The 288,358-nt window shown below is 36.7% G+C and overlaps 1 pseudogene; it reads left to right on the plus strand.

The window, feature by feature from the left end:
- The first annotated feature begins 244,526 nt into the window (after nucleotides 1–244,526).
- Nucleotides 244,527–247,948, plus strand: LOC132368410 (serpin B6-like; annotated as a pseudogene).
- The last annotated feature ends 40,410 nt before the right edge of the window (nucleotides 247,949–288,358 follow it).

Below are 288,358 nucleotides of genomic sequence, written 5' to 3' on the forward strand. Positions count from 1 at the left end.
TACAGTTGGGGAGGGAAGTGAAAAGAGAATAAATTACTTTTCCAAGTTCACACAATATAATGATATGTGTACTCTACAGTGTCCTGGAGTCAAGCAGGATAAACTTGAGCTCTGAAAGTGCACTGTCTCTCTCTCTCTCTCTCTCTCTCTCTCTCTGCAGGAGAATTTTCTCCAACAATTTGAAAAAACCATAGGGAATACTCTGGATGAAATATGAAGTGCATGACAGTTCCTTCTGTCATCTTTAAGATAAATATTTTTTATGACATTAGCTCGTCCACTGAAAAAATGTTAGGCTTCCTCCATTCTACTACTATGGTAAAGAAAAGAAGGAGGGAAAATAGGAATTACTGGTTACAACACTACTATTGTAACTACTAGTTTCCACTACTGCTTAATGAGAAATCCTTTCTATAAATTATATTATTTAACTCTCTTGACAACACTGTGAGATAGGTGGTGTTATCCCCAATAACCCCAGTAAGGAAACAGAGAGGAAGTTAAAGTAGTTTATTCAAGTTCCTACAACTGGTAAGTGGTTATGTTGGGGTTTGATCTCCAAGATAAGTATTTCCAAAGCTCATCGTTTTCCCATAGTGTGTGGTAAGTCTGAGTATCTGAAAATACCCTCACTTCAGATCTTTCCCTTCTCTTTCATCCTCTTTCTAATTTTATAGAGTGTTAGCCTATCTTTGGAAATATGGAAAACTAGTCCTTCTTAACATTTTAATACTGACTAATAAAGTATATTTCCAATTTCAAAGGATGAATTGAATACAATTTCTTTAAAAAGAGTGGAGTGAAAAGAGCATCAGAATAGGAGTCAGGTGACCTGCATTTCCTTTTCAGCTCTGTTTCTAACTCAAGTCATAGAGCAGGAACTAATTGTTCTTACTGTACAATATCACAATATCAGGATTTGGCAGGATCTGTGATCTCACTTGGAAGCAGAATTGGGCGCACAGTAATCAAAATCACCTAGGGATGCTTTTTTTTTTTTTTTTCCCAGTATATTATACCTACATCTGTCCATTCGCTAAGCCTCAAGTTATGACAGAATATCAAGGGTGGTGGTGTGGAAACTGACATGTCCATTTTAAAACCAGTCCCTAAGGGATTTTAATTTGTCACCTTCTTCTTTGAAGAGATGATCACCAAAGTCCATAAGATGTAGGTTAAGCGACGTTTGAGAATAAGCAGATATGAAATCGGTGAGACTTCTACAAAGTTGCCTTTTAACAAGTTACCATTCACTTTACCAAACTACACTGCAATGTATTCATTGTATAATACATCACACATTCATGTACTAACCCCTCTCTGACCACTAACATGTGCCGGATCCCCAAAGATAATTTTCTGCACTCAGAGGTTTTATTTGAAGCCTATGAAGTGCTAGATGTAATTCTGAAATTCTCTCAAGGCACCTGTAAAATCTTTTCTTTTTTCCTCAAAGCAAAGATTATTGGAAAAGGTCACTTAACCATTTTCTTGTAGAGGAGGCATGCATAAATCCATACCAGTCCCCAAGGAAATAAATGTCTTGCCTGTTATATTGGAAAGACATGAAATTGAGTTGAAATCCAAGGCGTATCTTGAATTCAGGCTTTATATTTAAAGTGAAAATCTGCATTCAAAACAAAAACATTAGACTAAAATATGTGTTTGGGAGGATGTAAATGTTGTATAAAGAATAATAAAAATAAAAAGCAGGGCAGGGCTCATTCAAAATTTATGACAGTTTATTTTGGTAAATCCACTAGATGGAATATAATATATTCATAAAATTTTAGCTATTAACTATATAATGTATAATATATAGTATTATATATAATATATAATAACTAATGTATAATAATATATTTAAAAATCTAACAACATAAAAATATATAAAAAAGCAGGACATAAAATTTTATTTACCATTTGAATAAAATTAGCTTGAAATATACACATGAAAATTATGCATACATATGGCTAATTGCCAATTTATTAAATATGAACATAAGCCTGGAACTGTACCTTATATTTATTATCTCATTTAAATCTCAAAGCAACACTTACATAAGTACTACTTTTTCATGTTCAGTGAGAAAACTCACTTACTTAAAATGACTCAGCTTTTTATTTTCATGCCTATAAGATGGTTAATTTTACGTGCCAGCTTGGCCGAGTTATGGTACCCAGATATTTGGTCAAGTACTATTTTAGATTTTTCTGTGACTATATATTTTTGGAGAGATTAACATTTAAATCACAGACTTTAAGAGAAGCCAATTTCCCTTCATCATGTGGGTTGACCTCATTCAATCAGTGAAGGTCTTACAAAAAGACTGACCTCCCCTGAAGAAGAGGGAATTCTTATAGCAGATGGCTTTGAACTCAAACTGTAGCCCTTCACAAGGTCTCCAGCTGACCAGTCTACCCTGCAGATTTTGGATTTGCCAACCTCCACGTCAGTGAGCCAATTCCTTACACAAAATCTCTCTCTGTCTCTCAGTATAGATAGATAGATATTAATGGATAGATAGATATAGGTATAGATAGATAGATACATAGGTAGATATAGATATAGATACACATGTACATATAATATCTATCTATATCTATATGATGTCTATATTTATATACATATCGATATATGTGTGTTATATACCCACATCCTATTCTGTTTCTCTGGGAAACAGTGACTACTACAGATTTTGTTTCAGAGAGTGGTTCTAGAGGAACATAATCTTAAGAATGAGTTTTCTAAATTGATTTTAGTTTTTCTGGAATTGTTTTTCTAATCTGATTAAATTTAAAGTCACTAATGACTCTATTTCCAGTAGTAAAGAGGGCACTGATCATCCATGATGTGATGTGACCATAGAGGTAAGCAAGGTATCACCATAATATTCATAATCAAACACTTATAAAAGGCAAGGTTCTGTGTGGCCATGTACTGTACATGATACCTTTGAAAATTTTTATCAAAATAATGTGTATAATGAAATTGTCTAGTTGCTCCTATATCACTGGAAAAAGTAGGGGAAAAAAGGGTGAGCTCAAGAATTCTAATTTCCAGTTGAAGTGCTGTATAAATGATCTGAAAACTTCTGTCTATGCTGAAAGAGACCCTTATCTACTATAGTTGCAGAGCTGAGATTGCTGAAAAACCAAAACCAGAAACTCATCCTGTGAGTGGCTGAATTACAACACAAATTGAATTCCCAACCTCACTGCATGTCTACTGTTAAAGTGCGGTCAATGATTGGGGAAGAATGGAATCCTGGATGTTGGAATGGGAATGTATGGGAAGATTCAGATGAAACTGGGGACATTGAACCCCCAAATTCCGATGAGTCTTCTTTGCCAGTAGAAGTAGCTGATCCACCCCATCTGAGGAGATTGACCCTGCTTTGTCTGAGGAAACAGCAATGGCCTCCCCTGAAATAGTACCTTTCAAGACACAACAGATTCTTCTCAGGAATCACCCTCACCACCTCTCTTTGCTTCTGGACCTATAACTAGACTCAGCAAGACCTATAACAAGCCCCAGCAGGCTTCAAAAGATGAGGTAGAAATTATGACCCATGAGGATAATGATAGAAGGAACATAAAGTTGTATCCGCTGAATTTATGAATATGGGCCCCCTAAGCAGACATTCTCAATTTCATGTTGCAGCTCAGATTGTTAGAAAGGGCTCTAACAGTTTGGTTGGATGTTAAAACATGGATCAAAGGTGACACAGGTTAAATAAACTTGAAATGCTAGACCTGCCTTGGTATAGTGTGAGAGGAAGGAATTCAAAGGTTTAGAGAGATTGGAATGTCAGAGTGAATTTGTCACGTAAGACTTGCTCACCCACCTGGGAGGGTCTAGAGGACATATCTGTTACCAATACTGTGAGGACTAAATTTGTGAGGGAAGCCCCAGCATCCTTTAAGAGCTCTGGGATCACTCTTTTCTGTAGACCCAAAATTGCAGTGGGAATTGCTGCCACTAAATGCAATGGAAAACTTAATGTAATGAAAATCATTGGATCCCGGGGTAGCAGGGCCACATGGTGGCATCCACTGCCAAAGGCATAATGGACATAGCTATCCCAGCAGACAGCAGAGTCAAAGCAGCGATCAAAGTAATCGGGCTCACAAAGACCTGTGGTGTTAGCTAGGTGATCATGGTGTTCCTAGAAGGGAAATAGATGAGAAACCTACAAATTCTTACCTTATCTGCATAAAGTGAAATAATTCTGGGTCAAGTGAACAAAACTCTAATTTGAATCATAAAAATAGAGAGTCATGGCCCCTCAAGTCGATTCCCAAACGTGACCCAGTTTGCAGACCCAGAGGCCCTTGTATAAAGGGAAGGTGGAGTCCACTTGAGGAAGGACTCTGTACCCTGTCAAAAATGTATACTCTTCATCGTTCTCTCAGTCTTACCCAAAGGGAGCCATGATCTTTTATCATGGTGACTCTGTACTGGGGATAAAGAGATAATCAGACCTTTCAGAGACTACTGAAAATGACTCTGAACTGAGACTAATTTCAGGGAATCCAACACATCACTGTAGCCCACACTGCAGTCAGAGTAGGGACTTGTGGACGTCAGGTGATCAATGAAGTTTTAGCTCAGGTCCATCTTACAGTGGGTCCAGTGAGTCCATGAACCCATCCTGTGCTTATTTCTCCAGTTCTGGAATGCGTACTTTGAATAGACACACTGAGCAATTGGCAGAATCCCTACATTGGTTCCCTGACCTGTGGAGTGAAAGCTATATGGTAGGAAAGACCAAGGAAAGCCATTAGAACTGCCTCTCCCTAGGAAAAATCGTACACCAAAAGCAACATCTCATTTATGAGATTAGCGCCACCATCAAGGACCTGAAGGATACAGGGGTAGTGATTCCTACAATATACCCATTCAGCTTGTCTATTTGGACTGTGCAGAAAATAGGCGGATCTTGGAGAATGAGAGTGGATTATCATAAGCTAAACAAGGTGGTGACTCGAACTGCAGTTACTGTACCAGATGTGGTTTCATTGCTAGGGCAAATTAACATGTCTCTTGGTACCTGGGATCTAGCTATCCATCTGGCAAATATCTTTTTCTCCACACCTGTTCGAAAAGACTATCAGAAGTGGTTTTCTTTCAGCTGGCAAGGCCAGCAATACACCTTTACTGTCTGACTTCAGCGGTACATCAACTTTTTAGCCTTATGTTATAGTTTAGTTATCAGGGATCTTGATTGCATTTCCCTTCCACAAGATATCACATGGGTCCATTACGTTGTTGATGTGCTGGTTGGACATAGTGAGAAAAAAGTAGCAACTGTTCTGGACTTGTTGGTAATGGATTTGCATCTAAGAAGATGGGAAATAAACCTGACAAAAATTCAAGGACCTTCTACCCAGTGAAATTTCTAAAGGCCCAGGGGCTTGAGAAAGTTGATAGCCCTTCTAAGGTGAGGGATACATTGTTGAATCTGACTTCCCCCACAAATGAAAAGTGACACCACACCCTGTGGGCATCTACGGATTTTTGAGGCAACATATTCTTCATGTGAGTGTGTTACCCTGGCTCATTTACCAAGTACCTGTAAAGCTGCTAGTTTTGATTCGATCCCAGGACAAGAGGAAGTTCTGCCACTGGTCCAAATTACTGTACAAGCTGCTCTGCCAAGTGGCCATATGTTACAGCAGATCCAATGGGGCTTGAAGTGTAGTGGCAGATAGGGATGCTGTTGAAAAGCTTTAACGGTTCCTTAAAGCTGATCCACAGCAAAGGCCCCTAGGATTTTGGAGCAAAGACTTATCCTCTTCTATGGATAACTCCACTTCTTTTGAGAGAACAAAAAACAGCTCTCCGTGTTTTGAAACAGTGTTTTCAAACTGACAGCTGTTTTCTGAAATGGATCTTGGCCTGCTACTGCACCTTAGTAGAGACTGAATGACGAGAAGACTACTGAATCAAGCGATAACGATGGTCCACCAAGTTCCCATGCGACCTGAGCTGCTCGCCATGAACTGGATGTTATCTGACCCACCAAGCCATAACGCTGGGCATGCGCAGTAGCACGTTGTCATCAGATGAAGAGGTATGTGTGTAATCGGGCCCAAGCAGAGCAGGAAGGTACAAGTAAGTTACAGGAAGAAGAGACTCAAACGCCTATGGTCCTCGCTTCTCTCTCCCAGCCTGCACTCATGGCCCCATGGGGAGTTCCCTAAGATCAGTTGACAGAGGAAGAAAACATGTGGGCATTGTTTACAGATGGCTCTGTGTAATATGCAGACACCACCCAGAAGTGGACAGCTGCGGCCCTGCAACATCTCTCTGGGACATCCTAGAAGGACATTGATAAAGGGAAATCCTCTTAGTGGGCAGAACTTCAGGGCCTGATGCACCTTGATGTTCATTCATCTTGGAAGGCCAGGCATACAATTATACACCAGTTCTTGGGTGGTGGCCAATGGCTGGATGGTCAGGGACTTGGAAGTCACATGATTAGAAAATTAGTGATGAGATCTGGGTCAGAGGCATATGGATAGCCCTCTCTGAATGAGGAAAAGCGGGAAGATATTTGTGTCCCCCGTGAATGCTTACCCAAGGGTGACCTTAGCAGAGGGGAATTTTAATATCAAGTGAATAGGCTGACTCATTCTGTGGATACCAGTCATTCTTTTCCCACAGCTACCCTTGTCATTACCCGGTGGGCACATGGGTAAAGTGATCATGGATGCAGGGATAGAGGTTTTACAAGGGCTCAGATACAGAGTTCCACTCATCAAGGCCAACCTAGCTATGGCCACCACTGAATGCCCAATCCGCCAGCAGCAGAAACCAACACTATACCTCTGATATGGCACTATTCCCCAGCTAATTAGTCAGCAATCTGATAGCAGGTGGATGACACTGGGCCACTTCTATAACAGAAAGGGCAGTGTCTTGTTTTACAGTAATAGGTACTCGCTCAGGATCACATTTACCTTTCCCGTATGCAGTGCTTGTTCACGGTTACTTGGGGGTTACTAGTATTCACTTTATCCTCCGAGCAAGGAAAGTAAGGTGCAGAGGGGATAACTGAATTGCACTTTGCTACCTGGATGCTCATAGCAATATTTTAGCTTTCTTGTCAACTTTCCAACTATTTCTCATTTATCTATCTCTTCATAGAAGAATCATACTGTTTACCCCTTTGAAGGTGTATATTATGTTTACTATCAACCCTCATTACTCTTATTTTTCAGAATTTTCAAGCCATTCTTGTAAGGATTTTATAAGGATCTTGAAAACAAAGTTTTACTTTTTACCAAAAACATGTTGGTAATTTTATCAAATTAGCATTAAATTTATATCTTAGCAAAGATCATTTAAATGGTTATTTTTCTTTAAATAAGGTAAGACTTCCTATTTGTTGAAGTCTTTGTATTTTTGTGTTTATGCCACTCATTATCATTTTCAATATAGACCTAACTTCAACATAGAGCTGGTGTCTAGTACGTTAGGTCTAGTTCCCCATCACTTCTTCTTACTGTTAAGCCTGATGTAAGTGTGGTTTTTTCTTCCATTATTTCTTCCAACCAGTTAGTAAGAAAATATTTATTTCTATATATTAAATTTACAAACAATGGTTCTGAGTTTTTTTGATCATTTGAACATTTAAGTGAGTTTTTTCAATTGAGTCTCATAGATGTTCCACATATAAGGTTAAAACTCTGATTTTGCTGTTGTTTTGTTTCATTTTTTTCAAATGTATTATTTCTTTCTTGTGAAATTGTATTTACTTGCAACTGAAGAATCTGGAGAAATAACAGTGGTGCTAGTGGAAACCATGTCTTCTTAGAACAAGAATGATCCTGGGACAGGATCCCTGGGCTGGGCTCAGACCCCTCACTCCTTGGCGGGAAACTCTACAATTGTGATTATCCTCCTTTCTGTGGGTCACCTACTCAGTGGTGTGGGCCCTGGCTATACCGTATATCTGACCCTACTATCCATCTCACTGTGGTTTCTTCTTTATATCTTTATGTTTTGTAGCTAGTTGCTGACTTAATAACAATGATCTTATATGCATTGTATTTATATCTCTTTCATTAAACATTTTCTATATTTTCTTTCCATAAATAAAAAAAATGTGTCCACTTTGTTTCTGCCACTCACTTTCTTCATCTCCAAATTTTAGATGATTACAGTGTTTGTGTGTGTGTGTTAAGGTTTATGCCTTTAAATATTCTCAATTATTTTTTGTCCTTCAAGTAAGTTTTTTGACCCGTTTATAAAACGTGAGAAAATTTCATACTTACACAGCTTCATACCTTCTCTCCCTCATCAACTTCTGTTAGTTATATAATTTCAATGACACTAGAGTTTTTAGCATTCAAATTTTATATTAAAGTCATAATTCCACATTTGTTTTAGTCTTTGTTCTATAGTGAATGGAATCAACGCTCAACACTAACCCTTCAATATCATTTCTCCATCCATCTTTTGTCTGGCTCAAGTTCATTCCAACGTATTTCCCTTAAAAAGGCCCCATTGGAAATCTTTATTCTGTTCTTGGGAATTCTAAATGATGTGTGTCAATTGCCTTCATTCTTAAATCCCTTTATAACTCGTATAAAATTCTTGGGACATTTTTGTTCATATAAGAATTAGGAATGGCTCTACTGTTTTCTACCATTGCTAGAAATGCTAGCTTAAAACATTCTTTATTTAATTTACAGTTCGGTAATTTATGAGGATATGTTTCAGGGTTAATCATTCTGTGTCAATTTTTCCCAGAACTCAATGCATTCTTTAATATTTAAAATCAAGTTTTCTTTTATATCTGGGAAAAATATTAAATGATGCCTTCATTTTTTTCTGTTTCTTTTGTCCTCTTCAGAAACAACTAGTTTTCTTCAGAAACACCTATAATAAGAATCTGTCTTCTATAGGTATTATTATTATTTCAATTCCATAATGTATTATAATTTCAGTTACTTTTAAACTCTTTTAACCCTTTGGTTATTTTTCTTAATCATGTGCTTTATATAGAAGCCTTCATTTTTCTGTAATATTGTAAAATTCATCCCCCCTAATTACTACATCCAAAATTATCTTTATTTGTGTATTGGTTTTACTTTTTCATTTCACTTTTTTAGTTTAATTTAGCTTTGTTTTGTTTTGTTTTTTTAGTTCTGTTACTCATGCCCTTCTTTTGTTTCACAATTTTCCTCCTTCAATGTTTTTTGTAAGCTTTGAGCCCTTATTTTTTCTAGGAGAGTACTTAATTAAAGTTTTTTTTTTCCTTTTATTTTATAGTTATGGCAACAGTTTTCATCCACTTCATGGCAGCATTTTTTTTTCCTTTTCTGGCAAATGTCTATACATATGTGTGTAAATTGTAATGTCTTTTTCTAAATCCAGTACTTATTTTTATTATTATCATTCATCTTGAATCAGATGAGATATTCTGAACCACATTTGCAAGAGGTACATATGAAAATCCAATACCAGGGTCCAGGCTAATAGGTTTAAGTTGTCTGTGTAAGTGAGCAGTTAGTTAGCTGAGCAGAGCAGCTGGAGGTCTCTGCATAATTCATTGCAGAGAATTCACTGAATTCATAATTCAGTTTCTCACTGCCCACTGCACCCTTTACCCAAAGGCTACCTCTTATAAGTATCATTTGGTTCTACACTGCCTCCTATGTTCCCACCTCCTGCACTTATTCTTGGTGCCAAACTAGCTCTATGAAAGCTTTCATTCTCATTTTTCAAAATGAGCTTCTAAGTGTTGTTCTTCAGCATATTCCCAGACTTTGTACCACCTGGGAAGCCATGACAGCACTTTTCGTTTTGTTCTCCAGTATGTTACATACCTTGTGGCTTCCAGTTTCAAGAAAAAGTAATGTTCTGCTATTGCCTTTCTTTCTCCCTATTGTTTTTGTATCATACCTGTGAAGAAAATTAGGGAGAGCTGATTTTGATGTTTTAAAATCTGTAGCCTGTTAGTTTTATTATCATTTGAGTATAGCCATACTTCAAAAATTCAACATTCCTAAAATGTAAGTATAGCAAATGTATTTTTATAGATTTAAAGCTTTTATTAGTTTGTGCAAATTTGGAGACAATGATAAAATATCTAACTTTTTGAAAACTTACATATTGTTACTTGTAGTGTGCCCATTTTTATAAGAGTAGAAAAAATCAATAGACTAAACAAATAAATAAAATAGCAAGAAAATGTCAGGTAGTCAAAAGTGCTGTAATGAAAATAAACTCTGTTAGAGTGACAAGATTAGTTTATATTGGATGTTTTGAGAAGCTGTCATCAAAAGTAGGTATTTGAAGTGAGTATTAAATGCTGAGAATGAGGCAATTATATGAAGATTTGGGGACAGAGCATTCTAGAAATAGGGCACAGCAGTTCTCATGTTGTAAAATGTGACAGACTAGGATGCTGGCTGATATCACCTGGAGCCAGGTAGAGTCTTAAAGTCCAGGGTAAGTGCCTGGATTTCATTAAAGTGCACTATAGGGGATTTTTTGAGATATAATTTGCATATATTATTATATTAGTTTCAGGTGTACAACATAATCTTTCGATATTGGTATGTATTTTGAAATGTTCACCACAATAAATCCAGTTAACATCTGTCACCAGACATGGTTAACAGAGTTTTTTTTTTCTTCTGATGTGAACTTTTAAGACCTACTCTCTTAGCACCTTTCAAATACACAATACAGTGTTATTAACTATAGTCACCATACTCTACATCCCTATGAATTATTTGTTTTATAACTGGAAGTTTTGACCCCCTTCACCCATTGATAAAGGAAAAAAATATTTTTTATAATGAAATCAGATGTCTTTGACTCGCATTCCCCTTTTGAATGGTATACTGTGAATGAGAATACAAACCCTCTTAATTCACCAGGTACTACAAGGTTTCCCCACACACAGATTTGTGAAATTTGAGATATAATACAAACATATGGATGCTTCCTGACCTCAAGTGTTTTTCCACCTAGAAGAATTTGAATTGTAAATGAAGAGTCTAAAAGCTCCACTGATGTTGACCTAAACGAATTATCATTCATGAAGGCTTAGGTACATTGTCAAAGGGAGATGCTCTAGCCTGATGGATTACTTCTCTGAGGTAGATTCTCCCAAACAGTGACTGATTTAATTTTCACAACAACCTATTTGAAATAGGGGTATAAATTTCTTCTATTTTCCAGTTAAAGAAACACACATTCAAGGTTTAAGGACTTTGCCCAAGGTTACACAGCTAGTAAATGGCAGAGCACAACCAAACTCAGCTCTGCTCATCACCCAGCCTGGGTGCTTCCCCTAAGTACTGATCTACCACCTGAAAGGCTAGAGGTAGAGAGAATTGGGGGCAGGAATTACCTTTCCGATTTGGCAAATCATTCCCCTATTACTAGTTGTCTCTGGAAGCTATGCAAGTGGTATCTTTGAGTTGGACCATTTATTCATCTCTGGCAAAGAGTAGGCTCCCTTTTCCCATAGCGGTGCAGCCTCAGCAGTCAGAATTGATAACAGCTCCTGGACACCTGAGTTGTTTTATATTTGCCAGGAGACAACAGCGTGAATGACTTGTAGCACCTTTGGAACCCCGATGAGTTCAAGGCCCAGAGAAGAGATTGCAGAGGATAATTCCCAGATAATTCAAGGAGAAGGGAAAACTAGACAAATCCCTGTTTCACTCTTTGAAGTTGTGCTATGAGAAATGAGTTTAGAAGTCTGAGAAGAAAAATTGTCTCATGGAGAGTGCTTCAAAGAATTTTTATCTTATTTTTCCTTCACTCTTTGGGGATTGAACTCCAACCCAACTCATTTTTAAAATTGGAATTTCTCTTCCATTCGGAGCAAGATTTAACACAAGATAAAATTTGATGCTTCCTTCAAAGACACCAAATGTCTTAGACACAGGCCAGGGAAACTATTGCTGGCTACTCATGTGCCATGGATCTCTTTCTTCCTTTTTGCCTTTTTGGTAAATTGGTGGTGGAAGTATAGGGGTTTTAGATCATTCAAATATGCTATTTTCTTTATTTCAAAATGCTGAGTCCATTCAGCCCTTCTGAAAGAGAGACAGATCATGCAGTGCTGCCTCAGTTTAGGCAGAAAACTGACTTTAAAGAAATTTATTTCAACATGAAGTTAGTGCCTCTCATATGTCAAACCATCTGGTAGGATCTGAAATTCAAAGATAATAGGATCCTGGTCCTGTCCTTCCGAGGCTTACCTTCTCATTGTGGGGACAGATGGGCAACTAAGTCCAGTATGCAATGGGCAAGGCTTCCCACACTTTCTTGAAATTTGAGGTCTCCCTGTTTTTCATCATTTCTCCATCTTCTTAGGAAGGAGCCATAGATGAAGACCAGGGCCACACATCAGAGGAGAGATTGGATGTACAGAGGTTTATGTGACATTATTAACGGGTTCTTCATGGGCTGAGATTTGAGATGACCTGGATTTAAATTCTAATTCTTTTACATACTGTCACTGTCACCTTGTGTGTAGTTCCTGTCTGAGTCCTCAGAGATGTGAGAAGAGGCTGAAGGGAAGAACATAGTCTTTGTGATGTGTTCTGCCAGGATGGTGGCTGGGACTCTTGGGTATGTGGTTGTCTGGAGGTGGCTTCACTCTCACCAGGTCCTTCTGTGACTTTCTCAGTGATCCCATGCTGGAAAATTTCTGTTGTGAGTCTTGTGATGTGGTGATGACTTTTCTCAGAGGGTTACACAGTAATTCTACAACCCACCTCTGCCCAGCCCATTCTGAGGCAGCCCCGTCCCCCACTTCCTCAACCACCCCCCCACCAGGGGACCTTGTCAGGAAAAGTCCCTTTAGAGTTGCATCCAGCTGGATCTTTCCCACATGCCTCAAATCAAGTTCATCCTTTTCACTGCTCTTTGTGGAAGTGAATGCTGGTCCTAATACAGCCCCTTATCTCTTTCTTCTGCCATCTTCAGTCAATAGCTACAGTATTCAGATTTCTCAAGTTTTAGCTCGTTGGAGAAGAAAAACAAGTCTCAGATGAATTGTAAAAGGACTCTAGTCATCATAAACATGAACGAGTTCACACAATCAAACAAACAACAATAATAACAACAATGATAGATGTCAATTTTTATTGCAAGCAAAATTAGATCAAAACATTGAAAGAGACCGTAAGTGATACGGAGGACAAAGGCTTGCCCATATTCACAATTATTGTCCCTGAATTAAAGATTTCAAGAAATGGAACAAAGCTGTATTCAAAGATAAAAAATGATAACTTCTTTTTTTCCTGGAATTAAGGAAGAACTGAATCTGATAATGCAAGAGTAGAATTGTGTTCCAAGGATGCTAGCACAGACATCTTCTTTTTCTGCAAATGTTGGGCTGTGTCACTAAGAGCAAACCTTCTGCCAAAAATTACCATAAAAAACTGGATAAAAGACTTTTTAAAAACAATTTTAAAAACCTGAAAATATGGTGAGGTAGTGCTAGAACAAACTTTGTGTCAGAACATTAACCAAGGGTATACAGAGTTGTACCATGTGGTGTAAAAAGGGAGGGTTTTTATTTATCTGTTTTTGTGCAATTAGACATCACACACTAATATGACTACTTGTGTCACTGCCACCAACCTGGAAGCACTGTTAAGATCATTTTCCTGAGGATCCACTTTTACACATTTCTGAATGATGCCTTGGGGACTAGTTTAGTCCCCCAGGACACCCAGGGGAAGAAAATCAGATAATATCAACGATTAAATTATTTTTGTTCCCAATAAATAACACCATTTTTCTCATCTCATGGCTACTGAGATTTTGCAGTAGCTGGAGACACTCACAAGTTGTAGGTTAGTCAAGTGAAGGAGCAAGAAAAAATATTTGCTCTGAAATAAACCATAATGGTGATGTGTCAGCTTAAAGAGTAAAAGAAAAATATTTTTTCTTCACATGTCCACCAGCTTACCACTGTGACTTATGTCCATCAGCTTATCACTGTGACTAGAAAACCCTTTCTCTTTTCATTATGGCACACTGCCTTCTTATCTGGAGAGACAACTTAGGCCAAAGACCTGGCAAAGTCCCTGGAATGTGGCGTGGGCCTGATCAATGACCTTCACTTTCTCACCTTGAACAAATATACTGTATTTCATTTTTTAGGAAGAGGCATGGACTCATCTTACATACAAATCTTGATGGACTTAAAATACTTTTCCCAAATGTACACTCAACTAATATCTCTTTAATAAGACTAGGTCTCTTTAAAGAAGATGAAAAGAAAAAGCATGTGGAGAGTTATTCTGTAGGGAAGGATGAGGTAGGTGATAAGGGGAGAAGACACCACAAACTAAACGCTTTGAGGATACCTTCGCTGCCCTCCTGCAAGAAAGCTAAGATGTAGCTTTTCCTATGATCACACTGAATTTATATTGTGTCACTAATAGTGTGGCAATTCTTTTATTGAATTTATTCAGTCTTTTGTTGATGCAATTTGGTGGATGAAAGAAATAAAAGAGGGACCAAACTATAGTCATTTATTTGATGAATTTAAGGAGTAAACAAATAGACAAATATAGTATTTTTTGATAAAGATAAACGAAGCTTGAGTTGAGATGAGCACAGGGGAAGAGTTCCAACAAATTACCGGGCCACAGAGACTATAACATTTTCCACAGATACATAGTAAGGGAGACCTGAAGAGTGAGTAGGAATGATCTGGAGACAAAGGAGGAAAAACTCACCTAGACAGAGGATTGGCGTGTGCAAAGCCCAGCAGTAAAAAGTGTAGTGTAGCCTTCCAGGATTTCTTGCTTACTCAAAAGGTAGCAAAATATGCACACATCTCTTACCCTTCTTTTGTTCAATTAACAATATATTCTGGACATCTGCCTGTACAGGTTCATTAATTTCCAACTGCTTAGGAGTCTACTCTGTGGATACAGTTGAATCTAGTCTGGATTGATCACTTGCATGATTTCCGATTTTTGCTATTGTAAAAATGTTGCTCTGAATAAGATAACAATGTTTTCCCAGTTCCTCATTTATCTTTACATGTGTTTTCAAGACCTTACATAAAATTGTTTGTTTACATCTAGTATTCTATTTTGGCTTGAGATACCTCATATGTTATATATAAAATTTTCATAAATATTTGGGTCTATTTCTGAACTTTCTATCTTGTTTCCTTGCTTTGATTTTCTATTCATTTGCCAGTACTACATTTTAAAATTGCTGAATCCTTATAGTATATTAATATCTCTTAAACTATATTTCCTTGTTGCCTTTTTACTTCCAGTGCTATTAAAGCCATACTTACTTGTTCAAGTTTTATATAGGATTTAGTATTAACATATAATTCTGGAAATAAATCTCGGCATTTTCACTGACAGTGTTAATTTATAAATTATCTAGAATTGACATCTTTATGGGACTGAGTCACTCTATTAAGAACATGTTATACATTTCTATTCATCAGGTCTACTTTTGTGTCCTTAGAAATTTTGTTGTTGTTGTTTTTAAAGTTTCTGTGTGTAGTAGTTTTTTGCACATTTCTTGTTATAATTATTCTTAGGCTTTTTTTTTCTGCTAGTAAAGGTGAAGTGTTTTCTTCTATTATATATTATTAGTTATGTATATATATGAAGGCTACTGACTGCTGAATATTAACTCTATAACCTGCTATCCATTGAGTTAATTTACTGTGTTTAGTAGTTTTTTTTCCTTGTTGACTCTTCATGGTTTTCCTGTTTTACAATCACATACTCTACAGAGAGTGTGTGTAGGGGGTGTGGGTGGGTCTATTTTAACCTTCTCCATACCACTTTTAATTCTCTAATATCTTTTGTTTGTCTGATAATGCCTCCAGTTAAAAGTTAAACAATAATTTTAGGAGTTAGGAGAGAGTGGGCATCTGTGTCTTGCTCCTGACTTTAAAAAGTGATAAAGTAACCAGGGTTTGTCCTTTCATTAAGCTGGATTTGAGATGTGTGTGTGTGTGTGTTTGTGTGTGTGTGTGTACACAGCATGTTTAAATAGGTAATCCTCAATTTCTGTCATATTACAGTTGTGGGTTATTTCTCAAGAATATAGTCGAAAGCTGTCAAAGTCCTGTTTCTATGGAAAGGTTTATATAATTTCTATAATTAAATGAAACTATGTTATCAATTATATTAACATATTTCTTGATAGTGAACCATCCTTGAATTATTGAAATGGAGTTTCATAAAATAAATTATTCTGTAGGTTTTCTTTTTGTGTTATCATCTTTATATTTTGAATCAATATTATGTTGTCTTCAGTAAAATAATTTAGTGATGACCCTTTTACCCCTAAATCTGGAATAGTTTAAATATTATTAGAATGATATGTTTGTTTGGTGTAATTCTGCTCTGAAACCATATGTTTTTGACATTCTTTTAGCAATATACTGTTGTCAAAGCTTTCCACTTGCTGTATGTATTTGATTTACTTATTTTGGTGTAAATCAATCTATTTAGCTTCTTCTCTCATGAAGACTTTTAGATAAATGATAGTTTGTTAAAATGTCATCCATTTTATCCAGTTTCTATTTATTTGCTCTGAGTTTACAAAAAAGAAAAGTCTCCTATGTTTTTTATTCTGCTCTTCCTGTCTCAGTGATTATGTCTTTATTTTGTGTTTTATCTTTTTATCAGGAAAGTTATTCTTTATTAATTTTGTATTGCTACAAAAGTAAGTTACTTATTTATTAGCAGTTTTCTTATCAGCTTTTCCCTAAATGATTAATTTGTATTTTATCTTCAATTATTTCTTATTTTCTTCAGTTTACTTTCACTGTTATTTTTCACCTTTTTTCCCTAAATTTCAATGAGATGCTTAATTCATTCACTTTCATTATTTCTTGTCTATTTATATGAGTATTTAAAATAATATTTCCTCTGAGCATTTCTTTTACTTCATTTTGGTTCTGAAATATAGTGTTCTCATTATCATTCTTTTTCTAGAAACTTTGCAATTTGGATTTATTTATCTTTTGACTTGAGATTTGCTTGTGAGAGACTTAAGGTATTCATGAATATCAAATATTATTCTTATAAATATAATATAAGTATTATTATTTTAAACACATGAGAAATCTTACTCTCTGCAGAGGAGATAATGGATTGGAGGGAAACAGGCTGTAAGGACCTCTTTACGGGACTTCCCTTGTGGCACAGTGGTTAAGACTCTGTTCTCCCAATGCAGGGGGCCCAGGTTCGAACTCTGGTCAGGGAACTAGATCCCACATGAATGCCACAACTAAGGAGCCCACCTGCTGCAACTAAGACCCAGCACAACCAAATAAAGAAATAAATACATACATATTAAAGAAAACATAGATAAAGTGAATATGGAAACGTTTTTTTAAAAAGAAACCTCTTTATATTTGAAATTGCTTATGTTCAAAGATAAATTTTAGGTTGCCTGAGATTGAGCAATTATGTATTCTAAACAAAGAAGACGATAGTGAGAAGGAAACAAGCAAGTGGATTTGAGGCATAGAAAGGGACTATAATAAAAATTTTCATAGGGATTCATTGTAAGTGCTTCCTGAGGCTGAGAAAAGTGTTAAGACTATTGACATAAGATGAGGCATAGGCAGTGGCCTGGGTGGAGGAGCTACTCACTGAAGCAGGAACCGACAGATGAAGCACAGGTTCAAAGGGAAAGACAAGAAGAGACCTGACCTGTTAGATTTTAGGTGCCTGAGAAATATACAGGCAGTGATGTTCTCGACACAGCTGGATCCATAAAAGAGCCTAGGGGTGGAGAAAAATTTTAGAGTCATAGTATTGAGGTGGTAATTTGATATATGGAAATGGCTGAGGAAGGAAACTTAACAAGATAGGACTGAAGAGAGATCCTGAGACCTCCAGGCATTTGGGGGATGAGCAGAGCATGTATAGCCTATGATGGGGGCAGAGAAGAAGGAGCCAGTCTCTCTTGCCACTGAATGGTGAGTGCCTTGAAGCAGGCACAGAATCTGCAACGTGGGAAGTGGATGGAAAAGTGTTCATTAAAAGAGCAAATAAGTGAGTGTGTGGGCAAAGCAATTTTCCAAAACCGAGACTTTTCCATTGCTTATGCACGTGCAACATTTTGCTTGTCCATTCATCTGTCCGTTGACATTTGCAATGCTTCTGCATTTTGGCTATTGTGAATAATGCTGCTATGAACATGCATACACAAGTATTTCCTAAATTTTTTTTTCCAAAACCAAGACCAATCACAAACACTGTTATGCTCATTTAATTAATGAGGAAATTGAACCACGAAATAAGTGGTGCTTAAGCCAGGACCTCCAGGGAAGGACAAACCTCCATAGAACCTGTGGTTCCATTGTTGTCAGAGTCCTTATCCAGCAGTAAAATACAGTCTCTCTCAGCCACTCTTGCTGTGCTTTAACACCCAGCCAGCGTGATCATTTTGACAGCTAGTTATTTAACAAGTTATCAGCAAGCAGGTAATAGCCCCTCAGGTCAGTCAAAACAGTCAAATGGGTTGTACATGTAGATATAGCCTTCCTTTGCCAAGATTGATGACATGGAGACGGATGAATCAGAAAATAGAACAAGAGCATCCTGTATATGAAAGAAGTGGCAACTGTCTAAAGTGAAAAAACACACACTGTTTACTGAGTGCCAATTGTCACTGAAGGTTGGAATAGTTTTAAAAGAAAACCAAAATATTCTAACTTTACTCCAGGGATTGAAACATACAATTTTGGAAGTTTTTATGGAAAGGAAGAGAAAAAATTAAAAGGGAAGTTGAAGTCTTTAAAAAGAGATGTATGAGTCAGCTCCTATCCAAACACCACAACCTTGACCTTGATTTAGACTTTGCTATTGTTTTGTTTCATCTAGGAAAATAGCTTCAATAGCACTTCAAAAAATAATCCAAAATTTTTTTTTTCAAACAAGGTAGCAAGAAACCATCTGGCCAAAATTTTTACAAAATTGCATTCTTAATGCAAACCAAAATACATGTTTTAAAAATGTTTTATATCCATGACCCTGTGTTCTTACTTAGGAATGCAATACCCTTCCCTTCTCTCAGTCAAATAAAGGAACAAACAAACACCCTATGCATTGGACAAAGCTGCCTGATTAATTCCTGCCTGAGGGGCTGTTGTTTCTTTGACATAGATGTTAAGCTTCATACTCTATCATTTATGTAACATTTTATCATTTTGCCCAGTGCAATTTATAACACTGTACTGTGATTTTTTTCCTAAGTTTTAACTATCATGTTGTTTGCTGTTGTTTTTCACTAATCCTTGATTTCCTCAGAAGTCTGTTCTCTGTATGAACACGGGCTGGTCTGCACGTTGAAAGGGCCCAGTTATTTGTTGGATGAATAACTTGCTTTCTTCCTCTCCTCCCTCTGACTTCATTCCTGCCCCGCCCTTCTCTAAGCTCTGTTCTAAACAAATGGTTCACCGGATTTTCACGCAGCCCTCTGCATCAGTTACTTCCGAGGGCTATTCCAGATCTTGGTCACCCCACCACGAATTTTCCAATTAAGTCTGCTATTTTCTCTTTCCTTCTGTGCCCCCCAGAATTGCTGTCAGTTAAGCAAAATGCAGAACCAGTGCGTGTTGGGCTGTTTAGTTTACTGATGTGGGAAATTCAATCAAGTACAGTTCCAGTTTTAATTGCTAATATTAAGTGATTTTTGAATTTCTAATGAATACCTAATTAGAGCAAATGTTTTTCTCTCTAACAAGTAATTATAGCATTCCGAACACATTTACTCTAATTAAACAAAACAGTTTGACTAATTACAATGGCAAGGCAGGACACAGTGTATTTTATCTTGAAGGTTCTTCCCTCAGAAATTCTCTTTAGGGAAAGAAATTTTCTTTCAGGCATTGGAAAGGCAGCTGCTGGTGGTACCAGTCACACGAAGGGAAGTGGTCCATCTGGAGATTCAATACGTTCTCTGTATGGTAGAGGTGTCTCCATGGGGTTCTTGTCAACTCCTTTTTTCCCCACTGAAGGGGAACAAATTACTCCAGAGCACATGGGGTAGTTGCCCAAAACAGCTGCTGGAATCTACAGACTCTAAGTTTCAGGTTAAAAGTTTTAAATGATATACATTTTGCATTATACATTATAATAACAAATCTGTTTTGATTTTAATGAAAGAAATAATAGCTTGCCCCAACTCTTTGGCCCTCCAAAACATAACCCACATCCTACTGAGGCTTTCTGGGCCCCTGGCACCACACAGTGGACTCGTGTGTTTGTGATTTTGGGGGCAGTATCTATGGTGTCTGAATGCAAAGTTCATCCTCTTGGTACACACTTAATGGTATGGGTCTCATTTGAATCATCATTGAAGGTAGCTAAACTTCAGTCTCCTCTTAGAGCTCTTATATATTGAGCTGTTACTGAAATTTGAAATTAGATCCTAAAATGTTACTACTGGTCTCTCTGTGCAGTATCCAGCAACATTACTGAGGAAACAGATAATTAGATATTTCACATTTATCTCTGAACCAAGCTGACCTGGTATCACTACTAGAGAGCTCCTGAAAGGAAATTCACACATAACCCTTCAAAGAGGCCAATCACAGGTACAGGGATCATATGAGTCACAAATAATGATGTAACTAGATATATTTATTGATGCTCATGTTATATAAAAATTTATCCTGAAGATATGTGACTGAAGGAAGATGAGCATGAAATGTGGTCTTGGGAGGATGCTTCTGGAGAAAATGGGTTTCACCAAATATCTGAGGATAAGCTTATAATCTGGTAAGAAAGAAAGTGTATTTACACCTAAGAATAGATTTGGAAGAAGGCAAAGGGATGAACTGACTATGGCGTGGGAGAGCAACAAGCAGGGAGAATAAAACTGTGCAGAGGATTGAAATCCAAGATGAACATGGAAGAAAAGTAGGACATAAAGCCCAAGAGAGAGTCCGGGTCTCAGCTTTGGAGGTTGTGCAAGGCATGCCTGTGTTTTATTGTGTTATTTGACCAGCACCCATCCACGAAATCAGTCAGTATTTAACCACTTTTTCCCAGGTGCCAGCTGCGTGGGGCCATGCCATGTCCATAAACTGGTGTGATGTGAAGTAAGGGATCTGTCCCATGAAAGAGAAGCAGGTACATGTTGTAGGGGTTCAGAGACCACAGGCTGGCCTTGCTTCTCAGCTTCTTCTCCTGCTCAGTTCTGTCTTGTGACTCTGCTCAGGGCACCTTCATGCAAACTGCCTTCACTGCTCATTCTCTCCCTGTTATTCCCTAGCCCTCATCAACTTCTCAGACTGGTAGAAGCTTTCCCCAATGAAACAGAAGAATACTTGGCACATTTCTAAGGGCTTTTCAGGTATTAACTAACTCAACTTGCCCAAGGGTGAATCAGTGGTGAGATACAGAGCCAGCAGCTGACCTAGAGAACTGTGCTTCCATAGCCTGTATACTTAAAATATACCCCACAGTGCCCCTTCGACGCCTTCTTTGTTGTCACGAAGTATCCCCAATTTATCCATATAGAAGCTTCTGCATCTCCTCTGAATTCGTGAAACATTCCTTATGGCTCTCATCAAATATTTGTCTCACCATCATTTTATATTGGGGGTTCTTGAGAGTGTGACCCCTGGGTGTTTTATATTTAGAGGAAATCAATAAATATTTGTAAAAGAATGAGTGATCCTATATGCAACCAAGAAAGCTCCAAAATAGTCCCAGATTCCTGTTTGATTTTTTTTTTTCATTTTTTTTTTCATAATTTTGGTCATTTTCTTGGTTTTTGAAATGATATAAGTATGTGTTTCTTGGCTAGTCTTGTTTTGAAGGTAAAATGCAGATTGCATACATGAATGTTTTGTGGTTAATTTATCTTTGTATAACTTTCCTCATGTAGACAGGGATTATGCAAATCTTTGAAGTTTTTCTTTGGTCCCCTCCCAACTTCTCTTTTATGGTCCTCTCCTATGTCCTGGCATTTGCAATGGCCTCCATCCTGGTATCTGATCCAGACCTGCCTTTCTTAAAAGGCCCTGTGCTCAGTTCCCTTCAAAAAGCCAACTTTGAGGTTTTATTTTAGCAGAGTAGATGAATTTACACTAAACTATTAATGAATACCCACTTATGCTTCCTATTATATTTGTTATTATTAAAATTGTTATCTTAAAGAGACATCGATTAACAATATTTGAACCTTTGCAAATAGTGGTATTTTTTAGCTGCAGTCTAATATTTCTCCTTGATACTCCAAACACCTTGTAAAATTCAAAAGGATTCAGGCATCTGAATCTTGCCTTTAATCAACGCAAACATTGTTCACTTAAAGCACTCATGAATCCTTTTCATAGATCTTAACTCAGAGGAACCTACTTAATGCTCATTAAAACTTTAGCCTCTGTTTAGCTGTGTTGGCATACAATGATTTTGCCCTCTAAGCCCTAAAGTTAGACCATTCATTTAATGTAATCAAGGTTTGAAGGATAGGCTTATAATAAGTAAACAAAAGGGAATTATCCTCCTACAGATTCCTTTTGCCTCTTGATACGATGCCATTTGCTTATCAGAATTCAGTTCCCTTCAGGATAGAATAAATTAGAATATGAACTGGGCAAATGTTAAAGCAAATAAAAGACATGAATTTTAAGGTGTAGATTTCAAGTAGCACAGAACCCAGATGAGCGCTAACCACTACTTGCATTACACTTAGGGACAGAAAAATAAAATTTACTTGACACTATTTTATTTGAGGGCAAAATTTCAACTCACCAAACTCTGACGTCCTGAAATTTGTTAAACCATCTTAGGTGACCTAAGTACTAGAATCATCTCAGGCAAGACATGATCCTCTCGTCGTGCCTCAGTTTGCCACACTGTCCAGTGATGATACTAGTCTGTGAACCTCCAAGATATTTTGCAATTCTGCGCAATATTAATTCCAAGTGAGATTGCTTCAGCTAGCTTGCCATCAAATGCTACATTTTTATTTGTTCTCTGATTTCCCTTTTTTCATTTAATAAAATACAGAGTTCATGAATCTTTTCCTATCTATTTGATAGTGGGAAATTATAGGCACTTGGAACTAGTTTTAAATTTAAATTATATTTACTTTTCTCTCTTACTCCACCAGGGACATGTGCATGTAAAAATGTTTGCCTTCTTCCATCTATGCTCTGCTGACTCATTCGGAAACTTCAGAAGTGAGAGTCTCCTTCTCCCTTGCTAATAATAGCAGAGGAATCTAACATAGAAGAAATTGTGCCTTCAAAGGATTGTTGCATGTAGTATTTGATATTTATTTTCACAATTGCATTATGATGTAGGAAGCATCATTACCTATTTTGCAAATAAGAAAATATGCTACAGAATAGGAACTTGAGCCACTCTACAAAACCCAAAGGTGTTATGGGTATAAGCAGCCATGGTTGTATGCCTCCCCCACAATCACTTACCCTTGCCCTGCCTGCGCACATGCACACACAAACACACATACCTCACAAACATACAGAATGAAAAGCTAGGTAATAAGGTCTCTGTATTTATGTAAGTCACCACCTCTAGAATAATTGTAAGAATTAAAACATTATATAGCGCAGGAAGGTAGTAAAAGCTCAACCAATGTAATTTTATTAATTTTGCCTCCTTTCTCATCTATAAATTCTACTGAAACAGAGAAGAACAAACTGACTCCCTATTGGATCTAGCCCTTGAACTCTAATCTTTGTGCCCTGTTGCCTGTGCTTAGTCATGCTGGCTCTGCACCTTTTGTAAAAGAATGTTGCCTAGAGCCTGAAATACACAGGAGAGACTATTCTCAGGGCTCTGACCTTTAAAGGTGTAACACTTTTCCATTAAACAGTTGTGGAACAGAGAATAACATTGGATTTGTTGGAGGTTTATAGGAACCTCTTGACCAGACTTATGTGGATGGCAGCAAGAACAAAGGAATCAAGCCGGCACCAAGAAGTTTACAACAACCAACCACACCCCCTTCACTTGCAGGAAAAACGAAGCCTGAATTACAACTCTGGGAAGATGGTTCTTTGGGACACGAGTCCACCATTTTCCTGGTCTGTTGTCTTTCTGAATAAAGTTGCTATTCCTTGTCCCAACAGCTCATTTCTCGATTTATTGGCCTGTCCTATGGCAAGTAATACGAGCTTGGACTTAGTATCACTACCTCAATGTGGTCATAAGAACTATAAATGTAAGAGTGATGAATGCTTGATGCCCAGTTCATTCTCTGGGAATGATGATACATTCTTCCTTTACATGATTTCAGGGTCTCAGATCTGGATAATTCCTCCATCAAATAAGCAAGTCCTTGATAGTCCATTAATCATTTTGCTTAGACTCAACTGCACTATAAAAAAAAAAAAAAAAAAAAACACTCCAAATGTCAATAGCTTAAAACAGCAAAGGTTGACTCTTTGTCCCCTGTACATGCTGAGATACTGTTCCATATCCCCTATGCCTTAGAGTCAGACTGAAGACAAAGCCCCCATCTGGGACATATTTGTCTCAGGGCACAGGGGAAAAAGAGAGATGAGGGAATTATGCAACTGTTCTTCACGTTTCTGCTGAGGAATGGGTAACATTACTTCTGCTCCATTTTATTGAGCAAAGCAAGGCATTTGGCTTAGCCTCACGTCAAGGGGCTGGGGAAGTATAATCATCACACAGGCAGAGATAGTCGATATTTGAAAATAGTAATCTATCACAAAGTAGCATGTTTTAAACAATTTTTAATTGCTCTCATCTAAGTGGATGACTGCAAACTTGGGCTCATCATTTGCTCATTTATTTATTTATACATTACTCCTCAGGTGCCCATGGAATATGTTCGAGATACTGTGCTAGGTCTTGTAGGTAGTAAAGAGAGAAAGAAAGTGTCGTCTACACGTAGCAAGAAATTTTTTGATAGAAAAAGAAAAAAGTACTTTATTAGGGGGACTTCTGTGTATGTGTATATGTATGTGTTTGGAAGGTGGACACGGTGTCAAACACACACACACACACACACACACATACATACACAAACACTTGTAAAAGTAGTGAGTGTTCATGTTTAGCCTTTTGAAGATCATAAGGGGAAGAGATGAAAAAGCATGAACAAAGGCACATAGACCTCAAACGTATTCTATGTTCAGGGAATGTAAACTTCATAGAAGCAGAGGTCACGTCTCATTCTGTTCACTTCTCTGTCTATACTCAGCAACTGTTCCTTGGAAATGAGAAAAGCAAGTGATCCAACTCGTGGATGCACAGAGTGAGAGCAGAAGTGGTGAGTGTACAGTAATTCACACCAAAGACATCTGTAGGAAAACTGCTCCCAAATCGTGACAGCAATGCCTGCTCCGAGTCTCAGAGCAGCAGAGACCATGTGTCCAACATGAAGGTAAGGAGTCATTGGTGTCGGGAGGGAGCAATCTGAGGGTACTGTCCTGCTCCCTCTGTAAGACCAACTGGAGGGCCAGGGAAAGATTCATGTTGAGACGGTGCTGACTGGGGCCCAGGTTCTGACCACCAGAGGGCTAGGAGGCCCTGATCCAGAAACAGAAGAGGCAGTGTATGCTAATTCAGAGTATGTGGAAGGGAAGCCGATGGTTATTGACAGCTTGAAGCTTACTGAGAATTGTCAGCTTCTACATTCAGGCTTTGCATTTATATTAAGTGTTTAGGGTCCATATCAGTGTGTTGTCCTCATTAATTAACTTTTTTCCTATGATTTTGTACTACAGGATTGTAAGAAATGAGGTGCTGGGGAAAACAACTGTTTGGTAGAAGAAATCCAAGATCCCTACTGTAACATGACTGAAAGCATCCTACTAGGTTTGAAGACCCTTGAGGGAAAGGATGTCTTTGTAGTGCCAGAAATAAGCTATGTGTCCTGCATACATTAGGTATTTGGCAAAAGCTTTGTAAATGGATATAGGAGTGAATGACAGTGGTTCTTATTGAGAGAGGTTTTCCTTGCAATTTTTTATTCTATCAATCACTTGAGTCTGCAAGACTGCTATAAGCCCACAGTCTTTGGCACACTGCTGTTAGGATGAATAAATAGAAATTAAGGAGCTTTCTAGAGTGTATTAAAACAAGTTTCCTGCTTTGTAAGCTCACTTCAATTCTATTTAACTAAATTCAAGAAACATGAATTGAATCACCTGTAGGCATTAGGAACTGAGGTTCTGTGGTTTCAGTGATGATAAACACTTGATCCACGCTTTCAAAGATCTCACTGTCAAGTGAAGAAATAGATCATCTAATTTAAAATAATGTCAGTTGATACTTTATTAATTGCACATTTACTGAGTCAATAAAGAGATGTGATTCTCTCTGGAAGGCTCAAATGAAAGGTTCTCAGGGATGTACTGTTGACCCAAGCTCCAGTTGTAAAGTGAAATTAGCCAGGCAGTCAAAGCTGAGAATGAAATCTACTTTCAAGGTGTTAATAAGAATTGAGTCTCTTTCATCATGAGAAGCAATGATCAAGGAACAGCTACATGGTTAGGGTTGGAAAAAATATAAGAAACTGTACTGAATCTATGTGTTCCTAGGGAGATTGTCTTTTCTTTAATTAATCCATAATAAAGAATTTGATTTTATAATTTTATTCTGTGCTTTTAAGAGACAAAACAAAGTGAATTCTCTAACATTGCATTTTTTATACTAAACCATCAATTTACATAGCTGCAGCATAAACAGTCTCAAATGATAACTCTAAAATATCAAGAACAAAACACTATAATTCTTTTGTTATTGACTTGTTCTGGAGTTATAATGTAGATTCCATATATTTGTTGTTCAGTACTTTATTATATTATTTCTCAGGCAATTACATTTTTACTGCCAATTTGGAGGATCTACTTGACATAATCATTGAATACAAGCACAGTGCTAAGTATTTAAATGAGAATATTATCAAATGAGTCTAATTTTTCTTGTCCTGTTGTAACCAGATTATTTTTAATATGGAGGATTTATTAAAACATTCTCAATTATGCTGGGAAATTTAAATCAAGGAAGCATTTCACACATAATATTGCCTCCGAATAAGGTTGCCGTTTACAATGCCGTAACATTTTGTATGCTTATTTCTTAAGTACTTTAGATTTTGTCAATACAAGATACATTAGCTAAGATCAGGCAAATTATGTTTAGGTATTTGGATTAATCATGTGCTCCATCTTGTCTGCAATATTGATAGGAATGTTTAGCAACTGTACCAAGTAGACTGAGTGGCAAAAATGAATACAGATTTTGCTATAAATTGCAAATAAGTACAGAATTATTCTGGTTGACTTAATCAGGAATACAGAATAACATTTCCATTTCAAGTAACTGTATTTTGATTTGTAGAATTCATTGGCAATGTAAAATGGCAATTTTATAAATCTTCACTTAGGAAAAATGGCAAAGAGAATTTATTTTCCAAATTAATAATGTTTATGTTGCATATGCTTATTCCAGACATTGCCTATTTGGTGTTATTGTTTAGGAAAAAATGTTTAGGAAAAAATGAACATTGGGAAATTGGGATTGACATATACACACTACTATATATAAAATAGATAACGAATAAGAACCTACTGTATAGCGCAGGGAACTACTCAATACTCTCTAATGGCCTATGTGGGAAAAGAGTCTAAAAAAGAGTGGGTATATGTATATGTATAACCGATTCACTTTGCTGTACACTTGAAACTAACACAACATTGTAAATCAACTATATTCCAATAAAAATGTAAAAAAAGAAAGATAAAAAATAAAAATAAAGGATCATCATCACAGGTGGGTTTTAAGACACACTTCTCAATTGAGTGACTAATATAAATTTAAAGACTGGATGGCAAATTAAAGAATTTTTGGTGTGACCTCTTCTACATGTGCAACTGAGCCAGTTTCTTTCTGGTTGTATACAACCCATTACCCCACAAACCTTGTCATAGTATTTTGAGTTGAAATTCCCCACAATCAGTGTCAGTGGATGCAGAAAAGAACCTTGTGAAAAAGCACATCCAGAGCTAGCATTCAACATTCACATTTCTTTTTTCTTTTTAACTTACTTTGTAAATAAACATGCAGTTTTCATTTCTCCCAATCTTCTGAATTATTTTTATAATTAGTGACTATATTGAGCTGATTTAGAATTAATCAATTTTTATGAACACATTTACAAGAAGGGATGGATTTAAGCATTTTTCCATTTTCACACTGTAAAGTTATCCAAGGAGCTCACTCACCTTTAGGATAGAACCATATCTAGTCTCAGCACCATTTACTTGAGAGAGTATACATGAAGGTTATCTACTTTGAGAAAACTAACCCAATGTATAGTAGGATATATTCCCTCTGTCCCTAGTCCAAACCTAGGGAGAGAAACTTATGAGAACTCTGAGATAAAGGGTCATTTTCTAAAATCTCTGTATCACTAGTATCAAGGAAGGTGCTTAATATGTTATAGACACTTCACTCAATCATTTAACAATATATAGCTTCCTTTCCTGGGGCTTATGTTCTGTTAGAGGCACAGAAATTTTAAAAATCATCAGTTCTTATATAATATTTCAGATGGTGATAAGTGTCACAGAAAAGATAAAGTCTGGGGAGGGTGATACATGTACTGTGCAGAGATTGCTGTTTTATATAGGGTGAAAAGAAAGGCCTTAACTTTAAGTTGACATTTGAGTGGATACCAGGGAGAAGTGATTCTATCTTAAGGAAGAATATCCAATACAGAAATCAATAGCAAGTACCAAGGACTGTGCTTAGCTAGTTTTAGGAAGAGGAAGGACATCATTGCAGAGAGGAGGAAAGCTAGTGGGAGACAGTAGAGCGGGTCTCATAGACAATGAGAGAGGATTTGGTTCCTCCTCTCAGTGAGAAGAGAAGCCAAGTGAGGATTATGAGAAGAGGAATGGCACAAAGGCACCTAAATCTTCAAAGGCTGATATTTTGAGAGTAGATAGTAGAGCACATGGATAGTATCTGGGAACCCACTAAAGAGCTTCTTGCAATAATCTAGACAAGAGATAATGGCAAAAGAAGTTTTTAGTTTCTAGACTACTTTGCAGAATCAAATGCTTGGATGTGTTGACTGTTGGCTGGGAAAGAAAGAGAAAGCACAGATGCTTCAATGGACTTACAGTTTCTGAAAACTGGGAATGAAAAAGTAGTTATTTACTGAGAGAGGGAACGGCTTGGGACACAGGTAGGTTTCGAACTTGCTAAATTTGAGGTGACCACTGACATCTAAATGGAGACAGCAACACTTGATTAACTCTGCACATGAACACTGAGTAAGGGAGGACAGGGGCGCAGAGGGGAAGAATCCAGGAAGAAAGGATGCACCAACAAGAGTAATAGCAAAAAGTGTGAAATTTAAGTAGAACTGAAAATCAAGACATCTTTTCTCAGTGAATACTTTTAGTTCTGTGTGGGCTAAGGCTAATTAGTAATTTGAGAATTAAATGAGCAGGAGTGGAAAGTATTTCCCCAGCAGTGACATCTGGCTTCTGAAAAGCTATTTTGGCAGATCCATGGCACTCTCCAAATCTAGCACATGGCTGAAATTCTGTATTTTAGCTGGTGTGACTTTTGTTCCTATACTTTTTCATTAGTGTCTCTTATGCATATTTGAAAAGAAATTATATTAATCATAATATATTTTTAAGGGAAAGCAACCTCAAAATGATTATATATTTGAAAATATAAAATAATGCTTAATAATTATATGTCATACCTAACAATTGAAATTACTTCCACATGGATTATTAGCCAGTTAGCAATCATTCACCGGGTCTGTGCTATGTATATAACCTTGTTGTAAAGAGGTAATAATCAAAATGTTGAACAACTATTGGTTATGCACACTGATTAGGTAGGAAGGGGCCCAAGAGAGAGGTGGACTTGACCAGAGACTGAAGGTAAGAAATAGGGGGGGCTTGAGGCAGCAACTATTTACCAGCCACTTTAGTCATATTATTATACTTGATTTCTAGTGTGTTTCCAGTGATAAGAAAGGTACCTCATTACATTCTCACAACAATCTTGAGGTTTGTGCTTCTATGGCAGTTGAAGTTGATGCCCAGAAAAGTTGTGGTTTTCCTAAGATCATCCAGCTTGCTGTTAGCAATTCTGATATCACATCCAAGTGGACTTGATTAGGAGAAGGGCTACATGTTTTTAGGATTCCTAAGAGTTGTTGATCCTCAAATCTTCCTTCTCAACCCAGCCCTATAATCTCTGATATCACCTCTTTAATCTAGTCTAGAAATACTTTCCACCCTCAAAGCCTAAATATCAAACTTTATCAGTGGTGTACTTTTACTTTACAATGCTATAAAATAAAATGACCTTAAACTATATTGCACAAGCATTTTCCAACTTATTATCCATTCTTACAATCGTCAAAATGGAACAGAGTTTTAACTGAGTCATAGGTTTTATGCATTTTAGCTATTGGGATATAGACTGTGATTATATTTTTGGGTAAGAACCAGAAAGATGTACAACTGTGCTGACATTACAATCTGAAGAAGTGAAAAATTAACTGTAAGAAATCAACGTGATGTAGGATCAATGTGACCACTAAATAGATGAAAGTTGCCAGGGCAACTTTTCATATGCTCCAAGCAATGTTGTGGTTTGTTTTCCTGTTGATGAATATGATGCACGCTTTTGACTAAAATCCAATTCATTTAAAGAAATATTTATTGCATTCTCACTATGAATCCAGCATATTGTATCATTTTCCCTGACACCATTCATATATCTCTTCAAAAACTGAGACTTATGCAAAATAAACTGGCTTAGACTTTGTCTACATGGGACCAGAAAATTGACTCTTTCTATAATAATGACCAGTTCCATTTGCCAGCATGTATACCAAATTGCTGAGCCAAGGATTTGTTAGAAAATATTTGACACTAGCCTTAACTTAACCTATAGCATAAAGCTAGAGCATCTAAACTATCCACTAATTAGTAACATGAAAATATAGAAAAATATACAACACACTGGTAAGAGTAAGCATATAGTAAGAGTCAGAATATTCTAATATCTTAGTATAGTGTTATGTTAACTATTTCACTATAATGTAAAGGTTAAAAAGCAAAAGTATAAAAATAGCTATAGCTACAATATTTTGTTAATGGATACACAGTACAAAAGGATGTAAATCATGACATCAAAAACATAAAAGAGTGTATATGTCAATCCCAATCTCCCAATTTGTCCTCCTCCTCCCTTCCCCTTTGGTAACCATAAGTTTGTTTTCTACATCTGTGACTCTATTTCTGTTTTGTAAATAAGTTCATTTGTATCATTTTTTTTCATTCCACAAATACACACTACTTTATATAAAATAGATAACTAATAAGAACCTACTGTATAGCACTGGGAACTCTTCTCAGTATTCTATAATGGCCTATACGGGAAAAGAATCTAATAAAGAGTGGATAAACGTATATGTATAACTGATTCACTTTGCTGCACAGCAGAAACTAACACAACATTGTAAATCAACTATACTCCAATAAAAACTAATTTAAAAAAATAAAAGAAGGGGGAGTAAAATAATGAAGTTTTTGGATGCAAATCAAGTTAAAATGTTATCGGTATAAAATAGACTGTTATATCTTTAATAAGTTTTAGGTAAGCCTCATTGTAACCACAAGGTAAAAACCTACAGTAGATTCATAAAAGATAAAAAGAAGAAAATCAAAGCATCCTACTAGGGAAAAATCATCAATTCACAAAGGAATGCAGCAAGAGAGGAAGAGAGGAATAAAGGAAATATGAAAAGTCAGCATTAGTAAGTCCTTACCTATTAATAATTACTCTAAATGTAAACACATTGAATTTTCCAATCGAAAGACATGGAGTCGTTGAATGGATTAAAAAAACAAGACTGTACTATATGCTGACTCCAAGAGACTTACTTCAGCTTTAGGGATACAAATAGGCTCAAAGTGAAGGGAATGAAAAAAATATTTCGTGCAAGGAGAACCCAAAAGAGAGTAGGAATAACTATATTTATATCAGACAAAATAGACTTTAAGTCAAAAACAGTAATGAGACAAAAACGTCATTATATAATGATAAAGGTGCCAATTCATCAAGAAAATATAACAATTGTATTGTAAATATATATGCACCCAACACTGGGATACATAAATATATTAAGCAAATACTAACAGATCTGAAAGGAGAAATAGACTACAATACAATAATAACAGGGGAGCTCAATATTCCACTTTCAATAATGGATAGGTCAATCAGACAGAAAATCAACAAGGAAAAATTAGATTTGAACCATACTGTAGATCAAATGAACCTAACAGACATATACAGAACATTTCATCCAATAGGATCAGAATACACATTTTTTTTCTCAAGCACACACAGGCCAATCTTGTATGATAGGTCACAATGCAAGTCTTAGCAAATTTAAGAACACTGGAATCATATGAAGTATCTCTTCTAATCACAATGGTATGAAACCAGAAATCAATAACAAGAAGAAACTGGAAAATTCACAAATGAGTGGAAATTAACAACACACTCCTGAACAGCCAGTGGGTCAAGAAGTAATTGAAAGGGAAATAAAAAGATATCTTGAAACAAACAAAAATGGAAACACAACATATCAAAACCTATGGGATGGTGCAAAAACAGTTCTGAAAGTGAAGTTCATTAGAATAAATGCCAACATTAAGGAAAAGAAAGATTTCAAATAAGCAACTTAACTGTACCCTTCAATAAACTAGGAAAAGAAAACAAACTAAGCCCAAAGTTAGCACAAGGAAGGAAATGACAAAGATCAGAGCAGAAATAAATAGAATAGAGATCAGCAAAACAATAGAAACTATTAATGAAACTAAGAGCTGTTTTTTAAAGATAAACATAATTGACAAAACTTTAGCTAGACTAAGAAAGGAAGGGAGAAGATGCAAATAAATAAAATCAGAAATGAAAGAAGAGACATTACAAATGATACCACAGAACTACAAAGGATCATAAAAGACCACTATAAACAATTATATACCAACAAACTCGATAACCTAGAAGAAATAAATTCCTAGAAACATACAACTTACCAAAACTGAATCATGAAGAAATAGAAAATATGAACAGATCGGTTACAATTGAATTAGTAATCAAAAACTTTCCAAAAGAGAAAAACCCAGGTCCAGGTGGTAACACTGGTGGATCCTACCAAACATTTAAAGAAGAATTAATACCAAGCTTTCTCAGCCCATGTGCAGATGGGCACAAATACTACATCTGGGTAAAAAAGTGGAAACTGTGAGTCAGAAAAATGAGGTTGCTGTGAAAAATAACAGAGAAAATTTTCCCAATTAGACCATCTTTGGAAATAGATTTTGTACAACTTTTCTGAATAGAACGTGTACATGGCTGAGCTTCAAGATACCTGGATTCTCATCTCTAGTCTAAGTGGCCTAAGCAATTATAAATTTCTGGACTTCAGGTGTAAAATGTGTTTGGAGGTGAAAACAGATTATTTCCAAATTACTTCCAACTCAAAAAATTCAATTGTATAGTTTGTTTGGGGCAGAGGACACAATGTTTAACCTCAAAAGCTTGCAAATAAATAAAAATTAAAACAGTAATACAGTATCACTTTACAGTTATAAAAGTCAGATATTTTTTCTTAAGAAGATTGTTATTTTCTATTGCTAATGGAAACTAATGGTGCTTTTGAAGCATTTTAAAAATAGAATACTTTATGCATGGGATGTTCTTGTATCTTCCTCAAATTTCTAGATAGTCTCTGTTCAAAAAGGCCTTCTCTTCTTATTTCCATCTGCCTTATAACCAATTATATCTACTCTTTACTGCACTATATGGAATAAATGTCCTCTTTATGTTCTTGCCTAAAAACACATGCAACCACCCTATTCCTGACGCTTAGAAGGAGATTAATTATATTTAACCCAAAGGGCACTTGCTTAACTAGGAATGCTAAATGTGTCAGCTACAGGCAAGGCCCAGCTGCCTGGTTGGCCATTTGGACATCCTTCATCTCTTCTCACTGATGCACAAATGTCTGAGGACTTGCAGGTGAACCCCAGTGTGTTTGCACCCAGGGAAGGGTGTTGTAAGCTGGTGCTCAGCTAGTCAGGTGGCATGTGGTGCCAGATCTCCATTTAACAACTTCATCAGTTTCTTTCTAGAGTTCAAGTATTTTACTCTGCAGAAATAAGAGCTGCTATTCATCGTAGTGCTATCACTTGTTTCCTCCCCTCTCAACCTCCAGAACTTATCCAATGTTGCATTGGATAAGTTCTGCAGGGGTTTGAACAATTGCTAATAAGGTAAAGGAAGATCCAATGATTGGCTATCTTTCAGGCTGTGGTACAGTTTCAAATTAGCTGCTGTTCTTATTGAAACTATGGTTAACATCATAAGTAAGCACTGAAAACTAAAAGTATCCAGGGGTTTTAGAGATATATATACAGGACAAACATGTCAAGGACCCATAGTTTCCTGTGCAGAGACATATCACTTCATAAATCTTTCAGTACAGGGTGCTTGTGTGTTTGCAGGTACTTAGAAGAGAAAAGTTTTATGTATATGTGTGGGGGGGGGGTATGACAAAATTCAGAAATAATCTAAAAGTTCAATATTGGGAAAATATAAATAATGATTCTTCAACATATAAAGCTATTTAGTTGATATTATAAAGTTTGTATAACAATGTTAAATAATTATCATTTAATATTAAATAAATGTGGAAAATACAAACTATCTGTACTTTGATCATATCTCTAAAAGTGTATGTATATAGACAAAATGTGAAAAAGAACACATTATATTGTTGATATGGTATAGTAGTAGGATTTTTCTTCCTACTTTAAAGCTTAATTTCATTAAAATTTAATCTATAAGACACATATCAATATATATATTTATAAGGTTTCAATAAATAAGAAAATGAAATAAGGGACACTATTTGTCATGTACCAAGTCTTTTGTGTATTTGATCTCACAGCTATGTTTCGAGGCAGACATTATGCCCATTTTACAAATTAACAGACCAAGGCCAAGTAACCAAGGCTAAATTAATTGCCCAAGCTTACCATAGCAATAAGTGCAAAGTCAAATTCAGTGCTCTTTCAACTGTATCAAACTCTTACAGTGCCAGTGATTGAAATGAGGTGCAAACAAAATCTTTGTTAGCTTAGAATGAGTACATGTATCTGGAGAGAAAGAGAACAAAAAATCTTAGGATTGAAAAACAATTCCTTTTTAGAAATAGTTTACTCTTAGACAAATGATATGCCTAATTTTATTTTGTATTTTAAAAAGATGAAGTTATTTCCAGTCATTTTAGTGTTTCCAACTAGCAAAATCCTAAAATGACAACTCATCTATCAGCAATCGAGAGAAAATGTGTTTTGTCTCTACAGATATAAATTCCATTGGTGCTCATGGACAGCATATGGCAAAGGCAATGACATCCGGGCATGAGAGAGGAGCTCTCGGAACCAGGAGAACAAATGGTGATGGACGGCGACACACAGAGGTTGATACAGAGTAAGCAAGAGGTTTGGAATATTTCTGCAGATAGAAGCAACTGGTCATGGCCAAGTCAAGATAAAAAAGGTCATGATTGTTTCAGGCACAATGTCAGCAGCAGATATTAACAGAATGCCAAATAATAGGACCAGATACACCATAACCAAAAGAATGCCAAGAGAGTGAAATTACCAGTATGGCAATATAAGTCATTCCTGAATTTGTTCCCCCTCACGAGTAGAACAACTAACAACTATTCAAGAAAGACAACACCGAGAGAATCCTAGAACATAAGGATGATGCTGAAGCACCCCCCTTGAACCAGGAGACAAAGCAAGGCTGCATTAGAAGGTTAAGAGAAGGAGATGCACAGACACCCCTTGCCCTTCCCCCAGACCAGTGCAACCCCATGCAGAGAGCTTTACCAGCTTTACAGCTGCTTCTTCCAATGCACCTGGGCACTCATTCAGAGCTGAATACAGCCTCCAGCTTGCCCAACCAGGGATCCTAACCAGAGCACATGGGAAGCTCTGTTATTCCACCCAACAGCCCTGCTTACAGTGGCACTTGAACAGAGAGCATAGCTTGTGGCTTTAATGTGTGCAAAGAAAAACTGATGGCCTCATCTAACCAGGGAATTTAGTGCATACTCTTGCCTAATTTAGGGCCCCAAACAAAGCTGTACAGACCCTGGGTCCCATCTTGCTGCCCTGCCAGTGCAGGGACGCTAATTTGTAGCTCTATATACCATCTTGCTGCCCTGCCAGTGCAGGGACCCTAATTTGTAGCTCTATTTGTAGCTCTATATACGAAGTAAATATAGTATCCAGTCCCAACCATCTAGTAAGCTGGACCATAGAATACAGGCAACCACAGAGTCCATCCTAGAGTCTCAGGTGGGTAGAGAACCAAGCCAGCAGTCCTATCCAACTGTTTTCAGCCAGTGGCACACTCCCACTTTCAACCTCAGAGCTTCAACACTGCTTCACCCCAAAATAGACCATAATAGCAAGGCCTGCCTGCCCCAAAATGTTAGTAGCAGACATGCCAGAAACCCAAACTGAGCTGATTGGTGAAAATTTGTCTCTCCCAAAGCAAACCTGTAAAGTCTGGAAGAGGAACCTGTTTACTCAAATGTGCAGATACCAATGTAAGGAATTAAGGATTATCAAAAAAAAAAAAAAAAGAAAGAAAAAGAAAGATATATGTGACACCACCAAAGAAAACTAATAAAGCTCCAAAAACTGATCCTAAAAAATGGTGATCTGTGAACTACCAGAAAAAGAATTCCAAATAATCCTCTTAAAGAAGTTTCATGAACTACATGAACACACAGATTTAAAACTAAGTGAAATTCAGGAAACAATGCAGGAATAAAACCAAAAAAATTGGCAAAGCAATAGAAACCTTCAAAACAAAACAAAATAGAAATCCTAGAGTTAAAAATGAAATAAATGAACTGAAGAATTCAATAGAGAGTTTCAAAAGCAAACTTAAGAATGGAGAAGAAAGAATCAGCAACGTGGAGCACAGGATATTCAAAATTATCCAGTGAGAGGAATAAAAAGTAAAAAAGAATTAAAAAAATAAAGAAACCCTACCAGACTTGTGGGACACAATGAAAAGAAATAATACTCACATTATGGGAATCCCAGAAGGAGAAGAGAAAGAGAAAGGGATAGAAAGTGTATTTAAAGCAATAATGGTTAAAAACTCCATGAACCTCAGGAAAGAAATGGACATCCAGATCTATGAGGTTCAAAAGATCTTAAATAGGTTGAACCTGACTAGGGCTACATCAATACACATTATAATTAAATTGTCAAAAGTCAAAGACAAGAAAAAAAAATCAAAATAACAATAGCAGAGAGATAAAAGAGATAGATTACAAATAAGGAAACCTCCATAAGTCTGTCAGCAGATTTATCAACATAAACTTTTCAGACCAGGAGAGGAAGGGATGACATATTCAAAATATTGAAAGAAAATAACTGTCAACCAAGAATACTATGCCCTGCAGAACTGTTCTTCAGAAATGAAGGAGGGATAAAGACTTTCCCAAACAAACAAAAGCTGAGGGAGTTCATTACAACCAGAACTGCCTTACCAAAATGCTAAAGGAGTTCTTTGAGTGGAAGTGAAAGAACACTAATTATCATCACAAAAACACAAAAAGGTAGCATAAATCTCGTTGGTAATTGTGAATATATAGTCATAGTTAGATCTGCAACATGGTAATAGTGGTGCATAACTCACTTACAAACCTAGTTTAAAAGTTAAGAAGAACACAGAAAAATAATAATAAATGCAATAAACTGTCATTACTTACACAATATAAAAAGCATGTGAATTGTAACAATAATGTCAAATGTGAGGGGTAGAAAAAGTAAAAATGTAAAGTATATGAATTCTATTAAAGTTAACTTGTTATCAGTTTAAAATAGGGTGTTATAAGTGTAAGGTATTTTATGTAACCACAAGGGAAAATCTTGTAGTAATTACATGAAAGAAAATGTTAAAGTCAAAGCATACTGATACAAAAGACATCAAATCATACAAAAAAAGACAGCAGATAAGAAAAGAGAGAACAATTGACCTACAAAACAACCAGAAAGCAATTAACAAAATGGCAAGAGTAAGTCCTTACTTATCAATAATTACTTTAAACATAAATGAATTAAATTCTCCAATCAAAAGGCATTGAATGGCTGGATGGATTAAAAACAAAAAAACAAAAATAAGGTCCAACAATATGCTGCCTACAAGAGACTCACTTTAGCCGTAAAGATATACATGGATGGAGAGTGAGGGATAGAAAAAGACATTTCAAGCAAACAGTAACAACAAAAAAAATCAGGGGTAGCTATACTTATATCAGACAAAGGAGACTTTAAACTAAAAATGGTAATAAAAAGAGACAAAGAAGATCATTATATAATGATAAAGGGGTCACTTTATCAAGAAGATATAAAAATTGTAAATATTTATGGACCCAATATCAAAACACCTAAATATATAAAGCAAACTAACAGAGCTAAAAGGAGAAATAAAGAGTAATACAATAATAGCTGGAGATTTAATACCACTTATTCAAGAATGGATACATCATTTGGAGAATCAATTAGCACACAGTGATTTGAACAACGCTATAGATCATGTGGACCTAACAGACACATATAGAACATTTCATCCAACAATAGCAGAATACACATACTTCTCAAGTGCACACGGAACAACATTTTCCAGGATAGATCAGAACTTATGGAATGTAGCAAAAGCAGTTCTAAGAGGGAAGTTCATAGCTATAAATATCTACATTAAGAAGCAAGAAAGATCCTAAATAAATGACCTAACTCTACACGTTAAGGAACTAGAAAAAGAAGAACAAACTGAGCCCAAAATTAGTAGAAGAAAGGAAATGATTTGAGGTGAGAGCGGAAATAAATGAAATAGAGAACAGAAAAAAAATAGGAAAAATAACCAAACTAAGAGTTGGTTCTTTGAAAAGATAAAATTCACAAACCCTTAGCTTGACTAACCAAAGAAAAAAGAGAAAGAACCCAAGTCAACAAAATTCTAAATGAAAAAGGAGATGTTACAACTGATACCACAGAAATACAAAGAATTATAAGAGGCTACTATGTACAACTATATGCTGACAAACTGGGCAACCTGGAAGAAACTGAAAAATTCTTAGAAACTTACCAAGCCTGAATCAGTCTTTGGCTATCATCAAACAGATAAGAGGTAACAAATGTTGGCATAGATGTGGAGAAAACAGAACACTTGTGCATTGTTGGTGGGATTGTAAATTAGTACAATCACTATGGAAAACGCTATAGAGTTTCCTCAAAAAATTAAAAAATATCATAAGATCCAACAATTCCACTTTTGGGAATATATCCTAAGAAAATGAATACACTAACTTGAAAAGATATCTGCACCCTCAAATTTTATTGCAGCATTATTTACAATAACCAAGATATGGAAACAATCTAAATGTCCATATATGGATGAACTGAATAAAAAAGATGTAGCATGTATATACAATGGAATGTTAGTCATAAAAAATGAGAAAATCCTACCATTTGCAATTACAATGGATGGACCTTGAAGGCATGATGCTAAGTAAGTAAGACAAGGAAAGACATACTATATGATCTCACTTATATGTGGAATCTATAAAACAAAACAAAATAAAAACAAACACAACAACAAAAATCTCATAGGAAAAGAGGTCAGGCTTGTGGTTACCAGAATACCAGAGGCAGAGGGTGGGGTGAGGGGAAATGGGAGGCAAGTGATAAAATGGTACAAACTTCCAGTTACTATATTAATTAGTACTGGTGATGTAATATACAACATGATGACTATAGTTAGCACTGTTCTGTGATATATAGGAAAGTGAAGAGAATAAATCCTAAGAATTCTCATCACACAGAAATATTTTTTCTTTTTTTTCTTTTTTTTAATCTTTCCTTCTTTTTATTCTATCTATATGAGATGACAGATGTTAGCTGAACCTGAGTCATTTCACAATATACGTAGATCATACTGTGTTCCTTAAACTTGCACAGTGATACATGCCAATTATTTCTCAATAAAACTGGAAAGAAAAAGAATACCAGATGAGTCCCATCTCAGCCAAGACTAGTAAGGACCCCAAAGACACAGAAAGGAGGCTGTCATTCCAAAGCACAAGGTCACAGGTGCCCTTCTTCCTCCAAACAGTCAGATGCCACACTGAGTACAAGCAGAGGAGAAGGAACAGAATCTATGAGGCTAAGTACCTACAAAATGATACTGCTTAAAGGGATTACTTAGAATATTAGTTTGGATAGTCTTAAATCAGATTAGACTAAATGAATGTTCCTTTATATCAATTGGATGAGGATCATGAAGAAACAGCATATCAGTTTTAAGCAAGATGCATTCTGTGCCTATAGTACGAGTGCAGTTAAATTATCATCTGTATTAACACACACAAATCCCCTCGTACACTGTGTGTGTATGCATTTATTCTCATAAGTAAATGTGTGCACATATTCATATATCTTATTGACAGTACAACCACCGCTCCAGTGGTTTTTACCACACTAGAGAATGAATAAATCATCTGATCAGGAATCTATTTGCCAAATACCTGGATCTGTTTTACACATGGATTTTGTTATTTCATATCACTTGTAATTCACATTCACGTGGAGCTGGGAATGTTTTTGAGATATTACTGAAATACTAATTGTAGCATATTCTCAAATGCTTTTACAGCTCCCCCAAATTTAATCTTTACTTAGAATCTTTGTTAACACTTTTACTACAGCACTAGCCATCTCTTCTCTCACTTTTTTTTAACTGTGCAGAAGTGAGAAAAGACTGGAGTTGTATTTCTCTTATAATTGTATAAATATACATATAGTTTCTACCTTAATTTACCCAGAATATGCTTTCTTCTCTGTGTGTTGCATAGAAAGGGTTCTATATGCCTGCATTTGAAGAAAATAAGTCACTTGCAGTCGAACTCTTATCTGAAATATTTTCCTCATTACTTAAAAGCCTACAACCCTTACTTTTTAAATTGAATAATTACATGTACAGCAGTTTGTTTTAAATGGACCACAAAGTCACTTTTAGGGTATATGTGTGTATGTGGTATGTGTAAGTATATGTACAAACATGTGTTTATATCTAGATATGTACATATGAAATACAAATTATGATATATAACAGTGTTACATGTCATATAATATGCAATATATATATAAGATTTACACATATATCTAGGTACATATACTTTACACACATACCTTATTTACACACACACATAAATTTTAATCAAAAGTTTTATTTTCATACATGTACAATTTTGTGAGTTAGTTGGACCTACTTATTAGCTGGACTTACTTATTTAAAAAGGTTTTTGTTGCAAAAAATCCCACTGTAAACTTTTTTTTAAATTGAAGTATAGCTGATTTACAACATTGTGTTAATTTCAACTGTACAGCAAAGCGGTTCAATTTTATATATATGTATATGTTTTTTCAGATTCTTTTCCATTACAGGAAATGTAATGGAAAAGAATGTATATTATTACAAGATACTGAATATAGTTCCCTGTGTTATACAGTAAATCCTTGTTGCTTATCTATTTTATGTGTAGTGGTTTGTATCTGTTAATCACATATGACTGTAAACTCCTTGAATGTCCCTCCATCCATTTTTTTAAAATGTGTAATGAATATCAAACATAATTTTAAAGAAAATGAAGGCCCCAGAAAATTAAGATGACAGTTCAATTGTTTTAACCAAACTTGGATTTTTTGAGATTGAGAAAATAAAGCACTTTTTATGCCATGTTGATAGACATCAAATGGGACTGTTATGGACAAAGCAATGAGAATGACCAACCCACTAAAATGTAGACTCTATGTTCTATGATCCCATTATGGAAGAAGATGCAGAGCTAGCCTACCTCTGTCCTTTGGTGCTGGTGTTGGTTGGGGTTTGGACACTGTGCTTGTGGGGTTTGGGCTCTGACAGCACCAGCAGACAGAGCCCATCCTTCTCTCCAAGTGACTCTCCTTCAGGAGCTGAGTCACTGCTCAGTCAACACCTGCATAATACCTCAATCCTGTTGCCGGCTTTTCTCACTCCATCATTCCCTCCCCACCCTCCCCAACACTTCAATGAAAGCCTGCTTCCCAAGCTGCAATAAATAAAGAAGGGAAAAGAAACGGCTTCACCAGAGTTTAGCATGGGACCTAAACTAGTTTCTCATGATTGACCAACATTTATTTCACAGATTTAACAAGGTGCTTTCTAAGAAAAGATTGATCCAGAAGTTTTCTTCTCTGTATGGTAGATAGAGGTCTGTCATCTTTTGATGTGTTTTTCTTTGCACATTTTCATTCTGAAACTCTTCCATCTTTAGTCGGCGTCACTCATCCTGAAGTTTCTCTCTGGAGAAAGATGTCTTTTCTTATCATATTTTCATTTCTCTGAAAAAAAACCTTATGTTTTAATACCTCAATCTCAGTACTATTCTTATATATATTGAATACTTGCTTGAGGAAGATATGAGTGAGAGAAAGTTGGCACTTCCTTTTCTATGGGCAAAAAATGAAAAGTTAATTTTAATATTAGAATTTATTTTAGATTAGTATATTCAGGAGAATGCACATAGTACAATTTCAATTTTCCCCCAAACTCCTTCTGAAAAGGAAGGCTCCTGGATTGTTCACACCTAACTCAACAGCTATTAGATTATCTTTTCTCTCTTATAACAAGTTTCAGATTCTAAATTTCATACCTCCTATCAGAAGGATCCTTTGTTCCAGCTGCCCAAACTTTCTATCGTCAAGAAATTGCTCAATGACCTCAAGAATCCTGCCTTTTAATTGCATCATCTGATGGACTTTTTAAAAAGTGACTTTTAATGAACCACACATAAGATCAGTAAACTGTCAAAAATTCTGATCCCAAAGGGTCTCCGACAAAGCAAGTTTGTTTTTTGGGGGTGGGAGGCGGGGAGGGTACCAAGATGACCTCAAGCAGAAAGTAACGTGGGCTTTAGCTACATCATCAGGAAGGTGCAAATGTTTCTTTTTCACGAAGACTCCAGGGGCTGAGACCCACAGCAGGTGTGAGAAGAGCCTTCTGGTAGACCCCAGGCCTGAACACTTGCATAAACTGGAGCCCAAGTCCTCATCTCTGCCACAAACCTCCACTTTGATGCCAGTGTGAAGCCTGGGCATTTTGCTGCTGCTGAGAGAGGCTCTGAGGTCTGGAGGACCTGAGACAGTTGAGTTGAACCTATCTGTGTCAGTTTGAAGTCAGTGCCCATGACATCCACGGCGGGAACCAAGTCAATCCTTGAAGAATGATATCACAGCAAAGACGCAAGTATTAAGGCAACATAAGGCAAGAGGTCATAACCAGAAAAAAAGCTGAAACAGGTAGGAAATGTGGACCAAGGGAACAGGATACAGTAGAGATTGCAAACACAACAAGGAACCTGAGAGCATAACTAACTTGTTTATGACTGTAGCCTCAGTGCCTGGCACAGACACAGTAAACACTCATGAAATATTAAATACATGCATGAACGAATTACTGACGTGAAATGAGACTGCCCAACCAATTGAAAGTACAAATCTTGACAGATCGGGACAATGTTACAGATACATTATCAAGCAGAATGGAGAAACTAGAGGATGCATGGAGTTGTCAGATTGCTCTACCCTTGAAATAATCTCCAACAAGACTTAAAAAAATCAATTACCTTACGTCATTATCATATTTCCTGGATGGCTAGGGATAGAATATCTAGTTCCTTAGTCCTAATATTCAAGGACCCTATGATTTGATGCATGAAACGAACAGCATACTGAGAAGATTTGCAATAGCTAAGGGATATCTTGAGCAGAAAAGTACAGTTGGTAAAGTCAAGATGGTGGAAATTAAGCTCAGATTATGAAGAGAAAGCACACACACGTACATTAGACTCAGTTTGTGTATACAAGGATGAACTTTGTCTCCCCTGTAATTCCAGTGTAAAAGATAAGACATGTGACCCTCAACTCTATCCAACCAAGTCAGAATATTTTATTTAAAGTAAATACTTAATGTCTTAGTTTGGGCTGCCATAACAAAATACCATAGACTGGGTGCATTATAAACAACAAAAATTTATTTCTCACAGTTCTGGAGGCTGAAAGTCTGAGATCAGGGTGCCAGCATGGTCGGTTTCTGGTGAGAGCCCTTTTCTGGTTGCAGACTGCCCTTTTCTTATTCATTCGCAGGGCAGAAACAGAGCAAGGGAACATTCTGGGGTCTCTTATAAGAACACTAATTCAAAGACCCCACACCTTAATATCATCACGTTGGGAGTTAGGATTTCAACACATGCCTTGGGGTGACACAAGCATTCAGTTCTTTACACTTAGCTTTCATAAGAGTTAAGTGGAAACAAAACTGTGAGGTCATAGATTCGTGACCTGATTCCTTCTTTAGGGAAACCAGCTTTGTTTACATTCAGGGTGAAACTGAATAAAACTCTCTGTTTGCTTCAAGTTAATATACCTTGTGAACCTCAGCTTCTTATTATGAAATCAAAAAGCTGCAACCTATTTTAACTAACTAAAAGGAAGCATAGCTTTGATGCACCCCTTCTTCCGGGCTTGAGGAGTCTCAGAAAGGAGAGCTGCAAATGCTAACTGGGTGACAATAGGTTTGACAAAGCACAGCGTCACCTTTGCCTTAGGGAGGCTATGAAGTTAACAGACTATCACCACTTCGCTTTAAAAATTTTCCCACTTCTTCTCTTCAGAACGTTGCAGAGAAGATCTCCTCTTGGTAATTAATATGTTTCTGCTTTCAGATATGACAGGCTAAAGTCTACTTACCCAGATGGAAGCAAACTGTTTTTTGGCTTCTCTCCTTTGAGTAGCAGCCAATGTAACCATGGGTTTCTGAGTGAAATTCCAATGAGGAGATTCCCAAACCTCTGGCTGGTAGGAAAAGCACTCAATGTCTACCCTATTTGTGCCAATCAGGAAGAAGGATTAAGAAATATGAAAATATAAATTGATATCTACATATTCAACTATTTCCAGATCAGCTTAGAGAGGTAATCTGATAGGGCTTTTTGTTAAAAATTATAATTATAAATACTACATAAAATACAATTTATTAAACTAATTATTATAAAAAATTTTACTACATTAATAAGACCTCCTGTTCTCCTCACACACAGAACATTTTACTATAACCAACCTCCCTTCTCTCTCTCTCATGCACACACACACAATATGTGTTTGTGTGTATATGTTTGTTTGTATATCAGATTGATGGGCATATCACTGAGTAATAAGATCAAGCAAATCTGAGTGGTGAGATAGGAGAATCTCTAAATGTCTGCTTACTTACAAAATTAATTCAATAAACAGTCATAGTTGAGAATGATAAAAAGACTTTCTTCTGCATAAAACATTATATTTGTCTTAAGTTGTATAGAGAGCTGAAGTTTGATTTAAGAGAAATGTGGGCATATATTCTTTCAAAGCTGGAAAATATGATACTGGTCAAGTCAATGTCTCTGAGAGAAACTTCAGAATGTAAACATCACCTCAACGTTGTGTTCTTTCATGGAGAGAGCATGATTCTTCTTAGCTGAGGGCAATCTTTTTGCAGAAGGTAAAAAGGGTAACGAGGGAAAGAATGGGCTACTTCCCACTAGTGGGCATTTTTCTGTGGTTCATCACAAAATACAAGTCATCTTGAAATACAAATTTATGGGTAACTTGAACAGCAAAAAGTAGAAGCCAGAAAGGGTATATCTGAGAAGAATTAGGGAGCAACTTAAAGATGGGCCAATTATTAGGATTAACACTGAAAGGAGGATGAAATAATAACCCTTTTCAGGGAAAAGGCGTAGAAGGGCAATGATTGGTACTAAGTCTACTTTACAGTGTGTTCAACCAACATGATCTCACTTTGAGCCACACTATAGGTTTTTGCAGTATTAACCATATATTACACATGTGGAAACGGAATCAGGTTAGATAAGTTGTCCATGGCCCCACAGCTAGTAAAGCCTGGAATCAGAATTCAAACGTAGGCTGCCATCCAAACCCAGTGATATGTCAAGGTTGGATAAGGGGTTCTGTATTTCACCAAAATAACAGAGTAATGCTTTAAAGTGAAATAATGTGCTGAACAAAGAAAATTTTATCATGTCTGAACATCTCTTTCAATCCATTTAAATAATTGTGAAGACAAAAATGGCCTTTTTTTTCCTCTACACATTAAAGAGTGAAAGTAAATGTGTTTATCAAAGCTTACAGTATTCTAAATCAGTAGTTCCTGAAGAAATGAATGACCACAAGTCCTAGGAATTTAGATTATACAATTTACTTTTTATAAATATATATTTAAATAGGTCTTTGTGTACCTATGCACACAAGATGTAGATGCAGAGAATATTTTCACTAAATAGAGGTTCACTGACTTTTCTTTCAATAATTCCCAATACTTCTTTATCCTTTTTGTTTGTTTGTTTGTTTTTGTTTTGTTTTGTTTGATATCTTAAAATTTTAGGAAATTTTCTTTTTGGAGATAACTTCAGATATGTTCTCAAACCAGCCTTTCTGGAAAGTTCTGGTATTAAAACAAAGCAAACAGCAAAAATCCTAAAATGTCTTTAAGAAAATGGTGCATTTTCAAGCCTTCATGAATGCAGACTGTCATTAACTTTGTTGGTATCATTATACACTTAGACATTTCTAAGGAGATAAGGTTATGTCCCTGGGAACTTTCTCAGAAGTCCAACCCCAAACAAGGAAACCCTGTACAGAAAGGACATGCTCTAGAGTAAAGACCAAGATTAAGAAGAGGAGATGGTGGAGCTAGGATCCATGAGTACGTCACAGACACAAGAACGAGTGGCACTAAAAAACTGGAACAGAACAGGTGGAGGTCAAGAGCAAAAGAACTGGCAGAACACACCCCTGAGCAAATAGGGTTCCATGGATTAAATGGAAAGTCCTATCAAGCTAACTGTAGAGTTTTAAGAAGACTGAGGCTGTTGAAATCACAGTAGAGGTTGACCCTGAGTGATGTTTGATCATTCTCATTCCCACGTATGAATCTTTTTTAAGACTCTCTACTGAAGACATGTTTTTATTTCAAAAGTTAACATATTGTCTGGCTCTGACTCTTCTTCCAATTCCCGTCCTTCTAAATCATTTTTGAGAGCTAATTAGGTTGAGTGTCATTTTCAACTGCTACTTTGGAAGATAAGGTACATGCCTCCATACTGTGCACTTACCGCTGTGTACATCTGTGCTCCATATCTGTCTGCAGGGATTTTGAAGATTAACATTTCTTTAAAGGCAAAACAGGGTTATAATCAAAGGCATGTATTTCTTTTTTTTTCTTCACAACTTTATTGGAGTATAATTGCTTTACTGTGTTGTGTTCCTGCTGTACAACAAAGTGAATCAGCTATATGTATAAATATATCCCCATACCCACTCCCTCTTGCGTCTCTCTCCCACCCTCCCTACCCCACCCCTCTAGGTGGTCACAAAGCACCGAGCTGATCACCCTGTGCTATGCAGCTGCTTCCCACTAGCTATCTCTTTTACATTTGGTAGTGTATATATGTCCATGCCACTCTCTCACTTCATCCCAGCTTACCCTTCCCACACTGTGTGCTCAAGTCCATTCTCTATATCTGTGTCTTTATTCCTGCCCTGCCACTAGGTTCATCAGTACTGTTTTTTTTAGATTCCATATATGTGCGTTGGTATATGGCATTTGTTTTTCTCTTTCTGACTTACTTCACTCTGTATGACCGACTCTGGGTCCATCCACCTCATTACAAATAACTCAATTTCGTTCCGTTTTAAGGCTGAGTAATATTCCATTGTATATATGTGCCACATCTTCTTTATCCATTCATCTGTCAATGGACATTTAGGTTGCTTCCATGTCCTGGCTACTGTAAATAGTGCTGCAATGAACATAAAGACATGTATTTCTAATTAGTCTTTGGTCTTGTGGATACAACGTGGACTGCAGTTGAAAATGTATATGAACAGAATTAGGGCTTTTAAAAAAATTTGGAAATATTCCTTTCTCACATAAATACACATAGATAAAAAACATAGTTGGAAAATCTATATCTTAAAAATAAAATGTATGTTAAAAAATAGTAAACAATTTTTTTTCAGGCTGCACCATGCAGCATGTAGGATCTTAGTTCCCCAACCAGGGATCAAACCCACACCCACTACGTTGGAAGCATGGAGTCTTAACCACTGGACTGCCAAGGAAGTCTCAAAAAATAGTAAACAACTTTTGAAAGATGCACCATGTCAGTATAAAATGGAAATCCATTTATATTTTCAAGAAAATGGGTTAGTCCAATTTTATATCAATTCTGAGATGCTTGACATGGGGAGAAAAAAACAAATTAAAAAAACCACCAAATCTTGATTAGAATTATGATCTCTCGAGGTTTTAAAGTAGAAAAAAAATGCAAGTCTTTTTTCCCTATCAGAAGCATAGTTTTTTTTTCCCTACCACTTTTATTTTATATTCTAGGTCTTGGGCGCCTGGAATCAAAACATTGGAGCCTAGGGGAAAGTTAATGCCTTGAAGACATGTGTGTTTGTGACTGAGTCTTTTTTTGTTTTCTTTTGTTTTGAAGTTTTATTTTATTTTATTATTTTTTTACAAAGAATATTTTGTTTTTTATTTATATTTTTTAAGTTTAATTGATTTACAATGTCATGTTAGTTTCAAGTGTACAGCACATTCAGTTATACATATACATTTTTTTTTCTTCTCAGATTCTTTTCCCTTATAGGTTATTACAAAATATTGAGTATAGTTCCCTGTGCTACAAGTAGGTTCTTGTTGGTTATCTGTTTTATATATAGTAGTGTGTGTATGTTAATCAAAAACTCCTAATTTATCCCCCCCCACCTTTCCCCCTTTGGTAACCATGAATTTGTTTTCTATGCCTGTGGGTCTATTTCTGTTTTGAAATAAGTCATTTGTATTTTTTTTTTTCAGATTCCACATATAAGCAATATCACATGATACTGTCATCCTCCATCTGTCCTACTTACTTGGTATGGTAATCTCTAGGTCCATCCATGTTGCTACAAATGGCATTATTTTATTCTTTTTTATGGTTGAGTAATGTTCCATTGTACATATATACCATATCTTCTTTATCTATTCATCTGTCAATGGACATTTAGGTTGCTTCCATGTCTTGGCTCTTGTAAATAGTGCAGCTATAAATATTAGTGTGTATGTATCTTTTCAAATTATCATTTTTTCTGGTTATATGCCCAGGAGTGGGAATGCTGAATCACATGGCAACTCTATTTTTAGTTTTAGTATTTTGAGGAATCTCCATACTGTTCTCCATAGTGTCTGCACCAATTTTTATTCCCACCAACAGTGTAGGAGGGTTCCATTTTCTCCACACCCTCTCCAGCATTTGTTATTTGTAGACTTTTTGATGATGGCCATTCTGATGGGAGTGAGATGGTACTTCATTGTAGTTTTATCACATTATAAAGGACATAACTGTTTCCCCAGGAAGAAAGGATCAGATAACATATAGTCAATGATAGCCTGGAGGGATGAAGCAATTGACAGGTTTGATTTTTTTTTTTTTTTTGAAATTGATCTTGAATTCTTTTAAGATGGAAAGAAAAGAAGCAAGATTGGTAGCTAGAAACACCCAGAGGATCAAGCCAAAGTTAGTTGCACAGTGTATTTTGAATTCCCTGGTGCTGCAGTACACAAGGAGAAGCGAAAGGGTATGATGTAAGAACAGAAACTTACACATCTGGATGGTCCTGTTTGTTCCATGCTTTATCAATTTAATTTAATTTATTACAAATATTATATAGTATAGGCAGAAATCAAAACAATAGGATATATGGGTGAGTGAAAAAGAAGGTAATATAAAAGAATAAGGAACTCAAAGCAGCCTGTGGTCCTACTAGATTTGAGACTTTCAGATAGTTTGGCAAACACTTTCTGCAAAGGCCCAGAGAGGGCCAGGTAGTAAATATCACAGCCTTAGCAACTACTTGATTTTGCCATTGTAGCAGGAAAGCTGCCATAGATAATATGTCAACAGATGAGCCTAGCTGCGTTCTAACTAACACTTTATTTATGGAAACTTAAATTTGAATTTTATGTAATTTTCATATACCACCAAATAGCCTTCTTATTTTTTTCCAATCATTAAAACATACGAAAATTATTTTGGACTCATGGAACGTACAAAAGAAGGCACTGGGCTGGATTTGTCCCATGGAGCATGGTCTGCTGGTCTCTACTTTAGAGCCTTGTGTTTACACATAACTTTACATATCTCAAACGGTTATAGAGGAGGCACATTGCAAAACCCTCATGTTCTCTCTGATCACTGTGGTTTTTAAAACACACTCCCTTTGAATTATTTCTTTTTTTGAAGATATAAACCCCCAATTTAGAAACACAGACATTAGAAGATCTGGCAAATGAAAGAGAATTGTGGATTACTTTTCCGCTGAATGTTTTAAAAATAAATAAAAACCACTTCGATTGGCATCACTGAACATACCAATGCTTATTTCTGCAGATTAAAAAGCCAAGTGCTATTTCCTACAAAATAAAGAGACTGACACATATATCAGACTCATTTGTCATTTCTGATATGAAAAAAAAAAAAAACAAAGACTTCAGTAAGACCAATTAATTTATTTCTCTTTAGCATTGAGGCAAGTCACCTAACCCATCTGTCTGTGTGCAGGCAAATATGTTTTCCATTTTTCTGTGCTGGGATGCTATCAAACGTCACCGCCTTTTCAAATACTCTTTATTACACTGGCAGGAAAACAAAGTAACAAGAAAGCTAAATAAAAGTCATTTCCTCAAGGTAAATTTGTAATGGTGGTTCATTTATAGTTTAGTGGCCTTGAAAATACAGGAATATTTTGTATTTTTTCATCTATCTTGTTATGGATACTTTTGTTCAGTGTTTGTTATAAATGTAGTATCTATATAAAAATGATTGTAGGTCACATAATGTTTATTCAGCCAGGCTGAACGATGAGAAATATTGTCACCTATAATATCCCTCAAATAAAAAGATAAGTAATAAGTAGTTCCACCTTGAACGTACACTGCTTCAGAACATTGACTTAGTCTAGAAATTACAGGCCCCACATCTCCATCTGTGGATATTAGGGAAGCCACGTTCCCTTCCTACCGCTCTATAGACCTACTTTATTTAACTGCTACTTTACTTCTCAAACTGTGTTTATTGGAGGCCCAGGGTGTCTTGAGGCCTCTCACAAGCAGAGAGAGGGGCAAGCAGAAATCCACAGGGTGCCTTACCCTGCTTCAAAAAAAAAGATAGCTTTGATTTGAACGTTTCATATCTATTAAATTCCTGCATAACATTTTATTTGAAAGTGTATTTCTGTGGTTTAAGAAATGTGAAAGTCAGAATGACAGACATTGAAGAATTATCAGTATATTATTCCCAAATTACCTGCAAATTAATAATCACATTGATTTCCCATTGGGTTATCTCTCTTTTTTGTTTTTTGAATTTTATTTATTTTTTTATACAGCAGGTTCTTATTATTTATCTATTTTATACATATTAGTGTATACATGTCAATCCCAATCTCCCAATTCATCCCACCACCAGTCCCCCCCACCCCACTTTCTCCCCTTGGTGTCCATATGTTTGTTCTCTACATCTGTGTCTCTATTTCTGCCTTGCAAACCGGTTCATCTGTACCATTTTTCTAGGTTCCACATATCTGCATTAATACACGATATTTGTTTTTCTCTTTCTGACTTACTTCACAGTGTATGACAGTCTCTAGGTCCATCCATGTCTCTACAAATGACCCAATTCCGTTCATTTTTATGGCTGAGTAATATCCCATTGTATAAATGTATCACATCTTCTTTATCCATTCCTCTGTTGATGGACATTTAGGTTGCTTCCATGTCCTGGCTATTGTAAATAGTGCTGCAATGAACATTGGGGTGCTTGACTCTTTTTGAATTATGGTTTTCTCAGGGTATATGCCCAGTACTGAGATTGCTGTGTCATATGGTAATTCTAATTTTAGTTTTAGAAGGAACCTCCATACTGTTCTCCATAGTGGCTGTATCAATTTACATTCCCACTAACAGTGCAAGAGGGTTCCCTTTTCTCCACACCCTCTCCAGCAGTTGTTTGTAGATTTTCTGATGATGCCCATTTTTAACAGGTGCTCATTGTAGATTTTATTTGCATTTCTCTGATAATTAGTGAGGTTGAGCATCTTTTCATGTGTTTGTTGGCAATCTGTATATCTTCTTTGGAGAAATGTCTATTTAGGTCTTCTGCCCAATTTTTGATTGGGTTGTTTGTTTTTTTAATATTAAACTGCATGAGCTATTTATATATTTTGGACATTAATCCTTTGTCCATTGATTCATTTGCAAATATTTTCTCCATTCTGAGGGTTATCTTTTTGTCTTGTTTATAGTTTCCTTTGCTGTGCAAAAGCTTTTAAGTTTCATTTACCATTTGTTGTAGCGCTGGTTTGCTGGTGCTGAATTCTCTTAGCTTTTGCTGGTCCATAAAGCTTTTGATTTCTCCATCAAAATTGAATGAGATCCTTACTGCGTAGAGTAATCTTGGCTGTAGGTTCTTCCCTTTCATCACTTGAAATATACCGTGTCACTCCCTTCTGGCTTGTAGAGTTTCTGCTGAGAAATCAGCTGTTAACCTTATGGGAGTTCCCTTGTATTTTATTTGTCATTTTTCCCTTGCTGCTTTTAATAATTTTTCTTTGTCTTTAATTTTTGCCACTTTGATTACTATGTGTCTCGGCGTGTTTCTCCTTGGGTTTATCCTGCCTGGGACTCTCTGCATTTCCTGGACTTGGGTGGCTATTTCCTTTCCCATGTTAGGGAAGTTTTCAACTGTAATCTCTTCAAATATTTTCTTGGATCCTTTCTCTCTCTCTTCTCCTTCTGGGACCCCGATAATGCGAATGTTGATGTGTTTAATGTTGCTCCAGAGGTCTCATAGGTTGTCTTCATATCTTTTCATTCTTTTTTTCTTCATTTTGTTCCATGGCACTGAATTCCACCATTCTGTCTGCTAGGTCACCTATCCGTTTTTCTGCCTCAGTTATTCTGCTATTGGTTCCTTCAGGTGTATTTTTCATTGCAGTTACTCTATTGTTCATCTCTGTTTGTTTGTTCTTTAATTCTTCTAGGTCTTTGTTAAACATTTCTTGCATCTTCTCAATCTTTGCCTCCATTCTTTTTCCGAGGTCCTGGATCATCTTCACTATCATTATTTTGAATTCTTTTTCTGGAAGGTTGACTATCTCCACTTCATTTAGTTGTTTTTCTGGGTTTTATCTTGTTCCTTCCTCTGGTACATAGTCCTCTGCCTTTTCATTTTGTCTATCTTTCTGTGAATGTGGTTTTCGTTCCACGGGCTGCAGGATTGTAATCCTTCTTTTTCTTCTGTCTGCCCTCTGGTGGATGAGGCTATCTAAGAGACTTGTGAAAGCTTCCTGGTGTGAGGGACTGGTGGTGGGTAGAGCTGTGTCTTGCTCTGGTGGGCGGAGCTCAGTAAAACTTTAATCTGCTTGTCTGCTGTTGGGCAGGGCTGAGTTCCTTCCCTGTTGGTGGTTTGGCCTGAGGTGACCCAGCACTGGAGGCTACAGGCTCTTTGGTGGGGCTAATGGTGGACTCTGGGAGGGCTCCTGCCAAGGAGTACTTCCCAGAACTTCTGTTGCCAGTGTTCTTGTCCCCACAGTGAGCCATAGCTGCCTCTCCCTGCCTCTGCAGAATACCCTCCAACACTAGTAGGTAGGTGTGGTTCAGTTCCCTATGGGGTCACTCCTCCTTCCTCCTGGGTCCTGATGTGCACTACTCTGTGTGTGCCCTCCAAGAGTGGAGTCTCTCTTTCCTCCAGTCCTGTCAAAGTCCTGCAATCAAATCCTGCTAACCTTCAAAGTCTGATTCTCTAGGAATTCTTCCTCCTGTTGCCAGATCCCCAGGTTGGGAAGCCTGACGTGGGGCTCAGAACCTTCACTGCAGTGTGTGGTCTTCTGTAGTATATTTGTTCTCCAGTTTGTGAGTCACCCACCCAGCAGTTATGGGATTTGATTTTACTGTGATTGCACCCTCCTAGTGTCTCACTGCAGCTTCTCCTTTGTCTTTGGATGTGGGGTATCTTTTTTGGTTAGTTCCAGTGTCTTCCTGTCGATGATTGTTCAGCAGTTAGTTGTGATTCCAGTGCTCTTGCAAGAGGGAGTGAACACACGTCCTTCTTTGCCATCTTGGGAAGGATCTTGTGTTCTCTCTTGAATGTTAATATGTAGGAATACCTCAGGACTTAGAATACCCATACTCAAATTCTGGTTATTAATAAAAGCACTGAATTAGATTAGTGGTTTTGATGAAAATAATCAATTACAATGTATAATAGTAATAGAATATACCCCAAGAGACAGCTTCTCAGATAACTCTGAGGAACTGCCCCGCAGAAGCATGGTTTTTGGCAGTTTTTTCTTGTCAGAACAAAGAATATTGAATAAGTCAGGGATACATTCCTTAAAGATTAAGAAAAAAAATTGCTCAGCACATACACAGCGAGTGAGTATGGCCTTGGCACCTGGGATGGGTGTCTTATCATCAAAGGAGGACCAGCATTGGTGTCCCAGCATTTAATATTAATTTTAACATGGACATTCTTTACTTCTGCACAATGTACCCTTTTCTTTAAAAATTAAAGCAGATGTACAATGTATGTTTGATAGGCTACAAACAGGCGTAAATTTCATATTAGCTCACATATAAGCCAGAATGATTTCTCCGTACCTCAGTATGTGAACATTTCTTTTATCAGTGGGAATGGTGGAGCAAGAACCCCTAAAAATCCATTTCTCCATAAAAGCAATGAGAACAGTATCAAAAACTGTCAGAGTTAACTCTTTTTAGAAGAGTCTGTAAATTAGCCAAAGGCTTTTAAAAAATCTAAGGAACATTTATTTAAGAAAAATAGCTGAATCTCAGTAAGAACAGAAAGTTTTGTGGCATTTTACTTGTCTTTTTCTCATCATCTTTCCCTCACCTCCATGGTAGTCTTGAAAACCAATATTCCCACAGTCACACTGAAAGCCAGCAACCTTGCATGCACTAGTGGAGGCAAAATGGGTTTGGAGCTCCCTAAAAGCAATATTCCAAAAAGAATTGTCATTATCTGACTGTTTATAACACTAAATGTCTACATTAAAAAAAAATAAGGATCTCAGATGAATCACTGAACATCTCTGCCTTAACAATCTAGCAAAATAAGAACAAATAAACCCAAAGAAAACAGGGAAAAAATAAACAGTGTGAAAATAAAATAGAGACTAGAAAAACAATATAAATGTCACAAAACCACAGCTGGTTCTTTGAAAAGATCAACAGAATTGACAAACATTTAGCTAAAATGTCCAGGAAAAAAAGAAAGAAGACTTGATTTATGAAAATCAGGAATTAAAAAGGGGGCATTACTACTGACATTGTAAATTTTTTTAATTTTTTAAAAATTTTAAGAAAGATAGGACTGTAAACAATTAAATGCCAATAAAATAAATAATCTAGATGAAATGGACAAATTCCTAGAAAGGCACAAATTATTGAAAGTGACAAATTATTGAAAGTAAGAAAAAATTAAAATCTGAATAGATTTATAACAAGTCAAAAGATGGAATTGGTAATTAAGAAACTCCCAAAAGAAATAGGACAGGCTCATATATGTCAATGGCCAATTTAAAGAATTGATTGAAAGAAACATTTAAAGAAAAATTAATACCCATATTTTACAAATTTTCCAAAAAATAGGAGAGAAAGGGACATTTTCTAAATTATTCTATGAAGCTAGTGATACCTTTGAACCAAAGGTATCAAAGAACCAAAACAAGACATTATGAGAAAAGAAAATTAGAGCCTCATATTTCTAATGAACATGGATGGAAAACTCCTCAAAAAAATATTAGAAGACTGAATCCAGCAACATATAAAAAGGATTGTATTGCAAACCACATGTCTCATGAAGAATTAATATCCAAAATATACAAGCAACTCATACAACTTAATAGCAAAAAAAACCTCAATTTAAAAATAGTATTGTAAATACTCTTTTCTGTCCATTTAGCAGTAAAATATTAAACCTTGTACTCTCACTTTTCATGTATTTTCCTGGCTGTTCATTCTCTTTCTCTTCTGCTTCTTCTTCCTTTTCTCTTTGACATGTCAAATTAGGATGGCCAAGAGCTCAGACTTCCGACCTATGTGCTCCCTCATATTCTCTCCTTTGACTTTGACTTAAATAGTTTTCTCTATACCAGACCACTCCTCTTACATTTGTGCTTGTACATCCAACAGCAACATCAACATCTTTACTTGTATCATTACTAAACCCCACTTTTTCTAGGTTTTGCTATCTCAGTTAATAAGTTGATTTGTTCTGGCCAAAACCCTGGATCCATTCTTGTACAATTATTCTCTCAAACCTGACACTGAGGGACTTCTCTGGCAGTCCAGTGGTTACGACTCTGTACTTCCACTGCAGGGGACTTTGGTTCGATCCCTGGTCAGGGAACCAAGATCCCGTATGTCACACAGCATGGCCAAAAAACAACAACAAAAACTGACATTGAACCCATTAACAAATCATGTTGGCTTTTGCTTCAAAATACATCCAGAATATGACTACTTCTCACCACTGGTACTGCTACCGCTCACATCCAAGCCATCATCCCGTCTCATCTGACTTCCTGTTCAAACCTCCCGGCTCATCTTCCTGCTTCTGTCCTTGTCCTCATTCATTCAATGCACAATTTACCACCGTAGCCAAAGTTTCCTTATTAAAATCCAAATTAAATTCCATCTGTTATTTCTCTGATCAAAATTCTATAATGTCTCCCAATTATAAACAAAATAATATTCAACGTTTTTATAATGGCCTACAAGGCCATATATAATCTGGCCCCATTATCTCTCTGACCTCACCTTTTAATAACTCTTTGTTCACTTTGCTCCAGGCCCCCACTCCACAGTGGTGTCCTTCTCTTTCTTGTCTCAAGTTCCCACTACTTTACTAGTGTTTCCACATCACCTTCCAAATAAACTAATTGTACTAGCATCCTTATCCCAGGGACTCCTTGAGTGAGAATCTAAGCCAAGACTTTTGGTAATAGAAATATTTCTAGGAAGCAAATCCTAAGAATCCCTTGACTTTGGATCACCTGCTACCCAAATGGTAATGATGACCTTACTGCTGGTGGTAAGATGAATGTTGATAACTCCTGACATGTTATAGCATCAAAATTTTTAAGACTTCTGTCTATGGTGGATTGAATTCGGATAGAGGTAGAAGTGGTTAAGGTGACCTATGCAGTAACCCTAGCACTTGAGAGATAGGAAGTCAACAGTAGTTATAAGAAGGTAGTTTGGTTGACAACTGTTAACTGTCATTGAAACTCTGGAAGAAGAAAATTATAGGCTCGGGTTAGCCAACACTCAATTCAACGTCTCTGTGGAAGTTCAAATTTAAAGGCTCTCATTTCCTGCAACTGGATGGGATAGGTGCAGAGTTACAAAGAGAGCTGAATGCACAGTCCCAAGCAGCCTCTCTTGCTGGAGTCATGACCCAGACTGGACGGAATGGAGTCCTGAGGTCTGGGATGGGCATGTCTCGTGGTTGGGTTTGTGAACCAGAAACATCTAGGTTCCCCTAAATCCACTTAGAAGGCAGAAATGCCCTCTTCTCCTTGCTAGAGATTAGCAGTCTTCTCTTGTCTGAAGATTATGCACAGTCCTTACTTGGGGTGGATTCCTCACAACATTGTACTTGCCCTCATAAGACTTTTCCCCAGGTACTATTTTGTGAGCAATAATTAAGGTCTTGTTTCAGTATGCCTTCCTTCCCCTGCTATAGGAAGAAACACGTTATTGACAAAAGTACTGAAGGAACTGTCTAATAGGGAGGGGCGGAACTAGGAGAACAGTTCAGGAATTATTCTGGAGTTTGCTGAACCCTGGTGATAGAGACATGTTAAGGATCGAGAATGGAGCTTTGATTGATATGGGGCACTTTTCTGTAACTCGGGGTTTAATGTCCTGGCAAGGATAGCTGGGCAAGTCCCAGTGCACTGCTGGCACGGATCATTAAAGCTTAAAGAAAATGGTGGTATATTGAAAATGAAGGGGAAGTGACAGAATTGCCTAGAAGAATATTGACAAATGGATAACGAGGCTCATATAACTGTGTTAAAGGTGATCTATCATAGAACAACAGGGAATCCACCAGCTGACCCTATTCTGGGGAGGCCCATGGATTCTCCCTTCACTAGCAATAAGAAAGTGCTGGTGCAGAGGGTATATTAGCATAGCTGGGGATCTCAGAGTAGGCAATCACAGGCCTAGATGGAAAGCAACAAACGCTGCTATGGAAAGCGACAAATGCTTCTATGGAAATAATCGCCTTTGTGTCACTGGGAATGACAGGATTCTAGGAGGACAGACGCCACTTTTTTTTTTTTTTATTTTTTGGCCATGTGGCATGTGGGATCTTAGTTCCCAGACCAGGGATCAAAACCCCTGCAGTGGAAGTGTGGAGTCTTAACCACTAGACCGCCAGGGAAGTCCTAAGAGCAGAGGCCATTTGATGGCAAAAAACTGTTAGCGATCAGCTGAACCTAAGCAATGTCATGTGCCCAAAAGATACTGACTCACAGGGACCAGGTCATAACTAGAGATTCAAAGAGCAGCCATTGGCAAAACTGCTTCACTTATATAACCAACAGATCGGGAACAGAGGGGGTGACTGTGTATATCATCTACTATTGATACAAAGGAAAAGTATGGGTGTGGCTGGGTTTCTATACCTGAGTTAGTTCTCAGATCCAGAGGCCATGAACTGAAGATCACTGCAAGCATCTCCAGTAGAAATCCCCCCAAATTTTACTCAAGAAACATACAGCTATGTGCCAGAATCATTGAACAATGGGGAAAGGGAATACCCATACCCACAGCCAAGGTGGTAAATCAAAAACATGGTGGGATGGCAGATAAGGGCTATCCTCAAAGACTAAATAGTTCAAGGGTTGTTCTCCCTGTCATGTCCACATTTAAGCTTCTAGCTTAATGCCTACAAAACACAGAAGGGCCATGAGGGATGATGGTAGAGGACCATAAACTCAACTAAGTGGTAGGTCTACTAAAGCAGCTGTGCTGGATATGGTATCTTTCCTAGAAAAAGGTCAACACACTCTCTACAACTTGATATGCAGCTACTTACCTGATTTTATTTGGTAAACTTGTTATTTAAAACATCTGTCAAGAAGAAGGTTCAGAAGCAGGTCACCTTCACCCAGGTTAGACAGCAGAATAGAAGTCACATTCTTGCCCCAAGGTTATATATCTTTGTCACGATATAGTCTGAAGGGAAAGGGACCTTGATCCTTAGAATATTACACTGGTCCACTATTTTTATTGGCATGATGAGATAGAAGTGGCAAGGATCCTAGTAAGATGTATGTGTGCCCAAGGCTGGGAGATAAATCCTCCAAAATTTTAAGGGTTGTCACATCAGTAGACATTTTAGGTATCTAGTAGACTGAATGCCAAGACACTATGTTCAAGTTAATGCATAAGAGTTTGTACATCTCACTCCTTAACACTTAGAAAGAAAAACCCTGCCCTTGCTAGACCACTGCTAGTTCTGAATATAGCACACATTAAACATGGGAATATGACTTCAATCTATTTAGTTAGGACTTGAGAAGTTTAGGTCAGAGTAGCAATAAATCCACCATAAATTGGAGTCTGAACATTCAGGAATAAAGTTGAACAGATCCAAACGGTGTTGTATGTGGACCTGTGGGATTTTAAACTATGAAGGTAACTGAGAGATGACCTGGAGAGGCCAATGCCACTGGAAGAGGATTTATTAGGTGCATTTCTCAAGAGAAGGGGTCACGTCACACCATGTAGGAGCACAGGGGAAAAGCACCAGGTTTTGATCGGAAGGCAGAGGCAGGAGCATGTGGGAAGCCTAGGCTATAACCTTTATTTTGGTTTCCAGGGGGAAGGCAAAGCAGGACACAGTGATCTGTTAGGATTGCCCAGTTTGATTACTTCCAGCAGGCTTGGGGCTGTAGGCGTGGTCTCTAGTTGTCCATATCTGACTTTAAGGGATTTAGGGCAGGAGAGATATTGGCTTGGCACGTGTAGAGTTACTCAGGATTCACTGGTTTGTATAAGAAAAGGGTGTTTGTGGGCATGTTGTTATTATCTTTGGGAATTAGCTAGCCCTGGGAGGGGCAGTCTCTCTTTAGGTCAATCCCCAAACGTCAAGACATCGTAAAATACAGAAGATAAAAAACCATGATTCACAAAGGAAGCACAAGCAAGCTGTACAAGCAGGTAGCTTAGACCATATGTCACCTACCTCAGAGGTACTGACACCACTCACTCACCTCACACAGGTGGGCTTATATGTCTGATTCATGGATGAATTGCCTACATATATGATTTCAGCCAAAAACACACTGCTGAAGATTACTGCTCCAATCAGGGTTGACCCTGAGAGATGGTAGTGAGGGCATGAATGTTCTCTCCACATAAAGAGATCTTAGCAATATACCAGGTCCAAGGTCAGCAAGCTTTTTCTTAAAGAGACAGATAAAAAGTATTTTGGTATGTGGGCCATTTGGCCTCTTCCATAACTACTCAGCTGTGGCCTTGTAATATGGAAGCAGCTACAGATAAGATGTAAACAAATGAGTTCAACTGTCTTCTAGTGAAATTTCATTTACAGAAATAGGTGGTTAGACCATTGGCCATAGCCTGCTGACACTGGCACTAAGTCATCAACTTGGTATGGAGAGAAAATTGGCCTTAGATAAGAATATACACAGATTCTAGGACAATGGCAAATGTCTTGGCTTGTGGAGAGGAGCATGGAAGCAGCAAGAATGGAATTCCAGACACAGGTATAAAGTTCTTTGAGCCTATGGGCGTAAAGTGTGTGGATTTTTGAAACATATCAACGCCCACCAAAGATCATCACTCTAGAGAAGTCACAAAACAAGGTGAATAAGATATCTTGTACAGTGCATGTGAATCATCGTCTGTCTTAGCTCACCCTGAGGACAGAAGCAAGACCAGTGATTCATCACGGACTATGAAGAAAGCTGTGTTGGTCGTAATAGAGAGAATGAATGGGTCCAATGCTACCTATTAGCAGCAGAGAGGGATGTTGAGCCTTCAGGATGCTTCTGACTCTTCAAAAGACCAGCAAGCTACTTGGTGGTGCTAAATGAGTTACATACTTTTCCTTCGAATACCTAATGCTCTGACTCTTGCCTGGTCAGCTTGGGCTCTTCATGCTGTGGGGCCAGTGGGCAAAGGAAGGAGTTATTATGCTGGAACAGCAGTGACCCTTATTACCATGAAGAGAGAGAGTTTGATAGAGACAGAGTTTGGATCAAGCATTCAGGAAAAAAATCTCTGAGTCACTCCACGTCACCGGCAAACTTGCCAGCAGAAACCGTAGTCCAAGGTGATGGGAATATAGAATGAGTGACAGTGGGGGGACAGGATGAAAATCATTTATAGCCCAGCCTCAGTATTCCCTGGTTCAATCAACTGTTGGTTGAACCAGTGATTGGTGGAACCCACAGATGCAGAACCCGCGGATATGGAGGGTTAGCTGTAAGGGACTTGAGCATTTTGGTATCCACAGAGCGTTCTGGAATCAATGCTCTGTGGATGCCAAGGGGCTCTGTATAGCTTTGGAAGCAAATGCACAATCGGGAACTATAGCTGGTCCCACAGAAACTCCTGTCATAGAACTTTTTTTGTTAAGTACTTGTGACTGACTACCATTCAAAAATAAGTGACCTGACAGGATGGACTTGCAAGTGGTTAAAAATAGGTGATGCTTCAGTGCATTGCTCTTTTTCCCTGAGCACAGCATCTCTACATGCTGAAGGCTGCCAAGTCTGCTCCCTGGGGCATTTTCTCTGGCTGTGGGGGCATGCTTGGTCTTTGCACAGGACAGGTGTGCCAAAGCATTAATTATGCCAATCACAGGCCTGGACCAATGAGGAACCTGGAGTTGATGTATAACCACCAGAGCTTCCTCAAGTCACCCCCAGTGGACTCAGGTCCAATGCCCACAGTAGTGACTGACTTGATCACCAAAACTCTTCTTGGCTTGCTTCTATTCTGTGTCTCAAGCTCCACTTCTTTCCTGGAATTTCCTGAGATTATTTCCCAAATAAACTACTACAATTAAAATCCCTTTTCAGAGTCTGTTTCTGGAGGAACTCACACTAAGACAATGATCTGTTGAGACTGGAGAAGCTACGTTTCAGTTTGCATTTTGAGGGAACTTAAAGATGCAAAATTCCAGAAGGTTATAATTGGATGAGATTCTAGAACTCTTTAAATCTGCAATTCTAAAAAAAATGGATGCAATATAATCAGTCTTCCCTTCACAATGTATAGGTAAAGCAAGCTACACTCCACATAAGTTAGTGGCTAAGCTTAAACTTTTCTTCTAATTTTTAGTTATGATTAGCCTGCCCATCTAACTCTCACTTTTAATTCACTGAGACCTCTAAGAGCAACAATCAAATACCTAAAGAAGCCACAATTATTCCCAACAAGGTAGAAAATTATTCCCAACAAGATAGAAAAGAGATAACTAATTCCCATAATTTTGATGAATTATATAAGAAATTATTCAGAGATTGTTGGAACATGAAATTCTGTTCATTAGTGTGTATAAATACATTCTTACCTCTCTACTAAACGATGCTTCCTGATCTCAGAGTTTTGCAGTCATCTCTTTTCAAATGACTACCTATTTCATTTGTTTTCTCTTAAGGCTCTCATTTTTCCCCAACAGTAATATATAGTCTTTACAAAGAGTATTTAAGTACAGAAATATAAGCATAAAGTGGGTACTTTTTGCCCCTCTTTCTAAGCTTTTGCTCCTTTTTTTCTTGAAGTAGCCATTGTTTCCAGTTCTTGAATATTTTTCTTGATATTTTTCTGCAGGTGTACACGCACAAATGCTTTGACACACCTGCACAGACACACATTCAGACGAGGCACACATGAATGTACACATTTATATGTTGACATAAATGAGATCATATTACCCATAGCACTTAGCAACTTGCATTATTGATGTAATGGATCTTAAGATGATTTATATCAATGTGTCAAGAGCCACCTATTTTTTATTTATTATTTTCATTGCATTATATCATATGGTTGTAGTACTACAATTTTTAACTATTTATATATTGATGGATTTTAAGTTTCTTCTGATTTATTTCCTATTACAAACAGTAACATTGTAATCAATAGTCTTGTATGCTTATCTTGCAATATTTCAAAGGACAGATTTTTAGAAGTGGAATTTTGGAGTTTAATGGTTTAGCCACTTTAAATTACACAGATAATGAGAAATTGCTTTCCTAAAATTTATTGTAACATTCTATAAATACCACTAATATTATTTTTGACAATTCCTATTTCCCCTAACACTATTATAAATATATTACTTGTTCTGTTATATTAAACAAAAATGGTATCACTAGTAATGTTGATCATCTTTTTAATATACTTACTGGTTATTTGTGTTTCTTCTTCCATGAATTGTGTATTAAATTATTTTGCTCTTTTCCTACTGTATTATTTTATATTTAAATTTGTGACTCATAGAAGCATTCGTGTATTACAGATATTAATTTTGGTTTAAATATTGCATGTTTTCCTAACCTTTCTTTTAAAAACTTTGTCAATATTTTCTTTTCTGATAGAGTGTCCTATTTTCACATATTCAAATCACTCACAATCAAAATCAAATCACAAATATTTGGAGTATTAACTTATTAACTGAATTTAGATTTTGTTTGTCAAGTTTCTTTGATGATAATTACATGAATTTTGACAGGCAAACAGCATTTCAATTTATACTTGCTTTCTTAAGTTATTTCAAAACTTTCATTCAGTCATTTCACACATACCATATTTCAGGCATTGACGATATAGCTATGAACAACAAATTGACACTTCATTCTTTTCTGTGGGAGATATTTTAACACTTAAAAGTCATCATATATAAAAAGTAATATCACCATCCAAAAGTAGTCATTTCTCTTATATCTCTGATTCCTATTAATAACACTTCTAATATTTTCAAGTATATAGATCAGCATTCATGGAGCCATGAATTCTCCTTCTACCTTTTCCTTTCCCCCATCATGACATAAATCTTCTGTCAATACTTGCTTGGCCTGCATGTGCAAGTGTTCCCTTTCTCTTTCCTCACCTGCATTTTTGTACCATCATGTTGATTCATGACTCAGGCTGCCTTTATTTCCCCTAACTGCCCCATTCTGTTTGTTCACTGCTGTCAAATACAAAATCCTAAACCACAGCTTTGGTCATATCACATCTCAAATCAAGTCCCTCAAGTCTTTTCTTCAAACTTTCAAGAATACAAGCTTGGCCTGGCATTCAAGGGGAGATGGTGCAGAAATGCACTGAAAAACCAGTGGCAAATGTGATTTGCTTCTGAAAATTAATATAATCCTTATTTTAAAAAGTACAGGATGCATGTATTAGAAAGAAGTGTGGCATCAGCTGAAAATGGACAAAAGGAAAGTAGGTGGAACAGGGCAACGGTTAATAGAATGAAAGCTCCATGAAGACGGATTGTGTGTATGTTTTGTTTTTTGTTCTTTTGGGTTTATTTTGTCACTTCCATATCCACAATTCCTAGAGCAGTACCTTGTGGATATTGTGCCCTTGGTAAATATTTTTTTAATGAATGTCAAAGGCAGAGAAACAGATGTTGATATAGATTATTTGTTTGAGGTTTACCTACCTATTTGAGCAGTGGTGCTATTGATCAAGATAGTCAAGATAAACTATTTATGTAACAATAATTTGGTAATAGTTAGTCAATGCTTACCAGATACCAGGTATTGTTTAATGCTTTACATTCCTTATATTATTTAATCCCCAAACATCCATATGATATAATTGTGTTATGTCTATTCATTTTAAAGATAAAGGAACTGAGGCTTAAAGGGGTTAATTAATACATCAGATGCCAAAACTAAATGTATGCTAGAAACAGAATTTGAACTTACAGAGACTTACATAGACTTTATTACATAGACCAGGACCTAAGATATATTTGGGTTACAAAATAAATTTTAAAAATTATCATAAGAAGTAGAAAACCTAAATACATAAAGATGCATGTACTATAAGTTTTTAAAATGTTAAAAAGTTAAAATAAAATATCCATTCTTGATTATCCTATGGTGAATTCTTTCAGATTTTTAGTGTTGACACATTCTAATGCTACAAACGTGTTTCTAGAAAAGAGAACATTTTGGAAAGTTTTTTGTTTAATTTTACAATATTAATTATTTTTCCAAAAGAGAAAAAACACAGAATGAGCACACACATGTATAGATGTAATAATCTTACATAAATTGTCATACATATAATCCAATAGTATGTTAAACTTATAATTTACTTTGCCAAAAGAGAGTTTCAGGTTAACTTCATATTAGGAAATCTGTTTCTATAATTAGTTCATTAAGTAGAAGGAAAAAAAATGTATGTCATAATTTAGAGAATAAGCAGACCCTTAAAAAAGTGCAACAACTATTTCTGGTAAAAGCTGAAAACAGGTGTCATAAGAATATGCTGTTCACATAATAAAGAATGTCTGTCTTGAAGCAACATTTCATCTCATAATTGAAGGCATAAAAGCAAAGGAGTTCCCATCACATATAGGAATCTGTCAAGAAGTGTGATTATTCCAATATTACTTAGTATTATTCTGGAAGCTGCAGTTAAGGGATAGTAAGAAAAGACTAAAAAAACTAGTTTTATTTTTGTTTGGTATATTTATTGTGCTAGTGTTTGGAATGGGAGAGAGTTCATTTAAAAGACAATCCATATGGGAAACTTATTTTACATCTGATTCTTCAATTTATTTTGAAGAAATCTGTGGTCAAACAAAGGGTCTCATGTAAGAAAGATGAAGAAAAACTTTCTAGTTTAGTGAAAACACCACCTCGCTCTGGATGTTCTGATCAGTAGGCCCCTTTACTAAGACCTGGGAATTCCCACCCCAAGATGTAGACTCATAATCATTTATGTCTTGGAGGGTGGCCAGTGTCTTTTGTCCAAATCTTTTCAGATTCCACCTCTTCTAATGACCTCTGGATAAAAGTGAGACCCAGGTTTTGACATGGCAATATTCTCAAGCTATTAACCAATTGAAGTAAACCATGTGGCAGGAATTTGAAACATGTTCTATCCATCCCATTTCAGACTTATGCAAAACCTGTACTTGCTTCTACTTCCTTCACTGTCATAAAGACGAAGTAAAAGATAGGAAGGAGGTATGTGGGAATCCTGCGGTTTAACTCTCATTTTGATATTCCAGGGTTTGGGGGACCTTGGAGAATTAGTTTGAGATTCAGGCATCTCTGCACATCTCAGACTTTTCTACAATAGTATGGTATTCTAAATCTTCAGATCCTTCCACCTTTCCACCTCCATAAAACAAAAAATCCAAAATCTAAAATAGCATCTTTAAATACTGAGATACAAATCATAGGAGAAGTGATTCTAAAAGTAACAAATATAGATATGCAAGCATATATGCTGAAGTATTTAGCTGGGGTAAAAAATGGCAAATTTAGAACATTTTAGACTCTGAATTCAGGTATCCAAAACTATACCGTCTTTTGAATGAACATTTTGTTTCCTGTGAAAGCAACATGTAAAGAAACAGCCTTACATTGATACCACACACATCTATCTACAAACTGAACCTCCAAATCTCTCTAAGATACTACTAGAGACAAGTGTAGGAATATGGACAATTGAAAAATTAGAAACAAAAATAAAAAATGATTTCCAGTGAATTATTTTTGTAAAATTAGTGTACAGCTAGGCATAAAAATACACATGCAGACTACATGTTCTGGCTAAGACAAGTTAGCTTGTGGAATAACAATTACTTGCTGAAAACAATTATGAAATCTGGATGAAATACCAAAAAAATTCTATTTGAAGGCATAGAGGAACTATCATGAGAGCCAGAACTTGAGGAGTCAAGCTTTTATCTTTATATGGAACAGAAGATATTTCTATACTGAAATGAGCACAATCTTTTACACTGTTTCAGAAGCAGCCCAAGGCAAGAGATAGAGAACCTATGGAGAAAGCAAAGACTAAGGTGACTGAGGAGATTAGTGGGGCTTTTGGCAGTCTCACAGTGCTAGGGAGATGAAAACTGGAGATCAGGAACCTGGTATAAATCTCAGGAGTAAGGAAGAAAAAGAAATTGCTCTGCCCATATGAAGACTGATAAACTTTGTTTACTAACTCAAGCCCTAATTAGATAAATATGATAAACCCCCTATTCAAACTACCTACCAGAAGCTACGGAGGTATTGGAACCCCGGCAATTTTTCAGTCCGAATGTCCAGGTTCACTAAACAATTAACTAAACAAACAAAAAACAGCTACATCAAATAACAGGACTGAAAGGAAAAACAGTAGACACAGAGTCACAAGTGATCTAGATACTGGAGTTATCATGTATACTTTAATAGAACTACAATTGATATAAAATACAGGGAATAATTGATATCTTGAATAGAGAATTGCAATCTATGCAAAGAGAACAAATGGAAATCCTAGGATTAAATGTCAGGGGAATTCCCTGGTGGTCCAGTGGTTAGGAGTCCACGCTTTCACTGCTGAGGGTGCAGGTTCAATCTCTGGTTAGGGAACTAAGATCCTGCAAGCTGTGCAGTGTGGCCAAAACAATAAAAAATAAAAAAGAAATAAAAAAGAATAAATAAGTCAGTACTTTAAGACTGTATTAGATGAGTATAATAGCAGATTGGACACAATGGAATAGAGGAGTAGTAGGTAAAAGATAGATTCACAGGAAATTATTGAAACTGAAATACTGAGAGAAAATGGAAAACACATCTGGGAGAGTGTGAAAAAATCTTAAAGGGATATAATTACGTTCTCAAAAAGATAGGAGCAAGAAAGACAGATGAGGGTAGAAACATTTTAAGAGATAACAGCCAAGAATTTTCAAAAGCTGATAAAAGATACCAAGATATTTGCTACTAAGCCAAATAGGATAAACATACAGAGAAAGAATACGTAATTAGGCACATTGTATGAAGAAAGTCATTGAGAAAGTTAACATCTTAAAAGTATCTGAATAAAAAAACACCATATTTTAAAAATCAACAATGAAATGACAACTAACTTCCCAGAAGAACAGATGGAAGCTTGAAGATGATGGAATGACATTTAAAATGTTTGGTTTCTCCACATTTTGAAGGTTTTCTTAAAGAAACGATAGTCCTCCCAAAAGCTAGCTATATAATAATTAGATAATAATTATCTTTAGAGAAAAGAGTGATAGCCAGATAGAGTTCATCAGGATAATCCCTAAAATTGAATAGGTTTCTGAAAAAATAAACCACAGAACAGACACTGCTTAAATTGAGGCATTGATGACTAGAAGGGAGAGAAGTGTCTGAAGCACCAGACTGGATCCAGAGAAAACATTTAATGTGCAACAATCCCATATTGAATAAATACAGGTTAACATACCTTTTAAAGATGCATTGCTTACATGCTCTGGCCATTTTATATGTCCATCTCTTTGTTCTTAGCCTTTACTATTTATAAGTAAAAGGTTTTAGTTTTCCTCATGTGCAGTGCCTGAACATGAGCCTTGACTGATTTTGTGTGACGTCCTTGTTTTTCTTACGTGTGCTCTGTGTGATGCCAACTTCCTCTTCTTTGGTCAATGGTACCAACTCTCTGCCTCCTTCTCTCCTCCATCACCTGCCTATGTCTTTGTTCTCTTTGTGAGCTGGGCTCTCAGTGGGTCGATAAACCCTGTGAGATGTGATGAGCAGGAGGCACTTTAAATCCCTTTAGCTGGACGAGTCCCTTGTGTATTCCATTCTGAACCAAAAATAGATCTCCCCACTTCTGGTTACTTCCTGGGTCAAACATCAAACACTGCCCTAGAAACAATACTTAAGATCAAAACCATCTAACCACTCTCTACTTTCCTTCAGAAGTGGGAAAGGAGCAGTGAAGAAAGCAAAGCAGTAAAAAGGGGGAATCATAATAAAACATGAAGACAAGGGCATGAGAATCCTATCTCATGGGGACCAGTCCATTGTGAATTTTATCCTATTTCTAATAGACACATATACATTGGCAAGATACTTAGAAATAACAACTTATTAAAAGATGAAGCCTAATATTGGTGTCAGCATGTTTGCCTTCGAAAAGGTAAAATTGGTCTTATGTTGTACTACAGTAGATGCTCACCTTTTAATTGTATTTAAGTCATCCATGATCACACCATAGGGAGGTTGTAATTTTATTTCTTTCTTCCTAATTCCAGAAAACTATTTTCAAACAGCTATATGTGCCAATGCTGGGTTTTTACGATTGTATTTGTCATGTATTTCAGTACAGGTAGCCATGTATTTCAGTACATTTTGTAGAGATTATCAACACTCTACCCATCTTTTTGACATAGCACACACTTCTCAACCCAGTATGGTACCTACAATTTCTCACATCGCTGAATGGAACTTGGTGAGGATAAACGCTGTCCTTTCAAGGCCAACATATTGTCTGGTACATAGAAAGCATCCAGAAAATAGTACTGATTACTTTAATTATGTTTTCTTTATTTACTAATCCTTATGTACTTACCCAAAGTTTTAAGTTTTGGCCAAAATCCTGGCCAAATTTCATTTGGATTCTTTTAAAATAAGAAATGAAAAGCAATTTTATGACAGAGGGATTTCAGCAGGAGGTTAGGTGCATAGCTATTGCCCTCTGACCTTTATGAAATGATATTCAGGAGCAATCAAAAAATACTTACACTAAATTCAGCCTTCTCCTGACATGTTCTAGCCTTTTGCTTTGTGAGGGCTTTGGCTGTGTTTCCCAAAAGTCTGAGCAGTTCTCAACTCCCAGTCGTGGAGAGAAACAAGGCAGAAGATTTTTCTTTCAAACAGGAGAAAATGCTTCAAAGGGAAGAGGTCAGCTCAACCCATTTAATAACCTATCTTTGGGCAGAAATAGTTGGCTTTGTTAAATTCTACTCAAAACTACAATAAATCATTTGTGGTATTGATACATTGAGAGGTGGGGTTCCTGTTCATCCTTGTAGCTTCAGGAAATACTGAGCAAACGCATATTGAGGCAAGTTTTTTTTTGCCTTTTTGCAGGAACTCTGCAAGCGTTGCATGTTTCATGTATTGAAGAATTTCATAAAGTTTCATGAAGAAATTCATTTTCCAAAGAGTGGAACAGACACATCTGAGTACAACTTTCTTAATAAACATAGTTTGTCTTTTTCACCTTTTTTTTTTTTTTTTTTTTTTTGAGTAAAGAAAAGAACATTAATTATAGAGTGAGTATCAGGAGACCTGTACAGGGTGAAATAACCAAGGGTCTTCTAGAACAGTTTGTCAGTGAACCAATTTTGAACTAAGTGAATTTGCCATAATTACTGTAGATAAAATGGTGAATAAGACAGTTGCCACCACCAACGTGAAATTTGTAGTTAAGTGCAGACAGCTGAATATTAACATATTTGTTTTGCAGATGACTACAAGGGCACAATGCATTGATGAAGGTTGTTAGTGGAACTTGTCTGGGGTTTCAGGGAAATATAGAAATGAAAGTACCTTTATGGAAGTTGATGAATGTTTTGTAGTCCTGTCTAGGTTCTTGTTACCTGATGAACTACCATTCATCCCTCACAATACAGCTTTCATGAAGTCTTGGTAGCATTCCAACCTCCATGCTCTCCTGCACAGACACTGCTGATTGCATATGCTTATTGTGTGAATTGACAGCACTGGGTTGTCATGAGAGATCATTTCCCATGTGTAACTGTGCTAGATTCCAAGCTCTCTAAGGACAGGCAGTGTCTGAGTTGCCCAGCACAGAGCCTGCCAGAGAAAACAGAAAACACCCTCAAAACCTATGTAGTGAATTGAATGGTAACAGTGTGACCAGAACAGAGGAATGAAGCTTGTTAGCTTCCTATTTCTCTAATCTCCAAGGCTGTTGTATATTAGTATGTCAATGGAAACAATATTTAATGAGTGTCAAAGGGCAAATCAAGATGTTAGCTGGAAGCAGAGAGGAAATATTAAATATTAGGAGGTATGGTCTCATAACAGAGATACAAATAGCTTACTTGGATAGGAAACATTTTTATACTATGCTTGGTCTCCTATGCTTCTCATGTGCCTGTTTTCATTAGCAATGGTCTCAGGTGCTTTCTTCAAACTCATTTTTTTTCTCTCGACTCTTTTCCCTGAGCTTTTGAAATATTAGCTTGCTCTTCTGATGGACATCAGCATTACCAGCTTTATCAAGCATGACATCTCCTCCTAGTCTCTGATATTCCTCACAGATGGTGTTTCTCAACATGAACTACTTTGTCAAACATGACATTTACTTACAAGGTTTCTGAGGGGTGGATTAGAGGCTGCCTCATAATTTGGACTGCTACAGGTCATTGTTTCATAATTCCTGTTGATAACTTATTAGTCATACCACCTTGCTTCTCTGGAGGTCCACTGTAAAGGAGTTTAAAATTTACGTTTCACAGATTAGTTGAAATCCACCACTTCTGCTTCAATTTCAATTTTCATTACCATCTAGAAAGGGACCTTTCTGACAATTCCTAAAAATCAAGCAAAAGAACCACTTCTTTCTTAGCATCTGTGTGTGTGTGTATCTATACATGTGTGTGTGTGCTTGCATGTATGTCTAATTAAATACTTCAAGTATTTAGTTATCAACATGTGTGATTGGTATACTTAGCACAGAAGTGTTCAGTTATGGGAATTGAAAAGTTAGAAAAGTACACAACACAAAAAGCTGTGTGTGTGCTTGTGTGTCTGTGTCTTAACAAAACTGAGAAAAAATAGAAAAAACTAATTTTGTCTGCATTTTGCTAACTCTAAAGTTATTTGGAAATGTCAATTTTAAGGATTGCTTTAATTTTTAAACAGATGTGTAGTGCCAGGTGGAGAGAGCTTCTGTCAATGTTAAAGAATTTTCAGCTGGACTCTAGGTGTAGGGTTTTCTTTTCTGCACTAAATTCTGACATCAAATGGGAGAGGTTCTTCTGGGTTCTGGTTTTAGTTTTGTCTATTTTCTTTTCATTTCTCACTGCGGAGCAAATAGATCCTGGCCCCTGGCCTGTTAATTCCTTCTCCTCCCAGCCTCAGCCTTACAAACTTCCTCTCACTGCCCTCTGAAAAGACACCAAACACTGTCTTCTACACTTTCCCTGAGCCCCTGAAAAGTGATCTGAGCCACTGTTCTTGAGGTGTTAAGATCCCATCATGTCACACATGGCTACATTAGCATTTTAGAAAATAGTATTTGGGGAGAAAAAGTAATTGCAAGGATAGAAAAGAAATAAAAGGCTTCCTGGACAACCAATGATCCTTTATACATTGGCGATTAAGATTCAATATGTACTTTGATTGTCCTTGTAAATCTAAAGAGAAAGAGAACATGTGCCTAGCAAAATGGGACATGGGATATCAAGAGTTCAAGATATTATGAAATAAACTCATAAAACATCTAATGCACTAAGTTCATTAGCCCTTGCCAAAACCAGAGCACATTTGTTCATAAAAAGAAAAGTGTAAGAAACAAATTGCAAGTGTATTAATAATTTAAACTCAGGCCACACAAAAAGAAAATGTAATAGCAGTGTTAGAAATTAAATTAGTCAGTTAATTGCGATTTCAAACACTCCCATTCACTATGGTGTGAGAAGTTAGGCATTACCTAGACTTCATTGCAAATGGACTTTATATGATTAGTCAGAATGGGCTAATTCCAGAGCTGGATGTTAACTGTTTTAATCATTTACATTTTGCACTGTATTATTAATTTTCATCTTTATTCTTCTCACAATCAAAAATCTAGAGTGTGTCTATTTATGAAAAAATATCTAAAAGATTATTTCCTTCACTCTCTTTGGTGCTTGTATATTTGTCCTGGCAGCCTGCTGAGGTAGAAATAAACTTTGCATTTCAAGTTTAATTATCTGAGTTCCATAGTGTCGTCGTACACAGACGATTACTCACTTGTTTCCTGTGCCTCAGTATCATCATGTTGCTAGTGAGGGCAAAGAGGACAAAATCACATCCACTGAGATCTCATTGTCTCAGTCACTCACTATTGAGGATCAGATATACACACTACTATATATAAAATAGATAACCAACAAGGGCCTACTGTATAGCACAGGGAACTATATTCAATATCCTGTAACAAACCATAAGGGAAAAGAATCTGAAAAAGAATGAATACATGTACATGTATAACTGAATCACTTTGCTGTATACCTGAAACTAACACAACATTACAAATCAACTAGACTTCAATAAAAAAATTAAAATAAATTAAAATAAATTTTTTAAAAAGAGAATCAGCCTGAACTCCTAGGTTCTTAGACCTCCACAAAGAGTGAACTTTAACCCCTTCAGGAAATGAAATGAAGGAGGGATGGTTAGCGCATTGACTGAATTAACTGATCATTTGTTCAGTCAGGAAATACTTTTTGTCCCGATATTTTTACATTATTCTTTTTTATTTCCATGATGATGGAGATTATTCTAATATAATTACCATCCCTTTACTTTTGGAATAGTCTTTTAACTTTCAATTTCCCTGAATTATAGTCTCTCCTATACAAAAATCAAAACTACATACTTTCATCAGATTAATCTTGCTATACACTTCATTTTGATTAACAGTTTTCTTAAAAAAAGAAAAAACAACTTTGATTAGTTCTGTATTGTCTATTAAATAAATTTGGGGTCAATAGCTTGTCACTGAGTCTTCTCCAAGGCCAGGCCCCAACTTACCCATTTAGCCTTGTTTCCAAATACTCTCCCTTGGCAAGATATTTCTCCAAAGTAATTTAGTAGACTTCCTAGCTACAGAATACCATTTGAGGCTGCATGATTAGCTACAAGGTGATCTATACAGAAGAAATAAATAGAAAAAGTGTAATCTATCCTCAAAGAGAATGTCTAACATCTAAAAACCAAATCCTCAGAAAAGAAATTTGATTCCTATCTATGATGAATATATTAAGAGTTGAAGGAAAGTGTACCAAAGTTGATGTTAAGAATTTAGCTTCTAAACTCCTGCTGTGAATGAATACAAGAACAGTGATTAAGCTAGGTCATATTTAGAGGAAGCCAAGAGGAATTCAGATCCTTGAGATTTGAGAGCTGATAGGCAATCATCTTTAAGTTAGGCCCACTGTTTATTCATTCTTGCATCACCCAGTTTCTGATACTTAATACTCATTAAATATAGATTAAATGAATAAACAAATGACTTAATATATCATAATGTGCATGTTCTTGACCATTGCCTGAAGTATTAGGTTGGATTCTCTTGGGCAACTAAGATATACAGGAGCCACAAATGAATGATTATTGGGGAAATAATCATAAGGCTGGTAACTCTGGGCAATATAGCCAGGAGATACTACTGCCTAAGGCCTGTAAGGAAGTGCCTGAAAGTTAGATAATCTTATGTTTTTAATGTAATATAAAGGCAAATATAAGTCACCAGAAAGAGGAAGGGTTATCAATAAAATGTAAATGTATAGAGAACAGACATGTGGTTGTCAGTGGGGAGGGGTGGTGGAGGAGGGATGGATTGGGAGTTTGGGATTAGCAGATGCAAACTATTATATAGAGAATGGATAAACAACAAGGTCCTACTGTAGAGCACAGGGAACTCTGTTCAATTTCCTGTGATAAACCATAATGGAAAAGAATATGAAAAATAATATATATATACAGCTGAATCACTGTGCTGTACAGCAGAAAATAACACAACATTGTAAATCAACTATACTTCAATAAAAAATAAAAATGTAATGTAAATGTAATAAAGAACTTTAATAAGCAATCTTTGATCATGTGTGTCCAGCACCAAGCAGGACAGAGAAACAATGAAAACAAGATGATTTACTAAGTCAATAATCACAGCCTTTTTCTGAATCTATTGAGATGATTGTATGGTCTTTATTCCTTAATTTGTTAATGTGGTGCATCACATTGATGACTTTGCATATAATGAAGAATCCTTGCATCCCTGGGATAAATCCCACTTGATCATGGTGTATGATCCTTTTAATGTGCTGTTGGATTCTGTTTGCTAGTATTTTGTTCAGGATTTTTGCATCTATTTTCATCAGTGTTATTGGTCCATAATTTTCTTTTTTGGTGATATCTTTTTCTGGTTTTGGTATCAGGATGATAGTTGACTGGTGGGAAGCAACAGCATAGAACAGGGAGATCGGCTCGGTGCTTTGTGATGACCTAGAGGGGTGGGATAGGGAGGATGGGAGGGAGGCTCAAGAGGGAGGGGATATGGGGACATGTGTATGCATATGGCTGATTCACTTTGTTGTGCAACAGAAATTAACACAGTATTGTGAAGCAATTATACTCCAATAAAGATCTATTAAAAAAAAAAAACCACAGCCTTGTTCACATATCTTTCAAGACTACCTCTTTCTGCTTAGATTTCAGGCTCAACAAGCAAATGCCTCATGACTAGAATGCTGATGAGAAAATTGCTACAGAAAGAGAATGCCCTGCAGAAAGGGCATACACGCAAAATATCTTGGTTGGAAAAGCAACTTCTCCACCATTATAAATAGAACATGTGTAGTCTATTAGAAACAGTTTCATTTATCTGGGTCTACTCATAAAATCTATGTTGGTTTGTTTGTTTCTGTGTTTAATTCTGGATCTGCAAGTTTGATTTGAAGACACAGGACAGATGTTGGCAAGTCACCTGGTTATTCGGTTCACTGAGGTCTCTTGGCAACCTCACGTGCCTGCCTAGCCTTCCGCTGGGCCTCCCTCCACCTCACAGCTCATACTGCAGCCCTCAGGGGTAAATCCCTCCATTTTTCCATCATCTCTTCCTTGTTTCGTGCAACATTAAAGATAATCACTGCTACAAGGAACTCCTGTACAACACAGGGAACTCTGCTCAGTATTATGTAGCAACCTAAATGGGAAAAGAATTTGAACAAGAATAGATACATGTATATGTAGATCTGAATCACTTTGCTGTACACCTGAAATTAACACAACATTGTTAATCAACTATACTTCAATATAAAATAAAAAGTTAAAAAAAATGTGAAGAGGCTTCTTTCTAGGGTGAGTAAGGAGCAGTGAGAAGAAAACAGACCTCTGTGCACTTCACCAGGGCTCTGTTACCAAAGGGACCTAAGGGGCCTGGGTTAAAATAACAGACATTCTTCTTTTATAATTGTCTTGGTTTGCATCTTATGATTTATCATATTTAAGGTAGTTTTTTGCATCGTTCCCCTCTAAAGGGTTTGTTCCACTTTAATGCTGGGCCAGGACATATTCCTACTGCATTTATATGTTTTATCTCATCATAGATGGTCATCAAGTAACTGTGGCCCCAAAGAAGAGAGCTGGGGCTACTTCCAAGCACTGGCAAATCTACCTGTCAAAGCTACAGCCGTCTGGAGTGGTGGTCTGATACCTCAGACAGCAGCATCCATCACTGAATGCATTAAGCTGAGTCTTAAGCAGGGCTACTTGCTGGATTTTGTAACTTGAGGAAATCACTATTGAACATGTGCTTGGGTAAGTTAGGTTTTATATAGACTTAAGCTGCCATATTTAGGGAGTATTTTGGCTGGATCGGTAATGAGCTAGCCATAGAGGTTACTAAGTTTCATGTCACTTTACTTTTGTGTTCTTTATGGTCTTTCTGTCCTGAGCTATGTATGGGGCCAGGTGAATCCTTTGCTCACTCTATTCTAATTATAACTAATACTGGAAAATGCAAATGGAAGACAGGGAGGGGAAGGGGTGGAGGGAGTGGGCTTATTGCTGGTGGCTGTGGAAACAGAACAAAGGGATGTGATCATGCATGAATGACCAGGATCGGGGATGGTACAGCTCCATAAAAAATGTCGTGGGTCAGTATAGCTGGGGAAATCTGTAGATTCAATGCAATCCTAATCAAAATCCTGGCAGGCTTTTTTGTAGCTATAAAAAAATCTGATTTTAAAATTTATGTGGCAAGGTACAATTTACATTGAAAAGTTACAAAGTTGCAGGACTCATACTACCTCATTTAAAATCTTATTATAAAGATGTAATAATCAAGATGGCATGGAATTAGTGAAAGAATGGACACAAAGATCAATGGAACAGAATAGAGTTCAGAAATATATGTCTACATTAATATGGTCTATATTTTTGGCAAAGGTGCAAACACAATTCAAAGAAAAAAGAAAAGTCTTTTCAACAATAGTAGTGGAGAAATTAGACATCTATTTGGGAAAAAAAGAACTTCAGCCTATTCCTCATGTCTTATATAAAATAACTCAAAATGGATCATACATATACAGATAAACTGTTAAACTATGAAACTTCTGGAAAAAGAAATGATAAAATATCTGTGATTTGGATTAAGCAGAGAATTCCTCTATAAAACTCTGAAGGATGATCCATCGAACTTCTTAAAAATAATAAATAGGACATTTCCAAATTTTAAATCTTTTACTATCTAAACAATTGTGTTCAGAGAATAAAAAAGACAAGCTACAGACTGGAAAAAATATTTGCAAATCATAATTGACAATGCACTTATATGCAGAATATATAAAGAACTTCTAAAAACTCAACAATAGAAACAAATTCAATTAGAAAACAGGCAAAACTTTCAATAGACACTCTGCCAAAGAGGATATATGCCTGATGAATGAACACATGAAAAGGTGTTCAACGTTATTCATCAAATGCAAATTAAAACCACAATGAGATTGCATTAGACTTTACACTTACACACATAACATTGACCTGATATTACACAGTGTTGATGAGGATGAAGGGCAACTGAGGTCCTCCTGCATTGCTGGAGAGACTGCAAAACGAGGGCACCACTTTGGTAAACAATTTGGTGGTTTTGTGTAAAGTCAAACATACAGTGACCATAAGACCCAGCAATCCCCCTCTAAGTATTTACCAAAGATAAATGAAAACTGATGTCCATACAACTTTTATATGACATTCTGGAAAAGATGAAATTATGGGAACAGAAGACAGACCAGTGGTTGTCAGAATTTAAGGCTGGAGAGCATCTGACCACAGGGGCAGCATGAGGAAAGTATTTGGGGTGAGGAACGCATCTGTATCTTGCATGGGGTGGTGGATACGTGATTCTATGCATTTATCAAAACCTATAGAGCTGGGGCTTCCCTGGTGGCGCAGTGGTTAAGAATCCGCCTGCCAATGCAGGGGACATGGGTTCGAGCCCTGGTCTGGGAAGACCCCACATGCCACGGAGCAACTAAGCCCTGTGCTCCACAACTACTGAGCCTGCGCTCTAGAGCCCCCAAGCCACAACTCCTGAGCCCATGTGCCACAACTACTGAAGCCCGTGCTCCTAGAGCCCGTGCTCCGCAACAAGAGAAGCCACCGCAATGAGAAGCCCGCACACCGCAACGAAGAGTAGCCCCCCCTCGCCGCAACTAGAGAAAGCCCACACACAGCAACGAAGACCCAACGCAGCAAAAATAAATAATAAAATAAAATAAATAAATTTATAATTTAAAAAAAACCTATAGAGCTGTCTACCATGAAGAGTTAATTTTACTCTATGTAAATTTATAAAACAAAACAATTAGGAAACATAAAATGAGTTGGTTTGGCAAAAGCAATGTCTCTTTTAGTTTGGTTTAACTCTGAATACCTATCATTACGATGACTGGATCAACGGATGGTCCCGCAGACAAAAGTGGTATGTATTTACGGTTTATAGAAACACGGAGTTGATGGGAGCAAAGGAAAGGGCGAGAAAATGAGATTGATATGGATGGAGTGCCAATGTGATCTGGGCTTTTTTCTAGGCTCTTAACACCGGTGATTTCTCTTTATATTGACAAGTATCACTACACTCCTTTCATGGATAATGAAACTGAGGCTTGTCCAGATAAAAAGAAAATTTTCTGAAGACACACTGCTTCTGTACACAGAATGCATAACACCAACCCAGGCCTATAATTTGGTGGGGGGGGGAGCATGAAAAATAAGGAATACACAAGAAGGTGTTACACAAAATTCTGCTTAAAGTTTAATAACAATTGTCTCAGTTTTCCAATGATAACTCTACATAGTCTTGGGGACGTGATGGAGAAACACTGGCTGGTTGATGATGCGAATACATGGAGTTAAAGATATTAAACCAGCTACACCCAAGGAGCATTTATTTCACTTTCTAATGGGAAAGACTGATCTGGCGGTATGCCACAGGGCTCTGTGTTGTTCTATAATCTGAAACACAACTGGAGTGAAGGCAGGTCATGTATGCTGATCAAATTCACATGTATTACAGAGGCAGGTAAATGGTTTATCTGTTGGATGGAATATTCAAAATATCATGCCAGGCTAGAAATATGGGAACAAGTAAACACTTGAAATTCAGCAGGGATCAATATAAACGTGTGCATTTTAGTTCAGAAAAATTAATTGTATAAAACAGAGAGTGTGTTGCCCACCTTTTGTGAGAGTGAGACATAGAGGGTGTTTTTCTAGGTGCTTGTCTGTAGCTTTTAAATTTCACAAAATTCAAAAAAAAATAGAGGATGAAGAATTTTGATTTTAGAGCAAGTTTGGGGAACACAGATCTGACTGCTTTTGCTGGTCAGATTGTAATATGATCATATATGCATGTATGTGCACGCTTGTTTGCGTGTGTGTATTGGCAGCTGTTGAGATCTGGTGAACAAGCTGCAGCATTCCTGATGGAAATGAGGTTAGCAATGCGAGAGTAAACTTTGGTTTTCTTATCTGTTAATTGGAATAATTAATTCAACTAATATTTGTTTAGGGTGTAACATGCATTCCAGATACTGTTTCCGGGGCTAATGTTACAGCAGTGAATTAAAAAATATAGAATTTTTTTTAAATGAAGATATCTGCCATTTTGCGATATTGTCAGAATTGAAGGCATCTGGTTATTTATTATAGGCAGTCAATCATAGCCAAGCGTGATAGTTACTGACAGAGTGGATAAGTTAGCATAAATGTACATTTTATGTCCTGATGACTTTTAGAAACTTCATGCAAAGGTATTGATTTGCCAAGACAGAATTAAACCATTAGGCTGGTCTAGGCTGTAACTACAAAGATCACTTTGGGCATTTTAGTGTTAACCTCATTAAAATGTCTACCTCTGTTCAGTGATTCATTTGAACTGCGTTGCATGCCTGGCAAATTTGATATTTTAAAACTGTTTGAAACTGACAGAAAAAAAATAGCATACCAAGAAACGGGCCTGTTTGAATTGTCAGACCGCTGTGGGCGGCTGTATCCTATGGCGTTATACTCTTGCCATTGGCAAGCCATGGCCAATGCGTATAATCTTGCCATTGGCAAGCAGCCCTGGGCACCAAAGCTGGGGGCTCCACAAAAGCTGGTAATCTGGGCAGCTGACAGCAAAGCCAACACAGAAGCCTCACAGGGGCATAATTAGAATCTCTTCTGTCAGACTGAAAAATCATAAAAAAGAAGGGCCCCATGGATTATGTGCAAATATTGGCTAGAATAGAATCACTTGCAAAAGTAAGAAGGAGAGATGACTTCAGCCCCTCTGGAAAGACTAGGAAGGACTTGTATAACCTACCTCCAATTACAAAGGGAGAAAAAGAACCACTTTTTTTTTATTGAAGTCTAGTTGGTTTACGATGTTACGTTAGTCTCAGGTATACAGCAAAGAGATTCAGTTATACACATTTTAAGGAGGAAAAGGCAATTGAAATTTTATTTGCATAACTTTCACGGGAGGGAAACAATGTAATGGCCCTATGGCTTCTGTGCCTGGTCAATTTGCTCCTCTGGGCTGGTCTGCCAGCCAGGGGTCAAGCAAGGGATGTTTCTGGATGTTTGCCTTTCATTAAGGTTTATTTTCAATGTGCTTAGGAATATATTAGTATATTTATCCTAGAGTCAGAAAATCAGAGCATGAATTTTAGCTGGGAGAGAATAAGAATGAGCGATTGAGACAGATATTCTATAATAAATAACTGACCCCTTACAGCTTATTTGACACCCAGGTACTATTTTCACAAATCTAGGCTGGCAGCTTAAGCACATTCGAACCACGTCTAGAAGAAATCTCTGGGTCACCATCACCAGTTATGATGTTTAGGATGTGTCTTTCCATTGATCCGTCATTTACTGAGAATCTACCACCTGTCAGGCACTGCAGATCCCTACCTGTCGAGATTACATCATTGCTTCCTTCAAACTGTTCACTAGTTAATGGAAAAGAAAGAGACATCCACAGATAAAGACAATGTACTATCATAAATTGTCAATTTTATGCAACTTTGTCTCAAACTGGGTAATTGCAGCGGCCTTCTCAGAGATTAAGTTTAGAACAGAACCTCCAAGAACACGTGTATTTTATCCAGGTGAATGTGGAAGGAGGTGGAGGGGAAATAGGAAATTCTACATGAGAGAAGCAAGGTAAGGATGGTCAGATGCTTCAGAGAATTTTACCTAAAAAATTTGGGAAGTAAGTCTATAGTCTGACGACAGTACCAAATGACACTGAAAAGGTAGTAGGAATCATAGCGTGAATCTTTTGCTAAGGAATTTTATCCTAAAGGCAAGAGCAGAGTCCAATGAACGAGGATGTTCCTTTTCTCCAGGGTGTGGTTGGATCAAGGTCATCTGGGGCTTTTTGGTTGAATTACAGAGAGACCTGTAGTGGAGAGATGGCTGCTGAACCACTGAAAACACTCAGCAGGGAGTTTGTTGGTGGGAGGAGGACAAAAAGGTGACATCTGGCATCAGGGCAGGACTGCCCCTCAGGAATCTGTCTGGGGACTATTTGAAGCAATGAACCTAGGACTGATTATGGGATGGTGTCTTCCCTTAATTGCCACTTTTATATCAGGCTTGAAGAATGGAATGTATTAAAAAGCTTGGGAGTTCTTTAGAATTGGCCATAAAGAAAACATAGGATAATTATGACACGGGTGATTGAATCATATCAATTTCTGTGACATTAATAATTCTGAAGAGTAGGTGTAGCTCTTACACCAGAGCAAGGAAGCCTGGTGGTGAAGGCTTCATGTATAGATCCCATCTGGATTTTGTGGGCTGGTGAGGAAGCCTCCAGAATGTGGGCTTGAAGGGGCTGGAAAGAATTCCCTAGAAGCAAGGGGTAATTTTTGGAATGCTTTTCACAGCTGTAAATAAAAGTCAACAGCTCCTGAAGCTCTCAAAGTGCTGACAGCGGAATTCTGGGGTTTGCGAACCACATCTGGCCCTTCTGCGAGAGCAAATTGTCCTGTCCTGCTCACTCATGGTCCTGTGTGCCATAACTTCCTGTCCCACAACGATTTCCTCTTTAGTGGTCTGTTGTGTGCCCTCTCCTGGGGTTCTACAAGGGGAGGCTGCTGTTGGTTATACTTGAACCTGCCCCCATGGCATTGCTCCAGAATGCCAGGGGTTGTTCCCTGACCTGTGGTTTGATGGTCATAATAGAGGTAGGCCTCAGCGCCCATAAGGCAAAGGATATAACTTAGGTTGGACTTCAGTTTTTCTCCCAAAGTCTTTTGTGTCTTTGAGTGACTGCCATACCTTAGATTTTCTTCAGGAGAAACTGAAGAATATTAGCCAAATTTTGTTCTGAGATTTTACAAGTCCCTGGATATGATATCTTTGTCTGATTTGAGAGGAGGGGAACAGTTGCATTGTAACCCATGCAATTCATCTGGAATCCAGGCCACAGAGCATGTAAAATGGGTGCAAGCTCAGTGATGCACAGATTCATTACTCACTTAACCAGGTGACCATGCCCCATGTCAGTCCTGTCATCTCCTCTTCCAGCAGAAGGACCAGGGCTCAAATCCAATTGAAAATTTCTTTGGTTGTAACCCTCCATATACCTGCCCTACCTATTTCCTTGAAGCAGGCTGTTTCAGAGCAAAGCCGAACTCTTAACACAGGATGTTATAGACTTCCAAAGTGCTCTTTGCTCTAAAATGTATCTCTCATTGACTTCACCAAGCGTTCTGCCTTAGAAAGCCAAGGTAAGCCAGGGCCTCCCACATTTTGGTCATTACTGTACCATTCTCACAATTTTTGACATTGGCACTAATTTTTACTTAACATGTTTCCCTCCTTTTTTCTTTTTTTTAAATTAATTTAATGCATTTATTAAGAGGGAAATTTCCCATCACTACTAAATAAGAAAATAAACAATATAATAGGACATGGGTGAAAGATATTTTTCCAAATAAATGTAAGAAAAACATAACAATTAAAATAAATCCTATCCATCTATGTAAAACTCTAAATCATTTCACAAACTATGAACTAAAACATAGCTAGTAGTATTTGGTACCATAATAAATAAGTATAATTTCTCTTGTCAAGGAATTCAGAATATAGGAAGGGAGAGAGACACATCAATAGACCACTGTAGATTGATGTCAGCATTTCTGGGATGAAGATAATCCCAGAGCACTTTACAGGCACAAAAGAAGAGCATTTAGCACTGCAAGCTTGTTTCAGAGAACTTGCTGGGGCAGGTGATGTCAGATCCAAGTGTTTGGTAAGGGGCTGGCAGAGGCCATGGTTATATGACAAAGGATCTCCCAAGCAGAGAGACAACATGAATAGTCTAGATTCCAGAAAAGGCATGGGATGAGTGGCATTTGTGTTGCCATAGTGAACAGTGGGGTCAAGGAGTGATGGGAAGCAGTTGAGGTTGAAGGCTAGGCAGGTAGCTTGCACTTCATTTTGTAAGTAATGGGGTGAGAGTGATGGATTTTACACTTTTCAGCAGGAGGTTTTAAAAGAATGTTAGAATTGCAGTCTAGCAAGTAAATACCACTTAGTGAACAAGGAAAACAAAGGAGAGAGGGAGATGGAAAGAAAGCTCTGAGAGAGCAGAACATCGCTGCCTAAAAATGATAGAGATTGGCTGTCCTTCCCTCCTGGTCCAAGCAAGCTTGTTCCAAGAATAGTTTGTTGGGGTGTATGTTGAGGTAGTGAGGATGGGTAGGACAGCACCAATTTTTCTGTGATGGTTGACAGCAAACCTTGAGAGCCGGCTTCCTTGACATTGATCTATTCTTCCTATGAGCTGATCCTTTTTAAAGACTCCTGTAATATTTCTTAAAGTCTCCAGGCAAGAATTACTTCCAGGGCCAGAGTCATGTCTTTGTACTCTTGTATATGATTACAAGAGTAATCTCTTCCTTTTCAAAGGCCTAATTTTTTTCATCTCTAAGATGGAACCAATGAAAGTCACCTTGAAAGGGAGTCTTGAAGATCAGTTGATAAAGAGTATGTGAAAATACCTTGCCCTGGGGTTTACACACACCACAGGGACTCAGCATTTGTTAGTTTTCTATTTCATTTGCTACACAATAGTAGGCATGTGATGGATGTTTGATAATGATGGTGACTTCGGAAAGGATTGATCAGCACATGCTTTTGTGGATTGGAAATGTGATTAAGGAAACAAAATGGACTTCAGGCTTTTGTTTTGATGACTGTTCAAATAATTTGGTGTTTGGATCTTCATTGTATTTGAAGTTATTGTAGACTGTTCTATGCTTTAGTGTGACAAAGTGGCAAAAGGGAATCCAGGCTAAGAACATCCTTGATTCTCTATTAACCCTGATACCGACCATAATTCCTCCTGCTAATAGACTATTAGTCTATTAGTCAGCATGCCTATAATAAGGCCTGTCAAAATCTATATGTGTGCTGAACCCATTGTAGGAGAATCCAGCTTCTGCTGAACCGTGATGTCTCCAACCACGTCCTCAGACCAACCTGGAGGACAAGTAATCAGTTCACAAAGAGCTTATGTTTAAGATAGTTCATCTTCCTTTACATCAGCTATTTACACCAATGTGATTAAAAGATCAGATGATGGCAAGGACTCTCAAATGCGATGAAGTGCAAAGTAAAATCTCTTCCTCAGAAATATTTTACGTGGGTCAGGGCAGTGCTGTTGATCTCCCATTTATTAAAGTTTTATATGTGCCAGGAACTGTGCTAAGTGCTTGACATACATTATTTCAGTAAATGTTCCCTACAAGCTTATGATATACATGTTTTTTAGAGATGAAACAAACTGAGCCTGAGAGAAGTGAAATAACTTGCCTAAGGTTACAATGCCAGTTAAGAAGCAATCTAGATATCCAATTCCTGGTCTACCTGTAGCCATTGTTCAGGGAGGTTGCTAGATCCTCATTTGTCAGATGATAAAAAATATATTTCCACTAATATGAAACTCACTGGGGAGACATGGAAATCAAGTAAGTGAATAAATATGAAGAGGATCAAAAAAAAACTAAATGACTTAGCATGAGAACCGTAGCTAATGTATCTCTATCATACCCAAAGCAGAGTATCATAAAAAGGAGATGCCAAATAAGGACTTGTGTGTGAAGTTGGTTGTAAGTGTAAATTAGGCAAGTTAAACTGGAAGCAAACAAGTGGGGTAAAGTAGTTTGGGGGAAGGCACCAGACTTCTGATTAATGTAATATTGGGTTGATGGAGTTGCCATGGACTCCACATAGATTACCCATTTCTTCAAACTTAGTAGGTAGAAACCCACCCCACCAATATCCTGAACAGAATGACATCTTTTTTATTTTTTTAATTAAAAAAATTTTATTGAAGTATAGTTGATTTACAATGTTGTGTTAATTTCTACTGTACAGCAAAATGATTCGATCATACGTATATATACATATATTCTTTTTCATATTCTTTTCCATTATGGTTTATCATAGGATATTGAATATAGTTCTCTGTGCTATAGAGTATGACCTTGTTGTTTATCCATTCTATACGTAATAGTTTGTATCTGCTAATCCCATACTCTCAGTCCATACCTCCCCCAGCCCTTCCCCCTTGGCAACCACAAGGCTGTTCTCTATGTCTGTGAGTCTGTTTCTGTTTCATAGATAAATTCATTTGTGTAATATTTTAGATTCCACATATAAGTGATATCATATGATATTTGTCTTTACCTAACTTACTTCACTTAGTATGATAATCTCTAGGTCCATCCATGTTGCTGCAAATGGCATTATTTCACAGAATGACATCTTATTTCGATGATTCCTGCAGAGGGTCTGACCTTCCTTCGCACCCTCCAAAAATCTCTTAAATTGACTTCTGCAGAAAATCTTTCCAGATGTCCCCAGATATCACTTTTCCCTCCTTTGAGGAACAAAGCAGCATGTGAATAGCTTTTAGAGGACATCATTTCTGACCTCTTTGTTTGAAAATTATTTTCTGGCTTTTATATATAGTCCCTATAATCACAGCATCAGTGGATAGCAAACAGGATCATTTTTTTCCCACTAAATTTAATCAAATTGCTACAAATTCCAATGATGTATGATTCTCTCACAGAGATGCATAAATACTGGCTGAATAAAAACTGATGGTTGATGTGTTCCTACTTTCTAATGGTGCAAAGTCACACTGCAGTGACCGGTTCACAAGTGTTCACCAGTATGGCACGTTTGGAATAAAATCTCCAGCTGGAAATGTCTTACTAGGCGTTACTCTGTGTATGTGTGCTCTGAAAGGAAAAGAAACTGGCCCTGAACTGGGTTGGTCCTGCAGACTTGCTGGATTTGGTTAGCGGGATTAATTTGGCAGAGGCATTCCTTGACACTGGGAATGACTAAGTCACCAGACCATAACTGCATACTTCTTCAGTGGGGAAGGATGCTACCAGCAAGGGCAGATACATGTTTTGCTTTTCATAAAGGGATCATTAAATTTTATTTCCATTCCCTGCTGTTATCACCGTAGGCGTAGGTCTAGATGTGAGCCCAACAGGGATAGAGGTGAGATATCAATATGAGAGTCAGAAAATATGCTGTGGTCAGATTCATCCATCCTGTACTTAGACTTCGTTCCTACATCAAGAGAATTGTGCCTGATTTCATGCTCCTGGTAAAGGGTATGATCATCACGAATGATGGTCACCAAATATGTCCAGCACGTGGTACTGCTGCCAAAATTTCGGCCTCTGTACGTTGGCACCTAATCAAAATCATGGAGTCAGAGTTTTGGGTAAGAAGAAAAGAGTAGCTTTATTTCTTTGTCAGGCAAAGGAGGCCATAGCAGGCTAGTGCCCTCAAGATTGTGTCCTCCCTGACAGGGTTCAGTGAGTAAAACTTATAGGGTTAGCTCAAAATAGGATTCCTGATAAGGGTCAGGGCAGGTGCGGGGTCTGCATTCTTCCTTTCTCTTGGAACATTTCAAAGCTGTCAAGGCCGGCGTCGTGAGGTCCAGAGATGGGCTCTGCGTTCTCCAGGTTTATCGTACCATGACCTTCTCTTCTGGAATGAAGAATGCTTACAAAGAAGAAAAGTGTTAGTGTTTCAATGAGGAAAAATACCAGGTGCCTGATATAGTTTTAGCTAACGAGTGAGTTACCTTAAGCAATTGGGTGCAAAGGAATCATTAATGAAAGAAAGAAAAAGATATATGGGAAAGAGGGCATGCAAGTGAAGCATAAGGTGATGGAGACCTAGCTAGTCCAGTCAGTTTTAGCTACAACTAAACTTCCTGGTTTTTTGTAGTTGAATGTGCCCATATGACCAGTTCTGCGTGAGGATTTGTGAGCAGAATTGATGTGTTGCTCTGTCATCCTGGCTGCAATGAGGAGACATGAGGACTGACCCACAATGGGCAGGACCCTAAAACCACACCTTTCTTGTAATAGGTCACTAGCTTCCATGCTTGTTCATTACATGGAACAACCTTGCCATTCATGGTACATGGGGACTGCCCAGTCCTCACAAACACAAACTTTGGGTAGGCCTAGCTGTCAGGTTTCTTACTGAACAAGGAATTTACCGAGCACTGCTTCAAGGCAGACATTATCTAGGCACCAAATACACCGCATTGAACAAAGATCTTTATGCTGTTGTAGCTAGTGGGAGGCATGAGGGGTTGACCTGCAAGCATTTCCAGATGTGATTGAGTCTCATCACTGGGTGCCTATTGTGCTCAAGCTGGTTTCCACGAGATAGGCATGAAAAGAATAATACTAAGTATGAGTTTCTATTCATCCAACAAAATTGTATTGCATTCCTACTCTGTGCCAACTGTCCTATAGGAGCTTGTCCTGAAGACCAGAAGAAACCATAAATTTAGGCCATGTGAAGTTAGCACTACTTGGGTGAAATTTTGATGTTGGGGAGGAAGATCGGGTCCTTTTTTTTTTTTTTTCCTCTGGATATTGCTAGGCTCAGGATGCCATATACTTCTGGACAGTTTTGGGTTGGGAGAAATAAGAGGAATTGGGACATGGTTGGGGAAAGTGGGTAAGGAGGGACATTTACACTGGCTCTAGGCTTTCAGAGAGGTGCTAAGGAGACTGCCTTTGGTTTCTGGTCCAGCCATTCTTGTCACACTAAGACAGTGCATAGGAATTTAGGAATATAGAATGCTCATTTGACTAATAATCTCTAGCTTTGCAGTTTTTAGAAACCCAGCCTAAGTGGGTTCTGGCCCAGGGAAGGAAATGACAGGTGACCAAAGGCAGGGGATATTTGGAATAGCAGTATTTCCTGGAAGAGGCTCTTTGGCTCTGTGATATGAAGTGAAATTTTGTTTTATACAAACTCGAGGTGGCTTTTCAACTGTAATACAGATTTTTTTTTTCTGGTAATTCACAAAACCCCTAAATGGAATGGTGTAACTTTACTTTTGTGGCAAACTGTAAAGTTTTCTCTGACCTTACACTGACCCTCTTCCTTTAAATGACTTCTCTTTGTCAACTATTCCTAGATAAGGATGTAAGTTTCCCAGGCTTACAATGCCTGCCACACCAAAGCCCATCAAATTCGGAGGTAGCACATGGCCCCTTTTGTTTCTTTCCCCTGTAAAGCCCTTTTGACTCATCATGTCTGGGAAACACTCTGCAACATTGTTCCTATTGTAACAGCCTAAATACAGTACCAATTTTCTTGCAGCCTGGGTCCAGGAGAAATGTTTAAATTTTGACAGTTTCTAACAGATGTAGATTCCTAGCACTCTTGAAAAAGAATTTTAAAAAGTTTACAAATAGAGACATTGGTCAGACCAAGAGGATTTATGATTGGTAAGAAGGTAGGAGAGGACATCTTTCAGAAGAGCTGAGTGACTCATGACCCAAAAATTTTCTGTTAAATTATAATAAAGTCATGCCTTTTATGGAGCGGAGAACTTATAATGCCATTTGCAACATGAATGAACCTAAAGATTACCATACTAAGTGAAGTAAGCCAGTCAGAGAAAAACAAATATCATATATCACTTATATGTGAAATATATTTTTTTAAAAAAAGGAAGCAAATGAACTTATTTACAAAACAGAAATAGGCCCACAGACATAGAAAAACAAACTTATGGTTACCAAAGGGGAAAGGGGAGGGTATAAATTAGGAGTTTGGGATTAACATATACACACTACTATATAAAAAATAAACAAAAAGGACCTACTGTATGACTCAGGGAACTATACTCAATACTCTGTAATAACCTATATGGGAAAAGAATAGATATATGTGTAACTGAATCACTTTGCTGTACACCTGAAACTAACACAATACTGTAAATCAACTAAACTTCTATAAAAAAGAGCTTATTAGAGTTCCATCAATTAAAAGAGACATGAAAGTAGAACATCTGATTATCTTCAGAATGTAGCAATAGTAATTATAGCTTCTATCTATTGAACATCTTCTATAGGATAGTTACTTGAATATATACAAATTATCCAGAATTATGCATGAAAATGAGGAAGAAATTATATTCATTTTCTATCACTGCATATCAAATTACCATAAATTTAGTAGCTTGAAACCACACCTATGATCTGCTTCTGTAGGTCAGAAGTCCAGGTGAGCTCAGCTGGTCTCTGGTCAGGTACCATGAAGCTTGAATCAATGTGTTAACCAGGCTGAGAGCTTACCTGGAGAACTGGGGGAAGAATCCATTTCCAAACTCAAGCAGCTGGTTGACAGAATGCATTTCGTTATGGTTATAGAACTGAGATTCCCATTTCCTTGCTGGCTGCAGAGGGTCTGTCTCTACCCCTAGAGGTCCCTGCATAGCTCCCTCCTCCATCTGTAAACCAGTAATAGCACCTTGAGGACTTCTTGTGCTTCAAATATCTGTGACGTCCCCTTCTGCCTTCTTCTGCCTTTTAAAAGGAACATGTAATTCGATCAAGCTCATCTGGATAATCTCCCAAATTTAAGGTCAACTGATTTGCATCTTAAATTACAAGTGCAAAGTCCCTTCGCAGAAATACCTAGATTCGTGTGTTTGAATCACCAGGGAATGGAAACCTTGGGGGAAAGTGGACAGTCCTTGGAATCCTGCCTACCACATAAAGTCTTAGAATTTCTCAAAATTGAGCATGTTGAGGTATGCTAACAGATCTAAATTCCTGCTCTGAAAATGTTTTCATCTCTCTGTGTCCTCATATCCATGAATCTAAGAAGCCACTTGGTAAACAGAGCTCTTTTTTAGGAAAAAAAAAAAAAATAACACCTTCATCACCCTTCCATCCCCCACATACATATACACACATACACAACACGCACACACACTTTTAGTTCTAAGGTAACTCAGAATATCGACTTTTACTTTTCTAGTGAGGAAAAATTTGTCACAGCACCCATTAACCTGAAAGATCAACACAAACAAAATTAAAAAATTGAGAAATGACACAGCACTAATTTGGGATTATAACGAATTTGTAAGGTGAAGCAAAGACGGGCGTGCTTGCATATATGCTCTAGACACATTACCACACGCCCGGTTTGAAGTCTCAGAATCAGCTCTAAATCATGTCAGCCTCACAATGTTCCTTTGTTTTGAATCCTCTATCAAAGTGCCAAAGCCATTCAATGGACTCTCCTTTGTAAATGCTGACTGCTTTGTCTTTACCAATTCACAGTATCCAGCTGAAGCTCAGATGTCACAGTTTGTGAACAACCGGCTTCCTTCTCTCTTTCTCTTGTCAGACTGCCAAGAAGCTGGCAATCAACCAAGGCTGGTTCTACTGGGTAACTCTTCATGCTGGCAAGTGTCAAGTTCCCCCTAAAGAGACCCCTGGTTTATAATTCCAGAGTTCAATGGGGAGGAAACAGTTTACTGGCATCTGTTAGCAAATAGGGACTTTCCTTATGTCTCCCCTAGGCTCTAATCAGACAGCACTTGCCATCTTTCCTGTTCCCACTCTAATTTCCATCTCAGGGTCTTCATTTATGTTTGTCCCCTACCTGAGAACTTCCTTCTTTCTTTCTACTTATTTAGAAGGTTGTAAATTCTTGATTCAATTTATTTAATACATATAGGCCTATTCAGACTGTCTGCTTCCCTTGTGTGAGTTTTGGTAGTTTGTATCTTCCAAGGAATCAGTCCATTTCATCTATTACCAAATTTGTGGGCCTTTGTTGTTCATAGTTCTGAGTATTCTTTTATTTTTTAGTCTTTTATCATTGTTTCAACATACACAGGATCAGTTGTGATGACCTATGTCCGATATGGAAATTGGTATCTCCTCTCTGTTTTCTTGATGTCAAATAACAACCAATTAGACTTAGTTAAGGGGAGATTGTATTGAAAAGACTATTCCGATAGGGAGAACATTCCAAGCACAATCTACAAGCCAATCAAAATCAAACAGAAAAAAGTTTCCTTTCCTAGGGAGGGGGGAGTAGGACGAACAGGAATTTTGAGGGGAAACTGAGTAAGAATGAACAGACAGCATCATAATTAAGGTGGTCTGATGGGATATGCTTCTGTTTTTCACCGTGGTCAGCCAGTTCTCAGGATGAACCTAAGGAGGGGTGTTCTGTTTTACTGCTTGTTCAGACTGGGAGACAAGCCAAAGTTCAGGGGTCCTTGGGGAGGAGAGAAGCCTGCCTAGAAACTGGCCAAGCCAGGGTAGAGGGTAAATTGTGGGCAATTGTAAACACTTGGTCATTGCTCAGCCTGGCTAGAGGTTTATCAGTTTCACTGATATTTTCAAAGAACCAGCTTTGGATTCATTGATTCTCTCTATTATTTTCCTGTTTCCAATATCATTCACTTCTGCTATAATTTTTATAAATTTTTGTATTCTACTTGCTTTAGGCTTAAATGGGTCTTCCTCTATTTTCTTAGATGGAAGCTTATATTGTTATAAAAGTCCTTCCCTGTTTCTTAACATACACATTTAGTGCTATAAATTTCCATCTGAGCATTGTTTTTTCTGCATCCCAACTTATTTTGATAAGTTGCATTTAGATTTTTCCTTCAGTTCAAAATATTTTAAAAATATTTTTCTAGAGATCTCTTTGTCCTCTGTGTTATTTAGGAGTGTATGTTTAATTACCAAATATTGGGGATTTTCCAACTATCTTCCTGTCATTGGTTTCTAGTTTAATTCCATTGTGGTCTGATAACATACTTTGTTTATTTGTACCAATCTGTTAAGGTGCATTTCATAGTCTGGAATGTCATCTGTCTTGGTGAATGTTTCATGTGAACTTGAGAAGAATGTGTATTCTGCTGTTGTTGAAGGGATATTCTATAAATATCAGTTAGATCAAGTGGATTGAGAGTGCTGTTTAAGTCAACTATATCCTTGGTGATCTTCTTCCTGCTTGAGCTACCAAATACTAATAGATTGTGTTGAAGTCTCTGACTATAATAGTGGACTTGTCTATTTCTTCTTGTAGTTCTGTCAGTGTTTGCCTCATGTATTTTGATGCTCTATTAAGTACATAAATGTGTAAGTTTGTATGTGTTCTTGGAAGACTGACAGCTCTTCGTCCCTGATAGTTTTCCTTGTTCTGAAGTCTGCTTTCTCTGAAATTGATAGCACTATTCCAGTTTTCTTTTGATGTTTTAGCATAGTATAGCTTTCTCTTGCCCCGTTTACCTACCTGAGTCTTTTTTTTTAATGGGTTTCTGTAGACAACATACAGTTTGGTCTTGTACATTCATTCACTCTGGCAATCTCTGTCTTTAATTGGTGTATTCCTTCTACATGTTTAGACCTTATTCATCGTGACAGGCAAAATAATGTCTCCCAAAGATATTCATGCTTTATTATCTGGAAACTGTGACTATGATGCATTTCATGGCAAACAGGAATTTGCAGAAGTGACTAAAGTTGAGATGGAGAATGTTTTTTCTAGATTTTCTGGATGGACCCAATCTAAATCACTGTGAAAAAGGAAGGCAGCTGAGTAGGTCAGAGTATGTGCTGTGAGAAGGACCCAATCTGCCATTGCTAGCTTTCAAGGTAGAAGAAGGGGTCCATGAGCTAAGGAATGTGAGATGCCTCTAGAAAGTGGAAAAGACAAGGAAATGGAAAGCTACAGCAAAAGAGCCTACAGTAAGGACCACAGCCCTCCAATACCTTGGTTTTAGCCCAGTGAGACTGTCTCAGATTTCTGACCTATAGAACCATAAGGTGATACATCTATATTGTTAAACTCTCTAACTTTGTGGTAATTTGTTAGGGTAGCTATAGAAAACTAATAGACTCACATTTCATATTTCAGGATCAAATCCAGTCTAAATCTCCCTGGTATAGGTAGTACTTATATACCAACCTGGCCTGGGCTTCGATTTCTTTTGTGGTAAATCACCTTCCTACCATTCTTACCTGTTTTTGGTTTCACGCATTTCGGTTTGTGTATATGAGACAGAGTTAGTGTTTGTGTTGTTGCTATTCTTCTTTACCAGCCCCACACTGAGCTAAACTAATATTTGTTCCTAAAATTTTTCAGTTTATATATTTCTTAGATGCATATTAGAAGTATAAAAGAATAAGGCCAATTTGATTGAGGAGAAAGACCATGTGCTGACATTAGATAATCAGAGATGCTAATTCCATGTTACCTAAAATGACACCCAAATCTCAGTGCCCTCATCTGTAAGATAGTAATAAACATACCTACCCCAGTGAATACTTGTAAGGATTCAAGTCAGAAGCATGTAAATTGTTTGCCACTGAGTATTTGTTTAGATATTAGATATTCCAGTGCTTGATTTTCTTAATAGAACCGAAATAAGCAAGATAATTATCAGCATGAAATTTTCACTTCTGTTGCTCTATTTAAAAAATAGCAGTGGGAGACAAGGAGAAAGTTTACACCTAGCATTTTCTTGAGTGAGTGCACACAAATACTTCAGTTCTTGAGGGTCAACAGTCCTGTCCATAAGATGATCTCCTGTTCAATCCAATTATATGTAAGTAAACATGACACTTGTGCATACATCGCTCATTTCCATGGTCTGAAAGATAACAATTACATTGTTTTCCCTTCATTTAGTTCATACTCATGAGCTAATTGGACATGCATTACATTATTTCAAAATTCAATCTTGTCAACAAAAACAGGCACTTCATATGATCATTTTCATTTTAATGTATTTTTGGACTGGTAGGCAGTTTACTGGTGACATTTTACGAAAATAAATTTTGTTTTCACAGCACATAGAAGAAAAAATTTTATTAATTTGAGTGTTGTGGGCTTTTGAAAATAATTTAATTACATATAACTGATATAATTGTTATTTGACAATACAGATGCACAGAGAAGACTCAGAAAATTCAACAGAATATCTTTAAATTCAGTCATTCCCTTTATACATATATATATGAATGATATATGTCTATATCATATACAGATTATATAGATCATTCCTTGTATATATATGATGTATATATAATATATATCATACATACATGACCATATATACATATAAGATATATCGATAATATATCATATACATACATATTTATATGTGTTTTACATTTGTTTTAAATTTATAAATAAGCTTGTTTTAAATTTCCCAAATACTATGTAGTTGAAAGTGGTTTCCGGTTTGCCTCTTGCAGGCCCTTTTGAGATAAAATTCTCCATGGGTCCATCTTGTCTTTGCACATCTGGGGCACAGAAGCAGTGAGGTCTTTTTAAGAGACTATCTCTTCAAGGATATTTATAATCCAAACAGTCTCCGAAGGTAGAAATTGTATCTTTCTCCAGAGCAGAGGAAAGGTTTCCTTACTCTCCAGTCTAGTAAATGTAGTGCTTTCCTCCAGGTAACATTATTTGCAGATGTTCTTGCTGTCTACTATAAACTATTTGGGTCTCCAAAACCTGGGGTGATTCTTCTGTAACAACACTTGATGCAGGCATCCCCTGGGCCTCTTTGTGTCACCCTATGGGAACTGGGGCATGGAAACACTGAGCAAAGGTGTTAATATTGTGGCTACAGGTATTTCTGTAAATAATGATCTCTCCTTTGACTCTGACCCAGGACCCCGGCTGAGTTGTTAGTTTGCAAGTACAGTAAAATGTCAGGCCCATGGCAGCTCCTGACAGAATGAGATAGTAACACCTGTGACACAAGAAGGGCTTCATGTCCACAAAATAGGTTAATTACGTGTGTGCGCATTTTCAAGATGTCTAGAAACATGATTTTCACACGTATGCAGAAGTGGCTTAGTGTAGCAGGACGAATACAAGGCTTGGGGTGGACATTGGACCCTGTTCCAGGTTCTCCTTTACCTCAGTTTGTGAACTGAACAAATTTACTTGTGCTCAATATGTTTCTCATATATTAACTCATTTATTGTTCACAAATGAAAAATACAGCAGGTTTTAAATTGCACACTTCTTTATAAAAAATTATTTTCCTGTTTTTCCTAGTTGATTAATAATTTGTGCAATTTTAATGTTGTCTGGTTTATTTATTCTGAATATGGGAGGTAAGGAGGATACAGGATGCTGGAGAGGACCGCATACAAGTCTTGGTCCATCATTTTAAGCATACTGCAGATCTTACTGGAAACCTTTTAGTGTTCATGGGTATTTCCCATGAGTCATTAGACTCCAAGAATTCACTAGAGGAAGATACGACATCTTTAATGTCAAATGGAGAGCAAAGGTCACATTGGCCTGCCTGTATCTCCTGATAACATACCTACTATGTATCATGGGACAAGGAAGATAATGAAGTTAGTTCCGAAGATTGGACCACAAAACAAAGTGACTGTGAAATATCACAACTGAAGAAAAAAATGTGTATTTATTATTTTGATCTAGGCTGACGGCTTGTATTTTACAGTTCTCATGATAGTAGTAGGCATAATACTGTGATCCAAGGATTTTTAAATGTTCTGTTTTGAGTGTGATGGTGGTTACACTACTGTATATATTTGTCCAAAGCTGCTGAACTGTACATTTAAAATGTATAAATTTTATTGTGTGTAAACTATCTCTCATAAAATAAATTAAAGAACATGTGATACTTTAGTACCTGAAGGAAGGTCTTGGTATTATCCTTGGCACCGTAGCTTCCCAAGGGATCTCAGCTTTTAATGGTCGTAGGGACACCATGCAAACTTCCATCAGAAGGGACAGCCATCTAAGATTTAAATATGTCTCCCAGATTCATTTTTTTCTGAAAATTATTTTTACTTAAGAGAGAAAGAAAGAGAGTATGAAACTAAGAATGAAAGAAAGGCAGATCTTCAAGAAAAAGTGATGCCCTGGGTAACTTAGGGCTTCCTCCCAATGAGACCTTGACTTAATCTCACTTTGTATTTTTTCTTGTGAGTAAAACATACAAACAGGACACCAGGCCTTCTTCTTCTGCCCAATGCCTCATTAATATAAAAACATTTCCTGTTCTTTTGGTCCGTACTTTTAAATGAGTAAAGAAAGAAATGCAATTCATTGGCTTTATGTGGTTAACTATTTAAAATTAATTTGGACAGCTTTGGTAGACTATCTTGTATTTATTTAATTTTCAGAATTAAATGTGACTCTTGATTTGCCATTAAAAATAATAGCCAGTACAAAATATTGTCTTAGACTTACGGGTTCCATAATGAGATATGTGAAGAGTGAAGTGATCCTTATTAGGGGTAGAATTATCGATAATTTATCATCATCATCATCTATATTTTTTTCCTAGCATAGTGCTTGACATAATATAGGAACATAAAAAAAATTTTCCTTTCTGTTAATATTCTGCAGCCACTATGAAAATTATGAACTATAATATTCTGTTAGAATTCATTGAGTGTTTGCACTGTTGTAGTCAGTTCAGAATGACATAGGACACGTAAAATTAATATCTAGTTCCTGTTTAAGACTGGTCATGCAGACACCTCAGGAACATGAAATTTAGAGTCCTCCTATGATAGGGTTGAAAGGGCTAAAGCTAGTGAGTATTTGTTCTCAATGACCAGAAAAAAAGAAGGGAAAGCAAAAGCAGCACACAAAATGTTTTCAGGTAAATTTGGGGGGGGATAAGGATTAGCTGTAAGCAGAAGGGTGAGACGTGGTTTCTGAAGTCAAGGGTTCATCAACCATTCTGGAAATGTAGTCCAAGGTCGGGTGTGGGGAAACGGACTGGAGAGTGTCCACGGGACCAGGGGACATTGCAGATATTCCCTTATTACTAAGCATGGCAGACTTTGGCACAGGGGTGCTTGTAATGATACAGACCAGATTTCACAGAGGAAACATAAATTTTGCTCAAGATGAAAAATTATCCATACAGCACGCAATTAGAGCAATAGTTCTTGACTTTCAGTGTACAGATCTTCCTCGATTTACGATGGGGTTATTTCCTGATGAATCCATCATAAGTTGAAAATACCGTTAAGTTGAAAACACATTTAATACAAATAGCCTACCAAACATCGGAGAGTAGCTTCACTTATCTTAAAAGTGCTGGGAACACTTACATTAGCCTACAGTTGGGACAAGTCATCTAGTACAAAGCTTATTTAATAATAAGTTGTTGAATATCTCATGTAGTTTATTGAATCCTGTACTGAAAAACAGAACGATGTATGGGTACAGAATGGTTATAAATGTATTGATTGTTTGCCCTGGTGACCGTGGGGTTGACTGAGAGCTATGGCTGCTGCCCTCCCCTCCCCCAAGCATCAGGAGATATTATCAGACCACATATGGCTAGCCCAGGAAAAAATCAAACTTCAAAACTGAAAGTACAGTTTCTACTGAATGTATAATGCTTTCACACCACTGTAAACTCAAAAAATCCTAAGTTGAACCATGGTAAGTTGGGATCCCTCTGTAGATACTTTTCTCCCAAGGTGCTTATTCTAAGCACCCATTCCCAGACTCCATTTGAGAACATTTCTGATAATAGTTCCAGGATGGGGGCAGAATCTTCATTTAAACAAACATCTTAGGTAGACAAAGTGTAGATCTAATGTTTCACATATTAGAGTTAAGCTCCCAAGTAACATGATATCCAAGTATCATTATTCTAGAATGTATTAATATATTATGTCCTTTAAAATTTCTTTTTTTTTTTTTTTTTGGTGAAGATGAAAGCTTGCTTTATTTCAGATGCTGGCAATCAGGTGGTGGTGGGGGGACTCCTGTCCAAAGGCTGACTCCCCACTCCCACCCACCAATCAGTGGGCAAGAGCTTTTATAGATGGAGGGAGGGGGTTACATGCAGAAACAGCACAGTCAGCTCTGACCGTCATCTTGAAACTGGTCGTGAAGTGGTCTGACCACCACCATCTTGATTGTCTTAAGTACGGTTAATCTTCAGTTCCAGGGTCATTTTGTTCACATTTCTTTGAGGCCAGTTCTCAGAATTGTGGCAGCTTATGTCATGGCTACAGTCTGGGCATCATGTAGTTAACTTCTTCCACCTGGTGGGGGTTTTAGTCTCTATAAGACAGCTCAAAGGATAAGGCTCAGAACGTTATCTATAGCCCATGAAGAGGAACTTAAAGTCCTTGACTTTGCTTAATGACTAAACTATTATTTTTTAGTCTTGTTGTACTGTTTTCCTTTGTTTTTACATTTACTCACTTCTCTCTCTCTCTCTTTTTTATTAAAGTATAGTTGCTTTACAGAATTGTGTAAGAGAATAAAATACCTAGGAATAAACCTATCTAAGGAGGCAAAATACCTGTATACAGAAAACAATAAGACACTGTTGAGAGAAATCAAAAACAACACAAACAAATGGAGAGATATACCATGTTCTTGGATTGGAAGATTCAATATTGTGAAAATGACTGTACTACCCAAAGCAAACTATAGATTCAATGCAATCCCTATCAAATTATCAATGGCATTTTTCACAGAACTAGAACAAAAAATTTTACAATTTGTATGGAAACACAAAAGACCACAGAATAGACAAAGCAATCTTGAGGAAGAAAAATGGATTGGAGGAATCAGCCTCCCTGACTTCAGACTGTAATACAAAGCTACAGTAATCAAGACAGTAAGGTACTGGCACAAAAATATGTGGTTTTTTTTTTTTTTTTTTTTGATATTAACATTTTTTCCTTTTTTTAGTGAAGCATAGTTGATTTACAGTGTTGTGTTAGTTTCAGGTCTACAACAAAGTGATTCATAGATATAGATCTATTTTTTCAGATTCTCTTCCCTTATAGGTTATTAAAAATATTGAGTATATTTCCCTGTGCTATACTGCAGGTCCTTGTTGCTTATCTGTTTTATATATAGTAGCGCGTATATGTTAATCCCAAACTCCTAAATTACCTCCCCCATTTCCCCTTTGGTAACCATAGGTTTGTTTTCTATGTTTGTCAGTCTATTTCTGTTTTGTAGATAAGTTCATTTGTGTCATATTTTAGATTCCACATATAAGTGATATCGTATGATGTTTGTCTATCTCTTTCTGACTTACTTCACTTAGTATGATAATTTCTAGGTCCATCCATGTTGCTGCAAATGACATTATTTCATTCTTTTTTATGGCTGAGTAATATTCCATTGTATATATGTACCACATCTTCTTTATCCATTCATCTGTCAATGGATATTTAGGTTGCTTCCATGTCTTGGCTATTGTAAACAGTGCTGCTATGAACATTGGGGTACATGTGACTTTCTGAATTACAGTTTGGATCTGAAAAAGGAACCCTTCATCATTAACATTTGAATCTGATGCAATTTGCCTATAAACATTGGTGGTCATTAGGCAAGATGGTACAGTGAAAAGAACCTATTCTTGGAATCAAAAATATATAAAGTAAAACTCAACTTTTGATATCTCTTAGTTAGTAAGATCCCAATTTGTTAATAAATGCTCAGTCTCCGTTTGTCATCTTTAGAATGGGGGAATAGTGGTGCTCATTTCACAGGGCCTTTTGGAGGATTAAATGAGAAAATGAGATGACCAGCAACTGTCCAGAAAAAACACAGGCATATTACAAATGTGATTCTCCAAACTGGACAACATAATGTATTTCTATGTACCCAGAGAAATTTGTTTTGATGAGTTGATTATCTTTTTTTTTTTTTTTTTTACTAATATTTTGAACTAATTTTAAACCTAGAGAATAGCTGGAGATTTAGTACAAATAATTCTGTTATATCTGTCTCCTACTCCTGCTAATGTTAACATCTCACATAACCATAGTACAGTTGTCAAGAGCAAGAAATTGACATTAACACAATAATATAAACAAAATTTTTAAAAATGTCTACCAATTATTCAAATAATGTTATTTTTCTATTCTGGATTATATCCTGGATCCCACATTGCAGTTAGTTGTTATTTCTCTTTGTGTCTTGTAATTTGTAACAATTCCTTAGGTTTTTTTTTTTTTTTTTACTTTCATGGCTTTTTACTTTTGAATAGTAAATTTGAATATGATTTGAATATGTCCATGCATTTTTGGCAAGAATGCTATATCCTCAGTGCATGATATCAAGGGATTAATGATGTCATATATATTATTACTATTGAAGTTTGCAACAATCACTTGTTTAAATTGGTATATGCCAGGGTTTTTTTACTGTAAAGTTATTTATCTCTCCTGTTGTCATTAATAAGTATCTTGAGGGAGTATTTCAAAACATTACACATCCTGTGTTTTCACAAACTTCCTCCCTGCAATTTAGTAACACCTATGTGTTGTCGTCTACAATTTTTACTTTGTTGTTTACCTAATGTTTATTCTCCATTTTCCACTTTCCTTCTACATTTATTAGTTGGATTCTACTGTAAGTAAGAATTACTTACACTTCTACTGTAAGTGAAATTTATCTTTTTTCTTCCATGTATTTATTTATTTTATGATTACTTTTATATCAGTATGGACTCATAAGTATTTTCCTGTCAAGTAAAATATAGTACTTGAGTTAAAAGTCTTTTTTTTTTTTTTAACATCTTTATTGGAGTATAATTGCTTTACAGTGGTGTGTTAGTTTCTGCTGTATAACAAAGTGAATCAGCTATGTGTATACATATATCCCCATATCCCCTCCCACTTGTGTTTCCCTCTCACACTCCCTATCCCACCCCTCAAGGTGATCACAAAGCACAGAGCTGATCTCCCTGTGCTATGCAGCTGCTTCCCACTAGCTATCTATTTTACATTTGGTAGTGTACATATGTCCATGCCACTCTCTCACTTTGTCCCAGTTTACCCTTCCCCCTCCCCGTGTCCTTAAGTCCATTCTCTACATCTGCATCTTTATTCTTGTCCTGCCCCTAGGTTCTTCAGAGCCTTTTTTTTTTTTAGATTCCATATATATGTGTTAGCATACGATATTTGTTTTTCTCTTTCTGACTTACTTCACTCTGTATGACAGACTCTAGGTCCATCCACCTCACTACAAATAACTCAATTTCGTTTCTTTTTATGGCTGAGTAATATTCCATTGTATATATGCACTACATCTATTGGCTACTTTGATTAGACTTTCTGCCCTAAACTGATGAAGTAGAACTTGTGGCTGGAAGTCAAATGATTCTTCTGTCCCAGTGATTTCCAAAATGATATCTAAATATTGTAAAAACAAAAAAATTTTAGAAGTCACACAACTACTTAAAGCAATACTATTGAAAGACTAGAAACATCAGATTTGTGTAGTGCTGAGTATGATTTCTAATTGCACAAATAACACTTACAATGAAAAATTGTTCACTGTTTCACATCCTCATTTCTTCATTTTTTGAAGTATACAAGTGATGTATACTTAAAGTATAAATAAGAGTATAAATAAATCTTTTCATAATTATTATTAGAAGAAATGCATTTAAGTTGTTAGTATTTTATGTGGTACATGGTGGGTGAAAAATAAATTGAATCTATTATACTGTGTGAGATGATGTATCTTTATTTCCCGAATTTCTTTGCAAAGAACAAAGCATTTAACGTGTTCCCATGACATTTTTTCTGGTACTAAAATTGAAAGCAATATTTGCCTTACCTAATTTCCAGGGGAGAATTTCTAGGTGTTCAGTGGTCTCAAGCATGTCATAAAGTTTTCTCCAAAGAAATTTTTTAAAAAGATGAATCCTATGATGTTCATTTTGGATTTTAGAGGCAACATGTATGATAGTTATGTATTTCACACTAAATCTTTCAAAGGATGACTCAAAAAGCTGCTATTTTTGAATGTGGCTCAGAGCAAAAGAAGGTCCTCCAACCTGATCAAGGACACAGTGGACTCGCATCCACTTCGTCCATAGACTCTGGCCAATCAGATGGTGATGATCCCTGATGATCATCGCAAGCCTGATAGAAGTTTCAAAGAGGACTCCCTGTATTTTTGAAGCAAGGCAAATTCCTTCTTAGTAAAACTGTTCTGTGAAAAACACAGAGATTGATAATGATGTTGATATTGTCTTGATAGTCTTACAGTGGAAATGGAGGAGTTGCCATTTTGGACCCAAGATGACTTTGTCTGCCATATGAAGCACTTATCACATATTAGGTGCTATCTGACTAGGATAACAATATATCTCAGTGTGGCCAGTGTAGACATCACTTCAACTCAGTGCCTCAGCATAGTTACTATCTCTGCCTTTACTCTCAAACGTGTTTCCACTAGATAACAAATCATGCATCAAACCATAAAGTGGAGTTTGACTTATGACACTACCCTCAGATTGAAGAAGTATATGAAGAATTTGGCCCTGACACCTCCTGTAGGTCCCAACAGTACTTTGAACAACTTTTTCCTGCCCATTATAAGTCTATCAGCACTTGTTTTTGTATGGTATTCTATACAACATTTTTTTCCTTTTATTTTTTTGAAGTATAGTTGATTTACAGTGTTGTGTTAATTTCTACTGTATGGCAAAGTGATTCAGTTATACATATATATACATTTTTTTTCATATTCTTTTCCATTATGGTCTATCACAGGATACTGAGTAGAGTTCCCTGTGCTCTACAGTAGGACCTTGCTGTTTATCCATCCTCTATATAATAGGTTGCATCTGCTAATCCTAAACACCCATCCATCCCTCCCTTCCCCCTCCCTCTCCCCCTTGGCAACTACAAGTCTGTTCTCTGTGTCCATGAGTCTGTTTCATAGATAAGTTCATTTGTGTCATATTTTAGATTCCATATATAAGTGATATCATATGGTATTTGTCTTTCTCTTTCTGACTTACTTTACTTAGTGTGATAATCTCTAGGTCCATCCATGTCACTGAAAATGGCATTATTTCATTCTTTTTTATGGCTGAGTAATATTCCATTGTATATATGTACCACATCTTCTCTATCCATTCATCTGTTGATGGTCATTTAGGTTGTTTCCATGTCTTGGCTATTGTAAATTGTGCTGCTATGAACATTGGGGTGCATGTATCTTTTTGAATTATAGTTTACTCCAGATACACACCCAGGACTGGGATTGCTGGATCATATAGCAACTCTATTTTTAGTTTCTTGAGAAACCAACATACCGTTCTCCATAGTGGCTGCACTCATTTACATTCCCACTAGCAGTGTAGGAGTGTTCCCTTCTCTCCACACCCTCTCCAGCATTTGTTACTTATACAGTATTGTTTTGAACAAAGGATTTCACATCACATTTAAGGAGGACAATGAACTAATGCCCTTGGAAGTCATTGATATTATTACAGAATAGAGAGAGAGAAAAATGTAGTGGTTAAGAGTGCTTTCTAGAGATAGATTACTTGGGTTTAACTCCTCAGCCTTTAAAGCTCTTAAATTTTAACTCATTCTTGTAAACTAACCTGACTCTTATTAGGTGTATACCCTGGACAACTTGTCTCACCTCTCTGTGCCTTCTTTCCTCATCTGCAAAAGAATATGATTATGATACTATATATAGGGTTATTGTGGAGAGTAAATAAACATGTGATGTTCTTAGAACTGTGCTTGACATATAGTTAGCACTTGATTATTTTTTCCCATTATCATCATCTGCTAGTCTTCTGGAAAATTGAAATTATTTATTGAAGACCTAGCTGTAGTGCCAACTGAAAAACATACTAACAGTTCCCAGTGTTCTGGAAGATGCTGTCTTCCAAACTGCAATAGCTCTGGTTTAGCAACCCATATATAGCACAGAGATAGCTCCATGAAGAAAGTAATGGAATTTAGGGCCAGGGGAAAAATATCTCTCTACTACATCTATTGACCTATTCTCAAAATGATTTTTCCAGTCCTTATGCATCTGTACACTGTTTAGGTAGATGCTTTATTAACCCAAGGGAGAAATGCTTCCACAACTAGATAATAAATTGTACCACTCAACCCAGAAGCTGAACCTGTCACAGGGCTATTTCAGGCTTCTTATGACATTCAGAAAAGCAAGTAAAAGTGGGTCCACAGGGAACCAAGGTTTATAACACACTGAGGATATGTACTTCCTTTGAAATCCTTTGTCCAGTGTTAAAAATAATAAGCTCTACTGCTGTGTTTATAGACAGAGCATTGACCTCTTAAAAATGAAATTTATTGCACCTGAATAGCAAAATATGGACCAGCTGAAGCAATATCTGAGAGCAAAAAGACATAGCAGCACTGCAGACATAGTAACAAATTTATAAAGGGTTTATGTATTTTTCAAAACTAATTCAACTCTATACTTAAGATATGTGCTTTTCATAGTACAAAAATTACAACCTTTGTGTAATATATGTAAACATAGCTTTATTTATCATATATACACAAAACAGTTTATATATGTGTAAAGCAAAAGTTGAAAAAAACAAAAAGGAGAACTAGAAAAATCCACAATCATCATAGTTGGACACTATAACAGACCTCTCAATATAATAACCAACTTTACACCAATATTAGCAAGTGAAATCCATTCACGTATAAAATGGACAGAACATCATGGTAAAGTGGGATTATTTCAGGTATGCAAGATGGTTTGCCATTCAAAAGTCAATTAAAATTAGCATGTAATAATCAATCCAGTTAACATTAATGAGTATTCCTAGCCAGGGCCTAGCCATTATGTAGAAAATACAAATAATCTAAAGCCAGAATTGAATCAATTAGTATATTTTTAAGGTGAAATTCATATAACACAAAGTTAACCATTTTAAAGTTCCAATTCAGTGACATTTAGTGCATTAACAATATTGAAAATTCCAAAACATTTTCATCACTGTAAAGAGAAATCCTTTACCTATTGAACAGTGACCATTCATTCCCCCTTCTCCCAGCCCCTGTTAACTACTAATCTGCTTTCTGTCTCTATAGGCTTACTCTTTTTTTTTTGGCTGCGTTGGGTCTTTGTTGCTGTGCATGAGCTTTTCTCTAGCTGTGGTGAGTGGGGGTTACTCTTCGTTGCGGTGCATGGCTTCTCATTGTAGTGGCTTCTCTTGTTGTGGCACATGGGCTCAGTAGTTGTGACCAACAGGATCTAGAGCGCAGGCTCAGTCATTGTAGTGCACGGGCTTAATTGCTCCACGGCATGTAGGATCTTTCCATCTCAGGGATCAAACCTGTGTCCCCTGCATTGGCAGGCGGATTCTTAACCACTGCACCACCAGGGAAGTCCCTGAGTGGCCCATATTAATGTTTGTAGACAATGTCGATATGGAGCCATTGTTTATTTTTAAGGTTAGAAGTGATGTGATCCTATATGGCTTTTAGGTTCAGCGCTTTGGCAATAATAATGATGTCACAATCTTCTAGGAAATAGAAGACAAGGGCCTGAATTAAGGCATTTGTCATGAAAACACAGGGAAGAAATTGGATTTAGAAATTTCTAAGACAATAAATTTATACAAAATTTTGGCCAATTCTTTGCTTGGTGAAGGAAGAAGTCAATAATGACTTCTAGATGTTAGCTGGATAGATGTTGACGATATCATTTGAATATTGAAAAGAAGGGAAGATGGTACCGAAATCATAAGTATTTATGGACACATAGATGTGTCTGTGAAATATGTCCCAGGAGCTGCCCGTAGATAGGACTGGCTACATTATTGATGCGGGCCAGGAGAAAATGAAAATGCAGGGCCCTTGTTTAAGAATTACCATAAGTTCCCAGACAGTGACAATAGAGAGTTAAACAAACATAGGGCCCTCTGCACATGAGGGGCCTGTGTTCCTGCACAGATTTCATGCCCATGAGCCAGCTTTGCCATCAGCAGTAGAAAATATATCCGTGAGTCTTAGGAGAGGGTATTGAACTGAAGATGTAGGTTCAGAATCAACTTACATGTGGTCACTGAAGTAATGGGAAAGCTTGGAACGCACACAGAAGAGGAACCCTAGGATGGGTCCTAGAAAGTGTGAAGGTTCAAGAAAATTTTAAAAAGTAAAAGAGATTGAAAAGCAATGGTCAGAACATGAGAGAGGAATCTGAAAAAAAAAAACCCAAAACCCACAATGACTGGAATGTCAAGACCAGAAAAAAAGAAAACAGCCTGCACTGTAAAATATGAGGGAAATGGACTACAGGGGAAATTCAGAAGTAAACTTGAGTAGATAATTAAAAGCTATGGGTGGTCTTAGATCAAAATTAGTAGACAGTGGAAGAGACGCCACATGGATCACAAGATTAATGTGATCTGAGAAAGATGAGAAAACTTCCATGACTGGGATTCTACAGAAGTTTCAATGTAATACTTTCTAAAAATAGAGGCACAAAGGTGGCTTAGTCCATTGATCCTGGACTTTCCAAAACATCATTTTTTTTTTGATTCAGAAAATATGCTTATTTGGAAATTCCGAAATACTGAGCTTTTGTTGAGAGTGGCTCCCAAGGCATAAACAGTGTAACTTTCTGAGTGGAATCAAGTGCTAACTAATGGCAGAATGAGCAAGGCCCCCTTTTCCCCAGTAGAAGCCGGTTGCCAAGATAAGCCAAGGAGGAAAGCATTTCTTCTCTGTGCTTCTCTGGACTTCGGAAGAAACTTTCTTATGTAGACTAAAGGCAACTTCATTTCCATTTAGAGTTGGGAGGGTCAGGAAAAAGTTCTTTTATGCCCCCAGAATTCCATTTGGCTTCCTATCATGTTTTCTTTTTTTTTCTTTTTGGTACACATATTTTTCTTCTTCTTCCTTTTTTTTTTTTTTTTTTTTCGATACTGAAAGATCTGTGAAAAGCATAGGACTGATGATGGAATTATTATTATCATTTTTTTAACCATTTTACCTTAAATTTAAAAAAATATATAAAATTCTGGATATCTATAATGTTAGGATGCATCTCTTTAAGACATAGCAGACATGCTCCTTTTATTGGAAAGAGAATAGTTACTGCATGAAAGAGGTAATGATGGGACGCTAAGTCACTGAAAAATTTTTACCCACAATCTACTTTTCAGTGAGAGGAGGAAATGTAAAGGATTAAATTCCTGCAGAGGATTGAAAAATTAGAGTTTAAAGCTGATTTTTCATGTTATTTGCAGTTGTAATGTACATTTTACTTAAAGCAAAAAAACTTTGTCACAAAACATCTTAGGAGAGCTTTACTGTGACCAGGAAGACTGGACATGTCTTATTATTTTAATTTTATAGAAGACGACGTTAAGGCACAGAGTCAAAATGTCAAAGGGCATATGTATAAAGGTCAAGCATTGAAGTCACTACCTCTTGGTTAAATGTTCCATCATCTATAAAAAGTGCCCTCAGGCACTCATTTTAACATTCTCCCTAACCATTTTTTCTAGCAGAATAAGCTTTGGTCTTCACCTAATTTACTGCTTGGAGTAAATGGCATAGTACTAGGGCAAAAATAAAGAGAAATGAGACTTGGTAATATTCCAAGTTAATAACTGAAGTTTCGATTTTCAAGAGGTAGCTATAAATTAAGAATTCTAATTCTTAATTCTAACTCTAATTCTTAATTTTAATAGTCACACACATCCCATTTTATTTTCTAATAGTCACACACGTTCCATTAATATAGTTTCTGCCTTTTTATTTGCTATATAACAAAAACTTGACATTTTTGAGAAAGGTGAGTGAAACCTTCATAATTTAAAAAATTCAAGAAAGTCATTATTTGAAATGCAGACACTTGGTAGTCTCAAAGAGGCTTCTGTGTTGGCTTAGTGACTTCCCTCTGCAACTCAGCCTACCAATGTGCATAATAAGAATTCAGGATAGATGTCTAATCAATGTAAATCAAGAGACAGTTCTGATCAGCTTGCCCTTAATATCTAGAGGAGAAAGGCTCAAACTTCCATTCCATTCTGTACATTCTATGTACACACAGACTATAATTATTTTCTCTCTAATATTTTTATCTGTTCCCAAGATGTTTGCTTTCTAATGGTTGCTAATGTCGTGAATATGTACTTTTCATTTTCCTAGTACATTTTTAAATAGTTCCACCATTCTGCATGGGTGGTTCCTTTTCTACTCTATGCTGGCCAAGCTGTGCATTCCTCACCATCTAACAAAATGAAGTTACTGATAGCTCTCTTGCCTAGTAGACTTCAGGGAGAGCTTTGAAGAATGGAGGATTTGTGTTACCGTAAGACAAATACTACCACATGGATTGTTAGATACCAATGTGTTCAGAGTTCTTACCAATTGTGCCATTTTTATTTTTTTCCAGCTTTATTGATGTATAATTGAGAAATAAAATTGCAGCATATTTAAACTATACATTGTGATAATTTCAAATATGTATACATTATAAACGGACTCTTACCATTAATTAACACATCCAATACCTCACATATTTACCTTTCACGAGTATATGTATGAAAACACTTAATATCTATTCTCTTAGCAAATTCCAATTACACAATACATTATTATTAACTATAGTCACCATGCTGTACCCCAGAACTTATTCATCTTATAACTGAGAATTTGTACCATTTTATCACCCTCCTCCTATTTCCCCCACTGCTCAGCTGCAAGCTGCCATTTTGCTACTGTTTCTATGAACTCAACTTTTTCTTTAGATTCTACATATAAGTGATACCATGCAGTATTTGTCTTTCTCTGTCTGGCTTATTATTATTAGCAAATGTCCTTCAGGTTCATCTATGTTGTCAGAAGTTGCAGAATTTCCTTCTTTTTTTAAGAGTGAATAATATTCCATTCCAAAAGAACCTCACATATTTTATCTATTCATCAATCAATGGACCCTTAGGTTGTTTCCATATCTTGGTTATTGTAAATAATGCTGTTATGAACATGGGGACATGGCAGTACAAATACCTTTTTGAGACAGTGATTTCATTTCCTTTGGCTATATACCCAGAACTGGAATTGCTAAATCATATGGCAGTTCTACTTTTAATTCCTTAAGCAACCTCCATACTGTTTTCCACAGTGGCTGAACCAATTTACATTCCCACCACCAGTGCACAGGTCTTCCCTCTTTTCCACATCCTCATCAACACTTATTTGTTGTCTCTTTGATGACAGCCATTCTAACAGGTATTAGAGGTGACATCTTACTATGACTTTTTATTAATTTTTATTGGAGTATAGTTGCTCTACAATGTTGTGTTAGTTTCTGCTGTACAGCAAAGTGAATGAGCTATACGTATACATATATCTTTCCTTTTTTGGATTTCCTTCCCATTTAGGTCACCACAGAGCACTGAGTAGAGTTCCCTGTGCTATACGGTAGGTTCTCATTATTTATCTATTCTATACATAGTAGTGTATATAAATCAATCCCAATCTACCAATTCATCCCACTCTCCCTTCCCCCTTGGTATCCATACATTTGTTCCCTACATCTGTGTCTCTATTTCTCCTTTGCAAATAAGATCATCTATACCATTTTTCTAGATTCCACATATATGATAATATACAATATTTGTTTTTCTCTTTCTGACTTACGTCACTCTGTATGACAGTCTCTAGGCCCATCCACATCTCTGTGAATGACCCAATTTCATTCCTTTTTATGGCTAAGTAATATTCCATTGTATATATGTACCACATCTTCTTTATCCATTCCTCTGTTGAGGGACATTTAGGTTGTTTCCATGTCCTGGCTAATGTAAATAGTGCTGCAATGAACATTGGGGTGCATGTGTCTTTTTGAATTATGGTTTTCTCTGGGTATATGCCCAGGAATGGGATTGCTGGATCATATGGCAGTTCTATTTTTAGTTTTTTAAGGAACCTCCATACTGTTCTCCATAGTGGCTGTATCAATTTATATTCCCACCAACAGTGCAAGAAGGTTCCCTTTTCTCCACACTCTCTCCAGCACTTTTTGTTTGTAGATTTTTTGATGATGGCCATTCTGACTGATGTGAAGTTATACCTCATTGTGGTTTTGATTTGCATTTCTCTAATAATTAGTGAAGTTGAGCATCTCTTCATGTGTTTGAAAGATCAGCTGTTAACCTTATGGGGATTCCCTTGTGTATTATTTGTTTTTCTCCCTTGCTGCTTTTAATATTTTTTCTTTGTATTTAATTTTTGATAGTTCGATTAATATGTGTCTTGGCATGTTTCTCCTTGGATTTATCCTGTATGGGACTCTCTGTGCTTCCTGGACTTGATTTAATATTTCCTTTCCCATATTAGGGAAGTTTTCGACTATAATCTCTTCAAATGTTTACTCAGTCCCTTTCTTTTTCTCTTCTTCTGGGACCCCTATAATTCGAATGTTGGTGTGTTTAACATTGTCCCAGAGGTCTCTGAGACTGTCCTCAATTCTTTTCATTCTTTTTTCTTTATTCTTCTCTGTAGTAGTTATTTCCACTGTTTTATCTTCCAGGTCACTTATCCGTTCTTCTGCCTCAGTTATTCTGCTATTGATTCCTTCTAGAGAATTTTTAATTTCATTTATTGTGTTGTTCTTTACTGTTTGTTTGCTCTTTAATTCTTCTAGGTCCTTGTTAAACGTTTGTTGTATTTTCTCCATTCTATTTCCAAGATTTTGGATCATCTTTACTATCATTATTCTGAATTCTTTTTCAGGTCGACTGCCTGTTTCCTCTTCATTTGTTCGGTCTGGTGGGTTTTTGCCTTGCTCCTTCATCTGCTGTGTGTTTTTCTGTCTTCTCATTTTGCTTAACTTACTGTGTTTGGGGTCTCCTTTACACAGGCTGCAGGTTTGTAGTTTCCGTTGTTTTTGGTGTCTGTCCCCAGTGGCTATGGTTGGTTCAGTGGGTTGTGTAGTCTTCCTGGTGGAGGGAACTAGTGCCTGTGTTCTGGTGGATGAGGCTGGATCTTGTCTTTCTGGTGGGCACGTCCATGTCTGGTGGTGTGTTTTGGGGTGTCTGTGGCCTTATGATTTTAGGCAGCCTCTCTGCTAATGGATGGGGCTGTGTTCCTGTCTTGCTAGTTGTTTGGCATAGGGTGTCCAGCACTGTAGCTTGCTGGTCGTTGAGTGAAGCTGGGTCTTGGTGTTGAGATGGAGATCTCTGGGAGATTTTCACCATTTGGTATTACGTGGAGCTGGGAGGTCTCTTGTGGACCAGTGTCCTGAAGTTGGCTCTCCCACCTCAGAGGCACAGCCCTGATGCCTGGCTGGAGCACCAAGAGCCTTTCATCCACACGGCTCAGAATAAAAGGGAAAAAAAATAGAAAGAAAGAAGGTAAAATAAAAAAGTAAAATAAAATAAATTTATTAAAATAAAAAATAATTATTAAGAAAAAATATTTTTTAAGTAAAAAAACAAACAAACGGACAGACAGAACCCTCAGGCAAATGGTAAAAGCAAAGCTATACAGACAAAATCACACACAGAAGCGTACACATACACACTCACAAAAGGAGAGAAAGGGGAAAATATGTATATATCTTTGCTACCAAAGTCCACCTCCCCAATTTGGGATGATTCATTGTCTATTCAGGTATTCCACAGACTCAGGGTACATCAAGTTGTTTGTGGAGCTTTAATCCGCTGCTCCTGAGGCTGCTGGGTGAGATTTCCTTTTCTCTTCTTTGTTCGCACAGCTCCCAGGGTTCAGCTTTGGATTTGGCCCCGCCTCTGCATGTAGGTCGCCTGAGGGTGTCTGTTCTTCGCTCAGACAGAACGGGGTTAAAGGAGCAGCTGCTTCGGGGGCTCTGGCTCACTCAGGCCGGGGGGAGGGAGGGGTACGGAGGAGGCGGGGCGAGCCTGCGCGGCAGAGGCCAGCGTGACGTTGCACCAGCCCAAGGCGCGCCGTGCGTTCTCCCAGGGAAGTTGTCCCTGGATCACGGGAGCCTGGCGGTGGTGGGCTGCACCGGCTCCTGGGAGAGGCGGTGTGGAGAGTGACCTGCGCTTGCACACAGGCTTCTTGGTGGCGGCAGCAGCGGCCTTAGCATCTCATGCCCGTCTCTGAGGCCCGCGCTGATCGCCGCGGCTCGCGCCCGTCTCTGGAGCTCGTTTAGGCGGCGCTCTGAATCCCCTCTCCTCGCGCACCAGGAAACAAAGAGGGAAGAAAAAGTCTCTTGCCTCTTCGGCAGCTGCAGACCTTTTCCTGGACTCCCTCCCGGCTAGCCGTGGCGCACTAGGCCCCTTCAGGCTGTGTTCACGCCGCCAACCCCAGTCCTCTCCCTGCTATCCGACCGCAGCCCGAGCCTCAGCTCCCAGCCCCGCCCACCCCGGCGGGGCAGCAGACAAGCCTCTCGGGCTGGTGAGTGCTGGTCGGCGCCGAGCCTCCGTGCGGGAATCTCTCCGCTTTGCCTTCCGCACCCCTGTGGCTGCGCTCTCCTCCGTGGCTCCGAAGCTCCCCCCTCCGCCACCCGCAGTCTCCGCCCGCGAAGGGCCTTCCTAGTGTGTGGAAACCTTTCCTCCTTCACGGCTCCCTCCCACTGGTGCAGGGCCCGTCCCTATTCTTTTGTCTCTGTTTTTTCTTTTTTCTTTTGCCCTACCCAGGTACTTGGGGAGTTTCTTGCCTTTTGGGAGGTCTGAGGTCTTCTGCCAGCGTTCAGTAGGTGTTCTGTAAGAGTTGTTCCAATGTAGATGTATTTCTGATGTATTTGTGGGGAGGAAGGTGATCTCTGCGTCTTACTCTTCCACCATATTGAAGCTTTCTTCGGAAGTTAACCATTGATATAAATGTATTATAGTAATCATTTTGCAATACATACATATATCAAACCATTATAATATACACCTAAAACTAATACAATGGTATATGTCAATTTTATCTCAATTAAATATGAAAAGATAAATTTAAAAGAGAATCACTTTCTAAAAGCAAAAAACATGTCTGGTATCTATTGAGTGTTCATGTTAACCATGCACCAGATATTGTGCGAGATCCCATTCACGGCTTTTTTTAAATCCTTGGTTTACTTTAAATAAAGGAAAATTTCATCAGTACCTTAGAATTTCTTCAACTTCCCACCCACAACACTACAGAGTTGCATTGCTTTATTTCTCCTAAAAATAGGTTTATCTGGAACACAGCAAGACTTAGCTGAGCTTTCTGATTGGGTTCCATCAGTCCATCTCCCACCTCAGAGACCCCCATTCTGAAAGATAGTGAGTCCTAAGATTTTGTTTTTAGCCTCCTTTCTCTTGTTTAAGGTAGCTGTACTGCAGTTCTCTCAGCGTCTTGACCATCCTTTTTCCTCTGATAACCTAATTTACCTTAACTCTTTTGTTAACTTCTAACAAGTTTATATCCCACTTTATACTAACAGAGAATTTCATTTTCAGTATTAAATATATACCCTTCATGTGCAGTTCTTCTATGAGAAGCTTGCCCGCTCAGTAAGTTATATCTTCATCAAATCCTATGTGAATCTACGATTTCATATTGTTCATATCATATTTTTTCTTTTTAAAATTTGCCAGTGTTTTAAAAACTTTAATCTTCATTTAAAATTTTTTTTTCTACACTACATTTGTTAGTAATTAATTCATCATCAAATATACGTAAGCAATAACATTTCTAAGTTCTGGCCCTACCAAAATGTTGTTAGTTTATTCTCCCATATGAATCCAGTGTTGCATTGGTATAGAATTCTAGCTTCAAAGCATTTTCTTACAGAAATTCATAGACAATGTTTTATTATTCTTAACACGAAGTATCTCAATATGTTTTGACATTTCATTTGTATATGCATCTTCTAATTTTATTCAATATGTTTTGTACTTGATGGACATTTTCAGCTTAAAGCCATTTTATTTTCTTTAAATAATGAGCAATATTATTCTACTGATTCTTAACTTTTTTTTCTTCTACTCTGTGGTAGAGAACTCTAGATGCCCAGATTCATTCTCCAGCCTTCATTCATTCCATGAGGTGCAGCTATATGTGTAAATTCTTCCCAGGGGAACATAAGAGGCAAAGACATGCATCCATTCTTTAAATGGAAGGACATCAGTCATACGTAGCGCCTGCACGCATTCCTCAAGGATGCTCTCTCCTTCCCGGGGCTGCTGGTGGTGCCTACAGAGATACTGCATATGACAGAGCCACTGCCAGCCTGGACTTCAGAATGAATACAAAGAAAACCCTCTACCCACTGCGAACCAGAGTACCACATGCCTTAGGATATTCGAGCAAGAATAATCTCCTGCTTCATTGAACCACTGGAATGCCGAGATACGTATGTTCTCCTATCCTAGACCACCCTAAAATAAACCATTCTTATGCCCTATGTGCTGAATAAATGATAGGTTCACCTTTTTATGTCTTTGCATATTTTTCATATTTTACTTCTATCTCTTTTTGTACTACTTTTGGGAAAAGTCTTTGAGTCAGTCTCTTTTCTTATGACTTTTCAGCTGTGTCCATTCTTCTTTTTATTTAGTATTAATAATTTTCATTTTCAAGAGTTTTAATTAATTTTTTTCAAAACAATATGTTTTGATGTCTGGGATGTAATATCTTACCTTTATCTCTGGAGATATGACATATATTGTGAAGTTTTCTGTTTCTTAATAACAACCAATTACTCATTCATTATTTTTTTTATTTTTTGGTGACTGAGTTCATCTTTTTATTGGCTTTTCTTCATTGCTCTTTGGTTAATTTCTGATGATTTTTGTAAGTACTTTCATCTTTTTATTAGAGACTCCATTAGTCTCTGCATGCATTTCTCACGTATCAAATGTTACCTCTATGGACTCTGTGAGAGAAAATGCATGTGCCGCCAATATGTCTGCACCATTAAGGGATCTTCTAGGTTTGGGCATTTTTATTCTGCTGATTGTTTTCTCTCATTTCCGGGAACACTGACCTGCCACTCTGTCCCAAATGCCTGCACTCACTATTCCAGCCTAAGAGTAGACATCTCTAATGTTCATTACTAGCACAAGTAGAGGACAAAATATCATGTAGGAAACAGCCCAGCATGTAAGAAATAATGCCTATCAACATCAAATGCCAAGGTAATTGCCCTAGAGCTCCTTCCGCCAGGGTATCTTTTACCTCCAAGCTTGAGGCACCTGTTGACAAAAATCACAACTTTCATAGCTGGCTTCCTCTGGCTATCCCATATTTTTAGTAATTTCTGATAGTACTATCTTTTTTTCCATCTGCAGATAGGATGCACTTTATTTTCCATAGATTTATGACATTCTGTTTTCATATATTTTCTGCAATTTCTGAAAATTTTGGTGAGGGTTTGAGATGGATATGTTTCTGCTTAATTTTCCCTTTTTATCCAGTTCTCTTTTGGAAACTTTTCAATATCAAAGTCAAGCAGTAACCATTCCAAATTATCCCTGCTTTTTTGTGTTCAGACAATAACAGAATTTACTATTATATTTCTTAGGAATTGGAGGACCAAACACAAATCTATCAATGGCTGTATAGAAGGGACTAATCTTTAATGACAATGTGTTTTTTATAGACTAGGGCATTAAAAATCATTCAGAAGAAATTGTCAAGTTTAAGAAGATAGTCTACCCATCATTCAATTGGCTGCAGTCAGAGCACTGATTCCTCTGTATACCTTTATTCCAGTGGATAGCTGATACGAACACTTCACTATGGCAGATAAAGAATGTTTGCAGATTTCAAGAGTGTCCAATAAATACACTGAGCACTGTGAGCATATATTTCAACTACAATGATTTTCTTTCATTACAGTAATAATAAAGATTGTTTTCTAGCTCTTATGTGTTAGATTCTAGGTTAAGTGTTTTTTTGTACATTGTTTCTTTAACTATCACTACAGCTCTGTTAGTTAGGTACTTATATCTGTTTCACCAAGGAGAATACTGAGGCCGGAGAGAATAAGTAACTCATCCAAGGTCATATAAATCAGTGATGACATTTGAACTGAGGTCCACCTGATTTCAAAGTGCATGATTTGATCACTCTGCTATATTGCTGTATTGTTCTATCCTATAAAGCACTATGCTATATTGATTTCCCCCTCAGTCCACACACTATCCTAATAAATCTAATGAGTTTTCTTTAATTTCAATAATAAGTTATATTATTGATTCCATTTCAACCTGAAATGGCAGAATCAACTGGCACAGTCTAAGAGAAAGAATGAGAAATATACTTAAAACACTTAGCATAGGAGCTGACAGATAATACGCACTTCATAGCTGAATGTCATTACAGATGAAATGCTCTCATATGCTTCATTCCAAAAGGCCCAGTTGTCAACTATTAATAAATCACAAATTCACTCTCAGCATTTAGTTGAGATGCACTTAGAGTGAAATACCAATACCCAAGAGTATGAGCTTTAGTGGTGAAATTTCTTGCTATTTTTTACTTTGTTATCTCTCAAAATATAGAAATGCAAAATTAGAATTCAAATTTCTGGAATAAACATTTGTCTATTTTCTTATAATTGTGACCTAATCATAATACAAAGATGTATATACAGTATGACACACAAGTTTAACTATGCCTTTTAGTGGATAAACTTTGTGTGTGTGTATGTGTATGTGTGTGTCTGCTGATTTTTTTTTTTTTTTAAGAAGCTAAATGTAACTTACATTGCTATAATTGTCTAAAATACTTTCAGGTATATATGATTATATTCACTGCTAATGTGGAAAAATTAGACAGAGACAGTGATCAAATGAATGTTTAATACTTTTATATTATGTAGTCTTGGAATATCTACCACTTGACTCTTTTGACAACTCAGCAGTTCTTCCACTGCTACCTTTCCCTTTGCCTAAATTCCATGTAAGAACACAAAAGAGACAGATTGTAGGCTCAGATCTGAACTGATAATCACCTTTAGCATCCCATTATTTCCCTAAATGCAGGAAACAGATATTTTTTCAGTCATGTAATTATGGTTTTATGTGGTGTCCTTCACATTTCTATTTGTGTGGATTGCAATTCCCAACTGTCTGCCATTTGCTCCTAAAATTGAAATGTAAATCTAATTGGAGGCTGATGTGAGATTATCTCTGTTGCCATGTAAGCTATTTATATGTATGTATTACATGTATAAATAGCTATTTTCAGTTTAAGCATTTCTGGCAAGACTTCATATCAACACAGAGTTAGTCTTCATGATAGAATGGAAAATATGTCAAATACACAGTTTACTTCCAGGCCTAAAATTTTGCTTGTGACATAAGAATGATAAATTATATGCCAATAACGTACTTGATGTCACAGAGTTTAAAAAAGACACTTAGTGGAGTACAAATTGTAAAACCTTTCCCCAGTAAGCTCGTTGGTTGATATATTCCAAATATTTCCTTAATAATGCATTGTAGTTCTATTATTAACAAATACAATTTCACATTTCTGAAGATTTTTCTTTCACATTTGCCTCTCTAGAAGGTCATAATTTTTTAAAACCCAAATCAAAAGGAACATATACATACGCATATACACGATATATATATATATATATATTTATGATTTGATCCGACATTAATGGGTCCTTTCTTTTGTTGAACCCAGTTAGTTAACTGGTTTGTTTGTTTTTTGTTTGTTTGGAGCTATGTTACGCTCCCTCCTTTATTTGGAGTCCTGGATCTGCTTTGAGTTTTATTTTGGGAAAAAGAAGAGAATTATGACCTTTTTGAAGCAAAATACAAAACAAAGAATAGAAGAGAGAGAATATCAAAACTCATTTATTTGCCCCTGGCTAGGTCTCCTGGCAAAGGAAGGATTCTACCAAGTCCCAAAGGTCCATTCCAGTACATTTGTTCCGAGGGTACATTGCTGATAGTGAATATGATGTGATGGTGATTCTTTTTATTTTTAGTATTTTCAAACATATTTTATATTTGTTATCTCTATCTAATACCATCTCTGAAATGTGCAGAGAAAAGAAAATCTCTATTAGACACATGGAGAAACCGAAGACCAATGAAGCAAAGTTAGTGTAACCTAACAACTCTATCTAATCATGCAAACTCTTTGAAGACAGTGATTAGGTCCACCTTGTCGGTTATTATGTGCCCAGCAAGTAGCAGAGTGCCTGAGACAAAGTTGCTGTTTCTTAAATCAATGTAAATGAATGGGTGGAGAGAGCTTGAGCCTCCCCACCTCAATCCACAGGTTTTTCATCTATGCCACACAGCCAGGAAGATTCATTTCCTCAACTCCTCTGAGTCTTTCATTTTTAACTTTTATTATCCCACAATCTTTTTACAGACCTGACGACAGATTCTGACACTGGAGGTTCTAAAAGAACTTACAAGAAGGTAATAGTTTATAATCACGATCTTTTCCTTCCAAATTTGAAAGCTGACTCCAATTACAGTCAGTGTCATTGTAATGTATATTTCTTAACATTTATTCTGTACTTAATAATTTTAAAGCACTTCTTCAGACTTATATAGTGAGTTGCCTCAAATTCCCATGAACGATAGCATTATATTATCTGCAGATTCTCTAGAGGAAGGTCCTGCTTTTTTTTTTTTTTTTTAATTTTTAGAACAATGTTCTTTTTTAAAAAAATATCTATTGGAGTATAGTTGATTTCTAATGTTGCATTAGTTTCAGGCATACAAGGGAAGAAACTTGCATACAGCAGTTGGCACATGTGTAAGGGAAAGAAATTTGTCCAAACCTGTGGCTGGTGAAGAGTGCCTTGTTGCAAGGGACAGAGCACTTCTTGCTGGGTGTCAAGGGCTGCATTTAGAAAGCCTCCTTTTTTTTTTATGCACTGTGAGTGGGGTGCAATGCTCATTCCCTGTGTCTCCTCTCATATATAGTCATGCCTTCTCTTAAAAACGTTTTCTTTCATTTCCTTGCTTAACTCAGGAAAATGTCTACCTCTAAAGAAGTTGTACGAAATTAGGGTCGTGCAGCACTGGAAGAGAAAGATGAGTTATTGCAGGGCTGCCTCATGCCAAGTACTGTCCTGGGGACTATTCCTGAATCCTGTAATTTACCGCTGCTCAGTGCGTCAGAAGAGTATTTGTCTTTCTTGATAGTTGGAGGGTTGAGGAGGTTTGCCAAGGTGTGGTTGACTCCAGAACACAGGCTCTTCCTGCTACACTGAGCAAGAGCTATTATCATGCAACTTGGGTTCTAAAGTCAGCTCTTCTACTAATGAACGTGCTATGCAACCTTGGATATTTCACTTCAGTGTCAGGAGAATATTACATGGAGAAAGGATTTCACTTTCTCTGTAATTAATAAATTAACTTTAGAGTTGTGTATTAAAATTTTCCTTTATGCCGGGTTCTGTAATAATGGGACTAGCACAAGAGCAAAGTAGACCCATTCCTGACCTTGACCGTAGCATAATAGTTGATTTTATTGTAAGAATTTATAAAACTGAGAATAGCAAATTTATACGAATGAAAAAATGTGCTCCTAAGACATTTGAGATTACCTTTCCTTATTTATGTGAAAGCCAGAAAGCATCTCTCTAGAATTTCAAAGGCATCAATGTGTTTTCTTGTCAAAAATTCTTGCTAATTGGGTCTGAGAGATCCAATGTTATTTTTTACTGAACAGATGATAAAACAGCTTAAAGATCAATTTGAAAAAAAGGGCAAAAGAGGGAGCAGTTTTTCTTTTTGCACAAAATCTAGTTTTTAATTTCCACTCATATATGTTGTTATATAGACACAGTATATATAACATTTAGAACCATTTTGTTTTTCACTGACTTTTTTTTTTAGGTATTTTCCATACTTTTGTAATTAAGACACATATTTATTTTTGTAATTTTGACTTAGGATCTAAAATGTACTTACAAAGCAGTGAGATTATACATAATGTAAAGAGTAACATTGAGGGCAATGGATTCAAACAGTCTGAAGTCAATTCCCAGGTCCACTGCCTAATAAGTGTATGGCATTGAACAAGTTATTCAATGCCTAATACCTCAGTTTTCTTTTCTATAAAATGTAAATAATGTACTCACCTCATAGAGCTGTGAGCATTCGATAAGATAATGTATTAGAACACTTGTATCACTACCTGGTACAAAGTAACCACTCAGAAAATTATGTTATTAATAAAGAAATAGTTTACAACAATGGAAGTACATAATGCTAGAACATTAAGATGAAAACAGGAGAGTCTTTTGTACAAAATACTGAACTCCAGATTGTTTTATACAGTTACTAAAATAGCAGTTCAGTGTGGTAGTTTTCAATGTTTAACTGTTTCACATATTGACATATCACATCATTTATTAAATCATTGTGCTTTTTAAAATATTGTTTTCTGTCTTCAGTTATTATATATGCTCTTGTAATAAATCCTTCCAAGTAGTTTCCTTTATAGATATACTTCTTTAGGATAAGAAGGTCAAAAGATATCAATATAAATATACAAAACAGATACTGGAAATGTATTTTCAGAAAAAGGGAAAACTGACTTTGTTAATCACATTTTATCAAATACTGGATTTAACTTACTTCAGAATTTAAATTCATCACATAAAGTAGAAAACATAAAAACATAAGATAAGAATAACATGGCTCTGATAATACTAAAAATTCATGGTGCTTATGATATGATCCAGCAATTTCACTCCCTGATATTTACCACCCAAATTGACAATGTATGTCCACACAAAAATCTGCACATAAATGCTTACTGAAGCTTTATCCACAATTGCCAAAAGTTGGAAACAACCAAGGATGGATAAACTGTTGTACACTTTATCCATTCAGTAGGTTCAGTAGGTGAATGGATAAACTGTGGTACCTGCAAACAAGGGAATATTACTCAGTGCTCAGAGGAATGAGCTATTGAGACATATGCAAAGACACAGAGGAAACTCAAGTGCATATTACCAAGGAAAGAAGCCGATCCAAAAAGACTACATATGCATGACTGCAACTATATGATTCTGGGAAAGCAAAACTGTGTATACACTCCAAGGACCAGTTGTTGCCAGGGTTGGCGGTGAGGAAAGGATGAATAGGCAGAGTACAGAGGAATTTTATGGCAGTGAAATAGTTCTGTATGAAAATGGTGAGTACATGCCATTACACATTTTTCAAAACCCATAGAATGTGCAACCAGGAGAGTGAGCAGTGATGTAAACTATGGACTTTGGGTGATTAGGATGGGTCATTGTCGGTTCATCCGTTGCAACGAATGCACCATCTTGCGCAGGGTGTCAGTAGTGGGGAGGCTGTGTTTATGTGATGGCAGGAAGTACATGTGAAATCTCTATACCTTCGTCTCAATTTTTCTGTGAACCTAAAACTGCTCTAAAATAATAAAGTCTATTTTTTTTTTAATGCATGATGTCTTTCACCGATGTGATCTATCTCATCGGTGATAAACCATTCTTCCGACCAGATGATTTCAGATAATTTATGCCTCTTCTTTCAAATTCAGTATGTATCACTTTAAAGAAGTTCATAGATATAGGTATAATTTTTAAAAGTTTGTTGATCTGAAGAAAGAATGAACAGTAGCAATGTGATTAGAGATAAACTGATAGTATGATATGCATAAAGTACCCTGCTACACATTAGAAATAGCAAGAGATATAAGAGAAAGGCTTGCTTCCAGTAGGCTCAAGATCTGGAGAAACAATAAAATGTGGAAGATTTGTAGTCAACAGTGGGCTGCAGCAGTAATAGGAAACGATGAAGTACCCGCACGTTCTCCAGATCTACCATTTCAGAAAACTAGTTGAAGATGGTTTCACATGGTTAAAAGTGATTCATTTTAGAAATGCTTCTCCTCTCACTAGGAACTCATCTCTCCTACAGGGTTGATACAATCTCATTTTGATCATTTTCCATTCAACTTGCCGGTCCATTATCATATTACTCAGAGTGTGTCACTCGCTTTGTTCGAACTGTGTGTGCCTCATTTGTAAATGACATTGTCAAGGCTATTATTGCAGCTGTTTGCAGAATGTCAGAAAGCTGTCAAACCCAGCAGAGTCAAACTGTTTGCAGCCAACAGCAAATGAAATGTACTCATAAATGATTAAAGGCACTTCATAAGTGATCCTTACCAAGAAAATGGAAATGTTGTCAGACTGAGTCATCATCTGTTTTCTGCACCTGGAATCAAGCCAAAGACAGTTGCTGCTAATAACCAGCTAGGGGAATGCCTGCTTCTCCAATGGAAAGGGGTGCTTTGCAGAAGAGCCTTTCAGTTTATTTTTTCCTTTATTTATTTATTTTTTAATTGAGTATAGTTGATTTACAATGTTGTGTTAGTTTCAAGTGTACAGCAAAGTGATTCAGTTATACACATATATATATATAAAAATCTATTCTTTTTCATATTATTTCCACTATAGGTTATTACAAGACATTGAATATAGTTCCCTGTGCTATACAGTAGGCCCTTGTTGTTTACCTATTTTATATATAGTGGTGTGCATATGTTAATCCCAAACTCCTAATTTATCCCCCCCCCCCTTTCCCCTTTGGTAACCATAAGTTTGTTTTCTATGTCATTGGGTCTATTTCTGTCTTTTATATAAGTTCATTTGCATCATTTTTTTTTTTAGATTCCACATATAAGCAATATCATATGATATTTGTCTTTCTCTGTCTGACTTACTTCACTTAGTATGATAATCTCTAGGTCCGTCCATGCTGTTGCAAATGGTATTATTTCATTCTTTTTAATGGCTGAGTAATATTCCATTGTGCGTATATATATATATATATATATATATATATATATATATATATATATATATATATATAACACATCTTTATCCATTCATAAAGAGCCATTCATTTTAATGCAGGGTTGCCACATCAAGTGGGCATTACCCCCTTGTTTTTAGACTCATTACATAAATTCCATTTTATTCATTTTGGTGACTTCCCGAAAGAAGATATCAATAATCTCAAAAACAACATAAAACTAGGAAACATCAGAAGCAACAACCAAACACCCACATGCATACAACCAGCATTTATTCAAAAGGAACTCACCCACTTGGATATAGTTTTTCTTTATTGACAAAATAGCCAACTTTATTAAGGAGAATATTAGATATATTTAGTGAGATTTGTCTTCAACATGCTCATTGACAGTGGAAGGTCAGGATCCCAAATGAGAGTGGAATTTTACTTTTTCAGTTTTATTATTTGCAGAAATCAAGACTCTAGAAGTTTGCTGTCCAAGATCACATCTAATTTAATAAAACTGATAGGCATTTTGTGGTAAACTGAGGATGCTCCCAAAACAAGATTTTGATATAAACTTAATCATGTGCAGACAAAATGAGGGAAGGAAAAAAAGACTCAAAAGATGTGCTTCTCATGGCTCAAGGAAATAGATTCAAATCACATGTACTTAAAAAAAAAAATCAGCTCTGTCCCCATCTAATTTACATACAATAAAATTTGCTGATTTTAAGTGAACAGTTAAGTGAGTTTTAACAAATGTGTATCACCACAGACATCATCCAGAACATTTCCATTATCCCCCAAATACTCCACTCTTGTTTGCATAAAACACCTTCTCTCTACACCCTGGACCCTGACAACCACTTACCTGCTTCTCTCACTATAGATGTACCTTTTCTAGAATCTCATATAACTGGATTGACTTTGCATGTGGCTTCTTTCACTCAGTATAATGTTTTCATAGTTCATGCCGTGAACATACTGTTGCATGTATAGGTCGATCGTAATATATTCTACACATTAAAGTTCATTCTCCTTTACTATATTAGACTTCGACAATGTGAAGCTGCTCGCAACAAAATCATTAATAGTTTTTGAAGGGGAAGAGCAAGGCCTTGTGCTTGCTCTACACATTGTTACATTAGATTCTGTTAATGACCCTTCAAGGTGGAGTTTATTAATGAAATGAAAACTGAAGCTCATCAGATGTTTGTTAAAGAAAATGGCAAGCATCTCAACAGCTCTCTTTGTCTGATGACAATAAATGGGCGATCAATGGTTTGTCTTCCAATTTCTGTTAAGGTTAATAGGTTCCCTACAAGTGCTCAGAATAAACACTGGCTAAGAGGTCATGATGTTATACTTCGTTGTTTTGCTGCATGAAGTATTAGGACAATTGATAAAATGAGGAATGAGATGGTTAATGCTAGTACACCTCCTGTTTGTTGTGAATGGATCATAGAATTGCATATGAAAATAAGAAGTATAATTTTGGTTTGATGTGGGGAAAGTATTATGGTCTGGATGCCCTAGAAGTTCAGGGGAGACTAGTACTAGTATTAGTAAGATTAGAAATAGGAACAAGGCACCCAAAATCACTTTAATCGCATAGTATGTATTATATGGGATTTTGTCCATGTAGGATGAGATCCCTGTCGGACTATTAGAGCCTGTTACATGACGGGATAATAGGTGAAGAAGTGGAGGGAAAATTTTGTGCCCCAGTGGAAAACTATGCAGTGTCTAGAGCACAATTTCCAGGTTATATGATTGTATGGAGTTTTTTACATTGCTGTAAGTTGTTGCTAACGGAGAGAGCTGTGGAAATATTCTTATCCATAGACATGCAAATTCTGTCCAGTGGAAGTTCAGTTTACTGCCTTCCCCTCTGTTGAAGATACCAAGATATTTTAATATTTGCACCTTCATTTTAATATTCCTTATCTATGAACATGTCTGTTTTTTGGATTCTCCATTGAACCGCCATAACATCCTGCCAATTTTTTATTAGTGAGTAAAATAAAATACTTAACACATGTTCATTTTTACACCTGTATAAGAATCATGATTTTACCTTTTTTCCTTTCTTGAAAATTATCTTTTAACAGAAAGGAAATAAACTCAGGAGTTTTGACCATATAGACTATCCTTCTTTCTGCTGTACTATGATTAGCTTCTATATTTTCATGATACTTTACTGCTGTTATTATCAATTCTCTTAACATATCAAAAAATATGTTTACATTTTGAACCCTCTTTCATCAAGGACAGAACAATCTCCTAGGATAGATTTATCTTTTATACAACAGGTCAGTATTGTGCATGGCATACATGGATTTTAAGGGAACTATATAGCTTTATTTTATAAAGATCAGGCTTCATCAGGTTGCAGCATTAGCAGGAAGCCTTTGACTTTGAAGAAGATAAGGTCATGTCAGAATATCTCCAAGACATGAGACGGAGATGTCTCTAAGCCCTGACTTTTCTAGCTGCCAACATTTTAAGGAGCATATTAGTAATATTTGATGTTGAAGGAACCCATAGAAAAATGGATATGTCACTTTTTTCTCCTCTCTTATCTATTCAGGTGAAATTTGTGCTTTGTTCTCGTAGGAGACACCTGATTAGAACAGACCAAATGTCTAAGTTTTGTTTATGTCATTTGGCAATGACTTCTTAAATAAAATAGGTGTTTATAACCTGCAGAAAGTTACCCCATACCAAGATGAAGATGACTTCATGTCTTGTGCTTTTAGTGTAGATTTGAATTTTCAGGCTGGTTAAATGGGCCTAGGAGGGGGCAACAGGTATGAGAGACTGAGATTTCTCAACAGCAAGGTGGTTGCATCAGGATGCATCTTGGCTACTGAGGGAAGCTGGAAGCCAAACGCTGTTTTTGCTTAAGTATTTTGTTTAAGTATTATTGCTTTCGTGACCTGAATTTCTAAGTAGAAATATTTTGAGAACATCTCACACTTTTTATATCACCAGATTTGTTTCAATCCAAATAACATCATTATTAGCATCATTTTTTAAAAACACTCTCCCGTGATTCTAACTGTTCAAATCTTAGCACTTAAGGCCCAATCCTAAGTTTTTGATGCACATAGAATAATTTGTTCCCTGTGATACTAGAGGAGTTTTCTTTCCGTGTTCTCAATTGTTTGAGCCCAAGTTCTGATATTTTTTCACAGCTAAATACATTTTAGGCTTCTCAACTGGGGGTAGGTTAGGAAAGAGGCTCAGAAACTTTACATCCATGCATTTACATCCATTCAAGAGCAGCAGTATGGAAACACAGCTGGTAATGGGAATCTGGCGAGTCTGTAGAGAATTCTGCACAGGCTGAGATCCCAGAGGCTCTGAGTATTTGAAAGGAACTTCACATGCGTTACTGCAGTTTGGAACGGATGCTGAAAGCCCACGGAATCCATGAGGGTTATTTAGCATTTAGTTATTTAACTGACCATATTGTGACACCTACCCCTATTTAGGGGTCAAAAATAAAATCCTGTTTGAGCTCTGATTTTGTTTATGAAGAATATGCTTTGGATATTCAAAGCTGCCCCAATAATAGTGATGATGTGTTTTGAGGAGTATGTGTAGTTGCTGACTTTCTAAATTGTAAAAATAAGATCTAAGTGGAAAACTTAACTAATATTTAACTCTATCATATGAAATGCAATTTTGTTACATTACCTTTGTTTCCACAATAACTACTTGTCAAGCTCTAGTTCTCTTTTGAGAAATTTCTTTTATTCACTTAAAGGGCTGATTCATCTGATGTACCATCAGACTACCACCAGTGGATGTATATTATTTCTTATTGCAGTATGCTACAGATATTTCAGTAATTTCCCTTTATTCACAAAATATTTCAGCACCTCACTTTCTGTATTCTTGTCTATAACTAACCTCAACATCATTTCTTATGACTACGATGTTCACACAATTCCATCTAGTCCCCTAACTTCAGCTATTCAACCTTAAGTCTACATTTTCACCTTTGAAACTCTGATTTCCATTACCGTGCTCTCTGGATATCATAACCTACATTTAAATCTTGTTTATGATTTTATCTCAACTCCAACAAATTTTCAGCCACATGGGGATATCCACGGAATGATCTGACTGCCTTTTCACTGCTTTCCTTTGTGTTATAATTTCCCTTCTAACTCAACTTAGATTCAATAATCTGACACGAAAATTGCCTCCTTATGTAGATTCTCAGCTCCCTTGAATCTATCTTCATTTGTCACACATACCTGACCAAAATCAAGCTTATTTAAGTGGCATACTGACTAATGCACTTTTGAATGGTGGGATGGAATTATCATATATATTTATGATATACTATATTATATGTAATATATTATATGTAGTAGTATATTATATATAATAGTATATATATATATATATATATATATATATATATATATATCCTTCTGAATGGACTAGCTTTAAGTTTATGATAACGATTTTCAACTGTGCCTTCAGCACTGCCTGATGTCTCAATATTTTTCTAGTTCTTTCCATTTACAATGGCCTGAGATGACTATTTTATATACTCCTATTTCTTCTCAGAACTTAAATATATCTCCCTCCCACTGCACAGTCTCAGCCAATGCTTGATTACTAGTTCACTGGAAAAATAGTGGCCAGCAGATTCACATGTGTCATCGTCCTACTAGCAGTTATATAAATCTTTGTATACACGCATACACAGATGTATTCTTCCTGCTACCATGAACGTACTATCTCTGTGCCTAACTTAGGCCAAAACTTCCATTTGTGCACTGCATTCCATTGGCTCTTGTTTACTCAAAAATATCCCTCTGTAAGTAGTCTCACCAATGCTTGCCCACATCACCAACGTTTCCCTTTTCCCCTCCAATCTGTAAGAGAAATTGTGCTGAGGAACATTCATGTCTGGGGCTGCAGAATTTATGTTAAAAATATATCTCTTGATTTAAAGAGTCCCTGATAGAAATTGTGAGTATGGTATAGCAGGGATGATTTTATAAGTATGACTGAGTTTTATAAAATATGAAGATAAAACCCCAGCTACCAAAAATGAAGAGAGACTAGAAAATCCTACTGTCAGGTTGACACCACACTGTGGCTGTGTTCATATTTGCTAATCTCAGTAATTTAGACATATTGTTTGAATGAACCCATGTGAGGAAGAAACACAAAAAGACCTCTCCCTTTACAACTTTATTGTCAATTTAAGTAGTTTGTCAAAGGAATATGTGTACACTATTTTAAAATTAAAAATATATTGAAGGTTAAAAAAGAGAGAGGGGAAGATAAAGACCATACAAGAAAAGAGAATAAAGCCAGAGCCCTCAAAGTTTGACACCCTCAGTGAAAAAAAAGGACTAGAAAAAAGTTGGGTTTCCAGTTGTTGTCTGGGTGGGGCAAAGTGCCCTCTGAGGAATTATCCACATAAGCTTGACTTCATGTGGGTCTGAAGCTTGAAATGTATCTAATCTCAACTCAACAAATTAATTTAACATGTTCAGAGATTGGGATCATTTTAGAACTCCTGGCAGAATAGGTGCAAATAATCTCTGCTGGTGTGTATTCTTACAGTAGTTCCATAAAGTTCTGCTCTCTGAAAATGAGTATACAATCCAAGATTATAAAACTCAAAAAGAAAAATATGACTATGAATGAGAGTCAATAGGAAAAAATCTCAGAGGAATAGAGATATTAGATATGCACATGTCCAAAATGTCTATTTTTTTTAAAATTTTATTGGACAATAGTTGATTTACAATGTTGTATTAGTTTCAGGTGTACAGCATAGTGATTCAGTTATACGTATACATATATTCATTCTTTTTCAGATTTTTTTCCCATATATGTTATTACAGAATTTTGAGTAGAGTTCCCTGTGCTGTACAGTAGGTCTTTGTTGCGTATTTATTTTATATATAGTAGTGTGTGTCCAAAATGTTTAGAAAAGAAAAAGAGACAGTTTTAAATATGAAGCAGGAATGGCATACTAGCTTAACACACATAAAAAGCAAATATTAAAATTTTAAAGTTACAAGATTGTAATTTTTACACTTACAGTTGGATGGATGAAACAGCAATTTAAATGAAATAAGATTTTATGAGAAAGAAGGTACACCTAAAGAAATTATCAAGAATGTAAACAGACAAAGAGAAGAAAAAATAAAAGAGGACACTGAAAGCTACTGCAGCTAACAGTAGAAAGTTTGGGATAAGACTAATCCAGAGAAAGAAATATTAGAAAAAGAGGGTGAGGAAAATTAAAAGAAAATAATGTTTTACAATGTCCAGATTTAAAGAAAGAAAAAGTAATACTGAGATTTAGAAATTATAAAACATTCATACAGAAAAAAATAAAAAGCCACACGTAAGTACATTTTGGTGAAAAGAAAAAATGAGAGACAATACAATTTTATTTTATTTTATTATTTTTTATTGGAGTATACTTGATTTACAGTGTTGTGTTAGTTTCAGGTGTACAGCAAAGTGATTCAGTTATACATATATATACATATACTTTTTCATATTCCTTTCCATTATGGTTTATTACAAAACGTTAAGTATAGTTCCCTGTGCTATACAGTAGGTCCTTGTTTATTTATTTTATATATAGCAGTGTTTATCTGTTAAATCCAAATTCCCAATTTATCCCTCCCCTCAACCCCCTTTGGTAAGCATAAGTTTGTTTTCTATGTCTGTGAGTCTCTTTCTGTTTCATAGATAAGTTCATTTGTATCATATTTTAGATTCCACATGTCAGTGTTAACATATGATATTTGTCTTTCTCTTTCTGACTTACTTCACATAGTATGATAATCTCTAGATCCATCCATGTTGCTGCAAATGACATTATTTCATTCTTTTTTATGGCTGAGTAATAGTCCATTGTATATATGTACCACATCTTCTTTATCCATTTATCTGTCGATGGACATTTAGGTTGCTTCCATGGAGAGATGATACAATTTTAAATCAGCCAAAGAGAAAACATAGATTACCTACTAAGGTTTAGAACTTGGTTGAAAGCACCCTTCCCATCAGCAAAAATGGAAGCCACGAGACACAAAGTTATCTACTGAAATCTGTTCCTGCTTTGACCTTAGTTATTTACCTAGCTTTGCTGTATTCATACAACTAGTGTAAAATATCTTCTTGCCTCCTAATTACATATGATTCTAGAGCAGTTGTTTCAGGTGGAAGCATGGTGGAATCACAGGGGAAGTTTAGTAATCCCAGGAAGTGGACACTTCACTCACGTGTCGTTGCCAAAACTCAGTCACACAGCGGTGGAATCTGAGCCTAAATAAAGATAAGTGATTCATCCAAGTTCACACAGATGTGAAGAAATTAACAAGAAATTCAGATCCAGATTTTTTTATTGCAGAGGCCATGCTCATCCTACTGTACAATATCCTGAAGGTTCTGGAATGATCTGCACTGTAAGTAAAACAAATGAAATTTTTAGCCCAGTTCTGCTGTTACCTGAAGCCATATGGTGGTGGTATATGGGAAAAGGGTGAAGGTCAAGTTCCTAGAGTGGGCTTTCCCCCAGAGGCTCCAAGGATGAAGTTTTGTTTGTTTATTATAAAGTCTAACAATAATGAGTGTATTCAATTACTCATTTTTAATAATTATTGAGAATATAGGAAAATTATAATTAGCAAATCAAGTGATACTGCTTTTCATACCAGTGATGTAAAATTATATAAAAACAGATAGGTTAAAATTTGACGTAAAATTCTCAGGTAAATGAAAGTGCCACTGATAATATTAAAAAATTGTGTGGCAGTATTTGAATATGAGTATAGGCTGGGCAAACCTGCCTGCTAAACTATGTATCCTTTTATTTCTCATCTACGATGCAGCAGGGATCACAATAGATACACATATACATGTCTAATATTTTAATCAATTCATCCAAAGAAATACAGTTAATACCATTCACAGATGAAGAAAATTAGATAACAAAGTTAAATGAATTTCCCAAAGTAAGTAGACTTATGAAGGGCAGAGCAGACCTGCCAAATACCAGACCAGCTCAGTTCTAATGCCATTGTCTTCATCCTTTGCCTCATCTAATTGTACATGGCATGAGGAAAAAGTCCTCATAAGTTTACAGGAAACTTGAAGCAAACTGTTTTTGCTTGTTTACTATGTATAAGATGCTCACCATACAGGTGCTATGCAAGACAGAAAGAAACACAAAATTCTAGCTATTTACAAGAGGCCATGAAAAGAAAGTAACAAAGCAAATTTCAAAATAATATAAAGCTATGATATAAAGAGAAACATCAGAGAGTTTGTGATTTATTGTCAATAATAAATCTTTGGTTACATTTTTAATTACTCTTTTAATGGTAGTGCAAATGGAAACATATAAAGATGGTATGCCCCTATTCGTTTATAAAGAACCTTTTCTCATTCTAAATACAAAACTGCTTGACACCAAATACCATCTGCATTCATTTAAAAACACTATGTGGCACACAATAACATTATTCTTGGCTTCATTTTATTTTATTTCATATTGTTGTTTTCAAAATCATGGCACATCAGCATCATTGGACTTCTTGAAGTCCAATTATCTAAATATTTTCATTCTGTTTACTTCTGACAGGTGTGTATATAAATCTCCTGTTTTAAAATATTTGATCGGCTTCCATAGTTGTGATATTTAGCAGAAAAACTCCAAAGCCTCACTCCACATATTTTTTCAGTTCTTTTATAATTCAGCATATCTCCTTGCTTTTGTTCTAAACTCAATCCTTCCCTCTGCAATTTCCTCTCATTTACTCTGTGTTTTCCAGGCACTCAAGCTACAAATTTCCCTAAATAACTGTACTTATTTATAGAAACACTTCTCCCCTATACTTATTGCCTAAACAATCCATCCACTTCTGGCCTCTGTTTGTTGCCTTCTTAAGATACTTCAGAATCCACATGGCTGGTGTCTGTTTCTAGTGCTAAGGAAGAGTTTGCAGGTAAGATGGGAAATATGCCCAAGATTTCTAAGACTGTTACTCATTTTTGTTCCTTGAGGTATGATTCTACAACCAGCAGGTTTGCTCTAGGATTTACACAGAAGAAATAATGGTCCTGAGGCAACAGGGGCACTGCCTGCCTTCAGGAAGGGGGTCAGCATCCGTTGCTTTCCTGATGCAGCAGCTGGTTGTGTGCAGCCTGCCAAGGAGAGTGGTGCACCTGTGTGCAGTGTAGGATCCCTGTGTGAGCTCTGGGTGTCCCATGACACCCCAGAGCCATCTGGAGAACCAAGGCAGTGCCAGGGAATTAGCAAGTTTGGACACAAGCCAAATTGAGCAAGTCAAATGAAGACCAACATTTCTCAGTGTTCTCTTATTTAGAAGCTGAGAGAAAAAGTATAGATTTGGAGTTAAACAAAGTTAAGTTGAAATAACCACTTTACATCTTAAAATCTTTGTTACCTTAGATTTAATTAACTTGTCTAATCTTACTCTCCTGACCTATATAATGTAAGAGAATAATGTGTACATAAAGCTCTCAAATTTATATAAACATTTAATGTTTTATTTCTTCTAACTTCACCTCCATCACACAGGAGGATCCCCAGATCGAGTCCAACCAGGGAAAACTCAGTGCTTATTTTTTTACAAATAATTTATGTGAAGTTTTCCTCTCAAAAATGGACCATACTCCTCTTCTCTTAAGTGAGGGCTGTGTTGGTGATTTCCTTCCAAAGTGACCAGTAGGGAAGGGAGAAGGGGGAAGAGAGACTTCACAGTGGAGAAACCTGACCAATAAATACTACCTCAAGCCAGTAAAAAGTCATCTTGAAGGAGTGTACACTTGATTTGGGGTGTTGAAAATGGCACTTTACCTGTGATCTTGCTCTATAAAACCCCAGTTTAACCTTCAGAGAAACAGCAAACTGACACAGATTGAGGCAACGTTCTACAAAATACTCTTCAAAACTGTAAAAGTCATCAAAAACAAGGAAAGTCTACAGATAGCCACAAGGCACATGAAAAGATGTCTACATCTCTAATTATTAGATAAATGTAAATCAAGCTTGCAATGAGGTATCACCTCACACCAGTCAGAATGGCCATCATCAAAAAGTCTACAAATAATGAATGCTGGAGAGGGTGTGGAGGAAAGGGAATTGTGCTACACTGTTGGTGGAAATGTAAATGGGTGCAGCCAGTATGGAAAACATTATGGAGGTTTCTTAAAAAACAAAAAATAGAGCTACCATATGATCCAGCAATTCCACTCCTAGGCATATATCCAGAGAAAACCATAATTCAGAAAGATACATGCACTCCAATGTTCATTGCAGCACTATTTACAATAGCCAGGACATGGAAGCAACCTAAATGTCCATCGACAGATGAATGGATAAGAGGACGTGGTACATATATACAATGAAATACTACTCAGCCATAAAAAGAATGAAATAATGCCATTTGCAGCAACACAGGTGGACCTAGATATTATCATACAAAGTGAAGTAAGTCAGACAAAGACAAATATGATATGTTATCACTTATATGTGGAATCTAAAAAATGATACAAATGAACTTATTTACAAAACAGAAACAGACTCACAGACATAGAAAACAAACTTATGGTTACCAAAGGGGAAAGGGGGAGGGGGAGGAAAAATTAGGAGTTTGGGGTTAACATATACACACGACTATATATAAAGTAGACAAACAATAAGGACCTACTGTATAGCACAGGTAACTATATTCAACATCTTGTAATAACCTGAATGGAAGAGAATCTGAATATATATATATACACATAACTGAATCACTTTGCTGTACACTTGAAACTAACATACCATTGTAAATCAACTATACTTCAATTTAAAGAAAAGATATATGCTTTGTAAAGAAAAAAAAAGTCTGAGAAATTTCCCCTATTTGGAGGAGCCTAATCCTGGTACCTGGATGGAATCTTAGAACAGAAAAATGACATTATGTAAAAATTAATGAACTCCAAATAAGGTCTGAACTTTAGTCAATCAGAATGTGTCAATGTCAGTCATAAGATGCTGATAATAAGGGAAACTGCAAGCGATATATACAAAGTTTATTTTAAAAATCAAATGTAGGAATTCACAGTAAGAGAAAATGGTACATGGTGTGACCCCATTTTCCACTCTTACCCATGACTGACTCCTTGGACTTTAGACCAAAGAGTACATTCTTAGAGATTTATTATATGTAGACAATCAACTTTGTGTAATGACACCTTAGCAAAAATGAGTTTTTTAATCGAAACACTTTTTTAAATGTTAATTACCAAAACTTCTTTTAAAACTGATTTTGCATAGGCATGGTCCAGAGTTCCTTGTGGGAAAATATAATCTAGGAACATGTTGTGCACATTCTCAGTTGAATTTGGGTTCTGCTTCATGCAAAATTCAGTGAGCTTCTTAGTTGAAGAGATAATGAGAGTCATAAAATCACAGTGACAGGTAGTTTATACTTGATGAATTTACCCTCGTGAAATTTGGTACAAAAAGAAATTAAACTTGGACAAAGTTTGCCAAAGCAAATGTGTATACTATCTGAATAATGTAGGTTAAAAAATGGTCTCTGAGCCAAGTAAATTCTCACCAAAGGAATTTGGGGGAAGATGTGAGGAATATAGTTTGTCTACTTTGCCCAATATGCTAATATTTACTCTATGGATTTGTGAGAGAAAATGGACTGTAATATGAAACAAAATTTACTTTCCTCTTCACTAAGTCTACATTTCAGCCACAGAGGAGAACTATTTAATGACCTCTGAGTCATACTATTTATGTACCACAGATCCAATTCATGTCCGTTCAAGGGACTGAGCAGGTCCAAGGCCAGGGGTCAGAAATACCTGGATTTAAAGTCAAACTCTAATATCTGAATGATATTGTCAACTTGCCCAACTTTGAAAAACCTCACTTTCTTTTCTTAATATGAAGATTATAGTAAATATTTAATGTACCAGGCACATGGTAGATGTGAAACAAATATTAGTTTTCTTCTTTTCTATTTCCTTTTTCCAGAATCCTCCCTCCCCATCTCCATAAAACCCCCAAAACAACAACAACAAAGAGAAAATCCATGTATCGTCAGATAAAGTCCAGTTCACCCGCAAAATACTCACCAGCTTTTAATTGTTCTGCACAGAGTTTCTACCAACAAGAAAAACTATTTGTCACAACCCCAGTGTTGCTTGAACTGTGATGGGTATGGGAGTTTTTGTCTCTCTTAATTGCAGTTGAAAAGAGTACTCTGTATTCCAATTTACCAGGCAAGTTGTCACATGTAGCAGAACTGGAAAAAGTCAGAGTGATTGTACTTGTTAAGATGGTGACACAAGGAAGATTATTCAATAAATATTTGCCGTTGTTAGTGAGTCTGGCATACTTGAGGCTTTGTTCTGTGTAATTCAGTTTCATTTTTTTTAACTTCAAAAAACAGTTCATCCTCAAAAAGCAACCAATATGACCCAGAATAAATAATTTCTCTTTATGGTATCATATGCTAATCTCATAATAACTGATTTACTTAGAAAAAAAGGCACTCCCTTTATTTCAACATGATATCCAAAATATTTTACACGTCTCTTTGTAAGTTTCATGCCTGTGAATTTGCTCCCACAAGGGTATTCCCATTCATCTTCTCCTCCTTGAGTTGTTTGGTTTTGTTGTTGTTATTGAGTTGTATGAGCTGTTTGTATATTTTGGAAATTAAGCCCTGTCGGTCACATCATTTGCAAATATTTTCACCTAGTTCATAGGTTTTCTTTTCGTTTTGTTTATGGTTTCCTTTGCTGTGCAAAATCTAATAGGTTTGATTAGGTCCCATTTGTTTAGTTTTGCTTTTATTTCTATTGCCCTGGGAGACTGACCTAAGAAAACATTGCAACGATTTATGTCAGAGAATTTTTGCCTATGCTCTCTTCTAGAAGTTTTATCATATCACATCTTGTATTTAAGACTTTAATTCATTTTGAGTTTATTTTTGTGTATGGTGTGAGAGAGTGTTCTAACTTCAAAGATTTACATGAGGCTGTCCAGCTTTCTCAACATCACTTGCTAAAGAGACTGTCTTGTCTCCATTGTATATTGCCTGCTTTGTCGAAGATTAATTGACCATAGATGTGGTTTTATTTCTGGGCTCTCTGTTCTGTTCCATTGATTCATATGTCTCTTATTGTGTAGTCAACATTTCTCTTTAGGTTCCTCTTTAGAAACTCTGTGGCAGTTTCTCAGACTTTCCTTATTTTTAATGACCTTGGCAATTTTGCAGAGTACTGGTGAGGAATTTTGTAGGATGCCCTGCTATTAGGTTTTGTCTGACTTATCAAAATGTCTACCCTCCTAAACAACTGTCTAGTTAAGCTATTACAATTTATCAAAGCTTGCTTAGAAGAAATGTGCTCTAAATTATAAACGTTGTTGATGTTATAATTATAAGCCTGGGACCAGACAAAGCAAGATGCACTAGGAAGGGAATGAGCAATGGAGTGTTTGAAAGCTGAATCCCAAACATTATCAACACAGCTTATTGATACGACCAAATTGAATGTATTGCTTACCTCAGTAATGGAGAACACCACCTTGCAAAACTTCAGCAGGGTCGGGGGGAAGGGAGGTGCCTGGAGAGAGGGCTCTTGAGGTCTTGTTTGGGATTGGGTAAGGACCAAGATACAATAACTCAGGACGAGTGGAAACCTCAAGGGAAGGATTTTGAGATGATGGATACAAAGAATCTTAGAGCACAAGCTATCTGTAGATATTTTCCCTTGAAGAGTTGGTGGGTCTTTTGGAAAGTTTCTGTATTAAACCATTAAACTATCTACCTGGGCAGGGGATGGAATAATGGAATAACGGCACTAATGCTTCATTTTCATCTGAGTAACCACCTAAACCAAAAAGGGCAATGAGGAACAGAAACATAACTTTATGTTTAATGCATCTAAGTGATATCCATGGGAAATATTTAACATTCACTATAAAACAATTGCTAATAAATCAACAAAAATGATATTAAGTAAAAATTCTTGAAATAAGAAGGCATAATGAAGCAATGAACATTTTCAAATATGATCCCAAAGCAGGTGTACAAGAGATAGAGGAAGACATAAAGCAGTAAATAGAGAAGTAAAATCAAATGCATACATCAAAAACATAAGACATAATCAAAAACATGAAGAAATTAAATGAATTATAAAAGACTTTTTGTTCTATTCTAATCATATGAATTAAAATTGAAAACACTGAATTAAATGGAATAATACAATTTTATAGAAAAATTAGCAAAACTAATTAAAATATATATTAGTGCCATAAATAACATGGATGAAAACAATTTTTTCTCAAAGTCCAATCCCCCCAAAACCATACTGCTCAGAAGAGTCACAGAGGTATTCTTTCAAATGTTTGGAAATAGATGACTCCAAACCCTGTTAAACTTTACAATAATGTGGGGAAAAAAAGAAATTCTCTTCAATATGTCTTTTGATGCTAGCAAATCAATTCCCAAACACAATAAAACATATACAAAAGAGAAAATTTGCCATATTTTTGCTGAACAAAAGTATCCTAAATAAAATATTAGTAGGCATAATTTAGTGGCATATTTAGAAAATAATATTTCTTTCAAGAGTGGACTGTTACCATTTTTGTCAGTTAACTATCATATTTTAACACAGAAGTTGGGAAAAAGAGAAAAAATAATCATATGCTCATCTCTGTAAATATTAAAAAGTTGTTGATATGTCATAACTTAATTCCTTAACATATAAAGTTTCAATAATATAGGAATATTGTCAAATAGAAATAAATATTAAATATGATTTAATATAGATCTAAAAACCATATCCTGGAATCCATAATCCAAAAAATTATCTTTAGATATAATCCAGCTCTATTAGAAGAGCCTGACAATCTCGGATGCCTGAGCAAGAGAGAATCATGATTAAGCTTTCTTGAGAGCTTCTCCAACAAAGCACCATCTATGAAATGATTCTGATGATTGAATGACCTCCCCATTGATACACTCTGAGCCCATCTAAGCTACTAATAAGGTGTAAATTGACTGTGTATCTGCAACCCAAGTGTATTTCTACTCACATGGACAACCCTCCCCCCTTGCTCTCACTTCCACTTTGAAAAGTTACATAAAACTCTTTTGAAGGTACTGCTTATGAAATACAGAAATCTACCAATAAATATCTCCTTTCAAAGTAGTCCGAGAAATCTTCGTAAACAGGGAATTCAGAGGCTTCAGAGTAATTCACCTTCATGACCTTGAAGGAAATTCTTTAATTCAGAAGACAAAGGGGAAATACTTTGACGTCGGGACCACTTGCACACCTCCGCACTGCCACAGTCCTGCTTGTAGAACTAGACAATTTCACTATTTTGTCAAGAAATTTACAGAGTGGAGGGGTCAATCTGAAGGTGTGAGAAACTTGAGTTCTCAAGTGCTTTAAAGAAAATACTCTTTCATGATTTTCAAACGCTAGGGTAATTCCAATTCTGATTTTTTTTTTTTTTTTTTTTTGCAATTATGCAGCCCACTTGACCCAGTTTAAGGCAGAAAACTTCAGAAGTCAGCATGAATAGTAAAGAAGGAACCACTCTGACGGGAATTTACTGTCTCCTTCCGGAAGGTTGTCAATTTGCAGGTGTTTTGGTTTCACACATCAGCTTCCTTCTGGATGTCAATGTGTGGAACATGGAGGTGGTGGGAACTACAGGGAGTTAGGACTCACAGAGGAGACACAAAGTGACCAGTTTAATGGGGACAGAAGCTAGGAAGAAGCTGGTTGCAGACTCAGGAATTTGGAATCAAGATGATAGGGTGAGAGCGCATTGAAGCATGAAGGGATTTGGACCTTCTAGAACATGCATTCTGAAATCACGCAGCCTGGGTTTGATGACTCTTATCAGCTCAGTGAGTCTGAACAAATTATTCAACATTTCTAAACATGATTCCACTTTCGCAATATGAGGATAATCATCGTGGCGGCCTCACAAAGACGCTGAGAATATAAAATGAGATAAATAAGTAAAACACTTTGCACGGTGCATTCGGGAGATTGATAATATTGTGTGTGAGGCTCTTCTTAAGGATTGGGTGTGCAGAATGTGGGTAGTCAGCTGGAAGGCATTGTGGTTGGAACTGAGAAGCTCAGAGAAATGCATCTGATAATATTTGTTATGCTTCTCATATATTCCTTTATAAAGGTTCAAATAACATGGCATCTGTAAAAGCACAATAAAAATTATAAATAGCACTGTAAATAAAAGATTTCGTTATAAAATTAGCTACATTCATCTGCAAATAATGCCTAAAGCATTTGAATATAATTTTTTCTTCTCATTAACTGAGTACCTTACAATAGGCTTTACTCTACATTTAGTTTGTTCAACTATGTAATTTCTTCAACACAATGAATAAAGAGATTTATTTCAACCTAAGTTGAATTATTAAAGAAGAATGAATTAGTGAGATCCAGATAAACCCATTTCTGCTTTATCTGATGGTCCCTTGGATTGAATTTTGAAGCTCAACAAGCTTGAGTTTTGTGGTTCCTCGCTTACAATGGCCTTTGTAAGGCTCCCCTGTGCCCCAGAGTCCATTACTGCTCCAGCCTGGACACACTGTCTACCCTTTAACGACCACAGGCCTATGGACTATGTGAAGTGGTCCTGTTATATTTGTTCCTTGGTCATTCCCTGGTGCCCTTCCCACCCCCCACTCCTGCCACCTATGGGGTAATTTCTCTGGCTGTCTAAGTTTGTGTCCAGTGTAAAATTCAGTTCATCTAATGCAACCTGTTCCCTTCTCAGCAGCAGCACCTGTTCCCTCTCCCCTGTGATGGAAGGGAGGTGTGTTTAGGGCCCTGGGAGGAAAAGATTCTCCAGGTGGATGGGGAAGGGTCTGGTCCGGGCTCTTCCCCGCCCCCATCCCCTTTCCACCCACTGGGGGAGCCGTGACCGTCCCCCCACCCCACCTCTACCACCTCCACGCCAAGGCTGTTCTCACCAGCTCTTTCAGACCACAAATGAGGCTAATGTACAAAACCTTCAGCGTCCTTTTTGCCTGCACCTTTTTAATGAGAATATACTATAATACTAAAAAACGTTAACTCCGTACCATCCCCACCTACAAGGGGAAGACTCTGAACTAAAGTTGACATGGGACACAGTGACCACCCAGTGGTCACTGTTGGGGACAGGAGTGGCTGAGGAGAATGGGAGTGGTGAGATGCCTGGGTTTTCTTTTTGTCCCACATATTCCAGACTTGGAGCTAAAGAATCTCACAACCCATTAAATCAGTGGGTGAGCTAAGGCTCTCTCGGCTGACCCACTGCTGTGGCCGAGGCCCCTTGCTGCCAACCAAGAAGAATCCAAGCCCTGAGTTCACTGAGGACCTGTCGGTTGACAAAAAGCATTCTGAGCAAGAAACTGTGGAGCTAAATCAAATATGCCATTACCAAAAATGAGTGGTGAAACTGCAGGAAACTTTAATAAGCGATTTAAACTTTTTAAAAATCAAATTAACCAGAATAGAGGAAACTGAATTAGCTTTACATTGTTTCTGTAGAAAATACAGCAAATTTATTGTCGTATCAAGAGTCATTTAAAGAAGAAGCAGGGAGTTCCCTGGTGGTCCAGTGGTTAGGACTCCATCCTTTCACTGCCGAGAGCCAGGGCTCAATCCTTGGTCGTGGAACTAAGATCCCACAAGCTGTGCGACAGGGCCAAAAAAATAATTAATTAATTAATTAAAAAAAGGAAACTTGCTGTTTAAAAAAAAAAGAAGCAGCAGCAGCAGCCAGGAATTTCTTCGCCCAGCAAGATGCATAGACATAATTCCCCCATCCTTCCTGCTAACAACAACTAAACTCCCAGGATGTTATATTAAAACAAACAAACAAACAAACAAACAAAAAGAAGACTCTTAAAGATGGAGAGGAGGTGGCAGACCACCTAGAATACCAAAAAATTACACAACTGTGAGATTCCCTGGGTTTTCTCTCTGCCCCATATATTCCAGACTTGGAGCTGAAGAATCTGACAACCCAATAATGTTAATGGTGGCAGACAATAAAACTCCCCCCAAATTCTGTTGTCTCTAGACAAACAACCAGGAAAGTTGCAGCCTAGCAAGACATGACAATGTTTAAACAACCACTTTAACTTAACCAAACACCACAGAAAAAACCTAAGTTCTACCCCTACCCATGTCAGCAATGTGGAGGGGAAAGCCTAGGTTTCTACCCTTGCCAGGCTAACGAGGTGCCCAAATTCCCCAGGTGAAGTGGCTAAATGGGAAGCCAGGATTTTAAGTCCAACCAAGTGGTAACAAGCAGCTTCCACCCCACTCCTTGGTGTCCAAGGATGCCATGTGGGGAACTTTATGAGGCAATGCTGTTCCACCCATCCAAGCAGGGATCAGTGAGAATCTGGAGAGAAGCCGTAATTAACTCCCATCCGTGCCCGGCAGTAACACGGGGCTCCCTAGCTCAGGTGCCAGTGAGGCTGAATGGGGAATCTGGACTTCTATCCCCACCAGCAGGTAATAGTAATAAGGCCAACTGCAACACACTGGATCTTTTTTCCTTAAGAGTAGGAACCAGTCAAGGATGTCCGCTCTCACCAGTCTTACTCAACCTAGCGCTACAGACTCTAGCTATTGCGGTGAGGCGTGGAATGGAAATAAAAGGCATCTAGATCAGAAACAAAGAAATAAAATTCTCCTTGTTGGTAGGTGACAAGAATGTCTGTGTGGAAAATCACATGGTAGATACCAAAACCTCAAATTCTTAGAACTTAGAAGTCAGTTCAGCAAATTACAAGATACAAGGTAAACACCAACATCAACTGTATTTCTATAGACTAACATTGGACATGTGGACACCAAAATTAAAAATATAAAGCTTTTCACAAAGAGGATCCCCTACAAAATAAAAATATCCCAGTAAAAGAGACTATTTATTAAAGTGCATTAATAATTATTTTATAGTAGTTATCTTGTTATTTGTAATCCTTTATTATTTTATTTTGTAATATATGTTATATAAAATTATTGTACTTTATTATAATATGTTAGTGATATGTATTTTTTAACAATTTTTGCACACCTATGAGTTTATAAGAAAATATTTGGTGAAGTTTTGGTGAAAGAAAGTTTGAATGGATGTTAGGGTATTTATTTTCTACCTTCAGTTCTGTTACTTCCAAACCACATGACCTCAGGTGAATTCTTTCATCTTTTTGGTCTTCCCTTAAAAATGACAAGCAGGACTGTAAGATTTAAATCCTATCTCCCATGACTTTGGAAAAGTTACATAACCTTCCTGGGCTTCACTTTCCTTATCTGCAAAAAAGAGAGCTAATCATAGTATCTCCATCATAGGGTAGCTGTCATGACTAAAATATTCATCAGATGTGAAGTACTAAGAATTGCACCTTATATAGCAGGTGCTATATAACCTTTTTCTTTTACCATTATAACAATCAAATTGAATTTCATGATCGGCAAATTGTTTCTTGCACTTAGGAGAATACAAGAATGAATATGAGAGTCTCTGATTTGCAGGTACTTGAAATTTCTGTTAAAGGTTTAACTACATGTTATACCCATATTCCAGTATCACAACAGGAGTGGATCTTAGGCCAGGGCACTGTAAAAGTTTTATTCTTTCCTTTTACAAATACATTCAGAGTACCAGTACTCTCCCATCTCCATTAACTTTTAGAGGCCTTGGAACTAAACAAATAAATATGTAACATGGAAGGTGATGAGTGATACTATCATGTGGGAAATTGTCGAGATTCATTGGTGGCCTCCAAGCGCAATACCAGGCAAGCTGTCCCAGTGGGTCCCACTCAGCGAGTCTCACAGACCGAATTAAAATGTTCAAATGACACGGCTTATCCATACCAAACACAGAGTGATAAGCAAGGAGAGAGAGATGGCAAAAGGCAGGACAGGGAATAAGAAGAGAATAGGGTGCAAGCCAGGTGGCAGCTCCTTCCTACCCAAACGCAGGGGCATGTAGCGTTCACATATCCTGATGCTCTGCCACGTCAGCCTTCTTCTGATGGTGTGAATACAAGGACAGAGTTGAGGTTCAGACAATGCGACCCACGGACAGAAAATGCCCTGAGCCAATAACACACTTGCTCTGTGGGAGATACACAGAGACATTAGCTCAGCGCAGCAGTAGCTTGACCATTAGCTCCACGAACAACCAGGGGATTTATTAGTGTTTCCTGGGCAGAGGACATATGGGGCCAGAATAGGTGTCACTGACGTGTGGCTGAATTAAAATAGAGTGAAAATTAAGTACTCGTGTCTATTGAGTGCATCCTGAACATTAAGTGGCTCTTTTATATTTGTATGTCATGGATATTTCCCTCATAATTATCTATGTTGGATACACATTCTCTACTTCCACACTACATCTTACACTTAACACCTCGCATGAATTCTGCCTATATCTGACAAGAGTTTTGCTTCCTAGGTACTCATCTATCTAAAATATTTTAAAGGTTTGGTTTATATTTGACAAACTACACATTTATTCATCAAAGCAAAAGCACATTGCAGACGTGAAAAACTACAGCAGGCTGAGTGCAAGTTTAGCCCCAAGTCAGCTAGAACAATATCTCTATCCCCTTTGCAAAGTGCAGCGCTCAGCTCTTTTCCTTTCTATTATGTCTCTTAGAGTACCAAGGGGATGAGTTTCCCTGTGTCTCTGTACCAGCACTGGAGTTTCTGCCTTCTTGACACCGGCTGCTGTTCTCTTTGTGCCTCTGGACCACAGTCTCCTCTCTACCTGGTGTTTAGAGCCTGCTTGCTGGTCTGCTATGAGCACCTTCTCTGTTCCTCTTGCCTTGAGAACTTTGGCACAGCTTCTCTTTCTGCTACTGCTTATAGGAGTTCTTTGCTAATCTTCTCACCCGGCCATCCCAGGGGTGCACTGTAATCTGCTTCTGAGTGGCAGAAAAATCTTTTTTTCTTTACATGTCTTATCTTTATGTTAGCAATCTCATAGCAAAATTGTGTGAGTTCTCATATATCTATTATCTATCATCTATCTATCTATCATCTATCTATCCATCTACAATCTATCCACTATCTATCTATCTACAATCTATCTATCTATCTATCTATCTATCTATCTAGTTTTGACACAACCTCTTCCTCAGAATGCAGGTCACAGGAAGTTATATATTGCTTTACATTGTTTAATTCCTTTATTTAGACCTTGAATCTTCTGTCAATGACTTCCAAGTCTATTTCTACATTCTGGATTTCAATGAGCAACTCCAAATGCATCAAACAGGTTTATAGATATCTGAATTCCAACTGTGATAAGACTCAGAAATCATTTCAATAGAGTCTGATAATCCCATATAAATCAAAATTTACATTAAGCTGCGATTGGATGTCATATAACACCAAAGGTACACAACCACAAAGGCCTCTCCATCAAGCAAATTGTAAGCCAGACATTGGCAAGTCTTTCTTGTAAAGGGTTAAATGGTAAATATTTTAGGCTTTCCAATCCATACAGCTTCTGTTACAAGTACTCAAGTCTTCCTTTGTGTTTAGTACCAAACCAGCCATAAACAATACAGAGGGAATTTGAACTGAGAAATATGGAGAGGATCAGCCAGCTGAATTGGGGCTTGGGGATGGTGAGAGTGAGGGCAGGTAGGTAGAGAAAGGAGAAGCCACACGTGTTACCCTGTGGAACTGACCAGCCAGCCCTCCTGACCTGAGGTAGCCTGAGTGAAATTATTTCTGTCCTTTGCAACCCAAAGAGCATAATTAGCCCAGTGTAATGCTAGAGCATAGTTTCAGCCTATTAATGTTTAAGCCATCTAGGGAGTGTGCTTAAGAACACTTAGAAGTATGGAAATAGAAAAAAAAAAATCCCAAACCCTGTTTTCTCCTTCCTCCGCCAGCTACTGCAATGGAATCAGCGGGTCACATCAGTCTGAAGGGAGAGGCTTGGAAAACCAAGTGTTGGAGGAGGTTATCGAGAGAAGATGCAACCACTGGTTGATCCCTGACCTGGAGCTAGGCAATTGGAGGCCCCTCACCCCATCCCCTGTCTGCCCACCATTCCTATAGTTTGAATGCAGCCTTGAGAGAGTACGTGTTTTTGAGAACATGTGGACTGAATACGTGACTGAACCCTGATAGGGCCTCTTTATAAACTTTTAAGATTCTGAGGGGGTGGGAGCGGGAGTGGAGATAGATGTACATGTCTTACAGCCACCGCCCAAGACAAGCCTCTAAGGAAGTTCCTTTGCTTATTAAACCTGCCATCTCACACCCCCAAAAAAAATACAGAAATGAAGGGGTGTGACTGAGTTCCAATTATTTACAGAAGCAGGTAGCAGGCAGAAGTTGCCAACCCTAGTCTAAGTCACAACTTCTCTCTTAAGAATAGCGCTGACATTTCTGTAAGTGCTACCTGTGAGGGTCTCAGGATCAATCTGTTTGTTACGTGAATGAGCCACTTTCTGCCATCCTTTTGCTATTAATCACTTTCTTCCAGGCCCTGGGGATACATTATGGAAAAAAAAATCAGAGAAAGACCCTTACCTCTATGGAGTTTACGCTCCAGTGGAAGGAGACAGAAAACATACAAAATAAATAAAATATATAGTATTGAATATGTTTCACAGTGATAAATCAAATGATCGAAACAAAGCAGATGAGAGAGATGGAGATGGGATCTGTTGGGAATGTGGGATTAAAGGTGAAATTGAGCAAAATATTGCATTCCGTGAGGGGGCTGACCACATGAACAGCGGGGGGAAGAGCATGAGAGGCTTGGCAAGTGTGAGAGCACAGAGGTAGCAGCATGGAGTTTGATGAGCTGCAGAATGTGGTAGAAATGACCCCAAGAAGTGGAGAGACTCTTAAGAAGTAAAGTGGGGCGGGACTTCCCTGCGATCCCAATGCAGGGGCCTGGGTTCGATCCCCGTTTGGGGAACTAAGATCCCGCGTGCAGCACCATACGGCCAAAAAAAAATTTTTTTAATAAATTAAAAAATAAATTTAAAATTTTTTTAATAAATTAAAAAATAAAAATAAATTTTAAAAAATAAATTTAAAAAAGTAGAAGAATCTACTGGCCCCTGTTGTGTAGGGCCTTCTAGACCAATGGAATCACTTAAACTATTATTCTCAGGTGGGAAGTTATTGGAGAATTTTGGTAGAGGTTAAGTATTTAAGTCTTACCTCTCTCTTTTCCGCTTTCCTTCTGTCTTTTGCCTTCTCTATTCATGCCTACTTCCTTTTCTCCTTTCTTGTCTTTCTTCCTTCCTTTCTTTTGGAAATATAATGGACTCTACCAAGTGCTAGATATTGTATTATGAACTTGAGGTACAGAGATGGTATATTATCTAAATTCAGACTGCAGTCTTTAAGAATGAAGAGGAATGTAAAGAATTACAATACAATGGAAGTCAGGAGAGAGTACAGACAACTATGAGATCATTGAAAATGTCACATCCCAATCTAGTGATGACAATGGACTATCAGAGATCGGTTTGCAGTTACTACTTTTTACTAGTAAGTAACTCAAGGCTGGTGGATTATAAGGGTCACCTATAACCTAATACATAGATATTAACAATATTATGTCAGCAAATGCACAAGGTTTCTCAGTGGCATTTGATTAAATTATCTGGCGGTTGAATAGTGAATTGAAATTAATGAATCAGAAAGAAGTATGTTCTAAGCTAAGGGAGATTTCATGGAAGGAGAGAAAGCTGAGAAAGTATAATGTAATTGGTTAAGCACGAGTAGTTCTATAAAGTACACGTGTGGTGGTCATGGTCCGAAAATGTTAGGGAAGTGAAAGGAATATGGTGAAGAGGTCTATACAGGGAATTAATTCTTTTTCAGGTGGAATGTTGATTAGTTAAAAATTCATGAATATGATTTTGACAATGATGTGCATGTAGCTTTGCAGCAGGCTTGATTGCAATCCACTCATAAAATACACTTTAACCTTATTTATTTTACTAACAGTAGTATATTGTGTGGGAAATGCTATCTCTACATTTAAACACAGTTTTGACCTTCTCAATAAAAAAGTTGTAAACATATATGTCTGTAAAAGCCAAAGAAAGATGTTGCAAAGTGTTGAGAGCCACAACTTGCATGGATAATAATCCTATTAGAACTGCAAACTGATATGGAAGTGTATCGTGGTAGCAATTTCCCATTACATCCTCTGTATCTTATTAACATTTCATGGCAAGTCTAGTTCATTTACTACCATATGGATTCAATAGTGACACATTCATAAAAGTCATAAATAAATGTCAGACATAAAAACGCTGAGGAAGCTTCACATGACCAGTGATGTAATACCATGCAATGAACTTGTTTTTAAAATAAGTTAACTATGATCATGTTATGTCAGTTTATGTACTAGTTACAATTTGTAATTTTCCAAGTTATCTGGGAAGCATTTATTCATAGCTTCCAAAAAAGTTGGAAGATGTTTCAAGCCTTCAGATTTATAATTAGTAGCCTAAAACAGTTAAGGCTAAATTTTTTTATTGTACACAATTTAAATGATCAATCTGATGAGACAGTACACTTAGAAATGTTTTAAAGTTTTCAATAATTTTGTATATATTTCATTTAAGATCTACTAACTTGGAAATCTCTCATAATTTTACCACTTTAAGCCTTTCAGAACAAAACCAAGTTAAAACAAGAATTCCCTTGACCATAGGGGAAATATTAAGATTAAAATTAATAAGGTGTCTCTTAGTTCAATAATTTTGAGAAATACTAAATACAACTAAGTTGAACAGATTTCTCAATAAATTTAATAGACCATACTTTGCATTGAAAATTACCATGGGGGTGTCAGAAAATCATAGAACTATTTTATCCGTAGAGCATTTGCCAAGGCTCTATAAAATCATGGAATAAAATTCAATAAATGTATATAAAAGAAAAGCATTAGACTCAAAACTTAATAAGATAGCCCTCAGTGAAAAGTAATACTAATATGTTAGGAATAAGAGAGATGATGGAAAACAGGAACATTGGTTCAAATTTCTGTAACCACTTCATGAACCTGAAAATACATACAAACACTACAGTATAAGATTTTTTTAATGAATTTGAAAAGTAAACTCTGCTATTGAAAGAATTTAGTCTACAGTATATTCATTGTTGTTCATAATGATGGTCCTGATTCATCAAGAGAAGTGAAAAGACAAGTTTCAAATCAAAGGAAATCATTTACAATACACAACCAGAAAAAAAAAAGCAACACCAAGAATGTATAAATGACCCATGTATGTCAATAAAAAAAGCATAAACAACATGAGAAATAATACACAGTGTGTTCTTTCATCACAATGGAATTAAACAAGAAGTCAATAACAGAATTTTGGGACACATACAAATATTTGGAAATAAATAACACACTCCCAAATAATCAGTGGGTATAAGAAGAAACCAGAAAGAAAGTATAAAAAATACTTTGAGATACATAAAAATGAAGACAAGGAATACTTGGGAATTCCTTGGTAATCCAGTGGTTAGGACTTGGCACTGCCATGGTCTGGGTTCAATCCCTGGTTGGGGAACTAAGATCCCTCAAGCCGTGCCGTGCAACAAAAAACAACAACAACAAAAAAAGACAAAGAATACTAAAAAATAGAGTGCAGCAAAAGCAGTACTCAGAGTGAGAGTTATAGCTGTAAATTCCTATAGTAATAAAGATGAAAGATCTAAAATCAGTAACAAAACCATCCACCTTAAGGAACAAACTAAACCCAAAGCTGGCAGAAGGAAGAAAATAATAAAGATTAGAGCAGAAAATAAACAAAACAAAAATAGAAACATGATTTTAAAAAATCAATGTAACCCAAACTGGTACTTTGGAAAGATCTATAAATCTGATAAACTTTGTCTAGAATGACTTAAAAAAAAAAGAAAAGAGGAAACTCAAATTACTAGACTCAGAAGTGAAAAAGGAGGCATTACTATCAAATGTACTGGAATAAAAAGGATAACAAGGGAATAGCATGAACAGGACACCCAAATGGGTGATTAAAATACTCCTGCTCCTTAGTAATCAGGGAAATGTATTTTAAAACCACAGTAATTTACAACCATATAGTCCCCAGAATGGCAAATAAATAAAAGAACAGAAAACTGACAATACCAAATGATAGAAAAATTACAGAATGTTCATTTTTCTAGTTGGGAGTATAAAGCAGAACTAATTAAAGAAGTTTTTCACATTATCTGCTGACTTTTAAAACTATGCATATGTTATGACAGAGCAGTTTCACTCCTAGGTTATCAAAGAGGATAATATGCATGCATCTCAAAATACCTGTGCTAACACATACATGGTTGCATTTTAACAAAATTCTAAGAAAAGAGCAACCCAAATGTCTGATCAGAGTAGAATGGTAGTTTGTGGTATATATAAATATATATATATATATATATATATATATATATATATATATATATATATAAAATACAATATAAATATATATATATAATACAGCCATTAACATGAACTCATTACAGTTATATATGGTAGCACAGATGGATCTTGGAAAGTTCATGCTGAGGGAAAGAAGCCAGACACAAATAAATATATAGTATGCCTTTCCTTTTATAGTGTGGCAAATACTACAACAGTGACAGGGAGAAGGAAATGTAGGCTTATGGATGCATGTTTAGTCAGCAAAATTATGGAGAAGAACCAGAAGTTATTTCAGTAAAAGTCAGAATTTGATAACTTTTTACGATGAGTGAAAGATAAGGATGGATGTGAAGGTGGCTTCTAGGCTGATGTCTCCGTGTGGCTAAATGAGGGTGGTGACTACATCATGGTTATTCATTTAATAGCAAAACACATTATGCACTTTTGTCCTATTTACTTATGCATTTTGTATTTCACAATGAAAAGTAAAAATGAATACATACACACACATATACGCATGCACACATAAAAACACCAAGTGTGATATGGTACGTGCTATTTCTTTGTTTGAATAGAAAATGTATGGAGAAGTGAAACAAAAAGTGATTACCTATAAAGTCACAAGGAGGAACAGAGGATTGGATGGTGGAGGACCCTGGGCAGGAGTAGCTGATTGTTCTTCAAAGGAGTCAGTAGAGAAGAGGGCAAGTGGAAATGATGTCTTGAGTTAAAATAGGGGACAACCGAAAGATACAGAGCAGCTGTGGATGAGACTAGAGACAGCCATTGCCAGGCTGCATGTGATGTGCTGATTGGTTGGCTTGAGTTAGAGTGGGATTACCTGTGTAGTAGGCTTCTTTCTCCATTCAATTTACTTAATAGCTTCTTCCCAAATAGGCAAAATATCTTTGGGGATTGAAAACCTCTCTAAAACTTTTTTTTTTTTTTTGCAAAGAGTTGCACCACATCTACAAATTAATCCTGCAAAAAAAGATGGTCTCTCCTAGAGTAATGGAAATAAAATCAAAAATAAACAAATGGGACCTAATGAAACTTAAAAACTTTTGTACAGCAAAGGAAACCATAAACAAGACGAAAAGACAGCTCTCAGAATGGGAGAAAATATTTGCAAATGAAGCAACTGACAAAGGATTAATCTCCACAATATACAAGCAGCTCATGCAGCTCAATATCAAAAAAACAAACAACCCAATCCAAAAATGGGTGAATGACCTAAATAGACATTTCTCCAAAGTAGACATACAGATTGCCAACAAACACATGAAAAAATGTTCCACATCACTAATACTTAGAGAAATACAAATCAAAACCACAATGAAGTTTCATCTCACATCAGTCAGAATGACCATCATCAAATAATCTACAAACAATAAATGTTGGAGAAGGTGCGAGAAAAGGGAACCCTCCTGCACTGTTGGTGAGAATGTAAATTGATACAGCCACTATGGAGAACAGTATGGAGGTTCCTTAAAAATCTAAAAATAGAACTACCATACGACCCAGCAATCCTACAACTGGGCATATACCCTGAGAAAACCATAATTCAAAAAGAGACATGTACCACAATGTTCATTGCAGCTCTATTTGCAATAGCCAGGACATGGAAGCAACCTAAGTGTCCATCAACAGATGAATGGAGAAAGAAGATGTGGTACATATATACAATGGAACGTTAGCCATAAAAAGGAATGAAATTGAGTTATTTGTAATGAGGTGGATGGACCTAGAGTCTGTCATACAGAGTGAAGTAAGTCAGAAAGAGAAAAACTAATACCGTATGCTAATGCACATATATGGAATCTAAAAAAACGGTGCTGATGAACCTAGTGGCAGGGCAAGAATAGAGACGCAGACGTAGAAAACGGACTTGAAGTCACAGGGAGGGAAGGGGAGGTTGGGATGAAGTGAGAGAGTAGCATTGACGTATATACACTACCAAATGTAAAATAGATAGCTAGTGGGAAGCTGCTGCATAGCACAGGGAGATCAGCTTGGTACTTTCTGACCACCTAGAGGGGTGGGATAGGGAGGGTTGGGAGGGAGACGCAAGAGGGAGGGGATAAGGGGCTATATGTATACATATAACTGATTCATTTTGTTATACAGCTGAAACTAAGACAGCATTGTAAAGAAATTATACTCCAGTAAAGATATAAAAAAATTGATGGTCTCAACAAAAAGAAATATATAAATTTTTATCTCATTTATTTTTTGGAATTTTTATTTTTATCTTCATTTATTAAAATAATATAAGTTTAAATACATAAAAGTATATACCTATATACATATGTACACTTATGCTTTTAAATATTTTTCTTACACATTGTAGGTCATACTTTATGGATAATTTTTGTACTACATTTTTTTCTCTCTCTCCCTCTTTGCTGACAATGTATAGTTTAATTACTAATATTGTACTACTTTTAATTTTTTAAATAAAGTCTTTCTAATGTTACTGCAAATAATATTCAATCATCATTATCAAAGATGGCATAATATTCTATTCTATGACTAAATCATGATTTTCCTCACCTTTCCAACGTTTTTTTCTTCCTATATTTTCAAACTACATTTAGCACTAGAATGAATATCATCTCAAATTATAAAATTTTCTGTACTCATAATTATTTCCTTAATGTTCAAAGCAGAACTACTGTGTCATTCGAACTACCTGTGAACATTTTTTATGACATTAAATTTGTTGCTAACATGCTTTCTGGAAAATTGTAACAAACTCACCAAAAGTGTATAAGAGAGAAATTATTTCCCATTACCTTGCCAGTCCTGAATATCTCACTAGTTTAAATTATTTGAAAGATGGGAAGAGGTGTCGCATGGTGATTTTAATTTCCACTTAATTGAATTACTGGAAAGGTTAAATAACATTACATATGTTATTGAGAATTCATATTTCCTAATTAAAAATGGAACCTTCATGACTTTTGTCCATTTACCTAATTGGAGTCTTAATGTTTTCCCTCATGGATTCATATAACTTTTTTTTAATCATCATTAACTTGGAATCTTTCTTCTTGATGACTTTGTCATAAGCTTATCCTAAGTTTGGTTAAGCAAACACTCATTTGGCTACGAGAACTCATTCGAATTTGCTAAAGGAACTATGGTGATAAAATTACACAGCCAGTTGGGAAAAATACCCATGAAATAACACAACTTTTTATAAAATTGTCAGGCTTCAATTCCAGTCACCCATAAGGTAGGGCCTGAAGCCTATTCATAATCATCTTATTCCAGAATGAGGAGCTATTGACAGAAACTTTTTATGGGGTGAGAAAAGGAATAAAAGATGGTCAGTGGTGATGAATACAAGTTTAATGATGCAGTGCTCTTCACAGGTGGTTACAGGAGACTGCAAACTGTTACCCAGGAATATACAACCATGCAACACTGACCACTTGGCCAGATCTAAAATAAACTGGCTTCTTACAACCCTGTAAACGTTGTAGCCCTTCCTGCATCCCAAAATGACCCTAATCTCACACGAAAACAATAACGTAGGGGAATCAGATACACAGCTTTGCAGCCAAAGGTAAAAATTAAAGGAAAATAGCAATTCATTGGTTAGCTGGTGAAAGTGGGAACTCTGGTGCCTTCACCATGCTGCTTTGCTTTTCTTACTCTTGTTCCTTTCGTCCCCCTTCTCCAGCCCATCCATGGTAGCTCTCAATAGGTTTGAATAAGCCATCTGAAACTTAGTCACTTCTTTGGAGCTCACCACAGCGCTGATCTTTATCCCATCAGTAGCTCTTAACAGACACTTGTTGTCTGAGGGCTCAAAGCCCTCCACAGAACTTTTCCTTGGAATGGGTTTAGTTCGACCATCATACTTCTTAAGAGTGAGGAACAGGTTGCCCACCAACAGGCACTTCTGGAAGAGCCTGGTCAGCTCGGTCAGGAACTGCCACACAACAAGCCTGGTCCTGCGAGGCAACCCATGTCCCCTTCCCACCCCAGTCCCTCCTGCAAAAGGAGACAGAGCTCCTGAGCTAAGCACCAAACAGCATCGGTCCCTCAGCCAGCCAGCTATCATATAACTTTTTATAGAGTAAAATATTTTGCTATATTTATTTATTCATTTATCATCTAGATTTTTGGAACCGTTGTTTTCCCTCTTGATTTAACCATTTTCTTTGAAGACCTTCTTTATTCTAAGATTTGATAACTATCCATTTTATTTCCATCATATTTTGTTCTGCAAACTCTTAGTGTGATGTCACGAGACAAATTTATTCCTTAACTTATTATTAAGCAAAATATGTATACTTTAACTTTTCTACTTTTTTCTCAGGGATACACACACACACACAAATGTTTTGTAATAATATGGTATTTGGCTATGGGTTTATAGTTTTAAACATTGACAAATTCATTGGAAAAATATGAAAATTATTGGACTTTTTTACATTTATTTTATAGTTTACTCTTGTTTTTATTTTGAATACCCATAAAGAGTATTTTAAAATTTTCAGTCCTTCGATCCTCTTAATCAAAACTTGTTCTGATGTAACTGGAATATATTTGGTTTCCTCCTTTCTCCTCCTTTCAGGGACAAACACTTTATCTTCTTCACATCCACAGACACTCCTTATCTCCTAGGAAAAGGAGAAGTCTACTAATTTGTTCTGCTTGATCTTTATTTAGAAACCATTTCTTATGAATAAACTGTTATAATATCTTCTGAGGAAAGGTCTCTTCCCTGCGTATTGATGGAAAATTTCACCCAGTCAACTATTAAGCTAAAGAGCTCTTTAAATAGCCTTTATCCTACTACCTATCAGATAATGTTTTATAAATAATATGCCATTAATTCCCACCAGCTCGCAGATGTCAGTTTTCTTTTGCCCAGTTTATAGATGAAAAAAGTTACTAGAAACTTAGTAATTAGCCCAAATTGACAGGTGGAAGTATAAAGACTCAAGTACAGTTATCCTAAAAGCAAAGTCCATCATACTAGGAGGCATCCTAAATCTAGAGACATGAGCTCATCTCTTTCAAGTTATATATAAATCAGAATCCAAGGCTTCCCTGGTGGCACAGTGGTTGAGAATTCGCCTGCCAATGCAGGGGACATGGCTTCGAGTCCTGGTTCGGGAAGATCCCACATGTCGCGGAGCAACTAAGCCCGTGCGCCACAACTACTGAGCCTGAGCCCTAGAGCCTGCGAGCCATAACTGCTGAAGCCCGTGAGCCACAACTACTGAACCTGTGTGCCACAACTACTGAAGCCCGCACACCTAGAGCCAGTGGCAACAAGAGAAGCCACTGCAGTGAGAAGCCCGTGCACCACAACGAAGAGTAGCCCACGCTCACCGCAACTAAAGAAGGCCCCCACCCAGCAATGAAGACCCTATGCAGCCAAAAATAAATAAATAAATAAATTAAAAAAAAAAAATACATAAATCAGAATCCAAAATACTCAAGAATAAACGGCTGACACCCAAGAATGCATCGCTGTCATTCTATCCCGGGCCATCCTGATACAGCAGAATGGAATCTGATAAGCTCACCACGAGCTGTTGGCGTCTCTAATCTTCATTGCTGTGTTCTAGGCATGGCTCTAGAGATTCAGACCTGTTAGACGCAATACTCTCCATCTCAGAGCCTATGTCCTAGTAGAAAAGGAACATACTAAAGGGAAAATGAAGGCAAGCCCCCAGGATGGTTGACAGGCTACTCTCATGGACACGCATGCCACAAGGGGCCAAGCATCGAGACCTCCTCCACACAAGGCCAGTCTTGGTGCGGACTCTGTGTTCGTGTTTGTATGCCTTGCACTGCTCCTTCCTGCACACAGCGCATACATTTCACTTGTGTTTCCTGCCTTCCTTCCTCCCAAAAAAGCTTAATATTGCTGCTGCAACCACCCCAGAAAAGCCTCTCATCTTTCTTTATTCAATTCTAATTCAGCTGCTGTATTGCAGCTATTAATAATAGTGGCCACCATACACTGGTTTCTTTTTGTACTAAGTGTTTTTCTTTTAGTTATTCAATTCAGTTTTCTCAATTACCCTATTAAGGTGGCAGTATAATTTCCACTCAGCAGGTGGGGAAATGGAAAAGGAGGAAAGAACACACAGAGAGAATGGAACAGACTTGGAACTCTCATTGGATTCTATCAGACCCAAAGCCCACTTTTTAGAAATTTATTTTATTGAAATATAGTTGATTTACAGTGTTGTGTTCATTTCTGCTGTACAGCAAAGTGATTCAGTTATATATATATATATATGTATATATATACATATATATATATATATATATATATTCTTTTTCATTTTCTTTTCCGTTATGGTTTATCACAGGATATTGAATATAGTTCCCTGTGCTATGCAGTAGGACCTTGTCATTTATCCATTCTGTATATAATAGTTTGCATCTGCTAACTCCAAGCTCCCAATCCATCCCTTCCCAACCCCCCTCCCCCTTGGCAACCACAAGCCTGTTCTCTATGTAGTGAGTCTGTTTCTGTTTCATAGATAAGTTCATTTGTGTCACATTTTAGATTCCACATATAGGTGATATCATATGATATGTGTCTTTCTCTTCCTGACTTACTTCATTTAGTATGATAATCTCTAGGTCCATCCATGTTACTGCAAATGGTATTATTTCATTCTTTTTTATGGCTGAGTAGTATTCCATTGTGTATATATATATATATATATATATATATATATATACACCACATCTTCTTTATCCATTCATCTGTCAATGGACATTTGGGTTGCTTCCATGTCTTGGCTATTGTAAATAGTGCTGAAATGAACATTGGGGTGCAAATATCTTTCCCAATTAGAGTTTTCTCTAGATATATGCCCAGAAGTGGGATTGCAGGATCATATGCAAAGCCCACTCTTTGTACTAGACAATATGATGAAATATTACCACTCCTAGTTAAAATGCCTTAACTTTGTTAAAGTCTACGTGGTTCTTTAAGAATGTATCTTTTAAAATACCTTGTTTTTTCAAGCATACTCTAATTATAGACAAGTAAGTGCAGATTTTGATGAGCTTCTACAAAATGAATACCATTACCACCACCCCCACTATAACCAGCCCTCAGATCAAGAAAAAGGATAATATTACTATCTTGGAGGCCCCTATCACACTTCCCTTTAGTACCCCACTCCAGGAGTAACCACTACCCTGAGCCAGGAGTGTTACAGTGAAATTAATTCTGGAGATTGAGGCAAGCTAGTGCTGAGAGGAACTTTGATCAGAAAGATTTTCCATGGATTGCGTAATGCAGGCAGAATCTGGTGCTAATCATTCCACAGGGCAGTCCTGGCTAAGCAGGTGACATAGGATCCATTGCATACCTGTGTAGAGACACAGGTAATTTGCAGCCATACTATTTGGTGGTTTTACAAGATGCCAAAAGTCCAAGTCAAATAGAGCCTAGTTGTGGGACCACAAGTTGAATTGCATGTTGTGTTGTGTTCCCTGACCTGCATCAGTGCTGTCATAAATCCCAAGTTGCCACCCAAGGCTAGCCTCCCGTGGAAATGTAGACAATGTTATATCACAGAGCAGCATGTTCAATTTCTACCCTGGGAAGTATTTAACTCGAGCAGAATCAGAATTGATGTCAGAGATTTGGAGATAGATAAAGGTTTCTGAACAAAGAGTAAAATTATGACTAGTAAAGAATCTGGAAGAAAAGGAGAGAAATTTTTAGAAAACCACAATGTATTCTCAGAAGGGAATATCTTAAAGGGAAAGTATCAATTGGATGTGTATCTCTTTTCCTTTCTCTTTTCATTTTTCTTTTTATTTGTCAAGCTGCACTCCATTTATAACTGCTCATGCTTTGATTCAATTAGATTTGAGAAGATTGATGTCTTAGGGGTATAGAGAGAGCTGGTTGTGACTCTATAGTGCTCTTGGGGCATAAAGTGTAAAGATTGCTAATAAAAAAATATGGGATGTAGAGAAAAATATTCCGTGTCAGTGCTTCCAGGTTCAGTTGGAAAACAACAATGATCTTGTTTACATGACTTTGTGTCTGTGTTCCCAGTGATAGCATGAGCAAGAGGTGTGTGTGTGTGTGTGTGTGTGTGTGTGCGCGCGTGCACATGCACGCGCGCGCGCAAGAGAGAGAGAGAGAGAGAGAGAGGAGAAAACGCAAGAGATGGTGTGGGACTCAGCTGAATAAATTTTTAAGCTGTGCATTCTCTAGTCCAGGCCATATGCCATACCCTGGATTAGAAAGGTCCTTTCAAGTTATTGGAAACAAAACAGGAGGACATACATTTTCATACAGTATATTACCTATTATGAGAGGTGACAGTACAGGGTACAAAGAGGAAGTATACCTAAAATAGTGAGCCATCCCAAGGTTTTCCTGAAGGAGACAACACTTGAATTGTCAGTCGGGTGAAGAAGAGGTAAAAAGCCAATCTAGAGGAATGGAGCAGCCCAAGCAAGGGCTCAGAGCTAAAATAAATGCATAAGTAAATAAATAAATAATAAAAATTTAAAAGAACAAATGAATAGATTCATTCAAGAAACTCTGCGTAAAGTAGTGAGTTTGCCAGAAGGCTAGGGCAGTCGGCCACACAAAGGTCCTGAGGATGCTTCACGCCAGGCCAAGGAATATGGGTTTTATTCCAGGGCCCATGTGGAGCCTCTTCGGTCCACATTGCTGAGATCGAGGGCTTGTACTTCAATAAAATATCTCCGGGGCTTCCCTGGTGGCGCAGTGGTTGAGAACCTGCCTGCCAATGCAGGGGACACGGGTTCGATCCCTGGTCTGGGAAGATCCCACATGCCACAGAGCGGCTGGGCCCGTGAGCCACAATTACTGAGCCTGCGCGTCTGGAGCCTGTGCTCCGCAACGAGAGAGGCCGCGATGGTGAGAGGCCCACGCACCGCAATGAAGAGTGGCCCCCACTTGCCACAACTAGAGAAAGCCCTCGCACAGAAACGAAGACCCAACACAGCCAAAAATAAAAATAAATAAATAAATTTAAAAAATAAAAATAAAAAAAAAAATTAAATTAAATTAAATTAAATTAAAATATCTCCGGCAGATGTGTAGAGATAGAGATTGAGGGAATTAAGGTTTGAATCAGATGTATGAAGACCTCATTGATGTGAAAGTGTAATAGTATCAGATCCATTCATTTGAGAGCAGTTTTTTTTTTTTTTTACTGAGTAGATCAAGGAAGCAACCAGAAGAGGGAAAGATTGGGAAAGTGGGATGGGGACCCTATAGAGACTGAATGGAAATTTCTCTCTGTCATACTTTCTCAGAATCAGTCTAGCTGATAAGATAGATATTCTCTGTTGAAATGGTATAATTTGTGAGAAGCATTCATTCTAATGTGTAACTAGAAGCAATACTCTCCAGCATATATTGCGTTCTGAAATGCTTGGTTTATCCACAGCCTATCAGCTATAGGCAACTCATAGTCACTCATTATTTTTCACCCAAAGAGGAAAAGAATGGATAAGGTAATAAACATTTGCTTTCCTTGAACTCTTCTTTATTGTCAAGAAATTCCTATTGCTTGAAGAAATTTTGATTAAAAGTATAACATTTATCTGGTTGTCTCCTTCCCTGTGGCTTCAGTGAGTTAATACTTGTTTTAAATTATGTTTTCTTACAAGTAATTGTTTCTGTGGTATGCTTGTGAACATGGGAATTTGGCTCTTAAATTCAGATTAATAAAATCTGATTGAATAGACATTTTTTTCCAGATAAAGATCAGTGCTTGGGTAGATTTTTAAAATTTCTCCAGTGGCAAAAATAAAAGATAATAAATTTTACAAGAATAAAATCATTATAATCAAAAGTATAAAGTCTGCCATTTAGTTTTAAACGTCTTTTGCATGAATAAGAAAATGGTTAAATAACACACATGTAAACTCTGCAGATGTTTTGAGCCAGAAAGGAGAAGGAAGAAGGGAAATGTTACTTAAATGTGCAACATTGTTTCAGAAAGTTCTTGGGTCTCTGGTGAAAGGTCTGGTCTTTTCGTTGGTGGTTTAGGATTTCAGGAGATTTTCTTAAGGTTGTTAGAACATTTATTATGGGGAGAGATGACAAGAGTTAAAGAAACTTATGCTAGAAAACAGACATGATAAAGAGATTTATTTGTAAAGGACCAAGGCAAAGTCCATCAATTAGACATTTTTATTATAAAGAGTAACATTTGTAAAGGAAACAAAATTCCTTTATCCTTTTAATTGTGTACCAAACTTACTGTAGGCAGATTGGTTAAATACATATATCCAGAATATTTACCAATGACAGACACTTGGCTTAATGACATAAAGAAGAAAAATTAACATTTATTGAGAGCTTACAATGGGCCATGTACTGAACCAGGTGATTTTAAATATCTTTTTTTACTTACAGTATTCTTGGGTTACAAATGCTATTAATCTCAGTTTTTCAGAAACTTACACATATTACCAAGTAGATTTTCAAGTAACCCAACACCACAAAGCTAGTAGGTAGTAGGTCTGGAATTTGACTCTCCCTCCCATCTGCTCCCAAAGCCTCATCTCCACGCTGTCAGTCTGGCTGTCACTGAATGAAGACTGCATCTTTGCAGTTGTTAAGAAAAAGTATTTACAAGTTTTGAAATAATTATAATTTTATACCATTCAATAAAAACTACCAGGATGTGTAAAATTGCTGCCTTACCAGGATGTGTACAATTGGTCCAAAATTCTTACCAGGATGTGTACAATTGCTGTCTACAAAATGTATTAAAGCATATGACTTCTGTGATACTTTACTGGTTACTAATTTGTTTAACATTATTTCAATAGTGAACATCTTATAATAAATTCACTAACTTTTCTTATTAAGTAGTCCAGAAATAGTACAACATGAAATAGATTTTTTTCTCCCCATTCCTCAGGTTTTATGCCCGGTTCTACCAAATACCAATGTGGGTCACTTTTCCTTCTGGCACCCAACACAGTACTTGTGTTGGTCTCCTAACAATTTCAGAATTATAAGCAAAAGGCAACCAGCCCCTTGTCATGTAGGCCAAGGTACAGATGCTTCATAGTTCCCCTCTTGATAAATACTCAGGAACTGGTCAGTTTAATAAAAAAGATCAGTTAAAGATAAATGGTAATTCTGCATGATTTTACTCTTACTTGGGGAGGCCGCACCATGCAATGTAACGAATATGGTCCTTGGCATCAAAAACTGGGCTATAAATACTGGATCTATCAATATTTCTGTGAGTTGAGAAAATGATTTCATCCCTCTGAGTCTCAGTTTACAGTAAGATGAAAATAATAATTTGAGGGAGTGATGCTGAAGATGATATATGATATCTTATGCAAAGCTCTGGATATATTTCAGTATTCAGCTATTATTTACCATTTCTTTTTGAAATACTTTCTAGTACCTCCACCTTCTCCTTGCCCCAAGTTCCGGTATGGTTAAAGAACAGGCCAATTCTGTTTACATATTTGTTGAATGTAATTTAAATAATTTTTATAGAAAAAGAAACACCACAAACAAAAGGATTTATTTACATAATTCAATCTTATATAGCCACCTAATCAGTTTGATTATATGGATGCAACCACTGTCTTCCTTCCGTTGTGGAACCTAAAAGTAAACATGTAGTAGATTTTCCAGAACTGCTAATGCAGAAACATAGAATTCCTAGAGATAAGAGGAGGATGCCTCCCTCAATCAGTGATCAAAACCGAAAACAGTATCCTTACGACCTTTCTCAAATGACAGAATATGGGCTGATAGTAACTGGAAATCTCGCTTTGAGTTTTCAGTGTTCACGTTTTTGTGTCCATGATAAAGTGGCTGCCGACATAAATTGAATCCATTCACTGTTTGCATGAAGGTCATCAGAAAAAATCAGCTCAGACCTGTGGGGGCTGATAGGGCTACCAGCCCTGAGAATAACTATTGGTGATCACACCAGGTTCAGGGAAGATGAATTTTGAAACTGGTCCTATTCACGTGCAGAACATTGTGAACTAGAAAATCCCCAGATGGTATTCATAGTGCATTTACCACCATCCGTAGTTGATTAATTGACTCAGGGTTTACTAAGCATCTCGTTTCTGAATTTAATGTGTCTTTAATGTTTCTTTTTTTTGTATGATTGTTATTGTTAGTTTTTGACACATAGTATGTGTCATTTTGGAAGATGCAAACAAAATGTTGGAGTGAGAGTAACTTAGACACAATGTCCCAGCCACCGTTTTCGTTACATTTGCTTTTGCTCCTGACTCAATATAACTTCAAAGCAACGTTGATTTCTCTGAGCTCCTGTACTGATATGGGATACTACAATAATTCCAACAATCAAGGAGTTTGGTTCTAAAATACACAGAATGCCTCAGCACTTCAGATTGACTGGGTTAATCTACACCCCCTCAAAAAAGATCTTATTTGTAGGTTTTTATGAAAATGTCCATTTTCAAAAATACATTTATAAGCCAACAAATAGATGATTTTTCTCCCATTAAACAGATATAAAATGCAATATCTGGAATGATACACTTTATATAGTAAAATATAAAAAAAAAATTCTGTTAACCAAGGAAGGTAGTTTTACAACACAATTACATTATTTTATTGCAGTAGAAACATTGAGTAATACAAGGTAGCAATCAATGGAAAATCAAATATATAAATTTTTTTAAATCATAGCAAGTTGTACTGCATACTTGGAATTTACATGGAAATTCAAATGAAATTACTCAGCTGGCTCCTTTATAATAAAGTGGAGCATGGAACACTCGAGTTGTACATTTCCTTATAAACAAATATTGATAAAATAATTTTGCCAGTAATACTAGAATGAGGAATAAATGTGTAGAAACGTACGAAAATAAAGTGTTTCTTCATTTTTTATGTCAATTCCCTTAATTGTAGCCATCACAATGCTTTTTCTCATCAGGCCTAAGTCATCAACAGAGCCTTCACTGGCAAATGAGTAAATAATGTTTACACTCCAATTCTAATTGTGCCTGCCTCTACTCTTGCTGATAAGCCAAATGGTGACTGGCAATTCAAAGAAAGAGTGCATGATCCAAAGAGCATGTACCTTGGAAAAAGCTGACCTTGGTTCCAATCCCATTTTTAACTCTTATTAACTGTGTAACCCTGGAATAATTCCTTTGGCCCTCTGACCTCAGGGTCTTCATCTCTAAAACGACTACAACAGTGACCTTAGGATTATTACAAGACTGTAAAGGGAGAAAACTTATATGAAACAAGCCAATGCAGAGCCAAACCCAAAATTTAGGGCTCAAACTGAACTTTTCTATAGCAAATGAAGAGAAGGCCATGAAGCACTGACAACAAGGGAATGTAAGCATGGTGGGACTGAGTGCTACAAACCTGGGCATATTGCTCTGTTCACAACATCAAGGGGATTTTTTTTTTTTTTTTTTGTAATTCATGAAGTTTCTCAGCCTTAAATTCCCATCTCCTATGGAAAATGACATGGTCTCCAAGCACCAAACACCTTGGCAATACACAATTTCTCTTCTCTCCTCTTAGGCAAGAAGTGACTCTTTCCTGTTCCTATTTCACCATTAATATGATGCTATTTATTTCTTTCTACCTTATAAGATTAGTACATTGTTTATATATATTTTTGCAGGCATATATTAGATTCTTGAGAGAAAGACCTTGTATACATTTGCACTGTATCTCTAAATTGTACACATCCACCTGAACCCTTAAGCCACACTAACCCACTCTCATAATAGGCAGCAAGGAGATAAAATGTAACAGAATTTGTCCCCAAAGATATCAAATATATGCTGTAAAAAACTGAAACCTTTATTTCTCAATCAAAAAATAAGACCTAAATAACACCCTCATGAAACCAAGGAGGCAGCCCTTCAAACTAGGAATCTACTGGGAAGTATTCACCATTTGGGAGATTTTCCCAATATTTAAGCCCTTCCTCCCCTGCATGTTGGGTCATATTATATCAAAATGTGGTAAACAGATCCAGTTCTCAAGAGTAAATAAGTTTTAACAAATTGTACCCAGATATAAAAAAGCAGAATGCTAATTAATTCACTTAACAATAAGACATATTATCATGAAAACCCAGTATCTGAAATCCTCCCCATCAGTACATTTCCTTCCTCTTATTTTTCACTATGAGGAATTACTATCAGGTGCAAACTAAGAATAGAGATTTCCATAATTAATGTTCTCTTTTCCAATTATCCCACATCCTTCTGAATCACACAAGACAGGGAAGCAGAGCTCCCACTCAGAGTGCTTTGTTGTTCACTTTTTGTTGAATCATTGCTTTAATAAGCAAGACCACTCCCCATTTTTTAAAAAATCATTTTTGTAGTTGATCTTTCTGATTGCAGCTATTGTGCATTTTTTTGAATAATCACTTGTAAACATTGTTGCTGCTTGAAGCTATTTTCTTTGCTCAGGTTAAAGGAATTTTGTTGGTTTCGACGACCTTGGTAGTGACTGCAAGAGTACAGTGGGAAAGAACCCCCGCCAACTATAGACTTGAGTACCATGAGGCTGTGGTCCTGCTTTTAATTGTGTTTGTATGTGTCCCTTCACATCAGCATCTAAAAGTACACACACACACAAACACATACATATGTGCAGCACTATTCAATAAAGGATAGCTACTAATATATGCATATATATATATGCATTTGCAATATAATTGAAAAAGTAAAAATTATGAAGCATATAGCTTACATTGCAGCATTTTCTAACTCTAGCTAACACATCATTTCAAGCATTATGTAATCACATCCATCACTTGCCTTCACTCTTGGAATGTCTTTAGAGCACCTGCTGATATTTTCACATCAAATATTATATTTCCCTGAATAGTAAAAGGACAGATATCAAATGGGAGGAGAAACCAATTAGCAATGAACTAAATAACAACTTACACTTATTGGGCTCCTCTTGGCATTCCACTCAGTGTTAAGGGGTTCATGGGAGAGCTATTCAGAGTGGCTTCACTGTCTAGGTTAGAGTCAGACACTCAGAAGAATGGTCGTCACCCAGCCTTCAAAGTCCTTAGAGATGGAAATTGTAGCCAGGGGTTAAGGGTGGTTCCATTTTCCTTGCACTGTGCTCACTGATTGCATTTAAAGGCTGTGTCGGGAGGAGGATAGTGGCCTGGGTGTCTTGATCTGCTGTTTCCTTCAAATCGTATTCTCAGCAAGGAATCAGGACAATGAAGAGGAAATATTTGTGAAGGTCCGTGGCTTCTTCCCCATGTTTTCTTCTGTTTGTTGCTCAGTGGGTTGTTTATCACAGTGTCTAAGAAAAAAAATATTGAAAACAGGGAGATTCTGAGTATTTACTGACTCTAAGGCATGGAGATATCTCAGAATAATTGACACAGTGTCCAATTTCTGCATATAGGGTGGCAGAGTGGCTCCACGTTCTAGAATGTATACAAGTTGCGTCATCTCTCTCCTTGTCCATTATGATTTATGTAGCTACCTCTTCAGTTTAGGAAACTCCTGGGGCTGCAACTCCTTCCATATTCTCAGAGTTTCCCCAGTCATGATTTCCAAGTCTTGGTCCAGTTATCGTGTGCTTGTAGGCACCTCTGTCTAAGGCATTCTCATTGCTTGCTCGCTCAGAAGTTCCCTGGGTTTCCACTTGGTGTGGTTCAGATGGAACAGTCATGATGCAAGCATGTAAACATGTAAGAGAGAGGCAGTGTCCCCAGGGCTTGTTTTAAGGCCTGACAAATAGCCCTAAGCAGATTAGGTTACAGAAATCCAGGTTTTTTTATTTTATTTTTTCCTCACAGAAGACTCTGGAGATAAGCTTCTGTTTCAGCAGATTTATTGTTATGGTAGTTTTTCAAACTTCCAAAATGCCTTGATATTTTTCCAGGTCAAACATATTCTTAGGGGAAAATTCTGAACATTCTGGTAAAATTATTATTAGAATAGCTCTAGCAGGCTGATCCCAGGAATACCCTGGGATAAAGAGTGTAGGTCTTCTTCATCCAAAACATCACCTCAAACTTTGCTTAATTGACAGTGGACTTGACATGTGATTAACAATGAAATTTTCTTGAGAGGCCTGCTTTCTGGCCTTCGAACCCCTCACATTCTACAAAACGTCATTCTCCAACTGATAAAGGAAGTACCAGCAGGAATAGAGAGGAAAAGAAAGGGATTCATTTTGCTATTTCAGGTATCATATTCACATTCAAAGCACTTTCTAACACATTTACTTTCAGAAATTTTCACATTTTCCTGAGGGGCAGGTAAGTGTTTTTATCTCAATTTTACAGATGAAAAACTTGAAACCCAAGGTTAAGTGATTTGCTTGCAGCAGGACTTGGAGCTAATGTCAAGATCAGAATTCCAACATCAATGTTTGATTGTTCAGACCACTGGACCACGACTCTTTCTAAGTATAACACAAATGTTTGGAAAATGGTTTTACCTGCTCCTGGGAATATAAACATTCGAAACTGTGCTCTGGGTCAGAATAGACTTTCTAAATGCCTGACGAACATGCAAATAGTGAAAGCAGAATGATGGCTGCTATATTTAATAGAGACGGCTACTATTGTAAATAATGTTGTAGGTTAAGTCATTCATCATTTCTATTTTCATGGATGAATTCAACAAACACTTAGCAACCAATGGCACAATTATCAGCTAAATTGTAAATATATATGCATGCAAATGTTATCCATGTATAACACACATTTGCAGCTACTATCTATAGAAATTATTCAGTGACAGGTTGTCTGGTGAATTATTCATTATATTATCACATATGTTGGTATATATTATTTCATTTAAGTATTAAACAACCTTGCACAATATTGTCCCAATTTTATAGGTAAGAAACTTTACAAATTACACAGAGAATTCACTTAGTAAGACAATATCTAAACCTAGGTTGGTGTTGGAAAGAACATGGGCTTTTGTATAAGACAGACATGAGTTCCAATTACAGTTCCACAACTTACTAGGCAAGTTGCAGTGGTATTATTTAAATGCTGTGAGTTTGTTTCCTTGCTTTGAAAATGGAAATGTTAATAACTAATACCATTGTCCAACAATTTTTCTGAGAATTAAGAAAAATATTACTTTTAGGTCTAACACTTTTTTTTCTAGAGAATTCAAGAGTCTCCTTCTAAAAATAATTTTAAAGTACTCTGGAAAAACTAATTTTAAAAAATCTTAAAATACAGGTGATTTGGGGATTAAGTAAGAAGTTTTCAGAACAAAGAACAAGTGAAGGCAGAAATACAGAACAGTAAGCTGAACCCAGCAGTTGGCTTTCATTTCAAAGCATATCATTACCAGGAAGACTTGAGCTTTGGCCTTCATAGATTCACAGGGAGAAAGGGAACAGATGACAAAGTCTATATCCTACACCAGGTGGAGTGTCTAATGGGAAATCCTCTCACATAAAATGGGGATACCCAAGAGTTATGTCTCATTGAAATAATGAGCCAAAAATATTCCCAGATGAAAGCAGGCAACATGGAAAATGTAATATTTTGACAAGGAATAAGGGCTAGAATATGCCTGAGAACTTGAAATGTCAACCTGTAGGTTATGTTTACAACTTGGATGGCTCAAAACTTCCAAGCTAAGCATTTAATTTGGAGTAACCTAAATTAGCAGTGCTTTTGTGGCTGCTGTTTAGAAGGTACCTACCTTGAGAGCTTGGCTCTGGTGGCCAGTGGGGCTTGTGTTCACATGTTCAGTGGGACAGGAGCCAGCAAATAAACTGTTCTTAACTGGTGTTGCCGAAAACTTGGCCTCTGTGCACTGGTGCCAAATCGAATCTCAGAGATAAAGTTTTGGGTGAAGAAAAAAAGAAGAGCTCTATTGCTTTGCCAGACAAAGGGGGGACACCGTGGGCTCATGCCCCTCAAACACTGTGTGTCCCAACCCAGGGAGGATTTGGTCAGGAGTTTTTAGCAATGGTTCAAGGGCAGGGTTGCTGGTAAAGATTAAGGTGTGTGCAGGGCCTGCACTCCTTTAATCTAGTCTCAGGTGGTCTCTTGATGAGCTTCTCTGGTTCCTTTAATCTGGCCTCAGGTGATCTTCTCTGGAATGAAGAATGCTGACATCTTCCATCTGTTGGGGATTTTAGTTCTGTAAAGAGCTCAAAGATATTGTTATGTGTATCCCTTGAGGGGGAACCAGGACCCTGCCCCAAGGCTGCACTATTGTTTCTTGACTGCTTCTCCCTTGTCTCTTCATCCCCTCCCTTCCCTGATTAGCAACTGTTTGAATCTGCCCTTTAGAACTCAGGGAGTGTCATGGAGGCTGAAGTCTGTTCACTACAAACAAGGAACAGGGGACACAGAAAGGCTTCTGTGCCCAGGAGTCCCACAGGGTGCTGCTTGGTTTCACTGGCTATCACTTCATGACATTGTACAGGGTGCAGACAGAAATGCATATCTTTAAGTTTTCCCCAGAAAGAGGTATATTTGGTCTGGCTTCTAATCATTCTGAATCTAGGTGCTGACTGAGATCCTCCCCTTTGGGACACTGACAGGTCTGGGTACACCCTCAACTATAGGGAGCCACTTCAAATAAAATAGGCTGATAAGAAAATCACAAAGTTTTGAAAGAAAACCAAGATCTAGGACATGGTTAAATGATAAGGTTCATCTCCTACATGAGTTCACTCCTTTAAGACTGGGAGAGGTGGCTATTTTACCTAATGCATAGAAACCAACACATAGAGTCAAGGAAAGTGAAGAAACAGAGGACTATTTCCAAACAAAAGAATAAGATAAAACCTCAGAAAAAAAAAAGTTAATAAAATGGAGATAAGTAATTTTCCTGATAAAGAGTTCAAATAATGTTCCCTGAGCTCAGGAGAACAATGGATAAACAGAGTGAGAATTTTAACAAAGAGAAAGGAAATATAAGGAAGTCCCAAACAGACATCACAGTGCTGAAGTATATGATAACCAAACTGAAAAATACAATAGAGGGGTTCAAAACAAACTAGAGGAAGAGAAAGCAAGAATCAGTGAACTCAAAGACAGAGCAGTGGAATGCATCCCATCAGAACAGCAAAAAGAAAAAAATATATATTTAAAAAGTAGTGAAGGTAGCTTGAGGGACTTATAGAACAACATCAAGCAGACTAACACTGACACTATAGGTTTCCCAGAAAGTGAAGAGAGAGAAAAGAAGGGTAGAAAACTTAATTGAAGGGATAATGGCTAAAAATATTCCTATCCTGAGGAAGAAAACTTGCATTCATAACCAGGATGCCCAGAGAGTTTCAAATAAGACAAACTCAAAGACTCCCACACTAATACATATTATAATTAAAATGTCAAAAGTTAAGGGCAAGGAGAGAATCTTAAAAGCAGCAAGAGAGAAGCAATTTGTTACATACAAAGGACTCCCCATAAAACTATCAATTTTTTTTAGCAGAAATTTTGCAGACCAGAAGGGGATAGCAGTATATATGCAAAGTGCTGAAAGAAAAATCTGCCACCCCAAAATACTCTACCCAGCAAAGTTGCCCTTCAGAATTGAAGAAAAGATAAGAAATTTACCAGACATGAAAAAGCTAAAGAAATTCATCATCATTGTTAAATGGGACTTCTTAAGTTGAAATGAAAGAACTCTAAGTAGTAACAGGAAAACATATGAAAGTAAAAATCCTACTGATAAAGGTAATTATATAGTAAAATTCAACATACCATAGTTGTAAAGGTCATCACTTTTAAAGCTAGTATGAAGGTTACAAGACAAAAGTAATAAAAATAACCATAACTAAAATAATTTTGATGGATACACAAGATAAAAATATGTAAACCGTCAAATCAAAAACATAAAATGTGGTGGAAAAATAAAATTGTAGAGCTATGAATGCATTCGAACTTAAGTTGCTATCAACTTAAAATGGACTGTCATAAATACATGTTATTTTATGTAAGCTTTATGGTAACCACAAAGTAAAAGCCTATGATAGTTACACAGAAGATAAAAAAGAAGGAATCTAAGCATACCACTACAGAAAATCATTAAATCACAAAGGAGGAGAGAAAGAGAATAAGAAAGGAACAAAGAAATTATAAAATAGCCAGAAACAATTAACAAAATGGCCATAAGTACATGTCTATCAATAATTAATTTAAAAATAAGTGGACTAAATTCTCCATAGACATGGGTGGCTGAATGGATAAAAATACACAGCCCATGTACATGCTGCCTACAAGAGTCTCACCTCAGATGTAAGGATGTACACAGACTGAAAGTGAAGGAATGGAAATAGGTATTACATGCAAATGGAAACCAAAGGAAAACTGGGGTAGCTATACTTATATCAGATGAAATAGATTTTAAACAAAGACTGTAATAAGAGACAAAGAAGGTTATTATAGAATGACAACAGGGTCAATACAACAGTAGGACATGACATTTGTAAATATTTATTCACCAACATAGAAGTTCTTAAATGTATAAAACAAATATTAACAAACCTAAAAATAGAAAAAGAAAACAATACAATAATAGTAGAGAACTTTAGTACACCCCACTTTTGTCAATGGATAGATCATCCAGACAGAAAATCTATAAGGAAACATTGGCCTTAAAGAACACATTAGAGCAGATGGAATTAACAGACATATATAGAACATTCTACCCAAAAGCAACAGGGTACACGTTTTTTTCAAGTGCACATGGAACATTTTACAGGATAGGTATTACGTTAAGCCACAAAGCAAGTCAGTAAGTTTAAGAACCTTGAAATCATATCTACCGTCTTTTCTGAAACACAATGATGTGAAACTAAATATCAATTATAAGAAGAAAAGTTGGAAAATTCACAAATATTTGGAAGTTAAACAACATGCCACTGCGCAACTAAGTTAAAAAGAGAAATCAAACAATATCTTAAGGTAAATGAAAATGGAAATACAACATACCAAAACTTATGGGATGCAGCAAAAAGCAGTTCCAAGAGGAAAGTTTATAGTAATAAATGCTTACATTGAAGAAACAAGAAAGATCTCAAACAACCTAACTTTATACCTCAAGGAATTCAAAAGAAGGATAAATTAAGCCCAAAGTTAGTAAAATGAAGTAAATAACAAAAATCAGGGCAAAAAATACAATAAACTAGAGACTAAAATGACAGTAGAAAAGATGAATAAAACTAAGCTGTTTTTTTGAAACTATTTTTTAAAAATAGGCAAAATTCGATATTCTTTTACAATGAAAACTCCCGTAAAACAAGACATGATAAAGGGAATTTACAAAAATACCAACAGCTAACAACATACTCAATGGTGAAGAGTCAAAACTATATTGAAAAAGAAATAAACTTTTATATTTATGATTAATTGATTTTTGACAAGGATGCCAAGCATATTAAATGGGGAAAGAATAGTCTCTTCTACTAATTGTTCTAGGACAACTGGATATGCATATGAAAAATGATGAGGTTGGACATCCCCTCAAATCATATAAAAACCTAACTCAAAATCAATCAAGAACCTAAATAAAAGATCCAAAATTATAAAACTGTTTGAATTATCCATAAATTTCAAAGTGGTTCAAACACTGGAAAATGGTTTCGTTGTTCCTGGAAAAGTTAAACATGGGGTGGAAGGAGAGACGGATAGGCAGAGCCCAGAGGAGTTTTAGGGCTTTGAAACTATTGTGTAGGATATTATGATTGTGGATACATGACACACGCATTTGTGAAAATTATAGAGGTACAACACCAAGGGTGAACGCTAATGTAGACTATGTACTTGAGGTGATAATGACGTGTCAGAATAGGTTGATCAGTTGTACAAATATACCGCTCTGGTGGAGGATGTTGATGGGAGGGGGCTGTGCCTCTGTGGGTGTGGTGCACATACAGGATTTCTCTGTGCTCTTTGCTCAATTTTGCCATAAACCTAAAACTGCCATAAAAAGCAAAGTCTAGTTTAAAAAAGATTATACATGGAATTGTACCTCACCCAGTAATTCCACTCCCAGATATATATCCAAAAGAAATAAAATAGGTACTCAAACAAATATCTATACACAAATACTCATAGTAGCATGATTATCAAGAGCCAAAAGGTTGAAACTTCCTAAATTTAGATCAAAAGATGAAAGGATAAACAAATCATGGTATGCACATACAATAAAATATGATTCAGTTGTAAAAATGAAGTACTGATACAGGTTACAACATGAATGAACTTCAGAAACATCATGCTAAATGAAAGAAGCCAGATACAAAATGCCACATAATGTATCATTACAGTTCCATGGAATATCTAGAATGGGTACATTCATAGAGACAGAAAGCCAACTGTTGGTGCCAGGGGCTGGGGAGAGGGTGCCATTAGGAGCAACTGCTTCATGCTTATAGAGTTTTCTTTTTGGGTGATGACAATGTTTTAGAACTAGAAGCAGGTGGTGATTGTACAACATTGTTAATGTACTTGATGCCACTGAATTGTACACCATAAAATGCTTAATTATGTAGATTTTATGTTAAGAAATAACTCACTGTAGATGAGTTAGGCAAAAAACAAAATCACGTGGAAAGTGAGATTTGCCTGTTATTGATTAAATTATAGCTTGTCAAATCAGGGAAGTTTAGAGGTGGTTTTGTGAATATGTTATGCATCTAATGACATCCTCTTGTATATTGTTAAATTCAGAGTATCTAAAGGAAATATTGAAAACATGTCCCTACTCTGCTTATATTCATGAGTAAAGTCATTGAAAATCATCAAAATGGGGTTTATTTACAAGTCATTTATGAATGATTGCTGTGAAACATATTTTATTTGAAGATAGCTTGATTTCTGAATTAGGATAAGAATTTCCCCTTCAATTTTATATGAAATATACATTTTAAAAGTAAACCTTTAAGGATAGCTAATATTAAGATATATTCTAGTTCAGCTCTATACAAATTCTTTATCATCCAAGTCATTTTCATATCATTAAACAGAAGGACTATAGGCATAGAGGTAGTAATAATCATGTGAAATTTAGAAAAAAATGATTCTAATTCACTCTGCTTCTCAAAGCCCAACTAAGGATTGAGGAATATAACTGAGGAAATTATGGGATTGATACAAGATTTCATTTAGTACCAAATTCTTCCTTGTTTCCATCTGTAACTAACCCCCATGCAATGGTACAATATACCTGTAAAATTTCTATATCAGTGTAAGTATCTCTAAGAATACTTAGATAATCAAGTCAGATAGTTTTTCCTCCTATGCTATAGTTCTGATAGAAAATTAATTCCAAACATTTTCATGTCTTGGTGGTTTCGTGTTGAAATTTCCAAAGGAATACCAAAACCTGTTTTAATTTCCACAGTAGAACATTTGAATCTAAGTTTAATAAACTTGAGAATGGTTGGACATTACTCAACTATTTCTTTTGCATTTGTACCACAGCTCCTATTTGCTTTATATTTCCTATCTTCTAACTATTCTTAATGTTATACATTATTTATTTTTACATCAAATCAGGGAAATTGGTGTTATTATCCCTTTTTTACTGAAAAGAAAACTGAAGTCTAGAGAAGTTAATTTACTGTGTCCATGATCATAAAGGAGGCTTTGCAGGACTGAAATTTCATGCTTTTAAGCCCTGCATCATATAGCTTAATCTATCATTGGCATATATTTTGAAAATAAAAAAAAAAAAAAGACTATTCTGCCGTTGAGAAACTCTGTGAAGTTTGGGACAAAATATTGTTAATATCCATGTATTAGGTTATAGGTTACCCTTATCATCTACTAGCCTTGAATTACTTACTAGTAAAATGGGCATACATATCTTGCCTGCTTCATGAACAGGTTTATAAAAGTGTTTGAAAGTTTATTATAAGCTGCAAAACTAATGATATTGATTATGTATTCAATAAGGACCAGAAGGCATTCAATTTAACTAAGATAGGCAATAAAATTATTTATTAAACACCTAGTGCCAGGCAATATGCTAACATTAGTACCAATCTTCAAAGCAATCTTAGAAGGTCAGTATTATAATATTAACTTTACAGAAACAACAGCTATGAAGCGTTGTTAAGTACCTTGCTCAAAGTGGAAAAATAAATGGAGGCACTGTTATTAAAAGTCATGTCCGTCTAGTCAAAATTTCCAGGCTCTTTCCACAGGCTTCCCTGAAGTCAGACCAAATGTGCTTGAATCCAGGTTAGTCATTCTGGTGCTGTGTGTGCTTGATTACTTACTGAACTTCTTAAAGCCTCAGTTCCCACATCTGTTGGCCTTGTCTGAATCTAAGGCTGTTTTGCCATAAATTATCTGTCAAATATGTAGCTTCATCAGAGAATGGGTGTAGTATGACCAGCACATGAGGACTGCGGGAACCCCATAGCTGGTGACTTCTCTAGCATGAGGTGATTTGTATACAAACACTCAGCTTTATCTCATGACTTGTGACTGCCAGATGAGGACCACTCACTGTGCTGTGCTGTCCCATGCATTAACAGTGCTGGATGAAGTCTGCGGTGTTCCATGAGTTGTTGGCCTTCTGAGTCCAAGATCACTGCTGTTGGGTAAAGCGGAACAATCATTGCAAATTCTTCTCCTAGGTTTATTGAAGAGTACAGTTAGTCCCCTATATATGAACCTTCAAGTTGCGAACTTTCAAAGATGTGAATGTGCCCCTGTATGCCAGCTGTTGTACTGTACTGCTGTACTTTTCAACGTACTGTACTGTAAGATTAAAGATGTTTTCTTTATTTTTGTTTGTTTTTCATGTATTATTTGTGTGAAAAGTATTATAGACCCATTACAGTACAGTACTATATAGCTGATTGTGTTAGTTGGGTACCTAGGTTAACTTTGTTGGACTAACAAACAAAATGGATTTACAAACACACTCTCAGAACGGAACTCATTCGTTCATATGTAGGGGACTTACTATAATTATTGAGGACAAATTTGTTCTCCATGATTAAAAACTCAAATAGTCTTATTGCACTTAATTATACTCTATGGATTGCCATTTATTCATCTAGATCATTTTGGAATTTTTGAGTAATTCAGTTTCAAGGGGTGGGGTGTAAAATTTGTTCCATGAGTTAATGGAGTTTGGCGTCTGAATTAGGCTAGTGGATTTTCATTATGCAAACTGTCAGTCTCAAATTCAAGGGCAGTCGCCTCTCAAATCCTCAATTCTTCCACCTAGAGAATGTAAATGATAAAAGTAACTACCTTTAACATTTGTTATGTAGATTAAATGGGATAACATCAGTCAATGCCTAGCATAATGCCTAGACTATAATAGGCTTTTGATTCATCTATTTTTCTGCCCATCCTTTTTCCCCAGTCACCTAGTTGTCATAGTTTCTTTTCATCCTACTTATGAAACATTCCTTCTATCTTTTGACAATTTTCCTTCTGAAGTTCTAGTATTTCTTCTTAGAGGTGAATAGATAAAGAACTACAACAGTTTTCTGTAGCTGAAAAATAAGGAGAGTAGTAGGCGAATAATCTGAATCTGAGGCCCAGCTATGACACTGAGTTTATAATCATACTGAAGTCAATATACAGCCCTACATGGGGAGCATATGTGAAATAATATGGTGACTTCCAGACTATGCAAGCTTTAGCAAATGAAGAAGGGGAAGTCTATGCTTTTCCTGATTCTTAAAGCACTCTGTCTCCATTTCCCGCCTAAAAACATGTTTGGTCATGTGACATTATAGTAAAAAACATCCTTAAAAATCACCTCGTTTGACCTCCTTATTTTGCAAGCAAGGAAGGTCATAGGAATAAAACCATTTGCTGACAATAGTATACCAAGTTTGTTTCGGAGCTCACCTCTGCTGATTTCCAACGTAGTGTCCCCTCCTCTGCATCAGGCCAGCCCTTCTTTCAGAGTGAAGGACAATGTTCCACATATTTACAACCCAGAAATCAAGTTTATATTGTTGGAAGATTTAAGGCATGAGCATGTTTATTTTACATTTCTTTCTTTAAAACCATTGTCAAATATTTCATAGGTACAAAGAAGTGTATACAACCTGAATATAAAATTTAAAATATAATCAAACAAATCCAAGTTAACATTATCCAGGTTAAGGAATAGTATGTTACCAGTCTATTTAAGACTCCAGCCTCTGACATCCACTGCATATGTAAGCACTATCCTGAAATTTATGCATTTTCTTGCTTTTAAGAAATGGAGTTTTTGTTACATATCCCTAAATGACATATTATTTAGTTTTATGTGTTTTTTTGAAATGTATGTGTAAATGGAATAACACTGTATATGTCTTATTTCAGATTACATTTTCTACTCACAATTATATTTTAGAAATTTATTCACGTTGATACTAGTCCCTAAAGCCATTCTTTTTCACTGCAATATTTTATTCAATTGTATAAAAGTACCATGATTTATTTAGCTATTATTCTGTAGGTATACATTTAAGTAGTTTCCAAATTGTGCTGTATTAAACATTGCTGCTGGAAATATTCCTTTGTATGTCTCCTTATTCACACGTGCAAGAGTTTTTCTAGCATATATACTTGGGAATAAATTTGCTGTGACATAGGTTATGCATTTACTCAAAATGGTAGTACCAGTTTACACTGCCACCATTCCCATTGCTCCCTGCCCTTGAAAACCTCTGATAATTCTACTTTAAATTTGTCTCCATTTGTTAAATGTGAATTGTATCACATTGCAGCTTTGCTATGCATTACTGAAAAGAAGGATTGTGCTCTCACTTGTTGGTAGTCCATTTACATTTCCCCTTTTGTTAAATGTCATCTTTTCTTTTGCCCATTTTTCTTGTTGTGCTATTTGTCTTTTTCTTATTGATTTGTATAACATATACTATATATGTGTGTATGTGTGTGTTTATGTATGGGGGGGTGTGGGCTCTTATTCCAGAGTGAAGGACAATGTTCCAAATAGTTATAACCCATAGATCAAGTCCATAATGTTGGAAAGTTTAAGGTACAACATATAGCCTTGTAAATGGAGATCAATGATACCTTTTTCATCTATGTTATTTCGTATGTGAAAGAGTATTATGACCTCCATACTATGCAACATACATATACCAAAATTTCCCACATGCTTTGAAATTAAGTATGGTCATGTGACTTGCACTGAGCAAAGAATCACATGTGGAAACAACTTGAATTATTACTTCATAGAGAAAGTTCAAAGAGCCAGCAAATGATCTGTCATCCTCCCTTACCCCTGCTGAAAGGATAATGGTAGAATATGTCAAGGTGAAACCCTTCAGTCTAAATCTCTGATTAATTCCACTGAGTAAATTCCCCAGCCAACCCAAACTAATTATGTAATGTGATTAAGAAATAAACTTGTGCCATGTTAAGTCTATAAGATTTTGGAATTGATTGACATGTTGACATTTTTACACTTTTACCTTTTTTTGACTTGATAAATTGTATTTCATCAAAATTAGAAATTTTGCTCTTTGAAGGACCACTAAAAAAACAAAAATGCAAGCAACATATTGGGAGAAAATATTGACAACACAAATATCAGAAAAAGAACTTGTATCCAGGAGATATAAATAATTCTTAGAAATAGTAAGATATGAACAACCTAATATTTTTTTTTAAATGACAAAATATTTGAATAGATGATTCACAACAAATGCTCAAATGACTAATAAGCACATGAAAAGATTCACAATAATATTAATAATTAGAAAATTAAAATTATAAGGAAATATCACTACATAGACATTAGAATGTCTAAAATTAAAGAGTAAAACGACCACACCTCATGTTGGCAAGGATGTGAAGCAACTGGAATTCTCATAACTGCTGGTGGGAATATAAAATTTTAAAGCCCTGATAAAGGTAGGAAATTCTGACACATGCTACAACATGATTGAAGCTCAAGGACATTGAGCTAAGTGAAAGAAGCGAAATGCAAAAAGACAAATACTGTATGATTCCACTTATATGAGGCACCTAGAATAGTTAAATTCACAGAGACAGAGAGTATCAATAGAATGGTGGTTGCCCGAGACTGAGGAAAGGGGAGAAGGAGGAATTGTTGTTCAATTGGTATGAAGTTTCATTTTTATAAGAGGGAAAGTGTTCTAGAAATGGTTTGCAGAGCAATGTGAATGTTCTTGGTGCCACTGAACTGGTTAAGATAGTAAATATTATGTTATGCATATTTTACCATAATTAAAAAATTTTTAAATAGTTTGATTAAAATAATATTTCCTCCTTGACTGTTTTGTAGAAGTTTCCTATAAAAATATCTATTGTTCTTGTATTTTTCTGAAAATATTTTATTTTTCAATAGAACAATTAAAAATTTCAATAAATTCTTGAACCATTTTGGTGCTTGATATTTTTCCATGAATGTGTCCATTTCTCCTACGTTTTTACTTCTAATTTTTTTTTCACCAAGTTGTTATAATATCTCTATTTTCCCTCTCCCTCTCAACATTGCTATTTTAAAATTTCTAATATCATTTATCTCTTGTTTTTTACTTTATTTTTCTTGATGTGTTTTTTTCCCCCCATTTATTTAAAATCAATTTTCCCTGAATTGATTTTCAGTCTTTTGTTTTATCTCAATATAAGTTCTGACATGGCAAAACCCCTAAAAGTTAAAAAGTATCTTTTCAATATTACTCAGTTCTAAGAATTTTCAGATATCCATGATAAGTTATATTTAAGTGTGTTTTGAACTGTCTAAACAGATGAAGAAAATGGAATTTGCATTTTGTTATCTTTTTTATTGATTGCTTCATTTAATGCATTAGTGTCTGAGAATATAATCTATTCAATTAAAATGCTTTAAATTTGTACCGAATTGTCATATATCTTGGAAAGATGTCAATTTTCATCAATTTTATATATCACTTTAAAAAGAATGTATATTCTTCATTTGTGGTGACTGTAATATACAATATTTGTTTGATTACACATTTTAATTGTCTTGTTTAAATATTGTTATTTACTAACAGAGGTTTATTGAAGTCTTCATCTTTGATTATAAATATGTTTACTTCTGTCTTCTTTTGTTTCATATTTGAAGTTATATTACTAAGTGAGGAAAACTTTAGCATTGTAATAACTTCCTTTTGTCACTCTAAAGTGATGACCCTCTTTATCTCTGAGTGATGTTTGTTTGTCTTATTTTTTGTTTTTTATTAATAAACTTCTATAGCTATATTATGTTTATGTGGTTAATACTTTTATAGTAAACAATTTCCCATATTTTTACTGTTAATTTTTGTGGTTCTTTTACATATGTTGCTGTAATCAGCATTTCACTTGATATGCCTTTTTAATTCAGTCACACAAATTTCTGTTTTACTTATAACACTTTAAAATACTAATATGTTGCAATATAAATTCACAACATTTTGTCCTACTTCTACTATATATTTTTCTTTTTTTTTTATTGCATATTCTCATAATTCCATTTTTTTATTCTGCTAATTTGTAAAGTACAAACTCAATTTCATTTTAGCAATTATATACAGTTCATAAAATACTAATCACCACCTTTATTTTTTCTCCAAACAGTAGGTTTTTTAAATATGTTAAATCCAGTTATTCCCTTCCTGTATCATATGTCATTAGTATGTATATTGATTCTATCATTTTTTCTGATATGTCATTTAATAATTTTATTTATTCTTTAGTTTATTATGTTTAAACACATATTCGGAACACCCAAAGAAGGTTTCATTCCTTCTTGCACTGAAGATATTCCATTGAGAACATATTCTTTTTACATGAGATCAATCCTTTAAACTATGCTTACTGTAGCTGAGGTAGTGTCAAACTCAGATTTTGATTTTTCTGAAAATTTCTCTTCTTTTCACATTCAATCTTGAAATATATTCTCACTGCCTATAGAATTTTAAGTTAACATATTTCTCTGTGTTGAATTAAGAGATTTTGCTATTCTCTTCTGAATTCCATACTGACAGCTGGTGTGTTCTATCATGTTAATATTAAGTTTCAATTTCTCTTTGTTTTTCTGGTTGTTCTAAATATATATTTTTTTTGTCTTTAATGTGCTCTGCAGAAATTGGCATTTACTGGACTTCTAAGCCTTGGAGATCAGTGTATTTTGTCAGTCTGATATTCCTTAGATAGTTTTCTTCTTTTAATTCTAGAAGTTCTCTTTTTTCAGGTCAGAATAGAAAATTTTCTATTTCTTATTCCTTTGTTATAATTAAACTATCATTATTACATTGGGTTGGCCAAGAAGTTCGTCTGGTTTTTCCATAACATTTTACGGAAAAACCCAAACAAACTTTTTGACCAACCCAATATATTTAATCACCTTATTCAATGTTTTGTACTATATAATTCCAACCTGCAATTTTTTGTGGATCTGAATTTGTAATTGATTATTTTTGTTACTCCACAATTATATATATTTTTTTATCTTCTAGTGTTCAATGATTTTTATTTTTTCTCTCTTGTTCCTTGGAATCATGTCTGTGTTTAAGAGAATTCCTTTAGACAAGGTTTAAGTTTGTCTCTCTCAGGTGCCAGGGCTTAACCACATCAGGTCCAAAAGATATTTTGGGTAACATATATTCTAATTTTGGCCCTATACATTTACATATCTGTAAATGCCAGCTCATAATAAAAACATTCTCAGAGAAGAGTTTTATTTTTTAATTCTCCATAAAGAACCAAGGCTGAGACAGGCAAAATAGTGCTTTGTCCTGTACTTTCTTGTCTCCAATTTTTCCGATGGTTTGCCCCATCTCAAACATACTTCAGAAATGTTTTAGTCACATATTATCCAATAAATTTAAATATTTTCTATCAATACCAGAAGTTGTATCTCTACTTATCTGTACCATCAGAAAACAGAAGCCATGTGTAACTGTATTCATCTGCTAGGGTTGCAATAACAAAATACGATGGATTGGGTAGCTTAAGTAACATGTTTGTTTTCTCACAGTTTTGGAGGCTGGAAGTCCAAGATCAAGGTGTCAGCAAGTCTGGTTTCTTATGAGGTCTCTCTCTTTGGTTTGAGGATGGACACCTTCTGACTATGTCCTCACATGACCTTTCATCTGTGTGTATGCACCCTTGGTATCTCTTCCTCTTCTTTGTAAGGACACCATTCCTATCGGATTAAGGTCCCACCCTCATGACCTCATTTAACCTTAATTACTTCTTCACACGTCCTATCCCCAAATAGAGTCAAATTGGGGATTATTGTTTCAACAAATGAATTTTGGCCAGGGAGACACAATACAGTCCATAACAGTAATTAAAATGCTTTTAATACAGCTCCCTCATCTGGCTTCATTTTATTATTATTACTTATGCCCATTTCCAAGTTAAACATGCAAGTTTCTTGATAGCCGTCTTCTTTCCATTAAAGATATTTTACTTTTATATTAAAAGCTATTCATGGATAAGGGAATAGGAATATGTCATCAAATATTTTCTGTATGATACGAACAAAACAGTATCTTTAAAAAAAAAATCTAAACTCTGGTTTCTTTGTTAATATTACCTAAAGGAGTTTGTTGATCTCTGCTTTATTGACTGCCTTGCCACCAGGATACAGTAGCAGTGCATTCTTTTTTTTTTTTTTTAATTTTTTTTTTAAGTCTTTATTGAATTTGTTACAATATTGTTTCTGTTTTTTTATGTTTTGGTTTTTTGGCCATGTGGCATGTGGGATCTTAGCTCCCCGACCAGGGATTGAACCCGCACCCTCTGCATTGGAAGGTGAAGTCTTAACCGCTGGACCGCCAGGGAAGTCCCAGCAGTGCATTCTTTAATCCCAGATGCAATTTGCTATTTACATTCCAACAAGAAATTCAGAATTGTAGTTTTCTAAATGAGCTCACTCTCATGCTTATGACCAGTAAGTTTCAAGTTATAGTTAAATAGAAAGTGTATCAATTCATACAACTTTACCTCATAAACTTTACCCAAATTTGACTGATAAGATATTCTTTTAAATTCTAAACTTATGAAACACTTGAAGGGAGAGTTTAGAGTTGAGATGAGAAAATCTCTGAAGATAAGGAAAGCCTTTTGTAGTTTAATCTGAATCTTATCTTTTGATCAGACTCTCTTGGCTTGCCTCTTTCCTAAGCAGCTGATTTTATGTATGCTTTTATTATGGGTTGTTTAAATATCAGATATATATTAAAACCAACTTTATTCATCCCCCCCAACACTACTCTTGATCTTTCACTAATCCATTTACCGGCTTGATGGGGCAGAATCTGCCAATGCAAAAAGAAACACAACATGTGCCCTCCTAGAGCTGAATCAATGATTCTTTTATGTAACACCAAATAATTCAACTTTCCCTCATATCAGCTGAAACATTTGTTTTTTTTCCTTTTAACTCTCTGGAAAATTTTGTCCTATATATTCATTCCCATTATCCCTCTGACTTCCAAGAATCTTCAGAATCAAGTAACATATACTCATTTATATATTCCATAGTTAATTTTAATTAGTATTAGATTTCAGGTCTGCATTTGATTAGCAAAAATAAAATTATAAAAAAGCTCCCCAGGTGCTACTTACTGTCATATCTTTAACACCGTTTACTAGTCTGGGGCCAAGGATAGATGATATACTATGTGTAACTTTCTTTGTACTCATTTAATAAAGTGTTCTATTAGCAATGTAAGTGTAAGAATTAACAGTCGATATATAAAGTATCTTGCAGTAGCTTTGCATACATTAATTGCTCAATATACCTGATTATTTTATTTTATCCATGAGTTTGTTTTGTTCACACTTGCATCCCCTATGCCTCCAGGAGTAATTGACACATAGTGTGCAGGAAGTGTATATTTTTTAATAAAAGAATACCTTGGATTTATTTTTAAGCCAATAATACTCTCTGTTTCTTTTTAAGGCCAAAAATCAAGGCTCAGCTCCTTCATAAATAATTTCTCATCAGGCTCATCCTGCATACAACTTAGCATGTCACTGTAGACTCTGTACGATTGTCCTCTGATCTTTTTTTGTTTATAAATCATTTGCACACCCTCAAAATAATTAACTTCTTTAAGTGCAAGGGGTATCTATTATGTCATAGATCTACTGTACTGTAAACAAACACTTAACTGAGGACTGGGTGTATGATAGATTCCCAAGAAACCATTCTCAAGCCTGGCACTGAAGTGAGATTTAGGGGTAATTATGGAGGCATCCACCCAATGCAAGCATACCTCATGAATTTGAGTATGTCTTTACTCCCAGTCCCATGTTCTAGCTGTTTAAACAAAGCAAGAACGATGTTTGTCTCCTTAATCAACAACAATGAAATCTGCATTTCTTTCTTCAGTGATCATCAAAGTTAGGCTCCAACAACATTGATAGATAACTTGAAGGATGTTTGGACAGATCATGCATTAATCTGACAGGACATATCCCCCCGCCCCCGTCTAGCCTCAGTGAATAGAACCATAAAAAATATGATAGCCACAGCATCATCTGAAAGACAAAAGACAGTATATGACATATTTATTTCAAAATTATCTGAAACCCTCGTGTGAACCAGTGTTATATTTTTCCTCTTCATCAAACATGAAATCAGAGGATTCATAGAGAAATAACATAGTCATGCAACTTTTGTGGCTTTCCTCTTTTGTGGAACACCCTTCCACATTTCTGGTGTTAGAAATTACATGTTAAATGCCCGGCTCTACTGCATACTTCTAAGTTGGTTGTTGTGCCTCTCAGATGCCCCTCCTCTTTCCCAACAGAACTGGCACCAGATAAATACAGTTGATCTTCATTATTCATATATTCCATATGTATGAATTCACCCACTCACTAAAGGTTATTTATAACCTTAAAATCAGGAGAGATCAAAATGGCAGAGGAGTAGGACGAAGAGCTCACCTTCTCGACACAGATACATCAAAACTACATCTACATGTGGAACGATTCTCACAGAACATCTACTGAATGTTGGCAGAAGACCTCAGACTTCCAAAAGGGCAAGAAAATCTCCACGTAACTAGGTAGGGCAAAAGAAAAAAGAAAAAAAAGAGAGAGACAGATAAAGGGATCGGGATGAGACCTGCGCCACTGGGAGGGAGCTGTGAAGGAAGAAAGGTTTCCACACACTAGGAAGTCCCCTCACTGGCAGGGATGTGGCAGGGGTGGACTTTGGAGTCTCAGAGGAGACGGCAGTGGCAGGTGTGCAGAGGGCAAAAAGGAGAGAGACCTACACAGAGGGTCAGTGCCAACCAGCACTCCCCAGCCTGAGATGCTTGCCCACTCGCCCACTGGGACAGGTGGGGGCTGGGTGCTGAGGCTCAGGCTTTGGAGGTCAGACCCTGGGGAGAGGACTGGGGCTGGCTGCATAAAGACAGCCTGAGGACGCCAGGGTGTAGTACATCACAGCTGAGGGAGTCTGGGAAGAAGCCTGGGCCCACCAGGGAGGCAAGAGATCATTGTTGGGGGGTGCATGAGGAGAGGGATGGCCCATATTAGGAGCTTCTTTGTGTACTCACAGGCAGCAGGGCACTGCCTACATGAGCTCGAGGGGCAGGTGTGAGCCGTGGCTGCTATCTTGGACCCCAGAGGTGGGCATGGACTGCTACCACTGCTGCTGCTGCCAACAAGGGTCCTGAGCGAGCACAGGTCACTGCCCACACCTTCCTGGGAGACTGCATGGCCACCACAGCCGAGAGTCCCGCCATCTGGGGCCAACTTCCCTGGTAGAGTGCACAGTGCACCCCAGGCTGTTGCAACTTCCTGCCGCTCTCTGCAGGCACAAGCACATCATGCACATTGCAAATGTAGCCATCAGCTGCTGCTTTTGCCCCTTCTGGCCTGGGCAGGGAACAGATGCTTGAGGATGGCCCACATGCAGAGGTGGGGTCAAAACCAAAGCTGAGGCCCTGGGGCGCTACGATTCAGGAAGAGGAACAGAAATCTCTCCTTGCAGCTGCTAAAGCTGCAGATAAAATCCCCATGATCAGCCTGGTAAGCACTGCATTTGTGGAATATCTGAACGGACAATGAGTGTTCCCATAACTGGGAATGGTCCAGCCTTTAGAGCTGTGGACTTCAGGAGCAAGCACATGTGAGAGCTGGGCCAGGTCAGAGTCTGAGCTTCCCCCACCATGCCCACAGTGGGCCCAGAGACGTACCTAGAGGTATTGCAGGGCCTCCTGGGGAAGTGGGGGTTTGCTGTGGCTCACTGTGGGGGCAAGGACACTGACAGCTGAGGCCCCAGGAAAATATTATTATTACTATTTTTTTAAATTTCATTTTGTTCTGTTGTTATTTATTTATTCTATTCTTTTTTATTTTTAATATATTTCCTATTTTTCTATTTTTACTTTACTTTTTTGTTGTTTTGGGTTTTTTCTTTTTTTTTTTTTAATTCCTCTGTTTTGTGTTTACTGTTTTTCTTTTTTTTATCGTTTTTGTGTGTTTGTTTTATGTTTTCTTTGCATTTTTAAAATTTGCTTTCTGCCTTGGTTGATTTTTTGTTTTTGTTACTTTTGTTTTTATTGTTTGTTTTTCTTTTGGGTTCTTGTGTTGGTTTGTATTTCTCTTGTTTTTTGTTTTCTTTCTTCTTGTTTTTTTTTTTTTTTTCTTTCTTTTCTCTAATTTTTGTGTGTGTGTGTGTTCGTTTTAGTTTTGGTTTGTTTGATTTTGCTTTTACCATTTGTCTTGGGTTTTGTTTGTCTGTTTGTTTTTTTTTTCCTTTTTTTATTGTTGTTGTTGCTGTTTGTTTGTTTGGGTCTTTGCTATTTGTCTTGGGTTTTGTTTGTCTGTATGCCCCCCCCCCCAGTTTTTTTTTCTTTTTCTATGTGTTGGGAGGCCTGCAGAGTCTTGGTTCCCCAGCCAGGGGTTGGGCCCAAGCCTCTGGGGTGGGAGTGCCAAGTCCAGGACACTGGACCACCAGAGAATCCCTACTCCAGGGAATATTACTTGGTGAGAGCTCTCCCAGAGGTTTCCATCTCGACACCAAGACCAGCTCCACCCAACTGCCTGCAGGCTCCAGTGCTGCCTGCCTTGCTCCAAACAACTAACAATCTAGGAACACAGACACACCCATCAGCAGACAGGCTGTCTAAAACCCTAAGAGATCACAGACACCCCAAAACACACCACCTGACATGGCCCTGCCAATCAGAGGAACAAGACTCAGCTCCACCAACAAGAGTGCAGGAACCAGTCCCTCCAACTAGGAAGCCTGCACAAGCTGCTGGATCAACCCCACCCACCAGGGGGCAGACACCAGAAGCAAGATGAACCATGAACCTGCAGGCGGCAGAAAGGAGGCCTCAAACACAGTAAGATAAACAAAATGAGACGACAGAGAAAAATGCTGCAGATGAAGGATCTAGGCAAAAACACAAAAGACCAAATAAATGAAGAGGAAATAGGCAGTCTACATGAAAAAGAATTCAGAGTAATGATAGTAAAGATGATCTAAGATCTCAGAAACAGTATGGAGGCATGGACCGAGAAAATACAAGAAATGTTTAACAAGGACCTAGAAGAAATAAAGAACAAACAAACAGTGATGAGCAATGCAATAACTAAAATGAAAAATATACTAGAAGGAATTAGTAGCAGAATAACTGAAGCCGAAAAACAGATAAGTGAGCTGGAAGGTAGAATGGTAGAAATAACTGTCATGGACCAGAATAAAGAAAAAAGAGTGAAGAGAAATGAGGACAGTCTCAGAGACCTCTGGGACAACATTCAATGCACCAATATTCACATTATAGGGTCCCAGAAGAAGAGAAAGAGAAAGGGTCTGAGAAAATATTTGAAGAGATTATAGTTGAAAACTTCCTTAACATGGGAAAGGAAACAGCCACTCAAGTCCAGGAAGCTCAGAGAGTCCCATACAGGATAAAACATAGGAGAAACATGCTGAGATATGTATTAATCAAACTAACAAAAATTAAATTCAAAGAAAAATTATGAAAAACAGCAAGGGAAAAGCAACAAAGAACATACCAGGGAATCCCCATAAGGTTAACAGCTGATTTTTGAGCAGGAACTCTGCAGGCCAGAAGATATAATTAAAGTGATGAAAGGGAAAAACTACAACCAAGATTACTCTACCCAGCAAGGATCTCATTCAGATTCGATGGAGATGGAGACATCAAAAGCTTCACAGACAAGCACAAGCTAAGAGAATTCAGCACCACCAAGCCAACTTTACAACAAATGCTAAAGGAACTTCTCTAGGCGGAAAACACAAGAGAAGAACAAGACCTACAAAAATAAACGCAAAATAATTAAGAAAATGGTAAAGGGAACATACATATAGATAATTACCTTGAATGTAAATGGATTAAATGCTCCAAACAGAAGACACAGGCTGGCTGAATGGATACAAAAACAAGACCCATATATATGCTGTCTACAAGAGACCCACTTCAGACCTAGGGACACATACAGACTGAAAGTGAGGGGATGGAAAAAGATATTCCATGCAAATGGAAATCAAAAGAAAGCTGGAGTAGCAATACTCATATCAGAAAAAAATAGACTTTAAAATAAAGACTGTTACAAGAGACAAGGAAGGACACTACATAATGATCAAGGGATCCATCCAAGAAGAAGATATAATAATTATAAGTATTTATGCACCCAACATAGGAGCACCTCAATACATAAGGCAAATGCTAGCAGCCATAAAGGGGAAATTGACAGTAACACAATAATAGTGGGGGACTTTAACACCCCACTTACAGCAATGGACAGATCATCCAGACAGAAAATTAGTAAGGAAACACAAGCCTTAAATGACACATTAGACCAGATAGACTTAATTGATATTTATAGGACATTCCATCTGAAAGCATCAGAATATGCTTTCTTCTCAAGTGCACATGGAATATTCTCCAAGATAGATCATATCTTGGGTCATAAATCAAGCCTTTGTAATTTTAAGAAAATTGAAATCATATGAAGCATCTTTTCGGACCACAACGCTATGAGACTAGAAATCAATTACAAGAAAAAAAACTATAAAAAACACAAGCACATGGAGGCTAAACAATATGCTACTAAATAACTTAGAGATCACTGAAGAAATCAAAGAGGAAATCAGAAAATACCTAGAAACATATGACAACAAATACACAATGACCCAAAACCTATGGGATGCAGCAAAAGCAGTTCTCAGAGGGAAGTTTATAGCAATACAATCCTATCTCAAGAAACAAGAAAAATCTCAAATAAACAACTTAAACTTACACCTAAAGCAATTAGAGAAAGAAGAACAAACAAAACCCAAAGTTAGTAGAAGGAAATAAATCATAAAGATCAGAGCAGAAGTAAATGAAATAGAAATGAAGAAAGCAATAGCAAAGATCAATAAAACTAAAAGCTGGTTCTTTGACAAGATAAACAAAATGGATAAACCTTTAGCCAGACTCATCAAGAAAAAAAGGGAGAGGACTCAAATCAATAAAATTAGAAATGAAAAAGGAGAAGTTACAACTGACATTTCAGGAATACAAAGGATCATAAGACACTACTACAAGCAACTATATGCCAATAAATTGGGCAATCAGGAAGAAATGGACAAATTCTTAGTAAGGTACAACCTTCCAAGACTGAACCAGGAAGAAATAGAAAATATGAACAGACTAAACCCAAGTAAGGAAATTGAATCTGTGATTAAAAATCTTCCAACTAACCAAAGTCCAGGACCAGATGGCTTCACAGGCGAATTCTATCAAACATTTAGAAAAGAGTTAACACCTATCCTTCTCAAACTCTTCCAAAAAACTGCAGAGGCAGAACACTCCCAAGCTCATTCTACAAGGCCACCATCACCCTGATACCAAAACCAGACAAAGATATCACAAAAAAAGAAAATTACAGACCAATATCACTGATGAACATAGATGCAAAAATCCTCAACAAAATACTAGCAAACAGAATCCCAAAACACATTAATAGGATTATACACCATGACCAAATGGGATTTATCCCAGGGATGCAAGGATTCTTCAATAAATGTAAATCAATCAATGTGATACACCATATTAACAAACTGAAGTATAAAACCATATGATCATCTCAATAGATGCAGAAAAAGATTTTGACAAAACTCAACATCCATTTATGATAAACACTCTCCAGAAAGTGGGCATAGAGGGAACCTTCCTCAACATAATAAAGACCATACATGACAAACCCACAGCAAACATCATTCTCAATGATGAAAAACTGAAAGCACTTCCTTTAAAATCAGGAACAAGACAAGGGTGTCCACTCTCCTCAATGTTAGTCAACATAATTTTGGAAGTCCTAGCCATGGCAATCAGAGAAGAAAAAGAAATAAAAGGAAAACAAATTGGAAAAGGAGAAGTAAAACTGTCACTGTTTGCAGATGACATGATACTATACATAGAAACTCTTAAAGATGCCACCAGAAATCTACTAGAGCTAATCAATAAATTTGGTAAAGTTTCAGGATACAAAATATAACACAGAAAACTTGCATTCCTATGCACTAACAATGAAAGATCAGAAAGAGAAATTAAGAAACAATCCCATTCACCATTGCAACAAAAAGAATAAAATACCTAGGAATTACCTACCTAAGGAGGCAAAAGACCTCTACTCAGAAAACTATACGATACTGATGAACAAAATCAAAGATGACAAAAAACAGATGGAGAGATACACCATGTTCTTGGATTGGAAGACTCAATATTGTGAAAATGCCTATACTACCTAAAGCAATCACCAGATTCAACACAATCCCTATCAAATTACCAATGGCATTTTTCATAGAATTAGAACAAAAAATTTCACAATTTATAAGGAAACACAAAAGACCCCTAATAGCCAAAGCAATCTTGAGAAAGAAAAACGAAGCTGGAGGAATCAAGCTCCCTGACTTCACACTACACTACAAAGCTACAGTAATCAAGACAGTTTGGTACTGGCACAAAAAAAGAACTATAGATCAATAAGAAAGTAAGCAGATTGGTCATGTGTGCTTTGCATCCTGTATTTAGCTACAAGCTCTACTTTTGACTCTTCTCTCAGATTGATGACATGACTTGGCTAAAGTTGTAGAGTGTTGGTCATAAAGACTGAATTATATGGGGTGGCAGATCTACATAGACGTTTCTCCAAAAAGACATATAGATGGCCAAGAGGCACATGAAAAGATGCTCAACATCGCTAATTATTAGAGAAATGTAGATCAAAACTACAATGACTTATCACCTCACACCAGTCAGAATGGCCATCATCAAAAAATCTACAAACAATAATTGCTGGAGAGGGTGTGGAGAAAAGTAAACCCTCCTACAATGTTGGTGGGAATGTAAATTGGTGCAGCCACTATGGAGAACAGTATGGAGGTTCCTCAAAAAACTAAAAATAGAACTACCATATGACCCAGCAATCCCACTACTGGGCATATACCCAGAGAAAACCATAATTCAAAAAGACACATTCACTCCAATTTTCATTGCAGCTCTATTTACAATAGCCAGGGCATGGAAGCAACCTACATGTCCATCAACAGATGAATGGATAAAGAAGATGTGGTACAATTATACAATGGAATATTACTCAATTGTGAAAGGAATGAAATTGGGTCTTTTGTAGGGACATGGATGGACTTAGAGATTGTCATACGGAGTGAAGTAAGCCAGAAAAAGAAAAACAAATATCGTATATTAATGCATATATGTGGAATCTAGAAAAATGGTAAAGATGAACCTATCTGCAAAGCAGGAATGGAGACGTAAATGTAGAGAACAAACATGTAGACTCCAGTGGTGGAAGGCAGGGTGGGATGAATTGGGAGATTGGGATTGACATATATATGCCACTGGGTATGAAATAGATATCTAATGAGGACCTGCTGTAGAGCATGGGGAACTCTACTCAGTGCTTTTTGGTGACCTGGATGGGAGGGAAATCCGAAAGGGAGGGGTTATGTGTATACATATGGCTGGTTCACTTCGCTGTGCAGCAGTAGCTAGCACAACATTGTAAAGCAACTATATCCCAATTAAAATATATATATATGAGAAAAAAACCCTAAAATCAGTACTCATGGTGTTTTTGTGGGCATTCTCATACACGTGCAGAGCAGCAAAAATTCGAATTGCCCTATGGACATGTTCCCAGCTGAGGTCAAACAAGGTGAAAGCTTTAACTTCTTATTTTACCTCTCCTACTATAAACAAGGTCCTTGTCAAAGTATATGCAGCGCCATATTTTTCTCATTTTCCCACTTCTTCTTGGTGATTTCGCCATTTAAAATGGCCTGCAAACCCAGTGCTGAACTGTTGTCTACTATTCCTAAGCACAAGAAAGCTGTGATGTGCCTTTTGGAGAAAATATATGTGTTAGATAAGCTTCATTCAGGCATGCATTTTAGTGCTACTGAGAGTGAGTTCAATGCTAATTGATCACAATATACGTTAAATAAGGTTCCTTTTAAAAGAAATAGACATAAACAAAGTTGTGTTGATCGGTTGATGAGAATGTTGTGGGCAGAGGCCTGGAGAACATAACCCTATTTTTCCTCTAGGAACAATGCTTCAGTTTCATTAATTCAGTGGGGTGACTGTGGGATATAACTACTACAGATAATAAGAACTCAGTATCCGTACTTTTTTCCACTTGACAAGTGTGGTAGACATAGCTGACTGCCTAATCTAACACCTACTTCCACTTCTTCCATGCTAGCAAAGCTCTAATATGTACACATTTGTATTGAGCTCAAGAACCCATTTCCTCAGTGGCCAATGCACCTATGGGAACCATGTAATACAGTTCTGGTCAATGTGATGTAGCCAGAAAATTGGTATCAGTGGTAATACCTGAAGTGTCTTCTCTTTATTCCTTGACCCTCTCCACTCCTTATTTCCGGTTAGCATAAAACAGAGCAACTGATGGGGTGGCAACCACCTTACAAATAAGAAGCAATAAGCAGAGGATTAACCAAGATGGCGGAGTAGAAGGATGTGCTCTCACTCCCTCTTGCGAGAGCACCAGAATCACAACTGGCTGCTGGACAATCATTGACAGGAAGACCCTGGACTTCACCAAGGAGGATACCCCACGTCCAAGGACAGAGGAGAAGCCACAGTGAGACGGTAGGAGGGGCACAATCAGAGTAAAATCTAATCCCATAACTGCTGGATGGGTGACTCACAGACTGGCGAACACTTATACCACAGAAGTCCACCCACTGGAGTAAAGGTTCTGAGCCCCACGTCAGGCTTCCCAACCTGGGGGTCTGGCAACAGGAGGAGGAATTCCTAGAGAATCAGACTTTGAAGCTTAGTGGGAATTGATTGCAGGACCTCGACAGGACTGGGGGAAACAGAGACCCCACTCTTGGAGGGCACACACAGAGTGGTGTGTGCATCGGGACCCAGGGGAAGGAGCAGTGAGCCTGGGGGAGACTGAACCAGACCTACCTGCTGGTGTTGGGGGGTCTCCTGCAGAGGCGGGGGGTGGCTCTGTTTCACTGTGGGGACAAGGACTCTGGCAGCGGAGGTTCTGGGACGTGCTCCTTGGCGTGAGCCCTCCCAGAGTCTGCCATTGACCCCACCAAAGAGCCCAGGTAGGCTCCAGGGTTGGGTTGCCTCAGGCAAAACAACCAACAGGGAGGGAACCCAGCCCCACCCATCAACAGTCAAGTGGATTAAAGTTTTACTGAGCTCTGACCGCCACAGCAACAGTCAGCTCTACCCACAACCAGAGCCTCCCATCAAGCCTCTTAGATAGCCTCAACCACCAGAGGACAGACAGCAGAAGCAAGAAAAACTACAATCCTGCAGCCTGTGGACCAAAAACCACAGTTACAGAAAGATAGACAAGATGAAAAGGCAGAGGGCTATGTACCAGATGAAGGAACAAGAAAAAACCCCAGAAAAACAACTAAATGAAGTGGAGATAGGCAACCTTCCAGAAAAAGAATTCAGAATAATAATAGTGAAGATGATCCAGGACCTCAGAATAAGAATGGAGGCAAAGATTGAGAAGATGCAAGAAATGATTAACAAAGACCTAGAAGAATTAAAGAACAAACAAACAGAGATGAACAATACAATAACTGAAATGAAAACTACACTAGAAGGAATCAATAGCAGAATAACTGAGGCAGAAGAACGGATAAGTGACCTGGAAGACAGAATGGTGGAATTCACTGCTGCGGAACAGACTAAAGAAAAAAGAATGAAAAGAAATGAAGACAGCCTAAGAGACCTCTGGGACAACATTAAATGCAACAACATTCGCATTATAGGGGTCCCAGAAGGTGAAGAGAGAGAGAAAGGACCAGAGAAAATATTTGAAGAGGTTATAGTCGAAAACTTCCCTAACATGGGAAAGGAAATAGCCACCCAAGTCCAGGAAGTGCAGAGAGTCCCATACAGGATAAACCCAAGGAGAAACACGCCGAGACACATAGTAATCAAAGTGGCAAAAATTAAAGACAAAGAAAAATTATTGAAAGCAGCAAGGGAAAAAGGACAAATAACATACAAGGGAACTGCCATAAGGTTAACAGCTGATTTCTCAGCAGAAACTCTGCAAGCCAGAAGGGAGTGGCATGATATACTTAAAGTGATGAAAGAGAAGAACCTACAACCAAGATTACTCTACCCAGCAAGGATCTCATTTAGATTTGATGGAGAAATCAAAAGCTTTACAGACAAGCAAAAGCTAAGAGAATTCAGCACCACCAAACCAGCTCTACAACAAATGCTAAAGGAACTTCTCTAAGTGGGAAACACAAGAGAAGAAAAGGACCTACAAAAACAAACCCAAAACAATTAAGAAAATGGTCATAGGAACATACATATCGATAATTACCTTAAACGTGAATGGATTAAATGCCCCAACCAAAAGACATAGACTGGCTGAATGGATACAAAAACAAGACCCATATAAATGCTGTCTACAAGAGACCCACTTTAGACCTAGGGACACATACAGACTGAAAGTGAGGGGATGGAAAAAGATATTCCATGCAAATGGAAATCAAAAGAAAGCTGGAGTAGCTATACTCATATCAGATAAAATAGACTTTAAAATAAGAATGTTACAAGAGACAAGGAAGGACACTACATAATGATCAAGGGATCAATCCAAGAAGAAGATATAACAATTATAAATATATATGCACCCAACATAGGAGCACCTCAATACATAAGGCAACTGCTAACAGCTATAAAAGAGGAAATTGACAGTAACACAATCATAGTGGGGGACTTTAACACCTCACTTACACCAATGGACAGATCATCCAAAATGAAAATAAATAAGGAAACAGAAGCTTTAAATGACACAATAGACCAGATAGATTTAATTGATATATATATAGGACATTCCATCCAAAAACAGCAGATTACACGTTCTTCTCAAGTGCGCACAGAACATTCTCCAGGATAGATCACATCTTGGGTCACAAATCAAGCCTCAGTAAATTTAAGAAAATTGAAATCATATCAAGCATCTTTTCTGACCACAACGCTATGAGATTAGAAATGAATTACAGGGAAAAAAACGTAAAAAAGACAAACACATGGAGGCTAAACAATACGTTACTAAATAACCAAGAGATCACTGAAGAAATCAAAGAGGAAATCAAAAAATACCTAGAGACAAATGACAATGAAAACACGACGACCCAAAACCTATGGGATGCAGCGAAAGCAGTTCTAAGAGGGAAGTTTATAGCTATACAAGCCTACCTAAAGAAACAAGAAAAATCTCAAGTAAACAATCTAACCTTACACCTAAGGAAACTAGAGAAAGAAGAACAAGCAAAACCCAAAGTTAGCAGAAGGAAAGAAATCATAAAGATCAGAGCAGAAATAAATGAAATAGAAACAAAGAAAACAATAGCAAAGATCAATAAAACTAAAAGTTGGTTCTTTGAGAAGATAAACAAAATTGATAAGCCATTAGCCAGACTCATCAAGAAAAAGAGGGAGAGGACTCAAATCAATAAAATCAGAAATGAAAAAGGAGAAGTTACAACAAACACCACAGAAATACAAAGCATCCTAAGAGACTACTACAAGCAACTTTATGCCAATAAGATGGACAACCTGGAAGAAATGGACAAATTCTTAGAAAGGTATAACCTTCCAAGACTGAACCAGGAAGAAACAGAAAATATGAACAGACCAATCACAAGTAATGAAATTGAAACTCTGATTAAAAATCTTCCAACAAACAAAAGTCCAGGACCAGATGGCTTCACAGGTGAATTCTATCAAACATTTAGAAAAGAGCTAACACCTATCCTTCTCAAACTCTTCCAAAAAGTTGCAGAGGAAGGAACACTCCCAAACTCATTCTATGAGGCCACCATCACCCTGATACCAAAACCAGACAAAGACACTACAAAAAAAGAAAATTACAGACCAATATCACTGATGAATATAGATGCAAAAATCCTCAACAAAATACTAGCAAACAGAATCCAACAACACATTAAAAGGATCATACACCATGATCAAGTGGGATTTATCCCAGGGATGCAAGGATTCTTCAATATACGCAAATCAATCAATGTGATACACCATATTAACAAATTGAAGAATAAAAACCACATGATCATCTCAATAGATGCAGAAAAAGCTTTTGACAAAATTCAACACCCATTTATGATAAAAACTCTCCAGAAAGTGGGCATAGAGGGAACCTACCTCAACATAATAAAGGCCATATATGACAAACCCACAGCAAACATCATTCTCAATGGTGAAAAACTGAAAGCATTTCCTCTAAGATCAGGAACGAGACAAGGATGTCCACTCTCACCACTATTATTCAACATAGTTCTGGAAGTCCTAGCCACGGCAATCAGAGAAGAAAAAGAAATAAAAGGAATACAAATTGGAAAAGAAGAAGTAAAACTGTCACTGTTTGCGGATGACATGATACTATACATAGAGAATCCTAAAACTGCCACCAGAAAACTGCTAGAGCTCATTAATGAATATGGTAAAGTTGCAGGATACAAAATTAATGCACAGAAATCTCTTGCATTCCTATACACTAATGATGAAAAATCTGAAAGAGAAATTATGGAAACACTCCCATTTACCATTGCAACAAAAAGAATAAAATACCTAGGAATAAACCTACCTAGGGAGACAAAAGACCTGTAGGCAGAAAACTATAAGACACTGATGAAAGAAATTAAAGCTGATACCAACAGATGGAGAGATATACCATGTTCTTGGATTGGAAGAATCAACATTGTGAAAATGAGTATACTACCCAAAGCAATCTACAGATTCAATGCAATCCCTATCGAATGACCAATGGCATTTTTTACGGAGCTAGAACAAATCATCTTAAAATTTGTATGGAGACACAAAAGACCCCGAATAGGCAAAGCAGTCTTGAGGCAAAAAAATGGAGCTGGAGGAATCAGACTCCCTGACTTCAGACTATACTACAAAGCTACAGTAATTAAGACAATATGGTACTGGCACAAAAACAGAAACATAGATCAATGGAACAAGATAGAAAGCCCAGACATTAACCCACGCACCTATGGTCAACTAATCTATGACAAAGGAGGCAAAGATATACAATGGAGAAAAGACAGTCTCTTCAATAAGTGGTGCTGGGAAAACTGGACAGCTACATGTAAAAGAATGAAATTAGAATACTCCCTAACACCATACACAAAAATAAACTCAAAATGGATTAGAGACCTAAATATAAGACTGGACACTATAAAACTCTTAGAGGAAAACATAGGAAGAACACTCTTTGACATAAATCACAGCAAGATCTTTTTTGATCCACCTCCTAGAGTAATGGAAATAAAAACAAAAATAAACAAGTGGGACCTAATGAAACTTCAAAGCTTTTGCACAGCAAAGGAAACCATAAACAAGACGAAAAGACAACCCTCAGAATGGGAGAAAATATTTGCAAATGAATCAACGGACAAAGGATTAATCTCCAAAATATATAAACAGCTCATTCAGCTCAATATCAAAGAAACAAACACCCCAACCCAAAAATGGGCAGAAGACCTAAATAGACATTTCTCCAAAGAAGACATACAGATGGCCACGAAGCACATGAAAAGATGCTCAACATCACTAATTATTAGAGAAATGCAAATCAAAACTACAATGAGGTATCACCTCACTCCTGTTAGAATGGGCATCATCAGAAAATCTACAAACAACAAATGCTGGAGAGGGTGTGGTGAAAAGGGAACCCTCTTGCACTGTTGGTGGGAATGTAAATTGATACAGCCACTATGGAGAACAGTATGGAGGTTCCTTAAAAAACTAAAAATAGAATTACCATATGACCCAGCAATCCCACTACTGGGCATATACCCAGAGAAAACCGTAATTCAAAAAGACACATGCACCCGAATGTTCATTGCAGCACTATTTACAATAGCCAGGTCATGGAAGCAACCTAAATGCCCATCAACAGACGAATGGATAAAGAAGATGTGGTACATATATACAATGGAATATTACTCAGCCATAAAAAGGAACGAAATTGAGTCATTTGTTGAGACGTGGATGGATCTAGAGACTGTCATACAGAGTGAAGTAAGTCAGAAAGAGAAAAACAAATATCGTATATTAATGCATGTATGTGGAACCTAGAAAAATGGTACAGATGAGCCGGTTTGCAGGGCAGAAGTTGAGACACAGATGTAGAGAATGGACATATGGACACCAAGGGGGGAAAACTGCGGTGGGGTGGGGATGGTGGTGTGCTGAATTGGGCGATTGGGATTGACATGTATACACTGATGTGTATAAAATTGATGCCTAATAAGAACCTGCAGTATAAAAAAACAAACAAACAAAACAACTAATACTGAACTTTCATTGGGTTATTTGTATGGAAATATGTTAATATAAATGTTTCAGACATTACATGAAATTTCTAAAAATCTTATATTTGTATTTGTATGGAAATATGTATGGAAATATGTTAATATAAATGTTTCAGACATTATGAAATTTCTAAAAATCTTATATGTTCTGGTATAATGTTATAAGTAATAATCCTAGTTATTACTTTAAAATGTATATCTCAAAAATAACTAATTTTCTTGTCAACTGCATTATTATGAACTTTCATCAAATCTTTAACAGTGGTCATTTTTAAGTCTTTTGTCATTTACAGACAGTTCTGGGTGTACTCTGATGCTTTTGTAAATATGTTCCAAAAAAGGCTTTCATCTTCAAGAAATTCATGGAAAAGACTCTGACAAGTACAGGTTTCTGGTAACTGACTGTACTGCTGAACTGAATGAATAAGCATTTTCAGAACTCTAATGAAAAACTGATGAACTCATAAAAGTGCTAACAAAAGATCAAGATAAAAAAAATTAATTACATGGAACTGAGTGAACTGATGAGGATGAGTGTAATTTTTGTGACTTTCTGTCTGAATTAAAAAAAAAAAAATCCCACAAGGACTCAGAGGCAAAGAATATAGAAATCAATTTTCACTGCAAAGTAAAGGAGCTGTTACAGTGGAGGATTACTGGACTGAATGTCAATATTATGACATAGTATGAGTGTGTTTCATGTTTGGTAATTGCAATCATTGTTGCTTTTGTTGTGGTCATCCATGTACAATGCTTGGTGTCAGTCTATTTATCTCTTGTAAAAATAAAATACAGTGTGTGTGTGTGAAAAAAAAAAAAAAAAAGAAGCAATAAGCAGAATGACAAAGGCTTACAGTAAATGTTAGAGCAGAACATCCAGATCTCTGAAGCTTAGTCATGTCTTTACCTTGATCACTTACCTTAAAGTGTCTCTTGGTGTAAGACAGATAGTTTTATACTTTATACTGGACACAGTATTAGTGCAGATAATCACTTTTCACTCTAATTCCTGGTTTTTCTGACTTTTTTGTCTTCAAACATGCAAAGATATGATATGAAGGTTGACGCTGCTCCCTTCCTAGATTGCAACTAGCCCTTGATATTTGTACAAATGGTTTTTCATTGCCCTAGGGAGATATCTGACATTTCAGGTGTTTTAGAATCCTATTCGGCTATAGCACCTCACAGGCTTACACTACACATATATTTATCTTACTCTCTGGGAACTTGAACTAAAGTTCAATATCTCTTCTTACAAGTACAAGGTATTTTAGAAAAGACAATGCATTTCCCATAAATGAGGGAAGTGAGAACAACTTGCATCTGTTGAGTACTTACTGTCATGTATCAGATCCTACAGATAGACTGGGATATTTAATCTGAACCAGAAACAAAACAAAATAAAACAGTACTTGTGATGCAGGTGTTACCTTGCTAATTTTGCAGATAAGGACACTGAGAAGAAAGAAAAGAAAGAAAGAAAGAAAGAAAGAAAGAAAGAAAGAAAGGAAGAGAGAGAGAGAGAGAGAGGAAGGAAGAAAGAAAGAAAGAAAGAAAGAAAGAATGAAAGAAAGAAAGAAAGAAAGAGAGAAAAAGAAAGAAAGAAAGAAAGAGAAAGAAAGAAAGAAAGAAAGAGAAAGAGAGAGAGAAAGAAAGAGAGAGAAAGAGAGAGAGAGAAAGAGAGAAAGAAAGAAAGAGAGAAAGAGAAAGAGAGAGAGAAAGAGAGAGAGAGAGAAAGAGAAAGAAAGAAAGAAAAGAGAGAGAGAAGGAGGGAGGGAGGGAGGGAGGAAGGAAGAAAACTACTTGCCAAAGATCCCAGAGCTTGTATTCATTTATATAATTATCTAATGTGTAGCAAATCACTGAGAAAAAGTAGTGGCTTTAAACAACAGTAATTAATGTACTATCTCTCACACTACCCTTAGTTCAAAAACTCAGGAGTGGCTTGGTTAGACAGTTCTGGAGCAGGGCTTTCTTGTGAAGTTGCAGACAGATGTCCCCTGTGGCTTCAGTCATCTGAGGTCTGACTGGGGCTGTCAGATCCAGTTCTCAGGTGGTTCACTCACATGCCTGGCAAGAGACGCTGGTTGTTGACAGGAGGCCTCAGCCGCTCACCATATGGGTTGCTCCACAAGGTTGAGTGTGTACACGGCATGCAGTCAGAGTCCTTTGGAGTGAGAAACCCAAGAATGCACAATGGAAGCCACAGTACTTGTTATTACCCAGCCTTGAATATCACACACCTTCACATCACCCATTCAACATGGGCGTGAATACAGGAGCCAAGGATCACCACACTCTGGTTACCACGAAATACTAGGTTGAAAAAACTTAATTAAAAACAAATAAACAACAACAACAGAAACCTCATTCAAATGCCAGTGCATGTTCCTTCATACCATGTTGTCTCAAAAAGTTTAGGCATTTAAGCACATTTCCATACTTTATAACATCCTGGATCCCAGGAAGCCTGGAGTGGATGGAGCTAAATTTCAGGGGCTAGGTAGTCACGTTAGTTCAATATGTATCATTCCTGACAATAACATGTTATAAAACAATAATAAAACAATTTTGAATTTCTTTAGCACCTCCAAGATTTGATCCAGAATTGGAAAAAAACCAAGTTCCCTTGCTGGGTCTGGTAGATTAATGTCCTTACTCCTTCAGGCATTTGGCACATACAGACCTATAGGAAAACTCAGAATTCAGGAAGCAATGCCCTGTTCCAACATCATCAGATCTCTTATTCCTGTTCTGCTTTCTGTAATTTCCTTATGGTAACAGGACAATACGGAAGGAGTGAAACCAGGTAAACTGGGGGCAAATAAATTAGATCTCTTTATATTTTTACTGGTTCTTATAAGACTATATTTATGCTTCTTGGGAATTGCATTATGAAGAGGGTGATGAATACTAACACCACAACCACCATTTAATGAGAGTCTAAAAAGTGCACCTCTCTGTGCTAAGTGCATTGTATGTTTCAATCATTTACCCTCATATAAAATATATCTTACGAATTAAGTATTATGACTTTCATTATACAGAGGAAGCTTTGAAATCTTAAGGAATTTAGCCAAAGCTAGATCCTTGAACGGCAAAGCCTGGGATTTCAAAAGCCAGAACCACACTATAATATCCAAATGTTTCTCTCAACCATTGTTCATGCCCATATGGTCAGAGTAATTTTTTGAAGAAATTAACTCATTTTTCTTCATCAGGTAAGCAAAACAGTAGCTTGTTCATATGGCCTTACCAAAGACTAAGACAGTCCACATAAAGGAATTTTCCAGATGGCTGAAACTTGAAAAGCACAAAATGTATTTTAAACATTTTGGTTTTTTTTTTTTTTTTAAACATCTTTATTGAAGTATAATTGCCTTACAATGGTGTGTTAGCTTCTGCTTTATAACAAAGTGAATCAGTTATACATATACAATATGTTCCCATTTCTCTTCCCTCTTGCATCTCCCTCCCTCCCACCCTCCCTATCCCACCCCTCTAGAGGTGGTCACAAAGCACCGAGCTGATCTCCCTGTGCTATGCGGCTGCTTCCCACTAGCTATCTATTTTACATTTGGTAGTGTATATATGTCCATGACACTCTCTTACCCTGTCACATCTCACCCCACCCCCTCCCCATATCCTCAAGTCCATTCTCTAGTAGGTCTGTGTCTTTATTCCTGTCTTGCCACTAGGTTCTTCATGGTCTTTTTTTTTTTTTTTTTTTTCCTTAGATTCCGTATATATGTGTTAGCATACTGTATTTGTATTTTAAACATTTTGAATAGAAGTCTTTCTCAGGCATACTTCACACCTTTTTTGCTTCTTGAATGAGTATTTGAAACCCCACATAACCTCTTCTTGATAAGACAGAGATCACTGCAATTTCTATTCTTGCTGCGGATTGTCATGCTGGGATACCTTAGGGGTAACTAAGCTATTTAAGATGGCTTATCCCAGTATTTAGGGGCTCCAGATAAGAGTTTCTCATGTATTCTATAGCTCAATAAAAATACAGAACAAAATGTTTGTTTTCCTGTCTTTTTGACTGGCAGCCATCACCCTTCCCTATCTCAGCTATAGCCTCTCCTACACATGATTATTTATTGTTATAGGAGAGGCTGAGATAGGTAAGGCTGAGGGTTGCCAGTCATTATACAAAATGAACTAGAGATACATAATACAAAGGCAACAATGTTGCTAGTACTGTGCCTTAAATAAGAGTATTAGTACATCTGCTGGTAAACTGGGTTAGTGCTCATATAAGAATTGATTAGATCTTATTTAATTTCTTAGAGGCCATTCACGTTTCCTCCATTGTTTTCCTGCAGTATTTTCAGATGTGTTTGAGGCTTAAGCAATCATGGAATGATTTTGATTATATTGTAGTTAATAAGGTCACTGTTAGACACTCACAGTACTGAACATAAGACAAATATTAAAGATGTTCTGAGCCTTAAAGGGATTGACTAATTTATCCTCTGAGGAAAGGGAAGGGGAATTATCATGCCTGCACACAACATCTTTCAATGTTCCAAACAATGTTCTGAATTAGTTAACTAGTATTCACAGGTTACATGTGGATTTAAGAAAGTGCCCAGGGACACATCACCTGGATTCCACCAAAGCTGTCTCTGATTTCAAAACCTGTGTCCTCATTAATTCACTATTATTCCTCCACCAGTATGATGAAGTAGGACATATAAAGCAGAAACAAAAGTACTGAATAGTCTTGATTCCAAAGTGTTATCAGTTATAAAGCTCATCAATAATTTAGCAACATTTTAGTGGAAGATGAATGATTCAATAAACGTATCCATTGCTAGTAAGAGGGACTGCAGATTTAAAAAAATATAAATGTGTATGTGTATGACTGAATCACTTTGCTGTACACTTAAAAATAACACAACATTGTAAATTAACTATGCTTCAGTTAAAATAAATTAAAAAATTAAAAAATTAAACTTCATTCCTGGTAACTCCAGGACAAAAAATGTAAATCAAGCCCTTTATACAAATATACATATGTGAAAAATACATCTTAGAATGGGAAATTTCACATTATGAAAACATTGTTGTCATATGAGCATTTGTAAAAAAAATATGCAATATTTAGAGTAAAATATATATTTTCTATGACTCTAGAAAAGAGGAATAAAGGAGTGACGACTGCTCAGAGATGAGGTTAATTAGGGATGTTGTACTACAGTTAAGTTACTTCAGGACCAGAACTTGATAAAGCTACATAATAAATGTTTGTCAAGATGAAATATCTAATACTGTTATTATTAATCAGAAAAACAAACTTTCACATACATGGTTTGCCCCCTAATCCTGTGTCAAAGTAAAAGGCAGGGTCAGAGAAGCTCTAGAAAATATTTTTAGATTGCCATGCCTCTGTTTTCAAACAATTGTGAATTCAAAGTAATCTACGGAATATCTCCCTGATCGTCAACCACTGATCAATTCAAGGTGAGGATGTGTGCTATTGGGAAACATTTCTAGGAGTCAATGGAACATGGGTGCACATATGTGTACCCTCACCCCACCCCGACACAAACAGTATCTTAGGACACCACCAGCAGAATTTCCAATTTTCTGTACAGACTATAGAAGCTCTAGAATCAGCTAAGGTCAAAATGTTAGATGTTAACGCAGGTGGGATCATTTTGACAAGTCACACTAAAGTCTGCAAAGATCTTCAAATACTCTCCACATATACCCTGATTTGTGAGTATAGGGACAAGCTGTTCACAAAAATGACAACATGGGTCAAGCAAACTGAAATTTATAGGAACAGAACCAGCTCAGCGAGTGGTAACTCCTAATTATCTGTTCATTTTCAAAGGTTCAAAACTAGAAATTTACCATTATGTTTGATGACTTTCTGGAAACCAATCCTTCGAGGGGAACATTCTTCTCTCTTTTTAGCAGAGATGTAGCAGCCAAGGTTTTGGACATGCATATTTGAACATGTGTGAAGTCCATCCTTTAGGATCTCAAAACAGATTTTCCTATCCTGGAAAGAGGAGATTTAACTACTCACCCAGCAATAGACCAGACGTTGTTTATTGCAACTGGCCGATCAGGAACAACTGATTAAGGGGAAAAAGAAAGTAAGAAGGAAAGAAAGAAAAAACCAAAATGGTGAGTTCCTCTATAGTTAGGTCATGCTACCAAAACTGTGGCAAAAAAAAAAAAAAAGTAAGCACAGGGCATTATGACAAATAGTAAACATTTTATTCTGAGGTAGGAAAAGTCTGCCAAAGTCAGCACATCCACTTAGGCCAAAATAATCTGATTCATTTAATGGAAGTTTTAAGTCTTTTATTGTGTGTAAGGGGGAAAAGTTAATATTTTAATTTAGAATCACTTTTACAGCTAGTGCTAGCATAGATAAAAATTTATAGATTCACAGCTGTAGTTTTTAGATTTAATTAGAGGAACTGTTCCCTTTATGCAACAACTTTCTCACAGAGGTAGGCTATGCTGATTTGAATTAATGTGCTTTAAATAATTTTTACTGAGTTCCTTGCTGTGAATAGCTAAATAGAAGTTTTATGGTACGTGATTTTAAAAGGAGAATTCTTTTTTCTCTTGTAACTGAGTTTGGGCTTTTCTTCTGCCCTTAGCAACAACAATTTATAAACAAACACTTTTATAAGGAGAGGAGAGGTCAATATGACCGTGTTTATTAGTCAGTCCTAGATTTATTGGGAAATCTGTGCTCAGTAACTTGGAGGCTAAAAAAGAAATGTCTTACAAGGCCTTATCTTTGCCTTTATAAATGTCATAAATTAATTATTTTTAAAAAACTGATGACATATTTACAGGCTAAATTTTGTGGAAGAGTCTGGACTTGTGCAAATTAGAGGCAGACAACCATCAAGACAGGAGATCATCAAGAAGTCAGAATCCCGGGCTTCCCTGGTGGCGCAGTGGTTGAGAATCTGCCTGCCAATGCAGGGGACACGGGTTCGAGCCCTGGTCTGGGAGGATCCCACATGCCGCGGAGCAACTAGGCCCGTGAGCCACAATTACTGAGCCTGCGCATCTGGAGCCTGTGCCCTGCAATAAGAGAGGCCGCGACAGTGAAAGGCCCACGCACCGCGATGAAGAGTGGCCCCTGCTTGCCACAACTAGAGAAAGCCCTCGCACAGAAACGAAGACCCAACACAGCCAAAAAGAAAGAAAGAAAGAAGTCAGAATCCCATTTGGAAATACTGCCAGCCAAAGAGAAAGTCACGCCAACCATGGCAGATGTGGAGGATGGCCCCGGATTGTCTGGGTTTGAGAACTGGTGAGGCAACTTGGACTTCACAGAACCATTCATTTCAAGAGTCTTTGAATGTGAAAGGCAGTTAGAGAACCATTTGTGTGCAGTTTCTTTTGGTCAAACATTTTATATGTAAAACTGAATGCCAGGCAAACAATATGAGCAGGAGGGAATAGAGACATGTTTGGTAACTTGACATTATGGCAAAAAGAAGATTAAATGCAAATCATTTTACTTTATTCCAGGTAAGTGACACACCTAGGTATGTTACCAAATGCAAGTTCATGTGGTCAACTCACAGTGAGGCCAAGCAAATGGAAACATTGGAGTTTGGAGTAGAGAAAGGTATATTTCAGGGCCATGCAAGGTGACAGGTGGCTCATGCCCCCAAAGTCCCTGTACTCTTCGAAGGGTTTCAACAAAGCACTTTTAAAGGGAAGGCGAGGGAGGGGTGTGGCTGGTTGTTGCAAACTTCTTAGTGTCGGAATCCTTTGTTCTTGCAGCTGTGCATGCAGGTCAGGTCACCATGTTGCTGTAAACCTCCAACAAGACAACTGTTATTCTCTGTTCTGCAACTTTTTAATCTCTATATGAATGGAAAAGTGTTATACCCTTAAAGGTCAGAGCCCTGAGAATGGGCTACTCTGTATTTTTCAGGCTACAGGTAACATTCTTTTACAAAAGGTACAGAGCCAGCATGACTAAGCACAAGATAAGGAACAGATCTAATATGGAGTCAGGTTTGTTCTTCCCTATCAGAGATAGACTATAAAAAGAGGGTTGTGTAAAACAAAAGTGGGTATACAAATGTTTTATTATTGTTACACAAGGTCATCCATCCCTCTCTGTTTCCCAGATGGTTATTTCAAACTCTCTCCTTTGTGCTTAATTTATCACCATCTTTTTCCTCAGTCCCTCCTTTCAGCTGAAGAATCTCTTTCTCTGAGAAAACAAAATCCACAAGCTTCCAATTTCCTTTCCACCCACCGGAATGCACTGGGCCAACATTCCCTATCTTTTCTCCAATTATTATCGTATTTATCTTTGTGTCTCTAAAGACATCATGCTGATGTTGCTGTTGTTAATTTGTTAAGTTGTATTGATGTTTCCTTCCCAATAGGAAAAGCTATATTTTTTCTTCCACCTTGTTATGCATAAAGTTTGCATCTCCATACCCGCTAAGTGTTATATTGCTATTTTGGTAGTAAAGTAAATACTCCAAGTTTAGCATTTCCTGTCTATTATATTCTATTTATCACTGAGCATGATAGTAAACTATAATTACACTTGCTTTACTTCACATGTATTTTTTTAATGTTGTTTTGTTCTTTAGTTTTCTGCATTCACAAACTCAATGTTATTTCTTTGCCAAATTATCAGAATCTCCTCAAAAGACTTTCAATAGTCTGTTCACATTACCTTTCTGAAGAAGTACATCCCATAACTTCTGGTCTTTTTCAGCTACACAGGGTGCCCTTTGTTTCTTGTCCACAGCAGTCTTGCTGAAATTTGCCTTCACTGCCCTCCTACACATTTTTCTCCTTGCTTCTGGTGATGGATTTCCTGCTTCCATCATCTCATGGCTCACATTTTATTGGTTTACTCTTAAAAAAATTTTTTTGTACAGTAATTCTCTAATAACTTTCATGAAAAGAATGCATTGGAGGTAATTTTGTTGTTGTTTTAGTTTTTACGTATTAAACTTATGTGTATTGGAACCTCACACTTGATTACCTCTGGACCTGTTAAATACAAACAATTTCCTATTTCCTCTTTCCCCAGAGGCTGGAAACAACCATTCTACTCTCTGTCTCTATGAATTTCTCTACTCTAGGTACCTCTTATAAGTGAAATCATGAAATATTTGTTCTATTCTGACTGGTTTATTTCACTTAGCAGGCTATCTTCAAGGTTCGCGAGTGCTGTAGCATGTGTCAAATTTTTGTTTATCCATTCATCTATTCATGAATGCTTAGTGCTTAGAAATAATGCTGCTATAAATATGGCTATACAAATATCTGTGAGTCTGTTCTTTTAGTTTTTGGGGGGTATATATCCAGAAGTGGAGTTGCTGGATTATAGAGTAATTTAGTATTTGATTTTTTGAAAAATGACATCCATTTTGATATTCCTACTAGTAATGCACAGGGTTTCTGCTTTCTCCTCAGCCTTGCTAACATTTATTTCTGTTTTTTCATTTGTTTATTTTTTGTTTGGTAATAGTCACCCTAATGGGTGCGGCATGGCATCTCACTGATTTTTGATATGCATTTTCCTAATAATTAGTGACTTTAAACCTCTTTTCATGTGCTTATTGTCTATTTGTACATCTTCTTGTGTATCTGTTACATCTTTTACCATATATTCATTTGTTTTTTAGTAAATTGTTGTTTCCAAACTGCTGTTTCTTCTTCATTTCTTTTTGTCTTCATGTGGTTATTTTTTTTTAAACTCTTTACTGCCATTAGTGATGTTTTGAGAGACCATGATTGTAGATAAATGTGCTCTATCTACAATATGTAAACAAGAAACTTCCTTCTTACTTTTCTCTCATACAGTACAAGCATGCTTTCATCCCCACAACTCTATCAAAGTTGTTTTCCCCAAAGTTATCAAAGACTTTCACCCTGCCAAAACCAAGAGTTAATATAATGTCCTTCAGAAACAGTAATGTGCTAAACTAATTTCTAAATTCCAAGTTTGTTATGTATTTAATGCAAATTTGGGCCTTAAGAAAGAAAATAATGCAGGAACACCTGTGGGCAGTTGGTGTTAATTATGAATACACAAATTGAACCTGTGCCCCCTACAGTGGAAGCAAGGGGTCTTAACCACTGGACGGCCAGGGAAGTCCCCACATCACATCTTTTAACGTCTGTGGTGATAGGTCAATGCACACCTACTATTCAGTTCATGCATGAACCAGAAACGGTGTCATGTGTAATCTCCTTGTCTCTCAGTGATAACCTCATGTGACATTATACAAAAATACATAATTGAAAGAGAAAGTTGACCAGGAAGATGAAATTGCAGCCAAAGAAGAAACAAAATGTGATAGTACTAGAAGTGAAATTCAAATCAAACGTATAATTTATTATAGATGAAGTAGCTGACCACAGAAATGTTGACACTGCTGCCATTTGTGAGACTCGACAGATTCAACTACAGGACTTCAGTGAAGGTGTATTTATCAACATAAATGTGAGGAAAAGCATGAAGATGTCTCAAAAAAAAGTGATGGTGCCAAAAACCTGCACACTGAAAGCACTCGCAGACTTAATTTCACAAAATTAAAGAACAAATGATGAAATGCTAGAAGCTTCAACAAACATAGAAAGTATGTAACTATTTGCATAGAAAAGATTCTTATTCCATATCCTAAGCTATATGGCTAGAAGAAGGCAAGTACTATTTATAAAGAAATAAAGCACATTGATTCTCAATCTTTCTAAAAATTGTGACGTGATTTGTCATTGATTGCCATGTGCGTCTGTAATCAGTGAACTGAAGAGTTAGCTGCAAAGTTTACACTTCATGTAATTACTCACTGTTCAAGTGCTAGGGTAACTGGAATTTGAATTGTGTAGCTGGGGACTAATGTTATTTAACTAAACTATGGCAACTGGAATTCACACACATCTGTGCCAGGTAAAGCATGGACAGTTGGTGAGAGCAAAGGAACTAGATAGGAGTATAGCACGGAATGCTGGAGGTGAGGGAAGGTGCAGCTAAGGAAGTGCCAGCCCTCTGCTTAGATTTCAGGTCATTGTTATAACCATTTTCAGTTATTCTCGGAAGCTCTTGTTCTTACACATGGATACACATCCATTCACAGACCGAGAGCTATCAGCTTTACACAATGTTTGATAGATATAATCTATATTATGTCATGACATTTTGTCTGCTATTAAATGCAGGTCTGTACAACTAGGTCTTTTCATTAAGGACAGTTGTCAATGGTTTTAACCGATAAAAATTTATAACAGAATAGCTACAATAGTAAAATACTGTTGACTGCAAAATTACATTATATCTTATGATAGATTGCATTATTTTAAATATCTGTTACATTTATCTGTCAGAGAGATATGAAACTACCTAGATCACAACTGGACTCTGATATCCTTACCCATGTCTGTTTCTTCCAGTCTACTGGTTATCAGGGTCTCCTTCTGATTTCTTGCTTTTAAGGGGCTCCTACCTGTGTAAGAAGCCAGTGGACCTTCAGAGGGAATATGCATTTTTAGCTGGGTTTCTCCCTCCAATAGAAAATGATACATTTTGGTTGTTGTCATAGTTGTTGCTGATTTAGACCTTTGGAATTGATGTTTTTGAAGCACTCCAGGAACACTTATATTCTTTTCTAAGAAGTTCTGCAGGCTTCTTGAATTCCAACCAAGGCAAAGCATTGAAAGGTATATACGATCGAGAGCTTACCCATCCATTTCAAAAGATCTAGCCCAATGCTACACAAAAGCAAGTGAGAGGAGGGTGCCTGTGACCGTGTTCTGTGTCTACCTGTCAATCATCAGAGGCCAGGATCCAACCCAGCAAGTGAGAACTGGGTAGGAGAAAAATCCAGAGCTGGTATTCTTAAATGATTTTGAACTTAGAATTTAAAATCATTTGCTCATATGATAACATTTACTCATATGAGATCAACTGGGAAAGAGGATGAGCTCAAAGTGTTAATTCAGAGGAGAGGCACAAATTATATTGATATACTGTGCATTTTGGTATTTGTTCACTTACATTGTTTAGAAATAGCATCTAAAGAGAAAGGAAAAAGAAAACTTAAAAATAAATAACACCAAATGGTAACAGTAAAGTGAATAGGTTTTGCTGCACTCTTCACAAACAAGTGTACATTTATGATTTTTCATTAGTCACACTATTTTTCATATCATTTTTGCTGTGTCCTGATATTTAATAATTGTGTATTCTTGATCTGAATCTTCAGACAGGTGTGAAAAAGGAAAGGAGTAAAATGATAACATTTTCCTGACCAATGGCCTGGAAACCTTTGCCTTGGCCAGATTGTTAAAACTATGAAACAAATGGTGTGTTTTATATTCCCATTCATATGTGCAGTGTCCTGTCATAGTTTCTCCTCTTAGGTCCTTTAAATAGCTATTTCTGGCCTTTCTATGTATCTTCTTACCTAATGAACATTCATCTTTTGCATCACTTGAAAGAAGGTGACAAATCAACATTTCTTTCTAAATAAATTGTAACTGAGAATGTAAAGCAGTATCTTTTTTTTTCTCTGTCATTTCCTCATTGTGATAGCACCTAACATATCATCCTGTGAAAACTTCTCAGAGTCATTTTTTAAGAGGTATTTTTCTATGGCTATCAAAGACTTTATTATATACATTAGTGCATTACTGAAATAGACTGGCATCCCATCTTATCTTTTCTAATCTTTTATACAAACATATCTTTTATTTAAAAAATTTAAATCTTCTTTCCAAGGCTATGTGGCTAGGCAGCAGAATTGCTAGGGGATCATTCATTGTTTCAGCTTTTTCCAGTCTTGAATTTTATGCTTTTTCCATTTATTGCAGTAATTAAATGAGGGGTATTTTGTGTTATTTTCTTTTTCTTCTAGCTAGAAAGTTTATATTGTGACATAGATATGCCCTCTGAGATAATTCCAAATGGATAACAGACTTGAGAAGATAATAAAATATATTGCAAGTACAATGATTTCTCAAGCCCTCTTTGCTATTTGCTCAGGGAAGAGAGAAGGATAAACTGGAACTTCTTCCCTGGAAATGCTACCATCAAACTCAATGAGACCAGGTTTTAGTTTAGCCCCATAAACACTAAGTTGTCAACAACCATTGCACCAGAGCTTGAGAAAATTCCTGGTGTTTGGAAGGTAAGTAAGACACAAGGAGCTCACAGGGAAAGTTAGTTAATGACAATCATAGATCGATGTGAGAAGCGTTACAAATGGAAGACCAGGAGAGACATCACAAAAAAATCCCCTTTTCATCTGGAGAGAAACTATTTTTCTGATTTTTTTTATCACCAATTTCTTTTTTCACCTGTTCATGTGAATAGAAGCACACAGGATGCACTCCAGTGTACAGCTTTATTTTTTTTTAACATCTTTATTGGAGTATAATTGCTTTACAATGGTGTGTTATTTTCTACTTTATAAAAAAGTGAATCAGCTATACATATACATATATCCCCATATCTCCTCCCTCTAGTGTCTCCCCCCCACCCTCCCTATCCCACCCCTCTAGGTGGTCACAAAGCACTGAGCTGATCTCCCTGTGCTATGCAGCTGCTTCCCACTAGCTATCTATTTTCCATTTGGTAGTGCATATATGTCCATGCCACTCTCTCACTTCATCCCAGCTTACCCTTCTCCCTCCCTGTGTCCTCAAGTCCATTCTCTATGTCTGTGTCTTTATTCCTGTCCTACCCCTAGGTTCTTCAGAACCTTTTTCTTTTTTTTTTAGGTTCCATATATATGTGTTAGCATACGGTATTTGTTTTCCTCTTTCTGACTTACTTCACTCTGTATGACAGACTCTAGGTCCATCCACCTCACTACTATTTTGCAGAGCCTTGTGGTTTTGAGGTTTAATCATGTTGTCATGTGTATTACAACGTGATTCATCTTTATTGCTGAGGGGTTTATGTATCCATTTCCCTGTTGCTGGATATTTAGGTTGTTTCTAATTTGGGGCTGAGAACTGCCCAACTCTTGACACATAATGACTTTGTCCAAACATCTGCACTAAGAGGTGACCAAACTCCAGCAAGGCTTCTAAGAGCATAAGGCAGTGTCCCTAGGATGGCCCCAGTCCCTTACAAAACACCTGCCCTAGAGAGCTCAAAGCTGCCATAGAACTTACTGTTTGTTCTAGCCCCCAGACCTCTCTTTCTTAGAGCATTTACTAAAAGAGCAATTGCAAATCCTTTATTTTTTCCCTTTGCGATGCATATGTATCTCCTACAACCCAAAAGTGTCTTCCTGAAGGAGCTGAAGACTCTACCACTCTCCTGCTATGTAATCAAGAGTACAATTTATTCCCCTTTCTCGGTCTGTTTCCTTATTTGTAAAATGAGGGGCATAACTGGATAACATCTAATTTGCTCTGGCATGTTCTCTCATTTCCCAACATAATGGTGAAGAAACGATGTCAGTTCTTCCTCAAATAGGGAATTCCCTGGCGGTACAGTGGTTAGGACTCCACACTGTCACTGCCGAGGTCCCGTGTTCAATCCCTGGTTGGGGAACTAAGATCCCACATGCCGCATGGCCCAAAATAAATGTGACCCAAATCATGCTTACTACCATTTCAATTGCAGTCTTATTTTTTCTAATTTGCAGAATGAATGGATCCCATCCTTTGTATTATATCTAATCAATCATATGGCTAGATATTAGATTCCTTTCTAGTTCACCTGTCTCCATTTTTGCCTGTGTAGTTTCATTCCAATAAACAGGCAGCAGGCACATCTTAAATAGTAAATATTTTAGGTATTTGCTAAGTAGGATCAAGGTTATTTTTACAAGTCACGGTTCTGTCAAGGTAATAGAAGTCCATGAATAGCAGCAGAGAAAATTATAGAATTTAATTCACCTTTGTTGAACATTCTTAGTGCCAAAATGCTCAGATTGTTTTCCATGGTACAATTTTTTTTAAGTTTTTAAATGATTATTTTTCAGAGTAAAACTATCAACTGGCCATCATCAATAAAATGACTGTAAATCTAAATCTCATTATTTGTGTATGTTTGTGCATTAGTCCATATATGTATATATTGTGAATCTGACTTTTCAGAACACATGCTGAAAAGCAAGAGACAATAGAGCAATATTTGAGGAACTTTAAAATTATATTTATCTGAATTCAAAGTTGTTTATTTTTTAACCATTACCACAGGTTGCTTAGTTGGGTCAAGAGAAAACTATGAGTAGGGATAAAAGTTCAAACCCAGTCCCATAGATTGAGCCAATACAGAATAAAAGAGGAAATTGGTTGTCAAACTTTTTATGTGCCAGAATCACCTGAGGTCTTGTTAAAATACAGCTCACCAAGCCCCACCTCTGGAGTTTCTGAAGTCTGGGGACAGACCCAAGAATTTATATTTCTAACAATTTTCCAACTAATGCTGCTAGCCTGGGTACGACCCTCTGAGAACTACTGACAATGACAGAGGAAAAGATGTCTATTGCTGATTATGTTTCAGATGCTAAGATATCAAGGTGCTGGTGTCTCTCACTTTGACATGGTATCCAAAATGTAAAGTAAGTGTGAAGTCTTTCCCATCTGGAAGGTAGAGCTGAGATTGATGGTAACTCCTGCCAAGTACAACATAAGGAACTGGAATTGGACTGAATCTGTAAGTAGTGAGGAGAAAAGCATTGACTTGAAGTTCAGCTGGAGATCTTGGGGAAAGAAGAGGTGTTTGAAGCAAGCCCTGAGGCTTGAAATATTATACTCCTTAAGACTGGGGGCAAGAGTAACACATGATCCTTTAAAAATACAAATGACGGAAGCATTGCCAACACATAAACTTGAAAACTCACTGCAGCAAGAGAAAACAACCACAGCCAACTAACTCTGCGATATGAATGCATAACTTTCCTATGAATGACATTTGCAAGGAAGGCTTACCTTTCAGGGGTGTGTCCTGATTTCTCTTGTGAAGAAGCTATGGTTTGGGGACAGAAGGCAAGTTCCAAAGTCAATATTTCTACTCCTTATTGACTGAGTGGTTTGGGGCAATTTGCTTGATTTCTCCAGTCTTCCAATGATAAATGAAAACTCTTTGTACAATATAACTTATGGATTATAGGAATGATCAACCATAGTAAAGGACATGTAGATAGTTTTTAAAGTTCAGTAGGCATTACTAAAATTTTATCTTATTTTCTAGCTGTATGGTACTTAAGTATTTTGAAATGTCAGGAGTTAGGGAAAGTAGCCATAACTGCAAACATAGTGTGAATATATTACTTCTTCCTTGCTTCTTAACACTGGGAAGAAAGAAGATTAAGGACAGACATTTTGTAGTTTATTTCTCCACATGCCTGATTTTCACAAGGAGTCAATACCATCCTCTAGTGGAGTAATAAGAAGAACATCAACATGACATTCACAATTTACGAGGCAAGTCAAAATACCTTCCTAGGGGGTTTTAATAATGAAATACTGGCATTCACCCCATCCATTTCAAAATCAGATTGAAAGCCTAAGGGAAAATTTCCCTGAAGAATTAACATTTCTTCATGTTGCATATATGTATAATACAATAATTCTGCACATGGAAGCAATTTTTTCTTGAGTGTCATAAAAGGGGAACGAGGGTAAAATTACCATTTTACCAATTGGAATGAGCCTGAAGAGGCTCATGTTCAACATCTTGTAATTTACATTTTCTAAGGTCTATTTACAATGGTGTTCATCTCTCACTGCAAGATAATTGGCTTTTTCCTTTACTCCTATGGTGGTTAATGCTGCTTCTAATGATTCTCATCTTATTAGTCATAGTTGAAACTAGGTTCAAAAACAGGTGCTTTCATTGCTTTTTTTTTCTTCATTTGCGTGAGTTCCATGGAGTCCTACACATACTAGGCATTTGCTACATTTCTACCCAAACCATAAGACTAGCAACAACAGCAGACAACAAATGAATGCTCTTCACTACTTCATTCAATCCTTCTTGTGAAGGATTCTGATCAAACAAGGTGGCTCTTAAATTGCCTGCTTTCATGTTCTTTAGAGAAAGGGAAATCCTTCTGTCTTTAAAAATACAAAATCATTGTAGCTGATGTTGGAGGGCTTCATGTTAACAGAGAGAGGAAGGAAGGTGGCTATTTTCTCTTCTGGATTTGTTCACAACTGAGCTTTGAAGAAAATTTTTCTTTTTTTATATATATACTTTTATTGGAGTATAATTGCTTTACGATGTGTTAGTTTCTGATGTATAGCAAAGTGAGTCAGCTATATGTATACATATATCTCCATATCCCCTCCCTCTTGAGCCTCTCCCCCACCCTCCCTATCTTACTTCTCTAGATTGTCACAAAGCATCAAACTGATTTCCCTGTGCTATGTAACAGCTTCCCACTAGCTATCTATTTTACATTTGGTAGTGTATATATGTCCATGCTACTCTCTCACTTCATCCCAGTGGTTTTTGAAATGTTAGTCATCATAGAGTATAACGAAAGAACAAAAGCATGGCACCTGACCTTGAGATGTTCATAGTTATGACAGATGTATCTTGCTTATCCCAGGATTATATTACTATGTTAGTGGACTGAGGAAAAAAGTTACACACGCACACACACACACACACACACACACACACACACACATCAACCCTGGCATTTTACTGAGTGCTACTGTCTATTTTCTATATGGAAAGAGAACAAAACATGTCTAAAATACAAATTAGGATTTTCTTTTTCAATTAATTTTTTATGATGATGTCTAAACTCTATGGAAATTACCAATCCTTCACATGAGTTCTCTTCTCCATTTAAAAGCCTTATTTCCGCTCACATTTTAGTGGTAAAAATTAAGCCACATAAAAGACTACAATGAAAGGCATCCCCTTGCTCGTCTGTCTGCCCTCCCAGACCTGCTCTCCAGAGGCGGCCAGTTTTTATTTTTGAGCACTCAATAAATACTTCTTAATTTTTTCGTGTTTGAGGCATTTCTTCCTTCATTCATTCACTCAAATATTACTTGAGTCACAATTACACGAATGGCAGCCATCCTGCTAGACACTGGTGAATTGAACCTGAAATAAACCAAAGATAGATGGTGGCTAAATGCTGCAAAGCAGTGCTTTTCTAGCTGCCGAGGGTGAATGATGAGATCTTTTCCCCTCAATTCATTTCAGACCAATACTGTTATACAATATAGAACTAGAAAAATGAAATTAAAAACATAAAAATTACAAACAATTATTACATTCAACAAAACATCCAAGCAGGGCTTCCCTGGTGGCGCAGTGGTTGAGAATCTGCCTGCCAATGCAGGGGACACGGGTTCGAGCCCTGGTTTGGGAAGATCCCACATGCCGCGGAGCAACTGGGCCCATGAGCCACAACTACTGAGCCTGCGCATCTGGAGCCTGTGCTCCGCAACAAGAGAGGCCGCGATAGTGAGAGGCCCGCGCACCGCGATGAAGAGTGGCCCCCGCTCGCCGCAACTAGAGAAAGCCCTCGCACAGAAACGAAGACCCAACACAGCCAAAAATAAATAAATAAATAATTAAAAATTAAAAAAAAAAAAAAAACATCCAAGCATTCTGTCAAATTGCTGGGCAAGATTCTAAATACTTATTCTCCATTTTCTCTTCGAAGATGGGCAACATGATATTTCTGCACTAACAAAGGAAGAGGACTATGTTTGAGAAGCATTTGTATTAGTCACAGAACACAAACACAGCAGGGACCAATTTATTCTACTTCGTCTTACCTATTAGTGTCAAGGATATTTCTTCCACCGCCCCTCAGGGTGTTGAGGGCCTCCATCCCTTTAGAAGATAAGCTTGCTTGTCATTTTCCTTGGCCATTAGAAGAAAGGATGTATTCAAATGGGGCTCATTAAAGTCTCCTACAAGAGCCTGGCATCCAGCTTCTGGGAGCTCATGGACAATGGAGGCAGATACTTTTAATTAACCGGAAATAATATTTTTATGTCTTTATTGGTTTATTCATGAATTTTAGCAATTACCTCTGTATTTTCTTATGAAAGTTGAAACGATAACTTGCTAAGATGTCCTCATCTCCTTTTCCTCAGTTTCCAAATTTTTCACTGTATCTCTACCTTTTCTTCTTCTTTTGGCCTCATTATATAACACACACAAACACACTCATGCAGATTGCACACATATATACTAAAGTTTATGTTTCCTATTCTATCAGTTTTATAATGTCTCAGCTTCTTCATGAATTGATATATTAACATCCTGACCTGTTTAAAGCCTTCTCATTTTCTGCTTCAACTTGTTGAATTTATCATCTGCATTTTTAATGAAATTATTTATATTAAGCTCTGGAATCATAATTACATTTTCTGCCCTTTTTTCTTTTTTTTTTTTTTTCTGCCCTTTTTTCTATATTTTGTTTGTAACATGAAAATCACTATGTGATGATTTATTGTTAGTTTTATAGCAAGAATGTTCATGATAAAGCCAGAATCCTAGGAATGCACTACTTCTGTTATAAATCCAATGCACAACCCCTGTGACAATCAGGGGAGACAATTGCAAGTGTTTTAGACTGTCCTTTCACTCCATCAAATATTCAAAATATGATATAGCTTGGTTTACTTTATTGAGCAGACAACTTTCTTGTGCCTTTCTTTTGCTTATTAGTTAGTTTGCCCCTGTTTTTTTTTTTTTAACTTTCTTTCTCTTTGTTAGTTTTTCTTTATTCATCATATCATGAATATCTTACATTACTGAGGTTATCTACTTTACTGAAACCATTCCATTTTTATCCTGAAAATCATGCTTCACTCAGGCCTCTGAATTTGTATCCTAATTCAGACCAAATAAAATACTTGCCAGGATTATTGACAGTGGCTATCCTGAGATTTCCTCACTAAAATCTGTTATTATAATCCACGTGTTTCACTTTTGTGACAGTTATCTTAGTTAGCTACATCTTCAAGTATCTCCTAAGAAAGTGTGTATGAAACAGAAATGTATTCATTCTTTGCAGTGGCAACATTTTGAATACATATTTTAGGAATGCTTAAGCTGAAGTTCATGATCAAAATTATTTTTCCTCAGAATTTTGTAGACCCGATCTGCTGGTGGTTCATGGGTGGTGGGGACAGAAACTTTTCATTAACTCTAAATATTATCTTTATTCCTTTATTTTTTACTCAGAAACTAGCAATTCCTTCTTATAAAATTTTCTTATAAAATTCAGCTTCCAATGTTATTGATAAGACATCTTATAAAAAGTAGTTGATATTTCTCTACCATTCTAGAAGTTTTTTAGGACATTATTTTACAGTGTTAAATTTCATAGCAATATGTCTAATTGTGGATCATTAAGAAATAACTTATCCTCAGTGGTATTCAGCCCTTTTAATCTAAAGGATCATATCACTTCCCAGTTGAGAAAGAATTATGTATAGTGACATATATATTATTATATCTATATATGAGTTATTTTAACCACTAGGAATTATTACATCTACATGTTAATTATTTCCTCTGTGTATTTCCTATCTATCTTCTTCCCCTTTAAACTCATATGTTGGATTCATTCCCAATTCTTCAGTCTCTCGTTTTCTCTTATAGTCTGCCTATTTTCTTTCTTTTTTTTTTCTAACTATTTTTACAAAGACTATTACTTGTTATGTGTGTTCATGAAAGTCTCTGCTTTTTAATCCCATGTTCAGCTAAAGTTTTGACAGAGATTTCATTCTGTGCCATGCAGTGCAATGGGTACTGACAAATGCATAATGTCGGATATCCACAATGGTACCATAGAGAATAGTTTCACCTCCCTAAAAATCCCTTGCAGAGTCACGTATTTTAAACTCTTATAGTCCCTCAATTTTGTGTCCTCTTATCTTAGCCTTTTCACGTTAATGATTTCCTTCAAATGTACTTCGAACATTGTATGTCCACTTATATTTTATTTATTTATTTAATTTATTTTATTGAACTAGAGTTGATGTATAGTATTATATAAGTTACAGGTGTACGATATAGTGATTCACAATTTTTAAAGGTTATACTCCATTTATAGTTATTATAAAATATGCTATATTCCCCATGTTGTATAATATGTAGCTTATTTTATACCTAATAGTTTGTATCCTTTATATATGTCTACTTAGATTTTAGAATGAGGGAATAGGAGTCCTACATATAGGAATTGTGGATACGACAGAACGCATAGAGCTTATAGCTTCGTATTAGTGGATATGTGTGCAGGGATCTTGGAATTGCCAGAAAAAGGCTGTATCTAATTTGGGATTCCAAAACCCACAGCACTTATTTCAATTTAGGTGGGATGGATCAGTTACCTCCTCAGATATAGTCCATTATCAAGTTGGGACTTTTGCTTCAAAACTTTGTTGAAATCTCAGAGGTGGGGCGGTGGTGTCAAGATGACGGAGTAGGAAGATGAGGAGTTTGCATCTCCTCACAACTACGGTAACCTCCAGGCACTGGTGGGGGACCTTGGACACCTAAGGGGATAGGAGGAACCCCTCATGACAGGGTAGGATGTGGGGGGGAGGGAGGGGAGTAGGACGAGTGGAGGTGGGACAGGACTTGTACCCCTGAGGGGAAGCTGGGGGAGGGGAGGGTTTCCCAAACCCAGAGGGGCACACTCACAGCAAGGGAATCAGCAGGGTTGGGGAGAAACCTTCGAGGTATTGGAAGTTCAGAGGAGAATGGGGAAAACATTTCCCCCATCTGCTGGGGTCCCAGGCCTAAACCTCTGCCCTCTGAGGCCACCTCTGACCATGCTGAGCCTAAGCCCCACACCTGCTACCCCCCGAGAACCTCTTTCAGCTGCACTGGTACTGAGTCTAGGCCTCACCCCCTGCTTAAGCCCTGCCGACCTTAGTCCTGCTCACGCCTAGCCCTGCACCCAACAGCCAAGGCCTTTTCTGACGTTTTTTTTTTTTTTTTTTTGCCATGCTGTGAGGCTTGTGGAATCTTGGTTCCCAGGCCAGGGGTCAGGTCTGAGCTCCTGTGGAAGGAGCACCAAGTCCAAACTGCTGGACTGACAGAGAACCTTAGACCCCAGGGAATATTAATCAGAGTGAGGTCTCCCAGAGGTCCTCATCTTGGCACCAAGACCCAGTTCTACACAACTGCCTGTAAACTCCAGTGCTGGATACCTCAGGCCAAACAACCAATAAGACAGGAACACAGCCCCCCATCAAAAAAAAAAATGAGATGACAAAAAATATGTGACAGATCAAAGAGCAAGGTAAAAACCTACAAGACCAGATAAATGAAGATGAAATAGCCACCTACTTGAAAAAGAATTCAGAGTAATGATAGTAAAGATGATCCAAGATCTCGGAAATAGAATGGAAGCACAGATCGAGAAAATACAAGATATGTTTAACAAGGACCTAGAAGAACTAATGAACAAACAAACAGTGATGAACAACACAATAACTGAAATGAAAAATACAGTAAAACAAATCAATAGCAGAATAACTGAAGCAGAAGGACAAATAAGTGAGCTGGAGGATAGAATGGTGGAAATAACTGCCGAGGAGCAGAATAAAGAATAAAGAATGAAAAGAATTGAGGACAGTCTGAGAGACCTCTGGGACAACATTAAACATACTAACATTCAAATTATAAGGGTCCCAGAAGAAGAAGAGAAAGAGAAAGGGTCTGAGAAAATATTTGAAAAGATTATAGTTGAAAACTTTGACTATAATGGGAAAGGAAATAGCCACCCAAGTCCAGGAAGCCCAGAGAGTCCCATACAGGATAAACCCAAGGAGAAACTCACCCAGGCACATATTAATCAAACTAACAAATATTAAACTGAAGGAAAAATGACCCACAAAAACAAACCCAAAACAATTAAGAAAATGGTAATAGGAACATTCCTTGAATGTAAATGGATTAAATGCTCCAACCAAAAGACACAAACTGGCTAAATGGATTCAAAAACAAGATCTGGATATATGCTGTCTACAAGAGACCCACTTCAGACCTGGGGACACATACAGACTGAAAGTGAAGGGATGGAAAAAGATATTCCATGCAAATGAAAATCAAAATAAAGCAGGAGTTGCAATACTCATATCAGAAAACATAGACTTTAAAATAAAGACAGTTACAAGGGATCAGGATGGACACTATATAATGATCAAGGGATCCATCCAAGAAGAAGATATAACAATTATAAGTATTTATGCACCCAACATAGGAGCACCTCAATACACAAGACAAATTCTAGCAGCCATAAAGGGGAAATTGACAGTAACACAGTAATAGTGGGGGACCTTAACACCCCACTTACACCAATGGACAGATCACCCACACAGAAAATTAATAAGGAAACACAAACCTTAAATGACACATTAGACTAGATAGACTTAAATGATATTTAAAGGACATTCCACCTGAAAGCGGCAGAATACGCTTTCTTCTCAATTGCACAGGGAACATTCTCCAAGATAGGTCACATCGTGGGCCACAAATCAAGTCTTGGAAAATAGAAGAAAACTGAAATCATATCCGGCATCTTTTCTGAGCACAATGCTATAAGATTAGAAATCAATCACAGGAAAAAAACTGTAAAACACACAAACACATGGAGGCTAAACAGTGCACTGCTGAATAACTAAGAGATCACTGAAGAAATCAAAGAGGAAGTAAAAACATACCTAGAAACAAATGACAATGAAAACACTACAACCCAAAACCTATAGGATGCAGCAAAAACATTTCTAAGAGGGAACGTTATAGCAATTCAATCTCACCTCAAGAAACAAGAAAAATCTCAAATAAACAATCTAAACTTACACATAAAGCAACTAGAGAAAGAAGAACAAAAACAAGCAAACAAAACAAAGTTAGCAGAAGGAAAGAAATCATAAAGATCAGAACATAAATAAATGAAACAGAAACAAAGAAAACAATAGCAAAGATCAATAAAGCTAAAAGTTTGTTCTTTGAAAGAATAAACAAAATGGATAAACCTTTAGCCAGACTCATCAAGAAAAAAAGGGAGAGGACTCAAATCAATAAAATTAGAAATGAAAAAGGAGAAGTAACAACTGACACTGCAGAAATACAAAGGATCATGAGAGATTACTACAAACAACTATATGCCAATAAAATGGACAACCTGGAAGAAATGGACAAATCCTTGGAAAGGTACAAATTTCCAAGACTGAGCTAGGAAGAAATAGAAAATATGAACAGTCCAATCACAAGTAATGAAATTGAAACTGTGATTAAAAATCTTCCAAAAAATAAAAGTCCAGGAACAGATGGCTTCACAGGCAAATTCTATCAAACATTTAGAGAAGACCTAACAGCTATCTTCCTCAAACTCTTCCAAAAAACTGCAGAGGGAGGAACACTCCCAAACTTGTTCTATGAGGCCACCATCACCCTGGTACCAAAACCAGACAAAGATATCACAAAAAAAAAAAAAGAAAATTACAGACTGAGATCACTGATAACACAGACACAGAAATCCTCCACAAAATACTAGCAAACAGAATCCAACAGCACATTAAAAGGATCATACACCATGATCAAGTGGGATTTATCCCAGGGATGCAAGTATTCTTCAATATATGCAAATCAATAAATGTGATACACCTATTAACAAATTAAAGAAAAAAACCATATGATCATCTCAATAGATGCAGAAAAAGCTTTTGACAAATTTCAACACCCATTTGTGATAAAAACTCTACAGAAAGTAGGCATAGAGGGAACATACCTCTAAATAATAAAGGCCATATATGACAAATCCACAGCATGCATCATTCTCAATGATGAAAAACTGAAAGCATTTCCTCTAAGATCAGGAACAAGAAAAGGATGTCCACTCTCACCACTATTACTCAACATAGTTTTGGAAGTCCTAGTCACGGCAGTCAGAGAAGAAAAAGAAATAAAAGGAATACAAATTGGAAAAGAAGAAGTAAAACTGTCACTCTTCACAGATGACATGACACTATACATAGAAAATCCTAAAGATGCCACCAGAATACTACTAGAGCTAATCGATAAGTCTGGTAAAGTTGCAGGATACAACATTAATGCAGAGAAATCTCTTGCATTCCTATACACTAACAACCAAAGACTGCAAAGAGAAACTAAGGAAACAATCCCATTTACCATTACAACAAAAAGAATAAAATACCTAGGAATAAACCTACTTACAGAAGAAGAAGACCTGTACTCAGAAAACTATAAAACACTGATGAAGCAGCCGTATAGCACAGGGAGATCAGCTTGGTGCTTTGTGACCACCTAGAGGAGTGGGATAGGGAGGATGGGAGGGAGACACAAGAAGGAGGAGATATGGGGATATATGTGTATATATAGTTGATTCACTTTGTTATAAAGCAGAAACTAACACACCATTATAAAGCAATTATACTCCAAAAAGATGTTAAAAAAACAAAAAAAACAAAAAACACTGATGAAAAAGATAACACAAACAGATGGAGAGATATATCATGTTCTTGGATGGGAAGAATCAATATTGAGAAACTGACTATACTACCCAAAGTAATGTACAGATTGAATGCAATCCTTATCAAATTACCAAGGGCATTTTTCACAGAATTAGAACAAAAGATTTTACAATTTGTGTGGAAAAACAAAAGACCCCGAATAGCCAAAGCAATCTTGAGAAAGAAAAACAGAGCTGGAGGAATCAGGCTCCCTGACTTCAGGCTATACTACAAAGCTACAGTAATCAAGACAGTATGGTATTGGCACAAAAACAGAAATATAGATCAATGGAACAGGATAGAAAGCCCAGAGATAAACCCACACCCATATGGTTACCTTATTTTTCATAAAGGAGGCAAGAATATACAAGGGAGAAAAGACAGTTCCTTCAATAATTGGTGCTGGGAAAACTGGACAGCTACATGTAAAAGAATGAAATTAGAACACTCCCTAACACCATACAAAAACATAAACTCAAAATAGATTAAAGACCTAAATGTAAGACCAGACACTATAAAACTCTTAGAGGAAAACATAGGAGGAACACTCTTTGACATAAATCACAGCAAGATCTTTTTTGATCCACCTCCTAGAGAAATAAAAACAAAAATAAACAAATGGGACCTAATGAAACTTAAAAGCTTTTGCATAGCAAAAGAAACTATAAAAAAGAGGAAAAGACAACCCTCAGAATGGGAGAAAATATTCACAAATGTAGCAATGGACAAAGGATTAATCTCCAAAATATACAAACAACTCATGCAGCTCAATATCAAAAAAAAAACAAACAACCCAATCAAAAAATGGGCCAAAGACCTAAATAGACATTTCTCCAAAGAAGACATACAGAGAGATGGCCAAGACGCACATGAAAAGATGCTCAATATCACTAATTATTAGAGAAATGAAAATCAAAAGTACAATGAGTTTGGACTTCCCTGGTGGCGCAGTGGTTAAGAATCCACCTGCCAATGCAGGGCACACAGGTTCGAACCCTGGTCCGGGAAGATCCCACCTGTCCCAGAGCAACTAAACCTGTGCACCACAACTGCTGAGACTGTGCTCTAGAACCCACGAGCCACAACTACTGAGCCCATGTTCCACAACTACTGAAGCCTGCATGCCTAGAGCCTGTGTTCCGCAACAAGTGAAACCACTGTAATGAGAAGCCTATGCACCGCAACAAAGAGTAGCCCCTGCTCGCCACAACTAGAGAAAGCCTGCACGCAGCAACAAAGACCCAACACAGCCAAAAATAAATAAATAAATAAATAAATTTATTTTTTTAAAAAGTACAATTAGGTATCACCTCACAACAGTCAGAATGGCCATCATCAAAAAATCTGCAAACAATAAATGCTGGCGAAGGTGTGGAGAAAAGGGAACCCTCTTGCCCTGTTGGTGGGAATGTAAATTGATACAGCCATTATAGAGAACAGGATGTAGGTTCCCTAAAAAACTAAAAATAGAACTACCATATGACCCAGCAATCCCACTCCTGGGCATATACCCTGAGAAAACCATAATTCAAAAAAACACATGTACCCCAATGTTCATTGCAGCACTATTTACAATAGTCAGGACATGGAAACAACCTAAGTGTCCATCAACAGATGAATGGATAAAGAAGATGTGGTACATATATACAATGGAATATTACTCAGCCATAAAAAGGAACAAAAATGGGTCATTTGTAGAGGTGTGGATGGACCTAGAGTCTGTCATACAGAGTGAAGTTATCCAGAAAGAGAAAAACAAATACTGTGTATTAACACATGTATGTGGAATCTGGAAAAATGGTACAGATGAACCTAGTTCCACAGGAATAGAGATGTAGATGTAGAGAATGGACATGTGGACACAGTGGGGGAAGGGGAAGGTGGGACGAATTGGGAGATTAGGTCTGACATATATACACTACCCTGTGCAAAATAGATAACAAGTGGAAACCTGCTGTATAGCACAGGGAGCTCAGCTCAGTGCTCTGTGATGACCTAGATGGGTGGGATGGGGATGGTGGGAGGGACGTCTAAGAGGGAGAGGATACCTGTATACATATAGCTGATTCAATTCATTGTACAGTAGAAACTAACACAACATTTTAAAGCAATTATACTCCAATAAAAAAAGAAAGGACAGAAAAAAAACAACTTTGTTGAATTCTCTCATCAAATGAGGGACTACTTTCTCATTAAATTTCACATACATAAATTTATAAATTTTTAATTATTATTCCATTATTTCAATAGCATCTTGGTAGCCATGAAACTCAGTTTTGTGTGCAAAGTCTTCCGTGAGGTAAGTAAAATAATATAGTCTATACCAATTCATACAATACTCAGCAATCACCATATGCAAACCTGTGTTACAAATATTTTTGCTACCATATTCTGTTTTCTACATGAATTCAAGAATAAAAGCACTTATAAATTAAGACCTGTGGCTTATGTATTAAAATTATATGTGTGTGTCATTTAGTGAAGGTAAAAAAAGCACTGTGGGAGTTGTTATCAAGCAACTTTGTACTTTGTTATCTAGAAGTATACCTTTATGTGCCATTGCCTTATCATTTCAAATAAATAATTTATTATTAGAATTACTTATCCCCATTTTATATGGGAAAAAGAATATAATTATGATGAGATGTCAGCTGTTAGTCTTATCTGGGTTTCTATATACATGAGTGATTTTAATCTTGCTACTTTCAAGACTTTCTGTTTGTCCTTCAATGTGTTAACTCTAATGTGTCTAGGTGTAGATCTCTTTGGCGTTCATAGAGCTCCTTGGATGTGCAGATTGGTTATTTTTGTAAAATGTCAGGACTTTTCAGCCACTACATCTTCAAATATATTTTTGACTTCTTTGCCTCTCTCCTCTCTTTCTGTACCCGCATTATGCACATGCGGGTGCACTGGTGGTTTTCACATTCTCTGAGGCCCCGTTCATTTTTCTTCATTTGCTTTTCTCTCAGATTGCCTATTCTCGATCTGTCTTCAAATTTGCAGGCTCTGTCTTCTTCCATCTCAAATCTGCTATTGAGCCCCCCTAGTGAATTTTCCATTTTGGTTATTATACTTTTCAACTGAAGAATTTCCACTTGGTTCCCTTTGTGATTTCTATCTCTGTTGCTATTACCCTTTTTATGAGACATTGTCATCATCTTCATTTAATTCCTCAAACACAGCTTCCTTTAATTCTTTGAATATGGTTCTAAAAGTTGCTTTCATGTCTTTGCTAAGTCCTACATTTGACACCCTCAAAGGAAGTTTCTATTACATGTATATTTTTTCCTGTATATGTATCACACTTTCTTATTATTTGCATGTGTCTTTATTTTTGTTGAAAACTGGACATTTTAGATAATGGATTGTAGCCACTCTGGATACCACATCCCAGTCCTCACCCCCATCTCCAAGGGTCTGTTGTTATTGTTTTGTTTAGGAACTTGGCTGCAGCAGATCCGTGAAGCCTATTTCCCCCACAGTGTGTGGCTTCTGGTGGGCTTGTGTACGGTCCTCTGACCATCAGGGATGAGTGTGGTCTTAGTCAAGCTCTCTCATGGTCTCTCTCTGAACTCCCAGTAAAGCTTTTAGCTGGTCTGCCTCTTTTGGTATCACACCCAGCTATTCCTCTCCACTCCTTGCTGGTTGACTGTTCTATTGTTTTTGACAACACCCTGGGAGCAAATTGCTCCACAATCTAATCCTAATTAAAGTGGCCATTTTGCATGAGCAGGGTGTTGCCTATCTCTAAGACTTTCTCAGTCTCAGGAGGGGACTTCTTAGCTGTCTCTTTTCCTAGCTCTCTCTGCATAACTTTGAGCCAGTTTCTTTATATCTTGCTTGTTGCTAATACTACCACGGAGCTACTAACCTTTTCCTCTTTGCTTACCGCCAAGATGTTCCTTAGGCATAAACTTTGCAAGCTCTATTCCAAATAAAGTCAGCCCCCTTAGGGAGAGCTGCAGAAATTTCTGTTCTTCCAGTATGTCCCATCCCAGGGCAGAATATCTATGCCATTGCACCGGGCCTGGAGCTGGGGACAACGGTCTGTTTCTCCCAGATGTGCATGCTACTCTATGGGTGGAGTGTTGCATGGCGATGGTAGCCCCTGGTCTTCTTGGTTTGGTCCTGTCATCATGGAACTACAAAGTACAAGCAAGCTGGGGCAAAGTGAATGAATTCCCAGTGTTCTCAACCTGCTGTACCTGGGTTATAGCTTTTGCCTCGTGAATGGGTATTTGGTGGGCGAGGAAACTCAGATCCTTTTGGTCCCACCTACCTGGACTAGAGCTACAGTAAAGTCCCTCACATACGAACCTTCAAGTTGTGAACCTTCAAAGAGGCAAATGTGCATCCGCATGTCCAATCACGTAAGTTACTTCACGTGTCTGGCGTACATTGTCACGTACGTGCATCCTCTACACGTGGTTGTGCTTTTGTGTGTTTTACTGTACAGGACTGTATAGTGTACAGTAGTACGGTATCTTTTTTTTTTTTTTTTTTTTTTAGCACGGTACCTTTATTTCAAGCCCAGGATGTCCTGAAGCAAGCGTAAAAGCAGTGGTGATGTAGCTGGTACTACTGTACTTTTCAAGGTACTGTACTGTAAGATTAAAAATGTTTTCTTTGTTTTTTTGTGTTTGCGTGTCTTTCATGTATTATTTGTGTGAAAAGTATTCTAGACCTATTACAATACAGTACTATTTAGCTGATTGTGATAGTTGGGTACCCAGGCTAACTTTGCTGGACTTACGAACGTGCTCTCAGAGTGGAACTTTTTCGCGTGTAGGGGACTTGCTGTATTGCAGTATATTGCTGAGGAGGATGAGAGAGTCTGGCTGCATACACCTCCTGGAGTAAAACCGTGGCTTTAGACTAGGTGCTGGGAGAAGAGGGTCCCCATGGCTTTGGCCATAGTCACCTAGAGTAGAGCTTCCTTCACACTGAGTTGGGTATGGCAGTCGGTACCAGAGCAGATCATGGCTTAAGTCATACACACACACCCCACACACACATTCTTACTGTTCTTACAAATATTTGGTAGATTTTCTTGATTAAACATTTCTTCATTTTCTATGTGTTTCTTAGGAAAACTTTCAGATACTTTTAATTTGTACTGTAATTTTTACCAATCAAAGGCTTGTTTCACTGGGAGGAGGGTTTGCTGACTTCTCACATAGCCTAGAGTTTCTCACTCACATTCTAGAGTGAGAAAGCGAATTTTTGACTGTAGAATTTATCCTAAGGGCAGTGAGATTTTGGGAAAAAATAAACAGCTGTTTGCAGGCCTTAATAGAAACAAAATTCTTTATGAAGTGCTCAGGACTAGAGCACAGCTTTGAAGATGAGATTGGTGTATACAGACTCCTGTGAAGTCAACACACGTGAAGGGTCATTAAAGTCCCGGTTAGCTGAGCTCCTAAATATTTGTCTTATTGGAAACCATTTATTTAGTATATATAGAATACCTATAATACATCTATAAGTAATACTTTTAATACCCTTAGAAACTTCAGGAAGAAATTAGTTATAATTATTTATCTAGATTGTGAGAAAAAAGGACATGTCATACTTAAACAATAAGGAATGGGTACAGTACACATTATATTCACACTTGGAGGTTGAGGATGGTTCATTTAAACAAAAATAGCTGTCCATGTCTGACCACAACTCTGAGTTTGTGAACTGTGTAGAGGGCACAAAAGACAGTGGGTCTCTTGGGTAAAAATGAGTGCAGATTAATTATTAATATTTCAAGATTAAAGATGTGAAAGGAACTCAATATTTGCTTTCATTTTGATTGCAGTTCTTAGGATATAATCACCTACTATTTCAGTTACACAGGTGCTTTCACAATAGTTTTGTAGTTTGAGTTTGTGATTTTTCAGTTTGGCATTATCATCTTCTTTTTAAATTTTATTGAAGTCTAGTTGATTTACAATGTTATGTTAATTTCTGCTGTACAGAAAAGTGACTCAGTTGTACATATATATATGTTCTTTTTTCATATTCTTTTCCATTATGGTTTATCACAGGATATTGAATATACTTCCCTGTGCTCTACAGTAGAACCTTGTTGTTTATCCATTCTCTATATAATAGTTTGCATCTGCTGACCTCAACCTCCCACTCCAACCGTTCCCCAACCCTCCCCCACACCTTGTCAACCACCAGTCTGTTCTCTATGGCTATGAGTCTGTTTCTGTTTCATAGATAAGTTCATTTGTGTCATATTTTAGCTTCCACATATAAAGTGTCTTTCTCTTTCTGACTTACTTTGCTTAGTATGATGCCCTCTAGGTCCATCCATGGCATTATCATCTTTATCAGTTTGATAGACTATCTTCCTAAGATTTCTCTTCTTTAGTTACTACTACTAATTTGATGCAAGAAAAGCTGATTTTTCTTACTGTCATGGTTTCTAATTCTTTTTTTCTGGTAGCCCAGCCATTGATACTACCATCTACGTGACATCTGAAACTGAAAACATTCTCAGATGACGAGCATCCAGTTATTTGGATTTGGTTTCCTTGTGGCTGATTCATGGCGTTTTCAGAACACTCACTGTGCTTCTTCCAACCTGATTCCCTGAGGCAGCCACTGTTACTGATTCCAAAATACCTACTCCTATGGATTGAAATCAATACTTGATTCCTCATCACAAACTCTCCCTCTCGACTAATTCCTGTGACTACTTTGCTGCCTTCACTTGCCACTGTCTGAACAACAACAGAAACCTTGCCCTCTTCCAGCTACTTTTGAACACATTGAAAGTAGGACAAATAAATGCATTCTTTTTGTAGTTTCTTTGCCTGCTCTCAATAGAATTCTCTATCATATTCTAGTTATAACTTGTCTCAATTTATTGGAACTGTGAGATGGAACAACCATAACCTCTCAAAGAACAACTGTCTGCAGATTCATGACAATTGGAGAAAATGCTTCCTTCCATACTGCAAGATACAAATGACAGATAGGGCTTTAGGTCCCCATAAGTCCCTAACTGATCAGAAGAAAGATTTAAAACCAAGTGGGTCTGAAACATACATTCTGATATGCCATATTAAAATTCATTTTTGTATCTCAAGGAGCTTTTGTCACACATCAGACAGTGAGGTCAAGGTAATGACTAGATTGGTTACCTCTCTATATAAACCATATTACTCTAAATTAAAGTAATAACTTTCAGGATAACTCTAGTACTTCAGGTAACCCTCTTCTAATAACTAATTTTCTTTCTGCACTTCTTGCCCTTTCCTTGCCTGGATTTCTCCATGATACCATGCTTTCTTTATATTAGAAATATATAATTCAGTGTAACTGTCCTGCTCAAAACTTCCCCAGAAAAACCTTGGCCCAGTTTTTTCCAATTTTATTTTATCTGCATTTCCTGATGAAGACCTCATTATTTCTTGAAAGCTTGGCATATTCAGTCTAAACCTCAGTTTAAAGCAACTCCAGAGGCCTCTAAAATATAAAGATGGATGGACACAGAACTGAACCAAGATAGCTTTCTTTCTACAAGCAAGTGAATTTATTTTCCAGTTATATAAATGGGTTCACTAGAAAAAGAAGAAGGAGGAGAAGAAGAATATAAATTTATAGATGCCCTAGTAAAGATCTAACCTCCCAAATATCCTAATCTGACATGGCCTTTGGCAAACTTTGAGACTTAGTCAGCAAACAAACCACTAGACTATACTCTAACTGAACCCATGGGATTAGCCTACTAGGAAGTCTGTTTTAGATTGGTTAATATCCTGGAGAGGTTTTACAATCTCCTGCTGGAACCATTCACAACGTAATATAGAAGGTAAAACTTCTGTCAGGGGTAAGATTCACAACCGCACCCCACCCACTCCCCCACCATCCATGCAAGAGGAGAGAAGCCTCACATCTAATCTCTCCTGGGCTGGCGTTTGGCCATTCTAAAGAGTTGTGCCTGGGATCACTTCTAACCTCTCTTCTTGGGAACTATATTCATCAACTCAGGCTGAGAATACCACGGAGTTGGTGGCTTAAACAACAGAAATGTATTTCTTACAGTTCTGGAAGCTGGAAATTCAACATCAGGGTGACATCAGGGTTGTTTCTTCAAATACCTTCCTGAATTGCAGACGGCCACCTTTTGAGATGTCTTAACATGGCCTTTCCTCTGTGTATAAGTGGAGAGACGTCTATCTCTGGTGTCTCTTCCTCTACTTATAAGGACACCAATCCCATCAGATTCTGACCCCACCCATATGACCTCATTTAACCTTAATTAGCTCTCTCAAGGCCCTATCTTTAAATATTGTCACATTGGAGTTAGGACTTCAATATACAGATTTGGAGGGCACACAGTTCAATCTGTAACAGGGTCCTTGGCTGCACAAGGAGGATAGCTCACTTCTTCCCTTCTCTAGTTCCTACTCAGGCAGAAAATCACTTAAATCCATTTCCTTCGATTAATCAAATAATTAAAGGATCTCTCAAGTCTGCCTTAATTCCCTTTCCCCAACTTTTATCTTAGTTTCATCGCTAGTGCTGAGTAAGCAGGTAGAAAAGAGCTGGGAGGAGGGGGTTCACCAACTAAAAACAGCATGTAACCTGTTTAAAATCTATAGCTAAACTCAGCCATGCAGTTATATTTTAAATCACTGTGTGCCAAAATTTCAAATTATATTACAAGCAGAGTCCATCTCTTCAACAACACTACGGAATGTGATGGTGACCACAGAAGACTGGAACACTACACAGTGCTGTTTTTGCTTTGGAGCCCCTCCCAGAGATCACTTTCATGCACAGTGGTAGGTGCTCCAAAGATGGGTATTGATGAGAATGGAGCCTGGCATTAATATACCTCTGATGAGAGAACATGAACTTCATATACACAGATGGAGGCAATTATACTCTGGGCATCGAACATTTATTCATTCACATGTCTATTCAACACCTTGGGATTTCGTTTCATTCCATTTACTAAATATGTGTATTTATTATCATAGAGCTGGTAATACAGTTTATCACTTGGGGTCATTTTTTTGTTTGTTTTTTTATTCTATAAATTGTTTTTATCCTTAGTTGTACATTTTGCTTTAAAATCCACTAGAGTTCAGTGGTTAGAGATGGAAAATATTAGTAATACAAACGCACAAAATTAAAGATGAGCATAAAGTTGATAATTGTGCAAACTTGCCTCAAGATAATCTAAAGGTACCTTAGACTCATTTATTTGATCAAACTAACCAACTAACAAACTAACTAACTAATTTACTAACTAACTAACAAAATTAGATGTTAATTTAACTAACTAACTAACTAATTTACTAACTAACTCAGGATATCTCTAGTACTACAAAAACCTGTGCTAGGTGGTGAAGATATAAAGATAATTATGGCTAATTATTTTTTAGTGTGAATATAATTATCAAACCTATGTTATTTCTAAGCATATAAATTATTTATTTTTATTAAATAAAAGAAATATTAAATATAAATATAAAATTTTAAATTTAAATATAAAATAAAGAAAATATTTATTTTTTATTATTTATAAAAAGAACTCAAAAAGTCAAAAAAGAACTCAAAAAGTCAAGAACACTTTTTGTCTGTTTGATTAAAGTTCAATCTATAGTTTTACATAAGTTTGGATCTGCATAGCAAAACAGCGATTAATGCTTAAATGTATTTCCTGACAATACACGCTCATGGAAAAATAAATAACTCAAAGCAGTACTTATAATTAAAAATTATACAGTTTTCCTTTGCAATAAGAATATTAAGAATTTTATTTAAGTGAATTTTATAGAAAATTGTTATTAATATACTTAGCTTAAATGTTAGTTATTTATTTCTATAACTTTTTGTGACAGGCACTATTTTAAATGCTTTAAAATTTAATAAAATGAATCCACTTAACAATATCATGAGATAGGTACTATTTCATTTCCATTTTAAAGATGAAAAAATAAAGAAAATAAAGGAGAGTTCAGAAAACTTGTCCAATTATTTCTGTATCACACAATAATAATTTTATTGTTAAATCCATAAGATATTTATAAATAGGATAAACTACAGTGAGAAGGGTATCGGAGCCAAAATTATTAGGGAAAAACTGGATTTAGATGATCTCGTATACCCATTTAGGCCAGAAAATGTCATGATTCATGGATTCTCTGAACTTCTCAGCTGCAAGCAAGATAGTGTGGAAAAAAATTAAGTCTTCAGATATGGCATTCTCTGCTTTCTTCTAGAATGTTAGATACCAGATGACAGGCACCCTGTTTGTAAGAATATGTTTCTGTCCTTTATTTTCAATAGACAGGTATTAAATGTTTAAGTACTGTATTTAACTAGAGGAAGATTTGAGAATTTTCCATAAGGGTAAGGAATAAGTGCCATACTACAGGAGAGTTTAACTCTAATTTGTGAGTACACAGCATCCACATCTAATGAAGGTCCTCACAGTTTAGGTCCAAGAATTAAAATTATTAAAAAATAACAACATAAATGCACAAAAACAGCCCATACAGAAAAATAGAGATGATACCTTCCACCACAGGACAATAATCCAAAGTTTAGATTCTCCATGTCCAGGGAGGGTTGATTTTCCACAAACTATCATCTAGCATCATAATGTTTCAAAAGAGGCACACTTTTACCACAAACAAAACAAAGCAAAGAAAAAGGAAAAAATATTTGAAGTTTTGTTTTGGGCTGTGTTTCATTTAACCAAAGGAGAGCAAACAACATGTATGGCTAACGATGTATAGAATTGGCAGGTATTTTACCAAGTGATGAGATGCTGCAAAACTCTGACCATATTTCTGTTCCTTCCATCGGTTAACTGCTCTTTTGGATATGTTATTTCATTTCACAAAATATACAAAAAAATACCTCTCCACCTTTGGGGGATTTTATTGGACAAAAATTTGAAAATGTTTGCCATCTTAAAAAAAATAGAACAAAACTTAGTAAGGAGTAGCGCTAATAAGTAGAAGGACTAATTTCTCTCCAGGCTTATTAGGTCAACTTCTATTTTTGTTTTGTTTTGTTTTGTTTTGTACTTGTGTGTGTATAATCAACCACCAGAGCACATGGGATATATATAGGAAATACTTTAAAATTCAAGTCTACAAACATGTTAGTTTCCTTATGTTAGTCTATTTCGAACAAATCTTTAGGATTACCCATTTTGTGCACTATTCTTAGTAAAATCAGAAAGTCCCCATCCTCTGGGAACTTACAGTCATGAAGATGAGAAGCACAGAGATAATTCTAAGGTAATTCTGACTCTAATATTAGTCAGGGTATGGTAGACAATATCTGATGCATAGATGGTCTGTATCAGGCAACTGTCCTGATTAGTAATTACATGATGGCTGCAAACATATCCACTGCTCCAAACTCATAGGAAAAGAAACAGGGATTTTGAAAATCCTCTTGAAAAAGGTGAACACTGAGCTGTTGAACTGTTTGTTGAAGGATGGGCCGGAGTTAATCAGGCAAATGTTAGAGGGAGTTTATTTCATGCAAAGGCAAAGAGAACAGATTTGGGAGCATGAAGACACTGACATACATATAAAATTGTAATGTTACATCATCCTTGAATTTTCTTTTATAAGCTAGGCATCCCGCTCTCTCTGTCTCTGTCTCTGTCTCTGTCTCTGTCTCTGTCTCTCTGAATGCGTGTGTGCCTATAGGGATTTGAATTTTTTGAATTTGTCATAATTCAAACACGTTAGGACATAATTTGTGTTAATGTCCTGTATTCCACTTGACTGTCAAAGCATATGACTGTAAGATTTCCTCTAAGTTTCTTTCTCCATCTACTTAACCTCTGTTGCCTATAAACCAGCTTCGAAGGGAATTGTTTCTCTACAAAAAAGTTCACCACCATTATTAGTACTCATAAAATACTTTTTGTGAGAAGTGGCAAGAAAGTACAAGATAAGTGATTGGAATATATATTAAATATAAGTATTTATTTACTATTACATTTTATTTTTATATATAAAAAATACTCTAGCAATAGGCTTAGATTTTTAACAATTTAATTCCTGCTCCTTCCAATACACAGGAATGTAGCTGTCAGAAACCAGATAGCATTATAGTCTCTTACCAACATGCATCAATTTATTTTTTGTTTATTGATGCCATGGGTAATATAAATTATTATTTAGGAGTTGCTCATAATATGTAGAGGAGAAATTCTAGAAGTCTTAGGTTTTTCTGAGGAGTTAAAAGTTAATAGCATAGATTAGGGCAAGGGTAATCCTGTGTTAAATTTTTGTTCTGATAAATTCTAGCTGAGTGACATTGGGTAACTTTATTTTACTTATCTCAGTTTCCACACTGAATTCCCATCTGAAATGAGAATTTTTGTGAGATTTGAATGGAGTTATAGAGATGTATAAAATAAAATCTTTGGCTTAAAATGTGTATACAGCATGGACTTCAAATGCTGTGCGCTGTGTGTGTGTGTGTGTGTGTGTGTGTGTGTGTGTGTGTTTGCATGTACGTGTATATATATGTTTACCCAGAATATATTAAGGACAGAAAAAAGTTAGGAAAACCTGTAGAGAAGAGCATGACATAGGGCCTGACAAAGAAATCAACAAATATATATATATATATATATATATATATATGTATTATGAGTGAAAAATAAGTGTAAATCTACAAACACAATAGGTAATTTTTTAAAAAAATAAACAAATAAATGAATTAGTGCCCCATAGAGAGAAGTAGCAAGAACCTTAACTGTTGTTATTTATGTGTCATCTTCTTTTTTTAACCTTTCCTTTAATCTCTCTAATTAAAACTTCACAATTGACATGTTATCATTCATGCAAGGAAGATCTCACTAAAATTTGCAATCAAGAGGAAGAAGCAGGAAATATATGAGGGGTGGGGAGGGGAATGTAGGTTGTCACCATAAACACTAAGTCCATAAAAATTATCAAACTTTGAGTTGTCTGTGGTTTCTTAGTTGGCAGTTACAACTATATAATTACTATTATATATTATTCCATTAATCAGAATATTTAAGTATGTCTGAGGAATCTGTACTTTTAACGATCCTTCTGAATGATTCAATAAAGTACTATGTCTTGAAAAACAATGATGTAAATCTCATACAGAAAATGAATCTATAATGTAAGTCCTATGTGGTACTAAGAAAAACTATTTCCACAGAGCATATCTACCTCTTTGGTTGGCAGACTCTTTGGGTCACCAGACAGAATTTGTTAGCTTCAAGTTGTAATAAAGGAAATTCACTGATATGTAAATTGATTTGTTACAGTAGAGAGCAATTTAGAAGTCCTGAAGCTGAGTGGAGAGGGACTACTTTAAACAGACACATTAACGTACACACAATGACAGAAAATGTTAAATACTATAAACTCATAGTTCAATGAGAATATTCAGTGCAGGGGCAAACCATATAAATAAATGGGACCCTTGAATGTCTTACTAAATATAGATTTGTACAAGTATGCTTTATTTCAAAAAATGACAACTTTCCAATTTTTAGCAAATTTCTGTATTTGCTAAAACTTTATTGGAAAGAGAAAAACTTAAAGGCAGTCTCAGCTTTCAAGGTGCTTACAAATTAAGAGGTAGAGAAAGTCACCAACAGTTAATTTGAAAATCAGGCAGCTGATTAGCCATACAGACAGCAAGAGAAGAGATTTCATAAGTAGTAAGTGATTAATTGTCCCTTGAATTACACTGACAGTAATTGATAGAGGACTTAAAAGCAGGGAGAATTTATCTGATGACGCTGAGTCATTCCAAGGTGAACCAATGCCAAGTGCCTCTTGGTTTTAAAAGAAAGCAGAAGGATAAAGTACTGCAAAGCCCTGTGAAAGCTTTTATAAGATTAGACAAAGAAAATTGATACTTTCTATGTGATTGGAACTGTGCTATATACATTATACATCTATATACATTTCTTTAATCTTTACACCCTGGGAATTAGATACTAGAACCTAGTTTACAGATGAAAAAACCAAGATTAACAAAGTGAGTAACTAAGTGATCCAAAGTCATGGAACGACTGAGTACAAAATTTAAATCGTGGTTGATGACTTCAAATCTTGTTTATATTACATTGCATCAAACTAATATCTGCTCTACTTGCTTATTTGGAAGAAATAATGATGTGAAACAGGTGATTATGTCAGACCAATGAATTTTAACTAAAATTACTTCCAGTTGGGGTGCATTTTGATGCTACCAATTTCAGGAGTTTAGAAGTTTGGATTTTCCTCTCTCTATATTCTGTTCTCTGACTCAGTTTTCTTTTCGACCACCAATTTAACTATTGTTGCAATTGCCTACAATTTCTATGTGGCTTTATCCTTGCTAAGATGCTTAAGAACTATTTACAGTTGTGTTAATTTCCCTATTGTGTCATTGTTCACTATATTGTAGGGATTACTTGATACGAGATGAAAGAGGAAGATTTACGTAACAGCAGCAACAACAAAGTCTTGACTGAAGAAACAAGAAGGCATTTTTCTTATTTTATTTTGTGGTTTTATTCAACTTTTAATACCGTAAGTAATACTTGGTTTTAACAGCCAATTTTCTCTCATGTAAGGTAGATGAATATTGTGGTACTGTTAGGACTATGGATTGTGATCAAAAGTTTGAAATAATGTCTTCAAGTCTCACCCATGTTGAGGACATAATGCTAAATGAAATTAGCAAGTAGGAGAAGGACAAATATTGCATGATTCAGTTATATGAGGTCTCTAAAATAGTCAAAATCGTTAAAAGCAGAAAGTAGAATGGTGGCTTCCCAGGGCTGGGGGGTGACGGAAATGGGGAGATGCATTTCAATGATGCAAGATGAAAAGTTCTAGAGGTCCATGGTACAATATTGTATGTATAGTTAACAATAATGTGCTGTACATTTAAAATTTTATTAAGTGGGTAAACTTCATCCTATGTATTTTTACCACAATAAGAAAAAGTTAAAAATAGGAATCCACATCAGAAAAGTATTCCCTTTAAGAACTTCTATGACAAGTTATGGACATGAAGAGTATTTGAAAACAAGTTCAAGGAGATGAGCAGAATTTACGTGTTCAATTTCTTTAACTTAGAAAAATGCCAGTCATGTCTGTGCCTCTAATGTCTCTGATTGCAAAAGGCATCAAATAATCTGAAAAATAAATCCAAAGATAAATAAATAGCATAGATATTTTAGAAATTAAAAGTTTACCTATTTTATTTTCTGAAATTTACATTAGAGTACTTCAATATAGAGCTCCACTTCTGCTTACAATGTAGGAACCCACAAGAGAACATTGCTCCTACCCTATCCATTAAAAAAATTACAATTTTCCTTAAGTCCATTAGAGAGTTGAGTCTACAGGGCAACAAATTGATTTAAATTCTAAAGCAACACTATGCCAATAAAATGGACAACCTGGAAGAAATGGACAAATTCTTAGAAAGGTATAACCTTCCAAGACTGAACCAGGAAGAAACAGAAAATATGAACAGACCAATCACAAGTAATGAAATAGAAACTCTGATTAAAAATCTTCCAACAAACAAAAGTCCAGGACCAGATGGCTTTACAGGTGAATTCTATCAAACATTGAGAGAAGAGCTATCACCCATCCTTCTCAAACTCTTCCAAAAAATTGCAGAGGAAGGAACACTCCCAAACTCAATCTATGAGGCCACCATCACCCTGATACCAAAACCAGACAAAGATACTACAAAAAAAGAAAATTACAGACCAATATCACTGATGAATATAGATGCAAAAATCCTCAACAAAATACTAGCAAACAGAATCCAACAACACATTAAAAGGATCATACACCATGATCAAGTGGGATTTATCCCAGGGATGCAAGGATTCTTCAATATACGCAAATCAATCAATGTGATACACCATATTAACAAATTGAAGAATAAAAACCATATGATCATCTCAATAGATGCAGAAAAAGCTTTTGACAAAATTCAACACCCATTTATGATAAAAACTCTCCCAAAAGTGGGCATAGAGGGAACCTACGTCAACATAATAAAGGCCATATATGACAAACCCACAGCAAACATCATTCTCAATGGTGAAAAACTGAAAGCATTTCCTCTAAGATCAGGAACGAGACAAGGATGTCCCCTCTCACCACTATTATTCAACATAGTTTAGGAAGTCTTAGCCACGGCAATCAGAGAAGAAAAAGAAATAAAAGGAATACAAATTGGAAAAGAAAAAGTAAAACTGTCACTGTTTGCAGATGACATGATACTATACATAGAGAATCCTAAAAATGCCACCAGAAAACTACTAGAGCTAATCAATGAATTTGGTAAAGTTGCAGGATACAAAAGTAATGCCCAGAAATCTCTTGCATTCCTATACACTAATGATGAAAAATCTGAAAGAGAAATTAAGGAAACACTCCCATTTACCATTGCAACAAAAAGAATAAAATACCTAGGAATAAACCTACCGAGGGAGACAAAAGACCTGTAGGCAGAAAACTATAAGACACTGATGAAAGAAATTAAAGATGATACCAACAGATGGAGAGATATACCATGTTCTTGGATTGGAAGAATCAATATTGTGAAAATAACTATACTACCCAAAGCAATCTACAGATTCAATGCAGTCCCTATCAAATTACCAATGGCACTTTTTACGGAACTAGAACAAAACATCTTAAAATTTGTATGGAGACACAAAAGACCCCGAATAGCCAAAGCAGTCTTGAGGGAAAAAAACGGAGCGGGAGGAATCAGACTCCCTGACTTCAGACTATATTACAAAGCTACAGTAATCAAGACAATATGGTACTGGAACAAAAATGGAAACATAGATCAATGGAACAAGATAGAAAGCCCAGAGATAAACCCACACACCTATGGTCAACTAATCTATGACAAAGGAAGCAAAGATAGACAATGGAGAAAAGACAGTCTCTTCAATAAGTGGTGCTGGGAAAACTGGACAGCTACATGTAAAAGAATGAAATTAGAATATTCCCTAATACCATACACCAAAATAAACTCAAAATGGATTCGAGACCTAAATGTAAGACCAGACACTATAAAACTCTTAGAGGAAAACATAGGAAGAACACTCTTTGACATAAATCACAGCAAGATCTTTTTTGATCCACCTCCTAGAGTAATGGAAATAAAATCAAAAATAAACAAATGGGACCTAATGAAACTTAAAAGCTTTTGCACAGCAAAGGAAACCATAAACAAGACGAAAAGACAACCCTCAGAGTGGGAGAAAATATTTGCAAACGAATCTGCGGACAAAGGATTAATCTCCAAAATATATAAACAGCTCATGCAGCTCAATATTAAAGAAACAAACAACCCAAGCCAAAAATGGGCAGAAGACCTAAATAGACATTTCTCCAAAGAAGACATACAGATGGCCAAGAAGCACATGAAAAGCTGCTCAGCATCACTAATTATTAGAGAAATGCAAATCAAAACTACAATGAGGTATCACCTCACACCAGTTAGAATGGGCATCATCAGAAAATCTACAAACAACAAATGCTGGAGAGGGTGTGGAGAAAAGGGAACCCTCTTGCACTGTTGGTGGGAATGTAAATTGATACAGCCACTATGGAGAACAGTATGGAGGTTCCTTAAAAAACTAAAAATAGAATTACCATATGACCCAGCAATCCCACTACTGGGCATATACCCAGAGAAAACCGTAATTCAAAAAGACACATGCACCCCAATGTTCATTGCAGCACTATTTACAATAGCCAGGTCATGGAAGCAACCTAAATGCCCATTGACAGATGAATGGATAAAGAAGCTGTGATACATATATACAATGGAATATTACTCAGCCATAAAAAGGAACGAAACTGAGTCATTTGTTGAGACGTGGATGCATCTAGAGACTGTCATACAGAGTGAAGTAAGTCAGAAAGAGAAAAACAAATATCGTATATTAATGCATGTATGTGGAACCTAGAAAAATGGTACAGATGAACTGGTTTGCAGGGCAGAAGTTGAGACACAGATGTAGAGAACAAGCGTATGGACACCAAGGGGGGAAAACCGTGGTGGGGTGGGGATGATGGTGTGCTGAATTGGGAGATTGGGATTGACATGTATACACTGATGTGTATAAAATTGATGACTGATTAAAAAAAAATTCTAAAGAGTGCTAGATCTATACAAGGAGACATGGGACACCAAATTGTTTCCCTGTTGACAGAGCACAAGAGAAAGAGGTGGCTGCTGTAAAAATAGGTAAAAATAAAACAGCCACAATTTTAATGATTTCTTGTAAGTTTAATATGGGCTGGCACGACAGGTTAGAATAACTGAGAACACTGAACCCAAGGGGTGTCTATATTCACACATGAACTATTTTACATCGGCCTCTACTGGCTATTCAAGAGAATGTTTGAGGGCAGAACGGAAGACCTGCTGAGAGCCCTGTAGTGACTTACAGAACCCAAATCCCACTATTCCCCATGTCCTTCTCTTATATTAAGCAAAAGACTTAAGCTGGTGGGGAAGGGGCAGGAAACCTTCCAGGTCCAAGCAAAGATAGATGACTAAAAGAGGAAAAAAAAAATCTCTCTGTCACTGGACGTGGGCATGAGAAAATCTATGGAGTACATGATACTGCATGACACAAAGATAAGTCAACTACCAATTATAAATACTACTGGGTGAAGGGCAGGAAACTCTTTCCTTTCAAAACCACCTTCCTTCCCAAACACTAGGCAGACTTTGGCTGCAATAAAGGGAAAGAAACACTGAAAAATTCTTACTCCTGTAGTCCAAGATCACAAGACCTCTCTAAGACTGAGATTGGAACTGTGGAACCAAGCAAGAACACTCCCTCTGTATAACTTGATGCAAAGTTATAAGCAGAAGTAGGCTAGTGCTAGTACAGGGACAGTAGAGTGAAGGGAGCACCCATGGGGCAGGTGCGCAAGGGCAGTCGACAGCTGAGGATGGTAATATAATTCTCAAAAAAATATATTATGGAGCCCCAGGTCCCACTCTAAGCATTACATACTTGCATCCCAATCCTGTAGATGTTTGAAATCTGTGGTGCCCTGAAGGTAGCAAAAACAAGTCCCAAAGCCAGCTAAAATACTGAATAAAGAGATTCAATTCCCCACATAGAGAGAAGATGGATGAGAAAATTATTTACCTCGGTCTTTACTATTCATCTGAACACAGTATCCAGAATTCCATAAAAATGACAAGAAAAGAAATGAAGAGAAAACAAGGCAGACCCAGATGTCACCTAAATTTTGGAAACATCATAGGAGCTTTAAAGTACGTGTGATCAATGTTAAAGGATCTAACGTGATGATAGATCAGCAAACATGAAGACAGATCATATCTATTATTCAACTTGAAGTATACACAAACCAATGGCTACATTTTTGAAAATAAGGTAAGTTCTAGATTGGGCTATTCTGGGTATCCAGTGGCAGAGACCTTGGGTAGGGTCTTTGAAAGGCCTGCGGGGGTGGGAAGTGGAGGCTGGAGATGAGACATACATTGTGTTCCATGCTGCCTAGTATTGTTGCAAGAGCAGCAATAATGAAACAGGAAGTCAAGTGGTCTGAGCACAGCACTTAGTTGTGTTTTTGAAGGAATTGTCTTCCTTCTCCCTCTTTTGGAAAATTGTGAAGTCTTTGACTAACTAATACTGAGATGGATTTCAGTTTATTGTCTTCCGGGGAGCTGAAATGCACAGTCTGTTTCTTCTTATCTTCAGCTGCTTTTTTGTTTGTTTAAGTCATACACAATTTAATGAAAATAAAAATACCTAATTTCAGAAACTTAGGAAAGTGTTGCCAGGGTGTTTAGTTTAAAATAATAAAACCAACTTGCTCAGTACTATAAAGAGAAAGACTGATACTTGTTTTACTTTTCAAAATTTGCCCACCTCTATTTTCAGAGCTCACATTAACCTCCAGAAACCATAAGGGCAGCATGGCTCGCCACTCAAGATTGATGGAGTTTTCACGTTTGTTTGTTTGTTTTTAAGTATACTTGATTTACAATGTTGTGTTAGTTTCAGGTGTACAGCAAAGTGATTCAGTTATACATATATATATTCTTTTTCAGATTCTTTTCCCTTACAGGTTATTACAAAATATTGAGTATAGTTCCCTCTGCTATATAGTCTGTCCTTGTTGGTTATCTATTTTATATATAGTAGTGTGCACATGTTAGTACCAAACTCCTAATTTATCCCTCCTCCCATCCCCCTTCCCCCTGGTAACCATAACTTTATTTTCTATGTCGGTGAGTCTGTTTCTGTTTTGTATATAAGTTCATTTGTGTCATCTATTAGATTCCACATATTAGTGATATCACGTGGTATTTGTCTTTCTCTGTCTGACTTACTTCACTCAGTATGATCTTCTCTAGGTCCATCCATGTTACTGCAAATGGCAGGATTGATGGAGGTTTGAACTGAGATAGTCTCAGAACAGGTCTGTAAACCCATTCTATGTTTATCCCCCAGTTCTTAAGCATATATTGATAGTTGGAATAAGTATAGCCAGCATCTAGCAGAATGCTTATCTTGGCTGTAACTCATGAGGTGAGGGTACTTATTCATAAGAACCAAGATTAAAAACCGAAGCTTAAGCCTACAGAGCTTTGGCAACCTACAAAGATATTAAATTAAAGCAAAAAAATTTGATCACTGGGGAAATTAGAGGGAAAAAAGATTGATGTCAAGATCGTGGTAATTCCCAAAGGCTAACTAAGGACTATCATATAACTAGGACCTTCAGGAATCTATGTATAACATAATTTCATAGTGCCATAAGGTACCTTGGAAGAGGATTTTCTAGCCCAATCTCCTGACTTTTAATTATAAGAAAATCGATGGAAATTTTTAGCAGAGCCTGGACCCTTTCATAATTACTGATTTTAAGTCCCTGAGACATGAGTTGGGACAGGAAATGTTTTATGATGTAGGTTCTCACTAGCTCCATTTTATAGACAAGTATATTAAACTCAGATCACAGATTTAGTAAAGCAGGAAGCTGAGATTCAAACTCAGGTCTCTTTGACCTTAAAAATCTGGGCTTATTCCTTTGCATCATACAGGGACCTCTTGGTAGTATGGAACAAAATAGAAAGTTTGCCCTTTTTTCCCTCTTAGTCTTGTATTCTTATGGTTGGGGAGTGGGCGAGGATGGCATTCTTCTTGTCTTCAGGTACAGGGATGTACATGAACCCCCTTGTGAATGGGTCAGTGTGGAATCTTTCAGTTGGATTTCTCTGAGTGTAAATGTGAATGGTGGGCTGTTGTTCTGCCAGTATGCAGGTGTGTGTGTTTTGGTGGTGGCATTGGGATAGCCGACAGGTCTCAATGGGGGAATGAGAGGGCAAATAACAATTAATATTCATAATAGCAATGATGACAGCTAACATTTATTGAACATTTCCCATGTGCAAGAGGAAAGAAAATTGCCCCCTCTTTATAATCTCTGTACTAGTCCTAGGTTTCATTACTTTGAAACTCTCAGAAGATAAGACCATGAGTAAATTTGTGACTCTAATAATATTTTAATAGTGCTCAGAGAAAGTGATTGTTGCATTAGTTCAACAGAATTAATGAGTAAGTATAAAAGTAAGGCTTAGAATAAGTATAAAAGGAGCCTTTCCACAAGACCAGAATAGATGATTCACATTTGTACTTAGTTTTTACCTAATAAAATCCCATTTGTCTTGGATGAAGGTCTCTATTACATAATAGCAGAGAATAAAATGACAGCCATGCATCTCTTTTCCCTTATCTGTGCTCAAGAGAGAGGATTAGTACAGAAGCAATGCCTGAAAGCATCTAGCTCCTGTTTGATGTAGCAATTTGCCCCCTGCAATAAGTTGCTACAGTAAAGTTAGCTATGATCATCTTTTCTTCTCCTTCTTTGTATTGTTAAATGCTGAAAAAGCACCTCTGCCCCAGTTCCCAGAACTAAAGAAAGCCCTTCTTCCTTGTATCTCCTCTTTGAAGCCAGTGAGAGGTCTGCAGAAAAGAAAAAGAATGAGAGATTTGGCTTCAGACAAAAACTGTAGTCTCAGTGGTTTAGTAACAAAGTTGACAGTTTGAGGGAAAAAAAAAATCCCACGTGGCAGATCCATATGTGGCAAAGTCTTCCCAGAATGAATGAATGTATTATAAATCATTTCTGGAGTTGTTCCACATGTTGATTTAAAAGGGACTTCGTTTCACTTTTATTTTAATATACTTTAGTGTATCTAGTGGATAATTAAAATAGAATATGAAACAATGACACTCAGAGAAACACCTGAAGATAGAATATTTTTCTTCTTGATAAAAAAAAAATGTATTTGGAGAAAAGCTCAAACTCGTTACAGTGGTAAACCTTGTTTCAGGAGGGGCGGGTGGAGGACCCATAAGACCATGATTAGCCCACTTTTTTTTTTTTTTCAATTCATTAAATGCGTTTAATGCTTATTTAATGGCATAGCTGAAAAACACTTCAGTTTGGCCCAGAAACTCAGAACTATGAATGCACCATGTAATTTTCTTACAGATTTAAATGTTTCTTTTCTCTTCTCTTACTTGAAAAGAAAATGAATGCAAAAAAAAAACTTACTGAAATGGGCAAAACGTAAGCATCCAACATTCAAAAATTTACAGTAATGGGTGATTAGCCCACTTTTAAATGAGTTTACCTTTAGGAGGCTTTCTGATTTTCCACTGACCCACTTCCAGAATCTCTTTTTCAATTTTCAATCATGTAAAATAAGCATCTTATCCTGGAACATGAACAGGAGGTGGAGGCTTTTCTTCTCCGCAATGTATGCAGGTTTCTAGTTCAAATGGTAATATCTGCTTATAAAGATTTTTTTTAAATAAAGGTAATGATATTCTTGGTGAATATTTGAATACAAAGATTAATTGTATTTAGTTATGTGTTGTGATGGCTAATTTTATATGTCAACTTGACTGGGCCACAGGGTGCCCAGACAATTGGTCAAACATTATTCTGGATGTGTCTGTGAAGGTGTTTCCGGATGAGATTAGCATTTCAATCAGTGCACTAAGTAAAGGAGATTGCCCTTTCCGCTATGAGTGAGCCTCTTACTAAGTAACAAGACCTGAATAGGACAAAAAGTCTGAGTAAGAAAAACTCCTCCTGCCTGAATACCTTCACTGGGAAATCAGTCATTTCCTGGCTTTGCCTTGGATCTGAAACATTGGATCCTCTCTTGTGGGGTCTCCAGCCTGTTGGCTTTCAGACTGGAGCTACACCATCAGCTCTCCTAGTTCTCTAGCTTGGTGACTGCAGATCTTGAGACTTCTCAGTTTCCATAATCATATGAGTCAATTCCTTATTCCAAAGGATATATATATATATATATATATATATATATATATGTATATATATATTTATGCACACACATATATATATGTAAATGTATATGTATGTAATTATGTTATACATAAGTATATTATAATATACTTCTGACTTGTACGGATATTGAGAAACATGTTTTTCTACCCCATGAGCATCTTCTCTGCCCTGGTCATGGTTTTCATGGGAGCAAGTGGAAAAACCACAGCCCAGGTGTCCCAGGCATTTCTTTAAGTAAAAGCAGAGGCAGAGGTGAAGATGCTCACCAGGGTTTCCAGTTACTCCTCATCAAGGTTAACAGAACTGGCACACTGTACTTGCTTAGAACAGCCAACAGTCTCCTTGGAGAAAAGTCCTGTGATTTCCTCTCATCTTTCAGAGTTTTCTGTTGCAAATTCTACCAAGCAGAGATGGAAGAGTCGACTTGAGCAACATTTCAGAGGAGTCCAGAAACCACATAAACACCTGGGTAGTCAAAAGTTAAAAGGTAAAATTATAGAGTTGCTGTCTCCAAATTCAGTTAATTCAATGACTAATCTGATTCCTGTGAATGCCATCTAATTCAAAGGAAATTGGACTCATCAACTTAACAAAGTGCAGACCAAAGAAAGACAATGGAAAGTCAGCAAGAATGAAGACAAGCCTGTGCAAATGATTAAGGAATATACCTTTAAAAAGACCAATATAGGAGAACTAGTCACCAAAATTTTGGTGCTTCCCCATATTGGCAAGAAGCTGAATATGTTCATTATGCTTCCAGATGAAAAGACCAGTTGGAAAAGGGTGGGAAAATAACTTACTTATGAGAAATTCATAGAATGGACAAAACTAGACATGATGGATGAAGAAGAGGTGGAAGTTTTCCTCCTTAGATTTAAACTTCTGGAGAAATAGGACAGACAGGATGCTCTTTGCAGTCTGGGAATGACAGATGCCTTGGAGCAGCCAGGGCAACTCTTCTGGAGTGTCACCCAAGAGAGACCTGCATCTGCCCAAGGTCCTGCACAGGTCCTTCGTGGAGGTCAATGAGGAAGGCATGGAGGTCATGGCCACCACTGCTGCCATCATGATGATGCCACCTGTAAGGATGATCCCCAGGTTCTCGGAGGACCACCCCTTCCTTTTCTTTATGCAGCACACCAAAGCCAATTTTATTCTTTGTGTGGCTGATTTTCCTCCTTATAAGGAAATGGTTGGTGCAGCTGATAGACATTCTCCTGTCTCCTACTGACCCACTTTTCCTCTGAAACTTCACAGTGTGTCTCCAAGCCAAAATGACTTTGATGACAATCCAAAAATAAAGGGTCCAATTAAAAAAACAAAAGTAAATAATTAAATATAAGTGATTCTGTTTCTCTGGAGAGCCCTGACTAATACATGTGTGGATTCACTTAAAAATAAAATAGGTGTGTTTAAGTGTATACAGATATTTATTTACACACATTCATATATACAATACATTATGCATACTGTAATAAATGTTTTAACCATATCATATATTATATACAGAGGACAGAGCAATAGAGAAAGGAAGAGGAATTAAAAGGTGATAACGAAAAAGTCATCAGAAGTTACAAGAAAAGTAGAGAAGGAACATTACTCTGGAAGTCACAGTTCTGGATTCCATTCTTAGTTTAACATTTACTAGTAATCAAAACCCAGGTATGTTGTGGGGAGGCTGGGCAGGGTGTATAGAGTCAGCACTTTCAATTCTATGACAAAGTAGGACATTTAAAGGAATTCAAGTTCTTGGAGGATCCCAGCATTGGGAAACTGAATAGTGAGAACATCTTGGGCAGTGAACATCAGTCACCATTTTCCACAGATAGTAGGATCCAGGTGGGAATCCACAGAAGAAATAAGGTAGACACAGGAGAAACAAGAGGGCAGGGACTCCCCATCACCAACTGAGGTCAGAATTAGGTTTTGATTACAGAGGAAACCAAGAAAAGTAGAAAGTTTTCACAACTTAATTACGCTGCTTGGGAAGGAAGTGAGTCCTGAAGCCTGAATTCAATGTTTAGCTAATTGGGAGAATATTTAAAAATTGCATAGTTTCTAGATTCCAGATGTGGCCAATTCCAGGTCATGATGTTGACTCATAATTATTATCTTTTTCATGAAGAAATCCTCTTTCTTTCTGGTTAGAATTGACCATTTATTTTTATTTAAGACACAGCTTTACAACAAATGCTAAAAGAAATTCTCTAGGCAGGAAAGAGAAGAGAAGAAAAAGACCTACAAAAACAAACCCAAAGCAATTAAGAAAATGGTACTAGGAACATACATATCAATAATTACCTTAAATGTAAATGGATTAAACGCTCCAACCAAAAGACATAGACTGGCTGAATGGATACAAAAACAAAACCCATATATATGCCATCTACAAGAGACCCACTTCAGACCTAGGGACACATACAGACTGAAAGTGAGGGGATGGAAAAAGATATTCCATGCAAATTGAAATCAAAAGAAAGCTGGAGTAGCAATATGCATATCAGACAAAATGGACATTACAATAAAGACTATTACAAGGGACAAAGAAGGACACTACATAATGATCAAGGGATCAATCCAAGAAGAAGATATAACAATTGTAAATATTTATGCACTCACTATAGGAGCACCTCAATACATAAGGCAAATGGTAACAGCCATTAAAGGGGAAATTGACAGTAACACAATCATAGTAGGGGACTTTTAACATCCCACTTTCGCCAATGGACAGATCATCCAAAATGAAAATAAATAAGGAAACACAAGCATTAAGTGACACATTGAACAAGATGGACTTAATTGATATTTATAAGACATTCCATCCAAAAACAACAGAATACACTTCCTTCTCAAGTGCTCATGGAACATTCTCCAGGATAGACCATATCTTGGGTCACAAATCAAGCTTTGATAAAATTAAGGAAATTGAAATCATATCAAGTACCTTTTCTGATCACAATGCTATGAGACTAGATATCAATTACAGGAAAATGTGAAAAATACAAACACGTGGAGTCTAAACAATACACTACTAAATAACCAAGAGGTAACTGAAGAAATCAAAAAATACCTAGAAACAAATGACGATGAAAACATGACGATCCAAAACATATGGGATGCAGCAAAAGCAGTTCTAAGAGGGAAATTTATAGCAATACGATACTAGCGAGCTCAAGGAACAAGAAACATCTCAAATAAACAACGTAACTTTACACCTAAAACACTTAGAGAAAAAAGAACCAAAAAAACCCCCAAATATAGCAGAAGGAAAGAAATCATAAAGATCAGATGAGAAATAAATGAAAAAGAAATGAGGAAACAACAACAAAGATGAAAAAAGTAAGAGCTGGTTCTTTGAGAAGATAAGCAAAATTGATAAACCATTAGCCAGACTCATCAAGAAAAAAAGGGAGAAGACTCAAATCCACAGAATTAGAAATGAAAAAGCAGAAGTAACAATTGACATTGCAGAAATACAAAGGATCATGAGAGATTACTACAAGCAACTATATGCCAATAAAAATGACAACCTGGAAGAAATGCACAAATTCTTAGAAAAGCACAAACTGCTGAGACTGAACCAGGAAGAAATAGAAAATATAAACAGAACAATCACAAGCACTGAAACTGAGACTGTGATTAAAAATCTTCCAACAAACAAAAGCCCAGGACAAGATGGCTTCACAGGAGTATTCTATCAAACATTTAAAGAAGAGCTAACACTTATCCTTCTCAAACTCTTCCAAAGTATAACAGAGGGAGGAATACTCCCAAACTGATTCTACAAGACCACCATCATCCTGATACCAAAACCAGACAAAAGTGTCACAAAAAAAGAAAACTACAGGTCAATATCACTGATGAACATAGATGCAAAAATCCTCAACAAAATACTAGCAAAGAGAATCCAACAGCACATTAAAAGGGTCATACACCATGATCAAGTGGAGTTTATTCCAGGAATGCAAGAATTCATCAATATAAGCAAATCAATCAATGTGATACACCATATTAACAAATTGAAGGATAAAAACTATATGATCATCTCAATAGATGCAGAAAAAGCTTTCGACAAAATTCAACACCCATTTATGATTAAAAACTCTCCAGAAAGTAGGCATAAAGGAAACCTACCTCAACATAATAAAAGCCATATATGACAAACCCACAGCTAACATTGTTCTCAATGGTGAAAATTTTAAACCATTACCTCTAAGATCAGGAACAAGACAAGGTTGCCCACTCTCACTGCTATTATTCAACATAGTTTTGGAAGTTTTAGCCACAGCAATCAGAGAAGAAAAAGAAATAAAAGGAATCCAAATCGGAACAGAGTAAAACTGTCATTGTTTGCAGATGACATGATACTATACATAGAGAACCCTAAAGATGCTACCAGAAAACTACCAGAGCTAATCAATGAATTTGGTAAAGTAGCAGGATGCAAAATTAATGTACAGAAATCTCTTGCATTCCTATACAATACGATGAATAAAATGAAAGAAAAATTAAGGAAACATTCCTCTTTACCACTGCAACAAAAAGAATAAAAAACCTAGGAGTAAACCTACCTAAGGAGACAAAAGACCTGTATGCAGAAAAATATAAGACACTGATGAAAGAAATTAAAGATGAAACAAACAGATGGAGAGATATACCATGTTCTTGGATTGGAAGAATCAACATTGTGAAGATGACTATACTACCCAAAGCAATCTACAGATTCAATGCAATCCCTATCAAACTACCAGTGGCATCTTTCACAGAACTAGAACAAAAAAATTCAGTTTGTATGGAAAAACAAAAGAACCCGAATAGCCAAAGCAATCTTGAGAAAGAAAAACGGAGCTGGAGGAATCAGGCTCCCTGACTTCAGACTATATTACAAAGCTACAGTAATCAAGACAGTATGGTACTGGCACAAAAACAAAAATATAGATCAATGGAACAAGATAGAAAGCCCAGAGATAAGCCCACGCACATATGGTCACCTTATCTTTGATAAAGAGGCAAGGATATATAATGGAGAAATGACAGCCTCTTCAATAAGTGGTGTTGGGAAAACTGGACAGCTACATGTAAAATAATGAAATTAGAACACTCTCTAACACTATACACAAAAATAAACTCAAAATGGATTAAAGACCTCAATGTAAGGCCAGACACTATCAAACTCTTAGAGGAAAGCATAGGAAGAACACTCTTTGACATAAATCACAGCAAGATCTTTTTTGATCCACCTCCTAGAGTAATGGAAATAAAAAGAAAAATAAACAAATGGGACATAATGAAACTTAAAAGCTTTTGCATAACAAAGGAAACCAAGACGAAAAGACAACCCTCAGAATGGGAGAAAATATTGGCAATGAAGCAACTGACAAAGGATTAATCTCCAAAATTTACAAGTAGCTCATGCAGCTCAATATCAAAAACCAAACAACCCAATCCAAAAATGGGCAAAAGACCTAAATAGACATTTCTCTAAAGAAGATATACAGATTGCCAACAAACACATGAAAGGATGCTCAACATCACTAATCATCAGAGAAATGCAAATCAAAACTACAGTGAGGTATCACCTCACACCGGTCAGAATGGCCATCATCAAAAAATCTACAAACAATAAATGCTGGAGAGGGTGTGGAGAGAAAAGAACCCTCTTGCACTGCTGGTGGGAATATAAATTGGTACCGCAACTATGGAGAACAGTATGGAGGTTCCTTAAAACACTAAAAATAGAACTTCCATATGACCCAGCAATCCCACTACTGGCCCTATACCTTGAGAAAACCATAATTCAGAAAGAGACATGTACCACAATGTTCACTGCAACACTATTTACAATAGACAGGACAGGGAAGCAACCTAAGTGTCCATCGACAGATGAATGGAGAAAGAAGATGTGATACATATATACAATGGAATATTACCCAGCCATAAAAAGAAATGAAATTGAGTTACTTGTAGTGAAGTGGATGGACCTAGTGTCTGTCATACAGAGAGAAGTAAGTCAGATAGAGAAAAAAAAATACTGTATGGTAACACATATATATGAAATCTAAAAAAACAAATGGTTCTGATGAACCTAAGGGCAGGACAGGAATAAAGACGCAGATGTAGAGAATGGGCTTGAAGACACGGGGAGGGGGAAGGGTAACCTGGGACAAGTGAGAGAGTAACATTGACATATATACACTACCAAATGTAAAATAGCTAGCTAGTGGGAAGGAGATGCATAGCACAGGGAGATCAACTGGTGCATTGTGACCACCTAGAGGGTTGGGATAGGGAGGGTAAGTGGGAGACGCAAGAGGGAGGGGATATGGGATTGCATGTATACATATAGCTGATTCACTTTGTTATACAGCAGAAACTAACACAACATTGTAAAGCAATTATACTCCAATAAAGATGTTAAAAAAAGAAAACACAATTCTTGGAATTCTATCAGTTAGAAAGAAACACAATTTCCTGAATTGGCTTTCTCTCCTAATTACCTCTGTAACCGCCCTCTCCTATTATTTTGTACCTTTGTAATACAATACCCTCTTAACTGGTGTCTCTAACTTTTGTGTCTCCCTTCCCCAGTCTTTATTCCACATAGCAAATAAAAAATTATGTTTGTGAAGCACACACACACACACACACACAAGATATGTATCTTAGAATCCATATGTATGGATTTTATAATATATAATAGTCTATGTTGTAACAGCATGTATTTATTCTATTACATATCTCATGACTCTCACTCTGGAAACATTTTATTTTTATTTTACATTTGTTTTCCTTACACTTTCCTACAGTTTCCTGTAAGTCACAAAGAACAAATATTATCATATATATATACATATGTCACCTTCTTTGCCCTAGCAATATGCTTCTAAAATTTTATTTTATCCAAGAGTTACATGAATGGCTTAATAAAGCTTAGGTTGCTGGGCCCCACCTCCAGAGTTTCTAATTCAGTAGGTATGGGACAAAGGGACTGCGGAATTTACATTTCTGAAAATTTCCCAAGTCATCTCAGTGACCACACATTGAGAATGACTGTCTGTCAATACCTGACAATTAGTAAGGTCAAAATTATACTCCTAATAAATGCATAGAGAAATGATAATCCTGGTAAAACTTGTTCTTTGGATCTAGGCTCAGAAACCAAGGTCAGTGTATGTTCTTGAGTAGAGAACATTTGAACATTATTTGAAGGAGCTTGAATAGAACAGAGAAGGGAAATTGGTTAAGGAGTGAAGCAGTCATTGATAATATTTTCATATTATCTATTAATTTTATTAACACCTTGAATTTGTGCTGCACATTTTTACCAGTGAATCAGTAAATAATTTTTGGAGCACCTGTTCTGAGAAACAACTAGTATTATACCCACTGCAGGGTATGGCTAATTTTCTACTAGTCAGACAGCTTTTGTATTGTTTTTCTTGCATGTTAACTTGCTTGCATCTTCTAACACTGAGTCCTCTGGTTACACACTACTGCAAATAAGAATGATCATACTTTTTAAATCTTGCTGATTAATGCAGTGGCTGTAATTTATAAGAAATTTAGGGTATTTTTTAACAGCCTCTGATTTGTGCATTTACCTAGAGCATTAAACAGAAAAAAAAGAATTCATATGCTGGGGGGAGTGGTCACTGTAGAAACAGCAGGTGAAAAACTAAAACAGAAATCAGTAAAAGAAATTGCTTCAGGAGAGTGAGGCTAAGGTAGGGAGAGATGAAAAACATCAGAAGACATTTTAAACATTTGTTTTATAAACATGTGCATGCATTGTTTTGATTATACAAATACAAAAGTAGATACACCCAACACTTTGAACATATACAAATATTTATGCCAATTGTCATCTACTTTGGAGGTTCCATGATCACTTCCTTTGTGGAAAAATTGGTATTTTCTTTACCACCTGTTTACCATTTAATATATTACTTGTCATTTTATTTTCATTGATGTAAATTTTTAAGATTTTTATCTTGCAAACATTTTTGGAAATATTTATTAATGCAAAAAGAATGGATAAAGAAAAATTTGACAGCAATACAGTAACCACACTTACATCAGTAGATAGATCAGCCATACAGAAAATCAATAAGAAAACATTGATCTTAAATGACACTTTAGATCAAATGAACTTAAGAGATATATACAGGACATTCCATCTAAAAGTAACAGAATACATATTCTTTTTAAGTTCATATGAACATTCTTCAGGATAGATCACATGTTATGCCACAAAATAAGTCTCAATGAACTCAAGCTGATTGAAATCATATCAAGCATCCCTTTCAACTAAATAGTATGACACTGAAAATCCATTACAAGAAGAAAATTAGAAATATTTAGAGATTAAACAACATGTTACTGAACAAATATGGGGTCATAAAAAAAATCAAAGAAAAAATAAAATATACCTAGAGACAAATGCAAACAGAAATACTACATACTAAAATCTATGTGTTGCAGCAAAAGTGGTTCTAAGAGGTATATTCAAAGCCTACATCAAGAAACAAGAAACAAACATCTCAAGTATTAAAGGAACTAGAAAAGAACAACAAGCACCCAAAATTAGAAGGAAGGAAAAAGTAAAGATCACAGCAAAAATAAATGAAATGAAGACTAAAATGACAATAGACAAGATTAACTAAACTGTTGGTTCTTTGAAAAGATGATTAAGAAAATAAACAAAACTTTAACTAGATTCACCAAGAAAACTCAGAAGACTCAAATAAATAAAATCATAAATGAAAGAGAAGTTACAACTGATAACACAGAAATACAAAGAATCATAAGAGACTACTATGGACAATTATATGTCAACAAATTGGACAACCTAGAATACATAGATAAATTCCTAGAAAAAAAAATCTTCTAAAACGATATCATGAACAAATAGAAAATCTGAATACATTGATTATTAGTAAGGAGATTGAAATAGCAATCAAAAACCTCCCAACAAACAAAAGTCCAGAACCAGACAATTTCACTGGTAAATTCTACCAAACATTCAAGATGAGGAAACAAAGGCACAGGGTGCTTATGTAATGTGTCCAAGTTCATACAACCAGAAGTGGTGGTGCTGGAATGCAGGCCCAGAATCTAAGTCCAAAGTCTTTACCACAAGATACTCACTGGAGGAATTCCCCTGTGAACTCACTCATGATTTCTCCCATTCAGATGTGCCACTTATTTTGGAAATCTGTTATATAGACTTGTGATCTGTAGCTGCAACGTCCTCTTGCATGACCTTCCTGTGTCCCATTTGAACACTACTACCTTTAGAAGCTCTTCCCTATTGGTTATCCATTTAAAATATAGCAGTGTGTACATGAACTCCCAAACTCCCTAACTATCCCTTCCCACCACCCTTCCCCCTGGTAACCATAAGTTCATTCTCTAAGCCTGTGAGTCTCTTTCTGTTTTGTAAATACGTTCATTTGTATCATTTCTTTTTAGATTCTGCATATAAGTGATATCATAGGATATTTCCCTTTCTCTGTTTGACTTACTTCACTCAGTATGACAATCTCTAGGTCCATAGCACAGGGAACTCTGCTCAATATTATGTAACCACCTAAGTGGGAAAAGAACTTGAAAAAGAATAGATACATGTATATGTATAACTGAATCACTTTGCTGTACGCCTGAAACAAACACAACATTGTAAATCAATTATACTCCAATATAAAATAAAAAGTTTAAAAAAAAAATAAAGGAAGAATAGAAGCTCTTCCACACACTCCATCAGGGCTGGTTTTATCAGCATTGTGCCCATCCAGAACACAGGGCTGAAGCTTTAAAATGCCTGGTTTTTGGTTCAATGCTATGCTGCTACTATCTTGAAATTCACAATAATTTTCAAAAAGGCATCTCACATTCTCATTTTGCACTGGACCCCACAAATTATGCAACCAGTCTTGTGTATTATGTCTCATGGGTCCTCCTGTCTTTTGTGTTATCAGTGCTAGAAATAGGTTTTTCCCCTTCCTTGTTTCTCTTACTTGATTCGGAGATTAAAAAAAGTAACATGGTATTCTACTTTGCCATTTTTAAAACAAATCTAAAAGTTTAAATAGTTTCTCTATGGTCAGAAAATTATAGGTGAGGTTTCAAACCAGAGGGCTTTATTCCAGAGATTTTGCTCTTTTCACTTTACCATGATGCTGTCCTAAGTATAAAGACCTTGTAGAATTTAAAAACTGACTCTGGAAAAGTAGCTACATCAAAATAATATATAAAATTAAGTCATGGCTTTGACCCAGATGACTGACTGAGTACACACACATGTCTTTCCAAATCCACCACACTGAGATGCTGAATAAATTAAAATGACAAAAATTATTACATCACTGAGCTTGAAAGATAGGCAGGGAAAATCTTCCTGAGCTAGAGAATAAAAAAATAATTAATGGCTATATAAATGTCACCCAGTGCTGTCCATGCCCAAGACATTGTCATACTATATATTTAGCCCAAGACTGGGGTCCGAGGGCTGGGACAGGAGACTCTGGTGGACCATCCAACACAAGGAAGCTATACCTAGGTACCTCTCAGAATCTGAAACCTCAAAAGGATATTCATTTCTCATAGAATAGAAAATTCTCAACTCAAAGTTAGAGAAATACTGAGAAATCTTGACACTTTTCTACAGTTTTGTGTAGAAAAATAAAATGTTATCAATGAGAAATTGAAAGCCCAAGCATTTCTTCATTAAGGTTTGTAATCCAAATAGAGAATGATTTTATTATGCATGAATCCCAAGCCTCCAAATTAGATGATCCTGGATTATTACAATGTCTGGAGGTTCGACTTGGAATAAACTTAAAACTGCTTCATAATAAATTGTTCATTTTCTAGGTTTTGTAACACTCCACAGAATGATCAAATTCCAGTGAAGTAAGTTCACAACAAAATAAAATCATAAATAAAAATGAAATTTTATTTGGAAGGGTTAGTGGGCTAAATAAACAGAATTAATGCACCAAAATAATGAGAAATAATGAAATCATTTGGAGAAGCTACAAAATCATGGCTTAACTGATTAAATAGGCAAAAGAAAAAAAAATAACATGCATAATGAAGGAATAGGATGATATGAGAAAGAAAAGTTTAATTGGAAATGAATCAACTAGAACAATTACAAAATGAAAATTCAGCATTTGAATATATAAAACACATTAAATGGGATAACCACTGATTACAGTCAGCTGAAGAAAGAATTCAAGAACTGACTGATTCAAAGAAATTATTGTAAGTAGCTAAAGAAATGGAAATTATTAGAAAAGGTGTTAAGAGACATGAAGGATGGAATCAGAGCTCCAGAGGAGTGGTTAAGGATAATGAAATGAAACAAATGCAATATTAAAGAGTTCAAGCCTAGGGATAATTCAGAATTTAAGAAAGAGATAAATATCCAGATTAAAGATGTACACCATATCCCAGGCAAAATAAATGTAATGAACACCTAAACACGTCTCACTAAAATTGCAGAACACCATAGACAAAGACAAAATATTGAAACAAAACTGTCAGATTCCACATTCTGGTCTGAGATGTAAAGACTTTGTAGGCATAAATCCCATACTCAAATAAGAAAAAAATCTGAAAAATTTAAAATCAACATCTCTTCTTAAATTTTTCAGAGAATTGAGGTAACAGTGTAAACCACTACCCCCAAACCTGGAAAGACAGAACAGAGAATCACAGCTTTCTGGGACCAGAACCTGCTGCTGGAACATAGTAAGAACACCTAAATGGTAACTGACTAATTTCTGGAGATTAAGCATGGAGTTTGAAGGATCAAAGCTCCTGGGGGGCCAGCCTTAAGAGGATCCCCACACTGTCATGAATTTTACCTTTAGCAGCCCTACCAGGTTCTCAGGGTGAAGATCAGAGAAAAATTCCTTCCTGCTTCCAGGTGAAGGAGGGATAAAAAAAAAAAAAATTGAAGTACATGCAACACACTGTATTCTTAACAAACGCCTGACTTCAAAGGAAACTATTTTCCCAAAGCCTAACTGACTTGGAAGAATGGATATACCCAACTCCAGTCCCTTCTACCTTTCCTGTCTCAGCTTAGGATGAAGGGAAGGGAATCTCAGAAGCATTTGTGAAAGTCACAGCCCGGGGACCCAGGCTCACTAAAAGATTTATACCAAATTACAGGAGTAGAAAATACTTCTCCTTCCACAACTCACCACCACATCAACAGGGCTCCTGTATAATAATAACTAGGGATGAATTGCAAGGCTCAGACTTTATTTTAGAGAATCTGTAGACATGCCCAAAGACAACAGAGGAGACAAAAAAAAAGACACAAGTGAAAGTTTTAGCCTCTGACACAACAGCTACAGTAAACAGTTAATGCTGCCAGACTTCTAGCCAGATAAACATACAATCTCATAGTAAGATCAACTTACCTCAGTTTCTTTACTGGATATTTTATTTCTGGCTTGCAACAAAAAATTACAAGGCATAAAAAGGCAAAATATAGTCTGCCATTTGCAAAAAAATAATAAAAGTTTGAGGAAACAGAACAAGTATCAGAATCAGATATGGCAGGAATTTTGGTTATCATACTGGATATTTAAAATAATTCTGTTTTTTTTTTTTCAGTAAAGTTACATGTACCTTTATTACATTAAGGAAGAATGCATCTGTTCCTAATGAGTTTTTTAAATCAAAAATAAATATTCTATGTTAACTAATGGCTTTCAGCAACTATGAAAATGCATGCTTTTTCTCCTTAGAGATATTATAATGATAAACTATATTAGTAGATTCCTAATACTAACGTGTCCTTGCATTCCTGAAACACAAGCTATGGGCTCTAATAGGAAAAGTGGGCAACATACAAGAATAGATGGGTAACGTAAGCAGATGGATAATGAAAGCTCTAAGAATAGAAAGGAAATGCTAGAGATTAAAAAAAAAAAAACCAAAAGAATATCTTGAATAGGCTTCTCAGTATATTGAATGAGGACAAGGAAAGAATTAGTGTGCTTGCAAATATGTCAGTAGAAATTTCTCAAACTGAAAAACAAATGTAAAGAAGAATAAAATAAATAGAAACAGAATATCCAGGAACAGTGAGACAATTACAGAGGGTGTAACAGACACATAGTGGGAATACAAGAATAAGATAGAACAAAGGGAACAGAGGAAATATTTGAAAGAAAAATGGCTGAGGATTTTCTAAATTAATGACAGACACCAAATAATATCCAAAAAGTTCAGAGAACACCAAGAGGATAAATATATTTTAAAAATCTATGTTCAGCATGTCATGTTCAAACTGCAGAAAACCAAAGACAAAAGAGAAAATCTAGAAAGAAGCCAGAGAAGAAAAAACATTTTACATAGAACACCTTACTGAGGAACAAAGATGAAAATTATATCAGACTGTTCTTTAAAATCCATGCAAGCAAAAGGAAAGTGGAGAAAATATTTAACATGTTGATAGAAAAACAGAACACCAACCTAGAATTAACCTAAGATAATCTAGCAAGTTATCCTCCAATGTGAAACAAAAATAAAGACATTCTCAGCCAAATACAAAATGAGGAAAGTTTTTACCAATAAACCTCTCTAGCAGGAAATGTTAAGAGAAGTTCTTCTCAGAGAAGCAAAATGATATATGTCAGAAATTTTTTTTTTGTGTGTGTGTGTGTATATATATATGTGTGTATATATATATATATATATATATATATATATACACACATATATATATACACACACACACACACATATATATATATATAAAGAAAGGAAGAACATTAGAGAAGAAATAAAGGTAAATAAAATCTTTAATTTCTCTCTTCTTTTTTTTAGTTTAATTTGTATTTTATATTATAGTCGATTTACAATGTTGTGTTATTTTTCTTAATCTTTATTAATCTAAAGGTAGGGTTTGTTCAAATAATAATAGCAATGACACATTTGGTGATTATAGCTTGTGGATAAGTGAAGTGACTGACGGCGGTGTTGTAAAGGATGAGGGAAGGAATTGGGAATACCACATTATATGGTACATGCTCTACCTGCAGAGTGGTGTAGTCTTATTTGAAACTAATTTTAGAGTAGTTGTAAATGTACGCTGTAAAATCTAAGCCAACCACTGAATACATTTTTTAAGAGAAGGATACTCTATGTGGTAGGAAAGGGGAGAATATTGAATTATATAAAATCATCAATGTGGGTTGGGTGCCAGCCCACTGCAGAGTAAGGATGGGTCCCCACATAGATGTCTGTGTGACCTGGGGTGGCCCAGGCCTGGTGACAGCCCTCTGTGGTGGGCAGGTAAGCCCAACTTCTAATAGGCTAGAGGGAGGATTCCAGAATGACTCAGACCAGTATTCTCGGTAGACCAATCTCCCCCAAATGACTGCGACCAGAATCTCTATTCCCAGGGGGAAGCCAGTTTCCTCCTGCCCCTTCAGGAGGCTCTCCAAGACCAGCAGGTGGGTCTGACCCCGTCTCTTTTCAAATGACTGCTGGTGCCCTGGGACTCAGAGTGTGGGAGATTTTGTGTGTGCCCTTTAAGAATGAAGTCTCTGTCTCCTATCGCCCTCCTGTTCTTCCATACACATGCCCTGCTGGCCTTTATTCTGGGGGCTCATCTTCTTGGTGCAGGACCCCCAGGCTGGGGAATCTGATATGGAGCTTGGACAACTCATTCCTTGGGGAGGACTCTGAGATTGTAACATTCCTCCTATTTGTGGGTCGCCTACCTAGGAGCGTGGGTTCTGACTCTACAGCGTCTCCACCCCTTTTACGTGGCTCATTGTGGTTCCTTCCTTAAGTCTTTAGTTGTGGGAAATACTTTCTGCTAGTCTTCCGGTTCTTCACATAGTTAGTTGTTCTGTAGCTAATTATAACTTGGGTGTGTCTGTAGTAACACAGAGTCTTGCTACTCTGACACTTAGGTCAGCTCTCTCCAAAATTCTACATTTTATTAAAGTAGAGAAAATCTAAATAAAGGTATATTCTGACAAAATTCTGCAGGTTTACCACACATAAACCCTTTTTGAAACAATTATTAAAGGATATATTTCAATCAGGCGTAAATTAAACCCAGAAAGCAGAAGCAGGATGCAAGCAGTAATGTGTCAAAATATTAGCAACACTCTAAATCAAAAATTGTAACGTCTCAAGCTTGTTTTATCAACATAATAGCAAAAGCCATTCTTTTTTGTCCTTTCAGAGTAACAAAACCAGGATTTAATTATTTAAAAAATAACAACCCCAAATTTCGTATGTCTAGAGTATGATAGACTTTGGATATGTGAATATACACACTCGACAAACTAGTTGTTAATTTCCTATATCATTAGCTACTACCAAGTTTATATTAAACTTCCGTGCAGAGTAGAAACTATCCAGAGGGTTTTATTTGAGTCATTTTATAAATACCAGCACTGGGTCCCATCTTGTGATAAATTCCAGCTGCTTTTGATTTAATCCAGAATAGGAAGATACATTAAGGAGCAGAATATCACTCACATATGTGTGTTCCTTCGTTTATAGTGTCATATCACACCTGCAACTTTTGTCCCTACTGGCTAAATGTGACAAACTAGTAATGGCCCCCATTGTCTGGGCATATTAGCCATTGGAGACAAATTACTCAACTTGGGTCCAACAGGCAGCACAATGAGTCATTTTCTTTGGCACAGCAGAAGACTTGTCAAGAATAAACAAAACAGAAGGCGGCCATACAGAGGCTTCTTCACAGATGTGCTTGCGTGTGGGTTGAGCAGCACATATTGAAAACACTTAATTATTATCTAACACAGCAAATTAATTGCTCTGCAGCCATGAAGACACCTTGGAAGTGGAAAATGCCTGGAGGGCATAAGATCTTATGGAAAAACCCAAACCAACTTTCAGGCTAACCCCAAAACATGGTTTTGCAATCCCCTTCAGCCCTTCCCTAATGAAGAGGCAGTCACAAGTACTCTTATAAATCTCCATTTTCTAGGGCTTACTTCAAACTCATTTCTTGTCTGAAAATTGTCATATGCTCATGGGCCAGAGATTTGTTTTTAACCTAATTTATTTTAAGCCAATTTGGCCACTATAAGCATGTTACCAAGATTTATCTTCCTATTCTGAACAAGACACTGTATATTATCTTGTAAAGATCTGGGGAAAAATCAGAAACAAAACCAGGAGGGAAAAAAGTAAGAAGAAAAAAAAGAGCAAGGGTGTATTAAGAAGGTAGCCGTTTGGGAGCAAGTTTAGTTCTGGCTCCACACTCACTAAGGGTCCCCAGGCGATTTATTTAAATTTTTTTTCCTACTCAGTTTCCTTATGTGTCATGAATGAATAATATAGCTTCTTTAGCCATTTCACAGCATGGGTTGAGAGTCCAATTAGTACTGTAATCAAAAAAAAAAAAAGCTCTTTGAAAGTATGAATTATCTTATGAATGTCGTCATCATTATACTTATTTTGCTAATGAATGTATTTTGGAAGTGTTCAAGTTTCCCAGTGGTTTGGTGACAGCCATCATTTTTCATTATCTCATTTTACTGACTGCCTCCAAATCGCTTGCATAAGGGGTCATGCACAAACACTCAACAAAGAGGAATGTACACACTAGATTCACACATTTATCTCCCTGCTTGCTTACCTCTTGTCCTGGTTTGCTCTGTAGAGAAGGTTGGTGTTTAGAAGCCAGAAAGGTAGAGATTTCTTTGAGAAAGCAAATGAGAAAAGGTGAAATTGGAAATAACTGAATAGAAAGCAGAAGAAAAGTCCTAGGGAAGAAACATAAAAGCTAATGCTACCCAGTAAAGATTTTCATGCTTCTCTCCCCTCAAAATGAGCAAGCTCTTGTAGATCAGAAGCAATGATTCAAAAGCCAGGAAAAGTCTCCTATGCTAAATTATTCTCAGCCTCAAAAAGTTCAGAAAAATGCAACTGTAGCAGATTTTAGCAAAAGATTTATGATGCTGACACAGGAGTGGGCAGTGGTGGACACAGAATTTCTGCATGGGTATAGGTTTGGGTGGAGGGGAAAATGTAGTTGTGCAGTAGGGCTTTGGGACTAGGAGTTGAAACCATTTTTACTTAGAATTTTACATAAGATTTAGAAAATAGCTGTCTACATCAAGAAAAAAAAGATGTATCTCAAAGATGGAGATGGTATGTGTGAGGAAAGGGGGGCTGGAGTGTGGAGGAGACATTGTCATAGATATAGTCAGGACCCCAGAATCCCACAGAACAATACCTATATTCCCCTATAATTTGTGGGTTTTTGCTTCTGTGAAAATGATCAAAAAATACAATTTGGGGGATACAAACAAACTTTATTGAACACTCCTTGAAGGGGACATTGTCCACATGGAGAACTGCAAGGTAAGGAAGAAAGTGGGAAGATTTTATAGAGGAAAGAACAAGGAATACGAAAGAGAAAAATAGAAAACGAAAAAGGAACAAGGAGATAAGTACAGATCTTCCTAGACTCACCATGGAGTTACTTGCCAATAAACCCACTGTAAGCTAAAAATATCCTAAGCCAAGTATTCATTTAATTCACTTAACCTCTCAAACATCATAGCTTAGCCCAGCTTACCTTAAACATGTTCAGAACACTTAGATTAGGCTACAGTGGGGTAAAATCATCTAACACAAAGATTATTTTCTGATAAAGTGTTGAATATCTCACATAATTTGTTGGATACTGCACTGAAAAAGAAAAACAAAATGCTTGTATGGATGCAGAATGGTTTTAAGTGTATGGATTGCGTACCCTCGCAATCATACGGCTGACTGAGAGCGTGGTTCACTGTCACCGCCCAGTGTCCTGAGACAGTGTTGTACCACATATCACTGGCCCAGAAAAAGATCATAGCTCAAGATGCGAAATATGGTTTCTACTGAATGCGTATTGCTTTCACAACATTATAAAGTAGAGAATCATAAGTTGAACCATCATAGGTCAGGAATGTCTGCATAAAGTCCAGAGTTGTCTTGGTATATGGGGATTGGTTGACTGGATATAGTGCATTTCTGGTCAAGCAGAGCATTTGTTATTGAAGTATAATTGACTAATAACAGAAAATATTACTGTCATAATCTCTCAGGAAGACAGTTGTTGATTGCATGTTTTTCTTCTATATTTATTTTTCCATAATAAGATAATTCTCTTAGACTTAATAATGAACATTCTAGGCCTCCTAGAATACTCTTCGAGTCTAGAAATGGCCTATTTTAATATTTTGGGTGGTCTCACACTTTAAGAATTGCTAGATCTACAAAGAGAAATGAAGAATTTTTCTGTTTTGTTTTCCAGACATACCTCCCTATCTGATTTCTTAGGTGCTTAGATGACAGCCACTCAATGAATACATAGATAGATGAATGATTGATTAGTTATAGAATCTGTTCCCCAGGGTGAATTACACAACTAAGGAAACTGAACTATACAGGAACCATGATGAATGCCAGACATGACAAATATATCTTTTTTACTGGCTGATAAATCTTAAAATTTTCCACAGAAGAAAAAGTGCAAAGATTTTTAAAAATAGCAATAAAAATCCTTAAGAATGTAAATTTATAAGAAGATAAATGTTACCATAAAATTATGTTTACTAATTCCATATTATTCTCTCATATTCACTAGAAATTCACACATTGCTATGTATACACAAACATACTAGATTACGTCTGTGAAATGTAAAAGAGTAAATATCATTCCATAGCTTTCTGCTCATTTTTCTACAAATAATACCCTGAATGAATCTAAATAAAGGAACACTCCTCCATCTGCCAATTTGACCATTCATGAAAAAAAAAGAAAATTGAGTTTAATAGAACTAGTGCCACTGAATTTCTGTTGCATTTCCCATTTCAGTGAAAGACTAAGAGTCTTCTCAACTGGCCTCTCCAGGAGCCATGATACTAATCTAAACACCTGCATCTTTCACACTTGTTAAACTACAGACTGAATTTTGAAAATAATTATTACTGAACAGAGAAAATGTTATTTCCCTATTTCAAAGCTAATAAGTTTTAAAAAGTTAAGGCATATAGATGCTGTCTTTTCAACTGTCCCTAAATTTGATGCTTACCCTGTATGTACCTAATAAATAAGAGGTATTGATTTAGTAAATGAGCTCCTGGCCCCTGGATCATGGAAACAGTGGGTGGTAACATGTGCAGACACCATTCTTGATACAGCCTCGGTTACACCACCAGGTGGGGCTGAATTGCAAATAAAGCATTCTGGATTTAGAAGCTCTAACTACCCCTAATAATACACACTAAAACTAAAAATAGAACTACCATATGACCCAGCAATCCCACTCCTGGACATATACCAGGAAAAAAACATTATTCAAAAAGATACATGCACTCCTGTGTTCATCGCAGCACTATTTACAGTAGGCAAGACATGGAAGCAACCTAAGTGTCCATCAACAGAGGAATGGATAAAGAAGATGTGGTACTTATATACAATAGAATATTACTCAGCCATTTAAAAAAATGAAATAATGCCATTTGCAGTGACGTGGATGGACCTAGAGATTGTCATACTGAGTGAAGTAAGTCAGACACAGAAAGACAAATATATAATATCACTTATATGTAGAATCTAAAAAAAAAGGGTACAAATGAACTTATTTACAAAACAGAAGTAGAGTCACGGTTGTAGAACACAAACTTATGGTTACCAGGGGTAAGGGAGGGGGGATATATTGAGAGATTGGGATTGACATATGTGAACTACTATATATAAAATAAATAACTAATAAGAACCTGCTGTATAGCACAGGGAACTATAGTCAATATTTTGTAATAACCTATAAGGGAAAAGAATCTGAAATATATATATATATATATGTGTGTATAACTGAATCACTCTGCCATACACCTGAAACTAACAACATTGTTAATCAAGGATACTGCAATAAAAATTTTTTTAACATCTTTATTAGAGTACAATTGCTTTACAATGGTGTGTTAGTTTCTGCTGTATAACAAATTCAATCAGTTATACATAAACATATATCCCCATATCTCCTCCCTCTTGCATCTCCCTTCCACCCTCCCTATACCACCCATCTAGGTGGACACAAAACACCGAGCTGATCTCCCTGTGCTATGCGGCTGCTTCCCACTAGCTATCTATTTTACATTTGGTAGTGTATATATGTCCATGCCGCTCTCTCACTTCGTTCCAGCTTACCCTTCCCCCGCCCCGTGTCCTCAAATCCATTCTCTACGTCTGCGCCTTTATTCCTGTCCTGCCCCTAGGTTCTTCAGGACAATTTTTTTTTTTTAGATTCCATATATATGTGTTAGCATACGGTATTCGTTTTTCTCTTTCTGACTTACTTCACTCTGTATGACAGACTCTAGGTCCATCCACTTCACTACAAATAACTCAATTTCATTTCTTTTTATGGCTGAGCAATATTCCATTGTACATATGTGCCACATCTTCTTTCTCCATTCATCTGTTGATGGACACTTAGGTTGCTTCCATAAGATATTCAATTCAACTCACTGTTATTAATACCTGCTATGTGCCTAAACCATGCAGGTTCTGGAAATAAAGGAAGGTTACCACAGGGCCCTGTGAACTTTGCATTTACAGAAAAATTGTGCACTTTAGAGGGAAACGTGTCTTCTATTGTTCTGTCCTTCACCACACATATAACATCTAAGTGTATAAATGGTCCTTGTCACATTCATGCAAAGTAATACATGTGAACATATATTCATATATATGTATGTATAGATAGGTAGATGCAGATATAGACATATAGATGTATCGATCTAGATTAATGCAGAGAGAGGGAGAGAGAGCAGAGGCATCAGCGCTGAGGAGCCCCATCTGCTACTGTCAAATTCTGATGCCAATTTCACCTTCTCACCTGCTATCATTCTCCGGGCCCCTGCTGCCCTCCAAACCTAGGCTTCCGATGAGCTGAACAGCATACAGGTTTTGAAAGTGAGAAGCTCTCTATGTATTCTGGTTTGGGCACAGAATGGCTTTTAGTAGGAACAGGAAGCGGAGCAGAAGCGGTAGTTTTTTTCATAATCATCTCTGCACTCTCTCTGCTTCTCTTAGGTCCCTGCTGCTCTAATCTTTAGGTTAAGCTAAGATGTAGGTTTTATTTTTGCCAAATATGATTCTCAACCAGAAGTCATTCAGCTTTCTCAAGCAAGCAATTCAAAACGCAAGGGTGTATTTTTGGTTGGCCCAATAAGTGGGAAATTCTCCTGCCATTGGGCGAGCACAGGGCAGGGTTGCTAAACGCATTGGAGTGTGCCGTACAACAGAAAACTGCCCCATCCAGTGTGTTGATGGTGTGCCCTTTGAAAACCCCTGAGGAATTGGGGGAGGCCATTCCACACAGAAGGACCAGCATCTATCAGACCTCTCTGAGGCTAAAACATCAAAACTGATGTATCCTGATATTCTCTAGCTCCTGCCATACAATAGACTTTCACAATAGACTTGTAGAATGAACAGGTGAATGAAGGAATTTGGTTACTTTCCCCGACCCCTTTATAGCGCTAGGTGTCCCTATGTTGTCCTCTGCAGGTACCAGGTGCTTACCCTTAAATATAACTTTTTTTTTAGAAGTACACCCAGCTAGCTATAGCATTTTTTAAGGCGATACAAAGAGTCATGGCAGAAGTATAAGTAAATACATAAATATATTTCACATCCAAGGAAGATCTATTTAGGAATGTATATACTTTGTACCTTACACTCAGAAATGTTTATCAAGTACTAATTCTGAGACAGGCACATTTTATAACTGCCTGAGAAAATCAGTGATAAAACAGACACCACGTGAGATTGGTTTTTATGCATGTTGTTTGAATCCTGGTTTGATGAGCCAGAATTGCTTCGAAAAACTGCTGGAGCTCCACCATACAATGAAATCTTCTCTAATTTTCCAGGTTCAATGTAGATGCCTCACCTCTGTGTGCTCACAGCATTGTACGCACCCCCCTCTTACAAAATTTCATGTTAAGCTGTTTTCAGCAGGACTTCATCACCAGATTACTGCATCTGGTAAAATCCATCTTTCCATCTTGCTGTGCTAAACCAATCCTCAGACATTTCAAACAGTGGGAGTATCACGAATTTTGCTTTTTTTTTTTCTTTTTTACCATATGCAAGGGACAAGGTGAGAGCTAGATTTGGTCCCAGCTTGTGTGAGCAACTGCTACTGTGTTGAAGAAACCTTCACATTCGTGAGGTCCATAAATACGTAGTGTCCTGTGAATGAACTAGCTACACTGGATTTTGCTCAACAGTTTTTACAAAACCTTCCCTAGTTTTGAAAGGAATAATTGATTTTGAAATTTCTGGATTAGTGGACTTTCAAGCTTGCCAGCCCCATTTTCTGATATTGTCTTTAGAATGTAGAATTTAAAGGCTGACAGACTTGGATGTGAATTATGATTCTGATGTTGACTTTGTAATCTTGGACATAGAGCACAATGAGTCCCTGCTTTTTATTTATAAAAATGAAAATAATGCTTTGTCAATTGAATAAGGCTGGAGGGCGTCCTCAGCTTTGAGTTGCAGTCAAGCCAAGACTTCACAGAAAATATAAACTTGTGTATTAATCTCTGACATGCCCCTTTACTCTTTTTTATTGAGATGAAATTGGTATTAACGTTATATAAGTTTCAGGTGTACAACATTATAATTTGACATCTATATACACTACAAGGTGCTACTTACACTTCAGACTGTGTTTGATTCATAGACATAACTGTGATGTCCCGTGAAACTCTAAACTACATATAATTAGAAAACTATATTAGTATTATATTCAGGCTATACTGTGAAGTAAGTTGTGGAATAACTATCTAGGAAGCAAATCTCTTTCTATAACTCTGCTTTTATGAAATAGTGTAATATCAGCTTTTGATACACCTTTAAAATACAAAATGGCCATAATTGGTTATTTTCCTGACCATTAAAAAGCACCTTTAATAGAACATGATTGTTAAAATATCCTAGTATCTGAGTTAGCTTCTCCTTCATGAACAGCGTCAGTGACTACATTTTCTAAAAAAAGTTTGCAGATATTCTGGACCCAGACTGGCCAAGTTTGAATTGTGATTCTGTTTACCACTAGCCCTGTGATGCTGAGCAAGTCATTAACAATCTCTGTGTCTCAGTTTCCCTCTCTGCTAACTGAGTAATGACAGTAAGTAGCAGCTACATCACAGTGTGTTGTAAGAATTAACCATAGAGCATTTAGAAGAGTGTCTGACACTTAGTGAATGCTCATTACTTTCTAAGGACACCTCATTTTGTGGTCTTTCTGCAAATATTTCAGAATGACCCACAGATGCATCTTGGAAATCTACAATCGTCATAGCCTTTGCTTTGCCCCATTGTGACTTAGTCTGGACTAGGTGCAAGTAACCTTCACCGAAAGGAAAGAATATATGCCTTATTTGTGTGTTCTCAAGATCTAATGAAAGCATGTTATTTGAAGCACTTAACAGTGCTTTATACATAAGAACTACCCATGAAAAAAGAAAAGTATAGAAAACCAATTTCCTCTAGTTCCTCTTTTTCTTCCCATATTTTTCCATGAGACTGGCATGGCTTCTGAATGTTGGTCCATTTTTCTATTACTCATTGGTTACCATATCTGATAGCAGATATTTATATTGACCTAGTTTATTTAAGAAATGAAGCAGAGTTCAGAAAATGGCTATGCTCAGTGGCCCGGCTGAATTGCTCTGAAGGATGGCCAGCACTCAACTATTTCCAAGAGATCTAACTTCCTCCACCTACCTTCTCCTTTCCAGTCTTCCCAATAACAACATCAACAAAGGGTGGGGAGGGGGCTCTGGGGAATAAACAGCAGGAACAGATCCTGTTTTCACTCTTTTGCCTTGGTTGAATTTCAGAGTTCAAGATCTAGAAGTTCTTGGGACAAAGTGTTCATTTAGCTTACTAAAACCTTTGTATTGGAAAACTTCACCTTCTCACTATGCCTGGTTACAAGACTGATGAGGAGTGTGGTGAGCTGAGGGCAAAAGTCTTTGACAAGCATATACGGGTATATATTCGAGCTCAGAATAGGGAAGCTGCATGATTGATTTCCACCAGAAATTGATATGGTGGGGTAGTGGCTTGATTTGCTGGGATACAGTCAAATAAAACATTTGTGATTTAGGTAGGCAGACCTGGTGAGGGTGAAAACTAGTTTGGAGAGATTTACCGGTTGTCAGGATTGAGTGAAAGAACAGAAGTGAGCAGGTGTCTCACTGGCTTCGAGAATGTTTTAGGTCATGCTATCTTTACTGCCTGTTTTGGGGGAAAAAATAGAGTGAGCCTCCTGGGTTAATTGACTGTTTAATATATTAGCTGCTAATCCCACGTCTTTCATCATCACCCTTTTTGCATAATTCCTGTGTTAGAGATCACTGAAATGGACAAGGCAGGCACTTGATGACAACTGGAAAGGGGAATTTCAAGTGCATTAGTAGTGACTGTTCTAGTTTGCAAATATTAGAACCCCAATTTGAACCAGTACATGCAAAAGGGAAATTTATCAGCGCATTGTCTCTGTGCTAGACCTCCTACATTTGCCCCTCTTGATCCATTCCTGGATTTTTCTACCTGCTCTCTTCTCAGGATGTTAACTCATATGAATTATACTAGTGGGATCCCTTGTTCTTTGGTCTCTCATTTTGGCATTGGCAGGAGATTACAGAGATGAGGAGGGTGAGGTCAGAGTACTCCTTCTTGCATCACCTGGTTTGGGCTACAGTTCTCTATCAAGGGTTAGAGTTACTGTCATAAATCCTTCTCTATAGAATTTTCTCTCTGCCTTCAGGTAGTCTTTCCTTCCCTTTGCTCCTGTAGGCTTAGGAGAGGCAATGGCTCTCTACTCTTACTGCCCCATGCTGTGTGTTTCCCCTGCTCTCATCTTTTTAAATAGTCTCTTGATTAAAATTTCTTTAATTACTCAGCTTGAAGGAAGCATGGCCCACTCACCTGTTCGGATTTGGTTTGATCAGCATCATCTTGATTGTTTTATAAGTACAGTTAATCTTCAGTTCCCGGGTCACTTTGTTCCCATGTCCTTGAGGCCAGTTCTCAGAACTAAGATGGAGCAGCTTATGTCATGGCTGTAGTCTGGTCATCAAGTAGTTAACTTCTTGCACCCGGTGGGAGTCTCAGTATCTGCAAAACAGCTCAAAGGATATGGCTTAGAATATTATCTATAGCCCTTGAGGAGGAACTAAAGATCCTTAACTTTGCTTAATATCTGAACTATTATTATTTTGTCTTGCTTGACTATTTTCCTTTGTTTCTGCATTCTTGCGCTTCTCTGATTAAATTTATTCTTTGGAAATAGGGGAAGAACTAGGAGGCTAAAGTTTTTCTACAAACAAGAGGTAGGGGGAGGACATGGTAGTAGGGTGTCTGTTCCAGGAAGGCCCCATAGAGTCCTGCTCAGTGACGATCTCATCAGCCATATCTATTTATAGGAGACCAGAAATGCCTAGTGTCCTTCCTCATAGCCTCTACCATTATCCTGGCTTCTGTGTCCCTGTGTCCTGCGTCACTGCTTATTAAGTCTTGGCTATTTTCTCTGGGCTGGATCAAGTCCAAACTTCTCCTGCTCACTCTAGATCATAGAATTCTCTCCTGCTGAGGTCTTATGGTGCTTGTCACCTGGATCCGTAAATTTCTACTAACATTATGCTTTGAACTTTTTATCTTTTTATTTTTATCCCCAAATCTAGATTGTTAGGTATTTGAGTAGAAAATTAGCCATTCGTGTTTTTCTCATATTATACCTTCCTTGCATTGTACCTCTCCAGATATCTGTGGATACACATTAGTGATCAATCAGTATTTACTGCCATGACTTGGAAAGTTGATGCAGGTGATACAAAACAAAACAAAAAAATTCTGCACAGGAGCCTAGTCTCTGCACTGCCCCAGATTCCCTTGTTTCCATTAGTCTCAGCTCCATGTTCAGTGAAAAGTCTTGGTCACTGCTGCTGTTGTCTGCTCTCCTGAGACTGTAATCCTATTCCATCATCAGAGGCAATTCACTCTCCTTTTCTTCTAGACAATGATTTCACACCATTCCCTTCTTATGCAAACATCTAACACAAACACACACATTGTCATCCTGAGCTGATGACCTCATTCCTATTTCCAAACGGAAGCAACCTGTAGAAATTCCACAGGCTCTCACAAGCATACCTAACCAATTTTTGCAAGGAAATTTCCCCAAGCCACTCTAGTATGATTTCCACGGACCCCAATGAGGCAGGAACCTCAACAACTGCAGAAATACGGAAGGTCTGGCTTCTCTCTACTTCTGAAATCCGATAAGGCAGGTGGCTCAAATGAAACTTTGGCCTTGGAATTCACTTTCTGGAAGCTATATGGAGGGGCTGGGTGACCTAACCTAAAACCGAGGGGAATCAATCACTTGGGAGTGAACCTTGTCCGATGAAACACAGGAGGTGTGCAGGACCCAGCAGATACATCCTCAACCCTTTTTTTTTTTTTTACTTTAAAGGACTGTTTCTAGTCCCAGTGGCTTCACAGGGCCTGTCTGGAGGACGTACCATGGAATCAAGCAATGGTTTGTGTTGTCTCAAGACTGTGTACCCACATTATTTGTAAACCACATTGTAGTTGCTTTTTTTCTCCCCTGCTTCATGTCCCATTTTTCCTCCTCTTACTACCCTGAGATTGCAGTACTCTCAAAACCTCAGCATGAAAGACATGCCTCAAGCTCTATTTTCTAGGGATCCTGCTCTATGACTTTCTAATCTATTACCAGCATTACTGAGACATGAAATGGAAGAACTAAAAGAAGTCACTTTAATAGAGAATCAACAGTATCAAAGGTTGTTTCATGCATTTACAACATTTCATGTTTGCAGTAGTATTCTAAGATGTTATTGCCTTTCATAGATGAGGAAAATGAGCCTCAGAGTTAAAAGGATTTCCTCAAAGTATCATCATTTGAATCCAAAATTTACTAACCCTTGACATACTTCATTGCAAACAATACTTCCATGACTGAAAAGATAAAACTTCCTCTAATTACTTGCATATCATCAGGGGTTTTATGGCACATGGTTCTTACACTCTATCAGGGATGCAGGAGATGCTTCCTGGACGAGTGTCTTTCCTAGAGGACTACAGGGCAGCCCAGGCCACTTTACACAGCCTTACATGCTTAAGTACCTTTCAGCAGTTGGGGAGGGTATCCTGACATTATCCTCATGTCCCTACAGGCCTCCAGATTTTTGACCATTCTCACAAACTGTCCAATCGGTGTGATTTACAGAAGATTTAGAGGCTTGGAATAGTCAGGATATAATTGTATACAACTTAAGAACCATCCTCCTTCTCTTCTCCAGACAGTTAAAAATTTCTAAATCATCACAGGCACACTTAGCCTTTTAGGAAAGATCTCTAGGGAAGATGGCTTCAAAGCTTTCTCAGTAGCTAATTCAGAGGCTAATAACCTTTCCAGTCAGTTTTTCCTGCACTTGAAACTGAATTTCTGTGACAATCAAAACTCATTTCTCTTTGGCATCTCTGCTGGGACACAACATAAACTTGCAAAGTATTATAATAGATTATCTGGCAGATGGATTTCAAAAACACCAATAGTAATAGACTTATAATTTAATAATAAGACCAGGAAAGAAATAAGTACTTGAAGCAATAGCTTGTGAAAAGCTGCTAATTGGAACTAGTGCCCCAGAAGGCACTCACTGAAATGGGAAATATGCAAGATTAAGTATTGGGAGAGAAAGGGGCTAGAGAGAAGGAAATGTCGCTACAAATAATAAGAGTTCATAACTGCAATGCTTTGGGGCTGACACAGACCATATAGGGCAAATAAATTGTCCAAATCCCTCTGCTATATAGATACAGAAGTAACAGGAGAAAACCCTCTTCCTAGCAAGCCCAAGGTAAAGCACTCCATAATGATTGCACTCAGCAATCCATAATAGAGAAAGAACAACAAGAGAAATTAGGTCAATGGGAAATTTGGGGTGAAATTATCACTTCTGTGACATATCCCACTCCAGCCCTGAGAGGGCCATGGCAGACACTGTGGGCTCCCAGGGCAGCAGGTATTTCTTTGTCTTCCTTTGAAAGAGAATCTTAATTATTTTCATGTATTCATGTCCAGCCCAGGAGGTAAATTTGGATTCATCTAAGATAATCTAGGTCATTCTACCTTCCACAATAGGATTTGGGATGATCTTGGGGTGAAGTTTGGGCCAATAAGACAAAAAGTAAAGTCCCCAAGAAACATTTCTATCCCTCTTAAAAGCTAGTCGAGGGTGACATTTTTTTTTTCCTTATCTTGTCCCTGGACTTGGTTTCATGAGACTGTAGTATCTGGAAGAGTAGCAACCATCATACAACCATAGGAACATATGCCTGAAAGCCATGGCATCAACTTGAATAGGCAGGGTGAAAATATGGGACCACACTTGCTGGTTTATGAATTAACTACACTGGGAACCACTGGACCTCCAGACTGAGAAAAGAGCTGCAATAAATGTTGAGTCTCTGAAACATGGCTTTGGTAAATAGAGCCAATGGAAAAATTACCTAATTTTTTTTCTTTCCATTCTCCCTTCCTTCCTTCCTTCCTTCTTTCCTTCTTCCCTCCCTTCCTTCCTGCTTCTCTGCCTTCTTTCTGTGCATCCTTTTAGTGATGGGGAAGTTGTAGATTAAGGGATGTGAGTATTCTGCATCAGCTCATTCAGTCCAAAATCTGTTTTATAAGCAAAGGGTTAGAAAGGAAGATGGTGCTAATATATGAAGCAGTAAAAAGAAAAAAAAAAAGTTAGACAGTGGCTGAGCAGCAATGACATAGAAATAAGCACTGAAGAGAGCTCCTTTTATAAGGGAGTTATGTTTAGTGACATGGAAGACATGAGAATCTTTGAAGAACACACAGAATTACACAGAAAGAGATAGAAGTATGATGCACTTATGAATCAATTTATTAGAAGAAAAAAAGATGCAGGAGAAAAAGAACCAAACTAGGAGGAAGGAGTGATTGACCTTTGTCCTCTTTTTCTCATGCAATCATAAGCCAGGACAGAACTTCCTCTCTGCACATGGTAATAATAATGCATGTTCTATTCATCCTCAAAGTATCATTAGTGGTAAAATAAAATAATGGGAAAATGCTTTGGAAAGAATAAAATAAATTCTCATCATAGTAATAACATGACAAAATATATTATGACAAAATATGTTCCATTTATAGGATACTGAGTTTATCACATTTGATACATTCTCGCAAAGAAATTTATGGATGTCATTTTCAGATAAGAAAACTGAGGCTTAGAGAAATTTTTATTTGTCTAAATGTACACAACTAATCAATGGGAGAACTATATCTAACCTACAATTTCATATATATACAAACTAAGCAAAGATATATCTTTTACCACCCTCCCTTTCCATTTACATTGGGCTTGTCCTAAACTGATATCTATTGTTTCTATTTACAATAGGGCGGAGAGGGACCTAAAGAGTTTACTTCAAACTATCCCTGATAAATTCAAGAGTGGTAGACTCAGTGGAGGTTGATCGTAGCCAACAAGTGTTTACCCCCTTACCCCTTCAGAGCAGTGAGAGAGGATAACTTTTAAACACATGTGACACACTTCATATTCAACTAGACCAGAGTGGTCTTCTGCCTGAACTCTTCCACAGGTTTGTAGGACTGCAAGTCTGTTCATTATTAAGCTTATGACATGGAAAGTAGTTCATTTGTATGGAAATAGTTGAATTGGGATGATGAGTTCCTTGTTCAAAATGAACAAGAAAATGAACACAGATTTCTGATTAAAAGCCAAATCATTCTTTGAAAAGGTCAAAAATGATGACTTCAAATGAAATTATGTCAGCTCTATTTTATGTGGGTTATTGATGAAGCGCCCTCCAAAATACGATCTGGTTCTCTGGTGTTTCTGTGTGATAGCAAATTTTAAAGTCTCCTTTCAGTTAAAAGTTTTAAAAGTAGATACATGTTGAATGCCTAGATACATTTTGAATGCACAGATTTTATGTTTTATGACAAAAATAGACTAAGGGATTATATCAATCAGGGTCCTGGTGGGCATTATACACATTACCTTGTAAAGCTAAGCATAAGTTATTTTATGATCCAGCATTTCTTCCCAAAATAGATAGGTGTACATATCTACAAAAATGAGTATATATACCCTAAAAACATGTGTATAAAATGTGTATGGAAATAAAGTTCATAACTAAGAACTGAAAACAACCCAAATGTCCATTAACAGTAGAATGAAATAACAAAGAAGATGGGTCTCACACATATGACACTATACAAACAATTTAAACACAAATGAGGACATATGCATGATTTTATTTCCATAAAGTTTAAGAATAGATAAATTTTACCTTTGGTGTTACAAGTTAGAAAGTATTTGGAGGCTTTGGAAATATTAAATGGTAGGGCTTATGAGGGAATGTCTGGGCTGCCAGAAATGTTCCCTTTATCCATCCCTGTACTGCATATATCTGTAAAAATCCACAACACTGGACATTTAGGATTTGTGCATGTTACTGTATTAATTGGATACCTAATAAAAAGAATTCAGAGTTCCTGGTTTCACAATTCTATATTTAAAAGAAAAGCATTGCACAGATGTTTTAGAGCTTTTAAAAAGCTAGTGAATGGGCAATTCTGACTGGCCTGGTTTATGCTTCCCACAACTAGTTCTGCAGTGACCAGAAGAACCAGTATCCAGCTTCCTGTAAATTACAATAGATAACCAGCAGTCAATTTGAATCCAATTTTTATGCAGATTTATAACAATGAGTTCTTTTTACATTTCACTCCATTAGTTGCCTTATTAAAAGAAAATGTACATTCACCATCCTCTTTATTAGAAAAATACTATCAAGGGTTTTTTTTTTTTTTTTTTTTTGGTTACTATAGGTCTCCTTTGTCTGGAATAGGTTTCTAATCTATAATTACATTCCAACAGTAATAATGATTAAAATGAGACAATTTATGTATAATTAACATTGCATTGTGGGCTGCTTTTCTTAATTTTACAGAAAGAAAAACATGAAATCCTTTATGACTTCTTTTATGAAAACATTGGCTTTTATGTACATTATTTTGTATTCTTGGTTTGTAGTGTACAGTGTATAAGGAGATCTTTGAATCAAGCTCTTTTCAGTTTTCTTTTTTTTTTTTTGAATAGCTGTGCTTTGAGGGATAATGGTTTTATTTAGGAAGGTACTTTTAAATTACTGTATTCCTTTTTTTTTTTCCAATGTGCTTAACTGTATTTTAATGATTTTGATTTCCAGATAATGATATTCATTCTCACAGACCAGAGAACTCCAATTTTAACCAAATATTTTATTCATCACCCTTTCTTATTGCATTACCTTTTAATTTAGAAAAGTTTTCTTTTTATGGGCATTGATTCTTGATTATGTAAGGACCATTCTAGTTGAGTTAGCTTAGTTGACTAGAGTGTGTACTAATAAAGTCAAGTTTTGAGGTTTCATACCTGAAGGGAAATTAGACTTTATCTATAAGTCAGATGAGCTGCCCTGTAAATACCTTGCAGGGGACCAGTGACTTAGGTGTCTGGATTCTTTCATCTATAAATGAATTAATGAATATGAATTAATAGATGGATAAATGACAGATAAAATTAAACCACTTTCTCAGTTGATAAGAGGATTAGCTGCAAATATCTGATTTTTCAGAATTTCAACAGCACTGGTAAAGTGTTATGCATTGTAATATATATTTTCCACTCTTCAACTTATTATTCCAAAACTAAACTCAAATTAACAGCCTAAAATATGGCAGGCACTTTGCACAAGGCTTAACATGTAGGAACAAATATGACACAGTTCAATACTCAGGTAATTCATAGGTAATAGAGGGAGGGGACTGTGTGTGAAGATGCTTTAATCAACAATTAGCATTTAGAGTGTGCTAGAAAAAATGTATATGCAAGAAGAGATGACAGAAAGAAGAAAGTGAATAACTTTATAGGAATACTTATGGGTGGGTGTGGAAATCAGGGGAAGCTTTTTGAGAAAATCAGTCTTTATGATAGAAGACCTTCCCATTTCTCTACTTATCTTTCTCATTCTTCTGTTTTCTTTCTATCCTGTTGGAATAAGTACTCTTTATGTTCTTCCCACATTCTAGAGAATGTGCCTCTTCTTTTTATATTATGAAGTCCCTTCTATATCCACCCTCTTTCTTCACATATGCTATTATTTTTCTTCATCCAGAAAATTCTGGCTTTTCTCATACCTTTGAAACAACTATAGTGAAACCCTTTCTTGTTTCCATCCTTGACTCTATTCTTTGTTCTATTTAATTCCGTCCTTACTCAAGAAGTTGAAATTAGCCTGTCTACTCAGTTTGTACATCTTCCCCTTCCCTTTACTTATTAGTCCACTGTAGAACAGATGTTGTTTTAACTAAGGTCACCAATAAATTTCATTTTCAAAATATTTTGAGACATCTCTGCATTTTCTGGACCTCTCTGGTGCTTTGCTACTGTTGGATTATCCTTCTTTCTTGAAAGAGTTGCTTCCTTTAGCTTCTGTGCTGAGAACTTCTCCAGGATTTTCTCCTATGCCACTGAGAAGTTTCTTTCATTTTCTTCTAATGGTTTTTTGTTTTGTTTCTTCCTAAATGTGAATAATACACTTTGGTTTTAACCCTTCTCAATCTACACATTCTCAATTTAAATGATTATCCCTATGATTCCCAAAAGCTTGTCTTCAACGTAAACCTTGCCAATGATTTCAGATTTAACTTTGGAAAATGTTTTTGAAACACACATACACACACACATTTGATGGAGGAACGTTGAATTCAAGTTTTGAAAGATAAATAAGAAGTTGGCAAATGGAATGAGATTATGGATATACATATACTTAAGTATAATATACTTAACTGAGAAACAGCATATGGAAAAGGGGTCGGGCCCTGAATCATGAAATAATATTTTGGGGTGGAGAACAAGTTTGACTGGTAGTGTTAAAAAATCAGGGGCATGGAAAGAAAAAAAAATCAGGAAGACAAGGAGAACAAAATTAAAATAAAAACAAAATAATACAAAACAAAACGTGTGTAGCATCCTTATGAGTTTTTTGTTTGTTTGTTTTGTTTTTTTCTTTTTATCCTGCAGTAGACACAGCATATGAATGCAGGGTTTGGGGAAGAAAGTAAGTATAACCTGCTCTGGTAGTTATGTGGACCACGAGGTGAGATGTGTAATAGATGCAAATAAGACAAGTGTAAGGGGGCCCAGAAACAGTTGGAAGGTGCTTTTGCCTCCAATGCTGTCACCAACCTCCCCTGTGAGGATCATGTGTTATCTTCTGTCTTTTATATCTCTCACTTAAGGCTCAGAGAAATGGTCTCCAAACTATTGGATAGCACACCCTGTCAGTAAAGCAAACCAAGAAACACAACTTTAGGGGACCCCAATAGAGTTATATTTGTTTGTATTATATGTGCGTGTCCTGTTGCACTCATATGCAATAAACATGCACAAGAGAAATTTTTAAATTATAAGACAAAGCTGAAATTAAATGTTTTGAAATGATTAATGTGTTTTAGTTCAAAAATCCTTTTAGCTTGAATGGATGTGTGTGTATGAGCATTGTTTTCACACAGATATGATTACTTCATATATACGTAACACATATATCTGCATATATGATTATTTATGCTTAATTATTTTTTAAAACATTGGTTTAACATTTTTTATATAGCATTTCAAAGAGATGGTTCTAAGTTTAATTTATATTGATATTGCTTTTAATGATTGTCATAGATCGAAAAAAAAAAACCCTCACCAAGGAATAATTTGTACAATATTCACTTAGGTAAGGTTCTTGTTAATAACAGTGGTTATGGATTTGTATCCAAGTAGATTTTACGACTTTATGTACTTTTGCTGACTTTATTGTTATATCTGATTATATCCTCATTTTTTAACCTCTATGTTTCAAGTGAAGAATTCACTTTAGAATTTAAAATGTCAGCTCTGCCAATTTTTATTGTTGGTTTACCTTGTTGGTTTAGATCATTAATATGATTTTTAATTTATAGTTTCCTTGAAGGTGTTTTTTGAAATTACCTATTTTGTGAGACTTATTTTAGTTGAAGTTAGATTCCTTCCTTTGTAAGTTCATTTAACCACACAAAAGCTGAAATAAATGCAATATACTAGAAGTAGATACCAGAATGAGGACCCCATTCTGAACCTTTTTGACCTTCTGACCAATAGATCCCAGCTCAAAGGAGGGGACTTAAAATATAATTTCAAAAATGTTTAAAAAAATTTCCTACAAATACAAAATAAACACTTGTCAAAGATGTTATTCAATTCATTAATTAATGACATAAATAGTAAAAAAGGGAATGGTGCTTCAAAGAACAGTTAAGGAGCTGAGTACTTATAGGCAATTTAGTAAAGAATGTTAGACTAAGATAAGATCTCTTTGTTACATGTCCTACAGGGCAATAAACCATATCCTTTAGGGTTACCTTCTGTGCCTGGCATGTGCATTTCTATTACAAAAAAAGTTGACAAACAAACATGCAATTTCACTAAGTCTGGCATCTCTAATTTAAAAAAATAGTGATTTGATCAAAGTACATTTCAGTAAATGGTAATTCTTAGGTGTACTTGTGCCTTCGGTTGATCAACTTTAGTCCAATTTCTAAGTTATAAGTTATTTTTCTTAACATTTTGAAATATGTTGTTTTCAACACTGCTCATAATAAGGATAAAATGCATGAACAAAGCTGACCTAACCTAAGAGACCAATGCACAGTTTGGCATAATCAAAACCACTAATGATCAGTGTTCTACTTCCCTCAGGGCTGTTATCTGAAACAGCATGATCACAAAAGATATTCTATAGCATGTATTATTGAGACAAACAGAGAAAGAAATGCAGTGTTCAGCTGTTTTTATTGTATCTGTCATAAGATTTGACTGTGCATCCACTGAGAGCAAAGAGGTCTCTTATGTACAGAAATATAAGGACAAAGGACAAAAAAAATTCATAACTCCCTGGAAGATAATTCAGGAAGTGCAGAGAAGAAAAGTTGAGGCAATGTACAGAATTCTGTTTTTCAGATTTCTATTGTTTTATGAACAATTTATTGTGAATCTATCTTGTGTTTGTTTGGAAATCAGATCTTAATCTGTGTCCTTACTAATTTTATTTATATTGGAGAGAGAGAGAGATGCAATGAACTGTAAAGTCATAGAAGTATGTAGGGCTAGAGTAGAATATGGTGAATTATTCCTGGGCAAGTGTTAGGAGAGAGTTCATAGGGGAGGGGACACTTAAGCTCTAAATCTTGAAAGATTAGAAAACATATTCCAGGTGGACACGGTGGAGAAAGGCCTGCCAATTGGACCTGCCAGTGTACACAGGCATGGGACTCTAAACAGCATTATGACTTTGGAGAGACGAATGTGGTTTGGGGTGTGAGGTAGAGTATGAGGGAAAAGGAGGCTGGAAATCACTGAGGGCAGAATAATGAGTCTTCTAAATCATACAAACTATTTTGTACTTTATCAATGACAAACCTCTCCTACACACTGCCGGCCTTGGTCAGGAAGAATGGAAAAGCAAAAGCATCTACTTCCATTAGAATCACTGGTAAATTTCCACTATGATAATGGAAATAATGCCCTGATTGGCCTCTGAGGTATAGGTTCCTGCCAATGCTATTAGCTTGGATCCTTCTACTTTCCTATCAATTATTATCAGTAATGATATTCATTATTGCTATAAGCTAATGGACAGGTTATAAATTGACCTCAAATTTTATTTATTTTATGCCCTTAATAGTTGAAAATTGGGACTATATGCTACCAAGAGTTTGCTGTGGGACAGTGGTTTAAAAAAGTGGTTCTATGAAAACTGGATTGGATTCTACTCCACAATGAATCACTTTGGATGAGTCAGTCTTCTCTTCTTGCCATCATTTTCTTCATGAATGCAGTGGAAGTTAGGAGCTGGAAATAGAGAACACCATGCCAAGCCCCTCATATTTGCCCTTAAGAGTTACGCTCTAAAGGCTACGTATACACAAAAGAGAAAGTGCCTGCTCAGAGTAAGAATGGGCTTTAACCTAACCTAATGATAACAGCTATTTAGCTAAAAGCAAAACCATTAAAAAAGGCGGGGAGGGGGACAAGCAAAGGGCAAGCAAATCTTTAACAGCCAAGGTGTTAAGTTCTTCTCCAAGGACTGACCAGGAGAGGTGAGATTCTTATTGTGAGTGGAGACATCAGGCCTTCAGAACCTGAAGCAGGCAAATATTTTAAACGTATGTCCATTAGCTTTTGTTCTAAAGCCTCTGTTACCCTGCACCTTTGAGATATAATGTGATTTCTCAAAATTCCTTCTACATGGAGAGAGAAAGTATGAGCCCAAGGATAGACTATTAAATCCCAAACGGCTACATTTCTCATGTAAACTTACAAAACTGGCAGTCTGAGCTTAAATCTTGGCCCCTATGAGCCTACCATTGTGAAACTGATTTTATCTTGCTATATTAACACAATCAAGTCTTTCCGCTTGTTTGTGAAGACTAGACTATCATTGGTAAATGAACCACATGAATTTTGTGGTGAATTATCTTGGTGGCAGACTTACCTCAAAGACTATATACATATTTTCTTTCCCATTTCAGGAGCAATTATATCTGTATTCATTATTTCACATGATTGATAGAGGGACAAGTATATTGAAAAGTAACACATAGATGAAGTTATGACTCCCACTGGTTTTCAAATTTCATTTAAGATATTATAATTTGTGTATTACAACATCTAAGTCACTATTATTCACAATTTAAAAGAATTGACGATTATTCTACTACTGTAATAAATATTTGTCCATTACAGAAGTTTCCTACAAGCTTAAATGCTAAAATTAAAAAAAAAAATCTATTGTGCAATTCTAATCACCATTATTAGTGAGTTGATATGAGGAAAATAAGTGACATGATCAGATACCAATTTGATTTACTTAACAGTTTAACCCAGGTTCCATCCAAGTTCTGCAATCTTTCAGTTTTACAAAAGAATATACCTTTTGGAAAAGCTTGTATTGCATATATAACAGAAATACAATCCCATCATTATTACGTTTGAAAATTCTTAAGAAAAATTACCCTAAATTTGGAAATAAGGTAGTGATGGATAGAAGAAAACTCTTTAAATATCAGATAGTAGTACCATATAGTAGGCCCAATAAAACATTATTTCTTTAGGAGAATGTACTTGGGTTTGATTTTATAATTTACTATTTGATTAGAGCTCAGTATTGTGAAGTTGCATGTTTACTCACAAATTTCTTTTCAGTAGTGAAGATAAGCTCCAAGATTATAGTTTTATTGCCTTATATTGGATTACCCACTTTTATTCTAACATTCTTTGTTTTTTGCTTTTTTTAATGTTGCAAATCCCCAGTTCCTCCTCAAATGCTCTTGGAACTAGGTCTATCATTTATACTGGTTCCTTCACTGTTGATTTGAATAAATGTTTGACTTGTGCATTTTTTTCTGGTTGTTGTCGAAAATCATGTTTCTATGTATTTTTTTAAATTATAAGTTAATATATGTAAAACACTCATATTTGTGTTTGGAACACAAAATGTCAGCTATTAGTATCATTCTCTTGGTAATATAATTTAGAGTTAAGGATATGGATTTTAGAGTGAGAAATATTGGATTAAAAATCTGACTTTGTATGATATTAATTATATGAATTTGGACCCATCCCTTAACCCCTCCAAATTCCCATGACTATATTACACATAGTAATAGCAACTACATACTTTGTTGTAAAGACTAAATAACACAAAGCATTTTAAGGTTCTTGGCAAAAGTCTGACACTAAGTGCACAATAGTCACTGGCTACTGTAATTCGATGAAAAAAAGCTTGTTCTTGGAATGTGAATGAATACACATGGCCATGATGGATTGTGCAGTTCCATATTTGCAAGAGGGTGGAGGGGGACAAAGCACCCACTTACACATTTATTGCTATAACAACTAGAGTAAAATTGCCTGTGTTTTACTGGAGGATTCCCCCATCAAACGCCAGTGAAATTGGTAAAGAAACAGTTCCCATTTCCTTAATGTGTGAATTGCTGAAATGGATTTTCTTAAGTGAAAGATTTCTACTCCTAAATCCTTTTAAGTGTGTCCTAGTTCCCAGAAGACAGCTTGGAAATTGCTCCCAAGCACCAGACTCACATTTCAAAGTGCAATATTCAGTGAACCCTTCAGAATCTGCTTAATAATGAACCCTTGTGTGTTGACATGAGACTAATATAGGTGATATATTGATTATAGTCTCATTGAAATATGAACTTTTTCTGCACAACCAAGGGTGTACAAGTAAGAAATGTGGATTCTCTGCCTGGACCAATTAGCAGGTGCATGAATTTCACTTGTCCTATTACCTCCCAGAGTTAATATTAATGAGAGGATTGGAGATGCTCACTGAATTTTCCTTTTTTATTTTTCTTTTTTGCTTTGCCCTTGTGCAAAGCAAGTAAAAGATAAGTAGCCAAGGGCCAGTGCCCATGGCTGTGATTAACTGGTGACAAACATTTACAAGAGCAGTGCTAATCAGTGGGGGCTCACATAGTTCAAATAAATAGTTTTTGACCCACACTACAAAAAGTTAGAGCCAAAAAGAGGGCAGCATAAAGAAAGAAAGAGCAACCTCCTCATTCATAGACTGCCATTGCCATGCTTGGAGAATTCTTAAACCTGAAATGGTTTCCATCGACCACCCAGCAAGTTCACTGCCAGCTGGTGAATGCTCCAGAAATGCCAGCTTTAACATTCTCCTAACAATAGGAACAGTCAGGAAGGTAACCTACCAGCAAACATGTGTACGTGTGTGGGACAGAAAGCACATGTTATTGGAGACACTTCCATGAAGAAAATGCTGTATGAGAGAATGTTTTAAAAAGTGAATGAGATTTTGAAAGAGACAGGCTTTATTTTACACCACTGTGCTGTCACATATGCTCATTGCAACTTCGCCAACTCTTTAAATTATCCAGGCTCAGTTTTCTCATCTGTAAAATGGGAATAAAACTACCAAATCTTGCAGGGATGCTGTTAAGTCTAAACAAGAGTAGACATATTGAGATGATTCAGTGAAATAATGGATGTGAAAAAACACAGTTCCTGACACTTAGTATACAGCTAATTGATGTTAGTTTCCTTCATGAATCTGTTAGTAACCCCCTACTATTAATCTTAATCGATACACATTGTTGTTCCCTAATAATTAGCATAGACCTTACTGTGGTCTTTTGTTGAATATTTGCTCTTTGAAAGAGGTCTTCCAAGATGTTTGGTGATCTAAAACATCTAATTCTGCCCCCTTTGAGAGACTCAAAATGGAAATATTTCATAAAGCAGTCGTGAGTTTTTCTATGTTGATGACAATCTTGACTTATCTAGAACAGAAATATTTCTGGAAGCACCACCATCAAGTCTTCTTTATAACAACTGAAACCGAGGCCTCAGATGGATATATTTTTGCCTTTAAGGACAATTTGCAAGCTGAATGTCACAGGAGCGATTGGGAGTCTAAGAGGAAAATGGCCCATTGGAGAATGCCACATCATGCAAATTCCCTGGTTCTATCTCAACAAAAAGGCAGGTTAGACTGAATTATCTAATGCATTTCTGCTCAATAATTCAACAAAGGAAGGTCTGCAGCCATATTTGGGGAAGAATTCTACTCTGGCCCTCCATGTTCCTTCATCTCCTTTGGTTGAACCACAAACGAGTCCCAGTGCAATTAACTTGAACCAGTTCCAAAAGGGTCATTCTCCATTGTATCCCAAAACTCTCTCGCTTAAACTAAATATCTTTGTGTGCTACATCCAGGACGAGCCCATAATCCTGCATCTGAAATTTTAGTAGTCCTCATCCACATGGATGTATTCCTTTAAATTTGGTACTTTTTTACTTATTACATGTATTGACTGGGTCTTATGAAATATTCTGGGTGCAATAAGCCAAACAGGGAAAGACAAATACTCTACGATCTCACTTATACTGCTGATCGTATGGCAGTTCTATTTTTAATTTTTTGAAGAACCTCCATCCAGCTTCCCCTACTGGCTGAACCAATGTATATTCAAACAACAGTGAACAAGGTTTCCCTTGACACTGCATCCTCGCCAAAAGTTATATTTCTTGTCTTTTTTTAAAACTTTTTATTTTCTACTGGAGTACAGTTGATTAACAATGTTGCATTCGTTTCAGGTGTACAGCAAAGTGATTCAGTTATACATACACATGTATCTATTTTTCAAATTCTTTTCCCATTTAGGTTGTTATATAATATTGAGGAGAGTTCCCGGTGCTATACAGGAGGTCCTTGTTGGTTATCCGTTTTAAATATTATTTCTTGTCTTTTTGATAATAGCTAATCTAAAAAGTGTGGGGTGATACCTTGTGGTTTTGACTTGCATTTTCCTGGTGATTAGTGACTTTGAGCATATTTTTATGTACCTGGCAGCCATCTGTATGTCTTCTCTAGAAAAAAAAAGTATATTCGGATCCTCTGCCCATTTTTAAAATGGATTATTTGGGTTTTTTAAATTTTGCTATTAAGTTGTATGATCTCCCTTCTGAGAGTCGGTGCTCTGGAACACAGCAGAGGGAAAGTGCAAAGATAACGCCTGCCTTCTGAGGTCTCGGGACAGGTTTACAGTCAGTCTTTAGATGTGTATTTAATTAGAAGCCTGCCCCTCAGGCTGCAGCTATGATAATAATCTAATAAGCTTCCTTCCAGATAGATGGAGCTCCTCCATCTGTTGCCTGGTGCCCTGCTACGGGGCGGTAGCCTTTCAAGAACACTTTCTCTGTTGGTTAGAGTCCTGTGGAACCTGTGAGCGGTGGTCTCACTGTGCATCAGAGTCAGGCAACATAGAGTTGTCTGTCCCCTGGCAGCAGCCCCCAAATCAGGGCACCAGAGAAGGGTCTAAGCTTCTTTCTGCAAGATACTGGTGAGCTGGGGTGAGGCAGAAGGAGTGCACAAAGATTGCATTCACAAGCCCCCATGCCTTCCCAGCCCCTTCATAGACCCCTTTATACTGATATTTGCCAAACCAGAAGCCTGCCCCTCTGGCCAAAGCTCTTGGACAGGGAAGTAAGCTTCTTTCTCAGAAAAGGGCAGGTGGTGTGTTTCAGTCTGCTATCTGCGCAGTGCCCTGGGGGTGGGAGTCTTCTAAGTACTATCTCTCTGATGGTTACAATTACTCAGGAAAGCAAGCCCCTCTGGCCTCCAGAGCCAGGTGATTAAGGGGTGTCCCCTGCGTGGCAGCCACAAAAAGTAAGGTCACCAGATACAAAACCTAGGGCACCAGACGTGTGTAAGATCTCCCCCCAGTGATACTGGGCCAAAGATGGCAGCCACTGGCTGGAGCAAGGCATAAGGGGAGTACAAACACGGCAAAAAATACATAAATAAATAAAAAGGAAAAAAGAAAGAAAATGAAAAAAGAGAAGAAAGTCC

Source organism: Balaenoptera ricei, chromosome 7 (genome assembly GCF_028023285.1).
Source record: "Balaenoptera ricei isolate mBalRic1 chromosome 7, mBalRic1.hap2, whole genome shotgun sequence".
Classification (NCBI taxonomy): domain Eukaryota; kingdom Metazoa; phylum Chordata; class Mammalia; order Artiodactyla; family Balaenopteridae; genus Balaenoptera; species Balaenoptera ricei.